Source organism: Copadichromis virginalis, linkage group LG4 (assembly GCF_057382275.1).
Source record: "Copadichromis virginalis isolate Kocher_CV1m ecotype Utaka linkage group LG4, C_Virginalis_male_GT1.1, whole genome shotgun sequence".
NCBI lineage: Eukaryota > Metazoa > Chordata > Actinopteri > Cichliformes > Cichlidae > Copadichromis > Copadichromis virginalis.
In genome coordinates this window covers 5,540,697-5,785,406 of record NC_140621.1, presented here as the reverse complement: position 1 = coordinate 5,785,406, position 244,710 = coordinate 5,540,697, and the positions used below count along the sequence as shown (strand labels likewise).

Sequence of the window (244,710 nt, the reverse complement as noted above, 5' to 3'; positions counted from 1 at the left end):
TTATTTGTTTCTGGATTATGATTTTATGAAGTGTCTGAAAAACAAATTTGAAGTAACATAATTAAGTGTTAATTACAGGTTGCATGAAAACTGGGGAGTTTAGTATGCTTACAGGCTGAAGAGGTATAGTGGCTAAGTTTACAGTAATGCACAGCAATGCTGAACTGATGGACAGTAGGCTCTTGTGTTCATGGTCAGTGTGAAGTTACAAGTGTGGAGACATCAAATTCAATTCAAAGGGCTGATGCTCTTAATGTTCAGTCAACCAAATTAGCTATAAGCTTGATGGCGTCTAGGACTTGGAACTCGGTCGTGTAGTTTGTGAAAAATCTGCTTATATTTTGTTGAATTCTGTTAACTAAATCCAGAAAGATCATTAAATCTTAGAGAAGCACAGGTCAGAGTCAGGTAGTGGTCAAGTGACCACAGACATTGGGTTTAAAAGGGAGATGAATCACCTGTTCTGCGCTCAAACATTGGTTCCTTCATGTCAGGAGCACCAAAACCTTTGCTTCCGTCAGCCACCGCTCGCCTCAGGTGCCATGAGTGTTTTACTCATTCAGCTTTGTTCATTCTTGCATCCTGGTTCACAGAGGTGGGACCAAGTCATTGTTTTGCAAGTCTCAAGTAAGTCTCAAGTCTTTATCCTCAAGTCTCAAGTCAAGTCTCAAGTAATGTCAGGCAAGTCAGAGTCGAGTCTCAAGTCACTGGTGTAAAAGTCCGAGTCAAATCACAAGTCTGAAATTTTGAATTTCAAGTCCTTTCGAGTCTTTAAAAAAAAAACGAAAAAATAATGTTGCAGTTATGCTAAATGTAAATATTAGACCATGTAATTTTTAAATCTGTGTTTTTCTCAACACATGACGAAATAGTGAACTTAGAAAATATACACAAATTGTGAAATTGCACCTCTTTAGAATGCAGCTCAATTAAACCTAGCTCCAAGAATAATTTTCACCGACAGTTCTGAGATAAGCTGCATGTTATTCTTGGATGCGGTTGTAGGACCGGCTTTAAAAATCGCATGACAAAAATATCATACATATTAAAAAAAACTGTATCACCAACGTAGCCTGGACAACATTTGCTAGTTAGATGAAGTCAGCTATCTCATCGTAGCATATTTATATGCATATTTATAATCATACGGTTCTTGGAGTGAGCGCATACACTCATGAAGTTTAGTAACTTCAGGTCACTGCAACAAGCCCAGGTACAGTTTACCGCCGGATGGGTGCAGGACCTTGAAACGCACCGTGTAGAACGAAAGACCATCGTATGTATCATAAGTTTACCAGTCTCACAAATTGTCTTCATAAATACACATTCCTTAACCGTTTATTAATAGGACCTTTGAGCTCAACGGTAATTAATTAGTAGTGGAAATAATTTCTGGTACGCGTTACAGAAATGTAGCAGTGACAATAATACTGTATGCTGTAATCGTACTGGGCAATTGGTGATACAAAAAACCTGTTTTATCCTGTGAATAAAAGTATATGTTTTTGTCAATGTACCATAATAACAGAAGCGAAACGCAATATTGTGTCAGGACAATTCACTATTTATGCACAATAAACAAAGGAGCATAGCGCGACAATTTCTGTTCAGCGCCAGACTTGCTTGTAACCTATATCACCAATTATGTTATGAAAATGACGTATTAACTACAACAGCAGACTGACCTTTGTGGAAATGCTTGGAGCAGACTAACCTGTGAGCTGGAGTGTTCTGGGACGTTATATTTGGTCTTTGAATGGCTGCAATCCAGGCCATCCGTCGCCTCTTTGTTACTTCGGAAACATGGCTCGAACAATTTCTCTTCAACGACGTAATCCGATAAAAACGATCTCTTTACCCGTCGGCTTCCCGTGGCTGTCATGCGACCGGCTATTGCAGTTAATAATACAACAGCTTCTTGACATTTTTGTGTTTCTTTTTATCGCTGTGTGACTGATTTCAATTGAAAGCCTGTGTGCGCTAGTACCTCTTGCCATGAGTTCCCAGAATCCTTTGCGGTTTTACCCCTGAATGACGTCACATTTTCAATCTCTATATAATATGCATGTTAAATTTTATATTTGGGGTGAAATATCAAGTATTTTCAAGTAAACCGGTTCAAGTCCAATTCAAGTCCCAGGTCATTGGTGTAAAAGTCCAAGTCAAGTCACAAGTCTTTGAACATTTTTTCAAGTCAAGTCTAAAGTCATAAAATTAATGACTCGAGTCTGACTCGAGTCCAAGTCATGTGACTCGAGTGCACACCTCTGCTGGTTCAGCCTGTGGACCAGTCGTAACACCGGTTGCGAAGCCGCGGTCAGCGCACCAGGTGTTACTAAAGTAAGTATGTGCCTCTTCCAACCCATCACTAGCCTTTGCCGCATTTTGGTCTAGCCAGCACGCTACATGGGCACGTCGATTTATAAAGAATAATCAGTGTGTGTTTCCCTGATCGTGGCAGTCAGCTGATCAAAACTTGCTTACAAATTAAAATCTAACTCTCACAATAGAAATTATTATGTGACTTATTTCTAATTGTCAGGGGGCGACCGTAGCTCTGGGGGTTGGGAAGCGTATCTGTAACCGGAAGGTCGCCGGTTCGATCCCCGGGCTCTCTGTCCTGGTCGTTGTGTCCTTGGGCAAGACACTTTATCCTACCGCCTACTGGTGTTGGCCAGAAGGGCCGATGGCGCGATACGGCAGCCTCGCTTCTGTCAGTCTGCCCCAGGGCAGCTGTGGCTACAACTGTAGCTTGCCTCCACCAGTGTGTGAATGCGAGAGTGAATGAATAGTGGCATTGTAAAGCGCTTTGGGTGCCTTGAAAAGCGCTATATAAATCCAATCCATTAATTGATTCTTTTCTCCATGCTGTACTACTACTGCTGATCTTAGTGTTCTGCCACCATTACTCTGGGTAATAATTAAATAGATGTGTTCATGCGGTCATACATATAAATGTATTCATGGAGTTACACAGGCAAAAAGTCTCTAGTAATGCAAATTATTACTTTTTTTTAGAGAGTAAAAGCTTATGTTTAGGTTAGCGTAAGGGTCTCCACTAACCTAAACCTCAATTTATAGGCAATAAGGGACCTACAAGTTAATAAAAGAATCCAAGTTAAAATGAGTTAAAGTTCAACATTATTTGTGTGAAAGTTAATGAACTGTTAAAGTCAAATTTACGTAAAAAAGTGGGTGGGGAAATGCCACTAACAAAACCAGCCGATCAAGCCGTTGTTTTGAACTTCTAGAAGTTCTCTGCAAGATCTTCACACCGGAGAACATGGACACTACAAAGGAAGGTAAGCCAAAAACTTTATGATCTGATGTGTGAACATGAACATTGGTGTTTGTCTGTGTAGATTCTCTGTCATCCAGATCATGGTAGTCTAAAGAGCTTGGAAAGAAGGTGACTGGAGTTTCTTTAAGATGTTTCACCTAACGCAGCGGTCCCCAACCTTTTTTGCGCCACGGACCGGTTTATGCCCGACAATATTTTCATGGACCAGCCTTTAAGGTGTCGCGGATAAAAACAACTAAATAAAACTAGTACCGGTACCGAAAAAAGAAAATTTATTCATAACACATGTGAAAAGACCCAAGAAAACAGAGTAAACGATAAAAACGATAACAAAATAACACTGAAAACCAATAAAAACCCTGAAAACTATACATTTCACACCTGAGCCTCAACTCTCGCGGCCCGGTACCAAACGACTCACGGACCAGCACTGGTCCGAGGCCCGGGGGTTGGGGACCGCTGACCTAAAGGTAGGAAAGGAGGTCGGAGAACAGAAAATACTGTCATCCATTATGTATGTAGCAGGTTAAGATAGTAAGATGGCGCTGGAGTGACGTCAGCCTTTCCAAGTAACTCTGCAACACCGTACTTGTTTCTTAACTTTTAACTGTTTTAGACTAGTCTTTCAAACTTTTTTTTTTTTACCTTCCTTTAGTCACTTTACTTTCTACCTCTTAGATATACAGTAGTATGGATAACGCACTTTTTAAAACTTCTGGAACCAGCTCCTTCATCTACTCAAGAGCGGAGCTGCTGGCACTTAACACAAAGTAGTTCGATTCGTGAACGAATCGTTCAATACTCGAGAATCACTTTACTGACTTGTGAATCATGATTCACAAGCCCAACTGACTCACTGACTCATCCCTGTTGCTGTTAGCAAACTAATTCCATTAGTAGAAATATATCTAGCTTATAATTAAAATTGTGGGGGGGGGGGGGGAAACAACAGCCAGTTTCTTAACAAAAGCATTTCTGCTCTGAACTGGAAGAAAAAACCCTGAGTAGAAGCTCACATCAAGAAAATAGCTCCTCGGTTCACAGTAGCATCACTCTGCTAACATGCTAACAGCACATTTGAGCTACTCACCCCCTCCCTTCCTGTGCTGAATCGTAAGCGTAAGCGAATCACTGGCTGTATCCCAATTCAGGATCTGCAGCCTTAAAGTACGCATTTCAAGGCCGATTATGTCACAGCGGCGCGCCGAAGGCTGTCCCAGTTCAAAGGCTGCTCGAAATGCGGCCCTGAAATGTGTCCTTCATTTCCCTGAATTTTAAGGCTGTGGCAGTGTAGACTTCGTGGCCCAACATATCCCAGAATGCATAGCGCGGCGGTGGGTGTGGATAATTCTGCCGAAAAAAAACGGCGGACGAGGGGCGACCGAAGAGTAACTTAGTAAACTAAGTGCTGAATATTATGTCACTTATTTATGTGCAAATGTTTAATAACGCAGAACATTAAAACATTACTGTTGGCCACATGTCGGCAAAGTTATGTGACATTAGTTATGTTTGTACTAGCTTGGTTTTAAAGCCTTTACTTTAAAATATACGCCGTTCAATAGCTGAGCTTAATCCTACAGAGAATGATCAAAGCTCATGTAGAAAGAAACAAACAAATGAACAAAAGACTTTCTCCTTCATTTATGTTAAACAAAGCTGTATGACACGTTTCCAGCTGTTAGTATCATGGTTGCTAGGCAACCTGGGCAGCGCAACGGAGGCTAGACCATCCCATTTCACAAGCCTCGCACTTCCGGCCTTAGCGGTCTTTAAGTACGCGGCCCTTGAGGATCGTTGAGGCTGCGTACTTTAAGGCTGCAGACCCTGAATTGGGATACAGCCACTCACTCACTCACTCACCCCCTCCCTCCTGGCGAACAGCTTCCTCTTCTTCTTGGTTGGCAACCAATGTTAAGGCGCATTACCGCTGCCTGCCTCACAGCTCAGTGGACATTTAGATGAGAAAATATATATTTGACACATTTAAGGAAAATACTAATAAAATACAAATAAACACAATAAATGTTTATTAAGCAATTTTGATAGGAACTTGCTTAATTTTAGAAATGTTTTTGCTCTTTTTTGCTCTATAAAATAGTTTTTTTTAAGAATCATTCATCTTAGCAGTAGTATTTACATGAAAAGAGAAACAAATTTGAGTGAAAATGTACATTTTTTGCACTCTCTGGTCAACTGACTCAGTGAATCAAATGACTCAAAAAACCCGATTCACTTTGGTGAGTGACTCATTAAAACTCGATTCAGTAAAAAGAATCAAATTTACCATCACTAATTGACACTAGCAGTAAATTAAGTGAATAACTCTGTAATTGGCTTATATTCTTCTGGTTTTCTCTTTCAGAAGTGTCAGGCTTGACACATTGAACAAGTAGTCCAGCAGCCAATCTCAAGTGTCAGACTCAGTACCTTTTCTCTCTTTTTTTGTATTTTATTTATTAGCTTACTTTGTTAAGTAGTTGTTAAATAGTGTCGGCTCTATTCCTGCAACACATTGTGCGTTCAGCATATCCACGTTTATGTACAAGCTTGGGAACCTCCAAGCCATACTACATATCAGTTGACTTTTCAAGAGAAAAAGAGCAAATACACACCTACAACAAACAAGCATTAAAATGAGACTTTCTTTACACAAAAAACACTACCAGTTACAGCAAGTTAGGGCCCCATGCTTAGTGTGTCACCTGGTGAGGTACACATGACTAATGCTGCATCACCATCAGTGGTAGCCATCTGAGAGAAATATTTATAAACAGACATGGTGAATTGTACCACTACATGCAGATCATGACCATTTATGATGATCAGAAGTGAAAACATAAGTACAAGTAGACGTATACAAACACTTGGGTAGGACTGCTTGGTATAAATGCACTGGGTACCTCAAACAGCAACGCCTTCCTAAACCTAACGCAAGCATCTAATGAAAGTAAAACTATGCACTGAATGAATCTAGATTCAAAATGTGGCATCAAAGTTCAGTCTCATGATTTATGCTCCCCCACCAGCTTGTTGATAGCCACATTTAAAGCTACTATAAGAAATATAATTTGTACTTTTGAACAGCAATCTAGATCTATTGTGGACTTCCGAGTACAAACTTTTCTGTGTTGATTTTTGCTGGACTGGTCTTTGATAATAATCATCTGAATTTACAGCAAACACGAAGTGTCTTCATAGACTGAATGAAGAACCTGTTGTGTGTAATGAGAGCTTTATTGTTGTGTGACATAAGCTCCACAGTGATTGTCTATCTCTGTAGAGATACTAACAGAACAAACTTAACATATGAATTGTTTGGTGTATTAACAGAAATGGGAAGAAAGAGCATTTTGTGTGTGTGCATGTCATTTACTGAAGTCGCATATGCCAGGGGCCTCTAACCAAATATTGATAGAAAGACTAATATTACTTGTGGTTCCTGGGAAATTTAAAAGTAAAACGGCAGGCAGAGCCTTCATCTTCCAGGCCCATCTTCCATGGAACCAACTCCCAGTTTGGATTCAAGAGACAGACTCTATCTCTATTTTTGAGATTAGGCTTAAAATATTTCTAAAGGTTATAGTTAGCTGGACCCTCCCTTAATTACACTGCAATAGGCTAGGAAGCTATGCTGCTTGAGGTGACTGTTGTTGTGATTTGGCACAAATAAAACTAAACTGAATTCAAAATTCAAAACATCATCCAGTGCCTAATGAGCTGACTTCAACAGCTATTCTTTGTATTGCAGGCTGCGGGGCAGGCACTGTATCCAATAACCAAACAGTTAGAGTTTGGTTTAGATGACTGGGAAAACATCTACGCCAAACAAAGTCAAATGCAGCAAGCTTGTAAAACAGAGACGTTATTAGAGGGTGCAAAGAGAAGTAACCAGCATTTAGACAGAAAATGTCTCTCATGATGTCAGCAGGTACTTTTGACTGATTCAGTCTTTTATTGTGTATTATTTACATGGATAGCATATGATTTATGATTAGCATAATACCGTGTTTTAGCATCATCGATCAGCTGATAAAGCACTAGGTTACTTTTCACATACAGTATACAAGCACTCCTTTCCCATCAGCACTGCTTTGGTGGAGAAGACGTGTGACCAATGTGTAAAATTTTGATTTTATTCACAGCAGAACACAGGAAACATCTTGAATGTTTAAACTGAGAAAATCTGTTTATCCAGCACATCCCACAGATAACTGGGTTGAGTCAACACCTCAATCTCATTGCTGTGCTCCTCAAACCATTCCTGAAGCATTGTGTATTCTGACACCTTTCTATCAGAACCAGCATTATCTTTTTCACCAGCAGCTCGTCTGTTGGATCAGACCACACGGTGCCACTCAAGCCTCGGCCACTCATCACCCTGTCCCTGGTTTACCACTGTTCTTTCCTTGGACCACTTTTCATAGATACTGACCACCGCAGACTGGGAACACCGCACCAGAGGTACAGATTTAGAGATGATCTGACCATTCCAATTTGACCATAATTGAACAAACTCACTCAAATCCTCATGCTTGCCCATTTTTCCCCGCTTCTAACACATTGAGGATAAAATCTTCAGTTGCTCCGCAGTGTGAGATAGTATGACTCAGTTTGAACACTGTTTCTGTGTTCTGTTGTGAATAAACATGGTTTTATGAGAATCATAAATATCTTTACATTGTTTTATTTACATAATACACAGAGTGATGAAGCTATTCTGGCAGATCTTGCAGTGTTAGTGATTCATGAGTCAATCAATTGTCAATAAAGTCAATAAACTCAAAACGTACGGTTACGTTGTAACCTTGGTTCTCTTAGTGAGAGACTATCTCTCCACACCGTTACATATTCCATATGTACGGGGTACGACCCCCCTCTGGTCGTGGCGTGTGGATATTTCTTTAAGACACTCCGGCACGCCCGGCTACGCCCCACAGCTACGTATAAAACAGCTGTGCAGACGTGACACCGGTGATCGTTTGATCGGAACGCGTCTCCGAGTGGCCTCACGGTGGAGAGATAGTCTCTCACTAAGAGAACCAAGGTTACAACGTAACCGTACGTTCTCTAGCATATCGAGACTATCTCTCCACACCGTTACATATTCCATATGTACGGGGTAACTCTGTAAGACACCCCGCGAGGAGACAGTGCAACCGAACCGCCGAGAGTGAAGACCAAAGAACTATATACAAATACACATATGTACACACCACCCCGGTCAGGGCCAAGCCAGACGCGAAGGCCAAGCCGGGGGGTGGAGGTGCAGTCCGCAAGGTGCAAGACTGGCCTGAGCTGGTCCCGCGCAGGAACCGCAACAATCGGCCGCTCCCGGGCAGCCAGCAGGAGCTTGGCAGGCCGGGGCAAGGCTACTGCCGAAAGGCACCCAGCACCCGGTCCCCGAAGGACGGGCTGGAAGCCACTTTCAAGCGGTAGAACCGCGTGAAGGTGGAGGCCGAGGACCACGTCGCTGCCTCACAGACAGAGGAGAGGGAGGCGCCTCTCCACAAAGCCCAGGAAGTGGCCACACTACGCGTAGAGTGGGCCCGAACGCCCAAGGGGAAAGGGACACCGGCTGAGGCATAAGCCTGGCGGATGGCCTCCACGACCCAGCGGGACAACCGGGGCTTGGACAGGGGCCTGCCAAGCAACCCAGGATGGAACGAGACGAACACCTGGTCCGTGGAACAAAACGGCCGAGTACGAGCAATGTACAGCGCCAGTGCACGAATGGGGCACAGGGCCCGGAGACGCTGCGCCGCCTCCTGATCCAGACCGCCAGTGGGGGCTGACCGCAACTCAACCGACTGGGAGAGGTGAAAATCGGAGAGGGACTTCGGCAGGAAGGCGGGGTTAGGCCGAAGGACCACCCCTTGACCGTCCGGTAGCCATCTGCAACAGTCACGATGGACCGACAGGGCCTGCAGCTCGCCGATTCGTCTAGCAGACGTAATAGCGAGGAGAAAAGCGGTCTTGAGCGACAGCCACTTCAACCCCGCTTCGTGCAGAGGTTCGAAGGGAGGGTGCGCAAGGGCACCAAGGACCAGGTCCAGATCCCAAGGGGGGACCGCGGACCCTGGCGCACGAGCCGTGAGGCGACGGGTGCCTCTCAGGAATCGGGAAATCAAGACGGCATCGGCGTCACTAATGGCTGAGCGACCGAGGCGAACAGCCTTAATGGCAGCCACCAGGCCACACAATGTGGCGGCAGCCCTGCCAGCCTCCAGCTGGGACTGCAGGAAGCTCAGGATGACGTCCACCGTCGCGCCATGGGGGTCCTTACTCAAGCAGTAAGCAGCCCTGGTGGAAGGCGTCCGAGACTCCTGCATGGTGTCAATGACCGAGGCAGGGAGGCCTAAGGCGCCGAGCCCCTCCCTCTCAGGGGCCAGGCAGTCAGCCGCAGCCCTGCCGGGAAAGGATGGAACAGAGCCCCCTCGGCCTGCGACAGGAGGTCCCTCCGAATCGGGAGCGGCCAGGGCACGCCGTCCAGGAGGGGTGGAATGGCCGAAAACTAGGGCATGTGAGGCCATAGCGGGGCCACCAGAATGAGCCGCATCTCCTCGGTCTGAACTCGACAGAGGACCGAGTGAAGGAGGGAGAAGGGGGGGAAGGCGTACAGGAGGACCCGGGGCCAGGGGTGTGCCAGGGCATCCCAGCCCAGGGGGGGATCGTCGGCCTTCAGGGAAAAGAACAGGGGGCAGTGGGTCAAAGTTCTTGAGGCAAAGAGGTCGACCGCTGCCCTGCCACACCGGCGCCAAATCCCGACCACCACCTGCGGGTGGAGTCGCCACTTCCCAGGGCACGGGCCCCCCCTGGACAGCATGTCCGCTGCCGTGTTCAGGGGTCCAGGCACGTGGACCACCCAGAGGGAGAGAAACCTGGGGTGGGCCCACAACCACAGTCTGGTGGCCATGTTGCAGAGGGGAGGAGAGCCCAACCCACCCTGGCGGTTGATATAGGCAGCCGCCACGGTGCTGTCCGTCCGGACAATAACATGAAACCCCCGCAGCCGAGGCGAAAAAAGCTGAAGTGCCAGGAACGCGGCTCGCAACTCCAGGACATTGATGTGTTGGGACAACCATGGGCCCGACCAGTGGCCGCTGACCCCGCAACCCTCGTGGACCGCCCCCCAGCCGACTGGGGAGGCGTCTGAGAAGACCACGAGCCGGCGAGTCACAGGACCCATCGCCTGACCCTGTCGAAGATTGACAGGGTCCCTCCACCACCGCAGGGCCCGGGCCAGGCCCCGGGAAACCAGCACGGTGGACAGGTGTGACCGCTGCGGGCAGAGGCCGAGAGACAGCAGGCAACGCTGAACCGGTCTCATGTGCAGGAGAGCCAATGGGACCACCTGCACTGTAGCAGCCATCAGGCCCATGAGGCGGAGACACAGTCCCCAGCGCACCTGAGAGTGGAGGCTGAAGGAGGCCAGGCACGCCCTGAGGACCCTCCGGCGATCTGCCGTCAGGGAGACCAAGGCCTTGACGGAGTCCAGGGACATGCCCAGAAAGGTGGTGGTTTGGGACGGCTCCAACCTGGACTTCTTGAGATTCAGGCGGAGTCCCAGAGCCTGAATGTGCGAGACCAACAGGGCAACATGGCTGCGACACTGCTCTTCCGAGGAAGCACAGATAAGCCAGTCGTCCAAATAATTGAGAACCCTGACACCCCGCAGCCTCATAGGAGCAAGGGCGGCATCCATGCACCTGGTAAAGGTACGGGGCGCCAGGGAAATCCCAAAGGGGAGGACGCGGAACTCGAAGATCCGCCCCTCAAACCCAAACCTGAGGAACCGCCAGTGACCCTGCCAGATAGGGATCTGGAAGTAGGCGTCCTTCAGGTCGATGGTGGCAAACCAGTCCCCCGCAGCGATGGCCTGACGCACCCTGGGGACCGTGGGCATCTTGCACTTCAGGGGCCGGAGATAGCGATTGAGGCCCCTGAGGTCCAGAATGGGACGGAGACCCCCATCCCGCTTCGGGACCAAAAAGTAACGGGAGAAGAACCCCACCCGGCGGTCCCTGGCGTCCACCTCCCGTATGGTGCCCTTCGATAGAAGGAACCCCAGTTCCTTCCTCCCAAGGGTCTGCCCCCAGGGCCGACCAGGCAACCCTACGCTGTTCTGTAGCCAGGGAGGCGGGCAGGACGGCCTGGCCCGGGGAAACGTCAGGAAGGAGGGGGGCGGCCAGAGGACGACTGGCCCTTGGCACCCCGGCCCCCTCTCCGAGCCTGAGCGCGGCTGCCGCACCTACGAAAGGCCTCCAGCTGGGTCCGGAGATCTTCAGGACCCCAAGTAGGAGCAGCAGGGGCAGGCGACACAGAAGCACGAGCCCGCCCCACCCTGACCGGACGCTTGCGTAAGCCCTGCGACATCTCCTGCGTAGCACGGCGAGTCTCCGTAGCCTGCTGGAGGAGCAGAGCCGCACCGGGGCCAAACATGGCCGCAGGGTCGACCGTGAGCCTCATGAGGCAATCCTGGTCATCCGAACGGAGCCGGGACTGAGACAGCCAGAGATGGCGACGCGCCACCCAAAAAGCAGCCAAGGAAGAGCCCGTGGCAATAGCCTGATGTTTCATGAGTGAGGCTAGGAGAGAGGACGTGGACAGCAACTCACTCACGCCCTCCAGATAGCTCGAGGTAGCCTGCAATCGACGGGCCAAATGCCGCAGATGAAGCGATAATATGGCCGACGAATTAGACAGGCAGGCTTGGGTCGCCATAGACCTATGCAGCCGAGCCAAGAGGCCGTCCATGGTTTTCACATCCCTATTAGGGCACGCCGCCCGCCCCAGGAGGGAGCCCGAAGGGGCAACCAGGGGGGCCAGGGACGGATCAACCGGGTGAAGGGACCCACAGGCAATGCGCTCCCGGCCATGCATGGCCGAAAAGCGCTTACAGGCAAGGGACCAACGGTGCAGGGCCGCGGGGGCCTCAAACTGTGTGCACACCAGGTCCTGAAAATCAGGCAGCAGCGGCACCTGAGATAAGGAGCGCTGAGGCCGTGAAGCGTCATCAAACCGAGAAGGCGCCGAGACCGGCACCTCAGGGAGGGACAGCTCAAGCGCCCGGCACGCCCTCTCCAAAAGCTGAAAGAAACTCAACTGGCCAGACTCCGTGCCAGGGGAACCAGCAGGGGGCACCTCGGGAGACAGGGGGGAGGCATCGGAGGAGAGGACGGAGGCCTGGTCAACGTCCGCCTCCCCATAGTCCACATTCAATGGCACAGGCCCAGGGGCGGAGTCACAGGAGGGAAAGGCATGGGAGGGGCCCGCAGGTCGACAAACGAGGAAGGGGACCCGGCCCATGGAGCTGCGGGACCAGAGTCTACGTCAGCAGCAGCTATCTTCCGTACCTGCGCCTGAGAGGCCTGAGATGAGGGAGGTGCGGGTCGCTTGACAGAAAAATACCAAGCACGAGCGTCCCTAGTCCGTTCGGGCAGAATAAAACAATTCATGCACGAGGCAGGGGCTTCCCTAGCCAGCAAAGCATGCTCAGGACCCAGACACAGCACACAGTGCTCGTGCCCATCCTCCAAAGGCATAGGAATGCCACACTCAAGGCAAGTCGGGGAGGCGTGGCCCGCCATACAGCGTGGCTAGCAAGGGGCGGGGCCACACACCAACGGGGAAGTGCCGCCCTAGCCTGAAACCCAAACCCACTGTTAATTCCCGCAGGGCAGGCAAGCGATCTTCCTTACACACCTCACTGTCAGGGAAGAGTGGGACACAGCCTCTGCTGGCGGCGTTTATGCACACAGCCGCAGCAGAGCCGAGCGAGCAGGCGATGGTGTAACAGCAACGCCGAGCCGCGTGACCCCTATGTAGCGTGCCACAGCAGCTAGCCGATAGCAACACTGAAGCTGTTTACTTCCTGTTAGGTATTTTAGCACCATGGGAGCATTTACTGGATATTGTTTTATAGTGACATTATGCAGGAAAACTCTGTCATTCAATAAGGCCCCTTTGTTTTAGTTATTTTTCTCTTTGACCCAAGAATTGATGTGTGAGAATCACAGGCTGGTACAAGGTTGAAATACCACAGAGATCACTCCCTCAGCTACATTAGTTTCTTAATCTTTTAGACGCCTGTTGAAGGCCAAATGGTTTGTTTCAGATTTCACTAATGAAAGAACTCTTTGTTTTGTGCCTTGAAAATATGTCGCTGAGATAATCACAATTGTAGCTGAACTGATACACTACACAAAGGATGCTTCTTCACCCAAGGGCAGGAAGACGCTGCCTTATCTTGGTCTGTACTGGTTTAAACTGATAAATCTGCTGTCTCATGAATTTTACCCTCTATATAAACTGTTGTACTTGTGAATAAAGTTGAGTCACTTTGGGAAGACAATCTAAAGCAGTCTCTGTTTTCTTGTTCTCCCAAGCTGCTCCCAAGCTCGTACTAACACGCTGAATGGCATGCTTGAATATTACTTGAGAATATATTTGACTGTGTTACAGACTAAGGGACATTCTCTGCTGATAGGTGAAGGTACATTCTCTGCTGATAGACGTCCACGCCTCGGAGGAAGTCGATCCACGGATTAGGCCTTGGAAACCGTTTCCTTTACTTCCCGTGACTGTTTACCCCTATGTGTTATGCTGTCACAGCAGCCTAGCCGACGGCACACGCTAGCGATGCAAAGCAGTGTCCCCACCGGGATCAAGCAACACAGCAGCCCAGCTGACAGTAGTCACACAGCAAGCCGACGCCGCGAGCCGCCGCGTAGCCCACAGGCTAAGCTACCCAGCGCCCAGGCGACAGCACCCGCTCCGAGTGCCGAGCCTCCCCGCAAGAGAGGCCAAGGAGAGCGGGCCGCAGCAAGCCGACAGCCGGACCAACAGGCCGGGGACACCAGGGGAATACCGGGGACACCAGGGGAATACCGGGGACACCAGGGGAATACCGGGGCTACCAGGGGAATACCGGGGCTACCAGGGGACCTAGAAGGGAGAAATACATCGCCCACGGAGGATGCCGAAGCACGCTCCAAGAGACGCGCACACACACAGCACTCTCAAGGTAAGCACTCCTTCGCACACACACACAACAAGTGGAGATCAACGATCACCGGTGTCACGTCTGCACAGCTGTTTTATACGTAGCTGTGGGGCGGAGTGTCTTAAAGAAATATCCACACGCCACGACCTGGGGGGTCGTACCCCGTACATATGGAATATGTAACGGTGTGGAGAGATAGTCTCGATATGCTAGAGAACAACACTGGTCAGCACAGTCACATCACAGCATGGTTGTGCATGTCATCTACCAGAGCTCTGTGCGTTCTGCATCATCTGATTCTAGGACTACAGTCTTCTCTGATGCTGTGCCTGAAATCTGCCAGAGCCACTCTTTCAGTTTGGGGTTTACAGCTCCTAATTTTCCTATTAACACTGGGATCATATTAGACTAAGGAAACACATTGAATTAAAAAAAAAAAAAAGAACTTGATAAAGAGATGAACAATGAAAAAAACAGAAGGTCTGTTTAGACAGAAAAGTTTTTAACTGCAGCTAAACAGAGGAGGTTCTGTTCCTGAACACTAGGGCCACACACTGCAGGCCTCGGTCCTCTCAGTTTTCTGAGTAAAGACAGCGAGCAGCAGTGTATTTAACAGGAAGCTGAAATATTTAGTCTGGAGCTAAGATAAGATAAGATAAGATAACCTTTATTAGTCCCACATGTGGGAAATTTGTTTTGTCACAGCAGGAGTGGACAGTGCAAAAGTTATGAGGCAAAAATTAGAATACAATAAGAATAAATACAGTACACAACTGTACAGAATAGAATAAAATAAAATACTATATACAGTAGAATAAAATAAAATAAATATACAATAAGATAAAAATCGAATACAAATACAAATACTATATACAACTGAGTAAAAATACAACGATGACAGAAAGGATTATTGCACTTAGTATTATTGCATATGTATGGATGTGTGTGCTTGATCAGTTAAAGTCTTTATTATGGAGTCTGACAGCAGTGGGGAGGAAAGACCTGCGAAATCTCTCCGTCCCACACCGTGGGTGCCGCAGTCTCCCACTGAAGGAGCTGCTCAGTGCTGTCACAGTCTGCTGCATGGGGTGGGAGATGTTGTATGCAAGTATGAGAATTTCAAAACAAATTCTAAAATAAACTGGGAGCCATCATAAAAACAATAAAATCAGCGCAATGTGAACTTGCTTGCTATAGTACGTTTGGTGTCTGGTTGCAACATTTTTTCTAGCTTGTAAGGATGAAAGCGACAGTTTATCTGAGTTGGTAAGCGAAGGATTACAATAATCTTGACACAACGACACAAAGGACCAGTTTTCCCCAGTTCAGAGGGGCAGACTGTAGCTTGCAATCTAGAAATGTTCCTTAAATGAAAGAAACAGGAACATGAGGTAGATTTCATATGTGATTAATGCCCAGAGAGGAAGCATACATTACACTAAGACGATAGTTACACCATTGTGTAACTATCCATCTGCAAATGCTTTGGTTTTTTTATATAAATAGCATTGCGTGTGTAAATTGCATAATATCCTTTTCACCTTTTATCACTTTGATTTGCACCAAAGCAGTTAAAATGTATGATTTTTTTTTCCTAACTGCACAGACTGATATCCTGGCTTCCTGTTATACTGTGATGATGGATTAACATCAACAATAAACAATGGATTAACCTTAGGGCAAGTCAAAAATTAGCTTGAAGTTATGTGTGCACGGTGTTCTTAGCGATTGGACAGAAGTAGAAGGTATTCTAGCTTGTTTTCATACCTCAGCAGATTCCTATATAAGCCTGTAGGGGGCATCTCTTCCTGGTAAGTCTGCTACCTGCACCGTCACTCAGCGCTAGTGATGTGCGATACCACTGATTTCCTTTCTGATCTGATACCAAGTAATATTCAGGGTGGTATCGACGATACTGATCCGATACCGATACTTTGTACAAAAACTCATTTTATTTATTGTATCTCAAATTATAGCGTCATAATGATTATATCAGAATCAGAATCAGAATACTTTATTGATCCCTGGGGGAAATTATTTGGACATCATTATTTGGACATAGGTCATCAGATTACTTGTTCTTATCACTTAATAATGCAGAGTTCATCATATAGAAATAAAAAAACTTAACTTGTGCGCTATTTGAACACCTTGCCTGCCTGCAGCACTAAAGGACTTCGTGAGAGACGTCTGTGTCGCCCTAGCAGCACCTGTCCCTGTCCTCCTCTTCAGTTCGTCTCAACATACACTTGTCATATCCTGTGATATGATTTAGGGGAGACCGGGGATAGTTGTGACATTTTTGACATTTCTGTCTGTAAATTGGAGCTCTTTTAAGGTAGTGGATTCAAAATGTAATGCAAAGTATTTACATGTCTCTGCTATTAAATAGTGCAGCTATTTTCTCTGCAGCACAATTACCCATTGCATGGTATGGTCTCAAACACAAAGAGTGAAATGTTACAATTAACCCCATAGTCTGGGTTAGTTGTAACATATCATGGGGTAAAATGTAACACAATGAAATAAGGGTACTAACAAAATATTAACAAGTAATCTTTGTTTATTCAACACACGAATGCACTTAGAGCCGTGTGTGTGTGTGTGTGTGTGTGTGTGTGTGTGTGTGTGTGTGTGTGTGTGTGTGTGTGTGTGTGTGTGTGTGTGACAGAATGCAGAAATCTAGCTTTTGAACATATTCCAACCCCCCAAAAAAGACAAATTATGGAATTTTCTGCAACTGAATATTTCATTCATTTTGGTTGGTCTTCCTTGAGTTTGGCCTCATTGGCTCATTGGGCATTATAACCTACAACTCTTGCACCAATTTTGAACATAACAATGAAGCTGAAAAAATGTAGTTGTGCACCAGCACCGCAATTCCATTAGTTTTTATCATGGCTTACCTTGGTGTGGTTTGCAAAGTGCTTCAGAAAGATGAGGAAATCTGTTTCTTGCACCCATCCTGATTTATTTCCACTACCAGTACTTCCTACTGGTCCATCTCTGACACAGTGGTCTGCATAATGTATGTGTGGGAACACAAACAGTGGAGGAATTGTGTTGCCAATGGCATTAACCGCATATACAAAAGCGACCAGTGAAGCTCTCTCTGCTGATGTCGTTGCCCCAACTTGTTTAATATAAGTTAAAGTAATAGTGTGGTAAGTTGTAACATCTGCATTATTGTTAAAACTAACCCAGACTGTTGCTGTTACAACTGACCCAGACTCCTATAGCCATGAACTAGCTAACATTACAGCCAACGGCTAAAACATTAGCACTAAAGACTTACACAGAATATATCCCCATAGACATACAAATAACATAATTTAAGTTTGATGAGTTTAACTGCAAAGCAGATAATGCTATTACAAATTGAAATAAAGTAGAAAACTTACTTTTTGGCATACAAATTACTTTTTTTGTGTTAAATTGTCTGTGTTTGACAAAATGTGCTGATTTTTCACATGTGATAGCAGAACTGAATTGGGCATGCACAGGATGAGTCACATCATTTGAAACTTAGCCCTGATTGGAGAAATTGGAAGTGTAACTGACCCACGTTACAACTATCCCCGGTCTCCCCTACTCTGAGGTGTTTGACAAGGTTAGTGATGTTGCCACAACCATACATCCCAACCCTCCTGATTTTTCCGGGAGAATGCCGAATTTCAGTGCCCCTCCCGAAAATCTCCCGGAGCCACCATTCTCCCGAATTTCTCCCGATTTTCCACCCGGGCAACAAAATTGAAAAACCATATCGAGAATTCATAGCAGGCGCAGCCAATTCCAGTTTCCAACAACGGCGGCAGCTACTTAGTTTTAATATTACTCTTATTTCTCTTTCTGGGTCGCAAAGAAACTTTTTTTCTTTTCTTTTTTTTTTTTTGTGTCCCGTTTGGATCTTTAGCCATCAGAATTGTTGTCTTAAGGCCAAGAAAGATGCCAAGCAGATTTATTTTACCAAGTGGATCATCATGGCCTTGCCATATTGGTCCATTTGATTGAAAACCAAAGGGGAGAAGAGACGGTGAGAGGGGGGGGGGGGGGGGGGGGGGGGAAGAAAAACCCCGCAAAACACCTGGATCACCTGTATGGAGGGAAAAAAACAGAAGAGAAAGCAAACAACAAAGAGCAACATAATAAAAATTTAAAAAAAACTTTTAACATATTTTCAGGTTTCAGGTTTTCAGAATGTAGCTGTGTAAACTTCAAATATCTGAGCCGACCGACGCATCGTCTTCAAACCCCCGCGGTTTTTCACTACTCGGGTTAAACATGATATATAAGTCACTTTGATAATTTAAAAATGTTCTTGTTTGGCTTTTTCAGTGTTTTATTTGTTCGTGAGTAAATCGGTTTGGCTGAGATTAAAGTTATTAGATTAGATTAAATTAAATTTAACTTTATTAATCCCTCGGGAGGGTTCCTCCGGGGTTTTCACACAGCTGAATAAATATCAAGCAGAAAACTGATTAAACAGAAGAGTTTAAGTCAGCGCCCGGTTATATTTTAGACAGCAAGGAGCAGACGGCAGAGTTTCACTCCACCGAGGGAGCTTGTGACGGCTTTCTTTAGACCATGAAGGCCGGTCCTCAGGCGGAAGCAGCCTCTGAATTTGGACACCCCTGCTGTTTCTGGGCCGGCCAATAATAACGGTGACATTTAACGTATTTTCTCCGATAAACACTGTAAAATTTATTTATCACTCCCCCCCAACAGCCCTTTTGAATGTCTTCCTAATTCTGAGGTCTCAAGGTTGGCAAGTATGGCCACAACACCTCACTTTTTTGCCAAATGTATCGCAAACCACATCTCAGCTGTTTGTGGAGGTAAAATACGTCCGCACAATTACGCTCAGCCATTGTTGTGAGCGCGCACGCCAAGGGGCTGCGAGACATTTATACAGCCATATTTCGCACATGACTATGAAAGGCGGAAGAGGAAGTAGTTCCTTTGAATGTAGAAAATCCGAATGTTATAGTTTCTTTCCACTGTGTTCCTGTTAATGATAAACTACAATTTACCCTAAATTACTAAAATATCGATATTTTAATGTGAGAATCGATTCTAGAACATAAATGATTGGTATCGGAGGAATCGATATTTCAGGATCGATCCGCACATCACTACTCAGCGCTGGACTTCAGCCTTGTACGACCCAGAGATGAGGCCGCTTCCACATGTCTTTTTCCATCTTCAGGTTAGGTAAATGGTCCAGACAAACACGGGCAATGCACACCTCCACTATACCAGCGGTCAATGTTGCTTTTCTCCGGAAGTAAACAGTGCTTGTAAAAGTCTTAAGCCTTCCCTGTATTTGCTTCCAAGCTCTCCTAAACAGGACTCCTGCAGGCTTTGTGAAGTGCTTTTTCACTCATTTTTGGCCCAGTCCTTTCATTGAACATTTTCCGAGGGATTTGTAAGCCATTTAATGACCTGTGGCTCTTTAAACAAAAAACAAAAAAAGACAAACCAATGGCGTGTCTACACATAACAGACATCTTGGCACAGAACTCATTTTAAATTGTATGTTTAGGCCCTTTAGTGGCAGCCTGTTGCAGAAACTCACCTATTCAGTTAAAGCTACAAAAATTCCAAAGATAACAGTTTAACAGGCATAAAGTTGTATTTTACACCAGCAAAGTGATTCTCAACAAGCTATTAGCCCAGATCTCGGTGTTCAGTATGTCCTTTACAGAGCATGTTGCTCTGTAAGGCTGGAAAAGAGTTACTGTATCAATCAAGTTAAGCCTCTCTGTAGTCAGGCAAAAATATAAAAATGTTAATACCACAGTCCTGTCATTAAGACGTGAGAGACTGTTGATGTTTAGAAGTACCAAAGATGGTTTTAGTTTTATTTCTTTCAGCCTCGGTGGTGTATTTAAGACACAGAGAATTGTGACACTTAAAAACTGCAGACCCTCCTACTTATCAGCACACAGAGGTCTGATGGATGTGATTCATCATTAGTCAGTGATTTCATAGCTGTTAATTAGGCAGCTTTACAGGATGTGTTACCTGGTCTTGTGGTCTCATTCCTCATCTGATGCATTGACTTCAGGCTGAAAAATTGGACTAGCTGACTGAAAACAGCTCAGATTAGTTGCAGCAGCGTTTCCCACTAAATTTTGTCTATTTTGGTCAGGGGAGAGGCATCTGCACACCTGTATGTGTATGCTAGTAATGGAGTGGAACTTCTAATACTATCAGATCCCCACTCTGGGCTACATGGTTTCAATATCTGCAGCTTTGTTTTTACAGGTTTGCTTTTAGTTGGAGTAAAGCATCATCTTACAAGTTGATGTTTTCTGGGGGTTTTTAAGATACAGCCTTTTTTTGTAGAAGCAGATGTATGCAATAGATTAAGTTGTTGCTCCTCATTCACTTACTGTCTCACAAGCACTCTGGACTGAATAGCAGCCTGTTTCTAGAGTAATTTCCTCATTGTTATTCACAGGAAGTGCAATAGCTCTTCCCAGGCAGTTGAGTATTTATTTACTTTTTTGCAACATAATTGGTAATCATTAGTGAGTGTCTCGTCCTGTGGACTGCAGCTGGTTCTTCTGGTGAACTTCGTTCTCTGAGCAGAAGGCGAGGGCTTTGCCTGCTAGTAAAACGAGTCGGAGTGCACTCCAGTTGCTGTAAGCACACACTGTGTCACTGTTACACCCCGGCCTAGGCAACCGGAGTGCAACACGAAAAAAGTAAAAATAAAGGAGGAAAAAAAAAACCACACACAATGTTACGCCCCGGCCTAGGCAACCGGGGGAGAGCGCGACCATGACACACTGAAACACAGGGTTTAAATACCTAGAGGGAGCAATCAGGAAAATGGACAACAAGAGGGAAACACAGCTGGGGCAACTCAGAACTGACGAGACAGGGAAACGTAACCTGAAAAGACTAAGATAACACAGACTTTCAAAGTAAAACAGGAAACACATAACAGTCACGCCAAAAACAACACACTGACAACACCGAAACGTAACAGTCACGTCTCTGTGTGGGAAATGCCGCAGAGACGCGGCTCTTATCACCAGTAACGTCCTTTCACACAGAGAAGAGTTCAATTTGACACAGATTCATATTTGCTCGCTATGCAGGTGCAGGCCTGCGGTGGAGTGGCCAGCGCAGGACTTCTGGGGAGCATAATAAAAATATAGAAACCTGAGAAATGCTGTTTTGCTGTAAGAGCATGCCACTGTTTGTGCCAGGTGCTCAGGGAGTAAGTATGCACCCAGAGGACAGGCCATTGTGGGTCTGGGTGCTCAAGGTCAAAATGTCTTTATTGCACATGTTCACACAGGATTCCCAGCACAAACTTATTTTCACTGCCTGTTTATGCTGGCCTTCTGTGGCATATTTGATGAGTCAGGTAAAGTTGTAAAACATGAGGGGCTCCTGATTTTCATCTCCCAGCGTAGTCATTGCATCATCACTTTTTCATAAAGTTATTGAAGCTCCTGTCTGTGGTACCCAGCAGTCTTCAGATGTCCATTAGCCCATCGCTATTGTACCATTGCAGACGTCAGTGTTATACTACTGTGTATTTATACCTAGCCCAGCAGATGATTTCTCTTGATGATACTTTAAAGATGTAACAGGTTTTCAGGTCACCTTATACAAACATGAAAAGCATAGCTTTAAAAGTAAGACATGAAGATTTTTTTTTATTTGAAGAATAGTTCAAAGGCCAAAATAATGTCATTTTTAACATCCTTGTATCATTCCCTCTATGCCTATGTTGTCATCATACTTATAAGAGTCATAGTTATAAGGCTTTATATTATTTTTTGACTGATAAATCATTCGAGTTGATCTTGATGACCTTGGTGGATTATAATAGATTGCAGGAGTGCTGAGTTGGGTCATGTTAACAAAGTTTTACATTACATTGAAAACTTGCTGCTGTCATGTTTAGAGACAGAATGGCACGCACACATGGAAACACTACTGAAACGTACCCTCACGGGCTGTTCCCTAGTGTAGTTAGTTTAGAGACATATTGACATTGCACAGGAAAAAAAATAGTATTGCAGGTTTTGTAAAGTAAATACTACTGATGTTCTTTGTTTTGGGGTTTTTTTTTTGGGTTTTTTTTTGTTTTTTTCCTTAAAGGTAGGTGGAGAAAAGTCTGTTCTCAGCTAATAAAACACAGCACACTGAGTATCTGTTGGACTGAATCCTTGTCAAGTGTGCCTGCATAGCTAGAAAGCCCTGCAAACACACTCGGGCCTGTTTGAAAATAGCTTATATAGCTTTGTTGGTTTCTTTTTTCCACTGTATGGAGAACGTTTCATCCTATGGTAAGAAAACAGGGGGAAAAACTTAATTTGATGTTTTGGTTTTTGTGAATGAAGTTGATTCTTGTTTACGAATCTAGACCTTTTTGCCTTTTCCTGCTCCGTGTCTCCTCCAGCACCTGAAACTACAAATGGATCAGTCATGCATGATTTGTCTCTTGAGAGGAATCCCATTGAAATATTAGAGACTGGAAGGAGCATCAGTGACATCATTGATGGCAAGATTAGACAGCTGTATTCGGTGGTGAGCATCAGAGGCATCGTATCATTCAAATTCCTTAATTTTGTCCAAATGTTCTGAGATGGCTCTCAAAATATTGTATGATTATGAAGAGGTCTCCAAAAAATGCATCTTCTAGGGCAGCGAGGAGCCTTTCTATGTCGTAAATCTTGACAATATATTAGAGAGGCACCTGCAGTGGATCAGTCTGTTGCCTCGGGTGAAACCCTTCTATGCAGTGAAGTGCAACAACACAACAGCAGTTTTGAAGATGCTAAGCGCTCTGGACACCGGATTCGACTGTGCCAGCAAGGTACTGATGGAATATCTTAAAATAATGAGGATTAGTTTGTGTTCTTGAGAGTCAGCTCTTGTATAAATACATCTTGGTCCCACGCAGGCTGAGATCGAGCTGGCCCTATCGCTTGGCGTGAAGCCCGATGACATCATTTACGCCCACACAACCAAACCGCTGTCCCACATCAGATACGCCTGCGCTCACAGAGTGAATCTGATGACTTTTGATAATGAGGAGGAACTCTTAAAAATCTCTCTTGTCCATCCCCAAGCCATGTAAGTGAGCAACCGCTACTATGTTTCAGCATTTGGTGCAGCTTCCTTTGAGAGGATTGATTTCAGAATCAGAATCAGAATCAGAATCAGAATCAGAATGGGTTTTATTGCCAAATGTTGAGCAGGTTTACAACATTAGGAAATTGCTGCGGTGCTTCAGTGCAAACATACTGTCATAAAAATATAAAAATAAGAATAAGAATTAAAAGTGCTAAGTGGATAGATATATACATGATATATACATGAGTGCAGGTGGTGATCAGTGCCAAACATGGAATGATGCAGTGAACACAGCGTAGGGTCATGTGTTAGTGGTGGGAACAGTCGTACGTTTATTGTTCATGTGTCCAACAGCAGAGGGGAAGAAACTGTTCTTATGGCGAGAGGTTCTGATGCGAATGGACCGGAGCCTCCTGCCTGAGGGCAGCAGGTCAAACAGACTGTGTCCAGGGTGAGAAGGGTCAGCTGAGATCCGAGCTGCACGCCCCAGTGTCCTGGAGGTGTACAGGTCCTGCAGAGATGGGAGTCTGCAGCCAATCACCTTCTCAGCAGAGCGCACAACACGCTGCAGTCTCTGTTTGTCCCTGATAGTGGCTCCAGCGTACCACACGGTGATGGAGGAGGTGAGGATGGACTCGATGATTGCAGTGTAGAACTGCATCATCGTCCGTGTTGGCAGGTTGAATTTCTTCAGCTGCCTCAGGAAGTACATCCTCTGCTGGGCTTTCTTAATGACGGAAGTGATGGTGGGCTCCCACTTCAGGTCCTGGGTGATGGTGGTACCCAGGAAGCGGAACGAGTCCACAGAGGTGATGGGGGTGTCAGTCAGGATGATGGGGGGGAGTGGAGCTGTGTGCTTCCTGAAGTCCACAATAATCTCCACTGTCTTCTGGGCATTCAGCACCAGGTTGTTGTGGCTGCACCAGGACACCAGACGTTCAACCTCCCTCCTGTAGGCAGACTCATCCCCGTCCGAGATGAGTCCAATAACGGTGGTGTCATCTGCAAACTTGATTAGCTTGACAGACTGGTGGGTGGAGGTGCAGCAGTTGGTGTACAGGGAGAAGAGCAGAGGAGAAAGAACACAGCCCTGAGGGGAGCCGGTGCTGATGGTCCGGGAGTCCGAGACATTCTTTCCCAGCCTCACATGCTGCTTCCTGTCCGTCAGGAAGTCAGTGATCCACCGGCAGATGGGATCAGGCACATTCATCTGGGAAAGCTTGCCTCGGAGATGGTCTGGAAGGATGGTGTTGAAGGCAGAGCTGAAGTCCACAAACAGGATCCTGGCGTAGGTTCCTGGGGAGTCCAGATGCTGCAGGATGAAGTGTAGGGCCATGTTGATGGCGTCATCTACAGACCTGTTGGCTCTGTATGCAAACTGCAGGGGGTCCAGGAGGGGGGCTGTGAGGGTCTTGAGATGGGAGAGAACCAGGTGCTCAAAAGACTTCATGACCACAGATGTCAGAGCCACGGGTCTGTAGTCATTTAGTCCAGTGATCCTAGGTTTCTTGGGGACAGGGATTATGGTGGAGGACTTGAAGCAGGCAGGCACATGACATGCCTGCAGTGAGGAGTTGAAAATGCCAGAAAACACTGGGGCCAGCTCGTTTGCACAGTGTCTGAGGGTGGCAGGAGACACACCGTCTGGGCCGGGAGCTTTTCGAGCATTCAGGTTCTTAAACTGCTTCCTCACATCTGCTTCATGAATATGAAGAGTTGTGGTGGGAGGAGGTGGTGTGAAATCCTCTTTTGTGTGGGGTGAGGAGGGGGGTGTTGCAGGTGAAGTGATTGAAGGTGGTGATGGCTCTATGGAGGGGGGAGAGGTGGGGGAATGAGTGTCCAAAGTGTCTCTATTGTTGGGGTCGTTGGAGGTGTGAAGGCTGCCTGATGGCTCGTCAATCAAAACGGCAGTAAAAGTCGTTGAGGGTGTTGGCCATCAGTGGAGTGGGGGGTTTTAGGCTTGTAGTTGGTGATATTCCTAAAACCTTTCCACACAGAGGCCGAGTCATTCTCTGAGATCTGCTGCTGCATCTTCTCAGAGTGCTGATGTTTAGCAATGTCCACTTCTTTAGTGAACCTGTACTTGGCCTCTCTGTAGCAGTCCCTGTCTCCGCTTCTGAACGCCTTTCTCTTTTCCAGCCACAGCTTTTTGAGTTTAGGAGTAAACCAGGGTTTGTCATTGTTATAACTCATCCTGGTGCGTGATGGCACAATGCTGTCCTCACAGAAGTGGATATAGGAGGTGACAGTGTCCGTGAACTCGTCCAAGCTGTTAGAAGCAGCCTTCATTGTGTCCCAGTCTGTAGACTCCAAACACGTGCGAAGCTCCTCCACAGCCTCGTTGCTCCACAGTTTTTTGGTCCTCACGACAGGTTTGGAGAGCTTCAGCCTCTGTCTGTACGCGGGGATTAGGTGGATCATGACGTGGTCAGAAAGTCCGAGTGAAGCGCGGGGCACCGCACGATAGGCCCCCCTGATCGTGCTGTAACAGTGGTCTAATGTCCTCTCCTCTCTGGTCGGGCATTTAATATACTGCTTGTATTTGGGAAGCTCATGGCTCAGATTGGCTTTGTTAAAGTCCCCAAGAGCAATAATGAGAGAGTCCGGGAATGTCTGCTCCATGTGCAGTATCTGCTCCGCAAGTGCGCACTGAGCTGCCTGCGCATCCGCATCTGGCGGGATGTAAACAGCGGCCAGGATGAATGAAGCAAACTCCCGCGGAGAATAAAACGGTTTGCAGTGAATGAAAAGGTATTCCAGAGAGGAAGAGCAGTGCTGAGCAATCACTGTTACATCTGTGCACCAGCCACTATTAATGTAGAAGCAGACACCTCCACCTTTGGTCTTACCAGAGAGAGAGGCCTGCCGGTCAGCGCGCAGCAGATGAAAGCCCTCCAGCTTGAGCGCGCTGTCCGGGATGTCCTCACAGAGCCACGTCTCCGTAAAACATAACACACAGGAGGAGGCAAAGTCTCTGTTCATGCTTCTCATCAGGGCCAGTTCGTCTGTCTTATTCCTGAGTGAGCGTACATTGGAAAGGAAGATCCCAGGAAGAGCAGTTCGCAGTCCACGTCTCCTCAGACGCACGAGTGCGCCGGCTCGCTTACCTCTCTTTCGGCGTCTCACTTTCCTGATCAGAGTCTGCAGTAAATCTGCCGCGGATGCGACAAATATTGGAAGTAAATCCACAGGTGTTGTAGTCCTGTGGTTAAGAAGCTCTTCTCTGGTGTAAGAATATCCAGAGGAGTGCCCAGACACAGAAGTTATGCACAAAAACAAGACAGAAGTAACGCACTGAAGCACCAGGGCATCCATACGCGGCACCATCTTGGATCGAATCAGTGTTATTTGCAATAACACCTTTGAATCACTTTGCAGGCTGGTAATACGAATTGCAGTGGACGACTCCAAATCGATGGTAAGACTCAGTCCAAAGTTTGGAGCCAGACTGCCCACAGTTAGACAGTTGCTGGGCCGTGCCAGAGAGCTGAACTTAGAGGTGGTCGGCGTCAGCTTCCACGTGGGCAGCGGCTGCACCAGAAGCTCGGCCTTCAGGCAGGCCATCGAAGACGCTCGGCGCGTCTTTGACGTAGCGGTGAGCCATTGTGACATAAACGCAACAATAATTCCTGTATTGTTTATTTGCAGCTCCAGTATGCAACACTGATCTCTTTCAGAGTGTTTTGGGGTTCCAGATGAGACTCTTGGATATTGGTGGAGGATTTTCTAAGATTGGGGACTTCCAAGAGAAGTTTGAAGAGGTAAAGTCTCTGCTTTAGCATCGTCTCCACCACATTATATAAGTCCTGTTTCTAATCACCAGCTCTGGCACATTAACTCCCCACAGGTTGAAAGGATTTGTTTCTTAGAGTTGTGTATGAAAAGTCAAAAAATATGCAGTATACAATCAGTTCTCACTCACTTGCAAACAACCACAGCCTCAAACACAGTTTATGATGGATGGATGGTAAACAAGGATCTCTAGCCTGAGATGGCAGTTTGGGAAATGCCTCCTGAGGGTCAGTGAGCTCCCAGCCTGGTGCCAACCAGGGTGACAAAATGTGGGGAAGGAGTGTGGGGCAGTTGCACTTATAAACGCACAGAAACCTTAAAGACGTTCACCTGATGGTCATCCTTTATTTATCCAACTAAAAGTCTCACTGAAATAAAAATGTCTAGAAGAAGTTACAACAAATACAACATGTAACAATATAACAAGCAAAGAAGCGATGCGTGAACACAAACGTGACTCTGATGCTTTCACTATCAGTTGGTTTGCTTGTTTTTCTTGATGGTTCCCGTTGAGAGCATTCACGGTGTTCTTCTCGCTGCAGATGATATTTGGAATCTGTTTTTCTGCCTTTGTAGTTCAAAGCAGAGTGAAAGGAGAGCAGTGGCCACATGATGGTGCTGTTGGTACATTTGAGATTCCCAGGGCGTTCAGAGGAGCTGAAAATTATTCTGTCATATCATTTTTATTGATTATGAAGAAGAAATTTCATTTAAAAGGCTATAGGGAGGAAAAACCACTCTTACACCAGCCAACACACATGTTTGTGTGTTTAGTTTCTCCCCCACGGCGACAGCAGACTGGTATTCAGGGGAGCGTGCTGTCATTCAGCTCTGTCTTTGCTCTACTTGTCTGGATGTCCTGAACCCAGTATCTGCTGGAATGCAGTAACCTGTAGAAGCTCGTCTTCTCTTCTTCTGAATAAAAGTGAATTTTGTCTGTAGCACAAACAGTAACGGCATCACAGTCATTTGAAGACTGCATGTAAAATGGGCTCGCCAATGGTAAATAAAGAGTTGGAGTGTGTATGTGTGTTCTGAGATGAGCTTTTTGTCTGCACTCTCACGCAGACACCGGATCGTTCAAGCATAACTCAAGTTGTGGAGGAGCCTTTAAATATAAGATCTGCCTTATAGTGCAAGTTAACCACTGCAACACTATCCATCCATTTTCTCCCACTTATTCAGTGCAGGGTCGCAGTTGGGCTGGATTCTGTCCCAGCTGTCATGGGTAAAGACACACAGGTACAGGTTGCCTGGATATCGCAGGTTAACACACAGACAGAGACGGGCAACCATTTATTAACCTAACTCGCACATCTTTGGACTGTGGGAGGAACCCACGCTACCACAAAACACCCCCGCCTTTTTTTTAAAGAGTAAGTATTGTGAGCAGAGGCATAAGGCCATGGAGTCAAGTTATTAACCGTGTGTGTTCCTAGTTCTCGGAAGTCATTAACGGATCGCTGGATGAATTCTTCCCACCTGTCAGTGGGTTGGAGGTGATTGCAGAGCCGGGCAGATACTACGTGGAATCGGCCTTCACGCTGGCAGTGAACGTCATCGCCAAAAGAGTCGTCGTGGAGGACAGAGCCAATAAATGCGCAGGTGTTGCAGTGATATGTAACTGTTCGACACACCTTAGCGTACAGGGTTGTAGTTTCTGAGCATCTCAGCTGCTGTTATGCTAACCATCATTCCTCGTTTGTGTTCTCCAGACGGAGCAGGAAGCTGCCCCGAGAGGGTGATGATGTACTACATTAACGACGGTGTGTACGGCTCCATGAGTTGCATCACCTTTGACCCCGCTCACAGCAAACTTGAACCGTACCCTCACAGGGTAAATATCAACAGCATCCCTATAAAAGAATTTCACCGTTTTATTTATTTATTTATTTTCCTCTTCACATCTGGTGAAAAGTGCTAAACATCCATGCTTTCAACAGCAGCAGTTTCTGCATGTTTAGGCCAGTGACATCATGTGCTAAGGTTAGAATCAAGGACTGTGGTAACGCCTGCTGGAACCTTGAGCATAGTGTTAGTTCAGACAGGTTGTGGGTTTTTTTTTTTTAATATATCTCAGTTGATAACCTCTCTGCAGGCTGTTAAGAAGAGCGAACCGAGATATTGCTCCGTCATCTGGGGTCCAACCTGCGACAGCATCGACAAAATAACCGAAAGCTACTGGATTCCTGAGCTGTACGTGGGCGACTGGCTTCTCGTCGACAACATGGGCGCTTACACTGTCAGCGTAACCACCGACTTCAACAGCTTTGAAAAGGCACACATTTATACTGTTGTGACAGCTGAGACTTGGCACAGCCTAAACCTGTCTCCTGCCTACGATATTGTCCATTAATGAGGCGAGCACTTATACTTAACTTCACTGGCCTGTTGTGAATATCGTGTCTTTTGTCTGTTGCACTGTAGAATGTTTTCCTGCTTTTAAAATAGCCTCTGTGTTAAGTCTGTTAACTTAGCAGAAGCAAGCCATCCACTGCAGAGCTTCTATGAATGTATTGTGAGGTTAATGATGTCCTTGTCTCATCAAATTTAAGTGGGGTGAAGACCAATCGGTTACCTAACCTTAATTACAGTGTTATGTGACGCCCTTTTTAAATACGAGACATATGCCAGTTTATTTTGGCCACTTAATGACTGTAACTAGTTAATATGATCTGCTGTCTGCCAAAGGAAGTGAAACTCGGAGCTAAAGTGTTATGAAAAAACTGCATATAAAACTGTATGCTGCTATAAGAAATTATTTATTGTCAGTCTCTTACAGTCTACAAATGTTGCAAGACTAATTGTCATTCTTTATTTTAGCGTGTGTGTGCATCTCTTCCAAAAAAAAAAATGGTGGGAGGAGAAGAGGTGTTTTTATAGAAACAACAAAAAAATACTTTTATTTGCTGGTGTAAATTCTTCTTCTTCTTCTTTTGTTTTTAACATGCAAGTAATATTGATATATTCCTGCTGTGTTTTGCCATATAGGCAGACCTTTACTGATTAGTAGAGTTGTAGAGAGCAGCTGAAATTACCACACCAGTCAAGCATTCTTTGGTAGAGTTTGTTTTTTCTCCAATGCCTCTACTTGATTCTGATGATAATTTGCAGTAAATTTTGCAGAAATTTTAAACCTTGAAACTCAGTGTGGGTTTTTTTTTCCTTCCAGAGGTGTGCCCCTTATTGTTTTTCTTCCAAGGTGCCAGACATGTTTCATATGTAATCAGTTCTTAGCTCTCTGGGCCGTTTGAAGGTTCTTTGAACACTGGCCTGTTTTTCACTCCTTTTTAGTCCAGTACTTGTACCTGACAATTTTCAGAGGAATCGTTTTGTTTGAGCCACTTAAAACTGACCAATGTGTCATTCAAGACAAACAAAACAGGAATCTAACTCAAGGAATGATCAAGTGTTATGTGCAGACACACAACACTTGCACAGGGCTTGCTGGTTGTTCATCATACAAGGCTGAAAACGACAGGTGACAACTTTTGTAACGGTGCCCCCCAGACTCTGGAACTCTCTCCCTTTGAGCTTGAGGTCTGTGGACTCTGTGGTCTCTGATTCCCAAAGAGGTATTAGATGAAAATGTGGCACATCTCTGCATGTTGTGCAGCATGTACATCATTTGGATGTCTTAAAAATTCCCTCAAAAGCCTTCAGTTGATTGAAGATGCTGCAGCAAGCGTACTGATAGGGTCTAGCTAGAGACAACATATTTTTCCCACACTGGTTTCTCTTTATTGGCTGTCCGTTAAATCCAAAATCACATTTAAGAACCTTTTCCGCACATATACAGTCTTGAATGACCAGGCCCCATCTTACTGTATCACCCCATTACAGCACTTCACTCTCAGACTGCAGGCTTACTTGTGGTTCCTGAGGCATTTAAATGTAGAACAAAAGGAAGAGCCTTTAGCTTTCAGGCCCCTCTTCTATGGAACCAGCTATGGGTTTGGATTCAGGAGAAAGACACCCTCTCTACTTTCAAGCTCAGGTAGAGGCAACATCCTGGGGGTTATTAGATTCAGGATCACCTGATCCAGCCCTAACTATGCGTTGAAAGAAAAGTTTTAAGCCTAATCTTGAAAGTAGAGAGGGCAGTTTTTCCTTCCCACTGTCACCAAAGCCATTGCTCATAGTGAGACGTGATTGTTGGGGTCTTCTCTGTATTATTGTAGGTTCTTTACCTTTGCAAGTGATTTCCTATAGCTCAAGCGTTAGAGCGGGTCCTCTACTATTAGGAAGGCTGGTGTTTTGATCCCTGGTTGCTCCATTCTAGCCAGATATCCTTGGGGATAACCTCAAGTTGTTCTCTGATGGATGCGGTGCAGTGTGAATGTTAGAAAGATGTCTTTGTCCTTATTATGCCTTATAATTGATCCATCCATGGTCTCCATGGAATTGCTAAATTGAAAATCAGTCACAGCAGGTCTTATGGTGTGATGACTCCAAATTTGAAATATTTGGTTCAAACAAGAACTGCATGTTAAATAATGAAGAAGAGGAGGCAAAGTTTTTTGGATTTATGTTTTAGGACACAGCTGTGGAGCATGCATCTAAATCTGCTTAGGTAATGTGGCACCAAGTACCGGTGTACACTGAAACAACAATTGTTGTTATCTCCGTTTATTTGTGACCTCAGTAAGCACCTTCCTGACGACTTGATGGTCTAAACTGCTAGTTTGAAAGTAGGGTATGTTTTACCATGTCATTGCTAGCCTATCAGAGCCAATGTCCCTTGGTTTCTCAGACAAGTTGACACTCTGAAAGACTACATGACCGGGAGTATTCACTGATGTCTTTGTGGCTCAACATTTTTATATTCAGTCTGTGGAAGCATCACACAGAGTAGCTGCTGTTCAATGACAGTTTTGTAAAATGCTAGCAATATTTCACTTAACAAGTAGCTTGAAAATTGTTTGGTTAGCTCTTCATGCATCTAAGGTCATTAGTTGTTGAGCAATATTTTGGAAAAGACTACTCAAGAGGAGAAAAAAGAGGTTGTTAATACATCACTGTAACGTCCTGTGAAGGTGCAAAAGATATCCGTGGCTTTCATGAGAAACACCCCGGGAAAGAGGGACTAATATTTCCTCTTTGCTGCATGTGCCAAGGAACACCTGATGAGTGGAAGCATGTAATTTGATCTGATGAGATCATTTTGTTCCGCAAGACATTCAGGATTCATCGTTTAGATTCACCTGTCACTCAACGTGCCCAAATCGTGCAAACTTAAAGCCTTGAGATAACAGGTGAACAGGTCAGCTAAAAACAATAAACAAACAAGCAAAAAACAACCACGTTACAGAGACAAAAAACTGATACAAGCACACTAACACAACAGTGGTCTATTTTCACATGCGGATTAACACGCATTTGTTACTCTACGAATCATATAACGTAACCATGTTGCTCATTGACTTTCTCCAGCAAAATAAATGTGCCTTTTGATTAGATTTATTTCTGCAAATTACCTTTTGGCCGCTAGATGTCGTCGTCGCGAGCGCTTCATCGCGACTACGCTGGTTTAACTGAACCCAGCCCAAGCATTCTGTTGTTTGTAGCACGCGCGCGCACCCAAACACACACACTCCGCGTATTGGCCACGCCCCCTCTTATGAATAATGCAGCACCTCCCGTCGACCGGAGGAGACTCGTGCCACCGGAGCTCTTCAGACGTCAGCTCGTGCTCACCGGTGGAAGGAGAATAATGAGCGTAATATAACCAGTCCATCTACTGATAAAAATATATTAATATCCGGTAATGAACGGGGAATTTGGGAAGTGTGGGAATCCGCCTCGCGCACAACAACGGGTCCGCTGGTTTGTACCGGGGTTTTACGGAGAAGGATACACCGAGGGCTGGATATTAACCCGACCGTGACCGACCTATTATCCACCGGTCAGACGGTTGTTATTCTCATCGCCGCTGAATTGAGGAAAAACAACACTTAAGGTAGGCCTTGTCTTTCCTGTGTTTCTCTGTGTTTATACGTGTATGTGAGCGAAGGAAGGAGCTAAATATTATAGTAAGGTGGCACGTACGTGTGTGTGTGTGTGTGTGTGTGTGTGTGTGGACGTACAGCCATAATATCGTGTGTCATATATATATATATATATATATATATATATATATATATATATATATATATATATATGTATATGTATATATAACGTATTACAGGCCCATTAATCTTAAAAGGTCCATGTTTAGTATTATTGTTACCCCGTGTTTGTGTTTTTATTTAATAATCATTGTATTGTTGGTGCTTGTAAAAAATGTGGTCCTATATTAATGCTGAACTCAGCACGGCAGCTCTTAGTCACTGCAGAAATATTGTGTTGACAGCAAAAAACATCACTATAAAATTATGCTTGAAGACCACATGAGCACATTCTCATATTCTCTGAATCATATTAGAATCATTGCTGTTAATGTAAGGTATAGCTGACACACATTTGAACATCACGTGTAAAATACAAAGCAACAATAAAAGCGGGAGACTGTGGCTGTACTGAGATATAAAAAAAAGCAGTTGAAGATAAAAAGGAGAAAATAACAGCAGAGACAGTGAAGGGAGCATCGTGACAGACTGGAAAAGATGACCCTCACCTGGAACTGTGTGCATGTACATGTGTGACACGGGTTTTACTTTTCCCGCCCTGGTGTGGTCTTGTTTTTCTCACACATTTTGGTCACATTTTAGTTTCCCCTGCCTCCACTGCTGGGCCGGATGTGTGATGGAGCCAGCTGGTGGTTTACAGTTGTGTTCGAAGGAAACACAAATCCTTTGTTTGGAAATGAGTGGATTATCTCCCACACTATGTACATGCTACATTATTGTGATGTCTCTGTTGGCTGGAATGGCTAAATCAGATCTGTTTGTCTGTGTGTGTTGTTATTTAGCTAACATGTTACAGGTTAAATTAATTAGTATAGGTACAAATTACACCTAATTACTAGGGGTGAAGAGAATGCACCATCCAGATATTTGTCTTACTTTCAATTTATACCTTACTGACACCTATATGAGTTGACATTTATTGATGGCAGTGTACCAATATCGACATTCTTCTAGAAGCATATCTCAGCACTTGGAAGCCATCTTGGTAACACATCTTATGAGCAGTTAATCTGAGGCATTTTGTACACTAACTTGCATTTCAGTGGTCACTAGAATAAAGCAGTAACAGTATTATCCAACACCAGTCAAATCACCATTCTTAAGAAATCCTTTTTCTTCTCTGGAAGGTCCCACCGTCTTTGTTCTTACGAAATTCTCCCATATATGTAAATTCAGGAGTCTTTCGAAGACATGTCTTATAATGTGTCTTGTATTAGTGGCAGTTATAGCTAACTATTAGCGGTGTAATACATGGCCAAATGCTGGCGCTGATGCCAGTGGCCAAAGGCCTTCTGGAAGGATCTGGGGCATCACTGAATACACCAGCCTGCATCATATTGGATCATATCTGCACAACCTCATCCAAATAACAACAAAACATAAGCGCTTTGTGAAAAAAAATTTTTTTGCTTCTTTTGGTATGGAAATGGGTATCCTTTTCAGTTTGATAGGATAGTTTGTTGAAAAGATGCAAAAATGGACTAAGGAAAAGAGAACGATAAAATGAGCTGGTGCTTATATAGCACTTTTTACAACATGCCTCCTTCATATAAGTACCTTTCTCTATGCCTAAGTGCTTTTCTACTTAACACTCACACGAATACATCCAGAGGCATCCAGAGCAGCCAGGGATCAAACCACCAACCTTAGTAGATGACCTGCTCTACTTCTTGAGCTACAGAAAACCAGACCAAATGTGGAAAAAAATTATTTGTATTTTGTGACAAAACTGTTGAACTATTTTAACTGATTATTGTTGAATTTGGTCGTATCAGTGGCTTTTTGGAAAACAGCAGAAATTGTATTTTTTGATTGCAAAGTGTTGTAATCAACAGCAAAAATTTAAGGTCCTGGCAGCTGACTCCCTGACAGTTAAAGAATATTAAGGTATATTCCTAGTTCTGTCACTGTGGCTAAATGGTCAAAGATGATATGATGAGGAGCTGTAAGAAAAGAAACTGGTTCTTTATTGAGAATAATGGTGTCGTTTTTTTCCTGGAGTCAAAGAAAATATCAACAAAATTTCAACAGCTTACTGAGACTTACTGGTAAGTTAACGTAACGTTTCAGTGGTAACAAAAAAGGAAAACTGCACCGGTCAAATTTGATTTCACCACCATCAGAATTCTCTCATAGATTCTCTCATGATATCTCTGATGATTCATGCAGTACTCCCTAAAAAGTGTTCAAAAGTCACACATAGAAACTATTGTCAGAGTGTGGGAATACAGAAGTCTGCAGAGTATAAAAAGTCACATTTCATATTATAACCTTTTATCCAAAGTACCGTCCAGACCTCAGCATTCAGCAAATATGAGGTTGCAAGTCAGAATTGCTGAATGAGGGTAGTAATTTGTGAATCTATTCCACTTCCATACTCGAGCAGAGCATAAGTTGATTTGCTTAAAATATTTAAAGAATTTAAGCCATCAAGAATCTTCCCTTTTAGGCCCTGATATGTAAAACAAATCAAATAAAAACCTCTTTTCACACAAGAAATATCTGTAATGGACTGAAATTAAGCATTAGCTTGAATGACCTAAAACTTAAATCGTCCCTAATATAATTTCAGCTCTAGAGTTGTGCAAAGTAATGTAACCTTCCTCTTTTTTTGTCAGTATTCAGGACTCTAATCTTTATCCAATAAACTCTGTTGGATTCCTCCCTATGTTAAAGCTGGTAGGCAACAGCTGCTGAGGCGTGATGGATAGAACTGAAGCTGAGATGGTCTATTTTTCACCAAACTTTATTTTTTCAGGATGCAGTTAAACGTCTCTGTGATGGAGTTGTTTGTCATGTATTGCGCACTCCCAGCCTTTTGCTGGCTTCTGTTCCTAGACAGTGGGAGTGCAGATGGGCATAATCCTGCATTAATCTGCCTAACCCTGTACTTCGTAGTCTGGGTTTAACGGCGCTCTGATTAAAAGCCTCCCCCTCCCCACCATGTCAGTCATTAGTTTAATTAGATCACTTGCGTGGCCTCACTAGTGCCAATTAAAGGAATACAAACTGAAGTGCCCCAGCAATGTAATTTTATTAGGATTTTTTTTAAACACTCTTCGCAAGTTCAACATGAATTCCAAATTCACCCAGCAAATAAAACCCGTTCTCCCAAACCTGATTAATTCTATTTTTGAGCTCAGCGCAGTGTAATCAGTGATATATTTCTCACAAAATGCTATGATGACTGATAGAAGGGAATCCAGAGTGTAAGTGCTTGTATGTGAGCATACCCCACCACTCTGACTCCCTGTGGGAAGAAACTCTCTTGGAAATGGGCATCTTGTGATTTAATGCCCCACCATCATTTTCCACAGAGTGAGTGTGGACCACCTGACCTGTGTCCTTGATGATCTTTTGAGCTTTTCATATTGGCGTGACTAATGCACCTCTCATGGAGCGAGGGATGCCAATATTTTTCTCTTCCGTCCTTCAGCAGCTCGCCATCCAAAGCGGCCCAGTTGTCATAAAGTAGAGTGATGCACCCTATCAGGATGCTTCCAATGATGCAGTCCATTTACATGAAATGCAGCCCTCTGTGTGGTGTTTGCAATGATGTTTCCAGTTGTTCAGTTATTTATTAGTCAGATGAAATTCAGCAGTAATGTGATGGCTATACTATGTCAAGGAGTGGACTAAATATCAGAAACACCTGATTAGGAGAGGTTTATTATTATTACCACCAAAACAAGTTGAAAAACTTCCATGTACAGCAACGGAGTCACTACTTGCTCACTACCGACTTTGTGGCTTGGCATATATTATCTCCCCCTGCTGGTAATGCAATTTCTGCATGCGTGTCACATTTTGCCTTGATACTAGGTTGCTTCGTTGGATGTTGGCTGCTTTTTGTTCTGTTCTATGCCAAGTTGATCCCACCCTGCTTCAATAATGTTGAGGTCTGGGCTGTAGGGAGGCCATGACTGATGTGTTTTGACTGCATTAGCTGAGACTTCTGCAGACAGTATTGAGCAGATGCATCTCTTAGGTCCTTCGTCAGGTCGTTGCTGGATAGTTTCTTATTTCTTAAGGACTTGACTTTCAGATATTGTTTATCTCTTGTAGATAGTGTTTGATCTTTTGTCCAGTTTACTTAAAATTTTTAAGGATGCATTGTAAAGCATGCTAAGATATGACAGATTTTCTTCTTAGAGACCTTTGGGAATCACTTTATTGGTGAAAAAATACAATTGTATACCTGTCAAACTGTGTTATTGTTGATATTTTTCTTGTAGGTTCCACAAATGGGAGCAAATTATATACACACACACAAGAACTTTATTATTCTCATGGTTAATTTTTGTGACATTTATATGCTCAGTGCAATAAAAATAGAAACAGGAGCAGAAACAGAAACATCATGTGTGAAGTCGCACACAGACCAGAACAACAAAAATACATTTAAAACAACATAATAAAGCTCTGTTGCTGAAACAAAGATGCAGGATACAGACACAGGATCGAAACCTTTTAAAACTGATTCTTTGCTAAGTTACCTGTTACATGTAAACACAACACTAGTTTGTCCCTTGAGTTAGGTGCCCTTTATGTGCTGCAGTGATTTATTGGTCAGTTAAATCATTCCCCTGAAAATGTTCAGGAAAAAGGACTGTACTGAAAATGAGAAAAGTTGAAAATGAACCACCAGTCAGTGTCTAAAGAAAAACTTTGACAGACTTATAGAAAGCCTGCAGAACTTTTACTTAAGACCACTTAAAAAAAACTAGCTTGGCTAGCAAGCTGTATCTATAAACTGTATAGGTATAATAGACAGATGTACATATCAGCTAAGTAACAGACTAATAAAATATTCCATCCATCCATTCATTCACGTCCGCTTATCCTTTTCAGGGTCGCTGGAGCCTATCCCAGCTGTCATAGGGCGAGAGGCGGGGTACACCCTGGACAGGTCGCCAGTTGCAGGGCTAACACACAGGGACAGACAACCATTCGCACCTAGTGGCAATTTGGATTATCCAATTAAACTATCCCCACAAGCTGCATGTCTTTGGACGGTGGGAGGAAGCCAGAATAACCGGAGGGAACCCACGCAAACACGGGGAGAACATGCAAACTCCACACAGAAAGCCCCCGGCCTGATGGTGGAATTGAACTCAGGACCTTCTTGCTGTGCAGCAACAGTGCTAACCACTGTGCCACCGTGCTGCCCTAATAAAATAAGATATATAATAGACTCCAATTTGTTCATGTAAATGGAGAGTCCTCTTCACACACTGAGGTTAATTATGGAGTTCCACAGGGTTCAGTGCTAGGACCAATTCTGTTTACATTATACATGCTTCCCTTAGGCAGTATCATTAGAAGACATAGCATACATTTTCACTGCTATGCAGATGACACCCAGCTCTATCTGTCCATGAAGCCAGATAACACACACCAATGAGTTAAACTGCAGGAATGTCTTAAAGACATAAAGACCTGGATGGCCACTAACTTTCTGCTTCTTAATTCAGATAAAACTGAGGTTATTGTACTCGGCCCTGAAAAGCCTAGAAATATGGTATCTAACCAGATTCTTACTCTGGATGGCATTACCTTGGCCTCCAGTAACGCTGTGAGGAACCTTGGAGTCATTTTTGACCAGGACATGTCCTTCAATGCACATATTAAACAAATATGTAAGACTGCGTTCTTCCATTTGCGCAACATCTCTAAAATTAGAAATATCCTGTCTCAGAGTGACGCTGAAAAACTAGTTCATGCATTTATTACTTCCAGGCTGGACGACTGTAATTCATTATTATCAGGATGTCCTAAAAACTCACTGAAAAGCCTTCAGCTAATCCAAAATGCTGCAGCAAGAGTCCTGACAGGGACTAGAAAGAGAGAGCATGTTTCTCGTGTTTTGGCTTCCCTTCATTGGCTTCCTGTTAAATCCAGAATTGAATTCAAAATCCTGCTCCTCACATACAAGGTCTTAAATAATCAGGCCCCATCTTATCTTAATGACCTTGTAGTACCATATCACCCTATTAGAGCACTTCGCTCTCGCTCTGCAGGCCTACTTGTTGTTCCTAGAGTATTTAAAAGTAGAATGGGAGGGAGAGCCTTCAGTTTTCAGGCCCCTCTTCTGTGGAACCAGCTTCCAGTTTGGATTCAGGAGACTGACACTATCTCTACTTTCAAGATTAGGCTTAAAACTTTCCTTTTTGCTAAAGCATATAGTTAGGGCTGGACCAGGTGACCCTGAATCCTCCCTTAGTTATGCTGCAATAGACATAGGCTGCCGGGGGATTCCCATGATGCATTGAGTTTTTCCTTTCCAGTCACCTTTCTCGCTCATTATGTATTAACAGACCTCTCTGAATCATATCTGTTATTAACCTCTGTCTCTCTTTCACAGCATGTCTTTATCCTGTCTTCCTTCTCTCACCCCAACCGGTCGCAGCAGATGGCCGCCCCTCCCTGAGCCTGGTTCTGCTGGAGGTTTCTTCCTGTTAAAAGGGAGTTTTTCCTTCCCACTGTTGCCAAAGTGCTTGCTCATAGGGGGTCATATGATTGTTGGGTTTTTCTCTCTATCTATGAAGCACCTTGAGGCGACTTATGTTGTGATTTGGCGCTATATAAATAAAATTGAATTGAATTGAATAGCATAATAAAATGTTAGACTTTAATTCACTAAAAATGTAGCAACACTTTATTAGATGGCATGTACCAGACCGCAGGGTAGAATATTAATCGGGTAAGGAATTAAAAATGCTCAGTTCAGTTCAGCGACTCTAAATAGTAGAGACAGACACTCAAGAAATGTTTTTGCTAATCTTTGGATTAGCAAAAACATTTCTTGTATCAGCCACAATGCTGTAAAGTGGAACATTATAACATTGGAGTCTATAGGGCCGAACTTTCATACCCATTGGTCATGGAAAATCCCCTCACTCATATTTTTGAAAGTTAAGTGGCTGCTAGCTTCCTCCTGTTTCCGTAGCAGCTGTAGCAGAAGTGGTGCTCTGAAGATTCACTGTAAGCTTGAAGACCACTAACCAGAGCCTGTAGCAGTGGAGTACTGGTTGATGTACTCAGCCAAGCTCCAGGAAGCTTCAAAGCAGTACAAGGACCACCAGTACCAGCTGCAATCCAAGATGGGGGAGTTAGACTTCATCCATGACATCAGATACTCCCTGAAGAAACTGATGGTTACTGCTCTGTTTTTAGTGTCACAAAGTAGGCTCACCTAATTTATTTAAGAAAGGCCCTGCTACCACTACTGTACATACATTTCAAATACTATCTATTCTAGTGAAAGACAGAACTAATGCCCCCAAAAACTGATTCTGTTCAGATGAACAGATCTATTTTGGAGGATTTACTTACTATCATGCTCATATCATTGAGTATGCATCAAGAGAGAAATAATTAATGCTAGCAGAAAATAAATATTTTGTGTACTTTTACAAAAATCACACAAGATGAATCTTTGAATGTTTGGAGAGCAGAGCAACAGCCATTAGCAATAGCGAACATTATCCTGGTAACTTAAGAAGTAAACAAGACTCAATTAGTACAATATGTGACTTCATCACTTTATCACTGAATCAGCATTTTTATGCAAAATGCTGATTAAAGTCTAAACTAAATGTTCTTATGAAATGAATAGTATTTCATAGCATTATTAGCATGCTGCTTTCTCTGTCTGTTTACTTTGCCCCCTTGGACTGACCAGTGTCCCCAGAAAGACTGCTGGAGCTAGACAGTCTGGCTTAGTGGAGCTTAATTACAGTAGATTTGTTTGGTCAAAATGGTTGGCCGATTTTTAGTTATTTCTTACAGAACAGTTATAGGTTGTGTCTGTACATGAGACCGCTTGTTTTTTTCTAAATCACTTTTCACCCCACTGTGGGAGGGCAGTGGTGTGAAGTTGTCTTGTGAAGCTTTAAATTACTTCAAAGAGTGGAAAAGTGATGAAGTGTTTACACCATGAGGAAAGGGTAAAAGGTGAGCATATCACTTAGGCCTTTGTTTGTTTATCTGCAGGAAGCTGTTTTGGGGGCCACACACGCACACACACACTCTCATTCCCTTCCTGTACTGTATGCGGGCAAGCCAAGTGAGTCCTGAGTGATTGCAGGAAGTCAGGATTGGCCTCTCTGGGGAAGAGAGATAAGAGTCTGGCACAGTGCATGTGTGTGTGCATGTACAAGTGGATTCAGTCTAATGCAAGACCATCTGCACTCAGCTATTGCTAATAACAGACACACCTATAGATACACAACTAAAGCTAGTCAAACAAACCTGTGTGCTCTAGGTTCAGTGTGTTTGAAGTTGTGTTTGAGTGTGTGGTGTGAATATCACTGGTGATTTCCTCTGCTTATATAATCAGACACTCTTTGGGTGGTTGATAAAAAGGGAAATCTCTCTGTGGTGTTGGGGGGCTATCGGTGCAACACCCAAGATAACCTAACAGGGAGGCGAGTAGGACTACATCTCCCAGTACACCTTGGGTTATTTTAGACTCCCCACAGAGCTGCTGGAAAAACATGCCCAAAGTTTGTCTTGGAACAAGTAGAGCAGAGGTGGGGCGATTTGAATTAAATTTGCATGCTATGTCAACCCTGCCTGAGAACTGCAGGGTAAATAATGACTCTGTTGTTTAAACCAGGATCCACACTGGATCCATAAAACTTTGAAAATGCCTTTGACCCAGTTTTACTTTGAAAATCTGGCATGACAGAGACTGAGACTTTTGGAAACTATGATGCAGAATCACTGTGTTTTAGTTACCTTCCTTTTAGATTAGCAAAGCTGCGACACCAAGAGTGCAGTGGGTCAGCAACGATCCTCAGTAGTGGCTCTCTGGTTTATGACAACGGGAAAAGTTACACAGAGAAACAATCTCTCTAGCGGTCTCTCTAGTCTCTATAAAAGAAAAAAAAACTGCTCTCCACCATGTCAACAGCATAATGCTGTAAAGTAGATTTAACAAAATAAATTTGGCAATGAAGGAATTCTTTGTACTATATGTGCAAAGAGTCAAGAGTCTTTATGATAAAATATGACAGATTCAACTTGTGATGTAGAGACAAACAGAAATAAAGGGTTATCTACAATACAAGTACAGTTTAAATAAAGACCTATTCACTACATTTCAAATAAAGGCATTTTAGCTGAGTAATTAGTTGTTTTTGTTTTGTTTAAAGCAGCCATAAATTGAATTCTTGATTTACTACTTTACTGTATTCATCCATAGTACCACTGTAGCTCTCTCTGAGCACAAATGTGGTTAGACAGAAAATGTGCAGTTATCTAAAGTAAATCCAGACCATCAGCCACATGTAGCTAAAGGCACACACTTTATTTAGTGTTTGTAAATGTCATCAATATGGTCACCCTGGTTATACTTAAAAAGTGTATCGGGAAGTAATTGAGTCTTTTATCTGTGCTGTCTGTTCATGTGCTTTGTGTCAGTGTATTTCTGGCCCTAAATGTGCTTGCTTGACAGTAGCAAAGATTTTTGTACCAAAGTGTGCTAGTATAACGGCACCAAGGTATTTCTGTCCTTACATCTGGTAGCATGATGGTATATAGCTCATATGGAAATATGCTAGCTAACATATTTCCATGCATAAATGTGGTAGCACGATAAAGAACATAACTACTCAATGTTAAACTTAAATATTTGATAGCGCAAAATAAAGTAAAACCAAAAACAAGCGACACTACTTAATAGTAAGTTATTAAAATATGTTCATATTACTTGATTCCAACTATCAGTTATAGTCTTCGTTCTGTAAGCTGTTAGACATGAATGTATGTGAGTTTGTTAACTGACAACAATACAAGTAACGGAGGGCAAAATTTTTCTTTACACTGGTGTGAACGCACCATTACATGGATGATAGATGGGTGGGATAATAATATGTAACACTTTAGGGTTTTAGGGTGTTTGTTTGGCATCAACAGGTAGCTGTGCTCTACAGCAGTATGCATAGCACCAGCTTTTTCAGGCGCACATTTCATCTGTTCGTGAATGCAACTATCTAATCAGCCAATCACATGGCAGAAAGCAACTGCATTTAGGCAGGTAACCATTTTGAATGTGAAAGAAAGATGATTGACGTGATTGTGAACGTGGCATGGTTTTTGGTGTCAGTTGGGCTGAGCAGCTGACCTGCCCATCAGAAAGTGCTGATCGACTGGGATTTCTCTACACTCCCATTTCTAAGGTTTACAGAGAAAACAGTGACTGACAACAATGTGATGTTAATGTTAGAGGTTTAATAAGAATTGGCAGATTGCTTTGAGCTGATGTGGATGATGTTTTAGTGGCACATTTGGGCCCGTTAGTATTTGAGCGGTATTTAATCGCAGCAGCCTACCTGAGTATTTTTCATTCCCATAAGACCAGAGTGTTCCCGTCTTCCAATGGCTGATTTGACCACGATAATGCACCATGTCACAAAAGCTGAAATCATTCCAAACTGGTTTCTTGAACTTTACAGTGAGTTCACTCCACAGTCACCAGGTCTACATCCAATAGAGCACCTTTGGTGTGTTGTGGTGGTAGGAGATTGGCATCATAGGCGTGCATGCTGACAAATCTGCAGCATCTGCGTGACATGTCAACATGAACCAAAATCTCTGAGGAGTGTTTCCAATACCGTGTTGAATCTACACCATGAAGAGTTCAGGGAGTTTTAAAGGCAAAAGCGTACTAGCAGAGTGTACCTACTAAAGTGTTTGGTGAGTGCATATATGAGCTGAGTTTCTGCAGCTCAGCCGGCTTCACTATTATGTATATTTTGTGCTACAGTTAAATCTGGAGAGAACTCTGTTTTTGTGACACACTCACTAAAAGTTCGAGGAAGTCAGATGGAGGAGGAACTCACGACAGATGGTGTGTTTGTGTGAAAGAGAGAGAGACATGCAAACAGCACGCTTATCTGTGGCTTTGGCACTCACATGAATGAGCTTCTCACCACGTCAGCACTGAGTCACGTTTACTGGCCTCCGTCTGATCAGAGTGACTCACATCAGATTCCTCGTTTCCCGCATGTCTCCTCAGTTCTGCATGTTTTCTGGTGTGTTTGTGGTGATGTAGAGTGCAGATTGTACACATTTGGACAGCAGCAACATTGTTTTGTTGTTCAGTCTCTCCTTCAACACAAAATTTCAAAGGTTGCTGGATACTGCAGCGAGTTTCTTGAACAACTTCCTGACATAATGAATGATCTGTCTTCAAAATGCATTAAATTGTGAATTCCTGTGTTGTTACATTAAATTTTTTTATATTAATGGTTAGCTTAAGTTTCCACTCACATAAGTGTTGTTTCTCAAGCACCACCACTGGATGTTTTTCACAGAAAAAAAATCTGTCGAAACTTACTCAGCCACTAACATTTTGTGGTTGCTAACTTTTGGGGGAGAAAAGTGTAGTCCCTATGGCAGTTAAAGAACACAACTGGTGAATGTCGGGCTGAAATGGCGCAGTTTATCACATTCAACCCCATAATCTTTATTCTTGTACTTTACTAGAGTAGCTTTGCATAATTTATAGTTTAAAATAATCCTTCTTTAGTTCATATCAGGCCTTGATGGAGCTTCTCAGTTCATTCACTGTCTGAAACAAGATATTTCAGCTTCTGACTGTTTAAGAGAACTTCCTGCTGATTGGCTGTCCCTTGGAAAAAAGAGCTGAGATACTCTCTCCTTATGACATCATACAGAGTCGAAAGAAGAAGAAGAAGCTGTTTACAGCAGTTTAAATATGAAGCTTTATCTTGCAGCTGGGACACACTTCGATTGTTTGATAAGAGGATCCACCACAGGAACTCTGTGACTGGAAATAAGAAAAAAAACACAACTTGTTCTGAGGCTGCTTGATTAAAGTAGAAATCATAATTAGGATCATTATGGTCAGTATTATTGATCATAATTATTTATGAAACTAACAATTATCTTGCTGTTATCAGTTATAAGTTAAAAATATCTCTTTTCATGTACATTTTTTATTTAAACTTTAAGAATAATTTGAATGAAAAAGTGTAGAAAAGAGAGAGTTTACATAAAGCCCATCTTACAATTACAACTGGCTTTACCTACTGCTCTGCTTCCACCGTGGGATGTCTGCGAGTGGAGACTGGGATTGAAGAGAGGCCGAAACAGCAGCCGACTCGGGGGGAGTCTGAGAGTAAAGCTAACAAATCTGGGTCTACATCTTCTAGCTTTCACAAGCTGCAGTGAAAGATCCCTGCCACCGCTCCTCCTTCATGGCCCATGCTCCAAGAATTCTGATAGTGTAGCTTGCTGGTGTTGATTCTGTCACTTATTCAATTATTGAATCATCTGCTAACAGGGACTTAGATGAGCTAGACCTAATGCATAATAGTTAACATTTGCCTGACAAAGAGCTAGGCTGGCACGTTGGCTATAAAAGCATTTTTACAGCTCATTCTGTTTACCCAGGTGGCCAAAATAATAGTTACTGTTGCTTTATGATTGTCTGAATCAGTGCACTGGTTTACCGTTCTTTCAGTTTGATAGAAGTACAAAACACAGGCTCCACAGCCTCCTTGTGTAACAAACCATGCGTGTAAGTAGACAAAGTTTATGTTAACTCACTTAACAGAAGTTTGTGTATTTTTCTCTTATTTTTGGCAATTTGATAAACAAAAGTGAGACCAAGCTTAAAAAAACGGATCTAAAATGCTTTTACTACAATCCTGGTGACTTTTCTTATGTGGTAAATACAAAAACATTTTTCTCATCAAACCCCTGTCTTCTCCTTTTGTTTCATTTGTGTACGTGAACATTTTTATGTTTGTTATTGCTTGCCTTCTCATTTTTCCATCTCAGGCAGACACAAAGGACTCGTGGTCTATTTTCCATTGTCTAATTTGTCTTCAGTGCATTTACATAAGAAGGCCAACATCTCTCATTTCCCAGACACATGCACTGTCATATTAATATATGTGCTGCAGTTCAGTCATGCGCGTGCTGTCGATTGGGGGGGTGTCTGGGTTTTTATTTTTTAGACTCAGTCCCGTCACTCCAGCTTACTTCCCTTCAAGGATTAGCACACTGACACACATTACACACCCATGCAAGGCTGAGCTAGTCACTGCTGTGTGTGCATCATATCTAAAGAGCCAGTAGTCCTCTAGCTGCTGCAGCTAGAAGCTCTTTGTGGGATTCTTTCTCAGACATGGATTAGGCTTATTCCTAAACTCCCCTCGCAGATAGCCATGGGGTTTATTTGCTCAGGTTTTGAAATATCTGCTGCCAAGAGAGGTTGCACTGGGAATGAATGTTATGCTAAATTAATTTCAGCACTATGCTTTTCTTCAAGAATGAAATTAAACATTCGAAAGTGTTATTTACTGACAGCAGTGGCTTATCTGACTGCACACACATGTTCCTCACACACTCACTGAAGAAAGGTTCGTCCTTGTGGAGTCACTTCGCTCTCTTGCTCATAGTGCACCTGGTAGTAGCACCTGATCCACTCTCCCTTGGGCACACAAAAAACACACACACACACACACACACACTAAACACACACACACAAAGGAGAATGTTCCCAAGAGAAAACATAGTCAAACACAAAGGGAGAGGAAAAGAGGAAGAGGCTTGGACAGCATAGAGACTCTGCCACATTCTGCTCACAGTAATGATGATATGCTGAGTGGTTTCCTCATCCATCATGTACCTTTATGCACGCGTGTGTGTGAGTGTGTGTGTGTGTGTGTGTGTGTGTGTGTGTGTGTGTGTGTGTGTGTGTGTGTGTGTGTGTGTGTCTTTCCAGAAAAAACAGAAATCGAAACCATGGAATATGAGACTAACAGTAAAAGAAAAGAAGAAAAAAAGTGGAAATAAAAACAGCCGATGGAGAAAGAGCTGCTCAGACTCAAACTGGCAGCACAAGTTTGGATGGAAATGTGTCATACGTGCACATATTTCATAAAGTCTTTTCTTCCATCACGACAGTGTTTGTTGTTGAAATGATTTAGGGCATGCACAGACCGCTGTGGTATTTTTGAATGTCTGTAGTCAATAAGTACAAACTCACTAAGACTGTAAATATGTCCAAAAAGATTTTACTTCAGCAGCTTCACAACGTGATGCAGCTTTGTGAGTCCTGCATGGTGAGGAAAGGGCAGGCAGTCTTCAGTGATGAATGTGAGTTACAGTCATCAGGAAAGGCATAAGGGTGCCCGCTTAGCTGACTACTTGTGCCTTTTATAGCTTAAAGTATAACACAGTTAATAAAGACTGAACTGAAAGTCAATATTTATTATGACTACCTTTATTTTTCTAGCATATCTTTATTTGTCAGCACAAAAGTTTAAAATAAGCCCAATTTTATGGCATTCAGAAGCATTTTTACTGCTTTGCTTACACCATGTGGCTGCTTTGGTTGACAGGTTTGTTCACATGGGCAGTTTTAGATCTGAATGTTTTGAAGAAAAAAAACCATTTTTTGGATCCACTATAAATACTTTCTGATGTGTGTCAGTTAGAATGATTCTTTTCTTCTTCTCCTTCCAAAAAACGTTTTTATTATTACATTTCTGGTTGTATAAGTATAATGTAGCTTATTACCTATGGTGACTTAATCCTAACAGGGTTCATGTAGGACTGTTAAAAGCAGGAAAATATTTGAAATTTCAACTTTAAATTGTTGATGTAGTGAAGTCTCCCAGCATACATTGGATTCGTTTTAGATTATATCAGGAAACAGGTAGTGCTGTGTCAGTCATTTGAATTAAATTTGCTTGTCATGTGGATCCCACCTCATAATTGCAGGAAGCCTACATTTCCATTATTAAATAATGTGTGTGTTAAAGATTGTGCAGTTTAAACCTAAGGTTTACCTCCAGTGTAACCCCAACACCCCAACAAAAAGAACTGGACAAAAAGAACTGAAAAACAGTGATGCTCTTTTTTGTTAAGCTTTATATTTGAGTAGCACACCTGTGACACTACGAGTGCAGTTGGTTTACTTTACTGTAACTTAGGGTCGGTAAAAGCAGAAAAAAATGTTAATGGAAGAAAATCAGAATTACAGATGACTTCTTGTGATCACTTGGTAGTTTTGATGTTGTACAGCACACTACAGTTAACCATCCTGGTAAGACAATGACATAGCTTTTATTTTCGTAACACTATTCACCTTATCAGACATCTAGATTTCTTTGCTAATGTTATGCTCACATATTGTGACATAGCGTTCAACCAAAAATCAAACTTCAAATGTATCTATTTTACCTCCAGTCTGTAGTCCTGTTCATCTGTCTGTAATGTTTTGGAGTAATCTCAGCTTTGGAGATGTTAGCTATCTAGGTATCTGGCTTATTGTCATGGTCCTGCGGCCATGACTCAGTGACTTTGTGTTTGTGTTCCTTATTGTTATTATTCTCTTTATTATTCTTGGGCTGTTTTGGGATGGTTTGTGTTTTGGGATTTTAGATACTGGGTTTTGGGTTTGTGCTCCCTCTATTGGTCCCTGGTGTTAGTGTTCCCCTGTCTCATCAGGTTAATCAGGTCCAGCTGTGTCTCCCACCTGTGTGTGATTTCCCAGTGTCTCTTTGTGTACTTTAGTGTGTGTTTTCCTCTGCTCCTCGTCGCGTCGTCTGTGTTCATACCTGGTGTAATCCCCTGCGTGCTCTCCCTGCTGTTCTCCCTTCATGCTCAGGTTTGCTATTTCTTTGTGTAGTTTCTCCCAGTTAGTTCGTCCTTAGTTCTCCACTTTATGTCTGGTATTGTTAATAAATCACCCTTCACGTCTGAATAAGTGCTGCATTTGAGTCCTCCTTCCACTCTTCACACGGCCGCTGCCCCGAACCGTGACAGTACGACGCGACCACAAGATAGACCCAGCAGCGCTTAATCCGTCCAGGGAGCTACGGGAGACGCTCATCGATGCCACACAGGAGCTGATCGACCTGTGGCTGGAAAGCCCGGGTGGCACGTCCCAGCGCGCTATAGAGAGGCGGCTACAGCGTCTGGTGACCGGTCTCCCATGGCTTCTGGACTCGCTCTGTTCGTGGGAGCAGGAGTTTCTCCTTTTGGACCTTGGACTTCACCCCCCGTCTGCATTTACTTCCGAGCAGCCCGAGGCGGTGAGTGAGCGGGATGCATGGGCTTCCCCAGATTCCGGGACTTTGTTTTCTGGGGCTATTCAGAGCGGGATGGGAGACTGTACGGGTCGCTTACCCACCTTCGTGGTAACAGATCCTTCGCAAGTGGGCGTGTACAAACCCTCTGTAAAACCGAGAGACTGTTTCTCTGCCGCCCCTTCTGAGCCAGGACTTTATCGCCATTCTCCGGCTCAGTTCTGTGTCCAGCCACAAGCCTCCCAGTCTGTAGCTCAACCGCTAGCCTCCCCAAGGACACAATTACCTGTTCTGCCGCCGCTCCAGTTAGCTACTCAGCCACCACCACCGCTTGCATCACCGCAACCCGTAGTTCAGTTAATGGCTGAGTCACAATTTTCACACTGCTTTTCCACCGCTGTTTCTGAGCAGGGAGACAAACTGTTTCACTACGGACCTGTTCCTCAAAAGCTGGCAACATTAGAGACTGTTGCTCACTCCGGGGCTTCCCCAGAGGCTGGGTTTCTGCCCTCAGCTTACTCTGGACCCCTGGAGGCCAAGATGCCAGCTGTGAACTGCACCGTGCTGTCACTGCCTGAGCAGGGTCAGTGCTCTGCGCAGCTGCAGCCCTCCTTATGTGTGCCGGAGGCCCACGTGCCTACTGGTTTTGTTTCATATGTGCCAGAGGCCCACGTGCCTACTGGTTTTGTTTCATATGTGCCAGAGGCCCACGTGCCTACTGGTTTTGTTTCATGTGTGCCAGAGGCCCACGTGCCTACTGGTTTTGTTTCATGTGTGCCGGGGGCCCCGGTGCCCACTGGTTCTGCGGCTGTTTTCGCTGGGGGGCCCGAGGAGCCCGTCCAGCCTCCTGTTTCGCCTACTGGGGGGCCCGAGGAGCCCGTCCAGCCTCCTGCTTCGCCTGCTGGGGGGCCCGAGGAGCCCGTCCAGCCTCCTGCTTCGCTAGCTGGGGGGCCCGAGGAGCCCGTCCAGCCTCATGCCACACTGACTGCCACGTCGGCTGGGGGGCCCGAGGATCCCGTCCGGCCACCTGTGGCTGCTTCTCCACCTGTGGCTGCTTCTCCACCTGTGGCTGCAGCGCCGCCTCCTGCAGTATCATCACCTGCAGCGCTACCACCTGCTACTGCCACGCCTCAGCCTGAAGCTTCAGCCTCGCCTGGTTCTGGTCCAGCTTCGTCCTCACCTGGCCCAGCTTCAGCTTCAGCTTCAGCCTCGTCTGGTCCAGCTTCATCCTCACCTGGCCCAGCTTCAGCTACAGCTTCGTCCTCGCCCGGCCCAGCTTCAGCTACAGCTTCTTCATCGCCTGGTCCGGCTTCAGCTACAGCTTCTTCATCGCCTGGTCCGGTTTCATCCACGCCTGGCCCGGTTTCATCCACGCCTGGCCCGGTTTCATCCACGCCTGGCCCAGTTTCATCCACGCCTGGCCCGGTTTCATCCAATGCCTGGCCCGGCTTCATCCACGCCTGGCCCGGTTTCATCCACGCCTGGCCCGGTTTCATCCACGCCTGGCCCGGCTTCATCCATGCCTGGCCCGGTTTCATCTCCAGCTTCATCCACGCCTGGTCCGGCTTCATCCACGCCTGGCCCGGTTTCATCTCCAGCTTCATCCACGCCTGGTTCGGCTTCGGCTTCGGCTTCAGCATCGCCTGGTCCGGCTTCTGCTTCAGCATCGCCTGGTCCAGCCTTCGTGTCTGCATCCTCGTCTGGTCCAGCCTTCGTGCCCGCATCCTCGGCCACAGCATCCTCATCTTCACCCACTGCGCCTGGTCCAGCCTCCGCTTCAGCATCCTCATCAGCATCGCCTGGTCCAGCCTCCGCTTCAGCATCCTCATCAGCATCGCCTGGTCCAGCTTCAGCATCCTCATCAGCCTCGTCTGGTCCAGCTTCAGCATCCTCATCAGCCTCGTCTGGTCCAGCCTCCGTGTCTGCATCCTCGTCTGGTCCAGCCTCCGTGTCTGCACCATCGCCTGCAGCAGCGTCTTCAGCATCCGCACCATCGCCTGCAGCAGCGTCTTCAGCATCCGCATCATCGCCTGCAGCAGCGTCTTCAGCATCTTTGCCCGCTGCGGCCCCGGCTTCCGTGCCTTCAGCCTCGCCTGGCCCAGCCTCGTTTGGGTCTGGAGCTAAACGGCCGTTTTCTAGACCGCTGGCTAGGCTAGTGGCCGGGCGCCGTCGCCTGACTGGCCGCCATTGCCTTCCGCACGGCCGGCCCCCGGACCGCCATCGCCTGAGCGGCCGCCGTTGCCTTCCGCACGGCCGGCCCCCGGACCGCCATCGCCTGAGCGGCCGCCGTTGCCTTCCGCACGGCCGGCCCCCGGACCCTCTTCGCCTGAGCGGCCGCCGTTGCCTTCCGCACGGCCGGCCCCCTGAACTTTTTGCGCGCTGTCACGGCCTTCTTCGTGGACGGCCTCCCGAACTCTTTACGCGCCGCCACGGCCTTCTTCGTGGCCGGCCACCTGAACTGTGTTTTGGACTCTGCTCCCCTGTGAGTTTTTTTTTTGTGAACATTTGTTTGGGACTCTGGGGCCTCCGTCTTTGGTCTTGGCCCGGTCCCTCCGTCCTGGGCCCCCTGCCGCCCGCCCGGATCTGGTGGTGTGTTTCTGTGGCTGTCGGGGGCCAGCCCTTGAGGGGGGGGTACTGTCATGGTCCTGCAGCCATGACTCAGTGACTTTGTGTTTGTGTTCCTTATTGTTATTATTCTCTTTATTATTCTTGGGCTGTTTTGGGATGGTTTGTGTTTTGGGATTTTAGATACTGGGTTTTGGGTTTGTGCTCCCTCTATTGGTCCCTGGTGTTAGTGTTCCCCTGTCTCGTCAGGTTAATCAGGTCCAGCTGTGTCTCCCACCTGTGTGTGATTTCCCAGTGTCTCTTTGTGTACTTTAGTGTGTGTTTTCCTCTGCTCCTCGTTGCGTCGTCTGTGTTCATACCTGGTGTAATCCCCTGCGTGCTCTCCCTGCTGTTCTCCCTTCATGCTCAGGTTTGCTATTTCTTTGTGTAGTTTCTCCCAGTTAGTTCGTCCTTAGTTCTGTTTGCCATCTCCACTTTATGTCTGGTATTGTTAATAAATCACCCTTCACGTCTGAATAAGTGCTGCATTTGAGTCCTCCTTCCACTCTTCACACGGCCGCTGTCCCGAACCGTGACACTTATTATGAATATAATGGAACTAAAGGGGCATGTGGCTCCACACAGTGTCTAAGTAGCAGTGTTGCTTGTGATCTTCTTGTGATTAAAATATTCCTGCCAATACGGCTGGGCCATATCATACCGTTCACGTTAATACCGGTATAATGTTGGGCAACGATAAGAAAATAAAATATCACGATAGAATATGGATAAAATGCGCATGCGCAGTGCTTTTGTTTTACACACATGGCGGAAAAAGCACGGCGGCGGCGATGGAGAATGAGAAGGGCGAAAGCGGATCGTTGAATGAAACGGATGAACCAGAGTTGGTTTGTTGTTGGTTTCTAAAACTGCTGCAACTTCAGTGGTGTGGAACTGGTTCAGCTTTCGTCCGTCAGATACACAACAAAGCACTATTTTTGGTAGAGCATGCTAGCGGGCCGTCGTTATTACCGTGTTTTTTGGAAAATACGGCACACTTAAAATCAGTCCTTTGATTTTTCTGAAAATCGACAGCGTCCCTTATAATCCCGTGTGCCTTGTGTATGAATTCTGGTTGTGTTTACTGACCTCAAAACGATTTTATGTACACGGCGCTCGAAAATCTGTCAAATGTTTCAGTACGACTTTGCTAACCTACGAATGGATTGCCGGAGCATTACGGCTATCGTAGGCGGAGCGATACATACTGTGCTTCAACATAATATTACCGTATTGTGTGTGTATAACCTCTTTAAGTTTTGTGGATATTATACATGGTTATGCTGAGGATATGTCGGCCAATTTCCACTGGAAATGCCTTTTGGTTAAACTGTCAGCGAGGAATTTGCATTTGCACTGTTAAATTTTTATATAACTTTAATGCACATAAAAAACAGCTGCTTGTTTAAGTGAAAATACATTGTTTTTTTTTGTTTTTTTGCACTAATAAAGTTGTGGAGTTGTAAAGTTTTTTGTCTCGTGTCAATTATATCGTCAGTTATATCATTATCGCAAATTTTCAAATGTATATCGTGATATATATTTTTGGTCTTATATTTGGACTTATGGTTGTCAGACATATCCAGTAAAAAGAAAACACGATAATGATAAATCATATAGAAACCTTATGCCATATGTCGTATTTCGAACTGGAATAAGCCAGCAGTAATATGACAGAAATTAGTGTGTGTGTAAAAGCCTAATTAATATGCACTGTTGCTGACACGAGTCACACTGGTAGTTTAATAAAGCTGAATGAGAGTACAGTTATTAAATTGCTGTGCTGTGAAAACATCAGTTTCCCAGTGGAAACTATATCTATGCTGCTGTTATCAGCAATGGTCAACAGAGGGGGCCAGAGGTCAGTGCTTCCTTAAACTGTTTAAACTGTAAACCCCTGGTGTGGTTTCAGTGCCAGTCCTAAAACTATTCAGTGCATGTTGTACATGGATTTTTTTCAGAGTGTAAATCCTGAAGCAGAGACATTTTCTTAGTAAAACAGTGAGGAAGCAATGCCACTGCGACTCGGGCTTCCTGTGTTATTTAAACGTCCCTCTTGCCATGTAGGCTCTCTCACACAAGACACAATTTGGTTTTGTTATGTAGCAATACTTTGAACCAACTGAGATTAACCCTGTGAGGTCTAAGTCAGCATTGGGTTCCCTAACTGTAACCCTAACTCTATGCTATCAGGAAATATAACTTTTGTTTTTATTTGCATTATTCTCCCACATTTTGGAAATCAGGGAACAAAGAAAATAATCCCTCTAACTGACATCACAAACTATTTAAATTTTTTACAAGGAAGTACATTTACTTTCCTCCACTCCACTTATTCATAGTACCGCATTTGTTTCTGTTTGCAGAGGTATTTGCCTAAAAACCGAACAGTATGTAGCTCGACGTAGATCACGCTCTGTGTAGATTGAGTGCTGATTGGAAGAAAAGTGAGCTGGAACAGGAAAGGGATCACCAGCAGAGTTCAGAACACAGGGAGAGCGAAAAGGCACGAGGCATGAGCTAAAATTGACAGCAGCACCGTGCACCACGCTTTGGCGTCATTTTGCCTTGGATACTCTCAATTTTTGAAACCAGCATGGCCAGTGTGGTCAGGTTAAAGATGTGCATGTACAATTGCGCCTGTATTTACCATTAATGATATATCAGTATAAGAGCTCAGAGATTCCCAGATTATACAGAGAGAAAAACAGCAGCATCTTGAAAAGATGAGTTTTTCAGAGTTTTTTCGGAGTGGCGATAATGTCATTCAGGAGAAGACCGAAGGGATTTCAGCTTCCCCCCACATTGATAGTGCAAACAACACTGTGTCGTCTGATGAAGTTACAGCTGGAACACAACAAAACTAATGCAGCGCGTATTCGCTACCACATGGCTAACCCCAAATCTGAAGTCAACACTAAAACACATCTTTTGTTCCCAGATGTCAGGTACCCATACGTGTAATCAAATCAGTGCCCTTGAAATGTAGAGTACATCTTCTTTATCTTCTTACCCCTCTGAGATCTAAGAAGTAGGTGGTAGCCCTAACCTATCCCTATATTTTGGAAAAATATAGTTAGAATGAATAAATTTTTTTCTCCTGCTGACTTAGGCGAACAGTTTAATAAAACACAAATGAGGTATTCATTAGATTGCCCAAGGTCGGTTAGGGTTTGACAGCTTAGACGTCACAAGGTTAAAGATGTGCATTTGCCATCTTCAGTTTTAGGATATATGTCAGAAATCTGTTTTTTAAATCAAACTATCTTTCAATTGAATAGTTTCACATATTTGTCCTGAGTGTCTTTCACGTTAAGTTAAAGTTGTGTAAAGTCTCATGGAGTTGCTTATTTGCTCAAAATCAATAACCTCACACTGACACAGTGACCCACATCTGAAGTTCTGTAGCCTTCATACGGCACAGATAAACCAGAGAAGCATACACCACCAGGCAAAAAGGGTTACATCAATATGAATTATCATTAGGGGATTGCTTAGCAACCGCAGATGGTTGCCTAGCAACAGCATTGCCAGGCAGCAGTATGGGTGTGTTCAAAAGTCACACTGTAGTAAAGCAAAAGAGCAAAGAAGGGAAATGTTGTGTGATGTGTGATTCTGTGTAGAATCAACTCTTAAATGTAATACAGCTTTTTAGTTTTCCATGGATAGACCCCACCTCCACCATCTTGGACTGCAGCTGCTGACAGTGGTCCTTGTTCAGCTTTGGAAATGTGCTCTGAAAAGACTGAATTCCCAACTAAAACTTGGAGGCTGGAGAGTAGAAAAAGGATTTTAGTCCGCAGCTACAGTCGTAGACAGTGGTCATAAAGGTTCATAGAGGGTGCACCACACACAACCCTCTGCTAACACCAAAAGTGGGTTGGTGAGCTTATTGCTATAACACTAGCTAACTGGCCATGGTATATCTGTAACATACTTCTGGTTATTTCAGCACGTGTTTAGACCCCATTATGAGCAAATGACTGATTAGAATGAAGTTCTGAGCTCATATATGTTTAGCTGTGGGTCAGGAGGTAGAGCATACAGCTCCTTTGGTTTGTATATTTAAGTATCTTTAGGCGAGATGCTGAACCCCAAGTTGCCCCTGATGTATCCATTGGTCTGTGAATTCTCCAGGGGAATGTGTGAATGTTAACCCTATAATGCCATTTGTATCATATTTCCTACATTAGTTTCTGAGACCTCTATCTCATGAACATGATCAATACTTGCCATAATTTCAAAATGTTATGGACAAAACTCTTTTTTGTCTAAAATTAACATTGTTGTTAACAAAAAGTTGCCAAAAATGCCCAATGTATCAAATGCCATACAAAAAATATATAATAAATATTAGTGCTGTCAGCGTTAACGGGTTAACGCAGGCTGATCTGCATTAACGCGTTAAAACGGGCTAATTCGCGTTAATGAGTTAACGCAGATCAATCCATGTAAGGGGTTACTCAGCATCCAGCGTTAATGCAGCTTAAACATGTTAACGCCATCATCACGACTAATGCGATGAACAATTAACCCGTCTGGAGCGCAGACTGACTCAAAATCCCTGAAATGACTCTGCTAACGCATTTCAGGAAGTTTGTCCAACGTGTGTCCATTCTGCGCTCCAGATGGGTTGAGCCCTTTAAAAATTGTAATCGTGTTAATCGTGATGACAGCATTAATGCGTTAACACTGACAGCACTAATAAATATATAATAAAGATATACCATAAACAACATGCTATAGCAAATATATACATGATATAGCATTTTGTTATAAGGTTTATTAAACATCTCAGTTCCAAAAAAACAGAATTTTCTGGCTGTTTTTTGATGGGTTGGGTCTTACGGGGTTAAGTCAAAATTGATAGTATGAATGTATGTGAATGAGGCATGTAGTAAGAAACTGAGTAATCAAACAGAAAAGAACGGGGCTGTGTAAGTAACAGTCCATTTATGTATGTATTAAAGCATCGCAGCGGTATGACGCCTTTGCTAGCTTCACGGAGCTTTCAACTGGATGTGATGAATCAACACATCTGACAAAAAAATGATGAGCTTAAATCCTCCCTTACTTTGCTGCAAAAGGTCTAGGCTGCTGGAGGATTCCCATGATGCACTGAGGCTATGACCACACTAGCCCGAAAACGCCGTCTCAGTGTGGACGGGAGGCCAAAACGGAGAGAAAACGATGCATTTTCAAACGCAAAGTGTGCCTGAGTGTTTCACTCACTATGTGTTTATACACCTCGTGTTATTATTAATCTCTGGTTCTCTTCCACAGCATTTCTTTGTCCTGTCTTCATCCACTCTTCCCTAGCCGATCACGGCAGACAGCCGCCCCTCCCTGAGGGTGGTTCTCCATGAGCCTTCTTCCTGTTAAAAGCCACCAAAGTTCTTCTAGAAACAAGTCATGCTCCTTTTTATAATGCCAGAATAAATGGAAATCTGATTCATCTTCTACCTGACAGAACCTATATAATGCACATAATCCTATAACAGATGTATTTCCTTATCCTTTTATTAGTCCTCCGTGCTTATCACTGATGCAATGCACAACAACAGAATTCTTACATATATTTCTATTCAGGATTCTCAGGCATTCAGGAGTGCCACGTCTCCTCCCTGTTTTCTGTTTCTGCCACCCAAGCTACATAAGTGTCCTTTCAGATACTCTGGGGACCTGCTGCTATTGATGTTATAGCACTATAGCAGTATACTGAGTTCGGTCAGAGACATTTACACAAGGAAATGACATTCACTGCAGATGATTAAACTGTTAGAGCAATGAGATTCTGTTAAGGAACACATATGGATCATAACATGACTGGACATAAGGAGTCAGCTGGAAAAGGAAGTGATTAGTTCTAATGGTTTACTGACACACTCTCTCTCTGTCTCCATCTCTGTAGGAGTGTTGACAGGAAGTGTGCTCATGTGTGTTTGCTGACATCGTGAGCAATCATGTTCCGGAACAGCCTGAAGATGCTACTGGGCGGCAAAGGTCGCAAGAACAATACCAGTGGTCAGTAAATTCATATTATATGTGTTTTTCACCCGTCGTTTTGTGCTCCGACCAGAAGCTGTGCCTCTAGTCTGTGTGTTTCAATGAAGCCATGTCATGGATGTGTAAATAGATAGATATGTTAATGCTATATTACACAAAATATTTTCGTCTAATATTGTTGTAAAACACGCAGATCATGGGTGGCTGTTTGTTTGGGCACATACAGATGAGTTCTTCTTATGTACACCACTGTTTCATGCAGCAGTGTCTCTCTCTTGCTCTTTGTCACTTTTCCAATAGGTAACACGGACTCAGAGGCATCAGAAGTCAGGATGATCGAAGGATTCACTCGTTCACTCCCCTCCTCTCCTCTCCTTAACCTTCGCCTGGGCAAGAGACCTGGTAGGACTGTCTATTTATCTCAGTGCGTGCTCAATGAAAGGTTTCTCCCACTGAAAACGTTACGTCCAGATGAACAGAATCAACCTTTTGGGGCTGTCTGTGTAGCTCAGTATGTTGGTCGATCACTCATGTTTAGTATTTGATTGTGTGACGTAGGGCTGGGCCATATTATACCGTTCACGGTAATACCGGTATAATGTTAGGCAACGATAGGAAAATGAAATATCGCGATAGAATGGGAGTAAAACGCGCATGCGCAGTGCCTTTGTTTTCATACGCACATGGCCGATTGTTGAGTGAAACAGATGAACCAGAATTGGTTTGTAAAAATGGTGCAACTTCCGTGATGTGGAACTGGTTTGGTGTTTGTCCGTCAGATACACAACAAAGCACATTTTTTTGCAGAACATGCAAGCAGCCGTCGTTATTGTCGTATTTGTCGGACTAAGATGCTCTTAAATCTGGGAGTAATCTGGGTCCTAAACTCCGTATGTTTCAGGTCAAACAACACTGCAGCATCACTTAGAGTTAAAAACTGTCTAAATTCTTTCATCTTTAATAAAACGATCAGCATTGCTGCTTTACCAGGTGTAACTATAAAGTTTAACTTCCAGGCATCCATGAAAACAAAAGTTATTACATTTAACGGAGTTAGAAGTTAGCAGGAAGCTAGCGGAAGTTAGCTCGCTAGTTTCGCTAGTTACCTAAGCATGATATTGCATGTTCTGACTGAGAGATTTCTGAAAAAAATCAAACGTACAGCTCTGCTATCACTTCCAACATAAATGAAGACAGGAAACTAAACAGCAGTGACGTTTGTAGGGTTACTGAAGTTGGGCTAGCTGCTATATAATGATGTGCTACGTGATCGCTAGCGACACAGCTATGTTAGCATAACATAAACAGTGAAGCTGGAGGACGAACACTAACACTTTTCCACTTATAAAAGTTAACGTGAAGGTTCTTCATGGTTAGAGACAAATGCAATCGCATGGCAGGATGCTGTAAACGGACCAAACTTCAGTCAGGAGAACAACTGAGATAATCCATCCACAATACGAGGTTAGTCATTAATATACTGCAACAACATGGGAATAGAGCAGCTGCCAGAGAATTCAACATTAATGAATCAATGGTACAGAAGTGGAGGAAGCAAGAAGAATGAGTTTAATAAAGTTTGATTTATCTGACTGCTTTGTTTCGCTTAATGTGCCTTATAATCCCGTGCACCTTATGGTGCGAAAAATACGTACTGCACACTGCAGTTTAATGTTGCAAAGCACCTCTTTTTAACTTCAGTGGATATTATACATGGTTATGCTCAGGATATGTCAGCCCATTTCTACTGGAAATGCCTTTTGGTTAAACTTTCAGCAAGGAATTTGCATTTGCACTGTTACATTTTTATAAAGCTTTAATGTACATAAAAACCAGCTTCTTGTTTAAGTGAAAATAAATGGAAGGTTGTCTTTTTGCGCTAGTAATGTTGTGGAGTTGTATTTTGTCTCGCATCAATTATATCGTCGGTTATATCGTTATCGCAAATTTTCAAATATATATCGTGATAAATATTTTTGGCCATATCGCCCTGCTCTAGTGTGACGTTTATGTGGTCTTATAAAAACAACAAGTAGTGCTGGAAATATGTGTGCAAATATTAGTCACAGTATCTGTGTATATATTTCTGCATCTTATAAATAGAACGTGATTGTAATTATTTGTTGACATTTTTATTTGCATTTAAAACGGTTGATAAAAAATATTTTTGTTGATATGGCATAGGACTCAGAAATAACTACCAGTAGTGATGGCTACTGTGATATTTTAAAACCAAAACTTTAAATTGTCTTTAAATATAATATATAAACTGTACTGCACTCCTTCCTTGATTTTCTTTGTTCCTGTGGCTTCTTCTCCCCGTAAATGCACTGATCCAATTCCTTTCCTGTTCTGATCCAATGTACATACCTTGATTTTATTTTACCTTACTAATGTGATACTCATGTTAACCATCTGAGGTCTAAATAATGCTGGGAGTTAACCCTAACCTGTACATTTTGACCTGGGAGCACAGTTTTTGAAAAGAACAGAAACATCATGTTCTGAAAGCACAGGATTAGGGCAAACTCATCAATGATAACGACTTAGACCAAAAAGGGTTAATACCTGCAGTGTTTCATTCATTAGTAACCAAGTGTCCACTGTCAGAGCCACAGCCCTGGTTCTTTTTAATGGACAAGACCTACTTTTTTATGTTGTAACCCAATGAAAATATGAACACACTGGTAGGATATACAAATATTTATAAATCTGCACTTAAATCTTACATCAGAGCTGTACTTCCTGAACATGTTTATGATGTTATCAGTATCAGCGTCACTGAGTGATAGTCGAAGGACTTGGAAAGAAAAGCAGCTGGACTTCTTTAAAAAGTTGTGCCAATTGATCTCAATGGGTCACATGATTGGTGAGGGAAGGTCTCACAACGGTTTCACTCGAAACCTCTGCTGATAATGACCCATACCCTTTTTCACACCTTGGCTTACATCATAGGCGTCAAACTCCAGGCCTCGAGGGCCGGTGTCCTGCAGGTCTTAGATGTGCCCTTGATCCAACACAGCTGATTTAAATGGCTAAACATGTCTTGAAGTTCTCCAGAGGCCTGGTAATGAACTAATCATTTGATTCAGGTGTGTTGACCCAGCTTGAGATCTAGTCGCTTTTCTTTTTTTCAAGCTCCATCCATGACCTGGATGACTGAACCTGCACAGACACACTGAGTGATAGGTATGTTTACATTCACAGGTGCACTAGAAGCAAGAATAACTACCAGACAATTCTGCATGCCTTTAGTTGTTTAAAATAACAAAAATGCCAACAAATAGTCTCAATTCATACCTCATAATGCCGCTCACTACATGATATTGTAGATTTTAGATACTAACTCACCACGCTAAATGCCATCTTATCCCCCAGCTTGTGTTAGCTTGTTTAACTGCTACAGTGCTGCTGGTGCCACCACTTAGTACAGGACGAAGCTGTAAGTCTTGGGGGGTTGTTGTATTTGTGAACCACACACAGGGAAAATACTTCAAAAAATCTTAACTCACATTATATTAGATTACTTCATCGTTTCGTAGCTAGTAGTTAATGTTTGCTAACTTCAGTTAGCTTACCCTTTGCTTTTCCCGTTGCTGTAAAGTGAGCCTATATAAAAAATAACCAACCAAAACACTATGTCAGCTCTTTCTCACTAGTATTTTAGTAGTTCATTTTTACTTACCATCAACTTCTAGAAATCCATACCTGGAGTAATGTTTATAAGGCAAAACTAAAATAGTTTCTAGAGGGTGAAGCTCAACTCCTTCGAAGAAAAAGTCCTTCAAGAATAAATGAAAGGTACAAGACTAAAATACATTTGTGTGAGAGATGTAATAAACATGTTGGATATACATGTATACATATGAAATGCATCCTTGCAAATTCAAGAAACCTGCCCGTTGTTGTGAAGCGTCGACTCACGTTTATCATGTGAGTACACTTATACAGTGGAAACCCACAAATGTTTGCCAAAGGAGGAGAAGGAGGACAACCAGTTAGTGTAACATATTGTCAGGATTTCAGGAAAGTCCGTATGGCTGTTAATGCAAAGTTAAATCATAACCCTCCAGCTGCACACAGACAATGGCAGTAAGCTGGGGAATCCTTCTGGAACAGTCTGAGCTGATAAGCTCTGTCATTAAGCGAACGTTTCAATGAAGATGAAACATTGTCAACTGACAACATATTCATATCTGTCTGTGTCGTTTCATCAGTTGATCTTTGCAAATGCTTTGCTGCTTAAAACGTCATGTTTGGTATGAAACATGCTGAAACAACAGGATTCAAGCTGCTGGGAGGGTCTGTGTCCTCTTCTGTGTGCATAATGAATCTATATCATAAGAAATCTATACGCGCAATTTATGCAAATCTTCTTGTAACCATGGTAACACAAGCCTGTTCCTCATTAAGGCACTCGAAGGCAGTTAAAACTGCAGACTGTTTGTGTCATCTGCGCACTATGTGTTTTCTTCCTCCCTCAGACACACAAACACACACACACACACAGAGCTGTGACCTGTTACACAGCGTATGGTAGCAGATGGGGGTGGGTTGGCCTTTGACCCTGTATTTGATCGTCCCACTGTGCCTGAGTGAGAGAGAAAACACTGAAATATTACACCCAGCCCCCTGCCAAGCTCTCCAATCCTCTCCTCACCTAAATTCTTCTCCCGCTGCTCCTCTTCCTCCTCCTCGGGGCTGATTTGACACACTTGTCTTAAACATTACCATGTGGAGTTTATCTCTCTGCCCTTTATAAAGTACGGCACTAAAGAAGGGAGACTTCTTTAGTTATTGCACAACGTCTACACACACAAACACAGACAATCTCAGATTTGGCTTATTTCTCTTAACCCTTTTTTTTTCTTCCCATTGTGTTTTTCCCCCTGTGCTTATACTCTTTTTCACCACCCCGGCATATCCCTGTCCTTTGTTTTGTCCTGCTCCTTTCCGTGACTTCTACACATCATTAGTTGCTGACATGGATCCACAGTTTGATCCTGGGAAGAGATACAAATACCTTTGAGGTTGTGTCAGGAACAAGCAACACAGAGAGTTGTTGCCTGTACTGATCTCAGATAGAGGCAGTGTGCAAAGTATGTTGTGGTATGTAGCTTGGGCTATAGCAGTAATTAAGTGTAAGCTAGCTTTTTAATAGCTAAAAGTAATTTAATTGGAAATTAAGTTGTTGCTTTGTACAAAAACATTTTTTATTGTGCCAAATATTTAGTTTTTTAGTAATTTCATAATAAATAAATTATATGTCCTCAATCCAGAAAAAGGAGCTAATGCCTGCTTAACATTTCAACTCACAGTTATGCTTTTTTTAAGCCACAGATGAACTTTTTGTCAACAGTAGTCTAAGGAGCTTGGAAAGAAAAGCGTCTGGACTCCTTTAAGTTGCTTGAAGATGTTTCACCTTTCATCTGAGAAGCTTCTTCTAGGGTCAAATGGTGGAGAGTCCTAGATTTAAGCCGATTTAAGCAGATTTTTGTGAACAGTAAAATCTTTTGGCCACCAACATTTAGCATCTTTCATTTTAAGAGCAGTGAATGGATATCTCTTGCTAAAATACAATTTGGGACTTGTATTTTGCTTAGTAAACACTATAATCTGATGAATTATTATAAAACTATAATAATTCACCATAATTAAAGCCTTTGCAGTTAAATTCAGTCATTAAAAAACAAAAAACACAAGCTAACTCTAGCTCAAGATTGACTAGAGCTTATCATATCTGAGCTTAACTGCAAGGTTAGCTTTTAGCCTTTTTTCAGTTTACAATATTTGATAAACTTTCTTTGAATAACATGTTTAAACCTCCCGTTATTAACTATGTACGTGCTGTGTAAATAAGCTGCAAAGACATTATTAACATATAATCAGATTTTATGCTGGTATTTTACACTAACTAGCAAAAATTTACTAATAAGTCCAACAGTGTAAAAGATGGATGTAGTTCGGGGGTCAGAAAAGTTCATTCAAAACTGAAGTTGCTTAAATCTGAATTCTTTTTAATGAACACGGAGGGATCCTTCAACCTGAAAACGCTTTGTGTTGGATACAATTCTATCTGTGTCTGGTAGACTCTTTATTAATGAGTTTATAGACTCAGAAAGGAGGATTGTTTAACATATTGTCATTTGCTAATAAGGTTGGGCGATTGGATGAATATATCGACTATTGACGATAGGCCGAGCCTTTCGCCGATCGTTTACACAAGAGCGGTGTATTTATTTATTTGCCCACGAGTAAGTTTGCTAATATTGTTTATTGAAGCTAAGAGAAGCGGTCAACCAAAAAAATAATAGCGCTGTTTTAATGGCACACTCTTCCAGCTGTGAACAAATGCACATAACTCAGAGTGCGCAAAATGCAGCGACTCCTTTACTCAAACTCAAAAAGAACGAAAGGCAGCGGCCTGTGTTCAGAAAAAACACAAAAACATTTTATTTGAATAAAAAAACAACAACAATGGTGGGGAGGGAAACAACGAGAAACTGCATCTTTTTTCTACTATAACCGTGTTTACAGGCTGTTCCAGTGTTTGTCTTACAGACTCGACCAAACTACAAATACAAATTAAACAAAAAGTAATTAAAAAATCAAAATGTCTCTTCCAGCCAGCACAAAAAAAAAATCTCAGACGTAATGTTAAGTCTTTTGTATGATTTGGCGAATCTCAAACAAAGAAATAAATGAATGAATAATCCAAAAAGTAGCTATATTAATACTGAAACAAACAAGAAAAGAAGGTAAAATATTCCCTCAACAAACAAAACGTATAAATTCTAAACGCGAAAATCAGTCCATGCATGATTACATGGCTCCGCCCATCAAAATGTCTGTGCCTGCGCGAATATATCGCCTGTCATCGGTTGTTGGACTGCCAACATATCGCCCAAGCTTATTTGCTAATGACTATTCAATCAGAGGAGGTTATTGTTTCACAGTCAGCTCCACTTTTCTATTATCACATCTGGCTTTCAAAGAGATGCTCATGGTAAAAATGTTTGACTCGAGCCTTTATAGCAGGACCTCACAGTCCAGTGGGTGACATCACAGAGGCTTTAAACTGTGGCTTTACAAAAGGTTCTTACTCTGTATGTTTTTAGAAAACTAAATAAAAAAAATAAATAGTGTAATAACGTTCTAAGATGAGTGGATAATGCTTTAGATACATTATCTCTAGTAGTTTCATTTTTCTGTACATCTATATGTTACCTATAAGGTATTAATGTAACCTGTTAAATGTTTTAGGTTGCACTAAAACTATTTTTAGGTGAACAACAAAAGGTCAAAGGTAAAAGTTGGAGACATTATAGAATCATAAACCAGCTTTTTGTGTTTTTTCTTCGTTCTTCCACAAATTTCAGCCTAAATCTTTCCTTCAAGTCTTAAATTTAAACCCGTTTTTTCTGCACTCTTTCATAAAATCACATTTTAAATAATATTTGTTTCAATTTAACTAGTTTTTTTTTAGTTCATATACATTTTCCACATTTCTTGGTCTAAAGTGGATTACAGTCTTCCATGTTCACTGTGATTTGTGGTCGCACTCTCCTCTGTTCTTGGAAAGAGTTTCACTTTAATTGCAGCATTTCTTTGCTCTGCTGCTTTTCAGAAATTGTTCTGTCTCTGCGCGTTTTTTCTTCTTTTAGAAGAGACAAGGCTGAACTGTTTTTCTAAACTTTCCTCGTGCTTCTCGACATGTAACAGATTACGCTCTCGGTTCAGCTCCTCCTGCAGGCTTTCTGTTTCTCGCCTGTGTGGGTTTTTTTTTCTTTTTGGGGGTTGGAGGAGGGGAGGTTTTAATTTGCGGTGCAGTCGGACGAGGGAGGTCGTCTTTCAGAACAGATATGGAGGCTCTGCTGGTGGAGAAAGAGGCTTTGCACACTTAGAAGTGTTCTTTTTTGTGTGTTCTGACCTAAGAGCGTACCGTATGTGAGAGGATTGTTGTGGGCTTTTTTGCTTGTTTTTGCACTGGATGCTTTAGTTGTTACTCTGTTTTCTGGGACTCTACCTGTGAATGAGAAAGGCTTTCATTTTTCTGGCTACAAAGGACAATAACCAGTGGAAATGCATTTCCCAGGTTTGTGTGAGTTGCAGTCAACTTTAGAGCACTTCTCATGTATGCAGATTGCTGTTTCACCTCTGAAGAGTAACAAAGAAGTTCATCTGTTACCACTGGATTTGCATGTTTTATTGTCCCGCAGTCACTCAGCCTGAAAAGTCGGAGCACCTCTGGTGTGTTTTTTTTTCTTTTTCCGGAGAGTCTCTTCCTCTTCTTATCACTTCACTTCTACCTCCTTCATCTTTTTCTCCCCCTCTCCTTTGTGTACTCTGGAGAAGGAGGAGCTCGATACCAAAGTGAAGAAGACGGGATCATGATGTCATCACATTTTCACCAACAAAACTTAATGGAGAGGGAGAAGAGCACAACTTCAGCTGACTTAGTTTACTCTGCCCCCTACATGGAAGTACTGTGAACCAATCAGAGTCCTGCTGACAGCTAGCCATGGACTGCACGGCGGCTATTTTGAAAGCATGCGCCCGCTCCAGAGCCAAGTGGTGTTGCCACGGGCGCTCCAGTGTCCGTCACCCGTGGGGGCCAGCGAATGGCTGCGGTTGTGGTCGAGGTGTGTTTGCGGGGGGCTTCGTCAACCACACCTCGTCCCTCCTGCGGCGCTTGCTGTTGCACGTTTGCTGTTGTCACTCTCACGAGGAGAGTTCGCAGTTGTGTCGCGATTGGGGGGATTGTCCGATCCAAGGAGTGGAGAGAGATCGAAGAGGAAGGAGACAGGAGGAAGGTGAGAGTGATGGATCTCTCTATGGCCAGAAATTCTTGTTTTATCAGTCAAATACCATATTTTTTTAATTTACTCTAATCTGTTATCTCTAATTGTGTTTGATTTTTTTCAGATTTTGTACAAATAGTATGCGAAAATATCTTTTTTCCCTTTAAATTTAGCTAAAAAAAAGTGGATTCTACATTTCCCCCCAAAAATGAGTCGAGCTGCTCAAGCTGGCAAAAACCTGGTGATGCCATTTAATGTCTGATTAGTATGTTGTTCCAAGCGTGTAAGCAAATGAATCTAAAAAAGTTTGTTTTTTATGAACAGAAAGGTTAGAAAAAAACTCGCCTGTAAACATGTTTACCTGTGCTATGATTTTACAGTCAGCCCCAAGTGGCTGTTTGAAGAACTGCAGTTTTGTTATTTTTTCAGCTATGCAGGTGTCCACAAGGCTCACATGTCTTTCTTGCCAGAGCAGGAAAGTTTGTCCTTTTAGTTAAGGAACGTGATTATCTGCATTTTTGACAAAGTATTACATCGCTATATATCGATATGTGGTGACTCCTCCTCTTCAGCAGCTTGTGTCCTAGCCTCAGGTTGTTCACTGTTGGTTTTGTGTACTCCAGCGTATACACTCAGCTGCTGCTTTCATTTCTCTTTTGTATTTTCACTTTGTAAGAGGTTTTTTTTCTGAAATAAGGGAGAGAAACTTGTGTCTTATGTCTTCGCAAAGAACTAAAGCAAGATCATATTGGTTTCCAAACAGATGTTACAATGTAGAAATGAGTTAAGTTATATACTAATGGCCTTTAGAAAACCCAAGGTACTTACTGTGACACTGAATGATGTTGTTAAAATGAAGTCAGGACCTCTCACAAGGCTGTTTGGTTAAGTAATGTTAGCTGATGTAGTCACAGCTAACTCCTTAGACTGAGTTTGCCCTCAGGACTTTGTGTCAGGCTCTCTGTGAGGTGGTTAATAGTCTTATTCACAGCCTCGTTACCTCCCACATTGACTATTGTAATTCTCTCTTACATCGTCTCCCCTAAAAATCCCTCCATAAGCTTCAACTGGTTCAAAACTCATGCATTATTACCAGAACCCCCTCCTACCAGCACATCACCCCCGATCTTCAGGAGCTTCACTGGCTCCTTGTGAAATTCAAGAGAGTGTGCAAAGTTCTTCTGCTCACCTTCAAGGCCCTTCATAACCTTGCTCTTCCTTACCTTTCTGACCTGTTAAGCACTACTTCTTCTGCTCGCTCACTTCAATCTTCTTCTATCCAGCTCGCTGTGGCTTCTGTCCGCCTCACCACCATGGGAAGCAGAGCTTTCAGCTGCTCTGCTCTCAGGCTGTGGAACTTTCTACCCCCAAATATAGGAAACACTGGTTCTCTCCCCCAGTTTAAATCCCAACTCAAAACCCATCTGTTCAAATCTGCATATTCACTGTGAACTAATTTTTTGTTTATCTTGTGCCTTTTTTATTGTTCTTTGTTGTCATTGTTCTATTGTGTGTTTTATTCTATTGGTAAGTGTCCTTAGGTGTCTTCAAAGGCCCTTTTAAATAAAATTTCTTATCATTATTATTATTATTATTCTTCAGAGAGTTCACAGGGTCTATTTTAGCCACCATACTTTCCCAAAAATATAACCAGCTTGTTCTGTTGCTTTCACTCACAGTATCTAAACCATAACTGAAAACAGAAAATAACATCAAAGAAAGGACGTCTTTCTTCATTTAAAAATGCATTATGTGACCAAAATGATCTGACCAATCAGATCTCAAGTATGTGGACTGCATTTGCACCTTTACCTGTATCCAGTCACTTGTGCTTAGATCAGCTAAAACGCACGCTAATCCCAGTTTACAAAGCTCTGAGTTTCTAATTTATCTAAACGTCCTTGCCCCAGGATTATGCTCTTGATGCTGTTCATCATTTTATTCACTGAATGTTACAGGAAGTCAGAGGTGCAGTTAACAAGCAGAATCATAGTGACACTTTCAGACTGCTCCAGAACTTCAGAAATGATTGCATCATTTTACTGACAGAAACATGTTAGAGTTTCTATATCAGGATTCTGTTATAGCAGAAAGTCCTTCTGGTTCAGGAAGAAAGGAAGTAAAGAGAGTACATGAGGGCAAAAGAAAGAAATCTGGGAGGGAAGAGATAAAAGAAATAAGAAAGAAAAGAAAAAACGGAGGAAGGAAAAACAAAAGAAAGATGGGACCAGAGAAAACACAAAGGGTGCAAAGAAAGTCGGAAGAGATAAAGGAACAAAAGAAGGAAGACTAATGAGGGAAAGTAAGGAAAGAAACTGGAGGAGAGATGAAAAACAAATGGTTAGAAGAAGAGAGAAACTATGACAGAAAGAAAAGCTGAACGTAAGAATGGAAAGGAGGAAAGAAAAAAGAAGAAATACACAAAGAAAGAAGAGAAGAAGGGACGGCAAAGGGAGAGGAAGGCTCCTAAGGAAGGGAGGAAAGACAGGAGAAGCAATCAGAAGCTGAACTAGTTAAGAAAGCAGAAATGGAAATGTCTGCGCGCTCTGTATCTGATCTTTCCATTTTATTTTTCTTCTGCTAAAAACGACTCACAACCCTGTCATTGACTGACCACACACACGCATGTATGTGCACACGTACACACACACACGTGCTTTGTGTTGGATGGCTTTTTTTTTGGTGTGTGTGTGTGTGTGTGTGTGTGTCTGATTCTTCACCAGCAGTCAGCAGTTTAAAGCTGTAATTACAGAGAGAGAGAAACAGAGTCGGAGCTTTCGTGCTGCGGCTTACATTCTTGTCTTGGTGTGTGTGTGTGTGTGTGTGTGTGTGTGTGTGTGTGTGTGTGTGTGTGTGTGTGTGTGTGTACGTGTGCAGTGCTCTTGGCATATTTAGGTCATGATAGTGAATACATTAATAGCAACATCAATCACTGTTTTGCATGTGCTTTGAGTGAGTTGCAGCGTGTGTGAGATTCTCTGAATTGTTCTATTTTCATAATTTCTTCTGATTGGATGGACTTATAACAGTGTCTGCTCTTGAAGCCAGCACATCAAATTGGGACTTTTTAGCAGGTTGCCAGTGGATGTCTGTAGAAAACTGTGATTGAGGCAGCTTTATGCTGAGCATATGCTGACCCCAGCCCAGCAGCCAGACACTGAACTTCAACAGATAACAATCTGATGAGCAGTCAGGCTACAGCCTGCATTTCTATCTGTTCATGTTTTAAAGTCTCTTTGTGCTGGTTTTCATCTTTGCTTTGTGTTCTTACCTACGTACTTAGAGAAAGATTTGTGTTGGTGTGTGGGGCTGTAGCCTGTGGGTTTATATTGTTAAATGGTAATCATGAGACAGTGTGTTTCAGGTCATTTTATGGAGAAACATGAAATTAATGTAACGTGTGCTGGATTAGAAAAGTGTTCTGTGTAATACAGAACACTTTTTTTTGAGTAATGACTCCAACCCAGATGGCAAGAAAGAGGGGACATACCTCCAACATGCAAAAAAATGTAATCACCCAGCATGCAATTCATTTGCACAAATGTAATGTGTTTGATAAGCTGCTTGGCGATGGCGGTGACTCTCAAAGTGACGCCATTGAGAATCAATAAGGAATGGACTCGATAAGTGATGGAAGTGGAATCACTACAGTCCCACACACCAACACAAATCCCCATATGGACACAAATACGGACGGTGGACACACATGGAATATGTATGAGCGTATGAGAGACCTGAAAACAATCATCACAGTGATTCTACTATGAACAGGTAGAAACAGAGGCTGACTGCTCATCACTGCTTTGTCTTGTGTTGAAGCTCATCCTCTCCCTGCTCATCACGCTAGGTTTTTCGCTAGCCCTGCGTTAGCATGTTGTCCGTGCTTGCAAAAAGCTCAAATCTTGCCACCAGTATAATCCAGTTGTTTCTGTCCTGCATGCAGATTCAACGTTATCATCACGCTCTCGTCCCTTTGTGCCATAAAAATAAAATGAATGTCCATATCTCATTCCTGACAAGCTGTAGACTTCATCGTTCTCCTTCTGCTGCACACAAGCTGAAATCTTTGTAACACAAGTACTGGCATAATTGCAACTGGAATTACATTTTTCACTAATGGTTTATGTTACTGCATTACTGAAAAAATGTAATGTGATTATAATACATGAAGGTATACGGTCTCCATTGCTTAACATGTCACAGTCAACAGTCAGATGACATCATCAGCATAGTATTTTTTTTTAATTCCCTTTTCTTCACTCGTTAGGTGAAGATGAGGAGTTAGGACCACCCCCCTCAGTAGATGAGGCAGCTGATGCCCTGATGACGAGGCTTGGTTTTCTACTTGGAGAAAAGGTCATCAGTGGAGAGCCAGGCTCCCCTTACCATGCTCAGGATGGGCAGGTAAGTAACACACACGCTTTTGTTCCACCTAAATCATCGAATGCTCTTAGGTTCAGAGATTTAACTGTGAATCTGCCATACGATGTTTTATCGAGGTCGTGGAAAGTCTCGTTCCACTGACAAATCTATTTCATCCATCCACTGTGTTTCTATTTGAATATTTAAAGATGTTTTGCCAAAAAATGCTAACTTATACAGACACATGTTAACTATAAGAATGAGAACTGTACGATATAACATTAATACCTATAATGCACAATAATAGAAGAATATTTCTATTTTTCTTTTGCCTTTCCCACAGAGGATGTCTCCTTCTTCCAGTCTGGCTAGTAGCAACACCTCGCCCAGTTCCACACTGCACCCTCCCACTGGTGCTGAAGGCAGTAGTAACAACAAGCACGCTTCCCCGAACCACGCCTCCGTCACCTCCCCCACCTCAACACTGGAGAGCAGAGACAGTGGGATCATAGGTAAGGGGCAGTTGTCTTCAAATGGGCCATTAAACAACCAGCTCTTGTTGCTAATGCCCCCTGTTTCCCCTTCTCTCTAATTTTCAGCCACGCTGACTAGCTATTCTGCTGACTCAGCTGCAGAGAGGGATGACGGCGCTAAGTATGCAGGAGAATGTTACCATGGCAGCAGTCTCAACCTGTGGCAGCAGGGGGGTCGACCAGTGGTGGCGTCCACTTCGTCTACCAGTGTGGTAGCGTCAGGAAGCAGAAATGAGGGTTTTCTGTATAGGGTGGACGACAGCATGGCTGCCTCCACTTACAGCCTAAACAAACTCCATCCAGATCGAGGCACTGGCCTCACCCAGTCATCAGGTTCCACCTATTCCATCCCCCTCTACTTCATGCCTCGCCCTAATTCGGTTGCTGGTAAGATGGCAGATGAATGCGATGTGGCCTTTTTTGCCTTTCAGCACAGTGTGAGGTTCTGTTGCATTTTACCAGATATTTATAGTCAGTGTGGTCTAGAAAAGTCACAACTAACTGGCTGACACCAACCAACCATAAAAGTCCAGCTTAACAAGCTCCACATATAAAAGAATCTATAATTTTGCAGATTGCTTACAGATAATTTCATTTTAGACCAAATCGTAAAAGAAAACCTGGTAAAAAGAGAGCCAGCGGCAGGACAGGGAACTCAGTTTAAACTCAGCACAGCTCACTAAGCCCATAATCTGGCTTCATAGTGCATCCCTCTGCTCTGCAAAAGTGAATTCAGAGTGTGTCCCAGTGCATACGCAACGCACTTGTATTCAAATTTGTATACAAATATACAAACAATTGCAGTGAATTGTGGGGGCGACAGTTAGAAAAAGATTCCTATATTATTAATAAGTGACACGGAGGACTTTATGGGCACGTTCATTCATTTTGCATCAAACTGAATAAAACATGAAATTTGTTTTTTAATGTTGCTGTTATTGTAAAAACCTGCCAGGACACTTTGCAGTGTGATTGGATCACATGCACGCAGTAGTGAGGAATTAAAACACAGCTTGTTCTCTAGTTTATAATCTGTCTTTAAAAAAAAACCTCACCTTTATGTAAAAACATAAATATAATAATAAATATATATATATAAATATATAATAATCATACAGGTTAGGGCTACAGTTAGACACAGACAGTTAAAGACAGTGTTTCAGAAGCACACATAGAAAATCACAGTCCTGGATCCAGGCCATACTTCACCAGAGACATAACTGAGGCACAGGCAGATGTTAATACAGAATCCTTATCACCTTAAAAAGAGCACCTATTAAGACTGTCTGGTTTCTTTCAAGTTTCTGGTTTATTTCATGTGTACACAGGCAGGTGTGTTAACAAGCTCGTCATTGGTAGTTTATAAACTGCTGATAAAAGGCAACAAGCTGAAAAATGGAGATGGTGCCTGGGTAACGTGTTCAGAGCCCATTCTCCTTTTCCTCTTCTCCTTCTCCTGTTTCAATAAAAGCTAAAAGTCATGAGCACTTTGGGGAAGGAAGGAAGTGACACACAGGATACAAGGCACAGCCTGCACTCGTATTCTCTGCAGTGCAACAGGATTGTTACTGGAGTCATTAAGACAAAAGTTCTGGTAGGTTTCTCACAGCTTTGTGTTTGCAGCCAGGGAAAGTTAAAGTTTTTAACTTGTATTAGTCCTTTGTTAGGTTTTATATCAACTTTTTAGGAACTGTCAAGATGCTGAAATCCTAGTAATCCTGCCTGTTTGCTTTGCTAACAACAGATACGGAAATCTGTTCTAAAGCTATAAACACGTTTGTCTTCATACAAGCTAGAAGACACATGAGTACTTTTGCTTGGTTGGTGTTATGTTAAGATTAACTTGTTAAATTGTTCATACAGCGATTTGTAACATATTTGTTACTGAGAGTTTTTAAATATTTCTCACTGTTGTGGAGCGTATTTGTGGAGGTATGTTAATGGTAAATGAACAATAAGAACAGTTTTAAAAGAGATTTAAAGTCTAGGAGCTATATGAGTCCATAGAATGTAAAACAAGAGTCTCGCTGATGAAGGTGACTCTACATATATATAGCTCTAGGCTACATAAAAAGACTTCACAAAGCAGATGGTGACATCATGTTGGCTACATCCATCTTTTATACTGACTAATTTCTCCTAGCTGTGTCCTCCTTTAACAGAAACAAGAATTATAAGAATATTCTCGTCTAACCTTTGGCAAGAACGTGAATGCATCGGTTTACCAAAGTGCCAGACCTGTTTGTACCAAGTAGTAAGGACACATTCACCATAGCTAACTTAAACTTTGGAGTTTCTTCAGTGGAAAAAAATATATCTACAAACGGCTCTAATTTAGTTTTCTATAACCAACTTAGCATCTGTATAAAGCACATTATGTCAGTTATTTTGCAGCAGTCTTATTACAGCATTTTTTTTTTTTATTTCTCTTTAGCCACTAGTTCAGCCCACCTTGAAGACCTGGCTTATCTTGATGAGCAGCAGAGACACATCCCTTCAAGGACATCCCTCAGAATGCCTAGACAGAATTCTGGGATTCGTAGTCAACAGGACCACAGAGGTAAATGCACACATGGTGCCAAACATCCTGAGATGCAGTTATAATAAATGGCAGCATTACACGCGCTCCTCTCTTCCCTCTCTTCCAGCAGTTCGTTTCACTCCCTCTCTGAACCTGAAGCCGCTTCACTTTGAGGTTCCTGGTCTCTCATCTGATTGGCTCTTCACCGGCAGGGAGTGGCTCTTCCAAGAAATGGACACCTGCCTCCGCAGTGATGATCCAGCAACCAGCCGGGGCGCGGTTATCATCGGCAACATGGGATTTGGCAAAACGGCCATCATTGCTCGCTTGGTGGCACTTAGTTGTCATGGAAACCGTATGTGGCCAAATGCTTCTAGCAGCCAGACCATAAACAAACGTAAGAGGAAAAGATCCCTCCTGTTTCACAGCTCTGTAAACTGTGTCGTACAAGAGACATTATGTGGATATTAGCAGAACCCTAGAAAAAACGTATGCAAGAGTTAAACTGTCTTCTGGTTGCGTTTGCATATCAGAAAGTTCATTTCTTGTGTAGCCTCTCACCACTGACACTGGAAAAGAGGTTCAGCAAGATAAAGAGCCAAAGCACACAGCCAAGACGAGGCTCTGAGTGTCTTTGACCAGTTTAGACAAAAATGTTTATGTACTTAAATTCACTCAGACTAACAGAGTCATCATATGTAACCCAATAAAATCCACAGGGCCAGTAGCCAGACCCATAGCTGAGCCAGGCATCAGAAAAACAGTGTAAAATCATGCAGTTAATGAAGGCAACAGCTGCTCAGAAAGAATGACACGTTTGTATGTTTGAATTTCCCAGATGTGGAGACTTTTTCCCACGACTCCCTGGGAAGAGGTGGAGGAGGAGATGAAGGGGGGTCAGGAGAAAGCTGTCCAGGCACACCAGAAATGAGGAGGAGACAGGAGGAGGCGCTGAGGAGGCTCGCGGGACAGGTAGTGTCCCTACTTCATTCCTCTTTCTACTTTTTAATCAAAGATGACCTGTTGTGCTTCTCATAATTTTCTGTAGGCTGCTTGTGTACAGCAGTGGAAATGACCATAAAAGACCCACATGAATTAGACTGCTGTAATACCAACCAGTGTAATGAATGATCACTTAGTCTCTCAAGCTAAAAGGCCAGCGTGTGAATCCACCTTAGCAAAGTTTTACTGAAAATCTACAGATGATTCACCGACTTTCTTCTGCCTCTGTTTTGTAGGTAGTCTCATATCATTTCTGTCAGGCCGATAACTGCCACACCTGTCTCGTTCCGGAGTTTGTCCACAACATGGCGGCTACATTAAGCAGCGCGCCTCAGCTGGCCACCTATCGTGAACTACTGCACCGGGCGCCACAGCTCCAGAGCATGCTCAGTCTGCGCTCCTGTATCCAGGATCCGATCTCTGCCCTTCAGAAAGGAATACTAGAACCGCTCGATGCTCTCTACAGAGGTACAGCTTCTACTACATTCTGCTGTGGCACATTAACTGATGTGCAGTGATGCAATGTGAGTTTGTTTTGTTTGTTTTCCAGAAAATAAACTGCATGTAGAAGGGGCGGGCCTTATTGTACTGATTGATGGGCTAAACGAGGCAGAGTTCCACCGGCCGGACTACGGCGACACGCTGACCTCCTTTCTATCCCGAACCATCCAGAGATTTCCTTCCTGGCTGAAGGTCATTACCACTGTCAGGACCAGTCAGCAGGTAAACACAAGTCACAAACACACAGAAGTGTAAAATCACAAAGGTGGCCGTGAAATGGGAACAAAAGAGCACACAGGTGCGTTAGAGGGGCAACAATGAGGCAACCCCCAAAACAGGAATGGTTTTACAACTGGAGGACACAGACATTTTTCCCTCCTCATCTTTTCCGACTGTTTTTTCACTACTTCTGCATTTGTTTGCATTTGACTGGGGTCACCTGGTAGCATGGGATTCAGAATCAGAATCAGAAAGGTTTTATTGCCAAATGTTGAGCAGGTTTACAACATTAGGAAATTGCTGCGGTGCTTCAGTGCAAACATACTGTCATAAATTACGCTAAAATAGACATGAAAAATAAATAAATAAATAAAAATAAGAATAAGAATTAAAAGTGCTAAGTAGATAGATATATACATGATATATACATGAGTGCAGGTGGTGATCAGTGCCAAACACGGAATGATGCAGTGAACACAGCGTAGGGTCATGTGTTAGTGGTGGGAACAGTCATATGGTTATTGTTCATGTGTCCGACAGCAGAGGGGAAGAAACTGTTCTTATGGCGAGAGGTTCTGGTGCGAATGGACCGGAGCCTCCTGCCTGAGGGGAGCAGGTCAAACAGACTGTGTCCAGGGTGAGAAGGGTCAGCTGAGATCCGAGCTGCACGCCCCAGTGTCCTGGAGGTGTACAGGTCCTGCAGAGATGGGAGTCTGCAGCCAATCACCTTCTCAGCAGAGCGCACAACACGCTGCAGTCTCTGTTTGTCCCTGATAGTGGCTCCAGCGTACCACACGGTGATGGAGGAGGTGAGGATGGACTCGATGATTGCAGTGTAGAATTGCATCATCGTCCGTGTTGGCAGGTTGAATTTCTTCAGCTGCCTCAGGAAGTACATCCTCTGCTGGGCTTTCTTGATGACGGAGGTGATGGTGGGCTCCCACTTCAGGTCCTGGGTGATGGTGGTACCCAGGAAGCGGAATGAGTCCACAGAGGTGATGGGGGTGTCAGTCAGGATGATGGGGGGGAGTGGGGCTGTGTGCTTCCTGAAGTCCACAATAATCTCCACTGTCTTCTGGGCATTCAGCACCAGGTTGTTGTGGCTGCACCAGGACACCAGACGTTCAACCTCTCTCCTGTAGGCAGACTCGTCCCCGTCCGAGATGAGTCCGATAACGGTGGTGTCATCTGCGAACTTGATTAGCTTGACAGACTGGTGGGTGGAGGTGCAGCAGTTGGTGTACAGGGAGAAGAGCAGAGGAGAAAGAACACAGCCCTGAGGGGAGCCGGTGCTGATGGTCCGGGAGTCCGAGACATTCTTTCCCAGCCTCACATGCTGCTTCCTGTCCGTCAGGAAGTCAGTGATCCACCGGCAGATGGGATCAGGCACATTCATCTGGGAAAGCTTGTCTCGGAGATGGTCTGGAAGGATGGTGTTGAAGGCAGAGCTGAAGTCCACAAACAGGATCCTGGCGTAGGTTCCTGGGGAGTCCAGATGCTGCAGGATGAAGTGTAGGGCCATGTTGATGGCGTCATCTACAGACCTGTTGGCTCTGTATGCAAACTGCAGGGGGTCCAGGAGGGGGGCCGTGAGGGTCTTGAGATAGGAGAGAACCAGGCGCTCAAAAGACTTCATGACCACAGATGTCAGAGCCACGGGTCTGTAGTCATTTAGTCCAGTGATCCTAGGTTTCTTGGGGACAGGGATTATGGTAGAGGACTTGAAGCAGGCAGGCACATGACATGCCTGCAGTGAGGAGTTGAAAATGCCAGAAAACACTGGGGCCAGCTCGTTTGCACAGTGTCTGAGGGTGGCAGGAGACACACCGTCTGGGCCGGGAGCTTTTCGAGCATTCAGACTCTTAAACTGCTTCCTCACATCTGCTTCATGAATATGAAGAGTTGTGGTGGGAGGAGGTGGTGTGAAATCGGTAGCACATATACTAAAATTGGAACGATACAGAGAAGATTAGCATGGCCCCTGCGCAAGGATGACACGCAAATTCGTGTGAAATCCTCTTTTGTGTGGGGTGAGGAGGGGGGTGTTGCAGGTGAAGTGATTGAAGGTGGTGATGGCTCTATGGAGGGGGGAGAGGTGGGGGAATGAGTGTCCAAAGTGTCTCTATTGTTGGGGCCGTTGGAGGTGTGAAGGCTGCCTGATGGCTCGTCAAAACGGCAGTAAAAGTCGTTGAGGGTGTTGGCTAAGAGCAAGTCATCAGTGGAGTGGGGGGTTTTAGGCTTGTAGTTGGTGATATTCCTAAAACCTTTCCACACAGAGGCCGAGTCATTCTCTGAGATCTGCTGCTGCATCTTCTCAGAGTGCTGATGTTTAGCAATGTCCACTTCCTTAGTGAACCTGTACTTGGCCTCTCTGTAGCAGTCCCTGTCTCCGCTTCTGAACGCCTTTCTCTTTTCCAGCCACAGCTTTTTGAGTTTAGGAGTAAACCAGGGTTTGTCATTGTTATAACTCACCCTGGTGCGTGATGGCACAATGCTGTCCTCACAGAAGTGGATATAGGAGGTGACAGTGTCCGTAAACTCGTCCAAGCTGTTAGAAGCAGCCTTCATTGTGTCCCAGTCTGTAGACTCCAAACACGTGCGAAGCTCCTCCACAGCCTCGTTGCTCCACAGTTTTTTAGTCCTCACGACAGGTTTGGAGAGCTTCAGCCTCTGTCTGTACGCGGGGATTAGGTGGATCATGACGTGGTCAGAAAGTCCGAGTGAAGCGCGGGGCACCGCACGATAGGCCCCGCTGATCGTGCTGTAACAGTGGTCTAATGTCCTCTAATGTCCATTAACAGTGGTCTAATGAGGTGATACCTGGACCCTACAGAGGTCACACGGGTAGTCCGGCTCCTGCCAATGCGTGCCATTCCTGCAAGGTTTGCTGTGTCTTTCAGCACAGTCTCAAGAACATCGAAGAGATTCCAGGAGACTGTAGGAGACCTGGACAGGGTTGAAGAGGATGAGAACATGTGTGAATGATTCTGACCAAACAATCAGAAACAGACTTCATGAGGGTGGTCTCAGGGCCCGATGTCCTCTAGTGGGCCTTTTGGTCACAGCCCAGCACTGTGGAGCCTGATAGACATCTGCCATACAAATCCAGAACTAGCAGCTCCATAGATGAGAGCAGGTTCACCCTGAACACATTAAAGGAGAAAGACTCTATGCTAGTGCAGTGGGTCCTAGGTTCCCGGCATTGTGAAGAGAGCATAAACATACAAACAAGCACATGGGGACTATTTTGAGTTGTGTTGGTTTCTGCCATTGTTACCAGTGTTAACTGAATATCTCTTATCAGTTTGGAACCTTCTGAATATGATTAAAATCATATTATTCTGAAGCAAATACTGTCTGTGCTGCCAAATTACTGTGAGCAGCACACACGGCTAATAAACACAACTTTTTCTGAACTAACAAAATCTGTTTCTTTGTGTTTTTATTCAATCAGGACATCACTCATTCTCTGCCCTTTCACCGCATCTCTTTAGACCGAATGGATGAGAATAGCGCCATAGACCAGGACCTGCAGGTAAGGTGTAAATAGATTTCTATTTCTCTGTCTGTCTGCACATCTGTACTGCATCGGTCTGTCTTTTCTCAGGGTTACCTGATGCAGCGTATCCACAGCAGCACTGAGATCCAAAGCAATGTGTCACTGAGCAATGGCCGCCTCGATAACACTGCACTGTCCAAACTGATCAGCCACCTGAAGAGCCTGAGCAGAGGCTCATATCTCTATTTAAAACTGATCCTGGACCTGATAGAGGGGGGATACCTCGTTCTGAAGAGCTCCAGCTTCAAGGTGAGATGGAGAAAGAAGGTAAAGGTCAAATAAAGTCCTGAAGAAAGTCGAGACTGCTACAAACTAGACTAAAGAAGTAACTGACAGTTGAAGTATAATCGACACAGATTAAAGCACTTTCATTTAAACACGGATGAAATAAATCAAGCAGTATTCATAGTTTCCACATGACATCACATTGTTACAGGAACTCCACATGGACGGCAAAAATTATTTTCTCTACTGTCTGCTTGTCATTTTTACCAGATTTGTTTAGCCAAAATACAGGACAGTTACTAATCTTCCCCATACTGGAAATATTTAGTGTGTGCTACTGTTTAAAAAGCTATAGACACATTCAGTCAGTTACCGTGCCATACCGCTGGAAAAATGTCCGTCACAGTTGGCTCTTGGAGATTATATCAGCATTTGAGTAAATGTATTTAAAGGGACTGACTGTTCTGACTACATTTTATTTTAAAATTAGTTTCAGTCATTGAATTTTATGTCAAACAACTTTGTGAAAGGGACAGTCTCTGAAACTCAGCAACATATTTTCCACTGAAAATCACCAACATCAGTTTCAGTCGACCCTGAACTTAATCTGTATTTGAAATGTGCATGCCAAAAAGTTTACTAGCAGCGATTCTGTGACTTGTTTAAGTTTCAGTGTAAACATAATATAAACAAATGTCAGCTGAAATAACTGAAGCGTACAAGAGCGAGAGCATGTTAGTTTAAATAATTGGACACTGCGGAAAATAGTGGGCGTGGCATTTTCAATGTAAACAAAGAGATACTGATGTGTAACCATAAAGCACAAATGTGTGCACTCTTTGTAGCTCATCTGATATACCGAAAAGGCTTTTAATGGGTGTGTGTGTGTGTGTGTGTGTGTGTGTGTGTGTGTGTGTGTGTGTGTGTGTGTGTGTGTGTGTGTGCGTGCGTGCGTGCGTGCGTGCGTGTGTGTGTGTGCGTGCAGGTGGTTCCTGTGAGTCTAGCAGAGGTTTACCTGCTGCAGCTCAACATGCGCTTTCCCACCCAGTCGTCCTTCCAGAGGGTTCTACCTTTACTCAACGTTACTGTGGCATCGCTGCACCCGCTGACTGACCAGCAGGTAAAGGCTCAGTCGCAGTAGAGTAAAAACAGGACAGCAGCTTCCTTGCAACTAGGAAAAATCAGTAATTGACTGCAGGTAGTACATTTATCATAGTTATTCGTTTTAGCATCACAAAAACATTGCATATAATTGCTGACTTGACGCCAATCAGTTGTGGACTGATTCTGTCTTATTGCTGTTATTCTGCCATCTTGACACAGCAAAGTTGTTTTGAGGATGGCAGCTGACTGAGCTGACAGGCCTGGTCACCGTCTCAAAACAACCATTTCAAAGGCAACAAGTTTGTAGTAATTTAGTAATTTGTGGGCTGTGGTCCCCAGTGTGATTGTAGCATAGCACACCAGCATTTTCACGTTGGTAAACTTTATGTAGTATACTGTGGACTCGGAACATGATGAGTTTACTGGAAGTAACGTTTGTAACACTACTGAATTTTGTGAGCACACATACACGAGATACTTTTTTCTTCAGTGAAGATGACTGTTTAACAAATATACACACCGAATAACTCTAGTGAGCATTAGCAATACTGACAACATATTCTTCCCCCGCTGGCTCAAAATTGATTGTTGGTCCCTCCTTCAGGGAACTGTACAATGTTCCTCTGTCATCTTTATCACCGTTTGTGGTGGGGCGTGGTCTGCGGTGTTGTGCAGGGAGGGCGGACGCACCTGCACGGCATCCTTCATCACTCCCGCCTAGTTATAAACACGGGGACTCAGGGGTTGGTGTGTTGTGGTGTGAATATTGAATAAAATGGCTCAAACCTATGATCCCTGGACCCGCCGTGTCTCATTCACACCACACCGTTATAATTAGACCATGATATTACTCACAGAGCCATATTTGATATTGCAAATAGATTTAAGCCCTCAAAGTAATGACTTGAAATGCATCGATTGTGTGTATAATTGTGTCACCTTGTAAGAACCGTCCTTTGAAATCAGTGACCTTATCAGGATATTTTTTTATGAACAAATATCATCAAACTTCCTGATGTGCCTTTCAGACTCAGCTGTGCTTCAGTTAGTGCTAGCATGCTAATAGTTGCTAACAGTGGATACAATACTGTCAATGCACAGCTGTTTGAGGTGGTAAATGCGGGCACCCTGGCCGGAGGTTCGCTGGAGTGGGCGGAGTTCTCACAGCGCCTGGAGCAGCTCTCCTCGTTCCTTTTGCGGCGCAGCGACGGCAGTCGGATGCTAAACCACACCTCCTTCAGGGAGTGGCTCATGTGGAGGGAGGAGGGCCAGGATGACCGGTTCCTCTGCGATCCCAGGTATAGTCAGAGGGCCAGAGGGCATGAGTGACAAATGGAGAGAGAAGAAAACAGGGACAGATGTTTCTCACTGAGCTGTGTGTCTCTGTTTCCAGGAGTGGCCACACTCTCCTGTCCTTCTGGCTCTGCAGACAGGCAGGAAAGCTGACCCGACAGCAGACACTGGAGCTCGGGCATCACATCCTGAAGGCGCACATCTACAAGGCGAGCTCTCACACACAAAGTTAGACACGCATACGCAGATACATGGGGCTGGAAACCACACCAGTAGATTTTTTTTACAGATCACAAACCAATGAGATGCCACTGTTTTATGTCTAACTGTTGGTTTCTGTCGCATTTGTTCTCCTCATCCAGGGCCTGAGTAGGAAGCTAGGGGTTTCCTCCTCAGTTCTGCAAGGGCTGTGGCTGTCATACAGCACCCAGAGCCTGAGCCCTGTTCTTGCGTCACTGCGCAACCTCTACACCCCCAATATCAAGGTAACAATGCATACTCACACACACACGAGTGTATTTCCCACCACAGTTCTGCTGTAACTTTCCTCTTTTCCTTTTGCAGGTGAGCAGATTGCTGATTATGGCTGGGGCTGATGTGGATTACTGTAGCGATGTCCTGAACAACGCCCCCCTGCTGTGTGTCCACGCTCACCTGGGCCACACTGATGCTGTAGCACTGCTGCTTGATCATGGAGCACAGGTAAGGAAAAAGAAAAGGCCGTGGAGCTTTTTAAACATCATGTGAGTTCATAGAGACGCGTCATTGGGTGTTAACAAGAGCAGATTTACTCCAACCACAATTCCACCTTCAATTTTTAGCTGGATGCTTGGTCACATGACGGTTTGACTGCACTGGGATTCGCTGCTGCAGCTGGTCACCTGGATATCGTCACAATGCTGAGTCAGCACAGAGCCAAGGTAGCTACCAGTTCTACTCCACATGTGCAGTTTGGTGTCAGACAGATGTTTGCAGCTAATGTAAAGAATGACAACAGCAGGATTTTCACAGGCTTCTGTGCAGTACATCCCATAATTCAGTAGCTTGTAGATCCACCATTTGCTGAAAAAAGTAATCGTTTTCTGTCCCTCGCGTTGTTCCAAGGTAATTGTGCACAAAAAAATATCACCGTGGTATGCAAGGGGCCAACCTTATACATACAGTGAAATATGTTAAATAAGGAAAATTGAGATTGTTGCAGTTCAGTTGCTCTTTTTCTTTTGATTCTTGGTCTCATAACCTTTTCTGATAGTCAGTGGCATCACTGCAATTTAACCTAGAAAGAGTCCCAACCCTGTTTTTGAGTGTCTGTCTCCCCTTGGGTGCAGGTGGGTCACGTGGACGGCTCCGGTCGGTGCGTGCTGGTTCACGCAGCCCAGCGAGGCCACCTCGAGGTGCTGCGCTTTCTCCTAAAGAGGGCGGAGTGGAGTTGTACTACCTGCTGTGGACAGAAGGGGGCAAGCAGGAGCCAAGCAGTGCAGCAGGCTTTGATTGCTGCAGCCAGCATGGGACACACAGAGGTGATACAAACACACACACACACACACACATACACACCTTTAATGTATAACACTGTGTGGTACAGAATATACAATCACATAGTCGGGTGTGTGTGTGTGTGTGTAGATGGTGTCATACCTATTGGACCTTCCAGAGGAAGATGAAGAAGGGGAGGAGAGACCTGAGATCAACACATATGACAGTCTATGGGGAGAGACAGGTAATGACCATGTAACTACTATTGTGTAACTACTTTGTCACGGCAGGCTTTGTTTTTCTGTCAACCAGACGCCATCAGTGTGATAAATTCACGTGGAACATGGTGGGAAACAATGTTTTCATAAACATGCTTTGGTTTGCTTAAAAGGTCATTTACAATAACGGATGATGTAGCAGGATCATTTTCCCACCACAACCTCATAATTAATGAGAGGCAAACAGGAGACAACATGACTGATCACTATACTTTACATTAGTAGCATCTAGTGGACGAAAATGTTCACTTCAGTAAAAACAGAAAAAATAAGTATTTAGACTCTTCTACATGTTTGGTTCCTCTGGCCAAGATTATTATATTTATATTATATAAGAGCAAAAAACCAACACAATAAAATAAGTCTTTGAAAAATATAATTAAAATGAGACAAAAAATAAATAAATAAAAATAAAAACATACAGTAAATGTGAAAAACAAGCTGATACAATAACAACTATACTGAAGCAATAAAAACGAAATGGAAACGAGCAAATACACAATAGAAAACTACACTGAAAACAAAAGGTTCTCCTAAGAAATACAGAAGTTTTATTTATGTAGTCATCTCGAGGTCCTTTATGTTGTAAGATAAAGTAGTACAGTGAAAATCCCAACATCAGACGTCCCCTCGGTGAGAAAGCGCTTGGTGACAGTGGGAAGGAAAAACCTCCAGCAGAGCCAGGATCAGACCTGGGTGATTCTGTCTCATTGCAAACTTTTCTTACCAAAGCTCAGACGTGGATTCATTTAATATCCGTCGCGTCATTTCAAAATAAACTCTGGCTTCTATATTTAATGTTTGTTCTCTAACACAGCTTTATAATGCCATGTGTTCAGTTACAGAGCTGAAGTTTGTAATCGTCTGGTTTCCCTTGTCTCACTCTGTGTGTTTGCGTCAGCTCTGACAGCAGCAGCAGGATGTGGCTGTCTGTCTGTCTGCAGGCTGTTGTTGGATCAGGGGGCAGCTGTGGAGCAAGGAAACAAGCAGGGTGTCACTCCACTTTTCAGCGCCGTGAGACGGGGTCACTGGCAGGTATGGTGGAACCAGAAAGCAAACAGGCACATGATCACACGATACCTGCAGCAGATAACTGCAGTCTTCCTCCTCCTGCATCCTTCGGTCAGGTGGTGGAGTTGTTTCTGAATCAGGGGGTGGAGGTGAACATGGTGGACCAGCAGGGGCGAACATCTCTGATGACTGCAGCCTCAGAGGGACACATGAGCACTGCCCAGCTGCTGCTGGATCATGGTAATCACACACTGCACTCTGCAGCCAGAAAAACAGCAAGAGTTGCTGCAGCAATGCAATTAAACCAGCAGTCACATTGTTTATGTCCAACTTCAGTGCAGTCAGAAAGTATTTTTTACTTTTTCTTTGATCAGGAGATTCCGATGTTAAAAAACCCTTGAAAACGAGATTGGTCCTAATCAATAATACTTTAACTACAAACGCTAATCTTAGAGGACAGCTGTGATACTGTACAATATTCTCAGTGTGTACACTGCTGTAAAAACGTGTTTTCCTCTTTCCTGACACTGACAAAAAAGTAGAAGAAATATGAAATGAATCTGTTGTCCTCGTGATCAAACACTCCACTGTAGGAATTGACGGTTTTAACAGAAATGGCATGTGTGCTGAGACTAGTGAGGCCATGTTTGTAGCCATTATTTATAAGGTCGTCCTTAGAGCCCCCATTCTAATCACTCTGACCCTGACAATAGCTCCGACCCTAATGAATCTGTCTGTTTCCAGGAGCCTCCCTCGAACAGACCGACAGAGAAGGGCTAACGGCACTGAGCTGGGCGTGTCTAAAAGGCCAGCTCTCATTGGTCAGAGAGCTTGTGGAGAGAGGAGCAGCCACAACTCATGCAGACCGCAATGGACGCACGCCTCTGGATCTGGCTGCATTCTGCGGAGACCCAGATGTGGTGTGTACAGCCAGAGTAACCATGATTGTGTTAGTTAATTTAGAACAGTTACCTGTCCTACCTGTTCTGCAGCCGCTGCAGAGGGCAATGTAATGTAGCCGGAGGAGAATTTACAAAAGTGGTGAAAAATGTCGCTTTGATCCGTGTCCAGGTGCAGTACCTTGTGGATCACGGTGCGTCAGTGGAGCATGTGGACTGCAGCGGGATGCGCCCTCTGGATCGAGCAGTCGGCTGCAGAAACACTTCTGCAGTCATCGCTCTACTGAAAAAGGGAGCCAAAATAGGTAGAAGCATGAAGCATGTTCAGTTTAACAGCAAGAATTAAACCATGGAGGTTGTAGTTATGCAGTAAGCATCTTCACTGCTGCATGGCCGGACTCCCATATAGTTCATTTCCATTAGCAATACATCATCCTGCAGAATGAACCTTCATGAATTCTAAATCATCCTTCATATATCCCTAAACTAAACTTGCATGTGTGTGTGTGCGTGTGTGTGTGTGTGTGCGTGTGTGTGTGTGTGTGTGTGTGTGTGTGTGTGTGTGTGTGTGTGTGTGTGTGTGTGTGTGTGTGTAGGACCTGCAACCTGGGCCATGGCGACCTCTAAGCCAGATATCTTAATGGTTCTGCTCAGTAAATTGATCCAAGAAGGAGATAAATTGTACAAGGTAGCGCACATTTCCATCTTGATGAGATTTGATTTGATTGACTCGATATCGATTTGATTCGATATTCCAAAGTTCTTTCTGAAAGAGTTTCTTTTTTTTTCTTTCCAGCAAGGTAAAGTGAGGGAAGCCGCTCACTCCTATCAGTCAGCTCTCCAGAAGTTTCCAGGAGACGAGCTGAAGACGTTCAAACAGCTCAGGGTGTGCGTGCTGCTCAACCTCTCACGCTGCCGCCGCAAGATGAACGTGAGGCTTCTTCTTACACACACACATGTTGAGAATATTTTGCTTATTATTTTGAAACAAATCTCATCTCGAAAACTTTATTTCAGTATTGATATATCGTTAATCTTCCTTACAGGACTTCAGCCTTGCTGAGGAGTTTGCTACCAAGGCCCTGGAGCTAAAAGCCAAATCTTATGAAGCCTTTTATGCCAGAGCCCGTGCCAAACGCAGCCGCAGGTAAACAGTGTCGTGAGAAATTGAATAAAACTAACTGATCGTCATCTTCTGAGAGTTTGGGTTCTTTGGATCTTCAGTAGTAGAACTGTGATGATTTTATTGTTTGACATTTTTAAACTATTTGAAACTTAGACACGAGATTGCAGTGAGAAAGAGTTGAGTAGTTTTAGGCTCACTACCATGTAAAGAAAACCTGAGAGATAGAGTGACCTGAACTGTAAGAAGTAGAAGACATCTGTGCTGTCAGGTAAGGGTCTCATGTGTTTTAACTTGGCGGGGTGTTGTCAGTTTCCAGTTACCTCCATGCTAAGGCTCTACACAGTTTGCTAAGGCCTCAGTTACACAGGCCCAGAGACCAGCTGGCAATCCCCTGTTAACCTCCAATCACTAGGAAAGCAAAAAGGGTGCTGGACCAAAAACCATCTTGTGATTGCTTTCATTGCTAGAAGATTACTGCGGTCACTCATAGTTTGCATAGAAGATGCCAGCTTGTCTGCACTCAGTCACTAACTAACCACCATGTAGTGGTGAAGCATGAAAAAGTACAGCACAAACCAGAAACGGAGACCATTTCCCTTCAAAGTAAAAGTATTCCACTCTGTGACCACATGCAACTTCCTGCAACCGCTTGCCAACCAGACACACTTTCCACTAGTGACGAGTGGTTACCGTGGGGTCACTGACTGGCACCGTTCACCAGAGAGTAAAGACCTAAAGCTTTGACCTAGCATTGCCTTACAGTCACAGTGACTGAAGGCATAGATTTCAGATGGAGGGACACATTTTTAAGCCTGTTTTTTCTTTGTGAATGTGATTGCAGCAAATTTCAGGTAACCAGACATCGAAAGATTGGAACAGACCTTCTAAACACTGACAATATGAAACCTATAATTCCGGAAACATTCTGATATACACATTCTCTGTCATCTTCTGAAGTTTGTCCTGTTTTCACTCCTTGTCACTATCACAACCCAGACAATTCCACGCTGCTTTGGAGGACCTGATTGAAGCCAGCCGTTTGTGCCCATCCAACCGGGAGATTCAGCGCCTGCTGTCACGGGTCAAAGAAGAGTGTCGGCAGGCTGCACAGCAAAAGGACATTCATCCTCCATCATCTAATCACGTCTATCAGCAGAACATGTCCATCAGCGAGGCCAGGTCTAGAGATTCAGGTTGTTTGCAGGTACAGGATAGAGAGGGGCTTACAGAGGAAGAGGAGGAAGAGGAGAAAGCAGAGAGCAGTTTCAGGGAAAGAGACTCCTCTCCCTGTCACCTTCAACCTGCGGTTCAAAGTCTTGACACCCGCTGCCACTCTGGGGTACCATCGCCCTCCTCCCTTTCCCCCACTCATCTGTATCATCACCTCCCCAGTCCCACCCACGCAGCCTCCCTTTCTTCACCTAGTCACTCTGCACCTCCCCCTCCTTCCACATCTTATCACGATTTCAGCCCTACTTCCTCCCTAATCCAGCATCAGCAGCGAGGTGGCATAGTGTCTGAAAGTATGCCTACATTGTCCGAAAGTGGAGGTGTACAAAACTATCCACAGTCTGACTTAGATCAGAACCAGGGAGTCCAGCGTCACCCCCATCTGGCTGGTCAGAGGTTCCAGAAGCAGAACCCCGTCCAAGGCCACTGGCTCCAACCAGCCAAAGCACAGGTGGTCCGAACCAATCAGCCCAGTTCTTCTACCCACTCCAGCATGGTTTTGGGAAGTTCTGCCTATTCCCAGTTCGCCCATCTGCCCAAAGAACTAGCAGAGCTTGGGGAAGGCTTTTGCTCAAATCCTATGGATGTCAGGCCTAGCCCATTGGCTCAGCCTGGTCTGAGCTCTGGAGCTTCTTATGTACAGGATGAAGAAGAAGAAGTTGACCTGGTTAGCCAGGCCAGAGGCACATCTGGCTATGGGAAAGCAGCAGGAGCCGAGTGGGCGGGGGTAAACCGTTTTGGCCAGTCCCGTCAGTTCAGCCGTAACCAATCCAAAGCAGCCTACTACCCTTTGGAAGTTACAGAGGCAGCAATGGGGTCTTCAGATAGGCTTCAGTCATCGCACGATTATCAGTATCAACACCAGGGTGGTCTTCGACGTCCACTCAGTGCTCACCCAACCTCCTCCTCTGGTCATTCCCCTAGGCCTCTCATCCATTCCCAGAGTGTCAGCGTCCGTTTCTCCCCCAGCAGTGGTAGTCTTGCTACTGGACAGCCAGCTAATCTTGGGCCAGGCTTTAGGACATCGGCCTCTGTTCAGCACATGGATCTACCTTCAGATCTGGCCTCTGCTAGAAGCATTAGTGGTTACCATGATGATAACTTCCTGATCGCCTCTCCCCAGTCAGAAATATGCATGTCAGGAGGTGGGACTTACCCTGGAGAGGTGGGACGTTCATCTAGGAACACTCCTTTTATGGGAGTAATCGACAAGACGGCAAGGGTGCACCAGCAGTATCAGCAACAGGCTCCGTCCAGCTCAGCGTCCTGTCTCAGTCCGTCTCGCTCCTGGGCCGTGTCTTCAGTGGACACAGTTGTCACTTCGCCCAGCAAAAACCCCCCTCCACCCCAGCTCTCATCCTTTGCCTACCACAACCGCAGCAACAACAATGCCCACAATGGTCACGCCTCTTATGATAACCAGCTGGACTTCTATGACGTGACGCCAGGAAATGTTCATCAGGGTGAGGGCTCAGTGCAGGTTGCCTGTCAGAATCTCTCCTACATGGATGTGAAGGTGGCTCGGACGCTGCCCATGATCCACAGCTGCTCGGACAGACCGACTGAGAGACGTACGGGTCCTACGTCTCCGGTTAAACCAAAAAGACCCTTTGTAGAGTCCAATGTGTAAAGACAATACAAGAACATTAATGAAAAGTGGTATAAATGAAGTCACTGTACCGATATACTGGAAGACTGTTCTTGAAACAAAGTAATGTCAAGTTCCTACATTTAGTACTTGGAATGTTTATAAGAGCAAGACACACCAAGTTCAGACTGGGTAAAAGCTTTTGTTTTCATTTGGTTGTATTTGTTAGTATGCTTCAGAGAACTCCACCTCACTTGCTAGGTTAAGTGATTGCTCTATGTTGTTTTTGGAAAGAGTGCCACTTCATCTTAGGCATACTGACTCCTTCATGGTGAAGATGCCTAACCTATAAGAACGGCATGGAACATATTCACCAATAATGAACTGGTTCTGCCATTTGGAAGTGAAACATTAACAGGTGTTCACCTCACAAAGCACAAGAACGAAGAAGATAATTATGGAATAAGACTGTATTCTTCTTCTTGCACAATTCTGGCTTGAATTACATTTTAAAACTGCAGTTCAAGTCTAAATGGTGACGTCCAGACAGGAGAGAAAAAGCACCGCAATTACCTTTGCCTGCTGCCGACGCCTTTAATAAAGATCTCATTTCAAGATTGAAGCGCTTAAATAACACTGACTTGAAAGAAATGGACGAATCCAGGCTCGCGTCATTGTACCAGTCAAACGCTTGTTAGTGACCCAGACCCAAGCCATAGTTTGAGAAACTCGAAAATACTGTCATTGAATAAACACTGAGTTAAAAAAAAAAGGAGAAAAAATTGTATTTATCTTTTTAAGTTATGTCTGTATTAAACTGTAAAGTTTCTTTTTGTTTTTTCTTAAAACGGTATTCCTTTGGGATTTGCCATCGTGTTTATTTTGGGGGATCGTCTGTGAGAACACGTAAACTGAAACTTTAGAGTTTTAGTTTACATGAAGCAGAAACTCTAAAGATGTTGGGTTAACATTGGTCTCTTTCTGGGTTCAATTAGAACGATATAGCGCATTTGTAAAAATTGGATTTTTTGGAAGGGTCATCCATTCAGCCTTTTTCTGTGCTCTCTGAAGGCCTTTTATATTCTGTAGTCCTAATGGTCTAATTATGCAAACCATATGATTCCAAGTGATACACCAGGGCTCTTCATACTGTATTATGTTGGAAACATTTTGCTTGTATGTGCCTCGGTTGTCAGTATTGTCAGTCACTCTCACTCTGACCATTAACTAGGCTTGACATGTAATTTCTGGATATTTGTCCTCAACAATGTGCATTTGAACTCTTTGGATGGTGTTGTATGTTTTTCTTGCCTTTCCAAAGATAACTGTGTAAAATTCCAATGAAACAATCTATTTATCTGCGCGAAACCAGCTTAATTTATGACCATGCCAAGCTAACTATCTTACCACCAACAGCAGCCACAGAGCCTTACCAATGAGGCCCAAAAATGTACCACTATTCAACTACATTCATTTACTGTGTTGAGGTTTGTTTGTTTTTCAAAAACTAAAGTTCAGTTCACTCTTTTCATCTTATCATCCACTGTGTATTTCACAGTCAGATCAGAATCGTAGCCTCACAAACATTAGCATACGTAGCCGTGTGTTTACTTACTCTTCAGATGGTTCCTCCAACTTTGGTGTGTTTCTGTGCTTGTTATAAACGCCTGCGCTCAGAAAAAGTTTAAAATCTTCAAACAAAATGTGAAGAAACAACTTCTCCAAAACATGTACATTGTACTGTGTTGGAGTAACACCATCTTAAGTTGTACTAGAGCCAGGCAGGACTTTTCATGTGAAATCGGTTTGTACCATGAGCTGGTGCAGTGAATCAATATAACCTTTATTTAATAATGTTCTTATTTATAGTGCTGTTCTGGGAAAAGGCAAATTCTCTTGAGGCAACAAGGGCAGAAATAAAAAGAGACAAGAAAAGTTTTTTTAAAAGTGGTGAAAGTTTTTGTTAGAATTTGCAAAGTATAATTAAAAAAAGGAAGTTTAGGTCAGAACATAGACCTAAATTTGGATGTTAAATAGGAAAAAAACTGTCGTAATCAAAGATGATAATTAAAATGTTTGTCTGCAACAAATGATTTTAAGTCAATAATCAAAAGTCTTATTATATAACAAACATTTATAGTTGTCGACAGTGTTTCTGCTTATGTGATATCAAAGACTAGGCGTCAGTAACAGTAACTGTGACATAAAAAAAGTTTTCCTCATTGTGCCACGTTACTGGGTTTTAAAAGTCGTTACTTTGAATGGAAAATGCGTTTTTCTTATCGTACCTTAGATGCTAGGGCTAACAAACATCTGCTGCAATACAGAAATTACGCTGTTTCTTTTTTGCGTTTCCCAAAGTGATCACCATCTACTTGGGATTTTGAATGTTACCAATTTTTAGCACACTATCGTTTATGAATCCATCAAGCACATGCTTATTTATGTCTTTACAAGGTTTTCCTTTCAAACCAGTAGTTTGCCTAGCTTGCTAAAACAGATAAAACAGACAACATATTTATGGCAAAAGACACGGTTTACTGCTCAAAATGCTTTTGTCTATGTCAGCAAGGAATGATTTAACTTTTCCATCTTAACCTTGTTAACGACAAGGGGAGGTGGCTAGCTGAATATTTAAAAGAGGGACAAGTTTCACTTTAATGATATATTAAGATCAGGCTTCTTTAAAACTGTCTTTTATAAACATGAATGCCAGTTTTTGTACATTTGTAGTGCTTTTTTCCCCCAAACTTCTCACTTTCAGTTGCTGTTGCTGATGAAACAAGTGATGTCTGACACAGCACACACAGTACAGTCTCTGACCACTGCCATCATCTCGTACTGCTCAGGGGACTGCAGCTGTGAGATGATATTAGCAATTTGATGTTCAAAGTGAAAACGTGGAAAATCTGTTAGCAAAACTGTGTGTTGTGCATCACATGTAGGATGTTTACCTTCTGTCTGCATTGGTGCCTGACTGTGAAATATCCCGTCAGAACAGAGCCAAGTCAGTGTGTACTTTGGGCTCTTTCACAGTGTGTAAGATGAGCTTACATTTAAAACCAAGGATGGTGACGAGAAGAGCTTCATTATCAAACATTTCAAGCAACATGAATGTGTTTTTGGCTCATGTGGAATCACTGAGTTAGAAAGAGGAATAAAGCTGAATAAAAGACTGAACTGTAAGTCTGTCTCTCATTGTGTGACCCAACAAGGAAAAGCTTTTTTGGGTATAATCTTACATTAGAACAAGAACATTACCTTCTTGTTGTGTTGATCTTATATGCAGTGCTCTTACAATAACTGATTGTTTTTTGGCCACTTGGGGGCAGCAGAAGCAATCTAAATAGAATATTGATTTTAACATAAAGCACCAGTCAGTGGGCTATCGGGCCTTTTATGATTGCTTTGTAAGAATGAGCCAGACTGCTCCTTCGGCCATCCTAAACTTTTTGCTGTGGAAAACTTTAGGAGTGGCAAGCGCAGCTCTCAGGGTGAACTACAGATCTTTTATCTGTTTAACCTTTCAGGAAATAAAGCGGGAACAGACCTGAACTGGCCATCAAACTGCTTTTCAGTTCCATGTCCAGTTACATTTGAGCGTTAGAAAATGTAAACCCTGAACAGTTAACGTGATCCCCACTTAGATTATTACTGAATGTCTGCACTTCAATGACATCTTGCCTGTGTGATTTAAAATCCACTATGTTGGTGTACAAAGGCAAAACGACAAAACTGGTGCAGCTTAATGCGCATAAAGGTGACGTGAACAGCTTGTTACGTACAGTAAAAATGTTTGTTTTAGAATGTTCATTTTAAAACAATCTACAATTCAAATATGTTTTCTTGCTGCTTTCACATCCAATGTTAAAAATCTGGGGAAAATAATTTCAAACACTTTATTTCAGGTTGTCCTGATGAGATCGCGACTTCCTGTGAACAACGACACTGTCACAACTTACAGAAAAATGAACAACCTCCACCAAGCTCTCTCTGAGGCACAAAGACTGAAGTCCGAGCCGAAGGCGAGCAAAACAAAAATAAGTAGATTTAAAACATACATGTAGGTATTTGAATACACACAACAGGTTATTGAAGCATTTAAACAGGAACAGTTAATGATAGGATTCGGTCAGAAAACAGAACTTTATGGTACTGCAGGTCACGAAGACGGAGCAACAGCAGAGGAAATTTTATCATACAACCAACAACTCAACCAATGTTCACAGACAGAAAAGCAGCACGGAGAGTAGACAGCGGCTGCGGAGAACAGTTTTTGAACACGTGGTTCTCCAGCAGAGCACAGAGTCTATTCTACAGACTACCAGCGCACCACCCTGCACCACCATGCTCCACCCTGCTCACAGAAAGGCTACGTTTGCAGGATTTGTACAATTGTTCTGAGGGTAGTGTAGCTTCTTTTTGAGCGTCAAAGTAGAAATTTGTGTTTGTGGTTTCTTTCTTTAGTCAAATTTAATTCCCCTGATAAGGTGCCAGATTTACTAAAAAGGATAGCATCAGCACAATCACCAAATAACGCCCATGGCAGCCATCTGCTGTGACTTTCTGGAAGGTACAACTTGAATCTTCTCACACCGCTGTCTGTCTGAGGGTTAAGACCTGGTTTTAGAGTTATGTTAGGTGTGAGATTTACTGTAGTTAATATGGTTAAAATTGGGGGTGAGACGCTGGGAGTGCATTAATGTCAATAACTGTCCTCACAAAGCCGACACAGAGCAGAGCTGAGGAGGAAAGGACGGGAGAGGAGAACACTGCAGCTACTCCGGTCGGCTGATGCTACATCTTTAATATAGTTAAGACACAATGATAAAACACAAGTGAAGGAATCCAAGACACATTTAAGCAAAACGAGAATCCCAACCTAACCATGAACACTGCACAACAGGAAACAATAAAATATAAACTGCGCCCTTCAACTACACAAACATGACGTACACAAACATCCATATCACAATGTGTAGTGAAACAGTACATTTTTAACTATGTTTGTATAAATGTTTTTCATGACAAAGCTGACAGAGCTGGTTGGTATAATAACATGAGAAGGACAGTTATTACAGATTTCTGTTCTTACTTCACTGAACCTAAAGCTGAACTCATTTTCTGACAGGTATGCAGGTACTAACAGAGACTGGTAGCACAGGTGGTCTGTTGGCTCTGTAGATGTAGATCACAGAGAGGCTTCAGAGTGAGATTAAGGCGTGGTTGGTGATCCCCCGTCAGTCAGTGTCTTGAAATGGACGGACAGAGCTTCTTCCTCTGGGTTTGGTGGGTGTCTGTACTCCTCCCTCGTCATCAGGTGTCCCAGCACCAATCCAAAGCACACCAACAGGATACCCAAGACGTTGGCCAGCACTCCCTCTGGGGTGAACTTAGAGTAGGTTGGCCTGGCCCCAAGGAAGCAAGGGGACATCATAAGTGGGTAAGGGCATAGTAAAATTTAAGGTTAGTTGAGATAAATCAGGAGCAGATGGTGGTTATTGAGGATTTGCAGACATGTGACCACAAACCATGTGATGTTAACTTGTCTGACATTCTGCACTTGTGACATTGTGGGATCAATGAATGTAGGTCACTCAGTGACCATCCCTCAACCAGCAGTTGTGAGGGAAAATTTAGTACTCCCCGACTTTACTGCGAGTGGTTGGTGGAGTTTGCTGGGAAATGATTGCTTAAGGATCACACAGACCTACAGACTGGTCAGTGATCAACCTGGCAACCACGTGTCACCAGGGAAAAACTTATTCCGGTTGGCAATGACCTTCTTCCGATTGCTTTGGTCACTATCATATTGCTGTGTTTGTAGTTTGAATGGAAATGACAAACTTGCATTTTGGAAAGTTTTGCTACCTCTTAGCATGTCATTAGCAAGTATTTACAGACAACGATTTTAAAAAATTGCTCACAACCTCAGCAGCCTGCTAGGAGGTCTTTGGTGTAGCGCCTTCTTTGCAACCAATTTCATGCAGCCAACAACCTCCAGGAACCACTACACATTTTCCTTAGCAACTGGTGATTGTACCATGTCCACCATGGTAGGCAACAAGAGCAGTGTGCGGATGTACTGGATTAGAGTGGTGGATTTCTTTTTATCAGAGCCATCTGACTTCTGAGATCCAAGCTGTAATCAGCGATGACCCTAACTAAAAAGGCCTTTACGCACCAGACTCGTAATATCTGATATGAAGCCATTAAAACCGGCCATGTTATATTCCCTGGACAAATGTCCAGCTTTATATTTTCAGATCAAACCACTGGTGCTGACTATACAATAATGTGGAAATAGTCAAATAAATGTAGTTACTTAAGCAAGAAATGATTTCAAAAAGAAATGACAAAAACACAACGACCTTCACAAGCCACTCGTGTGATGTCATATTGTCTGTGGTTTATGCCTAAAGAACATCACTAATGAAATGAAGAGGAGACGAGGGGGCAGATACTCGAGTACAGACATACATGATGTTGAAGAGGAGCGTCTCCGTGATGCCCAGCAGGCTGGTCCCTACGGACATTACCAGCAGAGCCAGGCCACAGAACACGTGGATAGGCAAGTATGAGGCTCGTAACCATGCCGACGCAACAGGAAACAGGAAGAACATCAAACCCATCACCCACTGGCAAAAATGGAGGGATAAAAAGTTTAGTGTTGTAATGTGTTACATTTGCTGCAGAGATTCAGTCTGTGTGTGTGTACCTGTAAGCAGAACAGGATTAGGGTAGTCATACCGCACCAGCTGTGTAGAGAGTACATGTCAGGAATCTTGGCTGCCCTGTGGTAGTCAAACACAGCCACAAAACCTGCACGCACGCATAGAGCAACATGTCAGACGGACACACACATGGTTATTTAAAAAAAAAAAACATCTGCAGCAGTCAGACGCCGGCTGATGTAGCTCCCTTACCTACAATACTCATGATGAGAGCGAGCAGGTGAATAATGCCGTGAAGCAGCTTTACGTTCTTCTTCGGCTCATTGTGAAACACTCTGTAGACCAGGATGGCTGGAGAGGCAGACAGACAGAGACATGGAGACAGAGGGAAGACTATAGAATCCATTAAGTGCATTTAACACTGATCAAACATTACACACATGTTAATTGCTGTTTGTTCTTTTTTAGACTTTTGTTTTTTCATCCAATGCAGTCTGAAACAGCAAAACATGATTCATACTCATATTTCATAACCTCAGGGTCGGTGGTTCGATCCCAGGCTGCCTCCTGGCTGCATGCCAAATATCCTTGGGCAAGATACTAACCCCATGTTTGCCTACTGGTGGTGGTCAGAGGGCCCAGTGGCGCCAGTGTCCGGCAGCCTCGCCTCTGTCAGTGCGCCCCAGGGCAGCTGTAGCTACAATGTAGCTGCCATCACCTGTGTGGACCCATTGTCCATCATTTTTAAAGGTGCCTGGCAGAATGTGACACGTTACTAATGGATGAAGATGTCTGCAATCAGTCTTTAACACGGTGCACGCCTGTAAGCTGTTTGCATTGACCACTGGGCAACAAAATTAGAAGACCATGTAAAGTATGGAAGGAATCACAAGTAAAAAGAAACAATTGTTATTTTGAGGTCTATCTTTACTTTGCTAGAAACATAATCTGTATTTTATTCAGAATTCAAGGCAACACAACTAAACAGCATGATTGTGTGTCACTTCCTGCAGTGACACCATTATTGGAGCTAACATTTGATTTTCTATAAAATAAAGCAATTACAGATTCCTTCCTTCATTCCTTCTATCCAGTATAAGGTCACAGTGGGGCTGGAGCTTATCTCAATGGTTATGGCTCCAGAGGCAGAGTACACCCAAAACAAACTGCCAGCCTGTTCCAGGGTACCAGATACAGACAGACAATCTGTCAAGCTCACAGCCACACACTAATTTAGAATGAACAATCACACGACCCCCTATAAGCAAGCATTTGGCAACAGTGGGAAGGAAAAACTCCTTTTTAACAGGAAGAAACCTCCAGCAGAACCAGAGTCAGGACGGTCCAGCTGGAAGTGAGGGGACACTGTGGTAAAAGGTCAGCATTAATACTGTGCAGCAACTGAGCCTCCAGCTCTACCACACACACTCTCTAATTGTTCTCAGCATAAATCCTTCATTCACCCACCTGAGCCAACAGCTTTGTTTAATTTCCACTTCACAGCGTCACAGAGATTTAAGCCACCTCATGGGGGTGCAAGATACTCAAAAGAACCCAATATTAAAGGCGAAGGAGGGGGGCATGAGCTGAAGTGTAACAGCATTAGTGTGGACATGTGTTTGTTTCTGTGTGAGGAACACCCCCAGGAGGTTTCCATTTCACATCAAGATCCTTCCTCAATCTCATTCTAATGTCCAGTTAACCTTTGTTTTTATTGCTCTAATGCAATCTAGCACTGAACCAGTTGAGCTAATGTGGTTACTCTCATTAGAACGGTACCCAGGGCTGCGGACACAAAGCAAAGTCTGCTGCAGCATGAGCAGGTGGCAGCAATACGTCAAAAACAGTGACGGTGTGTCCAAAACAAATCAAGTTGAGCTGGATGACTGACGGCACCATCAAAAGGGAAAATCTGCATTAAAAAGAAACTGAACACGGGAATTGGAAAGAATGGCCTAACCAAGCTGCTATATAGTGTCATTTAGAAACAATGAATGAATGAATACATTTAGACGTATTAATGGCTTGTGTGGCACAGTAATTGCTGGTGGGCAGTCTCTCCACATCATGTCCACATACCAAGCGTCTGGATCAAATGAACATGTGACATCTGAAGTTCAAGTCAGATTTGACAAAATTCCTACAATTTTTATGCTGTTTAAGTATTTAGGTCACCTCACAAAACATTTGTGTGTGACAGAGCAACTTCACCTCAGCTGTCATTTGCACTTCCTTTAATCTGGCTGTGTGGATGTGTATGTCGTGTGGGCGTGTCATCCAACTGTCTTAATGTGTGGGGTCAAGTGTGTTCTGCATTTTTCACTGTTGTAACGTTGTATTGTGGTGATCTGAGTTCAGTCTTGAATGATGTTCATCGTGCTGTTGCAGAGTGACTAAGACTAAAGCTACATGAAGACTACATACAAAAGCATGCAGTGCTGTGCAGACATCTTAAGCCACTCTTCATTTTCTTATATTTTCCGTTTTCAGCAGTCAGACTTTCATTATGTTTTTCTTAAGTCTTCTTGAGCAGAAACTCTTCCAGCTTTCTGAAGGTCTTACATTGACTGCATTTTCACCCATTTTCAGTCCAGTCCTTGTACCTGACCGTTTGAAGAGGAATGTTTTTTTGTTTTTTGAGCCACTTAACACTGGCCTAAAAAAAAATCAACAATACAGTGTGACAGATATAGAATAAGATTCCTGCACCAACAAGGTGATTTCCCGAGTTACTAGCAGTAACCCAAGTTTCTGGCAATCCGTCCAAGGATTTCTTTTTGACACCCAATGGCCGTCAGGATGGTGTCGACTAGCCTGTAGAGGTCAGTGTGTCCCATCATGGGGATGCCTCCCCACACCATCACTGACCCACCACCAGAGATGTCAGTCTGAACAATGCTAAAGGCCGCATCCCATTCTCCAGAGCTTCTCCAGGGTCACGTGTGTCACTCAAGGTGAACATGCTCTCAATGGTGGACCGGCCAGTTCTGGTATTTGATGGCATACAGGGCTCTACGGTACCAGACGGTTCTACCCTCATAAAGTCTGTTTATGATTTTTTTGGGTCAGAAACATTCACACCAGTGGTCTGCTGGAGTTCATTTTGTCGCTCTGGTAGTGCACACCTTGTTCCTCCTTGCACAAAGGAACAGATACTAGTCCCAGTGATGGATTGAGGGCCTTCTACCACCCTGTCCAGCTCTCCTACAGTAAATGCCTGTCCCCAGAACCTCCTTGTGGCAGTGTTGGGCAGCTGATGATATACTCTGATTAAAAAGTGTTGCTTTATTTTTTTTTGTAGAGCCTCATCCTTTTGTTTTCATCGAGTTATAACTAGCTACATTTGTGCATAAAGGATGACAAAAGGCAGAGTAAATACATGAAAAAGCTGAGTCAAAAATATTATTTCACTTTCATCTAACAAACTAACTTCCTTCTTAATGTCAGGTATCAAATTAACTGGTAATCTGGTAATTAGCATGAAGGTCAATTGCAACTAACCTGAACTCTAACACAAGAATATTTGATTTTGTTTATACAATTTTGACAGTCAGGGTGCAAATAACATAATAATTCCAACTGACACATTTTAAAACTGGTGGAGTGCAGCTAGCAGCGGTTAGCTCAATATATCCAGCACAGGGAGGCTACAGCATGAACAAACAAGAAGACCCAGTTCTGAGAAATACCATAATTGGACAAGAGAATTTAAAGACCAATAGAGTGGAGGCCCTCTGCTGTCAGTGAAAAATATGCTGTTGTTTGCTGACTGGTGCTTTTTTGTGCCACTTTTCCCTTTAGAGTCATCCTGTCAAACCTTTACTGGATGCGTGACAAAAACACACACGCAAGCTGTTTACATTCATTCAGTGATACAAACCATTCCCCCTTTCCTCTGTTTGTCTCAGTCCTGCTGGGTCAGGTTAGGGAGGATTGATGGGTGTCTGGCCAGCGTTAGCTTAATGTAACAAGTCAGCAAAACAGTGGCTTGAGGCTACGATGCACTGGTGCACACTCATAAGCTCAGACACACACACACCAACAGTCCTACTAATTTAGAGCAGCCATTTTCTGTTGAGCATTTTGCAAGGAAAAAAAGAGAGAGGAACAATCACTGACTGCAAGTTTTTCAAATTATTCTAACATTTTCAGCTGAGCTCTGGCTAACTGGTCAGCTGGATAGCACTTTGATATTTCAGCAAGAACTCTCTGCTCTGCTTCTATAAAGCATTTATGGTGCTCAATGGAAACAAGCCCACGATTGGGAGCAGGGCTGGCTTGTGTTTTAGCCACATGCTCAATAAACAAATATCAGTATCAGCTACGAGATGTTACATTTTAAATTAAGTCGCCTATTTCTACCCCAGGTGGTGCAAGTTAAGAGTTTAACTTGAATAACATTGAAACACTTACTAAAATGCTCAACTTGTTTTAAATTGAACATGATGTCTTTGTTTGATTTCATGTTGATTCTGGGTTTTGTGTGTGTGTGTGTGTGTGTGTGTGTGTGTGTGTGTGTGTGTGTGTGTGTGTGTGTGTGTGTGTGTGTGTGTGTGTGTTAGCACTTGTTTGCATTAATAACCTCCTGTCTCTATCTTTATTCTTCATACAATGTGTTCTGTTCAATAAATCTTTTATAGATGATACAGATGATATTTCATGACTTCCCTGGATTATTGCTTAACACTAACATTAGGGATCTAAAATGTTTGACAGTAGCACGGTCGGTATGTCTGCTGGAAAAAAACCAAATACATAATAAACAAACATTTTATATCAATTTTATTTTATTTATGCAGAGTAAATTTGCAAAAGCAGTCGCCTCAGGTACTTTATCTTGTAAGGTAGAAACCCGACAACAATACAGAGAAATCCTCAACAATCAGCCGACCCCTTTTGAACAAGCACTTGGCCACAGTGGGAAAGAAAAGCTCCCTTTTAACAGGAAGAAACTTCCAGCAGAGCCAGGCTCAGGGAGGGGCGGCGATCTAGCCTGACCTGATGGGGAGTGATGGGTGAGGAAAGTAAAGCCTTTTTTTAACAATGAAAAAAGTATAATACAATCACAGAGATGCATCACTCAGTTTGAGCCACATCCTGATTAGGCTGAGGTTCTACCTGTACACTCATTGATCAGTGTGGACTCACCATCTCCATGCAGAAAGACCAGGCCCAGCACCATACACAGAGGGTGGATGTTAAACTCCTGCTTTGAGCCATTCCAGGCAAAACCTCCACGGAAGTGACCCATCCACACACCGGTTAGCACCACCGATGCCAAACCCAGCACCTGGGACACTCCCACCAGCCCCGCAAACGCAGCGCGACTACGACGGGGGGCAGAGTCCTCCATGATCTGAGAGACAGGAACAGAGCAGTTAGAACCGATGCCTTAGGCTGCACCATTTGCTGAATAAAATCAAAGTAAATTCAATTAGAAGGATGGGTTAGACAAAGATAAACACAGAGCATCAACAAAGTACCTCATAAACATTATTTTTCATCATGTCACATTATAAAGAGTTTGACTTATTTGAGCTTTTGAGAGGAAAGAAAGCTAAAATAACTCATATTTGCTTCAGGAAATTTTGCAGTACGAGAAAATCTGTACCCATGAAACATAACATCAGCCAACATCACTCCTGCATTTGTATTCCATCTTTAGGGTCTGTCTTTCACCAGCCAGTGTCAAAGACTGGGCAGTGAAAAGACTCACCAAGGGGCCGTCTACCATGCTAAAAGGATTTAGCTGAACAGTCTTCCATCTATAAAAAGAAATATAAATATCTAAAAACAGATATACTGAATGCCCTCTGTGACTGATTCAGGATTCAGGCCTGCTAGAACATAAAATCAGGCTCTAAACCCTTCATACACTGGTAACAAAAAGCACTACACATACATCATGACATGTCTGTTATCGTGTGCTAATATCCGGCAACGACACTCTTCTCATTCCTTACAATAAGGAATGAGAAGAGTTATGGGTTAGTTTCAGTTTCTTGGGTAAGTTTTTCATAAGATGCCGTATTAGTGTATAAAATAAGCATAGAGCATGTCAATTATATTAACATGCAAGTACCACATGCACTCTGATCAGGCATAACATTAGGTCTGATCATGCCTATTGTGTTGGTCCCATTTTGCTGCCAAAGCAGCCCTGACCCACTAAAGCATGGACCAAGTAGTTAGCAACAGATCCTTTAGACTTGGAAGTTGCGAGGTGGGGCTTCCAGAGACTGGAATTGTTTGTCCAGCGCGTCCCACAGATATTCACTTTGTGGAAGGGCATATTTTCCTGCTGAGAGAAGCTACAGCCATCAAGGAATACCGTTACCATGAAAGGGTGTTCATGGTCAACGCAATGCAACAATGAACCTCCATTTAGCAGCAATAACAAGGTTAAAAAAAAGGTTTACTGCTGCTAAAGGAGACCGTTCTTGCTCTCTGAACTTCCAGTTTCTTAATGGATGTCCACCAAGGGAAGGAAATCACCTGCTGTGCTCTACTTTGTCACTGATAGTCGGTTGTTTATGGCCATTCCAGGCTCTGGTTGCCTGAATTAATGAATTTGCTATCCTGACATAGATCTGTTATCCTTTGCTCTCATGTTAGTAGTCGCATTAGTCAAAATAGCTGTTGGTCCCAAGTTTAATTATTCTCAACTCTGAGGCAAGCGATTAAAGGAACAGCCAATGGGAATGCAGAACACTGTTGATTGACATAGGACAGCGAATAGGCAACAGGTGTTCTTCTTCTGTTTCACAGGAAGTAGTTTGCCTGGAAGTTTAGAAAATGTTGTTCTGGTGCCAGCACTTATTTCACCCATAGTCACTTGAACGTCATTGACTTTCTATGGTCTCTGCTCACCTTGTGGTTGTTGCTCTTAACCTCTCACTGAAATTCTGCTAAACATCAGCTGGACAAGCCTAAATCCTGATGCCACTGCCACCGTGCTTCTTCTTTGGGTTGATGTTTTCATGCTGTTAGGCATTCCCTAATGTGCGTCTAAGAAATGCATTAAAAGGTATAAAAATAGCATAAAATGGAATAACCTATTTGTAATGGCTCCTTCATGTACTTACACGTCTTTGGCTCTGAACTGCGCTAAACTACTGACGCATAAAAGGAGCAAAAAGTCTGTTTCGTTTCACAACAGGATCTTAAAGTTCCTGATGTCACTGTTACAGAACAGAATCACGATGGCACGAACACAGCCAGCACCACACTGGCTTGAAGCGGAAGATTTAAAAATAAAAACACACAGGAGCCTGTGTCTGCTGTGTTTTATCATGTTTCATATCAACCCAAAAGGCACAAGGTATCAATGACGCTCCCAATGCATAACAGGAAGTGTGTCACAGCTGTTACATGAGGACTGGAGCACAGAACAGCCGAATCCAACGGATTTCCACGACTGCAGCTCAAACTCCATTATCAGCTCCTCTTTGTTACAATTCACCTTCCACGCACACGGCGCGCGCGCACACACACGGGAAGAATGACAGCAAGTCAAACAGTCGTGTTCACGCTCCCACGGTGCGCTGTTACCTGTGGGATCAACGGGACTCTCCAGCCTGCTTTAGCTGTGTCTGAGTTATGTTCACAGTGACTGTGGAAAGGCACAGAGCATAAGGTTGACAGGAAGCGTGGAGTACTTACTGCGCTCCACGGTCTGCTCGGCTGTAGCGAGGAAGTCCTGCAGAGTGGACTTTACAGATCCGCCTTCCTCCTCCTCCCCTGCCTGCCACCGGGCTCAAGTGCGCCTGTGTGTGGGTGTGTGTGTTTGTTTTGGGTGGCCTTATTAGACCAAAAAAAAAAAGCCCACGTGACTTTAGGACGGCGATGAGCAGTGGAAAGCATACTTATGTTTATATATGTATGTGATCGTGTTAATAATATTAATATTATTATGAGGATGATGATATGGGGATCAAACTCTGATGTACACACAGCTCACACAGAGGATTCCAAGAAAAATGAATCATGAAAATGAGATTTTACGTGATAAAACGTCACGACAGCGTCAAGGGAGGGGTGGGAGGGGGTTGTCTGCGTGGACTTATGACTAACAGCTTCGATGTAAATGTTTGTTGCCTTGACAACGCTGGAGTGGGAAAGATGGAGGTGGGTGCGTGAGCGAGAAGAAGAGGAGGAGGAAGATGGGAGCGCTCGTCTTTGAATGAGAGCAGCTCGTTAGTGGAGACGCAGACAGTCATAGCCACCAGTGCTTTTAAAGGCACTACCCACTCGTGTGGATTCTCAGTTTGCGTTACCTTCCAGAAAGCAAGTTTCACTCAGAGTAATGAAGACAATGGACGCAGGGGCGGAAGGGGGCGGGGGTGTTGATGTGGCACAGTAATCGGAAAAATTCACCAGTGTATCGCTGTAAATGTATAACTATGAAACACTATCGATGAAATATGTTGGGTTAATAGATGGAAGCAGCACTACATCTTATTATTAGCTCTAGCCCTATTAAGTCACCATTAAACCTTCTTTTTTATGTTTACAGAATTCTGGTGGGTCTGTGCACATTAAAATCATTATAATTCATTGAATTATCAGATGCTTTTGTTTGTTTAAAAAAAATTTCTGATAGAATTTCCCAACTTCTTAAAACAATCACGGATACAGATCTACGTTCTGCGCATCATTTCCTGCATTCTCTTAAACCTTTAAGCATCAATATGTGCATGACAGCAGAAATATATTTATTCCAGTAAAGGAAAGCACACACACACACACACACAAGAAAAGCAAATCATGCAGGTAATAACATCAGCTACAATATAACAGTGAGGCTCTGTGGCACTCTGTGTCGCTGTCAAATTTTTCCTGTTAGCTGTTGTTGGACGGCTGTGGCTCAGGAGCAAATGCTGCTGTTTCAATGTGATCATGAGTCATTGCTCTTGTCTTGTAAATTTTATCAGGAGTGAATATACGTTCTTGATAAACATCAGGAAAAGAGATTGAAATTTACTTCAAAGAGCCGAGCGTCACTCTGAAGCCTTATCCGTGTTGTCAGTTGGGAAAAGTGTCAACCTGTGGAGCTGCTGAAGTACAGTTTTACTCATGAAAAAAAAGGTTTAACATAGCTTTGATTTTTAGTAGTCATCTTCATCTCCTCAGTGTTACTGAGGCTGACTGAAGACAAGAAGGTCAGGCCAATAAATCCTTAGGATTAGTCACCACCAACACTCCTAAACTTCATAAATAGTAGACTAATAGAATAGGAGACTTTGTACTCAGACTAAAAAAACCCAACATTATATGTTCTAATAATTTCCTGCAAAAATCACAGCATGATTTTGCTGTGTTGTTTTGTTTTTTTTTAACACAGTAATATTCTGTAAATAACAATGCATTCTGGGAGCTTGTGGCTGTTTGGCCTTTAAATCACAATTACAAGCTCCACTGTAAATTTCACATTTACAGATGCACTCATTTCTAGTGGACTTGGACAAGCAGAAAAAAGGGTGAAAAAACAAAAACTATCGATTGAAGTGCACTTAAAAATACTGCGTTTACTCCTAAAATGTAGTAAAAGTACTGCGTTATTGCAATCACAGTAACATCCCTGCACTCTGCCTTCTTCTCCTCTTGAGGGCGCTGCTGTCTCGGATAATTCACCTTGTGATCGTGTGTTTAATGAGCAGCAGCCAAATCCTTGATGGTGTTGATCTTGGGGTTCTGGGGAGTTGTTAAGGGACAACAACAGATGACAGAAAATATACATCCTCCACGACGAGGTCTAATATCTGCATATACTCAATATTATCCAAACGTCCAGCTGCACTGTAACACAGGATGTGTTAAACTCACGTGTTTCTCAGGTGTGTGTGTGTGTGCCTAAAGCCTTACGCTGTCACCTTTTTTTAGAAGAAGGAAAGAGAACAGTTTGTCAAGGATATCTTCATTAATGTCAGAAATGGGTGGCTACAGCCCTGTGTGTGTGTGTTTGTGTGTGTGTGTGTGTGTGTGTGTGTGTGTGTGTGTGTGTGTGTGTCTGTGTCTGTGTGTGTGTGTCTGTGTGTGTGTGTGTGTCTGTGTGTGTGTGTGTGTGCGCGCTCTCTTTTTCAGTCTGACATTTCTGATTTCTCCTGTGACTCACTGGAGGCTGACTCACCACTGCTCCTTTTGCGTAAGTGTGTGTGTGTGTGTGTGTGTGTGTGTGTGCGCGCGCCACATATTGACATGCTGTTTATTAATCTGTCCTCAACAGCCTCCATCCCCTTCCTTTCTTTTCATCTTTTAATGTCTTCTAACTTTTAATGACACCCATGTGCCCAGTTCTCCCCCTCTTCTTTCACTCTAATAATAAAGTCTCTTTGACCCTCCTTCAGTATGAATAGATTTTTTCTTTTTTTCCTACGGCTGTGGGTTTGAACCTGTCACATTTCTATTACTCTAAGATTGTACTTCCACCCACTGGTGCTGTATGATGTCACAATTAAAGAAACACTCGCACGTAAAGCTCACTTTTTCATTTTATAAAACTATGTTAAATACTTTTAGTTGCTAATGAGTATATTAATACCACTGGAGCATTGTACTCATTTAAAGCTTTGGATATTTACTCATGGACTCTACTGGATTATGTTTAATGATTCAGAGTTGAAAATAATCCTCATTCAAGCTCTCAGCTGTATTTAGTAATTCTGGTTCTTGACAAAGACTTACATTGTATCTCTTCTTCTCTGCTGCAGATTTCTCCCGTGTGTGTCACATCTCTGCTGTGTATTTTTGGATATTACGCCTGCCCCTGACCTTTGCAACACTCACCTGGATACCTCTGTCAAACTTGTTCTCTGTTTGTTGTAAATAAACCCATTACCTTTTACCTGTTGTCCTCTCCTGCATTTTGGTCTAGTGAAACTTAGCAGGCCTTGGTGCAGTCCCTCAATTTATTGCTGTCTGAACAAGCTGTTTGTCATGGTCTCCGCTCCTCGTCAGCTGACAGCCGTCAGGTGCTTTGTTTTTGTTTACCTTTCTCTCTCACCTCTGCTCTCTCTTTCTCTCTCGCCCTCTCCCATTCTCTTTCTCCTGCCGGGGCGGAGCTCAGTATGGGCTCCTGCCCCTGGCCTACACACCTGGAGGTGATCAGCACACCTGTCGGTGATCATGAGAGATTGGAACCCTTCTTAAGAGGGCGAGTCTGCTCTACTCGTCGCTGGATCGTTGAGCCTTCAGCGTCAGTCGTCCTGTATTTTATAAAGTCAGTTTGTGAGCATGTCTGAACCAGGAGACTAATGTTTTTTTTCTGCCTGTGCATAGATTGCCTCTGGACTTGTTCTTCCCCGTGCCTGGCGACTGAACGGGAGCAAGAGAGATAGAGGAAAGGAGAGGAGATGTGTTAGGACTGAATGGAAACCTTCCCTTCCTGGACTCCTGCCTCTTTCATTCCTGGACCCTGGAACCCCGACCCCTTTTTTCCTTTGGCACTATTATGTGTATATATGAATTTCACTGTAGGAAACACTGTAAATAAATGCACCTTTTGAAGATACTAGTGGTCTGCGCGTGAGTCTGATCTACGAAACCTGACACTGTTTCGTTTACCTTTGCCTTTGGCTAGCTTTCTTCTGATTAGTTACCCCCTGTAAACAGAAAGTTTGAACAGTATGTGGGTGGGGCTTCTGTTCTCATAAATGACTGTATTAGGGTCAAAAGTAAAAAAACAAACAAACTCTTAACCCAATACTACTTTTACCCGTTCAGTAACTATATTGAATGAGTAAATGTAAATACGCAGAGCTTTTTACTCTATCTGAGCACTCAAAGCATTTTCTACAAAATGCCTCATTCACCCATTCTTACAAGCATTTTTTTCTATGCCAAAGTCCTTTCTGAAGTGTGGACTGGAGCAGCCAGGTATTGATCTAAGGCCCTGCATTAGAGATGGGATGAGGAGCTTGGTAATTTGGGAGGGGCTCAGAGTACAGCCAGTTAAGGTCATTCAGGCAACAAGTATGCTTCCTTCACAGCTCCTAGGTGGGGTTTTTCAGGCATGCCCAAATGAGAGAAGGCCGAAGGCTCGACCTGGGACCCGCTGCAGATGTTACGTCAATTGACTGGCTCAGTCCTCCACCTTAGTGTCCTCTAGTAAGAGCTGGAGGAGCTGGTCGGGTGAGAGGGATCTCCGCTTAGACTGCTGCCCTTGTGACCCCAACCCTGATAAATAATTCTTGTACTCTATATTGCCAAAAGAATTTGCTCATCTGCCTTCACATGCATATGAATTTGAGTGACATCCCATTTTAATCCATTGGATTCAATATGCTGTTGGCCCACCATTTGCAGCTATAACAGCTTCAACTCTTCTGGAAAGATTTTCCACAAGGTTTAGAAGAATGTTCATGGGCGTTTTCTTCTTCCAGAAAGTGAGGTTACACACTGATAATGGATGAGAAGGCCTGGCTCAGTTTCCGCTCTAAATCATCTCAAAGGTGTTCTATTGGGTAGCGGTCACTGTGCAGTCAAGTTCTTCTACACCAAACTTGCTCATTAAAGGTTCCAACAAAGTTGGGACATGAAACTGTCCAAAATGTTCTGGTGTACTGACGTATAAAGAGTTCCTTTAACTGGAATTAAGGGGCCAAGCCCAACTCCCGAGAAACAACCCCACACCATAATCCCCTCTCCACCAAACTTCACACTTGGCACAGTGCAGTCAGGTACATTCTCCTGGCAACCACCAAATCTAGACTTGTCCATTGGATTGCCAGACAAAGAAGTGTGATTTGTCACTCCAGAGAACAAATCTCCAATGCTCTAGAGTCCAATGGTGGCAAGCTCTTGGGTGAAGCTGCTTGGCCATGGAAACCCTTTCATTAAGCGCTCTACGCACTTGTAATTTACTACATAACAGTGTGTAGGTGTGATACACATTTTACTATCACTGATGCACCTCATTCATTTTAGCTTTATTTCAATTCATTTCATGACTCGTCAGAGGGAGAACATAAAAGGAGGGGATAAGAAAATATGTGGAGAGTAATCGGAAGCAATGACACGACCTTTGACATCCATGTACACCAACCAATCCATAGCCTTCTCTTCCATAAACCCCTCCAATCAGCACAGTTCCTTAGAAATACCCACGAGGCACCTGTGGAGTAGCCTGAGCGAGGACAGCATCTCCATGGCAACAACATCATTACCAGAATAGCTCTTTACTTCTCTATTTCTGTCTCTCCATTTTCTCCGACCTTTCATTGCAACCCATCCTTTCTCCTCTTTTTGGCTTAATGCACATTGTTTCTCCTCTCCTCCTCATGTCCTCCTTCTCAACCCTCTCCTCCATTTCCCACCTTCTTTCCTTTTTTGTCCTTTCTACCCCATCTCTCTCCAAACCTTTCCTCCCTCATTTTTTTCCCAGTCTCCATTTTTTATTCCGTCCACCTCCTCCGCATGTATCTATTTAGCATTTTCACATTGTGCAAAGAGAGAATATATTTATAGCCTCAGCTATGATTCCTCCTCTCCTCTCTTTTTGTTTACTGTGAATGAAAGTGAGATTCTGCAGCGTTTCTTCTGAGCTATCCAATTAAATCTGACAGTTGTTTTCACCTGTTTACATCAGACTAATTGCTTTTTAAAAAAATCAGATTTTGACAAATTTGAACTGAAGTGCTCCTGCATTACTGATATGCAGGACTTTGACTCTGATTGGCATAATATTAGAAATTTGGTGTCCATTATGATGTATTACTACATCTTATCCATGCCACCATATGTTTAGTGGGCTACAGTGAGATTCAGAAATGCCTAAAAAATGGCAACATTTTCATGCACCTCCGCACACTTGACATGACTGACATGATTGAAGTGCTGCCCTCAATAAAGGTAGTTATAATAATAATAATGAAAAAAAGAACTATTGTGTCTTATTGTAACAACGTATCCTTTTCAGTGAATGATTGTCTGAACTCAGCAGAACATGGACATCACAAAATGCTAAGCTTGCTCCCTAAAATAATTTGGTAGGCCTTCACTACAGTTGCCTTCAGTTATTGCTAACTTATGGGTTTTTTTGCGATCAGATTAGTCTACAGTAAGTAATATAATGCTCAGATGAATTGAGTTCAGGTTCCTTAATTTCCCATTTGAGAACATTTCATTACCTTGTTTTGAGTCACTTTTACAGTTCATTTTGGCTCATTGTCCATGTGTACTGTGAAGTAGTGTCAAATGTTCTGCATTTTTACTAAATCTCAGCACAGAGTATAGCTTTATTTGCTTCAGAATCTACCCTGTTACTTATAAGCAGTCACACCATCACTAAACAGCAGTGACCCATTTCTGTTGGCAGCCAAATGTGTCAGTGCCACAACACTGCCTATGGACAGGTCTAAAGACTACGCTGTTCTGGACAGCGATCTCAGATGTTGTTCCTGGGATCTGCTGGAGCCACTCACCCAGTTTTGGAGGTCAATGCCCTGAGTGCTCAGATTACCATGGGGACCACTGCTGCCTCCACATTTTCTCTAGCTCCTCTCTCAGTCCCTGCTATTTCTCGTGCTTTTTGTGGTCCTTTTCACACATGTTGATATCATTTAGAATAGTTACATCTATCACTAAGGCTTGCTTCCTCTGCTTGTCCACCACTATGATGTCAGGTTGGTTAGCCGTCACCATTTGTTCTTCTGTATCTGGAAGACCCAAAGGATCTTAACTTGGTCATGCTCAACCACCTTACGGACCGCATCCCACTTTGACCTGGTGACTTCCAGGCCAGCCTTGGCACAGATGTTCCTGCATACTATGCTAGCCACTTGGTTATGGTATCCCATGTATACCCTGCCTGCTAGCATATTGCACCCTTCCATAATGTGATGGATTCTTACACACTACACCTGGAATCTGGCTTGGTGTAGACCCCATCCTCTATTGATCTTGTCCTTAGAGCTTGTTCCTGTGTTGCCATGATTAATGCCTTTGTGGTGTCTTTCAGTCCAGTTTTTTCAGCTATTGGTGTTGGTAGCCATTTTCCAATATCAGCCACTGCTTCTACCTGCAAATAGTAGGCTCAGCAAGAGCCTGTTCTTCCATGATGGTTCCTCTTTTTGCTCCTTTTCTTTCTCTTATTTCTGCCTCCTGAGGTATTCACTAAGCACATTATTGGATGGATCTTTGTTGTTTCATCCTGGATCATAGTTCTGACACTCACTGGAACAGTACAGTATCAGGGAGGTGAACCTGGGCTGAAACCCTCCATGCATTGCAAGGTGCTTTCCAGTCTTGATGTCAGTGGCTTTCATCTTCTTCTTTGGCCAGCTTATGACCTCAGCAAGGTATCTAAAGACTGGCATGGCATAGGTGTTGATTGCACGGATCTTCTTCCCATTCAGCTGACTCCTCAGGACTTGCTTTATTCTCTGCAGGTATTTGGTGGTTGCTGCTTTGCTTTCCTAGTGGCCTTTTCATGGTTCCTATTTGCCAGTGGGATTCTAAGGTACTTGTAGTTATACTTTCGCCAATAGGTGTGAATCATGTCAGGGCCTGGTGCTGTCCAATGCTTCATACTTGAGACTCAAGACAGTTCTTGGCTTACTGGATCCTGTTCAGGGAGGTTGCTGTGGTCTGTTCTTAGATCCACTAGCAACTGAGTATTGATGTGTTGCATCCTCTCTTCCATATATCCTTACAGTATTGCTCAGTCTCCAGGCATAGTGGCATTGTTCTTATATTGTTTCCCTGCCACTGAGAGTATACTTTGGATGGTTCAGTGGAGGACATCTGTTTTTTTTATCCTAGCTACTATTTCTCTGGTATACTTTTTCGGGGGTTAGCCAAGACTATGAGTCTTTCCTTGGCAGTTTCTAAGGTCTCAGGTATGGCCAGCTTGCCTTTCTTCAGTCCTGATAGTTGGCTAACTTCCCTCTGTACTAACCTTGAGTTTGGCCTCTAGTCTCCCTTTTCAAGGAGAGTACTGCTCCTTGTCCTTGTTCATGTTGTAGTCAAACATCTCAGGAGTCACTGTTGCCATGGTGTCAACCATCTGGTTGGTTTCAGTGATGATTGCAGCGCAGTAGAGATTGTAATGCTGCATTCATATCTTCTAGTAGACGTTCAGGAGGTACTTTCTTTAGTCTTTGTAGTTAACCACAAGGGCCAGGTTTCCAGCTTAGCCACAATTTTCTTTTTCAGGCCAGCTGCTCTTGCATTCGATGCCTAAAACGCACCAGGTGTTCTTGGAGCTTGGTATCAAATCTAGAGGGTGGGGATTATGTGTATATATATATATATATATATATATATATATATATATATATATATATATATATATATTTTTTTTATATATTTTATATATTTTATATATTTTATTATTACTATTATTATTATTATTATTATTTTTTTTTTTACTATTTAATTTGTAAAAATGTGTATACACACACACACACACACACACACACACACACACGTAGGAAAATATTTAGTATACACATCCAGAAATGCATACACTATTATATATTGTACATATATTTATTAGTTTCAGGTTGGCCATTCTTGTATTTTGCTCGTTTGTGTTGTTGTGTTTGCACATCTCTGTTGCTTGTGGGGCTCGCACACAAGAATTTCACTCGCATGTGCTGTGCCAGTGTGCCTGCACATGTGATGTGACAATAAAAGTGATTTGATTTGATTTGATATATATATATATATATATATATATATATATATATATATATATATATATATATATATATATATATATATATATATATATATATAAAACACCCAGCACGCCCCTGCGGGCGGTTTATCCTTCAAGCTCGGGTCCTCTACCAGAGGCCTGGGAGCTTGAGGGTCCTGCGCAGTATCTTAGCTGTTCCCAGGTCTGCGCTCTTCTGGACAGAGATCTCCGATGTTATTCCCGGGATCTGCTGGAGCCACTCGCCTAGCTTGGGAGTCACCGCACCTAGTGCTCCGATTACCACGGGGACCTCCGTTACCTTCACCCTCCACATCCTCTCGAGCTCTTCTCTGAGCCCTTGGTATTTCTCCAGCTTCTCGTGTTCCTTCTTCCTGATATTGCTGTCATTCGGAACCGCTACATCGATCACTACGGCCGTCTTCTTCTGTTTGTCTACCACCACTATGTCCGGTTGGTTAGCCACCACCATTTTGTCCGTCTGTATCTGGAAGTCCCACAGGATCTGAGCTCGGTCATTCTCCACCACCCTTGGGGGCATCTCCCATTTTGACCTCGGGACTTCCAGGTTATACTTGGCACAGATGTTCCTGTACACTATGCCGGCCACTTGGTTATCGCGTTCCATGTATGCCTTGCCTGCTAGCATCTTGCACCCTGCTGTTATGTGCTGGATTGTCTCTGGGGCATCTTTACACAGCCTGCACCTGGGGTCTTGCCTGGTGTGATAGACCCCAGCCTCTATGGATCTTGTGCTCAGAGCTTGTTCTTGTGCTGCCATGATTAGTGCCTCTGTGCTGTCTTTCAGTCCAGCTTTGTCCAGCCACTGGTAGGATTTCTGGATATCAGCCACCTCCTCTATCTGCCGGTGGTACATACCGTGCAGGGGCCTGTCCTTCCATGATGGTTCCTCGTCTCCCTCCTCTTTCTTGGGTTTCTGCTGCCTGAGGTATTCACTGAGCACTCGGTCAGTTGGGGCCATCTTCCCAATGTATTCTTGGATGTTCGTTGTCTCATCCTGGACTGTGGTGCTGACACTCACCAGTCCCCGGCCCCCTTCCTTCCGCTTAGCGTACAGCCTCAGGGTGCTGGACTTGGGGTGAAACCCTCCATGCATGGTAAGGAGCTTTCTTGTCTTTATGTCAGTGGCTTCTATCTCCTCCTTTGGCCAGCCTATTACCCCAGCAGCGTACCTGATCACGGGCAGGGCGTAGGTGTTGATGGCCCGGATCTTGTTCTTACCATTCAGCTGACTCCTCAGGACTTGCCTGACCCTCTGCAGGTACTTGGTGGTTGCAGCTTTTCTAGCGGCCTCTTCATGGTTCCCATTCGCCTGCGGGATCCCCAAGTACTTGTAACTGTCCTCTATGTCTGCAATGTTGCCGTCTGGTAGTTCAATCCCCTCAGTTCTGACTACCTTCCCTCTCTTTGTTACCATCCGACTACACTTCTCCAGTCCGAACGACATTCCAATATCATTGCTGTATAGCCTGGTAGTGTGGATCAGTGAATCGATGTCTCGTTCACTCTTGGCATACAGCTTGATGTCATCCATGTACAGGAGGTGGCTGACAACTGCTCCGTTCCGTAGTCGGTATCCGTAGCCAGTCTTGTTAATGATCTCACTGAGGGGGTTCAGGCCTATGCAGAACAGCAGTGGGGACAGAGCATCTCCTTGGTAGATCCCGCACTTGATGGTGACTTGTGGGCTTGGAGTTGGCCTCTAGTGTTGTACGCCACATCCCCATTGAGTTCCTGATGAAGGCTCTTAGGGTCCCATTGATCTTGTACAATTCTAGGCATTCCAGTATCCAGCTGTGGGGCATTGAGTCATAGGCCTTCTTGTAATCAATCCAGGCCGTGCACAGGTTGGTCAGTCTGGTCTTGCAGTCTCGGCTGATTGTTCTGTCTACCAGTAGCTGGTGTTTTGCGCCTCTGGTATTCTTGCCAATTCCTTTCTGTGTCCCGCTCATGTATTGACCCATGTGCCTGTTCATCTTAGCCGATATGATGCCTGACAGGAGCTTCCATGTAGTACTGAGGCAGGTTATTGGTCGGTAGTTGGAGGGGACCGGTCCCTTCTTGGGGTCCTTGGGGATCAGGACCGTCCGACCTTCGGTTAGCCATTCCGGGTGTCTCTCGTTAACTAGCAGCTGGTTCATTTGTGCTGCCAGACGCTCGTGGAGTGCAGTCAGCTTCTTCAGCCAGTAGGCGTGAACCATGTCGGGCCCTGGTGCTGTCCAACTCTTCATACTGGAGACCCTTTCTTGGATATCTGCCACTGTGATGGTTACTGGACCCTGTTCAGGGAGGTCGCTGTGGTCTGCCCTCAGATCCTCTAGCCACTGAGCATTGCCGTTATGGGTTGCATCCTTCTCCCATATGCTCTTCCAGTATTGCTCCGTCTCCAGCCTTGGTGGTGCTGTTCTCTTATTGTTCCCTTGCCACTGAGAGTGTTAGTGTTGGTAATCGTGGTTGTAGGTATTGCCATCATTAACAAGACTGGCTACGGATACCGACTACGGAACGGAGCAGTTGTCAGCCACGGTACATGGATGACATCAAGCTGTATGCCAAGAGTGAACGAGACATCGATTCACTGATCCACACTACCAGGCTATACAGCAATGACATTGGAATGTCGTTCGGACTGGAGAAGTGTAGTCGGATGGTAACAAAGAGAGGGAAGGTAGTCAGAACTGAGGGGATTGAACTACCAGAAGGCAACATTGCAGACATAGAGGACAGTTACAAGTACCTGGGGATCCCGCAGGCAAATGGGAACCATGAAGAGGCCGCTAGAAAAGCTGCAACCACCAAGTACCTGCAGAGGGTCAGGCAAGTCCTGAGGAGTCAGCTGAATGGTAAGAACAAGATCCGGGCCATCAACACGTATGCCCTGCCCGTGATCAGGTACCCTGCTGGGGTAATAGGCTGGCCAAAGGAGGAGATAGAAGCCACTGACATAAAGACAAGAAAGCTCCTTACCATGAATGGTCCAGAAATCCTACCAGTGGCTGGACAAAGCTGGACTGAAAGACAGCACAGAGGCACTAATCATGGCAGCACAAGAACAAGCTCTGAGTACAAGATCCATAGAGGCTGGGGTCTATCACACCAGGCAAGACCCCAGGTGCAGGCTGTGTAAAGATGCCCCAGAGACAATCCAGCACATAACAGCAGGGTGCAAGATGCTAGCAGGCAAGGCATACATGCATATATTGTTCCAGTAGACCACTTTTCATTAGAGTATCCTGGTTCTTTATCACCTGGCCCAAACCAGGGCCACATCTGAGCCATTATGGCTTCAGCTATATGTCTCTCGCTCAGATTCCGATGTAGGGTTTGATACCATGGGCGTAGCCTGAGGACCCTTATTGGATGTATGCTCTGGATGTATGTCCTAGTGTATATACATATATAAAGGCTTTTTCTTAATTTGAGCACTCAAAGCATTTTCTTACTACAAAGTCTTATTTTCCCATTCAAGCACTTTGCCTAACATTTACACTCACACACACACTGCTGCACACAATAGGACAAGACAAAGATTATGCCATTCATAGTAATTTTTACCAAAACACTTTTTATTGTTAGCAGCTCTGTTGGAAATGCACTTTGTTTCTGAGTTTTGCTGTGTTTATAAAATCTGTAATTCACCAGTCACTTAAAAACAAATTAAATGACGAGCTGAGAAATGAATGGTGGCACATCTTGGATGTGTAGCTCACGGATCTGCAGCAACTGTTTGATGCTATCATATCAATATTGACCCAAACCTCACAGGAATGTTTCCTGAACCATGTTTAATGCATGCCACAAAGACTTAAGGTAGTTCTGAAGGCAAAAAGGGTCTAACCTGGTATTAGCATGGTGTAACTAACAGTGAGCAGTCAGTGTAAAAAAGCTATAAACTGTGAATCTATAATTTACAACATATTGATGTTGTAAATGATATATGCTTTCGCAAACACCGTGCATTGAGTACAATTAAATGTATAATTAGGGTTGTATGATGTGGTAAAAAACAAACAAACAAACAAAAAAAAACAAGAAGCTGAAAAAAAAAAACTTATCAAAGAGCACTGGATGACAAAGTGGTGCAGTGGCCTTACCTCACAGCAAGGAGGTCCTGTTTTGAATTCAGCCCAAAACCTTTCTGTGTGGCGTTTCTATGTTCTCCCTGTGACTGTAAGACTTGTGGTTGTCTGCCTCTCAGTTAGCCCTGCAATATAGTGATGTGCGGATCGATCCTGAAATATCGATTCCTCCGATACCAGTCATTTATGTTCTAGAATCGATTCTCACATTAAAATATCGATATTTTAGTAATTTAGGGTAAATTGTAGTTTATCATTAACAGGAACACAGTGGAAAGAAACTATAACATTCGGATTTTCTACATTCAAAGGAACTACTTCCTCTTCCGCCTTTCATAGTCATGTGCGAAATACGGCTGTATAAATGTCTCGCAGCCCCTTGGCGTGCGCACTCAGAACAATGGCTGAGCGTAATTGTGCGGACGTATTTTACCTCCACAAACAGCTGAGATGTGGTTTGCGATACATTTGGCAAAAAAGTGAGGTGTTGTGGCCATACTTGCCAACCTTGAGACCTCAGAATTAGGAAGACATTCAAAAGGGCTGTTGGGGGGAGTGATAAATAAATTTTACAGTGTTTATCGGAGAAAATACGTTAAATGTCACCGTTATTATTGGCCGGCCCAGAAACAGCGGGGGTGTCCAAATTCAGAGGCTGCTTCCGCCTGAGGACCGGCCTTCATGGTCTAAAGAAAGCCGTCACAAGCTCCCTCGGTGGAGTGAAACTCTGCCGTCTGCTCCTTGCTGTCTAAAATATAACCGGGCGCTGACTTAAACTCTTCTGTTTAATCAGTTTTCTGCTTGATGTTTATTCAGCTGTGTGAAAACCCCGGAGGAACCCTCCCGAGGGATTAATAAAGTTAAATTTAATCTAATCTAATAACTTTAATCTCAGCCAAACCGATTTACTCACGAACAAATAAAACACTGAAAAAGCCAAACAATAACATTTTTAAATTATCAAAGTGACTTATATATCATGTTTAACCCGAGTAGTGAAAGACCGCGGGGGTTTGAAGACGATGCGTCGGTCGGCTCAGATATTTGAAGTTTACACAGCTACATTCTGAAAACCTGAAACCTGAAAATATGTTAAAAGTTTTTTTTTAATTTTTATTATGTTGCTCTTTGTTGTTTGCTTTCTCTTCTGTTTTTTTTCCTCCATACAGGTGATCCAGGTGTTTTGCGGGGTTTTTCTTTCTCCCCCCCCCCCTTCTCACCGTCTCTTCTCCCCTTTGGTTTTCAATCAAATGGACCAATATGGCAAGGCCATGATGATCCACTTGGTAAAATAAATCTGCTTGGCATCTTTCTTGGCCTTAAGACAACAATTCTGATGGCTAAAGATCCAAACGGGACACAAAAAAAAAAAAGAAAAGAAAAAAAGTTTCTTTGCGACCCAGAAAGAGAAATAAGAGTAATATTAAAACTAAGTAGCTGCCGCCGTTGTTGGAAACTGGAATTGGCTGCGCCTGCTATGAATTCTCGATATGGTTTTTCAATTTTGTTGCCCGGGTGGAAAATCGGGAGAAATTCGGGAGAATGGTGGCTCCGGGAGATTTTCGGGAGGGGCACTGAAATTCGGCATTCTCCCGGAAAAATCAGGAGGGTTGGGATGTATGGTTGTGGCAACATCACTAACCTTGTCAAACACCTCAGAGTAGGGGAGACCGGGGATAGTTGTAACGTGGGTCAGTTACACTTCCAATTTCTCCAATCAGGGCTAAGTTTCAAATGATGTGACTCATCCTGTGCATGCCCAACTCAGTTCTGCTATCACATGTGAAAAATCAGCACATTTTGTCAAACACAGACAATTTAACACAAAAAAAGTAATTTGTATGCCAAAAAGTAAGTTTTTCTACTTTATTTCAATTTGTAATAGCATTATCTGCTTTGCAGTTAAACTCATCAAACTTAAATTGTGTTATTTGTATGTCTATGGGGATATATTCTGTGTAGGTCTTTAGTGCTAATGTTTTAGCCGTTGGCTGTAATGTTAGCTAGTTCATGGCTATAGGAGTCTGGGTCAGTTGTAACAGCAACAGTCTGGGTTAGTTGTAACAATAATGCAGATGTTACAACTTACCACACTATTACTTTAACTTATATTAAACAAGTTGGGGCAACGACATCAGCAGAGAGAGGTTCACTGGTCGCATTTGTATATGCGGTTAATGCCATTGGCAACACAATTCCTCCACTGTTTGTGTTCCCACACATACATTATGCAGACCACTGTGTCAGAGATGGACCAGTAGGAAGTACTGGTAGTGGAAATAAATCAGGATGGGTGCAAGAAACAGATTTCCTCATCTTTCTGAAGCACTTTGCAAACCACACCAAGGTAAGCCATGATAAAAAGTAATGGAATTGCGATGCTGGTGAACAACTACATTTTTTCAGCTTCATTGTTATGTTCAAAATTGGTGCAAGAGTTGTAGGTTATAATGCCCACTGAGCCAATGAGGCCAAACGCAAGGAAGACCAACCAAAATGAATGAAATATTCAGTTGCAGAAAATTCCATAACTTGTCTTTTTTGGGGGGTTGGAATATGTTCAAAAGCTAGATTTCTGCATTCTGTCACACACACACACACACACACACACACACACACACACACACACACACACACACACACACACACACACACACACACGGCTCTAAGTGCATTCATGTGTTGAATAAACAAAGATTACTTGTTAATATTTTGTTAGTACCCTTATTTCATTGTGTTACATTTTACCCCAGGATATGTTACAACTAACCCAGACTATGGGGTTAATTGTAACATTTCACTCTTTGTGTTTGAGACCATACCATGCAATGGGTAATTGTGCTGCAGAGAAAATAGCTGCACTATTTAATAGCAGAGACATGTAAATACTTTGCATTACATTTTGAATCCACTACCTTAAAAGAGCTCCAATTTACAGACAGAAATGTCAAAAATGTTACAACTATCCCCGGTCTCCCCTAAATCATATCACAGGATATGACAAGTGTATGTTGAGACGAACTGAAGAGGAGGACAGGGACAGGTGCTGCTAGGGCGACACAGACGTCTCTCACGAAGTCCTTTAGTGCTGCAGGCAGGCAAGGTGTTCAAATAGCGCACAACTTAAGTTTTTTTATTTCTATATGATGAACTCTGCATTATTAAGTGATAAGAACAAGTAATCTGATGACCTATGTCCAAATAATGATGTCCAAATAATTTCCCCCAGGGATCAATAAAGTATTCTGATTCTGATTCTGATATAATCATTATGACGCTATAATTTGAGATACAATAAATAAAATGAGTTTTTGTACAAAGTATCGGTATCGGATCAGTATCGTCGATACCACCCTGAATATTACTTGGTATCAGATCAGAAAGGAAATCAGTGGTATCGCACATCACTACAAATAGATCGGACACATCTTATGACAGGGATGCGCTTCAGTACAAGTAGACACTGTATTCCAAGTTTCTACTTGAATCCTGGTCTCCTGGATGTGAAAATACTATCAAATCACTAAGAGTTTGTATTAACCTTTTATAGAACTTCTTCAAACATGTCTGGATTTTAAAGCGACTTCTGTGAAATCAAATGATTAGCTTAGTGTAATCGCCATACTAGAGCTCTAAAAAAATAACAAAAAAGGCCCTGCAGTGTGATAGTAGAGAGTTTGCTCATGAATAAAGCAAAAAATATTCATAGATGATAAGAATCTTAGCACTCTTCACAAGTTCATAAACCTGGCAGTCAGCTTATTTATTGCTCATGAATTGCGCAACTAAAGGGAATACTCTTAGAAAGTCTTTCCTGTGTTATCTGTTGCTCGAAAGTAAGACGCTGTCCGGTTGCCTCCACTAACGAAGATTATCTGACAAAGTAAGGTGAAGCAGGCAAACAAGCCAAACTTTACGTCTGTCTGTCTACTTCTGCCTTGTCTGTCTGCCTCCATTGGTTTCTATTGAGTCTATTTTTAGCCTCAGCAGACTGGTCACGTGGCAAGAGGAGGACGTCAATAATGTTGTTGTTGGTGGTGGGAGAAAGAGCGAGAGAGAGGGAGAGAGGCAGACGGTAAATATGGAGGAGGTGAAGCGGTAGGAGGTGAGACGCGTCCCGCTTGTTAAACTACGCGTTTTCGTGTGAATTAGAAGCGCAAAGGAGCTCCACGGAGGGACACACCGTGCCTCGGCAGAAACCAAAGCCGGGAGGAAGCGACCTCTGCTCTAATACACATTCCAAGAGGAGCCGCCGACATCCACGGTACCGTGGGGTTTTATCAGAGGGAGAAAGCGGGAGAGAGGGAGAGCGTGAGCGAGAGATTGAGGCGCGTGCGTGTGTGCGTGACCGTCCAAGAACATTATGCGTAGACATTTATTTGGTCTTATTTTGCTGCAGAGCTAAGATGTAACATTTTGTGCTTTTGCTATAACGTTGTCCTCACTTCTGCCGTACAGTTAACGCATAGGCTAACTTGGAAACTGTGTAGTTAGTGCTAAGGCTAGCTAAAATACACAAGCTCACACCTGACAGATACAACAGCTAACTAGCTACCAAACAGGTAACAGTTATTACAGCTTCATACAGGCACTAGCGGCGTGCCAGGAGTGACATGATAGCTTCCAGCTAACTAGTACAGAACAAACAGCTGACAACCACAAGTTAATAAACTAAGAGCTAGCAATGGGCACCAATTAACTACAAATATGGTGGTTTTACTTGCCAGGGGCTACCAATGAAGAACATAACAGCTGCTACTAGTAGCTGTTATGGGTACCACTACCACTGCTGGTATGAAGTCTTCACATGTATTCAGACACTAACTTATGTTGAGGCTGTCCAGTTTTTCCCCTGAATCTTATTGCATCTGCAGTGCCATTAAAGCATCATTGTCGAGTTGTATACTGACTAAAAATGTCTAATTTGTATGTGCATTTTTGCCATCTTGCTGCAGTTCAGGAGTTGTGTCATCTCATGATTAATGACTCCTTATTATGGAGCTCACTGAATTACTCTTTAGGCAATAGAAGGAGCATAAAAACAAGAGAGTGTAAGACAGTCAGTTTAAGAATAAGAGGGGTAAGTAAAGTTGGTAGAAAGATATTTGTGAAAATCACAAGCAAGCAAGCCTCAGCTCTTAACCTGTAAGTCTCTGCAGTGAGAATACAGCATTAACAAATAGTCATAACCTGCTTACATCTTATAAAACTTAATTATATTTTACATTTAACAACAACAACATGCTAACTAAAAGCATACAATGAAGTAATATCATAACAATATGGCTCTAAAGGGCTCTAAAGTAAATATAGAAGTAATTCAAGTAATTTACATTAAAATGTTAACCCTCACACATCTCTGTAAAGTGCTTTTCATATGGCACTATTTCTGTTATTTTGCTTACCTAATGCTAACCGCGTCTGAGATTTTAAGCAGAACCTTACAGGACTCATGGAGATTTCAATTAACCTGATAACTTGCAAGTTGCAAAGTTATAAGTGAAGCGCCTCATAAGTCGAATCTGGAGTGTTCAGTCCTTCTCTCTTCCCTTTTTTGGATCAAGAGGCAGCTTTGTAATGTTTGGCAGCCCATGTAATCATTGATGTTATGGAAGTATCACATACTCAAGATTTATAATACTACACTAGATCCATACAAACAAAATATGGTTACATTACAGAAGTAATATTCAGTGCTGATCTTTAATGTCTGCTTTACCTTTTAGTCCCAGTAGTGCTAATGTAAAAATCGCAGACCAGGGTCTGGTTGCAGCAATATTACAAAACTTATTTGTGAATATGTTACATTTATGTTTGAAAAAATTACAACACTTTATAGCATAACATAATAAAATCACCCTAATGCTGATAAAATATCATAGTTCTGTCAGTAAAAAGCATCATATTTATGTTTTTCTGTAATGTGATGGGACATCTTGTTACATCGTCACCAGTCTCAAACAGAGCGCCACAAATACACACCCAACAAGCTAACCTGCAGCCACATTTTCTTCTCACCCCTGAGCTGGCTGTAGCAGATATGCTGCCCCCACTGTGAGCCTGGTTCTGTTGGAGGTCCCCTGCTGTCAGAGTTCTTCTTCCCCACAGTTGGTCATAGCACTGCATTATAGGCATGCCACAATACCTGAACGTTTGCAGTCTTTGCCAATACCAGCAGAATTACATGATTCTTGATACCTAATCTGAAAACAAAACAAAGCCAGTATCCCATCTACTTAAACTCTTTCATTAAAAAGTGATTTTAAATCACTTACATGATGCTGGCAGACCATTTATTTAAAATGTTAATGATATATTCTGTTGAGAAGACATAGATGGTTTCACATCTGTCTCAAACAAAATGGTAATGTATTTTTGAGGATAACATAATACTTTGGATGTTGGTAATATGAACTGAAACTCATTCACCTTGAATTGTTTGAACAGATCTGAATGCTGATCTTTCAGGTGCTTTGCTAAATTAGAAGCATTTCATTCCTTTGTCCAAAAAACACAGTGGGATTGTTTGCATACTGCCTCGTGTCAGTTAGCATGTCCTGGTCATCCACTTTCGACACAAAGTACTTTCATGCCTGACTGTTTCTTATCAATGAGGCAGGGCTACTCGCCATGTTTTTTTTGTTTTGCTTGTGGGTGTCCTTTGTTTTCGGTATGTAAAGTTAGACAGGTGCCCCAACTGGCTTTGGTACATACGCAGTGTTTAGATTCTATGGTTTCTATGGAGCTAAAACAAAAACTAGTACTTTTATATTAATGTGAAAGCCAAAATGACAATCAGTCATCGTGTATGGAATTCTCTGAACATCAAGGTTTTAGTTTCCTTTTTGCAAAATAAGACGACCACAGTCTGTCTTTATTATTAGATTTGTAATCCCGCCTCCTTGCATCTCTGCTGGAAAGTTAGTGATTTGCAGTTGGACTAGATGACAGTGTCTTTGTCTACTTTTATTTTGCCCTCTGGCAATATTAAACCTCAATCTATTTCAAACAAAGAACAATCTGAAGAAATTGATGTTGTATTGGACAGTAGCACTCATCACTAATGCTTGTGACCAGTATGACTAGGGACTCATCCGCAAATCATGCAGGTCGGTTATGGTGATAAAAATCCAAAAGCTTTGCCAAAACCACTTGAAAAGGGATTAAAGTTCATTGCACTGATCCTGCATGGTTCTGCTGAGTATTGGTCCTACTCCCAAGAGGGAGCACAAATTTGTGCGTCAGCATCAGCTGTTGTGAAAACACCTAGAGGCTGAGTTGTTTGGCCATAGATCATCCAGCAACTCAAAGCACAGGCTGAGGTAGAACACATTTCACGGGTAGGGATGCACGTCACAAGGACTGAATAGTAGCAGTACTGGTAATGCTTATCTGTATTAACTCTTATCAGTACTCTTATTCTTCCTTAGTTTAATGATTCAAATTCATATAATTGCTGTATTCATAACTGGACCCCACAATGTGCCCCTTATTCATTTACTTCATAAAAACTGCTACATGATCATAGCTTCCTCTTAATTGGTGTTTCCTGGAAGAAATTTAAAAAAAAATGATAACAGGTTGATATAGGGCTTCTTTTTTTTTTTTTTTTTTTTTTACATGTATTCAATGTGTGTGAGAGAGATCAACCAATGACTGCCTTTCTATTTTAAAAGCCATTGGTAAAGGAAAAACAACATTCACAGAGAGGCTAGTGTGTTAAGAGCAGTGAGTGAAGGAATAAGTTCATGTCACACAGATAACACGGCACATGTATGAAAGTCTTTGAAGTGGATGTATCATCTATAGACATGGTTTACTTCCAGGGATTTTTGTGAAAATTTTCCCTGTTAACCCATCATTTGGGTTAACGGGCCTTAGACGATGGACAGTTGCCACAGTGTGTTTGAGTGTGGACAGAAAAATCTCTTCCCTAAAGAATGAAAAAAGCTTTATTGGTTCTGTTAATGGTCATTGATCAAACCCGGGACACTCATGCTACCATAAGATGTTTTTTTTAAATTGTTACCATGCTACCTGTCTTTGGTTAGTACTATTTTGTTAGTTACTAGTTATTGGTGAGGTCATGTCTTTTATAGCTTGGGGTAAACTGCACACAGTGATGTTGCAATATTGACATCACTGTGTGCAGATTCATTATTACTGCTTATGGTGGCTTTGAATTTTAGACTTTTAACAGCAGTCTAAGGTCTAAGTCTAAACAATCTAAGGGTACTGAAGGGTACTGAATACCCAGCACTTCTATAGGTAATTTAGAATCATCAGTTAACCTATCCCCACTAACTGCATGTCTTTGGACTGTGGGAGGAAGCCGGAGTATCCAGAGAGAAACTACGCAAACACAGGGTCTGTGTGTGTATTCATGAGGTCATATCGGCCTGTCCTAGGTAAGACTGAACAGGTACTATGTGTAAGGTGAGGTTATTTCTGCCAGTCTTGTTTTTCTGTTGTTACCTAAAACAGCCTAGTAGTAGTAGTATAGGACAATGATTGGTTTGACAATAAACACTTAGCTTAAGGCCTGTCATTATGGATTTGCATTCTCCTGAGAATCCAAGGTAACTGGATGCCATACAGGTAATTATACATACTGCCTGTATTTAACTGCTCTGCTCTAAGAGTGTATTGAAACTCTTGACTGCTACTGTAGGTAATATGCATAATTACCCATTATATCTGATTTGTAGATGTTCACGAAGAGTTTATAACAACCCCAAGGGTAATACAAGGAACAAGCAAGAATTTTCTTTATCATCACAATATTTTAAAAACCTTAAACCTAATAAGTGGTTGTGCTATCCTTGGCAGCATTTGCGATAACTGGCAATGAGTCTTTCACATCACCATGGAGGGATTTGGGCCTGCATCTTTGCACATATATTTAATTCAGTCACATTGGAGGGTTTTTGAGGAAGAAGGGCATGTTCGTGCCAAAGCATCTCAGTGTGATTTAGGTCTGGACTTTGACTGGGCTGCATCCATACTGGAAGTGAATGTCAGTGATGTCATGACCAGAGACTGTAGAAAGTGAAGGATGTTTAGCGACTTCAGGTGACTGCTGGTGACATGAAGTGAGCAGGATGCAACATAAACTTTCCTCAACTTCCAGCAGAGCAACTGAAGCGACTACCACTGAGAGTATAGCTGATTGACATGTGACCTGGTAGTAAAAACATTAGAGAGTTACCAAGGCAACCGGAGGCTTTAATGTCCACAGGTGACAGGCAGTCAGCTTCAAAACAATGTGTGAATCAGTTGCAGTGTGGGAACAGCCTTGAACTGCGCTTTGTTTGACAGCTCTGATAAACTCAGCATAGCATCACATGAACTAGTTCCTCCCCTGCCGCAGGTTCTGGTTAGAGCGACCCTCCACCTCACAGCACATTTTCATTGCAGACTGCTGGATGACAGTCTGAAAACTGTGACTTGATGATCCTGCAAGCAGGGAAATGTGACACTGGATGGGGCGGTGCTGGCTAGTTAGCGGGGACTGAACTTTCAAACTAGTAAGGCAATTGTCTCAGACTGAGAAGAGTCTATGTGTAAGTCATTGAATATATATTAAAATGTGTTTAGTAAATATTAGCAGAGCTTTTCTTCATTCGGTGATGTAAGTCTGTAATGTAATGGTATTAAAGTCTCAGTAGCTCTGGCTCAGTTACTCAGATCAGAACAAAACAGAATAGTGATTTGGCTTAAATGATATTGATTATCTGCCTTCATGTTTGGTTAGAATTTGTTACACTTTGTGAATTCTACCATCATGTTAGCAGATATTTCTTTATTTCTTCCGTCCTTCCTCCAAAGTCAAGAGGTCAGATCTTGGAGGTAAAGGCCAGCCTTTTAGTTATGTAAGAGCGATAATCATCTGCCATTCATTTTGACCTCCAGTGATCATAATAATTGGATTCTTGCTCTGTTATGTTACTCTGTCTCATTGCCTTCCAACTTTGATGCTTCTTGCTTTCTATTTCTAGAGCTTTCAGCCACTTCAGAGCCTTCTTTAGTGACAGGTTGTTGTGATGATTACGTCTCTCTGTAAGGGCCCTGCAGTGAACCCAGCAGTATGTCAACACTGTAACAAATTCAATTCAGTTTTATTTATACAGCGGCAAATCACGACAACAGTCACCTCAAGGTGCTTTATATTGTAAGGTAGATCCTACAATAATACATACAGAGAAAAACCCAACAATCATATGACCCCCTATGAGCAAGCACTTTGGTGACAGTGGGAAAGAAAAACTCCCTTTTAAAAAGGCCCGGCAGAACCAGGCTCAGGGAGGGGCGGGGCCATCTGCCGCAACTGGTTGGGGAGAGAGAAGGAAGACAGGATAGAAGACATGCTGTGGAAGAGAGCCAGAGATTAATAAAAAGTATGATTCAATATCATTCAAATAGGTCACAAAATAGCCCTCAGGGTTTGTTGTTTTTGTTCTGCTGGACAGTGTAACACTGAGTGAAGCAGAGGAATATAGAGAATTATCTTGATAACACTCGAAGGAGGAATGACTAATGTAATGGTTGTATAAATGTGTGATTATGGTGTTTGTCCCTGTCGTGTTCAGGTTAGGACTAGTTATTATGTTAAGAGATAGAAAAGCTGTAAAGCATCAGTTTTGTAACAGTCAGGATGTTTGCGCATTATTAACTCCCTGAGGATTAAAAGCTAGTCGCTGAAGCTTTAACAGTTATTTTAAATATGTGCTGATACAGTAAGGTCACTTTGGTAAAGACAGCTACACCATGTGTGTGTTGGCGCGTTGGAGTTGCTGTCTCCTTTCTCCTTGAATGTGCTGGACTCAAGGCGGGGGGGTGGGCAGTGGGGCCGGTGTTAAATGCTGTCATGGTCCAGCAGCTTGCTGTGTGTGACAGAGAACAGGTGAGAGCAAGCAGGACAAAGGGACTCCAAAGAAATCCTGCAGGAGATCGCCTCTGACATTAGCTCCACATCCTGCTCCCCCTGTCTCCCTTGCTCAGGCTTGCTGTTTGTTTAGGGAAGAGGCGTTCAGGTGAACCGTTACCACGGCACCCAGCTCCGTGGTTGCCAGGCAGCACTTCCTGCTCCTTTCCAGGTTGGGAGGGGCCAGGTATTTTAGGAAATGATAGTGTGAAGAGGAGGAGGAGGTGGCAGAGTGAGAAACAGAGTAATTTATGTTTCTTGGTTTTCTGGCAACATTTGGACACTGAAGCAGCAGCTTCTGCTCTTCTGTTTTCACGTATTTCCTCTTTCTTTCTCCCGACCTCCCCATGCGTGTGTGTGTGTATGTGTGTGTGTGTGTGTGTGTGTGTGTGTGTGTGTGTGTGTGTGTGTGTGTGTGCATGTTATTAGGCTAATGGAGTAGTTGGCCAGCAGGTTAGTCTGTCATGGCTAGTTAGCTCTTTAGCCTGAGTGCAGACACACACACATACACACTCACTGAGGCACGCAGACATGCTGACACCCACAGCGTTTCATCCCATTATATAGGCCCTGACACTGACATCCTGTGACTTCTTTCAGGAATTAGCGAAGTTGGAGGAGAGCTGCAAAGGCAGCTTTCCTCCAGTCGGACAGCAGCCAGTAACACAGTCAGTCCCAAGCTAATTATAGGCTGAAATGTTTCACTTGTTGTGTTTGATTTCTGATATTATTGAACTGTTGTGTGTTACACAAGCTTTGCAATAATTCTTGGTTTGCATGTCAGGACATCCCGTTCCTCCATAAAAGTCCACGTTCATTCCCCACCAGTTTAAGTTGAATAAATCCACTGTTGTTCCAGGCTGTGACTAATCGTATTAAATCATTTTGACCCTCTGAATAATTATTTTCACATTTGCGGCACTAATTGTTTGGACTTAATGCGAGAGCTAATTATACAGAGTTACAGTTTTCTGAAAGTAATCTAAAAGGAAAACAAAAAACGACACAGAACAAAGTTAACATAATAGGTGAGAACCGGGGCCCCGCAGAGTGCGAGCCGTCGCTTTTCTTTTTTCATTCCTGGCCTGTTTTCTCTCCACTGCCTGACACTTTTTTTTTGCAGTGTGCACGGTCGTTATTAGTAAGTAACACCAGCCTACCTCTGTGTAAATAGGCAGCTCATTATTATCATTTGCATTGTTGTGCTTTCAGTTGTGATTAAAGAAGTGCACCTGTGTTGCAGCACAGCAGTAGTTTGGTGTTGCGTAGCGGTTGTTGTGAGCTGTGAGTGTTTTTAACGTGTCCAACAGGACAACGTGTTTCAGAGCTGGAAAAGCGCAGCTGCTCCTGCTAATTTCAACAATAGCTCTGTTCATTTCTGCCTCAGCGAGGTCCCATGTGCACCAGCAAACCCAGGACCTGGCTCATTAATGCTGTTAATTACTCCTCTGTTTTTCCTCTTTTAACATGTTTACATATCTGCCGGGAAATGATCCGGCCACAGCTGCATTATCGTAAATGCACTCATTTTGTTTCAAAATCAGTGAATGCGACAAACTAGTGTTTGCTATCAGTAATGTCGGTTACATTTGTGTCGTATTGTTGTCAGTAAGAGCAACAGTGACTTTATTTGGAGCTCATATGGTTGTTCTTCAGCAGCTTCTCTGGGAAACATTTGTTCCTCTAGCTGATCTCCACTGTGTTGTAGTGCTAGGTCAATATGTTCAGTTCCTTTTTAACACTTAATAACTGCTTAAAAAGTCTGAACTAAAAATCACAAACATACAGGTCGTATTTCTTAAATGTGCTGAAGCTATTCAGTCGGTGGGATTGTTAAGGTGGTAGAGGAAAATGACAGCTGAATGATTTATTTCCTCATGATTTATGCCTCAGTTTTGTGCTCAGCTCTGCTGTTTTCTTCAGTGGTTTTTCATTTTTCAGCTTCCAGAGCTGCTCCTTTAATGGCCACTTGAGGCTGGCTCCAAAAGCGAGTCAGTCCCCGTAGACTTCCATCATAAAGTAGCCAACTTTACAGCATTAAAAACATATTTTTAGAGTGGTTTTGGCTTCTGTGCTTAATTTCCCTTTTCACACAAATCTGGTATATTTTTAGAAGTCAGCAGTAGTTAGTGGTGTGGCTGCTTTGACTGACAGGTGTGCAACGCAGGCAGCAGTAGGTGGTGTCTGCTTGGCCTCTCCTTTCTTTGTTATTAATCTGGACCTCTTTACTTTGGGTGTGCTGTTTGAGGATTTTAATGTATTTCTAATGGATTACACGACTAAAGTATGGATTGCTGTGTGGTAAAGGTTCACAGAGGGCGGAGACTGCGCGAGCTACCCCAGTCTGAGAACTGGGGTACACCCTGGATAGTTCATCAGCCTATCAGGACTAACACAGAGAGGCAGAAACTATGACCAGTTTAGCATCAGCTTTTAATCTAACAGGCATGTCTTTGGGCTGTGGGAGGAACCTGGAAAGAACCCATGCAGACACAGGGAGAGTGTGAAAAGTGCTGGCAAACAGCCTCAAAGCGCTGTATAAGAACCAGTCCATTTACTATTTACCATTTACCAGTTCAGTTAATTCAGTTTTATTTATATGGCGCCAAATCACAACAACAATAATACAAGAAAACAGAGAAAACCCCAACAATCAAATGACCCCCTGTGATCAAACACTGTGGTGACTGTGGGGAAGAAAAACTCCCTTTTAACAGGAAGAATCCTCCAGTAGAACCAGGCTCAGGGAGCGGAGGTCATCTGCTGCCACAGGTTGGGGGTGAGGGTAGGAAGACAGGATGAAGACATGCTGTGGAAGCGAGGCAGACATGAATAGTAACTAGTGATTAAATGCGTGGTTTCAAGTCTAATCTTAAAAGTAGAGAAGGTATCTGTCTCCTGACTCCAAATAAAAAGAGCTTTTAAAAACCTTCTTGTTGTGAGCTGACACTGAAAACTAATGCTCTGCTGGGCCACCAGTTATTCCAGTTTAATGTGTATTCCCAGCCAGTCTCCAGTTCCAAGTACTAACCAGGCCTGACCCCATCTGACATCACATGAGCTCAGATGCAGCCTGGTTGTGCTCGAGTTTTCTTCTTGTTAAAAGGGAGTTTTTCCTTCTTGCTTGTTGTTGGGTCTTTACACTATAAAGCGCCTTGAGGCGACTGTTGCTGTGACTTGGTGCTATATAAATGAATTAAATTGAATTTGTGGGCATACAGTACGTAGGCACGCACCTGTAGGCTTGTTTTTATCTGCGTCTGTAAGCAGTCCAGTGTACTTTCAACCAGTCAAAGCCATTATATTGTACATACAGGTTAGTTGACTACATGTGTTAAAAAGGTTTATTTTGAGCCGATTCAGCTGCATCTACAGGCGAGTAAATGTTGGATGTATGTGACATTATGACAGCGATGAAGAATCCACCCACGCTGAGATGTCCCCCTCCATCAGTTAAAAGCATTAATCGACTGCTATCAGTGTTTGGGCTGAGAGCCAGCAGTCCTCACACAACTGCCGCCACGCTGCTCTATGTCGGTGTGTGTGTGATGTGTCCAAGAACAAATGAGTGTGTGTGGTTTGAGTGACACAAAAAGAATGGAGGAGGTGAGGGGACTTTAAATTACATTACAGCTAAGTAGCCAAGGACTCAGCTGCAACACTTAGACACACACACACCTATTACACACTTTATTGGGAACTATTTAGGGTGTCAGTATATTTTCCATAAACCCTTTTTCAGTACAAAACCAGTAGGTGGAGCCAGAGGATCAAGCAGCATCAGCGAGCCTCGGGTTTTCTCTGTGTTTAAAATAATAAAACAAAACAAATGTGCTCATTATTCTAGATCAGAACAGTCTGACATATAGCCAGTGTGAATGTCATCATATCAGACTGTACTTCATGATTCTTTGTGATGTTATTGTCATATATCATAATGAAACAGCTTTTCTGTCAGTGTAGAGAAACGTAACTGAACATTTAATCCCTGCAATGTTTTAATATAAGACAAACAAAGTGTGATTTCAACTGCACGTCTCAGTTTCTTGACATGATAAATGTGTGAAAAGACAGAAAATGTATAAAGTTTTGTTAATTCACAGATTATTTTTTTTTACATTTAAAAAAAATGTGGACCCACTATAATAAAAGCAGAAATTTCTGTAGTAGATAGTGGAAAAAGTCTTGTGTCATTTGATTATTTTTCTGTGGCTTTGGTGTAGTATGAATGTGTGGACTCTTTATCAGCAGGAAAACCTATAAAACTTGTGACAGTTCAGCTATGCACTGGTTCATATTGTCCAAAGCCTTCCAGCGGTCCAGATTGGAGTCTTTGCCGGGCCAATTGTGGCCCCCAGGCCTTATATTTGGCAAAAGTGCATAGAGGTGACGGGAGCATCTGTCACAAAAACAGAAGATTTTATTACTACATGTATTGCTAGCGTTTGTAAGAATAAGACATAGTCTATATAAGTAGCTAAAGCTTATAAACAGTAGTAAGTGAATGCTGCATCCTGAAGGCATTGCTGCTAGAAGGAGACAGAGAGGACAAGGAATGGCAGCTTTCAGTAAAACATAAAATGAAAGCTTGTGGAAAAGTGTACCAGCAGCTTGTGTGCATAAAGATTTTATTTGAACTACTTCTGTATTCATTTGTGCTATTGATGAATGGCTTTTATTGGTGTAAAGATTGACATTTCATTTTAATATTTCAGTTAATCCACAGATAATACAACATGTACAGTTGGGCCCTGGAATGTGAAACCCTATCAAAAACACCTAATAATAATAATAATAATAATAAATTTTATTTATGAGCGCCTTTCAAGTCACCCAAGGATCTGGAGGTATTTGTTGGTTAGCAGTTCAGACCTGTGTTACCTCCCTTTACTCGTTGTCATTGAAGCTGTTTTCAGATGAGGGCAGATTAGGACATAAAGTACATCAACCTGTAGCCATATTAAACTTCAGGCACAGCTGTATTATATGGCTTTGGCAATTTTGGGGATGCGAGGTATCGGTACTAAGAGAGGTCAGACTTTCTCACCATCAAAACATGACAGGACTGGATCAGTAACTAAGGTTATCTTAGTGACTAAGATAAACCTGAACTTTACAGCAGATGATGGAATCCTGTTTTCTGATGTTTGACAGAATTTGTTGCAGCAAGAGTAGAATATAGGTAAAAAGACATGAAAGAAATGACACGGCAGATTAAATCAGTAAGGAAATATGATGGAGGAAATATTAAAGTCTCTTGATTTGGATTCCTGCAGTGCATCCTGATCAAGGAGAAGTAGCATTTCATACCTCATCTTTGTGGAGAAGGATTCACAGCAGGATAATGAGCCCAAACACACCTCAAAGCTTTGAAGAACACCAGAAAAGACCTCAGACTTATGCCTGTCATGGACTTTACTCTGAAGCTCAAATCAAAATCACGATTAATTGAACATTTTACCATCATTTTACTGAATAAATACTTATTATTTTGCACAAAGACACACACACACAAGCTGCTCGGGTTGTGCTGTCAGCTCAGTGTTTGAGTTTTCCTCATGATACTTTTTCTCTAGTGTGTTTTAAAGGGGACAGTACATAACGGAAGCAATAATAAAATAAAAAACAAATAACCAACATGGATAAAATGTTCTGAATGTCAGTTTTGATTCGTTTTGTGAACGACTGCCCAGCACTGCCTAAACCCTACTGAACATTAATGGGACCTATTGAAGCTTTACAGACATCACCAGTAGCTGCAGTAACCTGGATTATTGGACGTGAGCAAGTGCTATAAAAAGCTGTCAAATAGGGAAATTTCAGAGATTTAACTCAACACTAAAATGTTTAAGCTGGCATCATTGTTTTGAATGAAATATTTTATTGACACATGCCAATAAAAACATATTCACAGGCATTCTCAGGCTTTTGGATGCATCTGTGAAAAGTAGGGAAATAAAGAACTCCAACTATACTGTGGCTCTGACTTGACCTCTGGCAGACAGAAGAACAGAAGCCAAGAGAGACATTAAGCATGCTAATCTTTGCAGTTAACTGTCGAGCAGGATCAAATCAACCTGCAGTCCGAGTTTGTCTGCTACGCTGTGACTGGGCTGTAGCTGTTTGGTTGAGGTGTTGGTTGTTTTGAGTGTGAATGCTGAAAAACGCAATTTTGTCTTTTGCAGAAAGACGTCGAGAAGAAGGTCTGAATCATCCGTGTGTCCTTCTACACATGGCCGACTCAGAGGACCCGCTTTAACCCACACACACACGTACACACACACAGTGTAAGGGCAGGGGAAAGAAGTCCAGGTTCAGCCATCATGAATTCATCACACCCCTCAGGTAAAGTCTTCTTCAAACAGCATGATATGTAATTAGTTAACAGTGGTCCTGAATCCTGGAAGCGTAAAACTGCCCAGTTTGGACTGGTGAATGTTCATTTTTTCATGCAGTGTCTGTGTTTAATGTGTCGAAGTTCTAAGCTCCCAGATAAATCCATATGAGCAATGCAAACTTTGGCCTTGTTCTTGTGGTTGGGTTACTGTGCAGTGTGATTTTGTTGTTGCGCTTTGAGCTCAGGTCAATTATACTGAGCGCTGGCTCAATAAGGTGCTGAGTGCTGTGTAAACACTGTGAGTACGACTAAAAGGCTCGATGCTTCAGTGGCACTTTCTAGCAGATGTTTGGCTCATCTAAGCTGTCAGTATCAAAAGCAGTCATGTCATCATACTGTAGGTAGCTTTACTCCAGCTGCCTGACAGCGCTAAGTGTGTGTGACTTCCTCCTGTGGCAGACAAAGTGTCTCTGAAGCCCGCTCTGTGCTTTATCTACAGTGTTTTCTCAAGTCAGGTCAAAATTTAGATTTGTCCAGGTCAAAACTGACAGCCTTGCAAGACTTGAGCTTATTTTATAGAGCTGTGTTGGTTTGAGAGCTTGTGCCATACTGGGCAGCATGTTTGTAGGTACATCTTGAACAGTTATATTTACTGATTTGTATACTGGCTGTGGCATTAGCATAAGGAGCAAGCTAGATCCAGTTACAGTCTGTTACACTGTGTTTCATCCATCTGCACAACAATATACTGTCTGTGTTGAACATACAAAACAATACTGTGTTTACACCAGCAAAACAGACCTAGGAGGGGTGCTCCCATCCTCGTTTAGTATAACTGTGATAATATGCACATGTCACAGTACAGTGTATAATTACATTATTTTGGTTTTCTAGTTACATCATGTTGGTTTTTGCCTTTGTTACACAGATATTGTGATGATTATTATCATCTACACAGATCAAAACACGTCAACCTGATAGTTTTCTAGAGGGAATCATAAAATACTATTCAGAAAGAATGATTTTGCACAGTTGGCCTTTTTCTATCTGAGCTGCACAAACCCTCCTGAGTCAATCGACACCTCGCCCCTTATAGAACCTGCTCGGTCAGTGTAAATCATATAATCATCAGTCACATTCATTGCATGAATACTAAGCAATGGTAGAGATCACCTAAGATATAAATTAGTTCCATTCAAAGCTACTTTTGCTAACATGCTAATGTTGCTACTATAAAGTTCCCTGAAAATGCTCCTCTTAGTAAATTGAATGCAAATATTTTAATTGGTTGTCATTTAATAAAAGTGAATACGTAAGTGTTAGCGAACCTTAACAGCTGTGTTAAAACACAGCTTGTAGCTCAGTCTGTGCATTTGGTGGCTAGCATCGGTATCAGTCTTTGATTACATGAGTTACATGTGACATGACCATGTTACATGATCGTGTGTTACATGTATGAAAATGCATCGTGTGGTTGTGTTGCTACGTAAGACATCAATAAATAACTAGAAAATGCATTTTCTGAAGAAACTGCAGTGTGAATGCTGATAGCTGAATGTTTTGAGCTGAAATGAAGCAAATGCTGAATTTAAGTAAAAAATGCTGAATGAGATTAAAAATACAGAAATTTTCACCTGAAAACAAAAGTTGAGAACTGTTGAAAGCTGACGTTCACACAGAAGTTGAAAAGTAGGTGAACATGTTTAAAATGTGAATTAGAAAAACCTGAGTAAAGACAAAAGAAAATTTAGAGTCAGAAAACATCTGAATGAATATGAAACCTTATATTATTTAAATCTCTGAATGACTGAAATATGGGAAAATCCACTAAAGACAACTAAATGTTGTAAGATTCAGTCAGAAAAGATGATTCTAAGTCATCATCTGACTTCAACTGCCGAGATCTGAACCACCAATGAACAATAAGCTTGAATTTAATGGGCCAATCAGAATGCTGTATTTAGCTGGCCTGCAATAACTACTGGCATACTGTTATTCCGACCCGTGGCACTGACGTCACATCTTATGAAGACTCTAGAGCAGCTCTTCCTCAACCTCCTCCGACCACAGGTACAACATGCCCAGGACCCACTACAGTTTGCATACGGGTGTCGGATGCCATCCTGTACCTCCTACACAGAGCCCACTCACACCTGGATGGGGGAAAAGGCACGGTCAGGATCCTGTTTCTTGACTTTTCCAGTGCCTTTAATACCATCCGGCCCTGTATGCTTCAGGAAAAACTGAACAGGATGGAGGTGGACCCCTGCCTGGTGGCTTGGATCTCCGACTACCTCACCGACAGACCACAGTACGTCAGGCTGAAGGACATCACGTCTGACACAGTGGTCAGCAGCACAGGAGCACCACAGGGAACTGTGCTGTCCCCTCTTCTCTCCACCCTGTACACCTCTGACTTCTGCTACAACTCTGAATTATGCCATATTCAGAAGTTTGCAGATGACACGGCCATCATGGGGTGTATCTGGGATGATCAAGAAGAGGAGTACAGAAGTCTGGTGAGGAACTTTGTCGCATGGAGTCACACAAACCACCTGCAACTCAACACCTCAAAGACTAAGGAACTGGTTGTGGACTTCGGGAGGTCCAGAGAAGGTCCACTGCCGGTTCAGATAGAGGGGGAGGAGGTGGAGGTGGTCAACAAGTACAAGTACCTCGGGCTGTGGGTGGACAATAAACTGGACTGGTCATGCAACACAGAGCACCTGTATAAAAAAGCCCAAAGCCGACTGTACTTCCTCAGGAGGCTGAGGTCTTTTAACATCTGCAGGAAGCTCCTGGGGATGTTTTACCAGTCGGTGGTTGCTGGAGTACTTTTCTATGCTGTGGTGTGCTGCAGCACAGCAAAGAAGGACTCATGCAGGCTGGAGAAACTGATCAGGAAGGCTGGCTCTGTGGTCGGCATGAAGCTGGACACTCTGGTGACAGTGGCAGAGAAAAGGACATTAAAGAAACTGATGGACATTATGAACAATGCTGGGTATCCTCTGCACACGGCCATAAACAACCAGAAGAGTCTGTTCAGTGACAGGTTGCTTCTCCCCAAGACAAGAACCAACAGACTTAAAAACTCCTTTGTCCCACACGCCATCAGACTGTTTAACTCCTCTCTGGAGGGGAGAGGGAGGGGAAACAGGAGGACAAAGGAGGGGGGAACAACTAAGCTGTAGTGCCTCTGCACCTCACTGTACAATACCTTGTGCAATACTTTTTGTAAATAGTCAACAGTGCAATAGACTCAATACTTGAAATGTGCAATTCACTTGTATTTTTATTTTTTATTCCTATTTATTCTATTTATCCCCTTTGTATATTTTATTTATATTTGTCTCTGTATTTATATATGTGTGTGTATGTGTGTATATATATATATATATATATATATAACATTCTGTAACTGTAACTTCTGTCGGTGCTGTGCTTTTGTGGAAATCGAATTTCCCAGAGGACCCACCCGAGGGATTAATAAAGTTCTATCTTATCTTATCTTATCTTATCTTATCTTATCTTATCTTATCTTATCTTATCTTATCTTATCTTATCTTATCTTATTCTGTGGCAAAACCCTGTCAAATCTGCTTTGGTGCACCTGTTGAAAAACTGCATCTAAATCCAAGACCATAACTCGTAAAAAACAGCTTTTGAACTGTGAGGATCCCAAGGAATTGTTCTACACAACAGTGTCCAGGGTCATTTACTTCTTTTTCTCCAATCACACTCAATGACTTAATTGTAGTAATAGGTAAAATGAAATCCTCATCATGCTCCTTAAATATATTACCTCCCTCTGTCCTGTCTGGGACTCTCACCAGCATTGGTCCCACATTACTATCCATCATCAACAACTCACTGAGGCAAGGCTGTGTTCCGTCCTATTTTAAACATGCTGAGGTAACCCCTCTGTTAAAAAAACAGAATCTAGATCCTACCTCCCCTAGTAGTTATCGTCCTATTTCAAGATTGCCATTTATAAGTAAATTACTAGAAAAGATTGTAGAAAATCAGTTCAGGTCCTTACTATGCCGATTGCAGATTTTTGACCCTTTTCAGTCTGGCTTTCAAAAGCAGAACTCTACGGAGTCCGTTCTCTTAAGGGTCTATAATGATCTACTAATGGCATCTGACGCAGGAAATTGTTCCGTGATCATTTTTCTTGATCTTAGTGCAGCCTTTGACACCATCGACCACAAAATCTTACTCAACAGGCTGAAGGTTCTGGCTGGTGTATCTGGCACTGCCTTAGACTGGTTTTCTTCCTACTTATCAGACAGAACTTTTTCTGTTAGGACTGATAGGTTCTCCTCTAACACTGCTGCCCTAACTTGCGGGGTTGCACAGGGTTCAGTTTTGGGTCCATTATTATTTTCTTTTTATATGCTTCCTTTAGCTGGCATTATTCAGTCTTTTAGTGACCTGTCTTATCATTTCTATGCAGATGACATTCAGCTGTATATGTCCTTTAAGCCTCATCAGCTGGATAGGCTGTCCACCCTAGTCCAGTGCTTAACTCAGGTTTCTGACTGGCTTTCTAACAATTACCTTGTTTTAAACATGAACAAGACAGAGACCATGATCATAGCTCCTCCTGATCTATATTCTAAAATCAGTCAGGTTCTTGCCCCTTTCTGTTCTTCTGCTAAGCCAAATATTCGAAATCTTGGAGTAATATTTGACTCTTCTTTGGGCCTTGACTCACACGTAAAATCTCTGTCTCGTTCCTGTTTCTTTCATTTAAGGAATATTTCTAAATTGCTGAACTGGAAAAAATTGTCCATGCATTTGTGTCATCGCGTTTAGATTATTGTAATTCCCTGTTTACCAGCTTGGATAAATCATCTCGTTCTCGCCTCCAAGCTATACAAAACGCAGCAGCCAGACTACTAACTCGCTCTAGCAAGCGAGCTCACATCACTCCTATTTTATGTTCTTTACATTGGCTCCCAATAGATTTTAGAATTCGTTTTAAAATTATTGTTTTAACATACAGAGCACTAAATGGCCAAGCCCCAGATTATTTATCCAAGCTTCTCACAAAATACACTACTGCTCGCCGTCTCCGCTAGAAGTTAGCAGGAAGTTAGCTTGCTAGCTTCTATCTAAATACAATATAGCATGTCCTGACTGCGGGGTTTTGGAAACAAATTCAAACGTACAGCTCTGTTATCACTTCCAACATAAATGAAGACAGAAAACTAAATAGCAGTGACGTTTGTAGGGTTACTGAAGTTTGGCTAGCTGGTATATAATGATGTGCTACGTGACCGCTAGCGACACAGCTATGTTAGCATAATATAAACAGTTATGTTTGAGTTATGATGCTGCTGTTATACTGGGCAAAGTATGGGACTAATCCGTGGACAGATGATTATAAGTTGTATTGTAATAGCTTTGTGCTAACGATGCTATTTGTTAACTCAGAGCTGATATTTATTTCTTTACATCTTAGTTCTGGACATTATAGATGAAAATGAAAGAAATCAAAACTGAATGAGGATCTGATGGTACGGTCACCGGAGCAACCTGCAAATCTAAAGGCGACCACAGCATTTAAATCATTACATTGGGCAAAACATGCTAAATTGAGCATGTGCAATCGTGTGAGAGTGGTTTGGGGTCTTTGAAAGGATGAAAAGTAGTTTTCTTGAAATGTGCTTGTTTAATTTGCTTAGCTAGTGGAGTGTAACTTCAGTGTAAGACCTCAAATCAAAACCTTGATTAACTGAACAGTTTACAGTTATTGATTGATTATTTTATTCACACACACTTATGTCATTTTTCATTCATTGCTCATCTCAACTATAAACAAAAATGAAAATTCGGCCTTGACAATGACACCAGAGCATGCAGAAGGATTTATTAATGCATATCATTTGAATGGCAACAAAAATGCCAGTGTCATGGTGGTGCGAGAGGAAAGGTGAGGGGATCAGCACACGTGATAGAATTCATCCTCTGCACCATAGACTATGATTGTTTGGACTAAAGGCACACGTGGAGAACTGAGCATCATTGCTATTCCTATGTCAAGCTGCTAGCATGCTGGGAAAGAAAAGCATATATTAATATATTACAAGTCTCTGGGTGTCGTTGCAGACGTGTGCTTTAACGAAAGCAATACGTTTTTGAACACTTGTGAGTCATCTTCGTTTTACATCATCACTGGTAGGTGTATGTTTAAGGGCACTAAATGTTGGGACACATGGCTTATGTCAGAAATCTGAGTGGACCAGGTTGGAGTCTTTAAATCGAGTTGCCGACAGTCCTCATGATTTAAAAAAAATGCTTGATATTTGCTACTGATGGAGTTAGTCAGGTGAGGGAGACATTTTTCATTCACGGTGAATGTAACGGCAGCTCCTGCTTTGCTCCATGTGCTGGATCGCTTTGGTTAACTCCGTTCATGTTTGTATATGTGTGAGTAGTAGGTACCTGTGCGTCCTTCTCACAGCTTTTTTGACAGCTTTGTCTTGGGACGAGTGACGGGGTGACTGACTGGCTGTAATTTGGTTGTCATGGATACAGATGTAGTAGATACACGCGCACACGAGCACGCACAGACAGCAGTGTGACTCCAGGGGTTGATGCGCCTCAAATAGAAACGCAGAGATGAGTCATCCGCCAAGCTGCTGCAGTACACACACACACACACACACACACACACACACACACACACACACACACACACACACACACACACACACACACACACACACACACTCACCTTTAGTAGATGTGTTTGGTATGTTAGACCACTGAGATGTCAGACATGTTGCCTGGACAGTTTCATCTGCTACTATAAACACACGAAAGGCTGATTTTAAGCTAACAGCACGTCTTTAATAAATAATCATAGTGTTGGATAACAGAGCAGCAACACAGCAGCCCATTCAGTTTCAACAAGACAGGACACTTCAAGTTAACTTTCTGTATTTACATTTTCTCCCTTTGCTGTGTATATAGTCTTTACTTGTGAGTCATACTGAGGCAGCCTTAGATCTGCTGGAGGACACAGGGAGCTGTTTACACAGGAGGTGAGGATGATGAGGGAGATGAAGGTGATGAGGAGGAGGTGGGATAGAAGTGATGATAAAATGATTCAAAGAAACATTTCTGGAAAGGAAACAGCAGCGACAGTGGTCAATGCAGAGATGAAAAGCAGACAAATACATGAATTAGACGAGTCCTGAGCTGGTCTGCTGGATTTGTTTGTCTGTTAAATGTAAAATCACTGATTACACAGAGCTCAGTTTGTTCTCCTCTTTTGCTTTTTCTAATCCTTGCACTCTGCATTTGCCAGCAGCTGAGACATCCCATTATATTTCGTTATGAGGACCAAAACCTATTCTTAATCTCTAGCTTCTGTTATGACTGAATACTGAATGGAACAAACAAATTCTATAAAGAACAGTTTCAATGAATAATATCCACGCTGACAGCAAAGTGAGGCGTGTAGCTTCTGGTTACAAAGAAGCCTTTGCAGGATTCTCTGTGACAGTTTTCTATTGGAAGTGAGGTGACTGAAAAATGTCCGAAAGAATAGAAAATTTTTTTTGAAGCACGGAGAACGACTGCTCAGGATCAGAATATAAGAAAACAAAAGTCTGGCTCACTGGAAGCAAAATGGGAAGAAATCAGAGGTGACTTAAGACTTATGCACAGTCTTGTAGTTATACTTAATTTAAATTCCTTTTTGAAAATTACATTTTTTCAACAAAATGTGAAGAAACTGTTGTGAGTTTGTGTCCAAAAGCGTCTTTGTATTGTGTTTAAGAGATTTTAACGAAAGCCTAACTAGATCTGGCTGTACTTTAACTACCAGCTTTTAACCACAAGATGGTGCAAGTGAGGCGGTGTACTCTTTGTTTAACCCAGCAAGTCCTTAAGACCACAGACGTATTGGCAGCCTGGCAAGCGGCAGATGCTCTTAAAGAAATGGTGGTAGCGAATAAAAAAAAGTTAAGCAGCCATCAAATAATAACATCTTAAACTAGTAAAACACTGCCCCCTGATGGTGGAAGTTGTAGCTAATTCAAACAAGTGTCTTTAAGGCTTCAACGTTTCTTTTCAATAAAAACCTGTTTATGGGTTAAGTGAATGAAGCCTCACAAAAACAGTGATTAACAATATTGTTAATGCAATTTAACAGCAAGTACAGCTTAAAGCTGCAGAACCATTCGCAGCACCAACCTGATGGTGGTACTAAATGGAACAGTTGTCAGGATTCCTCCTCTGGGAGCCATGAATGTTGGCCAATCCTTTGGCTGAATGTTGACATATTTTATTGGTCAGGTGGACATATCGGCCAGCCGGTGGCACTAAATGACCATTCAGCAGATGAGCAGGCTTTATCCTCTTGGCACTGTGGATGCTTGGAGCTGATATCACACTGCGATCTTACACTGACTGTGCCATCCCCCAGTGCCCGCTGCTAGCTAACATAAACACCTGCACGGCCACAATTTGTGCACCCAAAAAAAGGGGGGTCGTGGAGCTAGCAGAGCAAGAAGAGGTCCACAGTGCCCGCCCACACTCTTTGATTGACATACAGTATTTGGCAAGCACAGCACAGAAACATGAAAGCACCCAGCGCCACCCTCCCATCCCCACCCCAGAGCTGCAGGCTTACTGCTCCCTCCTTCTCTCCTTCTCTCCTTCTCTCCCCTCTCTCTGTCTATTTTTATCTCTAGCTCCTCCTCTACCCTAGCAGGCTATTTTCAGCACTGTTCCCCCACCCCAATCGCCTGTGTTTGTAAATGCTTCTCTTCTCTTCTCTTCTCTTCTCTTCTCTTCTCTTCTCTTCTCTTCTCTTCTCTTCTCTTCTTCTCGTGTCCTTGCTCCCTCTCCTTTCTATGAAGTAAAATGAGCTGTTGTTGACTTTTCTCTGTATCCGTCTAACTTCCTTTCCACCCAGTGATCTACTTTCAGCCTCTCTCTCTCTCGGTCACCCTCCTCCCTCCGTCTCCTGTCTCTCTGTCGACGTTCATTCAGTAGCTCAGTGAGCGTCTCTCTCACACACACACACTCATCAGTGACTCTCAGTCAGTGAATATTAGCCGTCTGACCAGCAGCTGTTTGTGGTCGCTGTGTGGAGCTCCACTATCCTCTGTCTTATGATAAGAGGACAGCGTGCCATCTCCTCTCCTGCTGCTCAGTTTCTCAGTGAGGACTCCAAACTCGCCGTCCCAGCGTTCTTCCATTTCCTTCTCTGTCTGTCATTCTCTCAGTGCTTCGTTCTAATTTTGGAAACATGGAACCTCGGGGAGCGCTCTCCCAAAGCTATTTACGTCCTCGCCTCTCCTCCTCCTCCACCTCCTCCTTGCTCTCCTCCTCTTCCTTCTCTTCCTCCTCCCTCTCGTCAGCCAGGAGGAGAACAGCGTGAGGATTCTTTGATGCACACAGAGCTGGGGAATTGGGCTGCTCCTCTGTCTGTATTTTTATTGTGTTGACGAGGCTGCAGCAGCTCCTCTCGTCGTCGCTCCTCGCTCTCACAGCCTGTGGGTGACTGGATTTTCCCTCGCAGCTGAATGGAAGAAACAAACTTTCTGTTCCTTCCATCTGCAACACACCCCAACAGCACTGGAGCCAGCACTGTGTTTCTGCATGGTGATGTAGGTACAGAGAAATAAACCAAAAGACCACACAGACACTTTTCAGGTGGTCTCCTTTGGCTGTTGACATTTTGATTGATCTGCAAAACCCAGCGGAGGGGAGGCTTTCTGTGGGCTGCAGCCGAGACGACGATATTAGAAAGGAGGAGTTTGCTCAAAGTGTCGCCCGCTCGTCATCACAACTCGAGCTGAGCAGTCAGAGACGGCAGAAGCTCCAGGAGTCCGATGGAGACTGGATTACACAAGAGAAGCACAGAGCTGTTCGATTATTTTCTTTTCTTGTAATTTGCGGCCGTTCCCTGCAGAAGTTAGTTTTGAAGTTTTCAGTTTAACTGTATGGGTCTACGGCATGCCTGCGTCTCGGATGAAGAAGTGACTGGTTTAATAAAATAAAGCGCCGGCTCTCGCCTTGGCATGCTGTTGCATCCCACCGTGTCAGGATTGTGCGCCATGTTGCAGACCATCTATGAGACTGAGTCCTGTTTTTCCTCCAGCAGCACAGACAGCCACCATCAGCCTCTGGAGCTCCTGAGCGGCAACAGGGGCTCCAGCGCTGCCATGCCCACTGCTGGTGAGTCATCTATGGGAAAGTAGGGGTGGGGGGAGAGGGAAGGTGGGAGGGAGGGAGTGGGGGTGCTGCGGTGTGCTGGAGTTTGATTAAAACTGATGAATAATTTGATGTTTTCTCTCATAAGTAACGCCTGTGTGGTATTTGTGTTGAAGTTTGTCAGCTGGAGCAGCAGCACTCGCAGCTCGCTGAGGAGACGGTGGTACCTGAGTACACTAAGTGCTCGGTGTCCACAGTTTGCGTCAAACTGTGCACTCCACAGATACCTCATACACGTATTTTTAGATTCAACGTGACTTCCCACATCTTGTCTGTATCGTCTTCTCCAGCAAACACATTGAGGATAAATATTGATGGATGTGTTTAGAAATCATAGATTTAAGTGGAATAACTGTGTGCAGGTTTCCAGTGCTAGGCGTCAGTGTTACAACGCAAAAGATACCCAACCTCAGAAAATATCCTGGTTCCATAGTTTATCCCTGCAGTACAGTTAAACAGACATTTTCTCACAATTGGAACTTTTAACTCTTTAAAAAAAAATCGAAATATGTGTAAAAGTCTCTCGTTTGACATTGAAAGAGAAAGCTCCACATTTTATGTTAAAACAAAAAGAAAAATGAATCAGATTTTTAGAAATAAAGTGCAAGTTGACGAGCCTGACAGAAGGTCAAAGAGAGATGAGATTCAGTCTTCTTTGTAAGAAGAATATTTCACTCTTAAAGCAAAAAAGCAGTTCTCGCTCTTCTTCACATTTCTTAGAGAAGAAGGGCAGAAAGCCCCGACCAGTCTCTCTTGATCTCTTGTAAAAGGTCTGAGTATTTTTGTAGTTTATGTAGATGGTTTCTTTTTAGCTGTCTCTGTCTGGACACACTTTCTGTCATTCCGTCTCATTCTGTAGACTAAGTTAGCTTTGGGAATCCTTTGGGCATCTTTAGGAAATTGACAGTGTTTTAATTATTTATTTTTGGCTACTCCTATAATGCCAAACACAAATGTACACTAGTAGGAAACATGGGTGATAAAATGGATTTTCTGAGCTTTAGGTAGAGTAGAACTGGCCAAACAATGGTGCCAAAATGAGGTAAAGCAATGTTGAAATGTAGCTTGATGACAGCAGGCTGGAACAAAGAGGATGTATATTGACTCTAATCTTCTTTTGGCTGCAGTTACAATGTTGGCTCCGTGCATGTGTGTGTGTGTGTTCAGAATAAAAGACTTGCAGAGATTGAAGACGCTGTTAATCAAGTAGCTCAAGATTTGTTAGATTTACATGTGTAGTGGCCCAAAATTCCTTTAAATGAAGTAATGAATTTCCTCTTAGATTGCAAAATGAAAACAACTCCTGGATCAACACACCTGATAACCGCCTGTTTGTTTATATCATTATAACTGGTGAACTATGTGCACATCTTAAGCTTCTCAAAAAAAGAGAATGTCACGAAAAAGAACTTAACAAAAGAACTTTCACTTGTACCTGAAATATATCGAGTCTTCTTTTGTTTGAATTTTGATTATAGCTTATAATCAAAGCCAGCCTCTCTTATTATTAGAAGAGATATATTACAACACACAAATGGCCAAAATGTTCAAAGAAATGTTTGTCTGTACACCCATGACTCTACTCCGTTACTCCTTTACTGTGGATTACTGCGTCAGTGCATCGTAGTTGTGGCATTGCAAGGCTGTTATTGAGGTTTCTTTGATAGTGGCCTTTGGCTTTTCTGGATTTTGGGAGTTTGTCATTTTCATCTAGACAGTACTCCAGAGATTCTCTGTAAGGTTCAGGTCAGGTGAGTTCGTTGGCCAGTTTCATTTTGCACTGTGGGCAAGTGCTAATACCTAGATAAAGATATCAACATCTCGAGGAGACTGGATCCTTCACACTGCACTTAAAACACTGGGATATCTTCCTTTAAGTTCTTGAGCCTTGATTTCTAAATGCAATGCAACATTTACTTTCATCTGAAAAGACTTTGGGCCACTGATGAACAGGTAAGACATTTCTCAAGTCTTTGGTTCAGTAGTGGGTTAATCGTAGGGAAGTGACAGATGTAGCATCTTTTCCTGAAGACGTCTGTGCACGGTGGTTCTCGATGCACTGGCAACAGCCTCAGTCCATCCTAAGTTTAGAATCAACTTTTCTTGACCATCATCTCAAGACGTCAGTCACCCGGGCTCCTTTTGGATCTTTTCCTATCACACTTTTCCCTTCCACTAAACTTTCCATGCTTTGGTACGGCACTCTGTGAATCCTGTGTATCCAGCCTTTTCAGCAATGACCTAATGTGGCTTACTCTCGTTGTTGCAGGCGTCAGTGACTGTAATCTGAACAACTGTCAAGTCGGTAGTTTTCCCTTGATTGTGGTTATTTGTATTCTACTAGCGCAAGAGATGCACGACAGTTCTCTTGCTCTAGTAGGCTGGAACTTTATGTAACCACAAAGTAAAAGTTTACCTTTATAAATGAGATTGTGAAAAATAATGAACTTTGTATGATATTCTACCGTAAGTAACAGCAGCTGTCACCTATTGCTATTCCTGTTGTATAGATAACCCTTTAATGTATTTACCACCCATCAGCCGTATCCTTTTCTCCTATTGGTAGTTGATCCAATCCCTTGTCTCAAAGTTGAAAGTTTAAATTAGTCCTTGCCCACTATGTGTCAGTAAAGGTTATTTTGGCTTTGTAAGTAGCTTAAATTCATTGACGTTCACAACTATAATCAGTGCTAGTCTGTGTGGACGCATCTGTTCAGTCATGTTTAATTAAATCCACCACTGTCTGTTTTGGTCTCCACCGCCTGTTGTAGGAAATGTGCTCTGCTTTGTTCATCCGATACTTTCTGAACTTTTCCATCTGCTTAACTGTAAGCATTCAATGAGAGCTTTTTGTACTCTAAACTGATGTCGGATGCTGAAATGACCAAGCAAGATCACAACCGTGAGACTCAACCAGAAGCTATAGAGTGTAAAAACACAATGACGAAATGTACAGTGTTAAACGCTGAGGAGGCCTGCTTCATGGGGTGATAATTCTTTGAGGTTTCGTTACTGTTACTGGTTCACTTTACATTGTACGTGACCACTGAAGTTGAAATATAAAAACATAACTTGGTGCATCTTTAAAGCTACGTATATTCTGTGGCACAATTAATTGTACCAGATGTTCTCAGGTACTTTCAGCCCAGTGTAACACAACAGACAAGATCCACTGTGGATGACCTACAGTCTGCCATCCCATAATGCTTAACCCACCCATCAGTCTCTATAGCAACACCACACATGTGACTCCTCTCCCTCTCTCTAAGCTTCTAATTTGTCTAAAGTACACACAGCCATTATACTATTTTTACCTCACTCTCCCTCTTCCTCTGCCTTTTCTTTCTCTTGCTCTGTCTCTCTGTCTCATGGCTTTTTTTAGAGTGTTTTGCAGGGCTGACGTCATAGTGCCTATTTTCTTTTAGCAATGCAGAGTGAACAAGACGGGGAGAAAGAAAGCAGGAGAAAAATATTGGTTTGCAGAAATACCTCCCAGCAGAAGCAGCACCAGTGTGAAATAGGAGTGATAGAACCAGAGAAAGAGTGTAAAGTAATCCAAATTGGACTTCAAACTCCACATCCCTGATGGGATACATCATGCGATTTCCAAAATATTTGCAGTGACAAATCTTGGCCAACACTTAGTAAAGCATCTTTGACTCTGTCTGGATACTGACCGGATCACAGTTGCTTTAAAGCAGCCACATGAGGTATTCCTGTCAGAGGCATTAGTGGGAAATTCCCAGTTAGTAGATTGTAGGACTGTAACGCTGCAGCCAGGCTGACAAAGAGTCAGAGGTCCGCTGAGCCAAGCATTCCTTTAAACTGAACTAGTAGACTTCATTAATTTCCTCACAAATAAAATATTCAATATTCAAAAAATATTCAAAACCACCTCACAGACATATCATTATTTACAGATACTTTCAGTAGTATGGATATTTATTTAGACTCTTTCTCTCTGATTCATTTTTCTGAGTTAACTTCAGTAATTGTTTTCCTCCAAATCATCAACGTGTCTGTTAGATTCCATTCCTACAAAAGTGCTTAATGAAGTCCTACCATTAATTAATGCTTCAGTTTTAAATATAATCAGTCTCTATCTCTATTACTGGCCTGTGTACCACACACCTTTAAGGTGGCAGTAATTAAACTGTTACTTAAAAAGCCATCACTTGACCCAGCTTGCGTAGAAATTATAGGCCAATCTCCAACCTTCCTTTCCTCTCTAAAATCCTTGAAAGAGTAGTTGTCACACAGCTAACAGATCATCTGCAGAGGCTTATTTGAAGAGTTTCAGTCAGGTTTCAGAGCTCATCACAGCACAGAAACAGCTTTAGTGAAGGTTACAGATGATCTTCTTATGGCCTCTGACAGTGGACTCATCTCTGTGCTTGTCCTGCTAGACCTCAGTGCAGCGTTCGATACTGTTGACCAGAATATCCTATTAGAGCGATTAGAACATGCTGTAGGTATTACAGGTGCTGAACGCAGTGGTTTGTATCATATCTATCTAACAGACTCTGGTTTGCTCATTTAAATGGGGGAAGTCTTATAAACACACTAATGTTAATTAGTTCCGCAGGACTCTGCTTACATTATACATTCTTACATACATTTTCATTGCTATATAGATGATACCCAGCTTTATCTGTCTACTAAGCCAGATGACCACACCAATTAGTTAAACTGTAAGAATACCTTAAAGACATGAAAACCTGAGTGACCTCTAATTTTCTTCTTCTAAACTCAGGATATTGTACTTGGCTCTAAAAACCTTAGAAACATGGTGTTTAACCAGATACTCTGGACTGCACTACCTTGTCCTCCAATAACAGTCAGAGTCATTGTTGACCAGCACATGCGCATATTAGACAAATATGTAGGACCGCTTTCTTCCATTTGCACAATATCTCTAAAATTAGAACCATGCTGTCTCAGACTTACGCTGGAAAATTAGTTCATGCATTTATTACTTCTAGGCTGGACGAGTGTAACTCATTATTATTAGAATGTCTTAAAAACTCTGTGAAATGCCTTCAGTTGGTCCAAAATGCTGAAGTGAGAGTACTGATAGGGACTAGAAAGAGAGAGCAGATTTATCGAATACTGGCCTCTCTTTATTGGCTCTGTTAAATCCAGAATCACATTTACGTTTTTTCTCCTGATGAACAAGGTCTTGAATAATCAGGCCCCACCTTATCTTAAAGACCTCATATTAGGGCGATTTGGTAATATGTGTTTCCTACAATATTCAAAAGTAGAATGGGAGACAGAGCCTTCAGCTTCCAGATCCCAGATTTGATTGCTACTTCTAAGAATAATATCCTTTTTCATAAAACTTATAGTTAGGGGTAGATCAAGTGACCCTGAATCTTTCCTTAGTTAGGGTGCAGTTGGCTTCACCAATGTACTGAGCGTTTGCCACCTCTTTTCACTCATCATGTTTTTTTACACCTCTACATTTAATAACTAGTTATTATTAATCTCTGGCTCTCTTCCACAGTGTGTCTTTTATCCCGTTTCCTCCGCTCACCCCTAACCCGTCACTGCAGATGGCCCCGCCCCTCCCTGAGCCTCATTCTACTGGAGGTTTCTTTCTGTTAAAAGAGAGTTTTTCCTTCCCACTGTTGCCAGGTGCTTGCAAATAGGGGGTCATATGATTGTTGACTTTTCTCTGTATTATTGTAGGTTCTATTATAAAGCAGCTGTTTTTGTGATTTGGCGCCTTATTAATAAAATTGAATTGAATAAGACACAAATGGTTCATTTCACCGGTCCAAGCAACAACAACAACAAAATAAAGTACTTGGGGATTTTTATCCTGAATTTATAGTTGAGCGGCTGTAGATCATTTTTATTTCCTTCATGCTCATTATTATGGAGAATATTTATATGGTTTGCAAAATCTAAAATGAGCCATTTGACAAATAATAGTAAATACTGAAGAATCTTAGTTTCATTATGCCAATTCTTAGAAGAAAATGGAAAAATGTAAAATTCATTTTTTTAAAAAAGTAACAATATTTAATACAAAATGAAGTCAATAGTTACTGCTCTCACATTTACACTGTTCTACTTTTCTGTTAATTAATCTTTTTATCCAGTAGTTTGACAATTTTCCTGAAGTACCTTTGGCCAAATGGAATCTCCTTGTGCTGGTGATTTCAGTGCTTCCTTGTGTGATGGATGGATGCACAGAGTGTACAGACTTGCTTTTATGGACGTAGCGTTGGGCGATGGAAGCTAACAGTCATTGCATTTGTTTGCTTGGTCCTTATCCATTAATTAAACTGCAATTTGTGGTCCATTGATTAGCCACTTCAACTTGCTGTTTGAATAAAGAGGACATGGCTAGTAATAGAAAATCACAAAATGCTTGCTAAATTACTAATGCTAGCTGTTTCCATCAACCCACAGATAGTACCTGATCTCGGATCAGGTAAATCAGAGTCAGCAGCGGGTTATCTAGTTTGTCTATCCACTATTAATCTACCCTCAAAGACCAGAAGTTTGTTCACAATGTGCATGCACAAATTAACAGTCCTCCTAGCTTGCCCAGCTCAAGCCAGTGTTAATGGCACATGCACATGCTCATCAAATCGACCGGTGCTATGTATTCTAGGGAGGCAAGCATACTTAAGCCTGCTTACAGAGTTAACAGCTAACTGTGGCTGCATGATGACAGTAATTTAAAGGATGGTGCACACATGCAATGAGAGAAGCTCATGGGACAGAACACTCTTTGAGATGCAAGGAGAAATATTGATGTTGATTTTTTACATGTTACTGGACAAGCAGTAACATGTTTGTCCAGTAACATGCAGTGGTGGCTTTGCTTGCCCTGATTGAATGCCACTGATACACATTTATTTAATTGGAGTTCTTCACGCCTTCATTTTTAGCTTGCTTTATAATAAACTCTCTGGTTTTACGAGGTTCATTCATTTTCTTGAAGAAGTGTGCCTGTGTATCTTATTAGGGCCAGGGTATAATGACCAGTCCGTCTTGTTTCCATCCAGATTCATTGACTGGACGAAGTGGACCCACAGTCTGTCTTTCATTCTTTTTTACTGCATCTGCCGTGGTGCATGAATGACTGCGTGGTGCTGCAGTGAGCAGTAGTCAGTTAGAAGCCGATACTGGATGATTGACTAAAATGTTGCCTGAGCCCTGCCTCTGTGTCAGACTGTACGTTAGTGTGTGTGTTTACCAGACTATAAATGTCTTCAGTTTGACGTCAGACGCTGGCTGCTGTGGAATGCTGCTCTGTTGCCAAACGGACTGTTGTACCCACACTCACAGACCGGTCTCTCACGTACACACACATATACAGACAGAGTGTGTGTTGTAGTGGAAGGGGAGACACGTGCGTCACAGTGAAACTCCAGAATATTTGTTTAGGTAATTTGTGAACGGCTGCACACATATGCACAGGCACACTTGTTTATCCAGAGCTCCCACTTTTTGGGCATTTTTGGTCACAAACCAGCAGCCTGAAAAGCTTCTGCTGATTTCATATACCTGTGTCATGAAGCACTTGTTCACTCGTTGTAGATCCACTTCATGTTTCTCTTCAGCTCTGCTATGATCTGAAGCCAAAGTCGTCACAATCTAACAGGCTTGGCCCTACTGTCGATGTTCCTGTTTGATTAGCTTAGAAGCCACATGGGAAGCGTCAGACATCAGAGACCAATCGGTCCAACTCAGAAGGGTCAAAGGTCAGACTTCACAGTAGGTAAAACCTAATTAAATTTCCTCCCTGGTCTGCAGACAGGAAATGTCCTGACGTCACAGCGTGCTGCCGTGTGTGGCGTTTCCTAAGAAATAGCCTGATCCTCTCATAGGGTTCACCAGGAGAGCAAAGGCAGGTCACGGTTACAGCCCTTCTCCCGGACACAGTGATGGCTGCTGATGGAGCAGGAATACGAGGACCTCTCTGCCCCTCTCTCTCATTGCTCTCATCTTTTACTCCCAGCCCTAAATTACAAATGACCAGAGTCTCCGTTATATGGCAGCCTTTGGGAGTGAAGAAAGTAAGAAAACAGATTTTTATTGGTTTATTAAAGTTACCTTTCACATTTTATCTGACACCCCCTTCACTGATGTAGACAGAACGTAGACAGAAGAAGAAGGTTTTCTGTGTCTTGCTCAGACCCTCTGAGGTGCGGGATCTGCAGCTTCTCCGTCCCAGCGTACAGACTGTGTGTTGATGCTGACGGTGCTTGTTGGTGCAAATGTAACACTTCTTTGTCTTGTAAGGGAAAAACACAAACAGTCTATGAAAACATTTAGGGAACGTTTAAACATTCAAAGTGAGAAAAGGAGAGTTTTCCACTGCCTGGCTCATAGTTCATCTAGCATTGCTCCAGGTATCTTATAGCAGCAGCCTGGAGAGCACATCATTATCTAAATTACAGGTTATCTTATCTAAAATATAAACATGGGCTAATGATCTAAGTAAATATTAGCAGACAGACTGTTGTGGGTGCGTGCATCGAGTCCAACATGGTTAAAACGTCATCTGATCTCCCAAAGTCCCGGACAGCTACGCAGGACCTTTGCGATACTCATCCCTAGTGTTAACCTGTTGCTTCTTTGCGCTTCCAAGGGCCAAAACTAAAGAATCAGTCCAAATGAGATCATACAAACTCTCCCCCCCTCTTCCTCTTTCTCTCTCACTAACATTCACTTATACACACAAGTGATCAGTATAAGCTGATTGGAGCTGCTAAGCTGATTGGAACCTTCCGATCTAAGCGCTGCTGAGGCTTGTAGCTTAAATGTACTTGTGAAAAAAAAGAAGAAGAGTACATTGCAACAAATGCAGCGAGCGAGTGACGACAGTCAGCTTAAACTGAGTGCATTTCTGTACGTACACAAATGATGCTTCATTTCTGTTAAAATGAAGCCGATCTTATAAGTTATTGTGAAAAAGTCTTTAAGAGAGTAGCCAGTGTCCAAAAGCAGGTTTTGTTTGTAGGTTATATTAAGGAAGCTCACCAATTAATCAGTATCACAGCTCGTAATTATTAATCAGAGGTCATAGCCTGTTGACACACTTAAAAAAAGTCAGCTGCTGGGCTTAGCTAGGCTTTGTCTGAAGCAGGAAATCAATATGAATCTGGCATTTCAATTAAGAACAAGTGTTACAGAAACGAGTGTTACAAGACACTTTTTCTTTGTTCCTTTTTCTTTGCTAGCTACTCGTACTACTGTAATAATCTGTCACTATTAGTATGTAAAGCACATGTTAGCATGTTGCTGCAGTGTCCTTTAGTGTAGCCATGCTGAATAAAGGCTGACTTCAGCGCTGGAGCTCAGTGCTACCCACTGCTGCTTGTGAATATTTTTAGGCAGCAGGACTGTCCCCCTCACTTTTCTTACAACACTATCACAGCCCATCTGAATGACATGGAAGCTGTCTCTATGTGGGTGTGTATGCGATGAGTGATGCAATAATCTGCTGTGTCCCTGACATTTTCCACACTAATCAATCACTCATTTCTCTATTCTCGCTCTCTTTCCTGCAGTAGTGGAGGTGAAGAGCAGCCTCCCATCAGGCATGCAGAGCCCAGTAGGAACAGCAAGCGAGCAGAGAGGAGGAGGAGGAAGTGGTGGAGAAGGTGGTGAGTAGGGAGTCCTCTAAGAGTCCTTGAAGTGGGAGGTGTGTGTCTGTGTGTGTGTGGTGGTACAAATTTTAAAAAATAACCAGAATGTGGGAAGTGAAGTGTCTGATGCTTCAAATTTGACGCTCACAGCGTGCCTAACGTTCCTCACCCCAGCGAATGATATACTATGGTCATATGTCATATGTATCATGGACAGTGTGCAAGAATGATGTAGTTATCGTGATGTCACCCACCAGTTTGTTTCCTGGTACGAAACTTTCAAATCAGAGCTGGTGTTTGTGGGTGTTTGTGATGAGCGAGGGGTCTGACTACAACGTGCCATTCATGAGCCAGTGTAAAGTGTAAAACCCTTCTTTAGTAATATCAGAATAACCAAAACTGGGCTTAACCTAGACTCATATTCAAAGTTTTTACAAAAAGTGTGCAGGAATGAGGCAGCCAATCAGGACTGTGCTTAGCCTTTACATTTCAAGCACAGGCCTGATTGGATAAAACCTTCTCCAAAGCATCCCTTCTTATTTTAGCAGGTTGTAAGCATCTGTGAGACCAGTTGCTGGACTTCAGAGGGAGAAATGTTGTGCCATTCCTGCCTGATAGATTTGAGCAGCTCATGAGTCCTGGTTCTACTTTCTTATAGTTTTCAGTTTAATGAAGCAACTGTTCCACGATGCGCCCATGCTGCTGTAATAGATGCAGGGTACAGTTTAGCATTGCCTTGCTGAAATATGTAAGGCTTTTCCTAAAAAAACATCAACTGGATGGGAGCACACATTTCTCTTGAACCTGTGTATAGTTTTCAGCACTGATGATTTACAGATGTGCAAGCTTCATACCTTCATACCAAGTGAGCACTGATACTGATGATCTTTAGTTTGGAGGACTGAGCTTCTGTTTTTGCCAAAAAGAATTTCAAATTTCTAATCATCTGAAGACAGAAAGGTTTGCCTCAGTCCATTTTAAATGAGAAGACGGTGGTGTTTAGCGATCATGTTCACATAGTGCTTCTTCTTCTTCTTTGCACATAAGAGCTTTAACCTAAGTTTGTGGATGGGACGGTGCACTGTGTGCTGAGAACCTGAAGATCAGGGTCGTCCAAGACTGGTTTTTGGCCTTATCCTCTTTGCACAGAGATTTCTCAGATTTTCATAATCTTTTGATACTACTGCTTTAGATGATAAGATATTAAAAGTCATCACAATTATACATTGAGGAATTTTTCCAAAGACCCAATCCTGTTACTGACGTGTTGCCAATAAACCAATATTAGATGCAAAATGTTGTTCCAGCTCATTTTATTAACACTTATCTTTGCAGCCTTTAGTTTCTCTTTTTTGTTGCTGCTGCCAGAATATAATATTTTTCATAAAATAAATAAAAGGTCTCAGATTTTAGCTTTTAAATAGTGTCCAGTGTGATGGCTGCTGTACTGTTCTTCACACAGTTTTGCTGGAAGGAAATAAAAAAATTAATAATTAGGAAATGGAAAAAATGCAGTAATTCAAATCAGACTGCAGATATACAGAATCAGAAGCTCAGCTGTGCACTTGGCTAAAGTTGATGCCATGTTGTTTTTGACATTTCCAGGTGGGAGTCCTGGAGAAAGCCCGGGAGGAGGAGGAGGCCCGGTGGACCTGCGAACTGAGCCCAGGGTAGGGTCTGTGTCCGGGGGGGCAGTGGTGGACACAGCCATGAGAGAGCAGCAGCTCCAGCAGGAACTCATTCTCCTCAAGCAGCAGCAGGAGCTGCAGAAACAGCTGCTGTTTGCAGAATTTCAGAAAAAACACGAAGTGCTAACAAGACAACATGAAGTCCAGCTGCAGGAACACTTAAAGGTGAGCTGAAGCACCAGCTCTCTTTCCCGCTGCCTTATTCCAGGAACCATTCAATAACCTGTGTGTGTATTTGTGTGTAGCAACAACAGGAGCTGCTGGCAGCCAAACGACAGCAGGAGCTGGAGCAGAAGAGGAAGCTGGAGCAGCAAAGACACGAAGAGCAGGAGAAACAACGGCTGGAGCAGCAACTGCTGCTGCTGAGGAACAAGGAGAAAGGCAAAGAGAGTAGGTCATCCTGATGCTACTCGCAGACCACAGGCTGTTTGCATACAGACAGGGAAGTGGCCTGATTGCTTTGTGTGTTTGTGTGTGTGTGTTTTGGAAGGTGCCATTGCCAGCACAGAGGTGAAGCTGAAGCTGCAGGAGTTCCTTCTCAGTAAGAAGGAGCCTGGTTCTGGCGGACTAAACCATTCCTTCTCCCCAAAGTGCTGGTGAGGACCAAAACTGTTTCAGAGTGTGTGTGTGTAGAAATGGGAAAGTGTTTCCCACTGATGGTTTGATCTTCTGCACCAGAACTAATATAACATGCACTTAACACACTTCGCTATGAAAACAAAACAGAAATAAAACAAAGCCGGACCTGAGAGATATCGAGGAAGCACTCTTCACTTTCCAAGCTGAGGAGAGTGTGAGGGTGCTGTTTTACCCGCGATATCATGAAGTTGTGTTTAGTTTGTCTTTATGTAGAGAAATAAGCATTAAAACACACATGGCTTTGGTTTTACACAGTTATACCTCGTTACCATGGTTATATGTAGTATTTGAGGGAAAATGATGCAATTTGGTGAGCAGCTCTATCTCATTAAATTGACAGTATGCAGTTAATGTACTAGAGTCATGTCTTAGGTCACTGGGTAGTAACATAATCACTGTGACACCGCGGCATGTGCATGGTGCAGTGATGCACATGCAAATCCTCTGTGCTATGGCTCAGCAATAGCAATAGTAAGCAATGTTTATCTATGTGGCACTTTTCCAGACACGAGTCACCAAGTGTTTTATGGAAAACGCTGTGAATAATGCAAACAGTGAGAAAGAAACCTGAGGAAAAACTTGAGAATGCAAAAATACTGCTCGGATAATTAAAGAACGCGGACATTAGTTAAAGAGAAGTTACAAAGACAGCAACGTACACAGCAAAGAAGAAACACGTTACTCGAACATCCGAGGACACTGCTCTGTCTTCAGCTGACTTTAACAGCAGAGCTCACCGGTGCAGGTGCAGCCGTCCACAGGCCGGACTCATGGTTCCAACAATAATGTAACACTGTTAGAGCTGAGTGAGCAAGCTCAAGGGTGAAGATGACGCATTTAGGACACCATGCAAGGGAGCGTGTGATGCTCTGGAGGAGGAAACATTCAGACTGGATCCTGAATGCAACAGAGAGACGTTGAGGGTCATGCTGGGCATCGATTTCCATTTCTAATCGATTTGATTTGAATCAATTTTGACTGACAGTCAGAAATACAGTGGAACCCCGACTGACGAAACTAATTCGTTCCCGAGGGTCTTCGTAAGTCGAAGCACCCATCGCGCCTTTTCAGTGAATGATAGGCTACAGGCTAATTGCTAACTGCAACAACAATACGTCGTTTAAGTGGAACAGCGAAGTGCAAGTACCAAAGCCAAGGGGGTTGTCACATGATTCAGAAGGCATTCTGGGCTCAGCCAATCAGAGCCAGCGGATTTCGTTACGTGGGCATTTTGCCGTAACACGGGCAGAAATATTGCCGTTAAGTCCCTCCGTAAATTTTTTGTTAAAGGGGGTATTCGTAAGTCGGGGTTCCACTGTATTATATTTCTGATCATTTATCAGTATTGACACTTGTGAGATTTCATCAGAGGTGTAAACATCACAGCAGATGCCTTTGTGTCAAAGTAACTGAGGATAAAACAGAAAAAACATGAAGCAGATTTTCCTGGCCTGGCTTTTTATAGCAGATGACCTAAAAAATATTCTGCATTAGATCGAAAACTGAAGAAAACCATAAATCGACATATGAGCATTATCTGATGCTGCTGACGTGAAGCAGAGCAAAGTTAGAGGTTTCATTAGAGACACAGCAAAGCAATTTGGAATTTGGTATCATTTTAAAACATTGACATTTCTTCGGTGTTGAACAGCAGAAATCAGGCTTTCTTATCGGAGGTCATTTGTGTACAGCGCTGTACAAAACGGTAATAAGCAAGCTAATAATGCAGAAAACAGAGATTTGAGATGGGAAACCGTTCTTGAAGTACACTGAGAGAGAGAGGAAGTATGATTTTATCGTGGTGGAAGCAAAACAGCAAAAGTAAGAGGGAATCCATGACGATGTTTATCAAACGTGAAGCAAAATTTGGATCTTTTGCTGCTGGTTCAGCGAGAGCGACAAAACCTGCAGCATCAGAATCTGTGAGCTGTCGGCTCTCAGGCCCGGCGGCGTGTCCGTGTACGTGCCGTCGGGTGAACGATCCGCGCTTTGTATTTACATCTTTGTGTGGAATCCGTGTACCTGCTCTCATTTGTTGTTGTAGCTGTTTAGCGGTTGTTGAAGTAGTTTTGTGAGCTTCAACCTGAGATTCTGGCATTTCTGGCAAAATGCATTTTTATTTAAAAATATTTCAGGATTTACTTTATTTTATTGAAGCTAAAGTCGATTTGAATCTGGAAAATCAATTTTTAAACCCAGCCCTAGTTGACGGGACTCTTATGTAGACTAGCAGGAGCATTTTTGAATTTGGGTGGGAAGTGAGTCATGTACTTTCCCCCTTTTTATTTTAGTAAATGTTTCCCACTTTGTTGAACTGGCCTCTCGAGTGTTTTAGTGCTGTTTATCTAAATAAAAGTTCCCGCCTGTATTAAAACTCCAGCAGTTTCGAGTGCTTCAAAATAAAGTTTGGTTGTGTTATCTTAATGAGGCGCTGTCTATGACAGCTATTAAAGCGTGGACCCAATCCCAGTCCACGAGGGCCGGTGTCCCTGTAGGTTTTAGGTGTGTCTTTGATCCACCACAGCTGATTTAAATGGATAAATTACCTTCTCAGCATGTCTTGAGGTTCTCCAGAGGCCTGGTAATGAACTAATCATGTGATTCAGGTGTGTTGACCCAGGGTGAGAGCTAAAACCTGCAGGGACACCGGCCCTCGTGGACTGGGATTGGGGACCCCTGTATTAAAGTTTCATTATGGCCTGTTCTAACAGAAGCATCACATGTTCAGTTTTCCTACAGCAGAACGGACCAAAGATTGTCCAGTTTTGATCCTCCTATAGAAAACGTCGATCCCAAAGCTGCTCGCGTTGTGTTTTCAGTGAGCTGAGCTCTTTTTCGTTTTCTACTATTAATAACAGCCACAAACCCATCGTTCTGTGATGTATGTTTTTTTCAGTCTGATGTGTGGATAATCACCTGAATCATGTTAAAAAATATTGCTCCAACACCTCAGACACATCTCCATAACACACGCTAACATACCAGACACCTACGCCTGAATGACAAAAAGCTGTCACTTCCCATGAACGTAATGAGTTCCCAGTCTGAAAAGGGCCGCAGACAACACGATGCCACGTCCTGTTAGAATCAGCAGGGCCAGAAGCAACCGGCAATGTTCACTGATCTACAACAACAACAGAAAAGGTCAGGTTTGAGTGTCATAAGCTTTTACTCAGACCCGTTCTGCAGCAGCTATAACACAGGAGGAAATTAAAGGAAGAAGCACAGAGAGAATGTTTCCACACTGACAATCAAAGGAAATAACGCAGCATTCTAGGAAGTGTAGGAAATGACTAAATGACGTACACGTCCCTCGAGAACCTGGGCAGAAAATGACATTCAGCGCTTGGTCTCATGGTACGATAAAAGGGTTTTCCCAGGCAGCTAATCTGCCGTCTGTTTGGGTGTTTGTGTCTGCAGGGGAGCCCAGCACACCTCCCTGGAGCAGAGCTCGCCTCCGCAGAGCAACACACCGGGGACTCCTCCTTCCTATAAACTGCCCCCTCTCCTGGGGAACTATGAGGGCAAAGACGACTTCCCACTCCGCAAGACGGGTACGAGTGTGTGTGTGTGTGTGTGTGTGTGTGTGTGTGTGTGTGTTTGCACGTACACAATTCATAAGGTATGCAAAGGTGGTGCAGTATTGTCATATAATTATTTACTTGTGAAATAAGTGTTGCAGACTGCCTTACCTGGACCTGGAACAAAAGTGTGTAGATACTCCCCAATGCAACGGACAATTCCAACCTACCAGACACATCTCATATATATTAAAGGTGTTTAGGTGGATCCACACATGACAACAGGTGGAGTCCCGATGGCCGAGCAGTTGTTCCTGTTATACTTTGCAGTCTGCTGCCTGGGTGCATGAGTAGTCGGTGTAATCAAAGTCTCTGTGGAAGACGGAGTGAGTAAAGTAAATTTCGCTCACTGTTCGACCCAAATGGACCCTAGTGGACTCGCTGATGGAGAAAGTTTAAAACACACGTAACAATGTAGCTGTGATATGCTACATGCAAAGCAACTGTGGGCACGTCTCAGGTTCATTTTACTCAGCAGCATCCATGGAGGTGAAGAAAACCTCATTTTACTTATGAAGGGGCGTCAAACAATGACACAGTCATCTGCACAGTCCGAGTCTGTGTCTAACAGGGACCGGCCGTCCGCCATAAAGCGATGAGCGACAAGCCCACAAACTGAAGCTCGGTCACAGTCAGAGCACATCAGCTGGTCCCCACGTCAGCTGACGATTTACAGTTGCTAACTCTTACACAGGGAGCTGTGTTTAAGCTGCTTGAGCCTGCACACAGATGCTGGACATCTGGAAGGGAGTTTGCAGCCCACCTCCACCCCAGCTCTTTCTTTCATGCTATTTCTGAATTGTCCTATCTGTCGTCATTTGTCCTGTGGTGGGATCTTGTTGTTGCTCTCCCCGCCTAAGGCTTTTCATGTGTGCACATGGAAAGTGGAGGTTCTCAAATAGATGCCGCCAAATATAAATGGCTGCAGATGGAAACATCATTTTCTTTTGACTGTTGTGGTCTCAGCTGAAGTAGCAGTTACCGGATAACATGTTTGCCTCTGTAGTTAAATTGTTTAAATGCTCAGCGTACAAAGGTCGCCCACAACACTCCAAGACAGACAAGAGCGCAGCAGCTGGGCTACGTGAAGCTCACATGGATGTGTGGCAGGACCTCCGTACTGCATCTGCACCACCCGACTGCAAAGACTGTAGTTGTCACTCGTGCACAGCACATAGGTCTGAGGTATTTTAGCTTTACTTTATATAGTAAAGCTAAAATGTGATGGATATATATATATATATATATATATATGTGTGTGTGCGTGTGTGTGTGTGTGTGTGTGTGTGTGTGTGATATGATCATATACATGTCCATAAACCCAGCTTCTGATGCTCCTACACTGAATTATAATCATAGTCTGTATCATAGCCAACACCAGGGTGAAGCAGTTTCGGTGTAAGGTTAGCACGAGGTTGTATTTTAGCCACATGCTCTCTTTCATGCATCATGGCTTCACAGTTTGTCTCTTACAGGGTTTCTGTTTCAGTTATGCCATGTAGATGTGCACGTACCCTAACCTCCCAGCAACCTGCCAGATTTTAAGAGGTTCAAATTTGTGCTAGATGGAAAATTGGCTACAATTGCAGATAGAAGCATCCATGCCGTGATGTTTTCAGCTCTAAAGGGTTCTTCCTTTTAGCCAGTCATCCAAATATAGAGGCAGGAACACTTTGTAGATGTGCATGACACGGGTGCTCTTCAGTGGCACTTGTGTAAATCACATAGACCAGATTAAACTCACTCTTTGTAAATATACTCCAGTGTGTCCCGGGATACTGTGTGCAGGTTCTGCTGCCTGGCTCACAATAATGACAAATGGTTTTTAGCATAACAAATGCCAGGCCGAGCTGTCATTGGCTGCCCTGATGCCACCGGGTAAGCAGTGACATGTCATCCCTCTGGATCCAGATACTGTTTATGCCACTGAAAACTTCATGTTTTCCCTTCTACTGTTTATTATCCTCACCTTGACCCATACACCAAAAATAGCTTAAACTCCACTGTGGCTGCTCGTTTAGCAAACGACCCAGCCAAATTGTAATGTAGGATTAGCAGACTTCTCAGTCTGCCCTGATAGAATCTTGTTGGCAAGTCACCAGGTGACTTAAAATATCACTGAAGCCCTCTGCCAAAACAAACCACTGCATGTTACCAGTGACCTATAATGAAAAAGAAACAAGACAGATCAGCAGCCGGCAAAATAACTGTTCTTCTTTCACCTGCGTTCCGAGCACAGCTTAGTATTTACAGGAAATGGTCTGCGTTACACTGATGTCTCTGCGCTGAACAGTTTTATCTCCCCTCTCTCTTTACTCGTCCAGTCTCTGAGCCTAACCTGAAGGTGCGTTCACGCTTGAAGCAAAAGGTGGCAGAGAGGCGGAGCTCCCCTCTCCTCCGCAGGAAGGACGGAACTGTCATCAGCACCTTCAAGAAGAGAGCCATAGAGATATCAGGTGAGCAGAGACGCTTACGTTTTCATTCTGAGAAGAAGTGCAAATAAGCTCTCAGGTGCAGAGTGTTTAGTGTGAATAGCTGCTTTAATCAGAAATTTAAAATGAATTTGCTGCTCATTTATTCCTGTGTCTGTGTCTCTCCACCAGTTTCCTCTCTCTGTAACAGTGCTCCGGGGTCAGGTCCCAGCAGTCCCAACAGTTCCAATACAGCTATTGCCAACGGCAATACTGGATCAGTCCCCAACATACAGACTGAGGTACACGTGCACACACACACAGGCTGGCTTCATTTTCAGTTCTTCAAACTCGACACGAAGCTCGAGTTTGCCCCCTGCAGTTCAGTGTGGAGCACTGAATCAAAAATGACGATATGGGGGAAACTGTAACAGGCAACATGTAAGCAGCTGTGTGAAAGTGATGATTGAGCAGCAAAAGGCAGCATTTAATCACCTTGAACTTCTGCAGGAACTCTGGCTTTGCCCCTGTGTTGTCTTCTTTGCTGTATCTGCAGAGTGTTTCTGCGTGTAGTTGTGCTTTCTGTTCTGTACGTTGTGTTTGCTGTGCATACTTTGATGCTGTTTGGGTCACAGCCAAAGTATAAACCATTTTAGCACTGCAATCTTGGAAAAGAAAACATTCTCGAATTTTTATTGTTTGTCAAATGTCAAAGATAAAATTGCTCACTTTGACGCAGAAATAGGGCTGCAAAAATACTAAGTTATAAATATCTAACTGTACCTTTAGTGGTTCAGAGCTAGTCACTGGAGGGAAACTCTAAAGTACTCCCTGCACCCTGGAGGGGGGATTTTATTTGTACCCTTGTGGTTTGTGCTTACAGAAACAAATCTTGAACCTCTAATTACAGTTTCACAATAGTATAACAGAATAAAAAGAGACATTTAAAAAAGGCCACAGAAAACCCAGAATCGTTTTGCTGTGAGGCATCTGCACCACCCCTACAAGATCAAACTTCTGTAATGTCTACAATTATTTTTGGAGAAAATAAAGCAAAACCTACAAATCTAAATGTAAAATTATAATTTAACATAATTTCTTTTTTTATTTGACAGAGTATTGATTCTCGATACTGGAGAATAAAATCAAGAAGAATTTGAAGTATGTAGCCTTTACTACTCATGAATGAGGTACAGTGATTAGTGTTAAAGGGTTTCAGTGGAATAATACACTTTTCCTGTGCCCTTATTTTTAGGAATGTAGAGTGTGTGATGCAAATTACATAGGTCCCATAATGGAACCCTGTGGTACACCACCAGATGTGCCATATCTGCAATAAGTTTTGCTGTTTTGTTGATAAGAAAGGAACTATACTAAGATGATATCCAGAGTTCACCTAACAGACAAACCGTAGTTGTAGGGTTGATCTGATATCCTCGTGTTGGTGTTGTTCCCAGATCATCATACTAAATGTTGTTCCAGGATCAACATTGCAAGTGACCAATCAGAATGTTGTGACGTCATACTTTTGCGACTTCAGGAAAAACCGGCGTAAAACAAAAAACTGTACCTAAGCTGCGTGAAACCGCCTCTGTCTGCCGATCAACGGACCCTGACCCTAACCGTAACCCTTTAATAAACAGTAAGCAGAATTGATATTGTCCTTGCAACATTGGAATTTCATAAATGCACGAATGGCTTGGCGCGCAAAAGAACAACGTCACAACAATGTGATTGGTCACTTGCAATGTTGAACCTGGAACAACATTTTCATGATGGTCTGGGAACAACACCAACATGAGGGTATCAGATCATCCTAGTTGTAGCCTCAGCAGAGTTGGTTGGTTTTGATTGGTTATTTCAGTATATGACTTTAAAGACACATGAAATGATTCCCCTGACATTTTTTATGTTTTCGTTGTAGGTCTTTATGAAGATAATATGACAAAGCAGTTAAATAGTCATGTTTCGGATTACTCATTTACACTCATTGCCACTTGAATTAACTGGTTGTTGTGTTTGGCTACAAGCAGGTACGCAGAACGCCCTCTGGTGGTCAAACTATCCAACATCAGTGCTCATAACATGGTTTCCTGTCTCTTTACCTTTTGAGTTTTCATTTGTTGGGCATTATAAACACTGATACTGAGATATCAGTCGGGCTCTAGTTAGAGATTAAAGACAAGCATGGCCAAAGACAGTGTGATTTCATTTTTTCATTTTATTCCAGAGGCATATTTCTAAGAGTGGTGTTGAATATGGATAATATACTGGGCACAACTGTATCAAATGCATGTTAAAGCAGGCTGTATGGAGTAATTCTTAAAGGCCTTCAAGGCTGACAAGACTCCTCTGTTTATTTAAGTTGAGCGAGTGTGGAACAAATGCCATGGAAGTTTCCTGTTTTTGTGCTCTTCCAAGAAACTTCCAGGAAATGGTCTTCTTCTATAACAAGAAGAAGAAGCAGTTAATTATATTTTGCCCCAGTATGTGCTAAATTTAACAAACTGAGTTCTCCCTGTGCAGGACACTAAAACTGCTTGCGTGTTTGTTTTTCTGCAGCTGAGGTCTCTCCATCAGACGCTGGGGGCTGATGGGACATTGAGTCCTCTGAGTCTCTACACCTCACCCTCCCTGCCGAATATCTCGCTGGGTCTCCCTGCCAACACACATATCACGGTGAGTCACTGCGGTGCATGTACCCATCGACACAAGAACACACAAACACACACTATACACCCCCACACTGATGGACTCGCCACACACACTGTTACACAGTAACCTGTAGTTCTATAAGTATCTGCGTATCCTGTTTTTTCTGAGCTTGGTTCTGGTGGAGGTTTCTTCCTGTTAAAAGGAAGTTCTTCCTTCCCACTGTCACCAAATGCTCAGTCATAGACAGTTGTGTGATTGGTGTGATTGCTGGGGTTGCTTACCTCTGCAGGTTCTTTACTTAACAATATAAAGTACCTTGTGCCAGCTGTTGTTGTTAAATGGAGCTGTATGAATGAATTGGGAAAAGGTTTACTGAGGGTGTCAATCAGTCATTTGCCAGTGACTTCTTTCCAACTGGCCTCCTTGTGGTGAGCGTAGAAGTCGCCTCCTTGTTGCTTTGCTTTTTAAACCCAGGAGTTTCGTCTAGCTGACGTGCACTTTTGTTACAAAGCAGTCAGTCTTACTCACTTACACTAAGTGATCCATGAAGCAGTGGCTCTTCTTTTTCTATATGTGTGTAGTTTTCCACACAGAAGTAAACCAAAGGAGGCCTTTTTATTTCCATGACTGTTCATTTTGGTGAGAGATCACTTCTAGCTTGCATGTGTAAGCGAGTGCTATCCTTAAAATGTATGATTTGGTTAAAAGCTCTTTCTCCAGTGGGATTTTTATGTCTGCACATTTCTACACGAACCCAGTGGAAAGATATCCACAGGCTGCTTCTTATGGAATACATGGAAACAATAAAGAGTCCTATTCTTGTGTTTCAGTGTAAAGCTAGTTATTCCTGCATTTTTATAAAGGTAAAATATGCTAAGACAACCAAACACGGTGTTGAGACTTCTTTGGTCTTGGCTTTGGATACATTTTCATGATGAGTTTTGGTTGCTCCGTTTGCTCCGAGCTCTGTTTGCACCACTGTAGGAAATCTGTACCATCAGAAGGAATCCAGCACTTCATAGATTTGTTGTTCTGAGTTCTGTGTTAAATAAACAGTTCCTGTTCAAGGAGAGGATTTAAGCAAAAAGCTGAGCAGCTGAAAAAATGCCACGCTATTATATGAGGTGCCTGTCAATTTGTGTCTGTGTGGTAACTATGGTAATACTCCCTCTAAAGCCCTCCCAGAAGCTGTCTGCCCAGCAAGAGGCAGAGCGTCAGGCCATCCAGTCGCTGCGGGGGGGTGGAGCTCTAACAGGAAAGTTTCTCTCCACGTCCTCCCTTCCAGCAGGTGAGCTGGACCGCTGCTCATATCAGAGTTTAGTGAGTCATTGTGCACTAATCATAAAAGTGCATCGTGACTGTAGTTGGTTTAAATTGAATTCTTTAGTTATGATTTAATATCTCTTTGCAGGTGTGGGACATGATGTGGAGACTCCGCCCCCCAGCTCTCATTCAGCCCATTCCTCGTTACTGCAACACGTACTACTGCTGGAGCAGGCTAGGCAACAGACTGCTATGCTAGGTGGTGCAAACACAATCGCGCACACAGCACATACACAAAAATTCACGACAGCGCCTAACTCATCACCTTTTTCTGTGACCCTTGACCTGTCCAGTGCCCATGTACAGCCAATCGCCGCTGGTTACGGCAGAGAGAGGTGTGTCGGGTGGCATGCGGGCCGTCAACAAGCTGCCTCGCCACCGGCCGCTGGCTCGTACGCAGAGCGCACCTTTGCCCCAGTCCCCCCAGGCCCTGCAGCAACTGGTGGTTCAACAGCAGCACCATCACTTCCTGGAGAAGCATTACAAGGTAGACACAATTACACACACACACACACACACACACAGATGAGCACACGTGCAGATTCTCACATAATCTTTGTGTGTTTGTGTGTGTGTAGATGCTGTCAAAGGGGACAGATTTACCTAGGCCACCACCCACTCACCCAGAGGAAACAGAGGAGGAGCTTACAGAGACCAATGACATGCAGGAGGAGGATGAAGGGGTGGGCCTTCACAGGTGTGCCAGTATTTCTGTGTTTGTGTGTCTCTGTGTGACACACAGTGCTTAACACATTATTAGCCCCAGCCTGATGTGAGGTTTATGCCAATGCCAAAATCCTCGTTCAGTAATGGTTCCTCCAGCAGTATGTGGAGGCTGTTTAATGCTAAATAGAAATATTGTTTTTATCTGTGATGTTTCAAATTTGTTGCTTTACAAAGAAGCTGAAAAGCTGTTATTTGTTTTTAATTGAAATTACAAATACAATTCCTGAATATAAAAAGTGAATGTTCTGTTCTCAGAGATGTCCACTCCGTTAGCTCAAATATGAGTATAAAAACATGAATTCAGTTTGTTATTATTTAGGCTTTGTTATTAGGCTGGTTAATAACAATATAAATATAAATATATATATATGTATATATTATTATATATCTGTAGAAATGAAGAGTGTGGCTGCTCCTATTTTTACATTTTTACTGATCTTGTTGGCTGACGTAGTCATCACAGTTTCCTCTTCTGAGCTCAGAGTTTTGAGAAATATTTAAGTGACTCACAACACGATTTAGGTTTGTGGTTGCCTGCCATTATTTCTACACATTATCTTAACTGGTGTTCCTGGCATAGCTGAGATGGTTGTTAGCGGAACAAGCTTATAATGGGTGGCTCAAACTGTGAACCCAAGTGCTTTGGTGCTAAACACATGCAGGTCATGGATCTGTTACAGAGAGTCAAGTGTGCAGTGTGCAGTGTTTTTGGTTTATAGTCAGATTTCTGTACAAACGTTGGGAGTGAAAACTGCAGAGAGCTATAGAGCTCTTCATCATCACAATTAAGCTTTTAGGAATTTTCTATGACTTGCATAACAACATAAAGTGTGTCGCTTCTATTATTGATGTAGATATTTGACTGCCTAATCATCCCATCAGTCAGCTGTCAGAGTTCAGGTTTGTAAGGTGGAAATGAAACAGCCCTGGACTCAGTCTTAAGACCCGAACGGATCTTGTTCAGTTTCCTTTGGTTTTGCTCTTGAATCAAAACATTTTTCTGAATTGCTGTTTTTCCTGGAAGGAAACACTGTAAAACATGAGCTTGTTATGTTTGTCAGATTTCAGCAACAATAGATGACTCATTCTCTCACCAGGTCCTACTTGTGTCCAGCCTGCTAATTTGTGCTGCTCTTGGTAGATCATGCCGACATCATTATTGAAATGAACCGGCTGTGCCTGTTCGCATAGCTTTACACTCTCGTTGGTGCGTTGTTCAGTTGCAGGTTGTTGATCAGTTGCCCTGCTTTGTAAATCTGACCCAGAAGCTAGTTTTCGTAAAGAGCACGTGTATCTGGCTCCTGGACACACCTTTTCCCTCTGTTCTGTCTTCTCATCCAATCAGGCTTCAGAAGGAGGGGTCTGATGATAGCACGCCTTCATCTGAGCGTCTCGGCGTGCACGTGAAGGGTGAGGAGGAGTGTGGAAGCGTGCATATCAAAGGGGAGAGCACCGAGAGTGAGCTGGAAGAAGAGGAAGAGGATGAAGATATCATTCAGTTGAGGGAGGGCGACGAAGAGGAGAGAGGGAGTTACAGTCAGGTTTGTGTGTGAATACAGTGCAGCTTTGCATCATTGATAATCAGCTTGGTTCATGTAAATGGGTGTGGTCAGTTAGTGAGCTTGGGCTCATCTGATAATGACAAGGTGTCCAACAGGAGCTCCTTCAAAGCCCACGGTCTGTCTTAAAACTCAGGACTTGTTGGTTCCACAGCGTCATCCCACAGAGGGATGAGTCACACAAATGCATCACTGACCGCCTTCCTGTTGTTTTGTATCTCGCTGCGTTTGCTCTGTTACAGCGGTTGCTTTGCGTTAGTGATCTGACTCATCCCAGCTAATGGTCGGCCTCTTACTTCAGTCTAAAGCTGAGGTGGCTTCAGGTGTTTTTCACCCACGCGCAACTGTTTTCACACATAGCAATTCTGAGCTGCAGTACATTTACGTATCACTTCAGAGTATTCCTTTTGGGCTGAGCTCATTGCATAACGTGTCTTATCTGCTTTCAGGAAAAAGAACACACATTGAATTTTCCAAAATATCCCAAACGCATATTTTTCTCGTCTTAGACGAGGCTAAGCGTTCTTGAAGAGCCAACTTATACAATGTGATGCTCAGACCACTTGGCAGTGTGCAGGGTGGTGACGTCTAACTGTGTGAGCACAACACTGTTCAAGGACTCTGACTGAACGTAAGGATCACTTTGCTCAAAGTGGATCAGTGATGCTAACTACATGAATTCTTTCCTATTTAGTCTGCCATCTGGTATTCTAAATATGTCGTTCCACAATCAGACTCTGATGCCAACATTTGGTATCAACAGTTGAATTGGCCAAAAACAGAAGGATGAGCTGAGCAACACCAAAAGACCACGGAGACTACACATGGCAGATAAAGGTGATAATCACAGTTGAGTTGTTTCCCTGGTAAACAAAAGCCCTACATAACATTGAGTAAAGTTGAGAACATTTAAATCTACAGTTAGTGAATGTAAGTAGAGTTTAACCTCAAAGTGAGTGGCTGCAGTGACGAGCACAAACAGCCAGATTAGAACAGCCTTACAAATGTGAAACATGATAAGAGCATGAACAGGGACAAGAAAGCATCATTATTCATACACCTGATCGCCTCTCCAACATAGTAGAGACGGCATTAAGGACGTACCTGTCATATCTAAGAAGTAAAGCCTCAACAGAAATACTTTAAGCCTGCCTTTTATCAAATGGCCAACAGAGGGCGACTTCACCAGCTCTGAAGAAGTGCCGACGTTTTTTTTGTAAACACTTCTGCGATGAGTTTATGGTCACAATCATTCAGTTCAGGTCACCACTCTTCTTTATTGATTATGTGACTGCAGGTGCAAACTGTACTTTCAATCAGATGCTGCAAAACTGATAAGATAGTGCTTCACAGTTCAGCCTTGCAATGGTCCAACAGAAGCACCTCTTAAAGCAAAACATGGAGAGGTCTTCAGTGGTTACCAGCTTACCTGAGCACACAACACTGAAGCCACAGAAGGAGAACTCTCAGTTTTTGGTTTGGCTTCCGAATGTTTAAAGGTTTCTGATATACTCAGTTATGGTACACTGCTCTTGTTACTGTGGAGGGAGTGTGTATAAAAATAGCTGTAATTCCTAAATGCTTAATGCAAGATTTGTGGTCAGCCTCTTGAATTAAAGCTGAAGTTTCCACTTCAATCGCATCTTGATTGCTTCATTTCATTGATTTAGTACGGAGGCAACATTTCTGTAGGAAAATTGTGCTGCTGTCTAAATACTTCTGGACCCGACCGTAAAGGTCCGTGTGTGACGTGCGTGCTAGCGGTCATTGAGTTTAAGTGCATTTAACCTGCACATTTCACTGTGTTTTTCAGTCATCTTTCTCTCTCCAGCCCCATGACACCTCTGACCCGTGTTCACTGTGGGTGGTACTTACTGAGAGGAGGGTTAAAGTGGATGCTGTGATTGTGGAGAAACAGCTTTATTTATTTATTTTTGCACCGGTACTTGATGAGTCATCAGAAGAAGAAGAAATCAGATGCTTAACCAAAACAAAACAAGATGGCATTTGAATATGAACAACTTCACTGCTTTTATGCAGCGTATACAGTAATATGCAAAATCAGAGGGAGGATGCTTCCTGGGAGACTGCATGATGAGATCAGGGCTCTGCAGGGGTTCACGTCCTCTGCTGCAGGACCTGTTGTTGCTCAGTACTGCAAGTATCAGGTTGGATGTTTGGGGCACGTTGTTGAACAGTGGAGGAAAGACAAAAGCCTTTAAAGCTGACCCAGCCTCAAGATAATGATGCACAGACACACACACACACACACACACACACACACACACACACACACACACACACACTTGTTGATGCCGCAGTGACATCACCAGCTGATGACTCAACCACTGGACTCACCGCTGTGTGTGTATGTGTGTCCTGTATGTCTGTATATCTTCGAGTGTGTGTCTTTTAGTGTCCACCCACGCGTGATGAGTCACCCAGATCGCAGCAGGGAGCACAGCAACACTCCCTATATATAGACACCACAGAGTGTGTGTGTGTGTGTGTGTGTGTGTGAGGGGAGTGGTTACACAAACCTGAAATCTCACACACATACCATGAGGGGGTGGTGATCAGTTAGATTTCAGGACAGTCAGTCCAAATGTCATGAAAACGGAACACAATTTTTGTGAATGATACAATATTTTGAATAGTGATTTCAGTGTGTGTGTGTGTGTGTGTGTGTGTGTGTGTGTGCAGAGACAGAGAGACAGGACTGGTTTTAAGTGTGCTCTCCTCTTAAACACACACATCCTCCATCGCTGCAGTGAATGAGCTGATCTCTGATTCATCCTCCTGCAGCGAATCATTACTTTCTATCTCTTCTCTCCCTCCATCCCTGTCCCATCAGGCCTTGCAGCAGCTGGGTGTGTTCCAGTCCTCGTTGCCCCACAGACCCCTGGGTAGAGCGCAGTCCTCTCCTGCAGCTGCCGTTAATCCCATCAAACACCTCTTCACTACCGGTCAGTTTTCTGTGTTTGCGCTTCTTATGTGGTTGTGCGTGCGCACATCTGGTTTCCCATTGGTTAACAATGTGATGGTGTCAAGTCTGCCTACTGGAGGCCTCCATACTTGTTGCCTAGCAACAGGGAGCTGACTCTCTCGGTTGACGGTTCAGATGAACAGCGCATGAGCCCATCACTCGTACCTTGTTTTATATTTGATTATTTTCCAGTAAGAGCTGGGACGAGAACGTGCAGGTCAGGTCAGGGTGTTCTTTACTGTATGCTCTGAATCCACAGGACAACAGCTCCATATGAGACTTCCTTGCATGAGTACTGTAAACTAAACTGTTACACAGAGGAGTCTGAGCACTTCACGTTTTAATCGCCTCACCTAGATTTACTTCAGCTCACACTGTGCAGCTGGCACACTTATAAAGTTTATTCAGACCGTAAGCTGCGTTCTTGGCATTTTCAAAGCCAGAGAGAGGGAGCGTCACAGTAATGACCTGTTCTGCTCCAAGTTTGAATTCTTGGATTTGAATCATAGTTCATAAGTAATCCTTATTCATCTCACACTGCGTCTGTTATTAAACAGATTTATTCTGGTATTAAATTAGCTTTTAAGTCTTTGGTACCAAATAAAGACTCAAACCATGAGTTTTGTGCTGTTGTTTTCCTAGTCCAGTTCTTTTATGTAGAAAAGAGTTCACTTTAACATGAGCTTAGCCTGAGATGGGGTCTGACCAGGATGAAACGAGGGCAGATCTGACAGATGTGGCCTTGTAAAAATGCAAGCTTGAAAACAGAGGCTCCAGAGAGCATGCTCATGTTAATCCTGATAATGAAAGCTGGTGATTAAGGTGACCCGTCTCTCTTTGACAGTTATTTCAGAGTAAACGTGTGGCTGTAAATTTTGAAATCTTAAATCTTCATAGATTGTGTTCTTATTGTGCTGCTGTGACTCATTTCATGCTTAAAGTGGATCTTTTGTTTTCCACTCCGTAACAGACCAACCAGTGTTAAATTCCAGTTTACGAATATAAAAACAGACTTTATGCAGCTGCACACAAATACATGTAATTGGTAGTTGCTCCTGACATCTTGTGGTGATCATTGGGTACTACAGCTGCTGTTGACCCGGTGTCCATACCACTGAACTACAGGCTTTTATTTCATTGCAATATCTGTGTGTATCTTTTTCCTCTCCCTCTCCAGGGCTCGTATATGACAGTCTGATGCTGAAACATCAGTGTGTGTGTGGGAACGCTCACATCCACCCAGAGCATGCTGGGAGAGTTCAGAGCATCTGGTCCAGACTGCAGGAGACAGGCCTGCTGGGCCGCTGTGAGGTACACACACATTCTTAAGTTTCAGATAAGGCCTTCACACTGACAGCAGAGCCTGCAATGATTTGTTCAATTCAGTTTATTGATTTATACACTGTGTAAAAGCAAGTACAGCACATCTGTCATTTCTTGCAAAGTTGATTTTGTTGTATGCAAACATTACTCTCTGTCTGTGTGTGAGCAGAGGATTCGTGGGCGTAAAGCATCTCTGGATGAGATCCAGTCAGTCCATTCAGAGTTCCACACCCTGCTGTATGGAACCAGTCCGCTCAATCGGCACAAACTGGACCACAAGAAGCTGCTCGGTACCCGTCTGTCTGTCTGACTGTCTGTCTACACTTTCTATACACTGAAGCTTGACTAAAGTAAATCTGTAAATTATAAATTACAGAGTAAATTATAGAGAAAAATGCAGCCCTGGCTTAACTTTTGCTGTACGAGTTAGCATGAGTTTTATCGCTTCTTTAAATGTTCCTGTTTAATTTTTAGAAATAAAGCAATACATCAATCAGACACCCAGATCAATTATCCTCACAGTAACTCCACAGAGGAAAATAAGACAGGAATGTCACAGCATCCTTACTGTAAATAAGCTCAGGACCCAGCAGTGTGTCCACTGTAACTGAATACTTTACCCAGGAAACATCATTTGTAATTACATAAAGGTTGATAACATTGAGATGTCGTGATGACTGAGTGTGTGTTCTGACAACCCAGTTATGGTCCTTCCATCCTGTGTTTGGCTGTTGCCTGTGTGGGTGTCGTACCCACTTTACTGTTTGCCTGTTATTATTATTTCCACTTGTGATAAATGTATCGAGCACTTCCTGTGCCGTAACCTCAACTCTGGCTGATTTTCGTTCCAGGTCCGATTAGCCAGAAGATGTACGCTGTTCTTCCCTGTGGAGGAATAGGGGTGAGATTCTCTCTTTCTAGCTGGTCTGCCTGTTATAGTGTTAGCCCTGGTCTGAACTGTGTGCTGCCCCCTGCAGGTGGACAGCGACACAGTGTGGAATGAGATGCACTCATCGGCTGCAGTGCGCATGGCGGTGGGCTCGGTCATCGAGCTGGCCTTCAGAGTGGCTGCAGGGGAGTTAAAAGTAAGGCTTTCACCGAGGCAACCACAAACCATGAGTGTGAGCTCATGCTGCGTGCGCGTCCCCCTCACTCTGTGCTTGTTTCTCTAGAATGGCTTCGCAGTTGTTCGTCCTCCAGGGCACCATGCTGAGGAGTCCACGGCTATGTCAGTACACCTGTCACAGAATTCTGACTACATTTCTCTCACTACATCTCCAGCTTGACTAATATGTTTTTTTAATGTGTTTGCACAGGGGCTTTTGTTTCTTCAATTCAGTCGCCATTACTGCCAAGCTGCTGCAGCAGAAACTTGGAGTGGGCAAGATCCTCATTGTGGACTGGGTGAGAGGGCAGACACACACACACACAGTCATGTTTTCATATTTTTGTGGGGACATCTAATTGAAATAATGCTGTCAGCCTAAACCTAAACCTAACTGTAACCCTGACACTAAAATCACATCTCAAAAATGCCTTAAGCCCGTTCAGTTATCTTAGTGAGGACCTTCATTGACATAATGGTTTCCCTAGCCCCTTACCCTAACCCAGGGGTGTCAAAATCAAATACACAGTGGGCCAAAATTCAAAACTGGATCAAAGTCGCGGGCTAACATTAATATTCATTGAAAAAAATCTTCCTCCAAATATAGCAAGGAATCTTTTCTTATGGACTCAAACAAGTTTTGCTGAAAATCTGAATATGGAACAAGCAAAGCTTAATACTGAACAATATATATAACTATATAAACGTATGTATAACTTAAAATTGCACACATGCAAAATCAAAATTCCAATTAAATAACACATCAGTGGAATTCATTTCTTAAATAAAAATGTATTTGCAGCCTTCTGAATTAAATTTGATCATTTTATCATTTATCAGATTTTCATCATATTCTCCCACCTGTCCAGAAAGCTCCTGTTTTCTGCCTTTCTTTTTGCCATTTTGGAATAGATAGCATGGCAGTATTTGCATGGTTGCTATGGCTATGGTCAACAGAGGAGAGGGTGCTAATGGGTCCTGTCATGACTGACGCGCCGAAACACCAACAGAGCATTCTGGGAATTGTAGTATTAGCAGTACATGCACTGTATAATACTGGCAGGCCAGCTCTGATAGTAATTTTGTATGGTTTCGCGGGCCAAATGTAATTAGGCTGCGGGCCAGAGTTTGACACCTATGCCCTAACCATTAAAAATGAATGCCTAACCCTAATACCTAACCATAACCTAATTGTAACCCTGACACTAAAACCACATTTCGAGCCTCAAAAAGGCTTCAAACGTGTGAGGACCAGTGTGTGTGTGTCCTCACAAGTGACTGTTGGTTTTCACAAGTATAGTAGAATGCAGATTTCGGTCCTCACAAAGATAGCTAGACAGGAACACACAGTTTCTCTATGACTATAGAAAACATTATATTTACATACATTTTTTAGGCATTTCATATTTAATAGAAAGTGTAATAATAACTTCATTTTTACTCCAAACTTCCCCCCCTGAACAGATGAATGCTTCTTCAGTTTGGGTGAAACAGATTCATGTTAATACATTCATCTATCAATGTACTGAAAGATGAATGTATTAATGATGCAGCTGGAAGCAGGATTTAGGCTTACTGGGGTAAGATCAGGGTTAAATGTGACTGTTCATTATTGCAGGTGAAGTGACGTGATTGGACAAAGATAATTTGAGTAAATACAAAATGCACTATTTGAATAATGATTTCATGTGTTAAAGGATAAAGAAAAGCTATCCAAACCTACCTTTTGTGTATGTAGCCTAGTGGACTCATTGTATCTTTGTTAAATTATGAATTATTTGTGATTCACCACATTTTATTAGGATATCACAGTTCAGTTTTGCTAGCCACACCCAGACCTGATTCCTAGCAGACCTGCCGAATCAAGACATCAGTTATAGCGTCAGTACACCCTCTACATCGGTCCTTTCACTCACACAATGTTATCACACAGTCATTTCTATTTATCCCGCTTTAACTCTCAGAAAGCTGCTGAAGTATTCTCCATCTATCTGTCTGGAAATGGTTATAAAGCCGTTTCTAACGCTTTAAGACTCCAGTGAAAAACAGTTAGAGCAAAAGGAAAACAAAGCCATGTCTCACATTTACCAGAACAGCATCTTGACGATCCCTGAGAGTTTTGGGAAAACATTTTTTTAAAAGGTTTTAAAAAGTTAAACTAAAAGGGAAATGAATCTGAGTGAAAGGCTAACCCGTCCCTGTGTGTCCACTGCGTCTGTACCATACGTTCCCTCTAACCTTCTCTCTGACGCTGCTGTGATATGTCACTGCAGGACATTCACCATGGCAACGGCACTCAGCAGGCCTTCTATAGTGACCCCAACGTCCTCTACATTTCCCTCCATCGCTACGACGACGGAAACTTCTTTCCTGGCAGCGGCGCTCCAGAGGAGGTAATCACACAATCCCACCGGTCATTCTGTGGGTGTGAGGATTCGACAAACCAAAAGTTTCAACCTCGGCTGACCAAACTGGCCAAAAAGATCTCCACTTGCATAATGTAGTGCACAGGAACGAACAAGAGGCAAATCAACGAGAAGCGGTGGCTATTTGAGTTTAAATGGCAAATATGGTCACAGGAGAGAAAAGACCTGATTGCAGGATGCAGGAGGCCAATGACTGAGAAAGCAACAAGAATACAGAGAGAGATTAACTGATGGTGAACAGGCAGGCAGACAGCTGGAGGCTCAAAGACACAAAGTGAAACTGACAGAAATGCAAAGACAGCAGAGTTTACAAACAGAATGGCTAAAGACACGTGATGATGATTGTTGCTCTGTCCCTGTTTGTCCTGCTGTCTGCAGGTGGGATCAGGTGCAGGTGTTGGTTTTAATGTGAACATAGCGTGGACCGGGGGAGTAGATCCCCCAATGGGTGATGTGGAGTACCTCACTGCTTTCAGGTAAAACTTTTCAACGTGGAGATTTCATCGTTTCGTGATGTTTGTATGCATTTGAATGGTGCTAATTCAGGTTTGCAACATAAGTGGAATCAAATTCTGTTGTTGTGTGTGTGTGTGTGTGTGTGTGTGTGTGTGTGTGTGTGTGTGTGTGTGTGTGTGTGTGTGTGTAGGACTGTGGTGATGCCCATCGCTCAACAGTTCAGTCCAGATGTGGTCCTGGTGTCAGCAGGCTTCGATGCAGTGGAGGGTCATCAGTCTCCTCTGGGAGGCTACAATGTCTCTGCCAAATGTGAGTACAGCCTTTAGTTTGTTTTAATTTGGGGTTTTTGCTCAACTTCTTTTTTCTTTTTTGACCACAACTGTTTTTCAACAGTAAGACAACAAACGAATAGAAACATGCTGTCTCTGTACAGAGCCGTCTTCTGAGGAGTCTATGTGACTATGGTTCACATGCAGTGTTTCTCACGTGTGACGGTTGTGTGTTGGCAGGTTTTGGTCAGCTAACGCAGCTGCTCATGGGTCTGGCGGGTGGGCGGGTTGTTATGGCGCTGGAGGGCGGTCATGACCTCACCGCTATCTGTGACGCATCGGAGGCCTGCGTCTCTGCGCTTCTGGGAGACCCGGTGAGAGTCAGAGTCTAATATTTATGTCTTAACCTTAGACTTTTACCACCTGGAGGTGTTAGCCACAACAGTATGGAACAACAACACCAGTGTTTACAAGGTTTTGTGATGGTTTGAGGTGACTGAGCGCAAACTGCAATTACTGCTTTGTCCAAATAAATTCACTCAAATGATGGAAAATCTGCTTCGTAGCTTTCTTACTGGGACAAAAGCTATGAAGCCGATTACACTGTGATACACACACAACCACATTCACACCATGTAGTGCATGTCTTTGGACTGTGGGAGGAAGCCAGAGTATCCACTAACTCATAAACTAATAAAGAGATAAAGCATGTTAGCTAGCCTGTTCTGTGATTCAGTGATGAGAACATCACTCCTCACTGGTCAGCAGACTTTCTTGAAGTGTTGAGCACTTATTTTTTGGTTTTCCCTTCTCTCTGTCTCCGTCAGTGCGACTCTGTGTTTCAGTGGCCTCAGGAGCAGCCCTGTCCAAAAGCCTACGCCTCCCTGGAGAGAGTAATAGAGATCCAGAGTAAGAAACGCTCGCTAAACTGCCAGAAACCCATGAGATCGTATCTTCTCAACTTCCTGATTGTATTTCTTTCTCTCACTGTGTCCCTGCAGGTAAACACTGGTCCTGTCTCCAGAGTTTGTCTCAGACCAGTGGACACTCACTACTCGACGGCCCCTTGGGGGCTCAAGGCCAGTCAGAGAAGGATGAGGCGGAAACGGTCAGCGCCATGGCGTCTCTGAGCGTTGATGTTGAGCAGCCAGGCTCTGTTCCTGATAGCACAGAAACCAGCAGGTCAGCAGTGCACAGTGAAAGCTTTATGCTACAGGGCCAGGAGAGCACGCATGTCATCCAAGAACATTAGTGTTGTAATTCACAATGAAATGAAACGAATCATGTTTTCAAACAAATTCTCAGGCTTGTATTTATTCATTTATGTTGTTTTGCTTTGACCTTCTCTCAGGTCCACAGAGGAACCAATGGAAGAGGAGCCCTTTTCGTAGGAGGAGCTTAAACAAGAAGCCCACCAAACTTCCACTTACATCTCCTTCTAGCACCTCTCTTTCTCTTCCTCTTCCTCCATGGAGTGTGCATTGGTAAACACAACACACACACACAGAGCGCAGTCGTGCTGTTGTGGAGGACTCCAACTGGCAAAGGAGAACTTAACGGAGGAGAAACCGTGTCATGCGAAAACATGGATGCACTTCTTTTCTCTACTGTTTCGTCCATGCAAGGAGGAGCAGACGACTTGTTAGCACCTCCGTGGGTCTCAGCAGAGAGGGAGCCCTTGAATATTTGACCACCTGTACACAGCACCACTGAAATGTTCTCTTCCACCCTCCAATCATTCTCGTGACCTTTTTATTCCATCCCTGCTCCTTTGTTTCCACTGAGGGACGATGACTGTGGAAAAACTTGAATCTTAAATGCCGCACACCAAGCGGACGACTGGTCCTCTTGCGTGTGTCGAGCGCAGGGTTGCCCGTTGGAGGAAATAACTGGTTTTAATATTCGCAGGGGAGGAGGAGGAACTAGGTGCCTTTTTTTCTGTCCACAAAAACTAAAACTAAGTCCAGAAAACACAAACCACCACCGCAGCACCTCAGTACAGCAACCAGCTGATCAGGACTGAAGAAGCACACTTTTAAACACACACGCAAACACACACACACACACGCTGTTGTTGATCCAGTTGGTCACTTCATTTCTGAGTCCTTGTTTCTTCATCTGGATGCCTTAGTTTGTCCCAGTCTCACTATTTAGCAGCCTGTAGAGAGATGGAGAGAGAGACTCATGAGCTCATGTAAATACATATTCTGCTTCTTGACTATTTTTTAATATCTGGCTATATTCCAAAAGACTGAGTTTTGCTTTTTTTCACATTTTTGAGGGAAGAAACCCCTCTAAAGCCATCCTCACACACTAGAACTCTCCAGTAAAAATCTCAGTTGAATATTAGTAATAAGATTAAAATAATATTCAATCAGACTTTTGTGGAATCTGGTGGAAGCGTCTCAGGATCAGATCAGCTTTAGCAGGATTCATGTAACTAATGAAACTGCAACACCCATCAGTCCTCTCTCTCCCTCGCTCTGTCTTTATCATTTGTGTTGATCTAGTCATGTGACCTAAACCCTGCACCTTCTTCTTTGAAGGAGGGGACTGTGGGATTGTACTTTTGAAACACCGCAGTGACCACCACGTCCCACGTTATCTTTCTCTCTCTCTCTCTCTCTCTCTTTTTTAAAAAAAATAATTGTAATATTTCCTGTTTGGTGTAAATAGCGTCTCCTGTCCTGTTGGCCATGGTTACATCACAGCAGGTTTGGTGTGGTCACTTTTCTATATCTGTACATACACATATGTATAAAACCACAAAAGACTTTCTCTTTTTGTATAAAAAAGCAAAAACAATATTCTATATAAATATATATATGTAAACAGTGTTTTATCCAATCAGATTGGATTTCTGAATATATTCTATTTGAAGATTTGAAGTTTGAAAAGGTTTGGCTGTTAGACAGGAAGTAAGCACATGGTCTGATGCGATCAGACCACGACCTGTTTGTTTGTTTGTTTATAGATGCTCAGGATGGCTGAATATTGTTGTGTTGGAGGGGGGGTGGTCAGCAAGCTCTAGTTCTTCTAGCAGGACTAGCGCTGCCCTCCGCAGGCAAACAGCAGCAACTACAGAAAGGTGATATTAAGGTCAAAAGTCATGGCTGAGTAAAATAGGCTGGTCCAGTGATTATGTGTTTTTGTAGTCCAAATGACGCTAGCTCCTCCAGAGACTGTGGTATTCATTCTACATATCACACGATGGTACCAAATCATGAGCCCTGTAATTCTCATACGTTAGGTTTGTATCAGCTCTGATCCAGGAAGCAGTGAAGCAATGATGGTCACTTGATGGATCGTGAAATGAGGTACAGCAGGAGTGTTGAAAACAGCCTCGCTGGATGGATGACAGTCAGACCTCTTAAATGCTGTTAAACTCACTACCATCCATTTTCTAGAGGTCACAGCAACAGTCTAAGCAGACATGCTAAGACGGTCTTCCTCAGCCACGCCCTCCATCTCTTCTGGGGTGATAAATGGGTGTTCCCATTCCAGCGTGCCCTGGTTCTGCCCCACATTTAGTTGGACATGCCCAAAACACCTCACCCAGAAAGCATAATCACCACCTTACCACAGTGGAGGGCTTTGGCTGAGTGATCCCATGGGTTCAGAAGTCATTGTTGCCCCTTGTAGGGTCTGTCAGGGTGAAGTGGTTCTGGGTGAGGACCAGGGGATCAGCCAGAGCCTAGACCATGAGGCTGGACTGGGATATTGGTATTTCATCCCCAGCTGTCCACAGTAAACTTGAATAAACTCACTACAAACTGATTACAATCAAGGTGAAATAAGCAGTAAGTACTGAGAGCGAGGAAAACCTGCTTCCTCAGGTATTATTGGACGTGGTTTGCACCAACTTTAATGGAGAAGACCGTTTTTTGTTGAGGACACATCAGGAAGCTGCATGCATGAGTTAGCAGTAAATGTCCAGGTTGGCACTTGGATTGCCTGAATTGCTGTTAAAGCTACATGATTCTCAGTTTGTGCATGTTCAAATTGGGATGTTATCACTAGTTTTCCAATGGTGAACAGACACAGGTCTAAAGGTGTGTATTTCTAATGGGAGCAAATATAATCCTGCATATATAATCCTAAACAAATATGAGGAATTTAAAGATATAATCCAGGCTGAAAGCTACACAGCAGCTGTAGCCAAAGCTGGCAGAAAAATGTGCAACTCAGCAGGCTTATCAATATCACTGTTACATCAATAGATCACAGGGAGATCCGCCTAGAATTAGAATTTCTTGATAGATTCATTTTCTGTTTTCTCATATTGTTTAGTTGCATCCTCGTGTCGAGATGATTTCTCATTTCAAGCTTGTTCTTTTTCAAATTAAGACTTAAGAGCATTGCTCAGATTTTTTAACAGTCTCGTTTGAGTCAAAAAAAAGTACATGCTTTGTTTATTCTAAGGTTTTAAGTATCGGGCATAAACAAAATGACTGAGTCGTCACCAGCTCTTTAAATGAGGTCATTACAAAGTCAGATAAATAAAAGCTGGGATAATTCAGTAGTTTGTAGAAGCACAAGCAGCAGTAACCGCTGTATGACTATCATTTCCTCACACTGTTGGAGGAACAGCTCTTCTTTACAACATTGCTTTAGTTCATACCCGAGGTGCTCTGCCTGGGTTCATGTCAGTTTCTCTGACCTTGGGGTGATTCTGAGGTTGCACTTTATCTGATTATGTACTGATATGTGAAACATTAGAAGTTACATAGGGCGTACTTTCTTATTACCACGACTATATATCATGGTGACTTACATCCAATGAACAGAGCGCATATGAAGGCTGTTAAAACTTTTAACACAAATTTCGCTTCCATTCTGTGACAATGACTGAGAATGCATCGTGTGCTGTTCCTGGATCAGTGCTGACAATCCACTATTTTCAGTGCAGTAATGAAGGAGCGAGTGCTTTGTTACATGATATAATCCTCACATCCTCATTAAAAAAGTGCAGTCAAATTGCACCACTCATGAAATCTTTAAAGTGAATGTTTGAAAGTGTTGAGGTTTGTTCAGTCTCAAAAACTCAACCTACCCAACTTCAGGCTCAAGCCTGCTGACTGCTGTTTGGCCACCACCTTCCCATTCTGACCAATCACACAGAAGCTTCAGAGCTGGACCGGCCTATTATGAAAACCTATTGAAACTCAACTCAGAAACACTATACTGGGACGTCAGGGGACTAACTCTGATCGACGTAATCGTCAACCTCACTAAACTTCATTTCCCAGGACCCTTTGTGGTGTTCTAGCCGACGCTGCTACCTCTGGGTCTCGTCCATTTAAAGCAATACCACAGTGGTAGAACTGCAGTGACGGGAACAGAGAGCGAGAAGGCCATAGCAACCGATGATCGGAGGAACTCTCTGTACCTTTTTACACAGTGTGGTTGAGTGCTCTTTGTGTATATTATCTGTCAGGTGGAATGGAGAGGCAGTATTGATTGATTGATTTATTGACCTGTGTTTCCAGGTGGTTTAGTGTAGTCTTTTTGTACTATTGTAAACACTAAGGGCATTTTGTCCATTTAACACGCAGTCAGTAATAGCAGCGCCTTGCGTCGGGTTCGTGGGGGCCGTAGAGTGAGCGAGAGCTGGACAGGTCGGTCATTTTAATGACCCGACACCGCAGTGCTACACGGGGTCAGCTTCTGAGCTCGACTGGAGTTCATGCAAGCACAAAGGGAGCAAATGAAGAACTTTGGAGGCAAGCAGCAACTACCACAGGTGTTGGTTCAGATGAAAAATACCTTAACATTTATAAAAATGAGTAACAACAAGTAAAAGATTCACTTTGTTAAAGGATCTTCCATTCCCTCAATAACTAGACTAGCATCTTGTGGGCATCATGGTCACTGTGGCCTAAACCAGCGGTCCCCAACCTCTTTTGCGCCACAGACCGGTTTATGTCTGACAATATTTTCACCGACTGGCCTTTAAGGTGTAGCGGGTAAATGCAACAAAATAAAACCAGTACCAGTACCAAAAAAAAGAAGATTTATTCATAACACACGGAAAGGACCCAGGGAAACCGAGTTAACGAAAAAAACGATAAAAAAATAATGCTAAAAAACCCTGAAAACCATGAATTTCACACCTGAGCCTCAATACTCGCATCCCGGCACCAAACTACTCATGGACCGGTACCAGTCCCAGGCCCAGGGGTTGGGGACCGCTGGCCTAAACTGTTAAACCAGTGAAGAAGAAAAGACTGAGTTGATGTAGTTAAACAGTAAGACTTTGTTTTCCATTTTAGAAAAGATGATATAGAAATGTAGTTTTGCTTTTTGTAATAATTAGGAAAAAGGTTCAGTAGCAGCAATTAGCATCTAATCTAATTGGTAGGTTTTCCTTTGAGATGCAAACAAGTGAAGAGAAACCAGTAAAATGGAAACAACCAATAAATCAGATGTTGGTTTTCTAAGTCCTTTGATTTGGAAGTGCACACAATTTTTCCAATTTTCCTTGTTCTTGCATTCACAAAGGGAACAAATTGTTAGTTGATTTCCTGTAAATCAAGTTTGGATAACAATTTAGGTATTTTCAAGAATTAAAATCACATTAAAAAAAAGCCTTGACCCAACAAGTCAACATGTAAACCTATAAGAGCTCATGATTAGCTACCTTATCTCGCTAGGTCAGACTTATTTTGTGGTTTTTATTAGTTCCACAATAAAAATTAAAGATTTAAAAGAATTAGAAAAAAAATAACAGGAAAATCCTCCCAAGATGTTGTTCAGATGGGTTTCTTGCAAACTCAGTCGGATCTAGAAACGGAATTGCCAAGCGAGCAAAACTTGACACCAGCAAAGTTTCCAAAGTATATGACAGCAAACGTTTATCCCTTTCTTCACACATGGTTGTGAACAGTTCTAAACTTTGCTCATCTTTAAAAATACCCAAATTTCATATTAGCATTACTGTCCAAGATTCGATTTTGAGTGAGCTCCTCTGTGTCGTCGTAGTCGACAGATGCGATGGACAAACCTGGCCTAATTTGGAAAAACTGAATGAACCACTTGTGGTTGCGTTGATTTAGCACGTTACCAAGAGACGGCCAAACCCTTCAGCTGTAGTGGTTGCTGCTTGGTGTCGAGGACACTTATGAGCACAGATCGAGGTGGGAAACATTGGGATCTTGCCTCAGCACGGGGGCTGATTGCGCTAGCTGGAAGAGCCCAAAGAGAAGAGGGAAGGGAATGGAGAACTCTTTCAGGACACCGTGCTGATGCAGAGAGATGGTTTGGGTTGTCAGGGCACCTCCCCAGCCTGGAGGCCACATAGCTTTACTGCTGCTGCCACCCACACGACACTGAGGTGAAACGCACACAGTCACACACACTCGGACTATTTTGCTACGAGTTGATACTGTGTATTTCTTGATATGTTTGATACTGTGGTGTAAATGTAGTGTCCTGCTATCATGCGGTGTTCAGGGGCGGGGGTGGGAGAGCGGTACATTTGGGCTGTCGGGTGGGAGGGAGACAGAGGAGGTTCGCCCTCTCTCCCTCATTTACCTCCTGTTTTTTGAGGGGAGACGTTCTCTCTGTTACCTTTCACTCGTTTCAGCTCGCGCCTGAAACGTTGTTTTTTTCTTTTCGGGAAACGCCATTTTTGTTGAAACTGATCACGAGCACATTCCTGACTCTTCTCTGTCTGTGCTGTTGTTTTCTCCAGATTCTTGCCTGTTGCGACGATATAACATGTGTCTAGTTCTTGCTGACTCACATGTATATAAAGTGCATATATGTGTACACATGTGCAATACACGCTATTCGAGCAATCTATTACTGTGACTATTATTGATGATGATACTTGTCCCTTTTTTGAAGTTTCAGCCTGTTTTTTGTTTGTTTTGTTTATTTTTTGTTCCCCTCCTCGTCCTGATTTGCTGTTGATGGATTGTGTTGCAGGAGCCTAAAAAGGGAAGGTGACTATTGTGATTCTTCACGCTCAGTTTCATTTCAGGGGTTTGTGGACATTTTAACGAAGCCCTTTTTTTATTACTCTCGCTGTAATGTTGTGATGTTGACCCTGATTACCTGTTTCTCTGTTTTTTCTTTTTGTTGTTTTTTTTAAGTGGGCTTGTTGTTAAATTTGTCTGGAAACTCAATAAAGCAATTCACCGATGGTCTGTGCAGTAACTTGTATTCTGAAACTTACAGAGCGCTTTTCTAGTCTCAGATACAGCAAGAGGCTGTCTGTATACAGACTATGGATTGTTTGTAAAGCCTGAAAGTTGCCATCATGATGTGATCAACTGGCGCTAACTCTTGAAGGAATTCAGCTCGACTTTTGAAATTGATACCACAGGCGCGTCCACTGGGAGGCTGAGATGGAGTTACCCTGGTGGGTGGCAGTATTTTTGAACTCTTTGTTCAGTTTATCTTTTTGACTGTCTTGATTTTCTCGAGCCAGAAGTGAGCATATTTGAGCTAGCAAGCGTGGTTATCGAGCTGAAGCAAGCCAAAACTGAAGCTCAGGCGTGTCTGTACCACACAGCGAACCATATTGTTTCATATGATTCCAGTAAAATGGTTTAAAGATGACTCACAAGTCCACTTCTAATTAGCAAAGATGAGGTCTGTGTTGGAACATCTGTCCATGGCTAACTAAGCCTTAACAAAACAGCAGCTGAAATTAGCCATAGACTGAATTTCATTGTTGAAGTTGGGGTTTTTGATGTGATCGACTTGTCTTTCAAGTGGCCTGTAGAGCAAGTGCTCGGGGTTGTACAGCCTATTGGCTGCTTGCTGAAAAGTCAAACAGTGCACGAGGAGAACCCTCCTCTGAAAACTCTAGATTGGAGAATGTAGACCAAACTTTTGAAGTAATCATCGTTATGTACACTGCTAGCTTAGCACTAAATCGCTATGAGCCTTTAAATCGCATTTGGATAAGGTTTTATATTTGGTGTAGACATGAGAGCATCATTAACCTTGTTATGTTGTTTATGCCCTACTGTCAGTCATTAGTGTGATCGTAAGGTCATATCTGAAACAACTCTTCTACTTGTTAGATCAGCTTAGGCAAAAAGGAAACAGGACACACACACACACACACACACACAAATGCTTTCTAGGCTCATTCAAAATGCATCTGCTCCTCTAAGAGTGTGTTCACACAACCTTATTGATTAGTATATTTATTTTTCTTCCAACTCCTCTGCAGTTTGTTTGAGGAAAGGGCCAGATCTCATTCTAATCCATCTCCATTAGCATGTGTCCTCATTATGGGATGCAGCAGAGCACTCACACCATAGAAACTGATTCTACTAGGAGCAGCTCGACAATGTTTCTCTGTGCAGCAGGAGAACACTTTTTAGGTTTCTGGGTAAAAGGGAAGTGAACCAAGTTCCCAAACTGGTCGTGCCTCAGGTCTTCTTTGGGCAGAACCAGGCCAACGGTTCAACAAGGCCACAAAAATGAAGTTGCATCTTACAATCCACCATGTAGGAGTTTAAACATCTTTGCCAGGTCACAGACATTTTTATCAGTAATGACAACTTATTTGTGAACAACTCATTTGTGAGGAAAAGACCCACTGACTGATCTGCTTTTATGCTAACTGTGACAGGCCTAAATCTGGTCCTAGCACTGGAAAAAGCTGCTAAAATGCAGCCAGTTTGTAACCAGTAACCCAACTGGTGACCAAATTAAGGGATCCTGCAAATTCCTCAAAAAAACAAAAACAATTACACTCCTATTAGATTTCTTTTAATTAGGCTTTATTATTATTCAATTTTCACTTTGACAAGAGCTGAAACTTAGTAAAAAAGAAATATTATTAAAATGAATTAGTTTTTTCAGAAACTTTAAGGACATTATTAGTTTATTGTATAGAAAAAGGAAAACAGCTGTGAATATCCCTCAAATATAATTTTCATATTGTGTCTGTATATCATCTCTCACACAGTTGATCTTGTCTGCTTTGACTGCTTGATGCTTTAGCTCTCTGGTGAGTAGATCTTGATGAGGTGTTGCAGTTCGGTGGGATATCCGGTGACTGGGCAGCGGTGGTTACTTTTCACGTATGTGTAAATGCAGCGGTAACAGAACACGAAGCCCGAGGTGGACAGCACGGTGGCATTGGTGTGGGGCTTCCTGCACAGAGGACAGTTCCTGCTTTCTGAGCCCAGCCCACCCTGATCCTGCTGCAGGTGGAGCGGGGGTGGAGGAGCCGGCAGGGAGGTGAGAGCTTTCACTGTGCTGAGGTTCTCCGACGAGTACCACCACTCCAGGAACTGCAGGAAGAAAACACCCATAGAGAGGGAAGAGGAGACAGACACAGCCATGCCCCTCGCTGCTTGTGACATCATCCACCACGCTCTCTGCATCACGCTGTGAACACAGAAACAATGCATTGTGGGTGTTTAGCAATGTTTTTTTTTTATGACATTCCTCATTCAAGAACTGTAAAAAATATCACTGAGTGTATGTTTGTGTGGCCTCAAATCAATTCACCAAATGAGCTAAAGCCACACAGTGCACATCAGCAAACATTAAACTTGATAAGTGTTTAAAGTACTTAAACCTTTGGCCAAACAAAGTGAAATTAATCTCACTGTCTGAATATTCTCTGTGAAAAACATCTGTTTTCTAATGTGTTGGATCTGAGCCACCCCAGCAGACAGGCTTGGACCATAAGGACACAACAGTTTTGTGGTTTTTACATCACTGACTAAATGCACTTTAATGCATGGAACGTTGTATCAGCAACAAAGAGTTAAACAGGCTGCATGAAAAACTTCCTTCAGTTTAGAATCTGCAACTGGTGATCTATCCGGGTACAAAGCACACCTGTTAGGACACCACTGTGGGTAAAAACAGAGACAGCAAGGAGTTTGCGAGCTGTACCTTCCTCCAGCTGGTCTCCCGGGAGTCCTGGCTTTCCACTCCATGTCTCTGATATCTTGAGTGTTAAGTCGTTCCAGTCTGACCCCGGCCAGCCACAGGAGAGGACTGTGGGTCCTGGAGACTCCAAAGACAAACAGCAGCTGCTGACAGAAGATCCAGGTCTGCCAGGCTGAGCTGACGTACGGATATGCTGCTACGGCCGCCCGGTACAGCCTCTGGCTCCTCGTCTGCGCCAACCGGATGGAGAAATCCTCCTCATCCCTCTGCCGTGCCAATGTAGCCTCTAGCTTGGCCTGCAGGTATGGCAGCAGGCACAGAAGAAGAAGAGACCACCAGCAGGATGTCCTGGTCATCCCGAGGTGCACAGGAAGTCTCTGCCTGCCTGAAACTCTTTTCAGTCCGTAGAAGTTCTCCGAGAAGGAGGCACTGCAGTTAGACAGGAAGTGGTTCTGAAGGAGGAGGTCCAGCAGCAGGTAGAGCTCATCAAAGCATCGCCACAGGAAGCCAAAGCGGGATGGGTTGGACTCTGCCAGAACCTGGAAAGGACACCAGGAGCTAGGCTGTTAGAACCCTAACACTGATCTATGGAAAGTATAAGTACCACCACACACACACGCTCACTTTGACTGCATGTTTCAGTGCCGGTCTGACCGCCTCCATCAAAGACTCCTGTGCCAGGACTTCAAACACTGATGGCTGCTCACTGACAACCGTGGATGTGAGATGGGCTCCGGCCTCAGCCATGGCTGCTGCACAAACACAGCACAGTTACCTTTTACTGCCTTTTGTATGACCACTGCACTCAAGTCCAGACTGAGAGACTCTTCCATCTGTATCTTCCACCTAGAGCAGGGCGATATGGCCAAAAATATTTATCACGATATATATTTGAAAATTTGCGATAACGATATAACAGACGATATAATTGATGCGAGACAAAATACAACTCCACAACATTACTAGCGCAAAAAGACAACCTTCCATTTATTTTCACTTAAACAAGAAGCTGGTTTTTATGTACATTAAAGCTTTATAAAAATGTAACAGTGCAAATGCAAATTCCTTGCTGAACGTTTAACCAAAAGGCATTTCCAGTAGAAATGGGCTGACATATCCTGAGCATAACCATGTATAATATCCACTGAAGTTAAAAAGAGGTGCTTTGCAACATTAAACTGCAGTGTGCAGTACGTATTTTTTGGACCATAAGGTGCACGGGATTATAAGGCACATTAAGCGAAACAAAGCAGTCAGATAAATCAAACTTTATTAAACTCATTCTTCTTGCTTCCTCCACTTCTGTACCATTGATTCATTAATGTTGAATTCTCTGGCTGCTGCTCTATTCCCATGTTGTTGCAGTATATTAATGACTAACCTCGTATTGTGGATGGATTATCTCAGTTGTTCTCCTGACTGAAGTTTGGTCCGTTTACAGCATCCTGCCATGCGATTGCATTTGTCTCTAACCATGAAGAACCTTCACGTTCACTTTTATAAGTGGAAAAGTGTTAGTGTTCGTCCTCCAGCTTCACTGTTTATGTTATGCTAACATAGCTGTGTCGCTAGCGATCACGTAGCACATCATTATATAGCAGCTAGCCCAACTTCAGTAACCCTACAAACGTCACTGCTGTTTAGTTTCCTGTCTTCATTTATGTTGGAAGTGATAGCAGAGCTGTACGTTTGATTTTTTTCAGAAATCTCTCAGTCAGAACATGCTATATCATGCTTAGGTAACTAGCGAAACTAGCGAGCTAACTTCCGCTAGCTTCCTGCTAACTTCTAACTCCGTTAAATGTAATAACTTTTGTTTTCATGGATGCCTGGAAGTTAAACTTTATAGTTACACCTGGTAAAGCAGCAATGCTGATCGTTTTATTAAAGATGAAAGAATTTAGACAGTTTTTAACTCTAAGTGATGCTGCAGTGTTGTTTGACCTGAAACATACGGAGTTTAGGACCCAGATTACTCCCAGATTTAAGAGCATCTTAGTCCGACAAATACGACAATAACGACGGCCGCTTGCATGTTCTGCAAAAAAATGTGCTTTGTTGTGTATCTGACGGACAAACACCAAACCAGTTCCACATCACTGAAGTTGCGCCATTTTTACAAACCAATTCTGGTTCATCAGTTTCACTCAACAATCGGCCATGTGCGTATGAAAACAAAGGCACTGCGCATGCGCGTTTTACTCCCATTCTATCGCGATATTTCATTTTCCTATCGTTGCCTAACATTATACCGGTATTACCGTGAACGGTATAATATGGCCCAGCCCTACTTCCACCTTTCTGTTAATCTTTGAACACAGAGCGCAAAGCAGGGTTTACACTGGCATGGTAGAAGAAAATCACCATGTGGTGCTGCGTTTGAGGAACAGCTTGAAATGCACTTTCTTGGGAATCTCACGACTAATATTAACTTGAAATCTGTCAGTCAGTCACGTTTAAACAGTTTTAATTCCCGTTTGAGGGGCAATTGTGCAGTTTTTATGTCCCGGCGCTCACTAAAACTAAAATTTATTCAAGTTAGGGCTGCTCAATTAATCGAATTTTAATCACGATTACGATCTGGGCTTTCAACGATCATTAAAAATGACTGAGCCGATTATTAGCCCCTCCCTCGTGCTTTACTCTGGCGCTGCTCCGTGTGGCAAATCGAGCGCACCTCTCTGCATTTCGAACACGCGTCACAACAATTAAGAGGACCCAAGGGAAGCTCGGAAAGCTATGCAGAAGTTATTTGGAGAGGAGAGTGACTGCCATTGGTTGAAAAGAGAGGTAAAAAAAACTTCAGTGGGTTCTGGGTTCGCGGAGTCGAGACGTGGGTCAAGTAGACATAGTGTGTAAACTTTGCTACAGTGTCGTAGCTGCGCCACAGAGCAACACTGCAAAGTTCACTAAACATAGATGTTTACATTTTTCATTTATTTTTTATATTGCAAACATTTGCACTGTAATCAGTATTTGCACACTATTTTATATTATTTTTTAAAGTCATTATTCAATACATTGTTATTGTTAACCCTTTAAATCCCTGTAGAACCGGAGCTGCGTAAGCTAGCGCAATAATTTGTTTTGCATATGAAATCGGAGGAGTTGTACTTACATCTTATGCCATCAGCTTGTCCTCGGTCACGGTTTGCTTCCACATAAAGCTTTGCAAAAACTGCATGAAAAGCGCTTGCAGGAACAAAAACATAATATTCCAGAAACACGCTTTGCCGATCTGATCAGCTGTTCGTAACACTTCCCACATTGAAAAAGACGTCAACGCGAACTATCGCATGTCCGCCATTTCTTGTCCGAAACCGGAAGTGACGTCATTTTTCGCGGAAAATTTAGTTTTTTACTTGTAGGCCTTAAAAGCCTATACTGGTGTTTTTATAAGTCATGTTTGACTTGTTTCTGGAATGCTTAGAACTCGAATTGCACTGCTGGAAATAGTTTATTTTGATGCACCTGCTGATTTCTTTGCAAATTTGCATCATAGGATTGTTTTTTGTTTTTCCTGCAGTATATAAAAATTGCTGTATCTCCAAAATAAAACTATGAAGACACTCAAAATAAATTTCCTGTGGTGGGAAACTATTTTTTGCAACTTTTTTGTATTTAAAGTTTTGAGGGATAAGCCTCTTAAATTTCCCCAAGTAGAAATATATGTAAAAAAAACAAAAACGATTTTCAATTTTTTTTGTAGTTTATTGCACTTTTTTGCAATTAATGTAGTTACTCTGGACTTAATGCATACATATTATTAAAATATGGGCTATGACAGTTGTATTGATATATAGCAACTTGAAATGCTCCCAAAAATGGCACTACAGCATGTAAAAAAAAAAAATAAAAAAAAAAGCTCTGGAGGACTTGGTTCTATGGTAGGTCTTAAAGGGTTAAATGAATATCGTCAAATAATCGAGATCTTAATTTCAGTGAAAATAATCGTGATTATCATTTTTGCCATAATCGAGCAGCCCTAATTCAAGTTTGAAAATTGCTGCCCAAATGAGTCTTAGGAACTATTTTAAGGTGGCTGGAGCACAAAAAAGGAGGTTTCTATCGGGGCTTTGTGATTCACACTTATCTTGTCTCCCTTACAGAGATTCAGTAAGCAACATGACGGATACACGCGGCTGCTGCATGAACTTAGAACCGAGGTACAAGGTGCAAAGCTGGCATGACCTACTTCAGCGTGAGTTGTCCCTGAAGGCTGCATGTGTCGTTAAACGGCCCAGGTGTCTTCAGTGCAACACTCTAAAGTCTTTAAAACGCAAGCCGCGTATATGAGCATTTGTGAAACACTTAATATGTCAGTGACGTTTTGAAATGACGGCTGGTAAACACCAGCTAGTGTCGCATCTTACTCAGTGCTAACGCCAGGTAAGTAAAGCACTGGACAGGTACTATTACCAGTTTAACACAGTTTAATAGACTAAACAGTAAGAAGTACTGACGGCGCGGGGTAGCATTTACTTTTCACTACTTTATTTCTGTGGTCACACGTACCTTCCTCTGCTGGTTGCTAGCTCCCAGCTAGCAGGTCTGCATTAGCGTCGATTCTCTTTAGGCTCCTTCTAACTCACACGGCAGCGCTGAGCAAAACATTAGGACGGAGTTTGATTTTGTCCCATTTCTCTCCTCTCTCGCCCCACAACGTGTACTGTCCACAACAATTCACCATTTCCGTTTACACACGTTCTGTTTTTTTCTTCAACAACGTCATCGCGCAAGAATACGTATGCGACTACCCTGTAACTCTACGGTGATTGGCTGTTTCGCTATCAAGCAACCGATGACGCTATAGATCCTAGGCCACCGATAGGTGGACGCAGCCAGGCGGTGCCAAATAATGGTAGTCTGCCAAAAAAAGATGATTGCCTGTATTTAAACCGTTGTAAATGACTTGTTGGCCTATAAGCTCCCAAACATATCTGTCATTAATTATATTAAGTAATTTTCAGCCCAAAAAATCACACTAGTCACAAGGTAGAAGATGCAACCAGTTTTTTGCAAAAGCGACGCTACATCCTTTATTTATACAGGTAAAAAGTGCAATTGACCTTAAAAATCCACCTCAGGAAGAGGGAGAGTCAAGAGGGCAGTTATTAGACAACTATAAAATAACAGTTGTTTAAACATATTTTTAATTTACGTTATTTACGGATTCATATTAATTACTTGATTTTGATGTATCGTCGATTTTAATCTGGGCAGCGTTTTTCTTTACATTATTCTATACATACAGCAGTCGAACAAAGCACCGAGTCCAAGTAACACAGAGAAACACATAGACCAATCAGGTAAATTGTAACACATCTTACGAGATGCAGAAGTCCGAAGTAGCAAAGTCAAGGAAACAGAAGGGAGGAGTTGAAGCTCATAGTTTACATGGGACATGTAGTAAAGGAAGAAGAAAAGGGTAAACCAGCTGCATCTTTTCATTATTTTTATTTTAACTTAAAGATGACCATTTTTTTATACTTTTGAATGTAACATTTATTTTAATTAAAACAAGAAATTAAGATTGCATTATTTTATTTTTACGCTACACCTTATTTCATTGTGGAAATTAATAATACACATTGGTGAACTAATGTGAGTTTGGCACTGATAGAAATTTTAGGCTACTTTGTTTTACAAGAAAAATGTTCGCCGCCCCCCCACTACTAACTCTTTTACTCTACGTCCACACTTAAACGGGTATTTTTGAAAACGCCGCTGTTCGAACCTTTCGTCCACACGTAAACGGCATTTCGAATCACCGAAAACTGAGATTTTTTTTTTTAAACGCCGTTTTTTGCGTTTACGTGTGGACCGGGAATACAGAGTTCGTCATGCAACTCAAAGGTATGTGCCTTTTTTCACGTCACGCTGTGCGTCACGTTATTGTTTGCATGAGATGAATTGCAGAATGGCAGATAGAGACAAAATACTGTTAATCTGACTATCTACAGTTTTACACTCTATACACACGCAGTTACTGTCCCCCAATTTAGAAAGGCAGAGGCGTCACAGTGTAATTATTTTATGTGTAGTTGTTTTTTTCCTGTGTAATAATATTCAACATTGATATCAATACATTTCTCAAAAAAATGCCTCTGTGTGCAAAATGGATTCAAAAACAACTGTGGGATACTGTTAGTCCGTAATTTCGAGAGCACAGAGCATGCTCCCGACGAAAGGGAAACTAATTCTGTCGCAGAGACCTACCTGGCACTTGTGCAGGTGAAGCCAAAGGGAAGATAAGCTTCAGCATATTTACTAGCATTTGGCTTGGAAGGAAGTTGGTTTGGAAACATATTTGGCGATGCTTCATCTCCAGCTTTGCGTTTGTGTGGGAGCCCCGTCAAAAACCTGTCAATGATGCTAGCAGTGTCCAAGGGTTCTTTTTTTTCTCTTTCTTTTCAATCATCTTATATATATTCTCTTAATATGATGTCATCTAATCTATTTCTGGTTTTATCAAACAGCCACTGTGCCTTTAGAAGCAGTGACAAACCAGCAGGTGATATAAAACACATTATTTTATATACAGTCTGTGAAACGTGATGGTTCTGCTTCCTTATCCGTTCTGCCCACATTTAGCCTGTGAAGGTTCCTCAATCAATCAGGAAGGAATTTTGGAGGCTGTCTTTGTGCTCTTTTCCTTGTTGTCTTGTGTCTAACATGGGTACCTAAAAACAAAAAAAGTGATAATTAAACATGAACAATATCCAGCTCTCCATGTGGGTCTGAGTCTGGTTTAATCTCTTGATCCTATGCCCTTCTCTCTCTATCCTCTTCATTTTCTGCCTGCTCTCAGTTGTCTGAGTTCAGTAAAGGCTTAACACATAACAAAGCAAAAATCTGTAGGCCCAATAACATCACTGCAGCAGTGCAGCTTGTTATAATGACCTTGAATTCAGGGACTGTGCAGTCCTCCTGGTGAATGGATGCTGGGTATTTAACCTCTTGATTGCATAATGTGCTGAAATTGTTGTGCACAAACAAGAAGACAAAACATTTTAATCCTCATATATGCAAATATAAATTCCAACATTACACATTATTCAACATTTTGTGGCTTTTCTTCACTTATGCACTGAATTATCGTTTATTCTGTAAAATAAAACACAGTCAACTTGACAGCACATTTACAGTGCTGTGCCAAAATGTTGGCTCACTTGTAATTTCTGAAGCTCACCAAAGCCTCATCAGAAATTGCACAGTAGAAATTAGTTACTGCTAGTTACAATAAATCAAGCATGCGTCTGCGTAGATACTATAAAATCGTAGACTGTATATAAAAATGGACACCTTTTTTGTGAACCCTCAAAATAAATGTTTTGCCATCACCATCTTGGTGTGTGTTGAAATCAGATGTGGTTATTTAGGGGCCGACCTAACTGAGGCATTACATCCTAGTAACCTAATGTTGTTGATCACATGATAAAGCTTAGTCCCCGTTGTCCTTTTTTGACTTTAAAACAGACTTTGATTGACAAAATCATGTTGTATTTTAAAAGAAACGACCATATGGGGAAAGTGTACTGAGAGCAAAGGGAGCTAAAGGCTTGTCTTATCCAGTCGTTAAGTCTGATGTCACTAGCCGTGTCTGGGCCTAAACTCCGCTGCAGGTCCATATATGAAACGATCACTATGGCATTACTGAGAGTTGAAAAACTGTCTAAAGTCTTTCATCTTTAATAAAATGATCAGCGTTCTGCTCTACCAGGTGTAACAATTGAGTTTAACATCCAGGCATCCATGAAAACGGAATTTATGACATTTAACGGAGTTAGAAGTTAGCAGGAAGTTAGCTCGCTAGCTTCTATCTAAATATAATATAGCATGTCCTGACTGCAGGGTTTTGGAAACTAATTAAAACGTACAGCTCTGCTATCACTTCCAACATAAATGAAGACAGAAAAGTAAACAGCAGTGACGTTTGTAGGGTTACTGAAGTTGGGCTAGCTGGTATATAATGATGTGCTACGTGACCGCTAGCAACACAGTAGTGATGGTAAATTTGATTCTTTTTACTGAATCTAGTGTTAATGAGTCACTCACCAAAGTGAATCGGGTGTTTTGAGTCATTTGATTCACTGAGTCAGTTGACCACAGAGTGCAAAAATTTTACATTTTCACTCAAACTTAATTTGTTTCCCTTTTCATGTAAATCCCACTGCTAACATGAATGATTAAAAAAAACAACTATTTTATAGAGAACAAAGAGCAAAAACATTTCTAAAATTAAGCAATTTCTTATCAAAATTGCTTAATAAACATTTATTTTGTTTATTTGTATTTTATTAGTATTTTCCTTAAGTGTGTCAAATATATATTTTCTCATCTAAATGTCCACTGCACTGTGAGCCAGGGGGCGGTAATGCGCCTTAACATTGGTTGCCAACCAAGAAGAAGAAGAAGCTGTGAGCCAGGAGGGAGGGGGTGTGTCACCACCCGATCCGTACCGGAAATCCGATCGGTACCCCGCATGCGCGAAAGGTGTCTACTTCCGGTCGAAGCATTTTACGATAGTTACAGGTCAGAGTATCTGTTAAGATGTTAAGAATAACAAGTATCTCTTAACATGTTTCCGATAATGAAACATTTAATATAATGTAGACAAAAATAAAAAAATTAAAAGATAGTGACAGATCGGGACTCCCGATCCTTACTGCGCATGTGCAAAGTCAGACCGTACAAATCGGGTCTACCCGATCCGTACCGCGCATGTGCAGGGGTTTTCTTCTTCTTCTGTTCGTTTAATGGCAGTGTACTCCCCAGTGTACGAGGATACCGCCACCTGCTGACTGAGCGAATGAACCCTATTGTAAAGTGAATTAGCGTCATTACAAATGTGTGTTAAATTTGATTTAGTGATAATCGAGTGTGTTTATGCTTGTCTGTGTGGAGAGGATTGTTGGAAAAGTGATGATAATGTCCGCTATCACTGTCAATTGCCAGTAAACACTTCATCTGGCTGCTGAATCTTCACGTGACATATTATAAAGTCTGTATTATTAACTCTGTCATTAGGCACCATTCTTCTTATTTTACGGCGCTGTTGTTCAATTGGGGAACGCTTTCTGTTGAGGAGAAAAGCAAAAATTTGTTGCGGATACGGATTATTCATTGTTTAAATGTCCTGGTAGTCGAAAAGGAGGCAGAGCTGCAGAGAAATGCTAGGAGCTAACTGGGCGCTAACCATATCATTCAAATATATTGAATGTCGCAATGTTGGCAAAGAGAGGAAGTGACGTAAGATTTGCGCATGCGGGGTACCGATCGGGTTTCCGGTACGGATCGGGTAGTGACAGGGTGAGTGAGTGATTCGTTTGCTCGCTCTATGATTCAACACAGGAGGGAGGGGGTTAGTGAGTCCTGAGTGATTCGTTCGCTCTTTGATTCAGCACAGGAGGGAGGGGGTTAGCGAGTCCTGAGTGATTCGCTTATGCTTACGATTCAGCACAGGAAGGGAGGGGGTGAGTAGCTCAAATGTGCTGTTAGCATGTTAGCAGCGCGATGCTACTGTGAACCGAGGAGATATTTTCTTGATGTGAGCTTCTACTCAGGGGTTTTTCTTCCAGTTCAGAGCAGAAATGCTTTTGTTACGAAACTGGCTGTTGTTTTTCCCCCCACAATTTTAATTATAAGCTAGATATATTTCTCCTAATGGAATTAGTTTGCTAACAGCAACAGGGATGAGTCAGTGAGTCAGTTGGGCTTGTGAATCATGATTCACGAGTCAGTAAAGTGATTCTCGATTATTGAACGATTCGTTCACGAATCGAACATCACTAGTGAGTAGCTGAAATGTGGTGTTAGCATGTTAGCAGCGCGATGCTACTGTGAACCGAGGAGCTATTTTCTTGATGTGAGCTTCTACTCAGGGGTTTTTCTTCCAGTTCCGAGCAGAAATGCTTTTGTTATGAAACTGGCTGTTGTTTCCCCCCCCCCACAATTTTAATTATAAGCTAGATATATTTCTACTAATGGAATTAGTTTGTTTTACGGAGTCGTGGCTCAGTGAGGACATCCCGGACTGCGCGCTCAAGCTGGAGGGCTTTCATCTGCTGCGCGCGGACCGGCAGGCCGCTCTCTCCGGTAAAACCAAAGGTGGAGGTGTCTGCTTCTACATCAATAGTGGCTGGTGCACAGATGTAACAGTGATTGCTCAGCACTGCTCTCCCTCTCTGGAATATCTTTTTATTCACTGCAAACCGTTTTATTCTCCGCGGGAGTTTGCTTCATTCATCCTGGCCGCTGTTTACATCCCGCCAGACGCGGATGCGCAAGCAGCTCAGTGCGCACTCGCAGAGCAGATTCTCCACATGGAGCGGACATACCCGGACTCTCTCATCATTGCTCTTGGGGACTTTAACAAAGCCAATCTGAGCCATGAGCTTCCGAAATACAAGCAGTATATTAAATGCCCGACCAGAGAGGAGAGGACATTGGACCACTGCTACAGCACGATCAGCGGGGCCTATCGCGCGGTGCCGCGCGCTTCACTCGGACTTTCTGACCACGTCATGATCCACCTAATCCCCGCGTACAGACAGAGGCTGAAGCTCTCCAAACCTGTCGTGAGGACCAAAAAACTGTGGAGCAACGAGGCTGTGGAGGAGCTTCGCACGTGTTTGGAGACCACAGACTGGGACACAATGAAGGCTGCTTCTAACAGCTTGGACGAGTTTACGGACACTGTCACCTCCTATATCCACTTCTGTGAGGACAGCATTGTGCCATCACGCACCAGGGTGAGTTATAACAACGACAAACCCTGGTTTACTCCTAAACTCAAAAAGCTGTGGCTGGAAAAGAGTAAGGCGTTCAGAAGCGGAGACAGGGACTGCTACAGAGAGGCCAAGTACAGGTTCACTAAAGAAGTGGACATTGCCAAACATCAGCACTCTGAGAAGATGCAGCAGCAGATCTCAGAGAATGACTCGGCCTCTGTGTGGAAAGGTTTTAGGAATATCACCAACTACAAGCCTAAAACCCCCCACTCCACTGATGACTTGCTCTTAGCCAACACCCTAAACGACTTTTACTGCCGTTTTGACGAGCCATCAGGCAGCCTTCACACCTCCAACGACCCCAACAATAGAGGCACTTTGGACACTCATTCCCCCACCTCTCCCCCCTCCATAGAGCCATCACCACCTTCAAACTGTTCACCTGCAACACCCGCCCCCTCACCCCACACAAAAGAGGATTTCACACCACCTCCTCCGACCACAACTCTTCATATTCATGAAGCAGATGTGAGGAAGCAGTTTAGGAGTCTGAATGCTCGGAAAGCTCCCGGCCCAGACGGTGTGTCTCCTGCCACCCTCAGACACTGTGCAAACGAGCTGGCCCCAGTGTTTTCTGGCATCTTCAACTCCTCACTGCAGGCATGTCATGTGCCTGCTTGCTTCAAGTCCTCTACCATAATCCCTGTCCCCAAGAAACCTAGGATCACTGGACTAAATGACTACAGACCCGTGGCTCTGACATCTGTGGTCATGAAGTCATTTGAGCGCCTAGTTCTCTCCCATCTCAAGACCCTCACGGCCCCCCTCCTGGACCCCCTGCAGTTTGCATATAGAGCCAACAGGTCTGTAGACGACGCCATCAACATGGCCCTACACTTCATCCTGCAGCATCTGGACTCCCCAGGAACCTACGCCAGGATCCTGTTTGTGGACTTCAGCTCTGCCTTCAACACCATCCTTCCAGACCATCTCCGAGGCAAGCTTTCCCAGATGAATGTGCCTGATCCCATCTGCCGGTGGATCACTGACTTCCTGACGGACAGGAAGCAGCACGTGAGGCTGGGAAAGAATGTCTCGGACTCCCGGACCATCAGCACCGGCTCCCCTCAGGGCTGTGTTCTTTCTCCTCTGCTCTTCTCCCTGTACACCAACTGCTGCACCTCCACCCACCAGTCTGTCAAGCTAATCAAGTTCGCAGATGACACCACCGTCATTGGGCTCATCTCGGACGGGGACGAGTCTGCCTACAGGAGGGAGGTTGAACGTCTGGTGTCTTGGTGCAGCCACAACAACCTGGTGCTGAATGCCCAGAAGACAGTGGAGATTATTGTGGACTTCAGGAAGCACACAGCCCCACTCCCCCCCATCATCCTGACTGACACCCCCATCACCTCTGTGGACTCATTCCGCTTCCTGGGTACCACCATCACCCAGGACCTGAAGTGGGAGCCCACCATCACCTCCGTCATTAAGAAAGCCCAGCAGAGGATGTACTTCCTGAGGCAGCTGAAGAAATTCAACCTGCCAACACGGACGATGATGCAATTCTACACTGCAATCATCGAGTCCATCCTCACCTCCTCCATCACCGTGTGGTACGCTGGAGCCACTATCAGGGACAAACAGAGACTGCAGCGTGTCGTGCGCTCTGCTGAGAAGGTGATTGGCTGCAGACTCCCATCTCTGCAGGACCTGTACACCTCCAGGACACTGCGGCGTGCAGCCCGGATCTCAGCTGACCCTTCTCACCCTGGACACAGTCTGTTTGACCTGCTCCCCTCAGGCAGGAGGCTCCGGTCCATTCGCACCAGAACCTCTCGCCACAAGAACAGTTTCTTCCCCTCTGCTGTTGGACACATGAACAATAACCATATGACTGTCCCCGCCACTAACACATGACCCTACGCTGTGTCACTGCATCATTTCATGTTTGGCACTGATCACCACCTGCACTCATGTATATATCTTTCTACGTAGCACTCATAATTCTTATTCTCATGTACCGTATTTCCCGGACTACAAAGCGCACCTGAATATTAGCCGCACAAGCTAAAATCAGGGGAAAATCCTGTTTTGTACATACATTAGCCGCACCTGACTAAAAGCCGCAGGTGTTTCAATGTTGACTTATCATATGTAAGAGAATATGCACAAAGCGAATTGTCAGGAAAGAGATGGCTGTTTGGAGACACACCCCTTTTATTAATATTTTGAAAAACAAGTTATGGGTACATATTTGCACATGTGCTGTGCTTCATAAATGAGTAACAAATGTAGTACATAACAGTAACCTACAGCACACCAGAAAAATAGATTCGGACTACCTTTTAGGCTCAGGTGCAGTGACACGGCTTTAACAAGAAGAAAAGTCAGTCATTCACCACCATCTTCCTGCGCACTAAAACCACCAAAGTCCTCTCCTCCAGTGTCGGAAACGAACAGGCTCAGGATGGCTTCGTCATCCACTCTCAGCTTCTTTCCTTCGTTGTCACTTTCAAAACCAAAGAAATCCTCATTGTCAGTGTCAGAGTCGAACACCCTCTGAAGGGCCGTGGCGGTGTCCTCCTCTTCATCATGCAGCAGTCCAGCCCTTCGAAATCCGTTGGTGATCGTGGATGTTTTCACACTTTTCCACGCTGTCAAAATCCACTGGTGGTGTTGAGCATAACTTGCTTTTCGCAAGTTTATCGCCGCTGGTCATCCACGACTCCCGCTGAACGCGTAGCGCTACTTTGAAGTTTGTTTTTCGCGCTACTTGTACGGCACTATGTTGCCTGGCGGATGGACATGTGACCAACATACCACTCTTGAACCCCGATCCTTCCGCCAGGCAACGTAGTGCCGTACAACAGCAGAACAAACAAAACAAATCGTCTTACGATATCACAAAAATCATGGACAATCCATAGAAAAGCCGCACCTGACTAAAAGCCGCAGGGTTCAAAGCTTGTGCAAAAAGTAGCGGCTTATAGCCCGACAATTACGGTATATATCTCATGTATATTGCATGCACACATCTTTCTTTCTACATAGCACTTTAATTCTTATTGTCTGCACTGAAGCACCGCAGCAATTTCCTAATGTTGTAAACCTCAACATCTGGCAATAAACCCATTCTGATTCTGATTCTGATTCTGATTCTGATTCTAACAGCAACAGGGGTGAGTCAGTTGGGCTTGTGAATCATGATTCACGAGTCAGTAAAGTGATTCTCGAGTATTGAACGATTCGTTCACGAATCGAACATCACTACGACACAGCTATGTTAGCATAATATAAACAAGCTAACTTTTTTTCCACTCGATAAAAGTTAATGTGAGTGTTCTCGGTGGTCAGGAACAAATGTAATCGCAAGGCAGGATGCTGTAAAAGGACCAAACTTCAGCCAGGAGAACAACTGAGATAATCCATCCACAATACGAGGTTAGTCATTCATAAACTGCTGCATGGGCTGGGCTGTAGCTACATCCTAAGGTTTTAAAAACTGAGCTTAAATAAATGATTAGCGGTAATAAAAGCCGAGGGAGGTCAACAGTGATCACTGACTGTTTTAGGAGCTTTTTGAGATTAAATAGAAGAAAATACATAACATTAAAAATGTTAACAACACAAAAGCCATATTAAACGCAGACTACTTTAGGCCCGGAAGTAGGATTCGCCACGCCATCACTTAACGACCGGATAGACTTTTTTACAATCTTAACTATTTTTTATATCCACAGTATTTGGCCCCCTGCCGGTCATGAAAAAGAATGGCAGTTTAAGGAGCTTCCACAAAGGCTTGTCTTTTCAGAACTGTAAGCTGCATCTGTCTTGCAAGGCCCAGGAAATGAACCTTGTAGACCTCCAGAGTTTTCCTCTGTGATTTATGAGCCTTAAGTAAATTAACATGTTGTACTTCTCCTCTCTAATTTATCTAGTATAAGAATTAATGACTGCAACAATTTCTAGAAGTTCTTATCAGTTGTTATATTGATGCTAATAGGGGCTAAATTTGCAAGTAGTCACTAGCATTGCTAGCTAAAGAAGCTGTAGAAACAGCTGACTCTTTGTATTAAAGTAATAATTAATTAATAAATAGCCCAAGTGAATTTTCATAGTTAAATCTGCACTTATCCTTACTTGTGTGCTTCTTTACTTACTTAATAAAGAAACACACAAAAATATACACAGAGACACACACGCAATATTCTCAAAATGTTAAAAGTCTTTATATAATATTTAAGTCGGTAAAAGGGACAGATGGAGCGATGCCTAGGAAACCAGAGGGAGGGTGGACAGAGAGAGAAACACCATGACAAACATCAGACGAGTTCAGTGAGAGAGAGAAAGCGTTTGGCGATTGGAGAGGATTAGAGGATTATTATCGCAGCTGACTGCACTGGAAGGCTCCATCAGCATCATCGTCGTCCTGTCTTTGGTTCTCTCGCTCCTTCCTTCCTCTGCCTGTTGTCTCAGCATCATCCATCAAAGCCGAGGGCATGTACAAGTTGAGGAGCTAGCATGGATATATTTTGGCTCTTCAGCAGCAGAAGGGGTGAGTCAGGCATCCATTGTCAAAATAACTGATAAAAAATATCCCACTTGTTAAACTTTAACTTTATTGATCCTCTTTGTTTGCTGTCTTTATTTTCTTATTTTTTACCATGGAAAATGTTTTATTTTGGAGATTGTTTTTCCAAAATAAGCATTAGAAAACTACATGCTAACAAATAAAATAAAAAATTGATACAGTAAAAAAATAGCAGTTTCATCAGACTGGCTGAATTCATTCATGATCTGATTATGCAGCTATATCTGGATGAGGCATGGAGAGACGAGATAAAGACGTATCCCTGTAGTCCTACAGCCTGTTAGGTAAAACTGTCCTTTGGAGATTTACAGAAAAAAAATGAAGAAAGTCATGTTTATCATGTCGTAGCTTTTCAGAACTTTTATGCTCATTGTTTTAATTTCTAAGCATACAAATTCAACTGTCATAAACTGTGCCTTCATTTGCAGGAGGCAGAATTGATATAATAAACTGTACAGTATACTGATGAGTACAGTGGAACAATTAACAGCTAATGATCCAAACATTTCTGTCAGGACAAGTAGGAACCCAAACAAACAAAAAACCAGATAAAACTTGTAAGTTTTTGTGTGCAACTTTACATTTTCTTCTCTTTTTTAAATTCACTCTGTTACAGTTCTCTTTTTTCTCGCCTCTATTCTTAAAGGTGTTTTATAAATATAGCTTACTACTTCCACAAAAGCCATAATTTCTTTGGTACTGTTTCCATGTGTGCATGTTATTCTGTCTTTAATAAAACCTGCGGATAGGGTGAAAGTGAACTCAGTGATTTATTGGCTGGAAAATTGGCAAAAAGCCTTAGAAACTATGATTCTTACAAGTTTGGTGTGAATTATCAACATATATAATATGTTATCGATATATAGTAAGTACTGTATAAAAATTTGAACTATCATGTCACATTTGACCTTTAAACTCCCCTTCAAGGTCAACAGACTGATCCTAACGCCAAAGCGATAATAATGATAATATAGAGCTTTTAAAACGATGTTTCCTACTGCCACTATATGAATTGACCACATACAGGCATATAGGGATACACAGGGATTCTCAATATCACATTATGGTTTGCGTCCATAACCTCTGACCTCACTTTGACATGTCACATCTGCCTTTTTTCCAAGTTGACCCCAAAATGTGTCACATGTTTAAAGAAAGCATTATCAGGTTATCAGTTACAAATGTACTAACTAGGCACTCTCAAGTTATTCATGTCCAGTTATTTACAAATCAGCACATATTATCTATTGATCCTACATAATGCTTATATTTATAAAAAAACAATACAATTCCCTTAAAAGTAAATGCTGTCCAGACAGTGAGCTACCTTGGTGGAGGTTTGTGCTCTCGGAGTGCTTCTCCACGGCAGCCTGAGCTGATTACAGCATGAATAAGGGAGAACTGGATCAGGGGGGTTGTTTCATGAAGCTCACAGATATCTGTAAGCTTTATCAGTTAAAGAAAATGATTTTAAATTCATTTCTGGATTTAACAGCGAGCCAGTGAAGACTACACTATTATTAGTACTGAGTATAGTATTATATTCTGATATAGAAAATATATTCTGTTTCTTTCTATTGCCAGTTACTTTGGCTGCTTTGACATGGACTGCGAGGTTTGGGAAAAAGAACAGCAGAATTAAACTCCCGCCCTTCAGTGAGCTTTCTGCTTCTTAAAATCTCCTGACCCTCCTTCAGCTGTCCTGGGAAATATGAATCTTCTTTCCACAACACATCTCTTCTTCCTTCTTGCCATTTACTCCCCGCAGTCCCTTCTCCCATGTGTTCAGTGCTCAAAGTTGTGTCCACACAAGTGCATTTGTTATGAGCATGCTGACCTGGTGGACTGCCGCGACCGTGGGTTTGAGCACGTTCCCAGGGGTCTCCCGCACGGCACGTGGCTGCTGGAGCTAGGAAGAAACAATCTGAGTGTGATAGGCACTCAAGCCTTCAAAGGACTGTGGTCCTTACGGGTGCTGGTGCTCACCAACAGCCAGATAGAGGAAATCCAACCACAGGTAAGAACAAAGTGGTGGAAAAACTATTTATGCATCTGAAAATGTTGCACAATTACAGTTGTAAGGATAATACGAAGACGTATTTTAGAGATTTAATATGTAACTAAAGCAAATTATCACAAGCATGGAAAACACTCCAGGGTTGGGTTGGCTGCTCTCCGGTTACTCTGGCTTCCTCCCAACGGCCAAAGGCAAGTAAGTTAGCTTAACTGGAGATCCCAAATTGGCATTAGGTGTGAATGTGAGTGTGGGTGGTTGTCTGTGTCTAAGTGAAAGCTCTGAAACAGGCTGGTGCTGGTCCAGGATGTACGCTGCCTCTTTGCCTGTGACTGACTATCTGTCTGCAGCTCACAGATAGATAGAAAATAAATTGCAACTTTGTATTTGTATAGAAATCGACTTGTATATATAAAAAATAATACTTTATATTTAAAAAACACATTTACAGAAAATAACAGAAATGAGAGACATGGACTGCAAGGAAATGTGTTTACCACTACATCACTGCCAGTCACTGATATGTCATATAAAAACTGAATCTGTCACGGTCGCGCTGGCAGACCGTGGGGATGTGGGGAAATTAGAACCCAAAGGCAGGGCTCTTCGATGCAAAGCAGTGTGTTTATTTACAGTGAAGTAAACTGACACAGTGCATTCCCGACTCCGTGCTGTGTCCTCTTCCCAGAGTAGTGCCCAGTGTGTCTGCGCTCGGCAGTGTTCGAGCACCCCGTGCTCACTGCCCTCTTGACTCCACACACCACCTGAGAAATAACAAAAAGGCAGCTGTCAGAACACACCACAATTGCGGCAGACTAACCTTCTCTAACTGACAAAGAGACTAACGTGAAGTCACTCAATGATCCAGCGTTGAGAAGCACTCAGCCACACTGCTATGTAGCTCCCCTAACGATCCTTATCAGCTGCAGGTGTGTGTGTTACTCCTCCTCGGGTGTGGCCAGCCTCCCAACAGGACACACCCACTAGGCCTGGTGGTCCAGGAAAACCAGGACATCACACACACGCACACACATACACAATACAAAGGGAAACCAGGGGCACAAGCACCACACAAAATCATGGTACACACAGCAACAAATAAACAAGTTCAAAACTGCTCATGGACCCTCAGACCCAGGTCCCTGACAGTAGGAAAGTTGAAACAGCACACCTAATTGATGCTTTTTGTCTTTGAATAGGCATTTTTCTCATTGTCCTTTCTGGAGAAACTGGATCTCAGTTGGAACAAATTAAAAACTCTCCCTGTGGACTTCTCATCCAGTCTGCCTGCTCTCAAAGAACTGCGACTGGAGCACAACATCTTGCATTATCTATCTGGATACAGGTACATGGCTATCTGTGGGTCATCAGAGTGCCGTGAAACTCCATCTCACTTTTCCATCAGCTTCCATATTTCTGTTTATCGTCTGGCTTAACAGGAATATGTTTAAAGTGATCCAAAAGACCAGGAGCTGTCTTAATAATAATAATGGACTGGATTTATATAGCGAATACAGTTACAGACAGTAGCATTCAGCACAGAGCTTCTCTCTGCCTGTCTCTCACAGTATCTTCTCACTGTCTCACGCTCTCGTTGTCTCTCTGCTGCCAGCCTGGAGTTTCTGGACAACATGGAAAAGCTGGACCTGAGTTATAACAAACTGGTGTCTGTTGGCCCCGGCGTGTTCAGAGGCCTCTCCCGGCTCAGACAACTCTATCTACACAACAACAAACTGACTGTGGTGCAGCATGGGAGCCTGGACATGCTGCCTGGACTGGAGGTGAACAGACTTTTTTTTAAATGGGTAAATAAACTGGTACCTCAAAGTTTTTTTTTGATTGTGGACTGTTGTAGATTTAGCCTCTAAAAAGTATAATAATGTAAATGAATCTTATTTCATGTCTTAATTCATCTGCACGTAAGACAGCTAGTGTTTTGGTACACTGAATAATGATAAGTTTGAAATTTATCATTAGTTATAAAGTATAAAGTACTATGATATCTCTACCTATTAATGCACACTTTAATGTGCTGCTTTGGAAGAATTGTCTAATTATTGTAAGAAGAAGTGGCTCAAAAACAGATCCCTGTGGCACACCATTTTCGATGACTTCATTATTCTGTATGTCTGCCTTTCTAATTAGTACCTGTTTGTCTGTCTTCCTAGGTACTCCAGCTGAGCAACAACAACATCTCTCAGATAGATACTGATGCCCTGGCACCTCTGTACAGCCTGGCTGTTCTTGATCTGGAGGGAAACAACCTGCATAACCTCAAATTTAAGACCTTCATCAGCCTTCATACAACAGCAACACACATACAGCTGTCAGGTCTGCAGAAATACTTTAATTCTATTTCATTCATTGTTCTCCATGTCAGAAACTGACGGAACAGACTGAAATATGTTTAAAACGTTTGGACTGATTATCATGCAATATAAAATAGATGATGTTGATCAACACCCCCTCTTCTACAATCAAGTTCTGACTCAACACTCTGACACACAATTTTAAGGTTTGCATTCTTTGTTTAATTGAACTCTGTATACCTGCCTTCCTTCTTTCCCTGCCAGGGAACCCTTGGAGCTGTGACTGTGAGCTGCATCGTGTTTTCAGTAAGATCCTACACGTCCGGCACCTCCACATTGACGACTACCGCAACGTGACATGCCAGGACCCTCTGCAGCTGATGGGGGCTTCGTTGGCCTGGGTAGACAGCCAACTCTGCGTGGCTGAGACCGCTACTGTACTCGTCATCACTGTCACTATGCTTGTCACCGTGGTGGCCGCTCTGGTGATGGCGGAAAGGAACAGGAAGAGGAACCGAGGGAAGAACTGGGACACTGAGTCACAGACGCAAACTCACAGCCCTCCATCCTGAGGCAAAATTAGTGAGAGGATAAGCAGATGTTTCTGGCTCCTCTGGTTACAAAAATGCTTTTAGCACACACTTCCTGACTGCTGCCACAAATGGATCGTACTTGATTTCTTTTTCCTTTCAAAAAGTGAAAAACAGAGTTGGAATTAAAACTGAAGAAGACCTGGAGTATCTGTTCAAATTTAATATTGCAGCTGTGACCTGCTGCTACCAGTGAACTGCTGTAAAAATGTGGTTCTTTCGATGAATTTTTAAGAACGACCATTGTCAGCAATGGGATTTTTCGCAATAAAAGCCATACTTTGGTAAAGACCAAAGGCCAATACACATAATGTGGAGTTTGAAGAGTAAAAAAATGTCTGACTTGTATTAACAGTTGCCGAGGTTTCATTCACCTGTAGTCTCTTGAAGTCACCAAATGTCAGATTGACTGTCTGCGGTCTCTTGTCACACATCACTGTGAATCGCTCCCTGTGTGGATACAGCTGAATGTTCACACATAATCTGACTTCTGTTGTGCTTTCTTTCTTTCCCTTTCACTGATCTCGTTTCCACCTATTTTATAATACCTACGCTAATTTGAGCTTTTCCTTAATCTCACGGGATCACCACAGCAGGCAGCTGTCGTAGATGTTTAATTTAGCAGGTTTTTACACCCTTTCTTATGCAACACCCAAGGGAAGTCTGTTCACTCACAAAACACATCTTTGCATGTCTGTAACTCATAATGTAAAATAGAAAATTGCAAATAAATTATTTAATATTTAATAGAAGGTTTCTTGAATATACTCTTTGTTCTTTGTAGTTTATCACCATAGAAGCCCCAGGAATGTCTGAACCTATTGATTGACAGTCAGACCGAGAGTCAGCAATAGAGATAGAGGGGGTCATGAGGACCATATGTGTCTGTACTCCACAGGGGATTAGTGCAGGACTGATGGAGGGAAAGAGAAGGACAAAGTCCCACAGAGGTCAAAGATGTCAAGATGATTACTGCTGATCTGCAATACAGTTATTAACTGTGAGTGTGTGTGTTGGAGGTATTAAACAGGCAGAGAAAGAGAGCCGTCTGGCCTCCAGCAGTAGACTGCCCTCCTTTCATCCATCTCTTCTTTAATTGTTGTGTTTTTCTGTCCTTTTGAAAAATCTTTTAGTAATGAAACTATTAGGACCAGTATTGGAAACTTTGTCACAGTTTCCAGCAAACAGGGTTGAAACCCAAACCTCACCTCTGATTAAAGCTGATCGTGGTACTGTGCCAAAAACAGAATGGTGGACAGATGGATGTCAGTCTTATTTCCAAGCAGAGTAGAGGTTGGGTTTGACTTGGCTTACAACTCGAGAAATACACATCAGATTATTGCAAAGAAGGATTAAAGTGTTCACCTTTGTTTTTTCTCAAAAAACAACAACTAATGTGCGTAGAACTGATGGTGATCAGACGTCAGTCGTCTCCATGTACACAGACTAGTATTACTGGAGCCTGTTTTAGGAAAAGAAATGACACTGTGAAGCTATTGATGATTTAATATTTCTAAATTCTGCATCGTGTGATTATGCTCGCTCTGTCTGAGATGTCAGCATCATAAACTCAGGAATGCTGCTGCTCTTATGTGCGGTTAGTTAGTTTAACAAGATAAGAAGTGGGCCGAACACTGTTTGAAACATCAGATATCTGCTTGTTCTTTTTATTGAGAAACGTTAAAATGTTTTACATTTTGTTTATTCTCATTACCAAATAGATAATAGAAAACAGTTACTGAAAACAAATTCTTAGTGATATTGAAAATATATGTCAAACTGACACTGTGATAATGTCCCTAGTGTCGTTTCATCTTTAATTTTAGTAATATTTTCCAATATGTTTGCTAGGGTGCAGCTTTAATTTCAAAATGAGAAATTTGGGTTTAATAAGCAGCTAGCCCCACAGTTTGGTCTACTGATCCAGCACTGAGCTTATTGTTAGCCTCTGTGACTGTACAGCTCTCTACAAATATTCAGTGGACTTAGACTGATAATAATTGATAATAGTTATTAATAATATCGAGCAAGCTAAAGTGGAACCAGACCAGTTTGGAGTTAGCAGAACATGAATTTCTCCAGTTTAGGTACATGCTAACTGCTTGCACTTCAAACCAAGCGAATGTTTAGCTGCTAAGTGGGCAACAGCAATTTAGGTTTTCTGAATTATTCTTAACTGAACCGAGCCCAGGCATGTTTACTCTGTTTATTCTTTGAAACACTCAGATCATGACAAATGCACTGCAGTATTTTCCAAATTCCAAAGAAAAGAGCAGCTTTTTCACCCCACAAGATATAATTTTTCTAATTTGAATTCTTTTGAATAAGTAATGGAAGCTCTGCAGGAGCTGTCTAATGTCTGGTATATGGTGCTTTGTTTAGCTGTGTGGAGGGTTTTCAACAGTGCAGTGAATGGGGCACTATTTATAAAGTTTAGTTTCTCTTTATACAGCCATGGTTATCGACCAAACTGTCTGCTTACATACACATTATTCCAAATATCACCCCACCATCTAACCCCTGATGACAATTAAAAACACTGGTGACTGCCCGTGCTACCCCACAGCCTCCTTGTAGATGGACTCGTGTTGTTTTTCCTGCGCATTACTGCCACCTCTGATCAAGTCAAACTCCAAGAGTGTTATGTTAAAAATTGAATAAATAAAGAGTGAATATGCAGTTATTAGCCCATTTGCTGTAGACCTGTTGTTGGTAGAAAACCCTGCAAAAAAACCCAGGAGGAATAAAGACACAATGAGACAAAATTACTTTCTGTGCTAAACGTGTACACGGGTGAGCCGCTGAGAACAACTCACACCATGAACAGAGGCTTGGCATTTTTTATAGGCACAGATCACAGAGACAGTGAGAACAGGATAAGAAAATAATAAACAGATAAAATAAAACAACTCCATATATGGTGCTAGTCTAGTCAGCAGAGAGCTAGGAAAGATAAAACAATCTGAAACAATATGTCCTTGCTGGGAAAGTCTAAAAGGCACTTCTAAACTAATCTAAACACAGACAAAGGGCATCTTTGTACATTTAAAGAAGGTAAAGAAGCATAGAATCATTTTTCCTCTAACACCTGTAAAATCTAGAGCAATGAACTGATGAACCGACGTCATACAGCCAACCTCTCTTTGACTTTTAGGTAACAGGTTTTAAAGCTGGAACAATAGGGATTAGAGTGAGATTCACTCCACATCTGACTGACAGAAAGGACGTGGCAGAGTGAATTTTGGGAGCTAATGATGATGTTTTATCTGCTGGATGACAGCTGCATTTACAATGACATTCTAGGTGAACAGGATGTTCCTAATGTTCACTTCAATTCAATTTTATTTATACAGCACAAAAATCACAAGACAAGTGTCTCAAGGTGCTTTATATTGTAAGGCAGACCCGACAATAATACATAGAATATTGTAGGGTCTGCCTACATTATTGGACTGAATGAAACAAAATCAATACTTAGAGATGGTTATGAGATCGTTCTTTGTTAAGAGTTGATCAGTTTGGAACTCTCTGTGGGAGGGAGTGGAATAGGCATTGCTGTACACATAGAGTTGCAGCAGTCGAGCAAAGGCATGATAGCTGTTTCCAGGTCCCTAAAATGTTGTGTTTGGTGTGATTTTGTTAAATTTCTGCTTCCATTGTATTTTTTATGGAAACACAATGAATACACTTTGTGCTCTTCCAGCATTTTTCTATTTGCTGGTGTTTTCCTAGGGTGCAGTGTGTTTAACAGTTCATATGATATATGAAGCTTAGTCATTTCCAGCTGTGCTCCACCCTCCTAGAAGCACATGTACAGTATGTTGTTGAGGATAACAGACTAATATGTATTAAAGAAAGTGACAAGTGGCTCAATGTCAGTGTAGGAGACCTAGGTACAGACACAAACCCAAAATCAATTGTCTTCTCTGGCATGCTGCTGGCAAGTGAGGGTGTGTCCATGATAGGAGTGAAGTATAGCTCGTGCCCTTCTGGGTAGCAACAAGCTGACCGGCTCTGCAACCCGGAGCATCACTCTGTCTCTGTTAGCCATCGCTCTGCAGCTCTGCTGGATCCTCCTGGATTAATTGCAACCGTGTGTGCATTTATTCTAGTGTAATTTTCTGGAGCTTGATAGCTTTTCTTCTTTAAGAAACATTTTAATATTTAAGATTCACTTTGTTCCTTCATCCCCAAATGTGCCAATAAAATCAATCATGTTCATTTTGAATCATTAAAACATTTGAAAACTATTTGTGCTGATTTTTGTTTTATGTGTTAAACTTACCGTCTATAGTAGCCTTTAAGCTCTTGATGTAGTGGCATGGTTTGCCCAGCAGATGGAGACACTGATATAGTGCAGATGCATCCTATGCATGGCTGTACGATGTTATTCTTTAATTAAAAGACCAGCAGGCCTGGGTGTGTTACTCTCAGGAACACTAGCACTCTCTGATTAAGGTAAACATATTTATAATTTATTAATGTACAGCTTGTTTCATTTCCCATCAGTCACAGCTGATAGATGAACACAGCACTGAAGTTGTTCCTGAGTTGTTCCTACACTAAGCCCATCAACACTCCCTCAAAACTCTAAATGTATAACCTGAGCATGTTCATAAAAAGAGTGTTGAACTGTGATAAGTTTTGTAATTTTACTATCACATCTGTTACTCTTCTGACAGATAAAACACATACACAATAATAATTATTTTATTACAAAGCACTTTGGTGGCCAGTAAGAGTAAAAATAGCACAAAGTGAATACCATCCCAGTGTCATACTTAAACTACAATCATATTTAAACTGGAAAAGCACCTCAGAGTGTGAATTCTTAAAGGACATTTTAATGTATTATTTTAATATCTTCCAGCAGATGCAGGAGGTGGCTATTGGTAAAGAATAGGCAGCGTGTTTGAGTTCAGTCTTTCTCACGCAGTCTAAAAATGAGAGCAATTATCAGGCGATAGAGGCAGATCCCAGTTTTAATGGTAAATATACTTTAACAAAGTTAGATTTGATCTCACTTTCAGATAGAGACTGCTGTTATTTGAAGGATGTGACGTGTGGGGAGAATAAAATAGACTAGTTAACATATCCCCATGAAACACTCCTTCATCTGATAATGCAGACTAAGGGGAAATATGAGGTTGTTCTTTATTGAATTAAATGAGCTGTTTTTTTCCAGCCCTGGGCTGAGTTGGATTAACAAAAGAAAGTGGATGGACAGATGTTAGCTTTATGTACTAATAAGAAGTCAAGCCCCCCAAAACGATTTATTATATTATAGTTTTATTATAATCATTGTAGTTTATTGTTACCTTCTTGTTATGTAATGCTGTTGTGAGCATTAAAGGATTACGGTCAGTACTCTTAACTCTGAAGCAGAACTCTCAGCTTTAGGAGATCAAAACTCTGTTGTGATATAAACATCCTCTGATTAGGAAAAAGGAAATGAGCACTTTATTGTGTTTGATAGTTCTGATGAACTTATGTGACCTCAAACTCTAAATAAAAGGCTGCAGTAATGCGTATGCACACAGAGCAGCTGCTGTCTCCCAGCGTAGCTTCAGTTGACACAGTTAGTGTGCTTGGTGCAGCGCTGCAGAGTGGGGAGCTGGTGCACAGGTGCGTGTTAATGCTTGTGAAGGTTGCGGTGAAGCGGAAGTCTGCACCTCTGAAGCTTCTCAGCAATCTGCCGCTCGCTCGTCTCACTCTGTGACCACATCCTGTGCTCTGCTGTTGCTCTCAACGCCTCCGTAAGCTGTCATGACCTGGTTTATTCCTCACAAAACAACAGCTTCAACCTCCGTCTCTGGAGAGAGGAGAGTATTGATTTCCTGTTCCTACGAGCTGTGGTTGACTCACATTTTACACACATACTTCAATATGTATAGCCCTCCACCTACTGTGAAAAAAACACAGCTTTACTCACTGAGAATGGAAAAAGTGAATCTTGAACAGGTTTTACAGATAGGGGAACATGTCACAGTAAAAATGGCCCAATGTTTTTGAGTTGGAGTTCATAGAAAATGGAAAATATAAGGGTGAGTTCTCAGAAACCCAACAGATAACAGGCTGCTAAAAATAGCTCCCTGCTAGCCATGCAGTGTAGTGAAGGCTCAGACATAAATGAATAATACCTGAAACTGCACCTGATGAGTAACTGTATGTTGTACTGTCAGGTAGAACTGCCTCAGACTCATATATGAAAGAAATAAACAGTTGTGTGTTTAAGGAGTACTTTTATTAAGAAGCAAACTGAGCACAAAGCACTTACACAAATTAACAGAATAATAACTAATAACAGCACAGGATGTCCACTTATTTATATACTAAATGGAAGAAAGTCAAATGGAAAGCAAAGCTTTAGGATACTGTGAATGTTTTTGTTTTCACAGAAAGCAGCTCAGTCGTTCAGCTCAGCTCTCATTTCTCTGGTTTTCTTGAAAACCCCTGTGAAGACAGGAAACACGTTTTCAGTTTACAGAGTCGCTCTTTAAACAAAGGTTTAAATGTAAAGCCTCATGTCTTCAGTGAGTCTTCACTAAACAAACTGACTATAAAGAAGGCAAGCTTCACCTTCCTACTAATTTTTAATTATCAATCAAGCACAAAGAAATTCAGAAATGACGTGGATGTAAAGCAGTTTTCTTGGATACACTAAATGATAACTATAAGAAATCCTTTTCAGAGCTTCTGTGGTAATAATGAGCACTTTGTCAGAGTTTTTACATATATATTACCACCGGTGCTGAGATTACTGAGAAAATATTATTACACTAATTTTAAAAGTGATTGATTGAGATATTTAATGAAAAATACTGCTGGGGTGACTGAAATATTGTCATGGAGAATCTATAAATCTATAAACTTTAAACAACATCAACAACAAAACCCCTTCCTTGTTATTTTAAATGATACCTTTATATTCATTAGTTTTAGCTCATTAGCTTTTAAAATGTTTTCAATAGGTTTTAATTGTTGAGTGATAGTTGCTGAGAAAAAAGACATATTCAAGATAAACAGGCTAACTGATGTTTTTCTTAGCTGCTAATTTTTACGGCGGTCTAACAAATCGATCCTGCATTACATTTAGATTCAGTTTCAGACAGGTTCCTTTGGAGGAAGAAGCACGTGGTGCTGTTAAATGATTGTTTTGTATTGAGATATGTTTCATATAACGACCACTGCTCGTGGCACAAACAGGAGCTGGATCGTTTTGGACCAACCTGAAGTTTCCACACCAGGATGATCACAAAGAGTCCGTAGATGCTGCTCTTGATGATCAAAACCAGATATGACAGCTTGGCATTGTGGGTGGTCTTCAGATACTTGTCTGCACAAAATTGTAAGATTTGTATTATTTTCCCAGCTCAGTATAGAGCAGACACACTGGGTTATTGTTATTAATAATATTATTAATAATATTTACTTCTTATTGCTGCAGCTCCTGGATCTAAGAAAAAGAAAAACGATTTCTTTCAGTGAAATCAAGTCAAACTATTTCAGATGATTTTGACACATTTAAAGATTGTAAATGAACGTACTTCGAATGCCTGCGACCCAGCCTACACGAGAAACCGTCTGTTCCCCATCAAAGAAGTCGACGGTGCAGGTGAAATTCTTGCCTGGTTTGAACCACTGTGAAAATAAGACTCTCAGCCTGCTTGTGATGCGGTAGTGGGTACCATTCCAGTGGGCAGAGTGATCGGTGGCGACGCCATCTTTGACGTCCACCCCATCAATCTGCCAGGACACATTCACATGGTCCGGGTAGAAATCAGAGGCCACACACAGCAAGGTCTTCTTGTTTTTCTTGTGTTTTTCATTTTGACACTCCTTTGTTGAAGGTTTAAACACTTTCACCTTTGGTGGCTCAACTGTTCTATTTGGTGCTGTGGGACAAAGAGAATCGAATCATTAGAATGCAAACAGTCTCATTATTCCCATTTTGAATACCCAAAGATAAAAAAAGTAACACTTGTAAAAAAAACCCTGCTTCATCATTTTCTTTTGGATTTTTGGATCTTTTGGAAAAACAGCAGGTGATTACTGGGTAAAAAGAAAGTAAAATGAAATAAATAATGGCGTAAGGTGTTAATATGTAACCTTCTGACGCCACATCTCTTTTTTTCTTTTTTTCTTTTTTCCAAAATGCTGCTTTTGCAACATATATCTTAGATATAGAAGACATTTGAAATAAATTTCATGGCACATTGTTTTAAATCCACAGCAACATGTTTATAACTTTGTGATTCTGTCTACACCCAAATATGAAAAACGACATTCAAACTTTGCTCTTTTTACAGCCCTAAACGTACATTAGAACTTCTCAGAGGTTCTCGGCAGTGGAAGAAAAAACATGCATAAGGTTTCTTACCCAAAACTGTCAGTTTGGTGCCAGTACCAAAGTAAGCAGGGTTGTAGTTTGCCACACTGATATGCAGCGTAGTAAAAATTGTTTGTGCTATCAACAGCTGGAAACGATCTTTTTTTCTCTTTATGAAAAATTCTAATTTCTCCAAATTTACTCTTCATAACAAAACCTAATTAGACAGATTTTAGATTTTAGACAAAGTCAGGAACCTTAAATGATGCTACAGTAACTCAACTTACTTACAGTTAGGTTTTAATTTATGGACTATTGCATGATAAAATAAATTTGTGCCTGTTAAAATGTTCTATTTTTGCACCTTACCTGAAACTGTGAGTTTAGTTCCCAAAGTGAGCCTCGGACTGGGAATACGCAGTCGCTCACAGAGCTGATCAGAACTCCATATAGCCACAGATAATCTGGGCATAGAGCCAATTCTTTTATAGCTGCAGCACTTTGCTGAAGACTAATCAGCACTGACACAAGACTAACTTTGTGCTTTAATAGCTTTCACTTTTTAAAAACAGCTTGAATATGTTTATGGCTGATTAATAAAACCACCCAAAAAGTGAAGCACACTTATCACACATTATTTCTATCATATTAAGACGTGCAGTTTGAGTCTTCGCTGCAGATTATCTTACCTAAGACGGTCAGTTTAGTTCCAGCGCCGAAATAAGCCTCGCTGAATGAACACAGAGCTCTCAGACTGTTACAAAAACCTCTTCCTTGTCTCTTGGGGCTCCTCTTTGCAATTTATCAAGCTTTGTCATAGTTTCAGACATTGAGCGTTTCATAGAGATCGACAGTAGTCGACAGCTAGAGTCTGCTAAGGATCGCCCTTGAAACGGCAGCAACAGGACACATTTTTATATAGATATATATATATCTATATAAATATAGTGAGTTTTATGGCTATTATTGCATCACTCATTACCTGAAGGTGTCATTCAGGCTTTTGGGTATTTTGCCATCAGATGAAAAACAACCATTAAATGATATTCTGATTTATATTCTAGTTCTTTCACTTTATTTCTTAACTGAAACAGTCGACCTGGTGCCTCCATCGAAAAAAGCCTCAAAAACAAAACCACCAGCACAGTAAACTGAACTTTACTCCAATCACCTTAAACGTGCCGGATTTGCTTTCTTTTGTACACACAGGCTAATATCCAAATACTTTCCAACATCTACACATTTGTAACGCTTCCAAAGGGACGAGCGGACGTTTTACTCACCGAGAACGGTCAGTTTTCTGCCTGCACCAAAATAGGCTTCGTAAGTAGCACTGTGGACCAGCTTAATATCAAATAGCACGGAGCTGGACCAGTAATAAACAGGACCACATTTTTGTAGGTCACTGCTTCAGCCATAGTCTAAACATTGCAAAGGTGTTTTTTTTCTCAATGAACAGAAAGTGTGAGGGCCCCAACTTACCCAGAACAGTTAGTCTAGTTCCACTTCCAAAGCAGGCTTCAGCTCCAGTGTCACATTGAACGCATCCTTTGTGAAAAAGTAACCAAACAGTCCAGAGCAGGCACTTGAAATGAGACTAAATTCCCACTAAACACTTGGAATTTTAGCAAAGGACATGTTAATCCCACCAACTGAGTTTTAGTTAAAAAAAAAGATGAGTGAAATAAACTCAGAAGCTGCACTGTGTTTAAAATTTTATTGAATTCTAAACAAATTCCCTCACTAATCATATTTCTGTGCAGTAAGAGCAGGGCTACCTGCACTTTTTAAAATACTGCTCATTTTATGCTTGTCAGGTGTTGAAAATAATCTGCAGAGCTCCTCGCTGTGCATTTTAAATGCAGGAGGTTTTTGTACGGCGGCTCTATTGGTTTGTATCACCGTGCCCCCCCTGTCCCCACAGTGAAAAAGCACTAGACAAAAACCTGACTTCACTTTGCTGCTGTCTTTCCTCCCCCCACCCAGCATCTCCATATCTCAGCCTCCATCTTTCTCTGTTGGTGGATGAGAGCAGCTGTGCAGGCTGCCTGGAGGCCTGAGGTGAGCATGAATGCTGCTATTTCTGTGACTGCTAAGAAAAGACGCACAAAGAAAACGAAGCCCGTGTTTCTATATACAGTAGCTGCACGGTGACGTCTTCTCTGGTCACACCTCTTTATTTCCGCCCAGTCAGTATAAAACTGGAGGAAATCAGCAGTTCCACATCATCATTGTGATAATGTTTCCCAAATTACAGTGATTAAACCTATGGTTTGACACCCCTACAAGGCTTTTAGATGAATAAAAAGGAAAGCGAGTATATGATCAAACTTATCAGATATGAAGGGAAACCCTTTCAAAGTCAATCGCAGTCAAGACAACATTTTGTTTGCTTTCTTTTCAGATTGTTCATCCTGACAGAATTACACACACTGCTGTGGAGGCTCAAATTATTCACTTTACTGTTTTCTAACCACAACTAAACTTTTAGATGGAAAATAAAAACATATCAAACACATTAATACTGATGTTACTACTAGTGCCACAATCCTAAAAGGAAAAAAAGGGGGAAAAAAAGGTCTTATGTGATTTTGTAATCAAAAAATATAAACGTAAACGCGACATGAGAAATAAAGTTGTGGGACAACTGATAAAACATTTGTTGTTCTTTCTTAAAGAATTTTAACAGTGATGCAGTTGGACCTCAGATCATGCTTAAGCACAAAGTTAAATCAGTCTGGTATAACTTTAGACATAAATATAATCTGAGATCGGCTCATTGAAGGGTCATCATCAGCATGATTTTTCAGACATATGTAACCCCAACTTCAGCCAGCAGAGGTCAGGCTGTGATCAACTTGTTCTTAAACAAAACAACTGTGTGCTCAGACAGCAAACACTTAAAGAATAAGAGAAAAAGAAACGCAGAATAGCAAAATGCAAGATATGTGGATGCTGAGAAGCTACACTGTACGGGACACTGCTCCCTCTGTTATAGCACCTGTGTACTTATCTAACTGATCAGCTTTGTGGTACTGCAGACACGTCAGCGAACTGAAACAGATACGTTTTTATGACTTCATGGATCAGCGACTGCTCCTCTGCTGCTGATCAAGTTTTGCTTCAGCTAAATTTTTCTAGAAAAAGCTCTATGTGGTAAAACCAGAGAACATAGTCCAAGCAGCTTGTACTTTTGGATTACCCCACCATGTCAGAAATCTAAAAACCGCAGAGCAAACTAAAGCTGATAAACAGATAGCTTGTGACCTTCGATTTGGAAGACAGCGTGTGGCAACTAGAATATCAATCATGCTCAAAGAGAGACGAGAAGGATCAGAGATTATTTTCACACTTTAGTAATTTTTGATAAACTGGAAATGTAAGTGAAAATATTAGCTAATGTCCCATTTCAGCGTTTTTAATCACGTATTGGTTTATTCATATTGTGAAATGTCTGTCTGTACTGTGCTGAGGTTTGCAGTCAATTACTATGTTGGACTGCAGCAGAGCAGGCTAAGGCTACCTTAGCCCCACCTAACATCAGTTTAAATGCTGATTTGATTCATTCACTAAATAAGACCTTTGCACTAGTTCTATAGTGTCAAGAGGTGAAAGGTTAGGCATGATGGCTCGGGATGTCTAAATCCAAGACGTAGTTTGGTATCAGCAGAGAAAGCCGGCTGATCTCTATGCAAAGAAAAATCTACCACAGAAGAATGAATTGTGACTGAGGGTTCCCCCTTGCTAATTTCCACTTTAACCCATAATTGTCTTAATGTACACAATTGCACGTATAGTATAAAGTACTTATTTTATCATAGTATACACAAGCAGGAAGATCATTTCAAAATTGGAGAATTACTGTGAGGTGTAACAGGTATAATTTATACACAAGGACATCATCTACCAGGGTTTCAGTGATATTTCAACTGAGGAGCTGAGCGATTCCTGAGTGGCAGTGAGGGGATGCTGTCATTTTCTATTTCATTTCAACTTCAACTGGTATGCAAACACTGCTGCAGGGACTTTTTCCACACTGTGGAATTGTTTTTAGGCAGACTAGAGCAAATGTAACATTTCAGTCACGAGATGGTCAGCTACTGTAATCCGATTACTTTTTTCAAGTAACGAGTAAAGCAAGGGATTACTATTGCAAAAAAGCAATTAGATTATTGTTACTTTCCCGTAAGCTCGCAGTGTTACTGCGTTACTAAACTGTGATTTTGTTTTTGAGAGTGTCTCATGACATTGACGTATGAGGCAGCAACAGACGTGTGCAGATTAACAATGAACAATATGGAGTGCGGGAGAGAGTACGACCATGCAGCGTTTAAAGCTTGGAAGTACTGACATTACTTTGAGTTTGATTCTGTAAAAGTTGCAAAAACATTAGCGTCCGCTGTTACTCTGAGTGGGAAGAAAACTTCTTTCTTGAAAAATTAAACTTCAAATCTGAGTACGCACCAAGCACGCTACCACGGGAATGTGAAATTCACAGAGAAACCCCCGCTGTGATGACCGCTGCTGCACCGGCAAACCTCCATCCGCCCCGCTCCTGCTAGGTGAAAATTAGATTTAAGAGCGACAGGACTCAGAGCTGCTGAGTCTTTGATTTTATTTATTTTCTGCTGTGTTTTACTTGCATCTATTTGAAAGAGGGAGTGTAAACACAAAAACATTATCTTATTTTATATGCTGAAATATGCAGAAAATAGGTTTAAATGTTAAATAATTTCTGCAAGTCAAAGACAGCTGCATATAATTAAATTTTTGTTTAATGCAATGTGCATAAAATTAAAAGATTAAAACTCATAAAACAATTTTAAAAAATATGTTTTCATTTGATTCAATTTTATATGGATTATGCAGGAAAAAAATAGATTTGGGCTGAAAGGTCTGTTGTTTTATTACATATTCAGGTTGCGTATCATGTTTTTAAAAAGTAACTAAGTAATAAGGTAAGTAATTACTTTTGAAAACAAGTAATCAGAAAAGTAACATATTCTCTTGGAGAGGTAATCAGTAACGAATTACTTTTTTAAAGTAACTTGCCCAACACTGGTCACCAGTCTTTGTTAGGCCTCCCTCCTGTTATTTTGTCTTTGTGCTGCTGTTATTTTTTATTTTTTTAAACTTGTGCTTGATTTTTACTTTCAGTTTCGTGTTTGTGCAGCGCCTTTTATGACTTTTGATATCACTGAATGTGTTTTGTCATGTGACTACCTGCAGGTCTGCCTTGGATTTTTGTCTGTGACTGTTTCAGGTTCTGTCATGGTTCGGCTGTGTACAGGCAGGAGAAGGACCCAAACGCAAAACTCACGACAACGAAATTAAACTCAAAAAGCTGCTTTATTGCAGAATGGCGTGGAAAACTAAACTGGGACATGGATGACTAACACACATGGAAACACAGCCATGAGGGAGACTACGACACTGACAAAGAGAAACACAGGGCTCAAATACACAGAGGGATAAGGAGGGAACAAGACACAGAAGGAGAGCACAGCTGGGAGTAATCAGGCCGGACGAGACAAGGGAAGCAAAACTAGAAATACTGACATGAGACACGGACCTTCAAAGTAAAACAGGAAACACACTGACTGAACTCTAGACATGCAAACTTAACAGCAACTGGGGAGACAGAACATAGGGACCTGAAACATGGCACAAGAACGTCACAGTAGACACAACATGGAACACAGGGAAGCCATATTACAAAGCCAAAGAACTAAACCTATGATAACCATAACTGAGACCTAGGGAAACAAGAAACAGTACAAAGGACTCAAAACATAAACCATAATATAAAAACACAAGATCTCTTCAAAATAAAATAGGAAACATAATGAGACGCAGACATGACAACCAGAACTTGACAACCAGAACTTGACAACGTAAGACACAGACATGAAACATATGAAGAGCAGGGGAGACTTAACATGGGTTGGAAACACAAGGGGGAACTAATAAGCAAATGAACATAGGAGACCTAATGAGCTTAAACATACTTTAAACATCAAAATGAACTAAAACTCAAAACACTGGGTCATAAGACCCAGGATCGTGACAGGTTCATATTTATATTTAGTGCTGTAAATATAGCAGGGTTTTGAGGCATTTTAATGCAAACATAATATGCACAAAAATGGCCTTATGTAATGTATAACGCTTGATTCATTTCAATGTGTAACAAAATATATGAACAAAACTTTTCACAACAGTACATTTAGAGAAAAAATAGTAAAATGATTAAAACAACAGTAAAAAAAATTGGATTACAATTTTCTACAAATTACATAAATAAACAAAATTTCAGTCTCATAACAAACAGGATGCTGAAATAATCTATGTATCTTAATCAGGACAGAAAAATTATAGATAAACTGGAAATCTGAATCATGTTACCTTCAAATTGTAACAAATTCAAGAGCCTTATTTTCTATTCTTTTCTTAAAAAATTAAGAAAATTAAGAAAAATACTACCATTACATTTCTAAATTACACTTTTAAACAAATAATTAACTTAGAACTTAGTTCCTCCAACGCCGAGCGGCGCATCGGGCAGCTAGTGATCTCCATCGATGTCGGTCAGCAGCGACTGCTTCAGCTTCGTCCCAGGCAATGTCGACAGTTCTCAGATCGTCCATAAATGTTCGACGCCATGTGGTCTTTGGTCGGCCTTGCTTTCGCTTGCCAGTGCGTGGACGCCATGTCATGGCAATCTTAGCTGGGCGATGAGGGGGTAGGCGTAAAATATGTCCCGCAAAGCGAAAGCGCCTTTCTGCAACAACATCGGCTAATGGGCGGGTGCCTGCTCTTCGTAGGACCTCCTCATTTGTTATTCGGTCCCGGTAGGAAATTCTCAGGATTCGCCGCAGGCCACGTTGTTGAAGCACATTCAGGTGTTGAATAATTGCACTTGTTGAGCGCCAGGTTTCACTAGCGTAAAGTGCAGTAGGGAAGACTATAGAGTTTAGTAGTCTGATCTTGACCCTAACATTCAGGGAGGTCGAGTTCCAAATAGGTTGGAGACGTCGCAGGACACCAACTGCCTTCCCTACTCCGGCGTCGACATCCCGATCAGAGACCCCGTCATTCGAGATGATGCTGCCAAGATATGTAAAATTCTCCACCTCTTCAGCACGTTGTTGGTTGATCATGACAGGAATGCGGGCACGTGCATAGCCAACTCGGAGTACCTTGGTTTTTTTGGCGCTGATTCTTAATCCAACTTTCGTTGCCTCCCTCTGCAGGGCCGCGGTCAACTTTTGGAGGTCTTCCTGAGTCGAGCCCAGCACCTTCCAAACAAATAATATACAAATATAATCAAATCTAATATATAATTTAAAGACAAATTCTTAAAGTCAGGCCAAAGCTTTACTAATTGAACACAAAGAGTTCTGACAAAAACAAACATCTGCAGGGAGACTGAGTGAGCTGCTTGTCAGCCGTCGACTTGCTGTGATGTTGGGGTTGTTGATGAGCCACAGAGTGAGTCTGTGCTACTGTGGCAGTCTTGAGGCACAGTAATACACAGCTGAATCTCCAGGCTCCACTCGCTTTATGTGCAGACTAGAATTACGCACCGCAGGACGTGACATGAAGTACTTTGTTTCATTAAATGGAGCTTCAGTGGTTTGAATACCTTTATTAATAGAATACGCTAACAGCTGCATTTGCCTAAAGTCTGTGTGTTTGTACCAAAACATGTATAAATATTCATCATTGTCCTGTTCACATTGCAGCGTCGCCGATTTCTCTCCTTCACGGCTCAAAGTAAAAGGTGGTTGATATATTTTCACACTGCAACAGAATCCTGGACAACGAAGAAAACAAAAAGGTTAATTGAAGGGTTTGGTGTAGAGATCAAGTCAAGTAAAACAAACAAACAAAAACAATTTTCTTACTTGAAAACAGGAGAAGTGCTAGAGAGAAGAGCTTCATGTTCATTAGGGTTCATCAAAAGGAATGTTCACATGCTTGAATGTTTCCTGAGTTTTCCACGAGTGCTCCACCCACAGTCACTGAGAACAGCTACAGCCCTGCCCATGGTGGCGTGGCCTCTGTGGGGAGGCTGCTGACTGCTAATTCAAGTCATTATAAAAGGCTAATTAATAAGCAGAAACCCTTTAGTTCAAGTTCAAATTAATTCCACCTCAAGGTGCTTTATATTGCAAGATAATAAGCAGTAAGCCAGAATAATGACAGTAATGGATTGGCCAGAACAGTCTCTGGGTACGAACCCTGCTGAGCTGCTGTGGGAACTGTTTGACATACTGATGGTAGGGAGGACGCTCCAGGAAGGCAATCTTGTGGGAGATGTTCCAGGAAGTGTGTGGTTAAATGTCATCAGATTACCTTAAAACATGAGCTGTAATGTGTAGGAGCTGCCAGACTGTAACTGCTGCAAAAGGTGGTTTTTGAAGTTTGAACAACGCGTTTATTCATTTATTCCTTTTGAGCAGTATTGTATGTATGTATATATATATATATATATATATATATATATATATATATATGTATATATATCTTAAATCTTTGTGAGGCAGAGTAACACCATTGCTTTTCTCTTTTTCACTGAAGAAAAACATTATAAAGTGCTTTTTGGGTTAATTGTCCAAAGTACATTGTTGTTGTGCCATGACTGTCATCTCACAGCAAGAACAATTTGGAGATGGATGTGCTGGTCCTCTGCAGCTGCTGATATAAGTGCACTCTGTGGTAAACCTGTGATCGGCTGGTCCTCTGTGTACTCAAACACTTCAGTGCCCCCTCAGTCGCTGCCCTATAGCCCTAGTTAGATACAGAGTTAGTGGACTGAAGAATGTCCTTTTCCTTTTCAACCAAGTTCCAAAAGTTTGTTTTTGATGGCTTCATAGGAGCACATTCTTCAAGATCGTCTTCTACGATACTGTAGTGTTTGACCCGACACACTGTATTACTTTGAGTAGTGTTTATTGCAAATCGCACAAAATGCTTTCTTGACAGGTTTGGCACCCACTTCAGCTTTTCAGATGGTCTCCAGCACTCACACCTCCTTCCCCAGGTCTCAGGCTTCACTCTAGAGGGAGAAACCTCGCTAGTGGAATCCCAGACACCTGTCCCTCCAGCCTCCTTGGCACTCCCCCCTTGAGCTCACTGCCCTACTGTTCCCCTGAGCCAGAGACGACACCTCTGCCACAACTACATTTTTGTCCAAATGTCCTTTTCCCCCCTAAGTGATTTATGATATTTTATTTCTTCTTCAAATATGAAAAAAAAACCCCAACAAAAACAGTAGGAGATGTCTTTTCCTTTGTTGCCTTTACTTTATTATTATTTCTGGGACTGTTATTGTTGGGTCTATTTTACAATATAAAGTGCCTTGAGATGACTGTTGTGATTTGGAACTGTATAAATGAAATTGAACTGAATTATTGCCTTTACTTTACCTGCATTTATCTCAAATCTATTATTGCAATTCATTGGAAAGTGGGGTCTTTTATTTCTTTAACTTAACCTGATTCTGTCACAATTACTAGGTAGGACTGAAGTGCAAGTGGAATATTTACATATGTACAGTGAGAGGGGGAAGAGGGGTCCAGAGATTCTGTGGGCAGGTCCAGGCCTGGAGAACAGACATGCTCACACTCACTCCACTCGTGAAAGAAACACACTCGGTCCAAAAGATCCACGCTGTGCCTCAGTCACACTCTCACTCATCCAAAAGGGTTCCAGGAAAGGCAGGCTGGGGTCCAGGGTACAGGGGAGACGGAGAAACAACGATTAGCCAGAGAACCATAAGCACAAGGAAGAATACAACAGAGAGCTGGGCTACACTAACTGAGAAGAGTACAATGATCCAGCGAAGCCTTAAATTAGATCAAGGCAATCAGCCAGGATGAGCAGGTGAGCAGATAAAGGATGGGAGATCCAGGGAGGCACAGGTATCCAGACGCAGCCCTTGTGGAGAAGGCGAGTACCACCACCAGAGCACATTCTCTGTGCTGGTTTGTGTCTGACCTCCTGCTCTCCTCATGTGCTTTGGACAGGTCAACATGGCAGCTCCAAAAACTTGAGTGATGAGAGATGTCGATCTCTACAAAACTGTTGCAGAAATATGCTGTCTCGCACAGCATGGCTGCACAGATGGTTTTAGTAAGTCTGTGTCACTGAACCACATCACTGTGTACTGGCAGCGCAGAAATACACAGCTGAGTGTGACAGTTTGACACTGGGGAGGCTCAGAGCTCCTTTCACTCTGGTCTCTCTCAAAATCTCGGTGTGATTCTGAAACGCCGGCTCATAGTCGGGTTTGTTTGTGTCATAGCTATATCCAATTAAGCTCATCGCTCCATAATCCCTTTGCTGGTACCAGAGCATCACGTATAAACTGTCATCATCGTGGCTGCATTGGATTTCTACTCTTTCGCCTACGTTGACTATCCTGGACTGAGGTTGCTGGAATGTCACACAGTTGGCTTGATCTGCAGGAAAGAGATTTAAAATGTGGTTAATACTAGTTGACAAAAACAAGTAGAAAAATTCTGAAGGTTGTTATTGTTGAAGAAAAATTACATGGAAATAAGAGCAGAAAAAAAAGTGTGATTCCAGCTGAACACATCTTCGAGTATGAGACCGACTGCCTATCTTCTCTGCTCTGTGAAGACATGCTTCCTCTGACGTAAGAGCTGAAGAAAAGAAGACGACACTGAGGGACTTTTTGTGAGGGAGCAGTATTAAACCACACCCCTGTGTGCTGGCAGAGTAACAGGTTTGCTGTGGGAATAATCAGAGCTCCTTTGACGTTGTCTTCTCTTTCAAGCTTAAATTCTTCTTTATATTGACGCTCGTAGGTCGGGTCTCGTGTGCCATATCCAAACCCAATGAGGGTCATAGACTGACTGCCTGTTCTTTGCTGGTACCAGAGCATCACAAGGCGGGTCCCGTCACCGTGGCTGCATGTATGCGGACCTTAGAGCTCACGTTCACAATCTGAGGAAGACTTTGATTAAATATGATGCTGCTGTGGATGTTTGGATACGATTATTACTGCAGTACAAACAAAGAGGACAGTTATAGGTTTATGTATGAGGGAATGTGAAACTGAGGCTCTTACTTGGAAAGCAGAGGAAGAGAAAGCCAAACGTGTGGATGAAAGGAGACATTGTCATCACTGCTGTGTGAAAAAGTAATGTTTGCTCTGAGTGACTGAGCTCATGTATTTCTGGAATGGGGAGGTGCTACCCATCCCCGGCTGCCTCCCTCTTCCCGCTCCAACACCCCCACCCACACAAGTAGGGCCTTGGGGTGCGGGTGTGTCACCAGGGTGCAGGGGAGGCATTCCCCCCCCCCCTTGTCCCCTTCTGGCCGCCTGTGCCTCAATTTTATTCCACAACTTAGACATGCACATTACTCACGCTCTCATAACATATACATATATTGTGGGTGGGCACGTTAACGGCGTCCAGTGGACGTCTGTGTATTCAACCCCACCTCTGGCGCCGGTGCCCACCTTTCAATTTTAAATCCATGTAGACATTGAGGGTTCTCGGGAGGTGCCGTGCTAACACCTGCTGCTCTCTGGCAGCAGCACCATGCTCTCCCGTGTTTTAAATTTTAAATGCGTGTTTAGAACAACACGCAGCAACACTACAGGGAGTGCAGAATTATTAGGCAAATGAGTATTTTGTCCACATCATCCTCTTCATGCATGTTGTCTTACTCCAAGCTGTATAGGCTCGAAAGCCTACTACCAATTAAGCATATTAGGTGATGTGCATCTCTGTAATGAGAAGGGGTGTGGTCTAATGACACCAACACCCTATATCAGGTGTGCATAATTATTAGGCAACGTCCTTTCCTTTGGCAAAATAGGTCAAAAGAAGGACTTGACAGGCTCAGAAAAGTCAAAAATAGTGAGATATCTTGCAGAGGGATGCAGCAGTCTCAAAATTGCAAAGCTTCTGAAGCGTGATCATCGAACAATCAAGCGTTTCATTCAAAATAGTCAACAGGGTCGCAAGAAGCGTGTGTAAAAACCAAGGTGCAAAATAACTGCCCATGAACTGAGAAAAGTCAAGCGTGCAGCTGCCAAGATGCCACTTGCCACCAGTTTGGCCATATTTCAGAGCTGCAACATCACTGGAGTGCCCAAAAGCACAAGGTGTGCAATACTCAGAGACATGGCCAAGGTAAGAAAGGCTGAAAGACGACCACCACTGAACAAGACACACAAGCTGAAACGTCAAGACTGGGCCAAGAAATATCTCAAGACTGATTTTTCTAAGGTTTTATGGACTGATGAAATGAGAGTGAGTCTTGATGGGCCAGATGGATGGGCCCGTGGCTGGATTGGTAAAGGGCAGAGAGCTCCAGTCCGACTCAGACGCCAGCAAGGTGGAGGTGGAGTACTGGTTTGGGCTGGTATCATCAAAGATGAGCTTGTGCGGCCTTTTCGGGTTGAGGATGGAGTCAAGCTCAACTCCCAGTCCTACTGCCAGTTTCTGGAAGACACCTTCTTCAAGCAGTGGTACAGGAAGAAGTCTGCATCCTTCAAGAAAAACATGATTTTCATGCAGGACAATGCTCCATCACACGCGTCCAAGTACTCCACAGCGTGGCTGGCAAGAAAGGGTATGAAAGAAGAAAAACTAATGACATGGCCTCCTTGTTCACCTGATCTGAACCCCATTGAGAACCTGTGGTCCATCATCAAATGTGAGATTTACAAGGAGGGAAAACAGTACACCTCTCTGAACAGTGTCTGGGAGGCTGTGGTTGCTGCTGCACGCAATGTTGATGGTGAACAGATCAAAACACTGACAGAATCCATGGATGGCAGGCTTTTGAGTGTCCTTGCAAAGAAAGGTGGCTATATTGGTCGCTGATTTGTTTTTGTTTTGTTTTTGAATGTCAGAAATGTATATTTGTGAATGTGGAGATGTTATATTGGTTTCACTGGTAAAAATAAATAATTGAAATGGGTATATATTTGTTTTTTGTTAAGTTGCCTAATAATTATGCACAGTAATAGTCACCTGCACACACAGATACCCCCCTAAAATAGCTAAAACTAAAAACAAACTAAGAACTACTTCCAAACACATTCAGCTTTGATATTAATGAGTTTTTTGGGTTCATTGAGAACATGGTTGTTGTTCAATAATAAAATTATTCCTCAAAAATACAACTTGCCTAATAATTCTGCACTCCCTGTACAAAGAACAAAGAGTATGTTCAAGAAACCTTCTATTAAATATTAAATAATTTATTTGCAATTTTCTATTTTACATTATGAGTTACAGACATGCAAAGATGTGTTTTGTGAGTGAACAGACTTCCATTGGGTGTTGCATAAGAAAGGGTGTAAAAACCTGCTAAATTAAACTTGCCTAATAATTCTGCACTCCCTGTACACATGAGCAAGAGGAGGGAGGTTTGGGGTCTTCACACACCCCTGTTCTCTGCTGGCCATCGGGGCGGGGGGGGGGGGGGGGGGGGGGGGCTGGAAGGAGGTGTTGGCCATCTGATTGGGATCTGGGATGCGGGGCCTCCCTGCTGCTGGGGATGCCTGGGGCGGTCTGCTTGCCTCCACCCCGGGGGAAAGGGTAACATCTCCTGGGACTAGGTGCCATTTCCCCCTCCAGGGGCGAGGGTACCTGGACCCAGGGTATAGAGTATGTTTGGGGAGTGTGATTGTGTGTACATGTCCATTTATGTCAATCCTTTTTTTTTTTTTTTTATTTTTTAATTTTACCAAGTGGATCATCATGGCCTTGCCATATTGGTCCATTTGATTGACCTTTATTATAATTATGAATTTATTTTATTTTCAGTTGCAAACGGGACAGACATGACTGTGGGATAGGACAGGGGGAAAGAATGAAAGAAAGAGAGGGAGAGAAAGAAAGAAAACCAAAGGGGAGAAGAGACGGTGAGAAGGGGGGGAAGAGAGAAAAAAACAAACAAACAAAAAAAACAAAACTCCTGGGTCACCTGTATGGAGAAAAAAAACAGAGGAGACAGCAAACAACAAAGAGCAACATAATAATAGAAAAAAAAGCACCATCACAATAAACTAGCTAGCCATAGATATCAATAGTTACTAAATAATAAACGATATTGTGCAGCACGCAAGATAGACAGCGCACAGTGTGCTTTGATGCAGCAGCCAAGAAAGCTGTAGTCCGCGTCTGTGAATACCCATGTGTACACCTGTGTGCATACCTGTGTGGATCAGGTTCAAGGTTCAAGGTTCTTTATTTGTCACATGCATAGTTATACAAGTATAACACACAGTGAAATGTAGCCTGACACGCTCCTCGACATGTGCAAAAATTTTGGGGGGGGGGGGGGGGGGGGTGTAGAGGAAGAACATTATATATATATATAGTATATACACTGGGTGAATGTGCAGTAGTAGCAGCAAGCAGGTGAATTCTGTACATTAATATGAATAGACATCTGACTATTTTACAGGATAGACAATATAAACATATTTAAAATTAAAGGAATTTGAAATGTACATTGTTCCTTGGTTTAGTGTCTGGAAGAGTCCTGTCTCAGTCAATTATAGATGATGTGAGAGGGCGGGTGTGTGTGTTTAGGGCACGGATGGCTTGGGGATAGAAGCTCCTCTTGAGTCTCTCTGTCCTTGCCCGGAAGATGCGGAACCTTCTACCAGATTGCAGAAGTTGGAACAGTTTGTTGCCAGGATGGGACGGGTCCTTCAGTATCTGCGCTGCTCTAGTCCGGCATCTCCTGGTGTAGGTGTCCTGGAGCGGGGGGAGAGCAATCCTGCAGCAGCGTTCTGCTGTACGGATCACTCTCTGGAGAGCTTTTTAAGAAAGAAGAAGAAAGTGTACTTTATTGGTCCCCGTGGGGAAAATCCCTCTCTGCATTTAACCCATTCACTCAGTGAAGCAGTGGGCAGCCATTGGGCGCCCGGGGAGCAGTGTGTAGGGACGGTACCTTGCTCAGGGGTACCTCAGGGTAGCTGTTCAGGGGAATCGAACCCCCGACCTTCCGATCATGGGGCCACCACTCTACCTACTGAGCTATCCCTGCCCAATTTTGGTCCTTCACACAGCTGTTCCCAAACCACGATGTCATGTTCTGTGTGAGGATGCTCTCCACAGCGCCTGTATAGAAAATCCTGAGGATCTTTGGAGAGACCCTGAACTTCCTCAGTTGTCGTAGGTGATACAGGCGCTGCCTAGCCTTTTTGGTCTGGACCTGAATGTGGGCAGCCCATGTCAGGTCTGAGGAGATGTGGACACCAAGATACTTGAAGGACTGCACCCTCTCCACTGGAGCTCCATTGATGATAATGGGCTTGTAGTCTCTGTGCTGACCCCTTCTGAAGTCCACCACCAGCTCCTTGGTCTTGCTGACGTTCAGCTGGAGGTGGTTGTCCTGGCACCACGATGCCAGATTCTTCACTTCATCCATGTAGGCCGCCTCATCGTTGTTGGAGATGGCACCCAACACCACTGTGTCGTCAGCAAACTTCACAATGGTGTTGGAGCCATGGGTGGCCACACAGTCTGAAGTGTAGAGGGAGTAGAGCAGTGGCGAGAGGACACATCCCTGAGGTGCTCCTGTGTTGATGGTGATGCTGTTGGAGAAGCACCTGCCCACCCTCACCACCTGAGTTCTGCCAGTGAGGAAGTCCAACACCCATGCACACAGACGGCTGTTAAGTCCCAGATCCCTGAGCTAGGACTTAACAGCTGGCTGTAGCTCAGGTGGCAGAGCAGGTCAGCCACTAATCAGAAGGTTGGTGGTTCGATCCCAGGCTGCACCTGGAGGAGGAGATGATGTTCTTCAGCAGCCTCTCAAACACCTTCATTACTACCGAGGTCAGTGCAACTGGCCGGTAATCGTTCAGGGATGAGGGTTTGCTGTTCTTGGGCACAGGGATGATGGTGGATCTTTTGAAGCATGTGGGGACCACAGACTTCGCCAGGGACTCGTTGAAGATGTAAGTGAACACACCTGCTAGCTGGTCAGCACAGCAGCGCAGCAGACGGCCGGTGATGCCGTCTGGCCCCGCCGCTTTCCTTGTGTTCACTCTCCTCAGTGCCGCTCGGACGTCATGCTCCGCGATGCTGGTCACCGGTCTCTCGCTGATGACGTCACTGTCCTCGGTAGTCAGGCGGTAGATAGCATTAGCCGCCTGGCTAACCTCGAAACGGGCGTAGAACCGATTCAGCTCGTTGGTGAATGCAGAGTCGGCGTTAATCGGCGCAGTGTCCCTGGCTTTGTAGTCCGTAATGGTGCGTAGTCCGTGCCACATACTCCGTGTGTCGCCCTGGTGGAAGCGGGACTCCACACGTTCCCGGTACCGGTGTTTGGCATTTCTCACCGCACGCCGTATGAGGCAGCTTTGTAGGCGCTCATATCGGCAGTGGCGAGACCCGCGTTGTAGGAGGCGGTCCTGGCGTTTACTGCAGTGCGGATCGATCTGTCCACCATGGTTTCTGGTTTGGGAATGTGGTGACTCTCGCAGTGGGGATAATCTCCTCCACTAGCATATTGACGAAGCATACTGCTACTTCCGTAAACTCGTTGATGTCGACTGCGCATGCTCTGAACATGTCCCAGTCGACGTCGTTGAGTGCGTCCTGTAGCGTAGCTTCTGATTGGGCAGTCCACCATTTTACCTCCCTCGTGGTCCCGTCTTCCCTCCGTATGCTTTGTTTATACTGGGGAATGAGGAAGATGGCATTGTGGTCAGACTTCCCAAAAGCCGGGTGTGAGACAGCTTTGTAGCCCTGCTTGTATGGCGTGTAGCAGTGATCCAAAATCCGATCCCCTCTCGTTGGACACGAGACATGCTGGTATAAGTTTGGCATGACTTGTCTGAGGTTCGCTTTGTTAAAGTCTCCTGCTACAATGAGGGCTGCGCCCGGGTCCTTGTTTTGAAGCGAGCTCAGCACATCATGTAATTCGGACAAAGCCATACCTGTGTCCGCTTGGGGTGGGATGTAGACCACCGTGGCGATGACTGAGGTGAACTCACGGGGCAGATAGAAAGGGCGGCACTTAATGCTCAGGAACTCCAGATGTGGCGAGCAGCCGCTGGAGAGAGTAGAAATGCTTCTGGCATCGCACCACTTTCTGTTTACCATGAAACACACTCCTCCGATCAGCATGCTTGCATTCCAAAGGTTTCTCCATGTAATGATCTGCTAGGGAGTGTGGGGAGCCACAGCCCTGTCCTTTATGATATCAAGCAGGTATGGAGGAGATCAAGACTCCAGACATCCAGAGGCCCCCAGAACACAAGAGACCAAGGAAGACCCACAGAGGGGCAGCCACGCCACTGTCCCAGTAAGAGCTGAGGAGAGTCCCAGATGAGGGCTCATTCAGCAGCCGCGGAGCAGAAGCCAGGGGGAGTTGCAGTGACGCGCCCGTGAGCTCCGCCGGCAGCCAGCTGTGCCTGAGTGACCGAGCCCCAGGCCGAGAGGCCGGGGGCACCCCACCTCCGAAGTGGCCCGAGCGAGCCCCAATAAGCGGCCGCCAAGGAGTGAGCCGGTGTGTACCTGGACGCCCACCCCCAGATACAAAGAACCACCAACGCACCGACACCTGAGGGAGTCCGCCACCGGCAGGGGAAGTGGTGGTGGGTGGAGATAGGCCTCCAAACCTTGGAGGGCCCGAGATGTCCCCAGAGAGATGGCGTCTGATACCCAACCTGACATATAGACACAAACATACAGGCACACACAGACACAAACATCCATTCCCACCCTCATGCTCTCATGTGCACTTCACACTCAACCGACGTGGAGACAGACATAAAGAGACGCTGTATACACGATCACACTCCCCAAGCGTACTCTACAAACCGGGTCGAGGTGCCCCCGCCCCTGGAGGGGGGAACCGCATCCCAGACCCAGGTGGTGTTACCCTTTTCCCTGCGGTGGGGAGAGGCAGACTGCCCCGACTCTGCAGCAGCAGGGATGCCCCACACCCCAGACCGCAGTCGGACGGCCAACTCCTCCTAGCCCCCCCGCTCCAGCAGGCCGCAGAGAATGGGGGTGAGAGAAGACTCCAAACCTCCCTCCACCCGCTCATTGTAGTGTTGATGCATGTGTGTTCTAAGGTGCAATTAAAACCCAGGAGGGCATGGAGCTACCTGCCAGAGAGCAGCAGGTAAGCGCATAGTCCCTCCTGCTAGCCCTCAATGTCTACGTGTATTTAAAATTGAGAGGTGGGCAACGATGCCAGGGGTGAGGTGTACACCCTGATGGTAATTTGGACTCCGTGCCCACCCCCAAGATCCTATATGTATGTGTAATGAGGGTGTGAGTAATGTGAATGTCTAAGTTGTGGGATAAAATTGAGGTAGAGGCAGCCAGAAGGGGACAGAGGGGAGGGGGGTAGCCTCCTCTGCACCCTGGTGACATATCCCTACTCCAAGGCCCTGCATGTGTGGGTGGTTGTGGTGGAGCGGGAAGAGGGAGGCAGCTGGAGATGGGGAGGGAAGGAAGGGAGGGGCAGGTGACCCCTCCCTGGGGCCAGCTCCCCCGCTGACCCTAGTAGGCACTCCCATACTCTGCGACCCGCCAGGGAAAGGGGGCCCAGGCCCATCCAGACCGGGGCCCAGCGCAGCAGCGCCCCCCGGCCCCACAGAGCCCGGGACAGTCCACCCAACCCCACCACAGAGAAAACTGCACCCACCCCACCATCCACTCGTCTTCCAGACTACATGAGACAATAGACGCCCAGGCTGAGATCTTCCTCCACCTCTCCTGTATCTCCCTCTCCTGCAGAGAGTTCCTGAGGGGAGGAAAGCTCCTGCAAGGTGTGACAATCTCCCCCACCGGTTGAAGAGCCCCACAGGCGGCTCGACACACCGGCGGCACCCTGCGCCAGGGATGGGCCCCCATGCACCCACCCGCCCACAACCCCGGCAACACACAAACCAGGACCCAAGGCCCCGAGGCCCGGCCAGGGCCCCGGCCCAGAGACGGAGCGCCCCCAGACCCTCATGCCCATCCCGGACCCACCCAGGGGCAGACAGGCTACCAGGTCAGTAACCCACGTCCAACAGCACAGACCCTCCCCTAGCCCCGCTGCACGCAGCCACGAGGAAATAGTCAGAAAAGAGCCCCCAACCGGACATTACCGCTACCCCGGGTTGAGCCCCCCAAGGAAGATGCCTCCAGGGAACCCCCCGACGCCCTAAGCCTGTCCCTGCCCCCACACCAATCACAACATTGAAGGCGGGACCAAACTATGACCCCCCACCCCCACTAGGTGATGGAGCCGATCAAAGGAGCCCAGAGCAATTGATCTGATGTGGTGGCCGAGGCTGTATCAAAACTAATGTAATCTAATAGATAATTTCTATATTGGTTAGAATTAAGATTGTTTTTATTTTTCCAGTTCATGAGGACAGTTTTCTTGGCTATGCATAGGGCAGTGAAAACCATATAGGCTACATTCTTTTCTGAAATGACATTATCTAAGCTGCCCAACAAACACACTAAGGGGGAAGTTGGAATGTTACATTTCAGACACTTTGATAAGTCTTCACATATCTCACGCCAAAACTTCTGCACTGGTGGACAGAACCAAAGAGCGTGAATGTAAGTGTCTGGTGTATTGCTTTGACAGTGTGAGCAGTTGTTGGAAGATGTAAAGCCCATCTTGAACATCCGATGACCTGTATAGTGCACTCTATGTAGTATTTTGTATTGTATTAATTGCAGACTGGGATTTTTAATCAATTTAAAGGTTTTTAAGCATACCTGAGACCAGAAGTTTTGGTCTAAACTGACTGATAAATCTGCTTCCCACTTTGCAATAGGAAGGGATATTGATTCATCTAATTTAGAAAGTGTTCTGTATATTTTAGATAATAATTTGGGGGATTTAAGAGTAAGGAAATGTGCCGCACTTGGTGGTGTTTGTAATTCAACTTGACTGAGGTTAAATTTCTTTTTTATTATGGATTTAATTTGTTGATATTCTAAAAATTTTTTCTTGTTGATCCCATATTGTGCAACTAGTCTGTCAAATGGGATAAATTCTGTTCCCTCTAATATATGTTTTAAGTATTTAATTCCTTTACAACTCCATTCTGGGAAATTAATCATATTATTGTTTTGTAATATGTCAGGGTTATTCCAGATAGGTGTACGTTTGCATGGGATTAGTGAAGACTCCGTTATTTTTAGAAACTCCCACCATGCTGTCGTGGCTCTGACATCTGTGGTCATGAAGTCATTTGAGCGCCTGGTTCTCTCCTATCTGAAGACCCTCACAGCCCCCCTCCTGGATCCCCTGCAGTTTGCATACAGAGCCAACAGGTCTGTAGATGACATGGCCCTACACTTCATCCTGCAGCATCTGGACTCCCCAGGAACCTACGCCAGGATCCTGTTTGTGGACTTCAGCTCTGCCTTCAACACCATCCTTCCAGACCATCTCCAAGGCAAGCTTTCCCAGATGAATGTGCCTGATCCCATCTGCCGGTGGATCACTGACTTCCTGACGGACAGGAAGCAGCATGTGAGGCTGGGAAAGAATGTCTCGGACTCCCGGACCATCAGCACCGGCTCCCCTCAGGGCTGTGTTCTTTCTCCTCTGCTCTTCTCCCTGTACACCAACTGCTGCACCTCCACCCACCAGTCTGTCAAGCTAATCAAGTTTGCAGATGACACCACCGTTATTGGACTCATCTCGGACGGGGATGAGTCTGCCTACAGGAGGGAGGTTGAACGTCTGGTGTCCTGGTGCAGCCACAACAACCTGGTGCTGAATGCCCAAAAGACAGTGGAGATTATTGTGGACTTCAGGAAGCACACAGCTCCACTCCCCCCCATCATCCTGTCTGACACCCCCATCACCTCTGTGGACTCATTCCGCTTCCTGGGTATCACCATCACCCAGGACCTGAAGTGGGAGCCCACCATCACCTCCGTCATTAAGAAAGCCCAGCAGAGGATGTACTTCCTGAGGCAGCTGAAGAAATTCAACCTGCCAACACGGACGATGATGCAATTCTACACCGCAATCATCGAGTCCATCCTCACCTCCTCCATCACCGTGTGGTACGCTGGAGCCACTATCAGGGACAAACAGAGACTGCAGCGTGTCGTGCGCTCTGCTGAGAAGGTGATTGGTTGTAGACTCCCATCTCTGCAGGACCTGTACACCTCCAGGACACTGGGGCGTGCAGCTCGGATCTCAGCTGACCCTTCTCACCCTGGACACAGTCTGTTTGACCTGCTCCCCTCAGGCAGGAGGCTCCGGTCCATTCGCACCAGAACCTCTCGCCATAAGAACAGTTTCTTCCCCTCTGCTGTCGGACACATGAACAATAACCATATGACTGTTCCCATCACTAGCACATGACCCTACGCTGTGTTCACTGCATCATTCCATGTTTGTCACTGATCACCACCTGCACTCATGTATAAGGGGCAGGGATAGCTCAGTAAAATGGTCGCCCCATGATCGGAAGGTCGGCGGTTCGAATCCACTTAACGGCTACCCTGAGGTACCCCTGAGCAAGGTACCGTCCCTACACACTGCTCCCCGGGCGCCTGCTTAGTGGGCTGCCCACTGCTTCACTGAGTGAATGGGTCAAATGCAGAGAAAAACAAGTAATTTCCCCATGGGGATCAATAAAGTATCCATTATTATTATTATTATTATATCATGTATATATCTATCCACTTAGCACCTTTAATTCTTATTCTTATTTTTATATTTTTATGACAGTATGTTTGCACTGAAGCACCGCAGCAATTTCCTAATGTTGTAAACCTGCTCAACATTTGGCAATAAAACCCATTCTGATTCTGATTCTGAGAGAAGCTGATGTTGATACTTTTAAAGCATTCATGTCTTTTGATGTTTGAGCTAATAAATGGTAGGTCTGAAATCTCTAGATCCTTGCATAGTGCCTGTTCAACATCTAGCCAGGGCTCATCTAGGAAGGTATGTTTTGACCATTCTGAGATGAACTGAAGCCTGTTGGCTAAGAAGTATTGGTGAAAATTAGGCAGATCTAATCCTCCTCTATCCTTGGTTCTTTGTAGCGTTTTTAAGCTGATACGCGGGGGTTTATCTTTCCAAAGGAATTTGGAAATATATGAATCCAGAGATCTGAACCAATCTTGTGATGGTTTGTTAGGGATCATCAAAAATAAGTAATTTATTTTTGGCAAGATCATCATTTTTATAGTGGCGACCCTTCCCATGAGTGATATGGGTAAAGATTTCCATCTAGTCAGATCGCCTTCTACTTTCTTTAGAAGTGGGATGTGATTTAATTTAGAATAGAATAGAATAGAATTCAACTTTATTGTCATTGCACATGCACAGGTACAGGGCAACGAAATGCAGTTTGCATCCATCCAGAAGTGCTTTAGTGATATAGATATATTACAATATATATTAGCAATAATATAGATATGTGAGTATATTACAGAAATGGGTCTATTATGGTATGTTATAATGTACACGGTATGAAGTATGTTGTGAATATTCTATAACTATAAGTATGTACAGGCTGTAGTGAGTACAAGCTATGTACAGGATATGAACAGGATATAAATATGAAAAACTATACAGAATATGAAATAAATAACTTTACAGAATCTGGGATATACAGCTATACAGAAATGGGAACTATGCAAGTTGTAAACAGTTGTAGGATTAAAGATTATCGAATGTACAGAATGATTATTTACACAGAGCTATACAGTAGTGCAGTTAAGATAAGTGAGGGTGTAGATAGTTTCTACAGAGGCTATATAAAGTGCTAGTGGTTGTGAGTGGTGGTTCAGTCCATGTTATTATTGTGTTTGAGGGTACAGTTGTCCATTGTGGGTGTGTGTATGTTCAGTCCATGAGTTTAACGTGGGTCAGATGTCAGGAGGCAGAGTTCAGGAGTCTGACAGCTGTGGGGAAGAAGCTGTTCCGGTACCTGGTGGTCTTAGTCCGGAGGCTCCTGTGGTGCCTCCCAGAGGGCAGGAGGGTGAAGAGTCCATGTGATGGGTGACTGGGGTCTTTGATGATTTTCCCAGCCCTTTTCAGACACCGCTTCCTGTAGATGTCTTTTATGGCAGGAAGTGGTGCTCCGGCGATGCGCTGGGCAGTTTTCACGACCCTCTGCAACGCCTTCCGGTCCGAGGCAGAGCAGTTCCCGTACCAGACTGTTATACAGTTGGTCAGGATGCTCTCGATGGTGCAGCGATAGAAGTTCACCAGGATGTCTGAGGACAGGTGGTTCTTCCTCAGAGTCCTCAAGAAGAAGAGGCGCTGGTGAGCCTTCTTGACCAGCTTGGAGCAGTTGGTCGTCCAGGTGAGATCCTCGGAGATGTGGACTCCCAGGAACTTGAAGCTGCTCACACGCTCCACAGCCGTCCCCTTAATGTGGATGGGTGGATGTGGGTCAGCATTCCTCCTGTAGTCCACGATGAGCTCCTTGGTCTTCTCGGTGTTAAGCAGCAGGTTGTTTCTGTCGCACCACTCAGCCAGACGATCCACCTCCTCCCTGTAGGCGGCCTCATCGTTGTCACTGATGAGGCCAATCACCGTGGTGTCATCTGCAAACTTAATGATGGTGTTGGAACCATCAGCAGGTCTGCAGTCGTGGGTGAAGAGGGAGTAGAGGAAAGGGCTCATCACACAGCCTTGTGGTACACCGGTGTTCATTGTGATGGTAGATGAGCAGCGGTTATCCAGCCGGACATGTTGGGGGCGGTTGGTCAGGAAGTCCAGTAACCATTTGCAGATGAGGGAACTGATACCCAGGTCTGTCAGTTTCCTGATGAGTTGTGAGGGGTGGATTGTATTGAATGCTGAACTGAAGTCTATAAACAGCATTCTGGCGTAGGTGTTGTTGTTGTCCAGGTGTGAGAGGACAGAGTGCATTGCGATGGAGACTGCATCCTCTGTGCTCCTGTTCCGGCGGTATGCGAATTGGTGGGGGTCCAGGGTGGGGGGGAGACAGGATTTGAAGTGTGCTAGGACCAGTCGCTCTAAGCACTTAGTGATGATGGGGGTGAGTGCTACTGGGCGGTAATCATTGAGGCAAGATGGGTTGGAGTTTTTGGGTATTGGGACGATGGAGGTGGATTTAGTTAAGTCTGAAAGCTTAGGAGAAACATTAATACCTAAATATTTAATATTTCTGGATTGCAGTGGGGCAGAGGAAGAATTATGGAAGGAGCAGTTAATTGATTTGATTTGATTTGATTTTATTGATTAGCATTCAAATTCAAATCTCAGTGAAAACAGTGAGAAAAAAAAACAAAAAACAGTGAAAACAGAACAAAAATCTACCATAAAGAAAGAAAGCATGAGACAAGGCTAATCAAAAGGTATTGGCTGAAGCATTTGCTTATTACGCCAACCCTTTTCACAAAATATCTTTTTGTATGCAGCTCCTGTACACAGGGCTTGAAGAAAATAATAAAACAAAGCAAAAACCAAACAAAACAAACAAACAAACAAACAAACAAACAAACAAACAAAACAAAGAAAAAAAAACTTTCCACCTTAGATAAGTAACTACATCAAAGTAAAGAATCAAGAGGTTGTTGTTTTTTTTCTCCTTTTTGTTCTTTTCATTCTTGATATATATATTTTTCTAATACTCTATTTTTAAACATGTTTTTAAACAAGGAAAATGAACTACACCTTTTTAAATCACTGTCATAACTATTCCACAGGTTAACTCCTCTAACAGAAACACATCTCTGCTTTATATTTGTCCTCATCTTGTTTTTCTTAAAGAAATCTGTTCCCCTTAAGTCATATTGACTCTCTCTGACTTTGAACAGCTTCTGAGTACTGGGGCAAAGCAAGTTATTTTGTGCTTTATACATTATCTGTGCCATTTTATATTCAACTAAATCATAAAATTTCAGGGTATTCAGATTAATAAACAAAATGTTAGTTGGTTCTATATAGTTTGATTGGTTTATAATTCTTATAGCTCTTTTTTGTAACTTGAAAATATGAAGAGTGTTCGTTTTATATGCATTACCCCATATCTCCAGACAGTAAGTCATATATGGACGCAACAGAGAACAATAAAGTGTGTATAATGATTTTTTGTTCAGGACATGCTTTGTTTTATAGAGAATAGCAATGGTTTTTGACATTTTTGTTTTCATGTGGTTTATATGAGACTTCCAACTCAGCTTATCATCAATTATCACTCCAAGAAATTTATTTTCGTACACTCTTTCAATTTCAATTCCATTAACCCTTATTTTAGATACATTTTTCACTTGTCTAGTGCCAAAAATAATCAATTTTGTTTTCTTTATATTTAATGATAACTTATTTACATCAAACCAGTTTTTTAATATATTTAACTCCTTTTCCGCTGTAGTCAGAAGCTGTTCTAAGTTTTTACCTGAGCAGTACAGAGTCGTATCATCAGCAAACAATACACATTTTAACAGTTTGGAAACACTACATATGTCATTTATATATAATATAAATAATTTAGGGCCCAGCACAGAGCCCTGAGGAACACCACAAGTTACCTTCAACTGCTTAGATTTTACATTATTGAATTCGACATATTGATATCTTTCATCCAGGTAACTTTTCATCCACTTGTATGCTATCCCTCTTATGCCATATCTCTCTAGTTTATTCATTAATATAGAATGATCAATTGTATCAAACGCCTTTTTTAAGTCTATAAAAACACCAACAGTATATTCCTTATTATCTATTGCATTAGATATCCCTTCAACAAGTTCCATCACTGCCATTGAAGTGGACCTTTTCACTCTAAAGCCATATTGGTTATCACTTAGGAGATTATGCTTCTCAATATATTTATCAAGTCTATTAACAAATAACTTTTCTAAAATTTTTGAGAACTGTGGGAGTAGTGATATTGGCCTATAATTGGTAAACTGACATCTCTCTCCGTTTTTATGGATTGGAATAACTTTTGCTATTTTCATTTGTGAGGGAAACACACCAGTTTGAAAGGACAGATTACAAATGTATGCGAAAGGTTGCACTATATATTCTATATGTCACGGACCCGGTTCCGGGGACTCGGGGTTCGTGAACAGTGTGGACCTTTATTGTTATTAGTGTATTGGATGTATGTTTGCTGCACTGTGTTCTTGTGTTCAATGTGTGTGTATGTGTGTGAGGCTGGAGGATGAAGGACAGCCACCTGCAGGCCTGATGGGTGTGGCCCTGCCAGCTGCTGGTCACGCCTAGCTTACCACACACCTGCTTCTGATCAGGATCGTCGGGGGAGCTACTTAACAGAGCGATGGAGCTTCCTCCGGCGCAGGATCGTTGAGTTAGACTCCATGTCAGTGTTTGTAGTACTGGTCAGTGTATGCCTGCTGGAGTTGGTGCCATAACGGCTGTGTCTGTGTTTTTTCCTCAGGAGAGTGGAACACAGGACTGCAAGACACACGGGGTGTGTGAAGGCACAGGGGCAGAGAGCACGGGATACCAGCACTTGGGAGAAGACACGTCACGGGAGTCGAGGGAGCACTTTTGGAGATTCAATGTGTGGTGTACATTTACCTCACTGTAAATAAACCCACTGTTCATTTCATTAAGTCCAGCGTTTGGGTCCTTTCTCCAACATCCCCCACGGTCTGCCCCCCAGACGATCCTGCCATTATGGGCCCAGCGGACTCAAGGACCGTCTCACAGGAGGAATTGCTCGCCCAGCTCTGGAAATACTGTCGGAGCATTATCCAGGCGGCAGATCCACATCAGAGACACTTACAGGTCGTATTTTTTGATTCCTTCTTATCATCAATCACCTCATCTGTGAGCTTTTTGGACATTAAGAGACTAATTTCGATTATAACCACGCTGAGGGAAAGTTCCTGTTTTGAGCTGTTTGGTTTGGGCTGTCCGGGCGAGGAGGATATGGCAACCTCCCTGGGAGCCCTTGCTGCCTATTTCTTTTTTCATAGGCTGATAGCCTCCCCGCCGTCGCTTGCAGCTCGCTTGTTGGACCCTCCATTGCGGGGGAAACGTTTCACACGCCCTCTGCACCTCACCCCATCTCCACTCACCTCTGCGGCACCTGCTGAGTCAGCAGACCAAGGACCGGCAGCTCAAAATCACACAGCTGCTCTCCTGTCCGGCCGGCTGGTGGAACCTCAGCCTGATACGCTGGCCCCGGCATCGTTACAGAAGCGACGCTTGCGCCGCCGGCGTGCCTCACCGCAGTCAGACTCTAAAACTTTCCAACAGCCGGCTGTGGTGAGTCATATGGACAATTCTTCGTCACTCACCTCTACCGTTTACTCTGGGGCTATGTTTATACGGCCAGCTGCCCAGCCGGTAGCCAAAGCGCAGCCAGCGGCCCAGCTGGTTGCCGTACCACAGCCAATCGCCCAGCTAGTAAGTCGGCCGTCACCTGCTGAATCATTCCCCGCGACATCTACCTCGCTGCCTACCGTTTCATCCCGTTCACCATCTACACCACCCGCTGCTTCACCATCTGCAGCTGTAACACCGTCGTCATCTCATCCGCATGCAGTCACCCCTCAGCCATCTTCTCCACCAGCGGCAGCCTCCATTCCACTACCCACTCCAGCAGCCCTGTCCGGAGGGGGCGACCTCACACGCGTCCAACGCCTGATGGACTGGGTAACTCACACCACCAACGCAAGGGCAAGAGTGGTGGGGTTAAATGCCATCGAGGCAATCCTGGAGGGAAGTCCCTACCTCGGCCAGCTTAAGGAAGTTTCCGCCTTCCTTCGCACCCTGCATGAAGCCCGGGGGGTAGTGCAAGCTCGGGAAACTCCAGACTTTGTCCAGCAGCAGCGGCTCGGCGAGCGGGAGCTCAGCATGCCCGAGCAGGAGCTCAGCGAGCGGGAGGAGCCCGCGT

The 244,710-nt window shown here is 43.1% G+C and overlaps 7 protein-coding genes, 1 long non-coding RNA gene, 1 other non-coding gene, 2 pseudogenes and 1 gene segment (V, D, J or C); 7 read left to right on the top strand and 5 right to left on the bottom strand.

Annotated features, from left to right (window-relative positions):
- Nucleotides 1–9,659: 9,659 nt before the first annotated feature.
- Nucleotides 9,660–12,610, bottom strand: LOC146710662 (uncharacterized; annotated as a pseudogene).
- Nucleotides 12,611–13,155: 545 nt separating this feature from the next.
- On the top strand, nucleotides 13,156–30,338 carry LOC146710661 (ornithine decarboxylase-like). Its single transcript, XM_085453271.1, has 9 exons — nucleotides 13,156–14,327; nucleotides 22,732–22,859; nucleotides 22,975–23,148; nucleotides 23,236–23,408; nucleotides 26,787–27,003; nucleotides 27,086–27,169; nucleotides 28,640–28,805; nucleotides 28,916–29,037; nucleotides 29,299–30,338. The coding sequence occupies exons 1-9, from the start codon at nucleotides 13,904–13,906 to the stop codon at nucleotides 29,554–29,556; spliced, it is 1,746 nt and encodes a 581-aa protein (XP_085309397.1). The 5' UTR covers nucleotides 13,156–13,903; the 3' UTR covers nucleotides 29,557–30,338.
- A 2,490-nt stretch (nucleotides 30,339–32,828) lies between these two features.
- On the top strand, nucleotides 32,829–92,919 carry tanc2a (tetratricopeptide repeat, ankyrin repeat and coiled-coil containing 2a). 3 transcript variants are annotated; one of them, XM_085453270.1, is made up of 29 exons: nucleotides 32,829–33,159; nucleotides 57,917–58,029; nucleotides 58,312–58,413; nucleotides 71,080–71,216; nucleotides 71,518–71,686; nucleotides 71,774–72,094; nucleotides 74,142–74,267; nucleotides 74,356–74,625; nucleotides 75,067–75,200; nucleotides 75,467–75,698; nucleotides 75,781–75,953; nucleotides 79,405–79,485; nucleotides 79,558–79,758; nucleotides 80,720–80,854; nucleotides 81,940–82,136; nucleotides 82,232–82,340; nucleotides 82,494–82,616; nucleotides 82,696–82,833; nucleotides 82,953–83,051; nucleotides 83,460–83,651; nucleotides 83,758–83,851; nucleotides 84,787–84,920; nucleotides 85,013–85,136; nucleotides 85,641–85,816; nucleotides 85,968–86,100; nucleotides 86,392–86,483; nucleotides 86,592–86,726; nucleotides 86,842–86,942; nucleotides 87,918–92,919. In XM_085453270.1, exons 2-29 carry the CDS (start codon nucleotides 57,969–57,971, stop codon nucleotides 89,779–89,781), a joined length of 5,853 nt encoding a protein of 1,950 aa, XP_085309396.1. In that variant the 5' UTR covers nucleotides 32,829–33,159; nucleotides 57,917–57,968; the 3' UTR covers nucleotides 89,782–92,919. The 3 variants fall into 3 exon arrangements, with proteins under 3 accessions (XP_085309396.1, XP_085309395.1, XP_085309394.1); XM_085453269.1 differs by lacking the exons at nucleotides 32,829–33,159; nucleotides 57,917–58,029; nucleotides 58,312–58,413 and adding an exon at nucleotides 66,113–66,824 and having other exon boundaries at nucleotides 74,359–74,625; XM_085453268.1 differs by lacking the exons at nucleotides 32,829–33,159; nucleotides 57,917–58,029; nucleotides 58,312–58,413 and adding an exon at nucleotides 66,113–66,824.
- LOC146710660 (U6 spliceosomal RNA) lies at nucleotides 77,871–77,976 on the top strand. Its single transcript, XR_014920313.1, has one exon. It is a non-coding gene; the product is annotated as a U6 spliceosomal RNA (small nuclear RNA).
- A 705-nt stretch (nucleotides 92,920–93,624) lies between the features above and the next one.
- cyb561 (cytochrome b561) lies at nucleotides 93,625–117,203 on the bottom strand. 2 transcript variants are annotated; one of them, XM_085453267.1, is made up of 6 exons: nucleotides 117,186–117,203; nucleotides 101,562–101,769; nucleotides 96,666–96,764; nucleotides 96,458–96,561; nucleotides 96,220–96,377; nucleotides 93,625–95,147 (listed from the first exon to the last, which is right to left on the bottom strand). In XM_085453267.1, the coding sequence occupies exons 2-6, from the start codon at nucleotides 101,764–101,766 to the stop codon at nucleotides 94,955–94,957; spliced, it is 759 nt and encodes a 252-aa protein (XP_085309393.1). In that variant the 5' UTR covers nucleotides 101,767–101,769; nucleotides 117,186–117,203; the 3' UTR covers nucleotides 93,625–94,954. The 2 variants fall into 2 exon arrangements, with proteins under 2 accessions (XP_085309393.1, XP_085309391.1); XM_085453265.1 differs by lacking the exon at nucleotides 117,186–117,203 and adding an exon at nucleotides 104,076–104,201.
- A 3,992-nt stretch (nucleotides 117,204–121,195) lies between these two features.
- Nucleotides 121,196–185,571, top strand: hdac5 (histone deacetylase 5). 2 transcript variants are annotated; one of them, XM_085453260.1, is made up of 29 exons: nucleotides 121,196–121,434; nucleotides 134,280–134,439; nucleotides 154,201–154,296; nucleotides 155,884–156,131; nucleotides 156,212–156,356; nucleotides 156,457–156,562; nucleotides 160,026–160,159; nucleotides 162,511–162,642; nucleotides 162,790–162,899; nucleotides 165,160–165,276; nucleotides 166,429–166,540; nucleotides 166,664–166,774; nucleotides 166,869–167,062; nucleotides 167,154–167,272; nucleotides 168,647–168,842; nucleotides 171,715–171,826; nucleotides 173,024–173,157; nucleotides 173,339–173,459; nucleotides 174,021–174,070; nucleotides 174,147–174,254; nucleotides 174,342–174,397; nucleotides 174,486–174,573; nucleotides 176,548–176,667; nucleotides 177,079–177,176; nucleotides 177,347–177,465; nucleotides 177,666–177,799; nucleotides 178,253–178,334; nucleotides 178,427–178,607; nucleotides 178,777–185,571. In XM_085453260.1, exons 2-29 carry the CDS (start codon nucleotides 134,418–134,420, stop codon nucleotides 178,814–178,816), a joined length of 3,285 nt encoding a protein of 1,094 aa, XP_085309386.1. In that variant the 5' UTR covers nucleotides 121,196–121,434; nucleotides 134,280–134,417; the 3' UTR covers nucleotides 178,817–185,571. The 2 variants fall into 2 exon arrangements, with proteins under 2 accessions (XP_085309386.1, XP_085309385.1); XM_085453259.1 differs by lacking the exons at nucleotides 121,196–121,434; nucleotides 134,280–134,439 and adding an exon at nucleotides 143,035–144,631.
- LOC146710657 (uncharacterized) lies at nucleotides 164,801–167,261 on the bottom strand. Of its 3 annotated transcripts, none has more exons than XR_014919984.1 (3): nucleotides 167,199–167,261; nucleotides 166,841–167,044; nucleotides 164,801–165,256 (listed from the first exon to the last, which is right to left on the bottom strand). It is a non-coding gene; the product is annotated as an uncharacterized LOC146710657 (long non-coding RNA). The 3 variants fall into 3 exon arrangements; XR_014919983.1 differs by having other exon boundaries at nucleotides 167,179–167,232; XR_014919985.1 differs by having other exon boundaries at nucleotides 167,125–167,213.
- A 1,575-nt stretch (nucleotides 185,572–187,146) lies between the features above and the next one.
- Nucleotides 187,147–193,033, bottom strand: pex12 (peroxisomal biogenesis factor 12). 4 transcript variants are annotated; one of them, XM_085453261.1, is made up of 4 exons: nucleotides 192,810–193,033; nucleotides 188,919–189,140; nucleotides 188,298–188,833; nucleotides 187,147–187,781 (listed from the first exon to the last, which is right to left on the bottom strand). In XM_085453261.1, exons 2-4 carry the CDS (start codon nucleotides 189,039–189,041, stop codon nucleotides 187,388–187,390), a joined length of 1,053 nt encoding a protein of 350 aa, XP_085309387.1. In that variant the 5' UTR covers nucleotides 189,042–189,140; nucleotides 192,810–193,033; the 3' UTR covers nucleotides 187,147–187,387. The 4 variants fall into 4 exon arrangements, with proteins under 4 accessions (XP_085309387.1, XP_085309389.1, XP_085309390.1 ...); XM_085453263.1 differs by having other exon boundaries at nucleotides 188,919–189,046; XM_085453264.1 differs by having other exon boundaries at nucleotides 188,919–189,043.
- Nucleotides 193,034–197,697: 4,664 nt separating this feature from the next.
- LOC146710654 (uncharacterized) lies at nucleotides 197,698–209,286 on the top strand. 6 transcript variants are annotated; one of them, XM_085453252.1, is made up of 10 exons: nucleotides 197,698–197,844; nucleotides 202,385–202,471; nucleotides 203,275–203,585; nucleotides 203,840–203,905; nucleotides 204,050–204,178; nucleotides 205,206–205,638; nucleotides 206,835–206,980; nucleotides 207,248–207,440; nucleotides 207,804–207,966; nucleotides 208,209–209,286. In XM_085453252.1, exons 6-10 carry the CDS (start codon nucleotides 205,333–205,335, stop codon nucleotides 208,514–208,516), a joined length of 1,116 nt encoding a protein of 371 aa, XP_085309378.1. In that variant the 5' UTR covers nucleotides 197,698–197,844; nucleotides 202,385–202,471; nucleotides 203,275–203,585; nucleotides 203,840–203,905; nucleotides 204,050–204,178; nucleotides 205,206–205,332; the 3' UTR covers nucleotides 208,517–209,286. The 6 variants fall into 6 exon arrangements, with proteins under 6 accessions (XP_085309378.1, XP_085309380.1, XP_085309383.1 ...); XM_085453254.1 differs by having other exon boundaries at nucleotides 203,507–203,585; nucleotides 203,840–204,178; XM_085453257.1 differs by having other exon boundaries at nucleotides 203,840–204,178; nucleotides 207,248–207,416.
- Nucleotides 209,287–214,762: 5,476 nt separating this feature from the next.
- LOC146710653 (T cell receptor beta chain MC.7.G5-like) lies at nucleotides 214,763–217,664 on the bottom strand (the record flags this gene model as incomplete). The annotated part of the segment is given in 5 exon segments: nucleotides 214,763–214,987; nucleotides 215,764–215,870; nucleotides 215,967–215,990; nucleotides 216,082–216,429; nucleotides 217,553–217,664. Coding segments are annotated over 5 exon segments (618 nt in total), but the record flags the coding sequence as incomplete, so codon positions are not given.
- A 25,821-nt stretch (nucleotides 217,665–243,485) lies between these two features.
- Nucleotides 243,486–244,332, top strand: LOC146710652 (uncharacterized). The gene is made up of 2 exons (XM_085455328.1): nucleotides 243,486–244,220; nucleotides 244,327–244,332. Exons 1-2 carry the CDS (start codon nucleotides 243,486–243,488, stop codon nucleotides 244,330–244,332), a joined length of 741 nt encoding a protein of 246 aa, XP_085311454.1.
- Nucleotides 244,333–244,349: 17 nt separating this feature from the next.
- Nucleotides 244,350–244,710, top strand: part of LOC146710651 (uncharacterized) — a 1,503-nt pseudogene continuing 1,142 nt past the window's right edge.

Bases quoted from the DNA above. Each gene is read 5' to 3' on its own strand.
- hdac5 (XM_085453259.1), top strand. From the start codon at position 144,475: ATGCTGTTGCATCCCACCGTGTCAGGATTGTGCGCCATGTTGCAGACC. The intron at 156,132-156,211 runs GTGAGCTGAAGC...ATTTGTGTGTAG, and splicing joins AGCTGCAGGAACACTTAAAG to CAACAACAGGAGCTGCTGGC. The intron at 177,177-177,346 runs GTAAAACTTTTC...GTGTGTGTGTAG, and splicing joins GAGTACCTCACTGCTTTCAG to GACTGTGGTGATGCCCATCG.
- LOC146710652 (XM_085455328.1), top strand. From the start codon at position 243,486: ATGGGCCCAGCGGACTCAAGGACCGTCTCACAGGAGGAATTGCTCGCC.
- LOC146710661 (XM_085453271.1), top strand. From the start codon at position 13,904: ATGCTGTCACAGCAGCCTAGCCGACGGCACACGCTAGCGATGCAAAGC. The intron at 23,409-26,786 runs GTAAGTGAGCAA...ATCACTTTGCAG, and splicing joins CTTGTCCATCCCCAAGCCAT to GCTGGTAATACGAATTGCAG. The intron at 28,806-28,915 runs GTGTTGCAGTGA...TGTGTTCTCCAG, and splicing joins CAGAGCCAATAAATGCGCAG to ACGGAGCAGGAAGCTGCCCC.
- pex12 (XM_085453261.1), bottom strand. From the start codon at position 189,041: ATGGCTGAGGCCGGAGCCCATCTCACATCCACGGTTGTCAGTGAGCAG. The intron at 188,834-188,918 runs GTGAGCGTGTGT...TGTCCTTTCCAG, and splicing joins CACTGAAACATGCAGTCAAA to GTTCTGGCAGAGTCCAACCC. The intron at 187,782-188,297 runs GTACAGCTCGCA...CTGTGTTCACAG, and splicing joins GGGAGACCAGCTGGAGGAAG to CGTGATGCAGAGAGCGTGGT.
- tanc2a (XM_085453268.1), top strand. From the start codon at position 66,533: ATGGACTGCACGGCGGCTATTTTGAAAGCATGCGCCCGCTCCAGAGCC. The intron at 71,687-71,773 runs GTAAGGGGCAGT...TCTAATTTTCAG, and splicing joins CAGAGACAGTGGGATCATAG to CCACGCTGACTAGCTATTCT. The intron at 75,201-75,466 runs GTAGTGTCCCTA...TCTGTTTTGTAG, and splicing joins TGAGGAGGCTCGCGGGACAG to GTAGTCTCATATCATTTCTG.
- LOC146710654 (XM_085453255.1), top strand. From the start codon at position 205,333: ATGAATCTTCTTTCCACAACACATCTCTTCTTCCTTCTTGCCATTTAC. The intron at 205,639-206,834 runs GTAAGAACAAAG...GTCTTTGAATAG, and splicing joins TAGAGGAAATCCAACCACAG to GCATTTTTCTCATTGTCCTT. The intron at 206,981-207,247 runs GTACATGGCTAT...CTCTGCTGCCAG, and splicing joins CATTATCTATCTGGATACAG to CCTGGAGTTTCTGGACAACA.
- cyb561 (XM_085453267.1), bottom strand. From the start codon at position 101,766: ATGGAGGACTCTGCCCCCCGTCGTAGTCGCGCTGCGTTTGCGGGGCTG. The intron at 96,562-96,665 runs GTAAGGGAGCTA...GCGTGCGTGCAG, and splicing joins TCTCATCATGAGTATTGTAG to GTTTTGTGGCTGTGTTTGAC. The intron at 95,148-96,219 runs GTATGTCTGTAC...CCTTGGGGCCAG, and splicing joins ACGCTCCTCTTCAACATCAT to GCCAACCTACTCTAAGTTCA.